General features: G+C 37.8%; 2 protein-coding genes and 1 long non-coding RNA gene across 4 annotated transcripts; 1 reads left to right on the top strand and 2 right to left on the bottom strand.

Annotated features, from left to right (window-relative positions):
* Positions 1–63429: 63429 nt before the first annotated feature.
* Positions 63430–143804, bottom strand: AKAIN1 (A-kinase anchor inhibitor 1). Its single transcript, XM_043976237.1, has 3 exons — positions 143687–143804; positions 130149–130233; positions 63430–65741 (listed from the first exon to the last, which is right to left on the bottom strand). Exons 2-3 carry the CDS (start codon positions 130201–130203, stop codon positions 65548–65550), a joined length of 249 nt encoding a protein of 82 aa, XP_043832172.1. The 5' UTR covers positions 130204–130233; positions 143687–143804; the 3' UTR covers positions 63430–65547.
* Positions 143805–144309: 505 nt separating this feature from the next.
* LOC122735001 lies at positions 144310–263744 on the top strand. The gene is made up of 4 exons (XR_006354092.1): positions 144310–144764; positions 160572–160683; positions 261301–261365; positions 263668–263744. It is a non-coding gene; the product is annotated as an uncharacterized LOC122735001 (long non-coding RNA).
* ZBTB14 (zinc finger and BTB domain containing 14) lies at positions 214455–230240 on the bottom strand. 2 transcript variants are annotated; one of them, XM_043976235.1, is made up of 3 exons: positions 230102–230240; positions 223494–223578; positions 214455–221439 (listed from the first exon to the last, which is right to left on the bottom strand). In XM_043976235.1, exons 2-3 carry the CDS (start codon positions 223494–223496, stop codon positions 220096–220098), a joined length of 1347 nt encoding a protein of 448 aa, XP_043832170.1. In that variant the 5' UTR covers positions 223497–223578; positions 230102–230240; the 3' UTR covers positions 214455–220095. The 2 variants fall into 2 exon arrangements, with proteins under 2 accessions (XP_043832170.1, XP_043832171.1); XM_043976236.1 differs by lacking the exon at positions 230102–230240 and adding an exon at positions 228892–229164.
* Positions 263745–288358: the final 24614 nt, after the last annotated feature.

Below are 288358 nucleotides of genomic sequence, written 5' to 3'. Positions count from 1 at the left end.
TTGGAATTGTTCTCTCTACTGGCCTTTTAAAATAGAAGAAAACATCCAAAGTAGAATGTAAATCTCATAGGTACAGGGGATATTGTTTGTATTTTTAAAAATATATTCCCAATATTCTGTTTAGTGTATTGCCTGTAGTATTTACGTAATATGTGTTCATTAAATTTAGTCAAAATCTGAGTTCAAATCAGACCTCAGACACTTACTAGCTATGTGACCCTGAACAAGCCACTTAACCCTGTTTGCCTCAGGTTCTTCTTCTATAAAATGAGCTAGAGGAGGAAATGGCAAACCATTCCAATATTTTTGCCAAGAAAACTCCAAATAGGATCTTGAAGCTTCAAACACTACTGAAACTACTTAACAACAACAATTAATGTTTGTTATTTATGGATGTAGTAAAAGGAAATAAGCATATGTTTGTTATTTATGGATGTAGTAAAAGGAAATAAAAATTGTGGCCAATTATTTTGAATCACATAATTTTCCCCTTTTAAATTTCCTTTCATTGTTAAAAAAGAAAGTGACATTACAAGGGATGAGAGGAGAGATGGAATATGACAGTATAGCACACTTATCAGTTCTGGATATGAATTCACAATGCTACCTGAATTTAAGTCTTAACTCTTATCACTAACTTTGTGACCTCCGACAAGTTAAGGAAAGCAACAGAGTAGAGTGGAAAGGGCTAGATTTAAAGTCAAAGGAAATGGGTTTGAATCTTGGCTTTTCCACCCAGGACTTACCACATTGCCTGGCACACAGTAGGTGCTTAATAAATGCTTATTGACTGGCTGACTTAGTGCTTCTATAATGTTGGGCAAGACGACCAGACTCTCTGGACCTTTGTAATCTGCAAAACTATGAGTTTTGACTAGATAACTCCTAAAATTCCTTCCAACAAAAAAATCTATGACCCTGTCACTTAACCTTTAGTGCCTCAGTGTCTTCATCTGTAAAATGGGTACAATAATGTTCTTAATACCTACCTCCTAGACTTATTGTTGGGACAGCACTTTGTACATTGGAACGTTTTCTTTTAAATGTGACTTATTTATTGAATTCATTTATCCTATGGGAATGTGAGGAGAGAGTAATGATTCACCACTCTGAATCTGGTTAAAGCATGAAGGCTCTAAGAGTGCTGAATATGTATTGCATTGCCCTAGAAACCAACAGAGCTCCAAGCTCTGATGATTAATGAAGTCAACAGCACCACTCACTGGGGTTATGGTCCCAAGTTCCAATACCAACTATTCACTGCTGTGCCCCCTCATCAAAATGTCACAACAGAGGGAAGAGTGATGCCCTTTATCCCTGGACAATTTTAAGTATATTTCACGGCATCTATTTTTTTTTTTAAAGAAAAGGACCATTGGCAAGTTTTGTGCTTTTACCTCTGAGATATTCTCTTGTGTACAACTTCTGAAAGGCCACCAGAGAATGTGAATCAAGCAAGTAGTAAGCCTGCCTTCCAGATGGAGGACATTTCCTTCATTTAGAATAGTGGGATGGAGACAGGGGAAGGGGAAGGGGGGTGTCTTTTTCTCTGACCTAACAACTGCTTACAAAAAGGGTTGAAATATACACATACTTTCATGACAGCCTTCTGAGCACCTCTCTAAAGAGCAGAAGGCCATTCCCTTCCCTAAATAGTGGCTCCTTGTTTCCACCTAAACACATTAATTGCTAAGGGAGAAAATACATAATAGTATGGTAGGTTACCTCCTAACTGTATGACCACTCCTTAGCTTCCTTTGCTGACTCATCATCCAGAGTCTGTCCCTAAATGTGTGAATGTAGGTCTTCTCTAAGGTTCTGGCGCAGGTTCTCTTATTTTCTCTTTCTCCTCCCTCCCTCTCCCTCCTTCCCTCCCCCACCACCTTCCCTCCTTCCTTCTCTCTGTGGCATTTAAAATTATGTGTGGTTGCTTTATTTCTGTTGCAAGTTTGGGAAAATTTAGCTGGGGTTTTTAATATATTGCTACTTATAAATTAGAAGCTTTAGCACCAGTTTGGGGGCATTAAGCATTTATTAAAGTATATTAGATATTAGTAAAGATAGAACACATTTCCCTGGAAGTTAGGAAAGACTAGCTAGCCTAGAGGAGAGCCTGGCATGCTTCTTCCTCCAAGTCCTCTGCCACCAAGATTGCCTCCAAGAGAGTCACTCCCTGTGGAAGCTTCCTCTGGGTCTAGAGGAGAGGCAGTCCTTACACACTGCTTCAAGCTAATTGGCTAGCATCACCCAAATCCATTGGTTCACTGGACTTGAGGGTGGTCCATGAGCAGAATGTGCCAAGGTCAGAGTTCAGAGAACAGATGCCCTGAGGGCCAGGCTCTCAGGTCGGTGTGGTTTCAATCAAGTCAACTTCATGTGAGTCAATCAGCAAAGTCAATCCAATCAATCTTAACATAATCCCCTCAAACAGGGGGGGTCCTCTGGGCATTTCAAAACCCATTATTTTCTCACACCTTTCTCCTTATCAGTTCCCATGGATTTTACAATCATCTCTATGTAGATAGTTCCAAAATTCTACATATCCTACCGCAATCCCTCCCCTGAAGTGAATCAAAATGAGAGTAGTATTGCAAAAATTAAGAAAGTAGAGAACATTTTGGAGAAGAATCAGGTCAACAGTGCCAAACATTGCAGATAGATCAGGAAGGATTAGGACTGAACCTCACTACACATTCTTTGCACAATCATTTTCAGCTAGATTGACACACACACCAGTCTGCTGAAACAAATATTCTTAAAATCACCAATGACCTCCTGAAATCAAATCCAATGATCATTGGTCATTTCTCACCCTCCTCAACTTCTTTATACATTTGGACACTATTGCTCACCATCCTAATATATCCTCTGCTATAGAGCCATCATTATCCCCTGACTTCTTTTGTTCTAACTATTCCTCCTGGCTCCTCATGCTCTTCCTATCCGCATAATATTCGGGTTTCTCAAAGGTCTATGGATTCTTGCTCCTCTTCTCTCCTGTGTCCTCTCCCTTGTTAACCTCATTTATTCTTACAGCTTCAAATACCTCTCCTATACCAATGTGCACCAAGTCTACATCCTCAAACCTGATTTCTTTCCTGAGTTCCAGGCCCATATCTCCAAATGTTGACCAAAGATCTCCAATTCCTCCCCTGCTTAAACTCAACTTGTCCAAAACAGAGCTTTTTATCTTTTCACCCTAATCTATTCCTTCATCCACCAATGAATAAATAAGAAACATAGATTAAGCACCTCTTATTCCCACGCCCCTTTTCTGGTCCCCCACAATACTTGTATGTCTCCCCTCTGAAATTGCTTCCAATGGGTCCTGTATATATTTTGTATATACATCATTGTTTGTTTTTTGCTCTCCCTTTAGGTCCAGGATCAAGCTTTCTTTAGTTTGTTTGTTTGTTGTTGTTGTAGTTATTGTTGAGTTGTTTCAGTCTGGCTGATTCTGTGATGCCATTTCGGGTTTTCTTGGCAAAGATAGTGGAGTGGTTTGCCATTTCCTTCTCCAGGTCATTTTACAGATGAGGAACAGAGATAAACAGGGTTAAGTGACTTCCCCAGGGTCACACAGCTAGTAAATGTCTAATGCCAGGTGGTTGAACTCAGGTCCTCCTGACTCCAGGGCTGGCGCTCTATTCACTGTACCACCTAGCTTCCCCAGGGTTCATACTTTTGTCTTTTTATGTACACCCAATACATCACATAGAACCTTCATAGAAAATACTCAATAAATGCTTCTTTATTTGATTTGTTTTGACACTTCCTGTGGTTACAAAGACAAAAATGAAATAGCCCTTGCCCTAAAAGATCTTATGTTCTATTCAAGGAAACAATATGTACACATAAGAAATAGATTGGAAATCAAAGGAATGTCTATCAATTGGGGAATGGCTAAACAAGCAGTGGTATGTAATAGTGATGGAATATTATGCTATAAGAAATGACAAGCAGGATGATTTCATAAAGGCCTGGAAAGACCTCTATGAACTGACATATAGTGAAATGAGTAGAACCAAGAGAACGTTGTGCACAGAAAAAACGATATTGTTTGATGAAGAACTGTGAATAACTTAACTATTCTCAGCAATACAATGAGCCAAGACAATCCTAAGGGACTATCAATGAAACATACTATCCACCTCCAAAGAAAGAAGTGGCATTGACTGAAGGCAGACTGAAGTATGCTTTTTTATTTTCTTTTGTTTTTATTCAAGTTTTTTGTGCAAATTTACTAATATGGTGATGTCTTACATAATAACACATATATAATCTTTATTTGATGGTGTACTACCTCAGGGAGGGGGGAGGGGAAGAAGGGAAGGAGGGAAAGGGGATAAAAATTTTCACTCAATACCAGAAATGGAAATGTTTATTATTTTTAAAAAAGAAAAAGAAATAGATATGAATATATATGAAGAGTAAATACAAGGTGATTTCAGATGCAGTAAGGGAAGGAGGGAGGATCTTGGCAGCTAAGGGGAATCAGCTTGGATTCAGGTTAGAGGAGCTTATCTTTCTATGGTGGCAAAGAACTGGAAACTGAGGGAAAGGATACCCATTCATTTGGAAATGGGTGGGGGCAGCTAGGTGGCAAAGTGGAGTAAAGCACCGGCCCTGGATTCAGGAGGACCTGAGTTCAAATATGGCCTCAGACACTTGACACTTACTAGCTGTGTGACCCTGGACAAGTCACTTAACCCCCATTGCCCTGCAAAAAAAGAAAAGAAAGGAAATGGATGAACAAATTATGGTATGTGAATGTGATGGAATACTATTGTGCTGTAAGAAATGATGAAAGAGATGGCTTCAGCAAAATCTGGAAAAACCTTCATGAGTTGATGCAAGGTGAAGTAAGCAGTACTAGAATACTAATCTACATAGTAACAGCAATATTACAAGGAAAATCAACTGTGCAAGATTTAGTAACTCTGATCAATTCAATGATCCACCACAACTACAAAGGACTCATGATATAAAATATTATCCACCTCCAATTAGAAAATTAATAGACCCATAATGCATAGTGAAGCATTTTCCTTTTTTGAATTTTAATTGCCTTTTTCCAAGAACATGGCTAATGTGTAAACATGTTAATGTTTTGCATGATTATGTATGTATAAACAGTTTTTCTTAGACTTCTCAATGGGTGGGGGAGGGAATGGAGAGAGGGAGAAAATGTGGAACTGAAAACAATTTTTTAAAGTATTTTACTCTAGAGTTAATAAAGAACCACTGATGCTTTTTTGAGCATCTCTTAATGTAGGATCCAGGGCTGGGGAATGAATGACATGATCAGACGTGTGCTTTGGTTTGTTGTTGTTTCCGTCTGTCTGACTTTTTGTGATCCTATTTGAGGTTTTCTTGGCAGAGATACTGCCAAGAAATTTCCTTCTCCAGGTAATTCTATAGATGAGGAAGCTAAAACAAACAGGGTTAAGTGACTTTCCTGGGGTCACACAGCTAACAACTGTCTGAGGCTAGATTTGAACTCATGAAGATGAGTCTTTCTGATTCCAAGGCCAGTGCTCTATCCTCTGTACCATAAGCTATGTCATGTTCTGTAAACCTTAAAGTGCTATATAAATGTTTGCTATTAGCAATCATTAGTCATAATTATTAATTAACAAAAATATTAATAATGATATCCCTTTGACAACTGTGTGAAAAGTAGGTTGTATAGGGGAGAAACTGGAGGCAGCAAGACCACTTAGGAGGCTATGTGCTTCTATTCATGGTTTCCTTTTATCTGAAGTGTCCTCCCTCCCCTATTTTATGTGTTGAAGTCCTCATATTTGTAAGTCCAATATAAATGCCTTCTCCTACTCAAAGACTTTCCTGATTCTCCTGGTCATGATTTCACAACATTTAATTTTGTAACCCCCTACTGCATTTTTCTAATTCTATACATGAGTTATTTGTGTCACCTATTTGCTATCCTATATAGCAGCAAGGTGGTGCCATGAATAGAGTTTCCAGACCTGAAGTCAAGAAGATTCAATTTTTTGAGTTCAGATCCTGCCTCAGATACTTACTAGCTATGTTACCCTGGGCAAATCACTTAACCCTATTTACCTCAGTTTTCTCATCTATGAAATGACCTAGAGAAGGAAATATCAAAGCCACTCCAGTATCTCTGTCAAGAGAAAACTCCAAATGGTATCACAAAGAGTCAGACAGACTGAAATAACTGAACCACAACAAAAAACCTGCTATGCTGCTATATTCTTTAAGGGAAGCATCTATGTCTTATCTAAATGTTCAACTCCTCTATTTAGTACAGTGTTCCGCACACAGAATATACTTAGTACTTCTTTTGTTCTTATTGTACAGATGAATTTTCATTGATTTCAAGATGTTTGGGTTATTTTTGTTTTGTTTTGTTTATGGAAAAGCATGAGGAAAATGGCACCATAAGTTTATAGCTATACTCCCAGAGTACTGGTTTGTGTTATATATGGGCTTTTCTTAATAATCAGTGACAAACCAGGGAGTGTTTAATTGAAATCAGTGCCTAACATGACAGAGTCAGAGCTAATGAAGCACTAATCCCTTTCTTACTGGGGTAGAAATTGTTTATTGTTGCTATACACATTAATAAAAAACAATTCTAAGCACCTACTATGTGTCAGACATTGTACTCAGGCCTGGGGAAATGTAGTGAACTTGTGATTTCATCAGTGTAGGGAATTTCTGGATGAGAAAACTTCCTCTGCCAATGGAGGTCTTCTCATGGTCTTTGAGAGTTGCCTAGGGCACAGGTGTCAAACACATGGCACAGCCTACAATACACCTGAATGGGCCCAAGCCAAATTAAAAGGTAATTTGAAAATAATTAACAAAAATTAAAATATAATAAAACATAGATAACATTGTATTTTAATAGTAAGGCCATATGTAGCCCAAAAGGAGCCTTATGCATCAATTAGTGGTCCCATTTCTATTTGATTTTGACACTACTGGCCTATAATACTGAAGGGTTAAGAGAATTGCCTAAAGACACATAGGCAAGACTTGAACTCAGGTCCTTAGGGCTCCAAGTCCAGCTCACTCTTTCTATCCACACCAGAAATACAAATGCAGAAATGAAAGCATTGTTGCCCTCAAAGAATTTACAAAGAAACATGTGATAATGTATTCAGTTACTGTCTAATCCAAACATAAAATGATAAAGCTGAAATGGAGAAAGTACAGAAGTCATCTAGTCTAGCTGTTTCATTGACCAAGGGAGTGTCAGTGAAATCCAAGCTCACACAGAACTTAGTATCTGGGAAAGGACTAGAACCAAGGTCTCCTGGCTACCCAACCCTGTTTTCACTGAAGTAATTAGAGGATTGTTGTATGCCTTCTTCCATTAAGGACAGCTTAGTAAAGAGTCAAGGAAGCTAGGTGCACAGTGGAAAGAGTGCCAGGCCTGGAGTCAAAAAGACCTGAGTTCAAATCCAGCCTCAGACACACTAACTGTGTCCTGGGCAAGTCATTTCACCCTATTTGCCTCAGTTTCCTCATCTGTAAATTGAGCTTGAGAAGTCAATGATAAACCACTCCTGGATCTTTGCAAAGAAAACCCCAGATGGGGTCACAAAAAGTTGCATATGACTAAACCGATTCAACAACAAGTAATGAGCCATCACAAAATAACTTTGGCCAGGAAAGGTATAAGCACATATAGTGGAAAGCAGACTAGTTCTGGAGTCAGAGGACCTATGTTTAAATCCCATCTCAGATGCTTACTAAAGAGACAGTGTGGGACAGTAGAAAGGGCAGAGAATTTGAAGTCAGAAAGCATGGATTTGAATCCTATTTCTGTCACTGGCTATGTAACCTGAGGGAAATTACTTAACTTTTGGGGGTCTTAGGTTCTTCATCTGTCAGATAAGGAGTTTGGATTTGATGGGCTCTAAGTTCTATTCCAGTTTAAATCTAAGAATTTATGAATGGGCTCAGGGCCTGTTTGCCATGTCAACTCTGTAACTGAGCTTAAACTCAAAGACAGTCCTCATTCTAATGTATAATCAGGAGTGGGGATGCTGAAAAAGGAAGAGACAAGAAGTCACCTGTAACCCAACTCAGCTCCTGACTCTTTGGTCTACATTTCCATCTTCTTTCCAATGGCCTTCTCATGCTAGAGAGGTCTTCACCTTTCCAGATGATGAATTCTTCCTGTCCCAACCACCATTTGAGAAAATACCCATGTCAGCTATGCTCAGCTGTAACCTGGCTCAGCTCCTGATTCTCTGCATTCCTTTCTCATCTTGCCCCAGTGTGAGTATCTTCTCCTTTACTCAAGCCCTTCCCTAATCCTTGCTTTCCAGCTCCCTTTTGTTTGTTGTCTTCACCCATTAGAATGTTAGCTCTTTGAAGGTAGGAAACATCTTTCTTTTGCTTGTATTTTTATTCACATCACTTAACACAATGATTGTTATTGTTCAGATGTGTCTGAAATCTTCATCACCTCCATGGACCATGTTCATGGAGTTCTCTTGGCAAAGAAAATGGAGTGGTTGGTCATTTCCTTCTCCATTAGATTAAAGCAAATAGATTAAGTGACTTGCCCAGGGTCACACAGGGTCTGAGGTAGAGTTTCAACTCGGTTCTTCATGACTCCAGGTCCAGAGTTCTATCCACTGATCCATCTAGCTGCTCCTATAATACAGTGATTAACATGTAGTAATGTGCTTATGAATATTGTATTTTATCTAATCTAGTCTAATTTAACTATAAGAAGTAGTGATCATCAGCAGAGCACTGGGCCTAGTTGCTAGCCTAGAACCATAAGTGAAAAAGCTGGCATTGACTAAAAGACTGAGCAAACATTAACAAGAGACTGGTGAGTGAGTATGTCAGAGAGAGTTGAGGTATTGAATAGAAATGAGGAAGGTTATCCCTCTAAACTCTATCCACCAATCTAATAAACAGCCAGAACACAAGTATTTTAGGACTAGTTCCTGATGCCTCATTGTTTCACCAAATCAAAGCTTTGGACATTGTTCCATTTGATTTTTCCCTCAGCATCGATTCTTTAGAAAACCCCCAAACCTTTCCTTATAAAACTGGGAGAAGAAAGGATTTAACACCAAGATCAAGTGACCAAAAGAGATCAGAGCCCCTCTAGAGGCCAGGAATGGTGGTGGCAATGATGGTGACAGTAACCTAGACTCATCTGAGTACATCAACAGACAAGAAACCTGGGAACTCTGTGAGTGCTATTCCTTTCTAGCCTAGAATATTCTTCTGCAGAGACCCATGACCAATTCTCTGAGAAAGAGAAGTTCCCCTTGCATACACACACACACACACACACACACACACATGCATACCAGCAGGACTTTAAGAGGGAGAGGCAGCATGGTTGGGACTATTGATTTGCAAGTGCCTGAACAAAAGTGGGAGCTGTTGCTTGTATTCACACAGTTTGCTTTACACTTATCTGACTGCAGAATGCAAGTGCCTTCTACAGGGAGCTTATGGGCTAAGTCAGGCAAACATAATCATATAAGTGCATTCAGATATCCACTAACCATTATGTCATGCTGTTAGAGAGCAGGCATTTGCCTGTTTCATTTATCAAAAATTCTGAGGTGACCACTATATGTAAGACTGGTAGTTTCTGTAGGAAGGTACATCGTTAGAGAATTATTTCCCTAACTTCAAAGAGTTTCCTGTCTATTTCAAGAGAATATGCAAAGATATGAAAAGATAACTAATAGTTTAAGGCTGCAGGATCTTATGTTTAGAGCTGAAAGTGACCGTACCTAGCCCAAACCTCACATTTTACAGATGAGGAAACAAAGATCCAGAAAACTTCAAATCTATTAAACAATCAATCAATTAAACAACATTTATTAAGTTCCCAATGTGTATCAGGCACTATGCTAAATTCTGGGGATACAAAAAGAGGTAAAAGACAGTTCTTATCTTCAAGAAGTTTACAATCTAATGGGGGAGACAACATACAAACAAATATGTACAAAACAAGCTATAAACAGTTAAAAAGTAACAAAGGGGAGGCACTAGAATTTAAAAGGTTAAAGAAAGGCTTCCAATAGAAGGAGGGATTTTAGTTGGAAATTAAAAGAAGCCATGCAGGTCAATAACTGAAGTGAAGAAGGCAGCATTCCAAGCATGAGGGACAGCCAGAAAAAGTGCCTGGAGCCAAGAGCTGGAATGTCTTGTTCGTGAAACAGCCAAGAGGCTTATATCATTCAACAGAAGAGTAGGCGCTGGGGAGTAAGGTATAAGAAGACCAGAAAGATAGGAGGGGGTTAGGATATGAAGAGCCCCATGATCCAAACAGAGCATTTTGTATTTAATTGTGGAGGCTATAGGAACCACTAGAGTTTATTGAGTTTATCATATGATGGGGTAAGTTGACATGGTTGGCCTTTCACTTGAAGAAAAATCACTAGTGGCTGAATGGAAGATAGATTGGAAGAGGGAGACACTTGAGGCAGGCAGATCCACCAGTAGGCTATAGAAATAGTGCAAATTACCTACTATATGCAAGGTACTGATGATAGAATTACAAAGACAAACACAGTCTCTGCCCTCAAGCAGCCTGGGTTCTTCTTTGGAGCAATTCAAATAGCATAATGGATGGTGCTAGACATGAAGTCAAGAAACTGGAGGTTCAAATCACAATTCTGATGCTCTGCTTACCAGCTGAGTGGTCATGGGAAAGTTTCTTAGCTTCACTGGTTTCTTCTACTATAAAATGAAGAGAATAAGACCTGTAATTTCTGCCTTATAATATTGTTGTGATGCTCAGACTAGTAAATCTAAAGCACAACACAAATCACTTGTTGCTATTGCCCGGGGTCACACTCCTAGGAAAGAGCAGGTCCCAGGATTCCCACCAATCTCCTATTACTCCAGAGACAGCCCCCTTCCCTCTATGCCATAGAAGTACCCAAGGAATGATGTGAATGGCAAATGCTATTGGAGTTCAGAGAAAAAGTATCTCATTCAAGGCTGTGGTGCTCTCAGGAAAGGTTTCAAATTGTAGATAGGACTTGACCTTAGTCTTCAAGAATGAGCTAAGAATAGGATGGACTCAAGTAGGGAACTCTTTTCTACTTTGGTAGGGGCAAAGGTAGGTATAATTAACAAGGGAGTAAGGATGAAGATAAATCAGTACCAGATTATAAAGGACCTTAACTTCCAGGATAGGGAGTTTGTCCATTTTGTCAGAAATGAGGAACCATGGGAAGTTTTTTAAGTAGGGCAAGGGACACCTGTAGAGTCATGGGGTAAAATTAGTGTCTTAGGAAGATTAGTTTGGTGGAGATGCAGATTGGGGGAAGGGTCAAATGCTGATATAAGAGGCAAGTAGAAGAGTAAAATGGTGTGAGGAAATTATATTCTTAGGCTGAGTAAGAAATCATCTGTACTTATTGCTGTATATTTAAAATATTAAAATATTACTGTGTAACTGTAAGATGAGATTCTAGGAAGGGACCAGTTCCTTCAGAATGTCACCCTCCTGACAATAAGTTATAAAAAGGAGACTCTAATTTTGTTTGTCAGGGGATCAGTAAAAGAGGAATCATTAATTACAGATCTATCAGTAGTTTTTTCAGCTCTATGACTAGTTTGAGAGTTTGAGTGCCTAGAACTCTATAAGAAGTTTAATAAAAGTTCCTTGATATCCCAGGACCAACATTTAAATGCAAATATCTATGTAAAAATGTAAATAACCTCAGTTACCTCACTTCCAAACAGAAAGAGTACTATTGGCACTGAACCTAGGGATCTAGAAAGACTGGAAGTTGGCATCAGAGGGCATCTAACCACTTCATTTTATAGACAAGCAACCAAGACCCAGGGAGGGTAAGTGATTTACCCTTGGCCATACAGATACTAACTATGTTAATAAGATTTGAACCTAGGTCCTCCATTTCAAATGCCAATATTCTACCATGATGCTTCTAGGGCTATTGCCTTGGAATACAACACATAAAGTTCTGGTATAAATGTAAGCTCTTGCTATTTTCCTAGCCCATTGTCCTATATAGCAACTCTAGATTCTCCATCCTTCTCCTTCTAGATTTTATCTCAAGTCACTAGAGTAAGTTCCCTGACTCAATTCTCCACACAGTTAGAATGCTTAGAATCCTCTCACAATTTATGATACTCATAGGTTACATTTATAATCCAAAGGCCCGGGATAGAGTTGCCTGGTTCATAACAGCCACTCACCCAATCTGATAACATTAATGAGCTGAACCTGTAGATAATGGCAGCTTGTTTATTCTTTTGACAGTTAAATGGAGAGGTCAAATATAGAAAATCTCATCAAACCAGACAAGTTTGACATGCTGAATACTGAACAGATTCCTTGGCTGACTGGCAAGCTAAAAAGCTATCTAGGCAAATGACCTTATGCCATTGATCAATTTTCTACTTCCCCTGACCCAGTAGTTTATGGCAGGGATTAATTTTTAATTAAAAAAAAACAGGAAACCATTGTGTTTAACACTATTACAAATGATTGACCAGTCATTGTAATCTAAATGAATCTTATGCATTTTATGATGAACTAGTATATTTCAGATAATTGAGACTGGGATGGCATTAGCATCTACTTCACAGATTTTCTAGTGTGGTTAAATGATACTTTATGGAAGAGGATTTGGTTTGGGAACTACTGTAGTCAGATTAGAGGTCCTAGAAAGGGGCATTTTAGGCAGTTAGGTTGAATGAATGAATAGATAGATGAACAGATGAATGAATGATTGAATGAATGAATGAGTGAGTGAGTTATCCACTTAGTTATCTACTGTTTTCCCCAGTTCTTTGCTAGGTCCTAAGGATACAAGTACAGAAGTGTTACAGCCTCTAAAAAAAACCTTACACTCTACTGATAGAAGAGAGTGATGAGCATTTAGGGAAGTTTTTGTGTCACAGGATAATGAGTGGTACTTTAGGTCAGTGAATTATCAAGTCCTTTCAAAAAGCAATGGTAGTAGAGATAGAATTAGCATTCCCAGAGTTAGAAGTTGAAAGTATGTATGAGAGGGGACTGGAGGATGTTGAATACGAAACATTTTCTGGGGTACACTAGATTAAGTATTTTTGTACTTACTCAATCTCCAATCAAGACAGCTTAACCTCAGAGTTTGCAGTTCTAAAACTAAGTGAGTTAACTTCCCCCAGTAGAGGGAACCATGATTTTTGGATGTTGGTCTGAAAGGTGTTGTTCAAGATTGGGAGAAAGGGAGAAAGGGCAAAATAGATAACAAGGAGTCTAAGGTGAATGGGTGAATGAGTTGTGTTAAATGGGAGAAAATGGCTCTTTTTTCATTGCATGGCAAGATCTTGCCTTTTGAATGAGGGCAAAAGAATTTCATGTTACCATTCCAAAATGAAATTTGGAGAAGTGCAATATCACTTTGCAGTCTCCAGGAGGAACTAAAAAGCAAGGATAAGCCTTAGAGAAGGAAATGATTATGATAAGAGATAAACAATGGAAAGACATAAATTTGTTACCTAATAGAAGTTAGAAAGGCAACATACATTTTTTTTTCCTTTCTAACATAGCAGTCTTGAAAACAGGTGACTTTTCTGCATGAGACAACTTCCTAAAAACAGTTCTGCGTTCTTTTTGAAGATATCTACATTATGGCTGAAACCCTTTCCTCTCTCTCTCTCTCTCTCTCTCTCTCTCTCTCTCTCTCTCTCTCTCTCTCTCTCTCTCTCTCTCTCTCTCTCCTCCTCCTCCTCCTCCTCCTCCTCCTCCTCCTCCTCCTCCTCCTCCTTCTTCTTCCTTTCTTCTTTGCTTTTTCTCCCCTCCCCCACTCTCTGTCTCTCCCTCTGTGCGTGTGTCTCTCTCTGTCTGTCTCTATCTCTATCTTTCTGTCTGTGTCTGTCTGTCTGTCTGTCTCTCTTTCTTCCTCTCTTCCTCCTTTATTCCCTCCTATATATTTAGCAATAGACTCTGGGAAATGCACTACAGAATCATGGTGAACGTCTCTTTTTCCTGAGATAGCTTTTTTCTGTGGGCATTTCTCTCTTCTTATAACTTCTAAATCTCTGGACTTAGTATCTTTCCATCAGGATGCAGGAAATACATATACATCTTTGATGTGCAATGGATATTGAGGATTAACTTCCAAATTAAAATTCCCATGCTTAAAAGTCATTTTGGTAAATCAGCAGTTCAGTTTTCTCTAAAAACATACAATTTATGTCATAAGACCAGTGAATTTCACATTTGGATGTGTCCTCAGTGTCCACCATATCCAACCCATACATTAAAAGGAATCTTCTATATAACATACTCTATAAATGGTCATCCAGTCAGTGCTTGAAGACCTCCAATGAATAAGAATCAACTATGCAAAATGTTCTATTCGATTTTCAGGAAGCTCTAATTATATAAAGCCTAAATCTGCCTCTTTGCAATTTCCACTCATTGTACCTAGTTCTTCCAAGCAATACAAGACTAATCCCTTTTCTAAGTGACAGCCCTTCAATTACTTGAAGCTATTCAGTTTCCCTTGAGACTTCCTTTCTCCAGACAAAATACTCCCAGTTTCTTTAACTGATTCTCCTATGGCATGAATTCAGAGTCCTTAATCAGTCTCAAATACCCTTCAACTTTTCAATGTCTTTCCTAAAATGTGATATCCAGAAGTGATCATGATACTCTACACCAAAGCTTCTTAAACTAAAAATTTTGCAACACTAAAAGGTTATGTATACCTATTTTATATACCTCTATACCCAGGGTCACATAAAAATCTCTCAGGTGAAAAGGGGTCATGAGTGGAAAAAGTTTAAGAAGCCCTGCTCTAGATGAGGTCTGGCCTGGGCAGTTATTCCTGGAGGTTATGCCATTCAGTGTGTTCTTGTGAGTTCTATAAATATACATCCTGTTTCAGGAAAGAAAGAAAGAGGGCAGGGGAAGATCAAGGAGGAATTAAAATACTCTATTGACAAGAGTCCCTAAAACTTTGATAAAGTTGGGGGTTAGAGGTAATTTGCAATATTAGGCATAAAAGATCTCTATTTTTGTCAGGTGGCAAGGAAGAATATAAGGACTCTAAAGCTGATTTGGAAGTGGAGGGAGGGGGTATCTTACACGATCTAGGAGTCAGCAGCCAAGATCTCCATGAGTTACTGGAGGAGAAAAAGGGCCTGTGTTTCTCTGTCACTCTCTGTGATAAATTCAATGATTTAATGTTTATTTGCTTCTTCAACATCTGTGGCCTGAATGAAGCAATTTCAAAGGCATTTGACATACTTCATTCCTGTATTTAAATGTTGTTATTGTTGTTTGTCCTTCATTCTTGAAGAGGACCATAACATCTGGATGATGTCATAACTTGCACTGAATTGGATTTAAGTAAGGGAGGGCTGTGCTAGGTTACCAACCTCCTTGTCTCCTCCAAAGTCTAGAGTCTAGAGGCAAGATATATATACCAGAATGACTGGAGATTACCCCGATGTTTAAGGAAATTGGGGTTAAGTGACTTGCCCAGGGTCACATAGCTAGTATGTGTCTGAAGTGAGATTTGAACTCAGGTCTTCCCAACTCCAGGGCCAGTACTCTATCCACTGTGCCACCTAGATGCCCCTTTTTAAATGTATGTGTGTATATGTATACATACATGTATATGTGTATACACATATACATCCACATGTACATGCACATGCATGTATGTGTATATGACATTATACAGAATGACATAAATTCTATGTCCTCTAGGAACTTGTACTCAGAAACACTGATAGGAACTAACATGTATAGATAATACACAGACAGAAGAAGAGAAACAGGAAATCAAGATGGAAAACGAGAGTGAATTATTTATGTCAGACACATATCAGGGATGAGTGGGTCCTGGGCTGGAGAGGAAGTCAGTGTATTGTAAAAATGAAATGTGTCACTTTGGAAATTGGATGACAGAAATAAGGAAGCTGATCAATCTATGGAAGCATTGGAGAGGAAGTGGGATTTTTAAGAGCTATTTGAATGTCAAGAAATAGTATGAGTGGGCAGGGAGGGTTCCCCAGGCAACACACATACCCACATGTAGGGGAAAGAAGGTGAGAAGAATAAAGAGGACTTTGAGATAAGAACAATAAATGCTTGATCATTGCCAGAATATTGTTGCCAGCACTTTTTGTAGTAGCAGAGAATTATAAATAAAGTAGATACCCATTGACCAAGAAATCGCTGACCAAGTCTTGGTACATGCAATTGTATACTTATTGTCCTCTATGAAACAATGAATAGAAAGGGTCCACAAAAGTACTTGAAGAATTGTATGAATAGATACAAAGAGAGGTGAGGAGGAGCAGGAAAACAATATAGTCAATGGCCACAACAATGTCAAAGGAAGGAACAATAACAAAATAATGACCAACTTGATGCTAAAGAAGAGAAAGAACAAAGTACCTCCATCCTGTCTTTGTATAAGGGAGACTCTATGGATGTAGAACATATATTTTCAGACGATTCTTATATTGCTTAATTTTAGTGGACTGCTTTTTCCCTCTTCCTTTTTTATTTGTTTTTATAAACAATCACTCTCTAGGTGAGAGAAAAGGGACAGATATGTTGGGAAACAAAGACAATATGATAGTAAAGATATTAAGAAAATTAATTTAAGCAAAAAACAAAAGAATCAACAAAGAAGAAAATCCAAGTATACCAAAGATTCACTTTCATTAACTTTCTTACAGTCACTTCCAGAACCCTACCTGGCCAAAGGGCTACATTGGAAAGGTTTATTTCAGTATGAAAACTAAAGGGCCAGAAATTAAGTTCGGAGGCCCAAGTTTAGGCCAAGTTCATCTGGCTTTATACTTTATCAGACTACAAAGAGTAGGGCTTTGGTTATTTACCCTCAAACCAAATGCATAGGGAGCAGGATGCAATAAAGAAATGCACAACAATATAGACCACCTGAAATGTACATTCCACTCTTTGTTGATATCTCATTGTACATAACATTGGGGCAATTCCCTTTACATCTCTGGGTTCTTCTCTAAAGAGAACTGGTAGAATGAGATAAGTTCTAAAATCTCTTTCAACTCTAGAATTCTGTAAGTCTCCTAATATGTGACTATTTCAACAAATCTGTGATCTCATCATCGTGGGTATTTCCCATGCTTGGCTTCTCAACTTGTGTGGTTCTTGTCCATGTTTTTATCCCACAGATCACAGTGGAAATGAAAAAAGGCAATGTTCTTGCAATTCAGGATGTGGTCACCAGGTGACAGCATCGTACTTCATAGTGACAGAGTACTCACTTCCATTTTAGTAACCAAGCCAACTATGTTTATAAGCCTAAGGCCTAAGGAAAATTGGTGCATCTCAGGTCCTTTTGCTTTCCTCACTCTCATTCTGTTGTTAATCAAAGAACATAGAATCATATATCTAGAGCTGGAAGTTCCTTAGAAACCACCTAGTTTATTTAGCTTCCTCATTTTGCAGATGTGAAAACCAACGCTCAGAGAGTGAATATTTCATATCCAAAGCCACAAGGCGAATACATTTTAGTGTTAGAATTTGAACTCAAGTCTTCTGACTCCATGGCCAGTACTATTTCCCTATACCCCAGTGCCTCTCCAAGAAGTTTTTGAACGTTGTGTAATTTATATCTTTTCTGTAGGTTCATGTTCATGTTTACTCCTGGTACATATATGAATATATGTACACATATACATATATAATACTCCAAATGCCAATGTGATATATGGTGATGAGTAGGGACATTTTCCAGACCTTTTAAGGGAGTATGCTTTAAATATACTATTACTTTAAATGGGAAATGGGGAGGGAACAAGCACACTCCCTAGTTTAGCCCCAAATAAAAATGAAATTTAAGCTTGATGTTGGGAAAAATGGGCTTGGTACTAGGTTCTTCCTGATTTGAGAGTCTCAATCAGAGGCTAGATAATCGATTGTAAGATACATGTAGAAAGGATTCTATTTCAGCTACTGATCAGACTGATTGAAAGATCTTTTCCATTTCTGAAATCCTGTGGTTCTGCAAAATTGGTCACCATAGGCTTCCCATAAACTATTAGAAATAGAAGGGACTTGCAGGTCATCAAATCCAAGAACCTCAATTTACAGAGGGGATACTAAGTCTCAGCAAGGTTGTGGGATTTGCCCAAGGTCACTCAGCTAGTTAATTGACTCAACAAGGACTGGAACACAGGCATTCTGGTTCCAGGTCCTGTTTCCATACTACCTCTTGTTCTGTCTGAAACATCAGTAACATCTATCAGTAGTCTATCTATCAGTCTGTCTCAGTTTACAATTTAGTCCTTGCCTTGAAACCTAAAACTCTGGATAATATCTTTTATGAAATAAGATTTTTAAAATAAAGGATGAAAGAAAGAAGGATTTCTAGATCCACTTTTTTGGTCAGTGTCATGCTTTAAAGATTGACCCCATACTCTGACTCACAATACAAGAGATCTCATGTTCTCTCAGTGGGAGATCTCTTGTTCTCTCAATTCAGGGAGATATAGACCCAGGGTTAATAATTTAAAAGTTTCTCTTGTGAATGTTAGCTCTGAGCTGTAGCATCCATGTAAGCAACAGTGCCAAAAATATTTACTGTGGTTTTTCTTCATAGAGAAGCCATAAAGCACCAACCCACTATGGCTTAGAACACAAAACTCCATATGGGATCTAAGAGTTCATCAAACTAGACCTTGACATAGGCAGGCTCACAAACCAGGAGGACAGCACCATACATATCTGTCCTATGAGAGAGAGAGAGAGAGAGAGAGAGAGAGAGAGAGAGAGAGAGAGAGAGAGAGAGAGAGAGTGCAGTGGGGAGAGGGACAGAGAAAAGGACAGGAATAAGGACTAGGACAGGGAAAGGGAGAGGGAGAGAGAGGGGGAAGGAAGGAGAGACAGAGACAGACAGAGACAGACAGAGACAGACAGAGACAGACAGAGACAGAGAGACAGAGAGACAGAGAGATGAGTTGACTCTATCCAAAACCAGAGGGGAGTGTAATGAGGCTATTTAAAAGCAGGAATCGACATCTGCCAATTTTTTTTCTTTCAGGTTTGCTTTCTCTCTGCCAAGTTGGATACTTAAAAGATGGGTTGGGGCTTAGGGCTTTGTTTAAATGTAAAACAATTTGCCATTATGAAACGAGACTTAGCGACCACACATTTGGCCTTGGATTCACCAAAGAACTTAGAATAATCACTTTTATTTTGCTCTTCCAGGTAAGATTTTCTGCTATATGGAAATGAGATTAACAGTCTTAAAAGAATATTTTTTGAAAGGGAGGGGGGAACACATCTCTACCCAATCCCATAAGTAGCTCCAGTGAAATGAACAATTACAGATTTTTGTCTAATTATTAAAATACCATTAGTTTAGATAAGTCATGAGCTTCTTTTATAGGTATTCAGGCACTCAGCCAATCCTCCTCCAGTAGACTGATCTCTCTCTATCTCTCTCTCTCTCTCTCTCTCTCTCTCTCTTTCTCTCTCTCTCTCTCTCTCTCTCTCTCTCTCTCTCTCTCTCTCTCTCTCTCTCTCTCTCTCATACATTCTTTCCAAAACTTATACTTCTTTCTCTGCTCCCTTCAAATATGCTCAAGTTTCTCATATCTTTAAAAAAGCCTCACTCTATCCTACCATTTCTGCTAACAAGTCCTCTATGTCTCTAGGCAAGCTCCTAGAAAAAGTTATATCTCTTCAGTGCTTCTACTCCACCCCCGACTCTCTTCTTAAGTCTCAGCCATGGAGTTTCTAATCTTACCCCTCAAATAGAGCAACTCTCTCCACGTTACCAAGAATTTTTTCATTGCCAATCCTTTCCTCAATCCTCATTTTTCTTTACAATTCTGGACCATTCAACATAATCCATCGCCCTTTCCTCCTGCATACCTTCTCCTCTTTGGCTTTTCATGACACTACTATTTTTGATTATTCAACTTGTTAGGCTGCTCCTTCTCATACTTATCTGTTATATTGTCATCCATGTCATACCAGTAATAGTGAGTATGCCTCTATTTCTGTCCTATGCCTTTTCTCTTTATATACTTTCTCACTTATATCAATTCCCATAGATTCCTTTATTATCTCTATGAAGGTAACTTTTAGGCATCTATACCTAGACAAAGTCTCTCTCCTGATCTATAGTCCTGCATTATCCAATACCTGTTGGGCATTTTGAAAAATATATCTTATAGGCATCTTCATTTGAAATATCAAAATAGAACTCATGCTCTTCCCCACCCTATCCCCAAATTCCTCTTCTGAACTTTCATGTTACTGTTGAGAGCATAAGCATTCTTCTAGCCACTCAGAATCATTTTACCAGTGTTATCCTTGACTCTCTAATTGTACATCTCCTGTCAGTTGTATGGATAGGGTTCTTTACTTGAAGTCAAGAATATCTGTGTTCTGATTCCAGGGCCGGTGCTCTGTCCACTGTGCCACCTAGCTGCCCCTGGAAATGCATTTTAAAAAGATTTTTTTCCCTCTTTGACAATTCCTCTATCTGAAGTTTGGGGGTTTTTTGACTGTTTTCTCTCACAACCTAGCTAATGTGGGAATGTTTTCCATGACTACTCATGTATAACTTATTTTGAAATGCTTGAGTTCTAGTGGGTGGGGGTGGGAATGGAGGAGGAAGAGAAGTTGGAACGCAAATTTTTTTAAAATTGATGTTAAAATTTGTTTTCACATATATTTTGAAAATAAAATTCTATTCAATAAAAAAAGAAAAAAAAGAATATCTGTGTTCAAATGTGTGACCCTGAACAAAAATATTTTTGTGCCTTGGTTTCCTCATTTAGAAAATGAGTATATTTGGCTCAGTGGTCTCCAAGGTCCTTCCCACCTCTGCATATATGATTCTATCTCCTCCATATCTCTTGCATTCCAAGAGGGAGAAGTAAAGACAGTGTAAAGCAAAGACATTATGGACTTGGGGGACTATAAAAAAACACAAAGGTATGACAGTGGGACATTTTATATTTGAAGAATTGAAACATCTAGCAGGCCATTTTGACTGAAGCAGAGACTGTAAGGAGAGGAATGTGAAATCAGTCAGGAAAAATTGATTGGGTTCATACACTGAAAAAAATTATGTCCCAGGATGAGAATTATGTGATTTCTTTTAGGGGCAATAAGGACACATTGAAAAGTTTTGAGAAGGGGAGTGATATAGTTACTTAGAACCATGAGGTCATCTAGTCCAACACCTCCATCTTTACAAATGAGGAAACTGAGGCCCGAGAAGTTAAGTAACTTGCCAAGTTTACAGATCCAAGGAGATTAACAGATCTAAAGTTAGATAGTACTCAGGTAAGGGGCATGAGCATGGAGGGGAAGTAAAAAAGGACAGTGCATTTAGGGTAGAAATGGTGAGAAAATTCATTCTGGTTCTTTTCCTCCTGTATTCTAAGCCTGTATAAATGTAGGCCACTTTGGGGTTCTTGTGAAATGAATCCAGACATAGAACACTAACTTCTTATGGCTTATTTATTACTATTATATCAACATTCAGAAATGAGGGAGTTAACTGAAGTACTCATCCAGGCGGCTGTAAGTTGGACAGCTTGGGATGGTAGTGGCTCATCAGAGGGCCTCTGGCTGGAGGGTGTTTACTGACCTATCTTCTGCTCTGTTTCCCTGTACCTCACCATGAATCCCAATGTGCTCTGCTGAACTGCACACTGCTGACATTTCCCAGCCATGCCCCATGTTTTTCTCCTAATGAACAAATGTTGAGTAGTGGGTGGATTTGTAAAGAAAGCATTCTGTCTGAATTGCCCTTCTGGGCATATGTGCTTCTAGTTAGATTTAATGCAAGCACCTCCAGTGACTCCAAGTGGGGTTTGATCAGTGGATAAGCAGGGCTCTCTCTGACAGTATTTTGTAAGCCTGGCAAAATCTGAGGCAATCTCTTCTCTGGTGCAGCTCCTGACAAGAATTTGCCAGTATATGACGGCAATAATGTCCTTCTATATAACAGGATGCCCAAGGTTGTAGAAATTTTCAAGGTGGCAGCTCACAAGTGTTTTTCTATCTATCCTGGCCTTCCATGGTAAGCATAGTGTCCTTCTGCAGGTGTTATCACATCACCAGATACTCTAATTTCATCAATTTCCTCAAAAACACACACTGTCACATGCTGTCTTTTTACTGTAGCTTAAGGGAAAAAATCAATTTGATCTCCTTTACAAAATGAATTGGACATTCGTCATTGCATTTGTTAGAGGTTTGGGGTGTGGGGAGGTATTTCAGTGAACAGCACTGTAACAAAAGTCTCCATATTGACTCTTTATTTCCCAATCCCAAAGGGATCCAAAGGGATCATAGGTCTATAAACTTCTCTCCCCTCCCCCCAAATAAAACCTATACCATAGGGGCAGACCAATTATCCTCATTTCTGTTTATATCAGAGCCTCTCTAAAGGCGATTCAAAGATGCAGGCAGATGACTTAAATAGAAGGAAAAACCTCATGGAAAAAGTTAGTTTCGCTTCCTCCATGCCACTATCTACAAGGAGGTAACTGTTCTCCAAGCATTCACAGATGGCTCGGTGTTGGTTGCCAACAGCAAATTCACAGGAAGGGGTAGCCTAGACCTTCAAAAACTAAACAGCTCTGGGAAAACAGCCAAGGCTGCTGGGTTGGCCTCTCTATTGCTGAACCACAGGTACTGCCACCCAGAAGCCTGTTGAGCTTTAGCACCCAAGTACCAAGAGCTTTTCAAGCTTCCAGAGGCATTAATTACTTTAAGTTACTTCAGGTCTCATCAATGGAATGGCATCATGATCCCACTAAGAAGCAGAAGACATCAAATAATGAATCCCAAGAGATAGGAAAAGAAAAAGAGAGGGGAAATAGCGTAGCCTTTTCTCTACCAATAGGCTATGGTACTTCAGCCAATTCTGGTATCTCAAAGCCTAGTCCTGGATGTTAGAATTAATGACATCCTAGGTCACATTTCACTTAAAGGCTCACTGAGTCCTTTCTTCCAAACAACTCTATGAGGTTCAAGTATAATTATCCCCATTTTACAGAAGGGAAAACGGAATCTTCCCTAAAGTGATTTGCCTGAGGTAACACAGGTAGAAAATATCAGATCCAAGTTTCAAATCCATGTCTTCTGACTCTAAGACCAGTGTGTTGACCATTACACTACATTCCCTCCAAAAGAATAGTATGTAGTTTCACTAAACTCTTCATAGCCTGTGAGCCAGTGATTCTACAGCTGGCTATATACACCAAGGAGGTCAAATGCAAAAACAAGGGTCTGCCAGAGAACAAAATATTCAGAGCAGCGCTCTTCTATATAGCAACAAACCTGGCAACAACATAGGGAAAATATCATATAAGGGCAGTCTGAATGCTTACCCTTCCACTCAGGGAAGTTCATGCCTTCCTCTAAGATCCTTCCCAAAGAAACTATCAGCTAGAAGAAGGTGTCAGCTCTTAGCACAGTGTTGGGTTCATAGAAGGTAGCCAATAAAAATTTGCTGGTTGGTTGATTTTCACCTGCTTTTCTGAAATATACTGTAGTGATATAAATGAATCCTGGCAAGAGCACCACCGACTCAGGAAAGCTGCAATCTTTTCTGTGTGTCCTATTTTCCATATTCATTCATTTATTGGTTAGCTGCTTCATTTGTTCTAAACTTTCCCTTTGTGCTAGTCAGAAGATGATGGACATTTAATGAGGATTATTTGCTTCATTCGAATATTTTATTGAACTCTCTGGGTCAAAAAAACCATAATCATGGGTTCATATTATCAATTTAACTTAAAAAACACTTGTTAAACACATACTTTGTACCAGATGTTGTGTTCACAGTTCTAAGCACAACTAGAGAATCGATGCACACACAAAATCCACACTGCCTGTGCACATGTATGATCACAGACATATGCGCAAGTGAGTATATGCATACACACACATACAAAAAGTTAAAGTTAACATAAGAAGCAATACAAATAAGTCGATAATTAAGTACTAATTAAGTAGAGCATGACAACAGGAAGAAAAGACTAAGGAAGTGGATAAGAAAGAAATTTCTGTGAAAGAGATGTGTCAAGGAAGACTTCAAGGTATGTATTAATCAGTACTAGAAAAGAACAAGAATTAGGTGGGAAGAAAGTTGTCAAGAAATGTTTGCCTACCATTTATTCAGCATTTACTATGCTGAGTACTGAGGATATAAAGAAAGGCAAAAGCATAGCTCCAGCTCTAAATAAGCTTATATTCCAGTGCAGAAACAATATGTAAACTGGGTAGATAAAAAATACAATAGTACATGGGAGACACTATAAGAGAAGATGTAGACTATTTTGCCTAGACCAGAGAGTTTGTGTGGGGGAATAGTGAAAGATAAAATGGGAAAAGTGGGTTAAGACTACTTTTTGTAGAGTCTTAAATGACAACCAACACCAGAGTATTGTGGAAAGACAAAACTATATTTTAAGTTGAGAAATCTGGCAGGGGAATGCTGGAACCAGGCTGCTCTGAATCTTAGGAGCTGATTGTTTAATTTTCAGAGCAACCATTTATACCTGGGAAATTGGCAATTGCTATGAACCAAGATTTAATTAATTATTATTTATTAGACTTCAGAATGTGATGGAGAAAATGTTAATAATGCAGATTATAGGGGCAGCTAGGTGGCGCACTGGATAGAGCACCAGCCCTGGAGTCAGGAGGACCTGAGTTCAAATCTGTCCTCAGACACTTAACACTTGCTAGCTGTGTGACCCTAGGCAAGTCACTTAACCCCAATTGCCTCATCAAAAAAAATAATGCAGATTATACCTTAAAATGTGTCCTATGAAGATCTTCCCCCTGAAGAGTCAGTTGTTAAATGCTTACCAACTACATGTCTTGTTCTGTATGACCCCTATGACCTTAGACAATTCACTTTAGCTCTCTGGGCCTTAGCTTCTTTGCTTGTGGAATGAAAATGTTGGACTAGATTATCACCACAATCTCTACCAGCTCTAATATTCTAGGATTCTCTGAGTCTTTACATGATATGCCTTTAGGAGCCACTGAAGTAGCCTCATGTTTGAGAAACCCACAAACCATAGCTACTAGAGTAAGAACAATGATTCAATTTTTTTAAATGATGGGAAAACTGGAAGCAAAAACTAGGTACAGATCAACATGTCACAACATATACCAAGATAAGCTCCAAATCAAATATAACTTAGACATAAAGGGTGATATAATAAATAAATGAATCTCTTAGGATCAGATTGGTCACTACATTGAATAGAATTCTTGGGCTGTTTAAAGTTGTTTATCTTAACCAATGATGTTATTATTGTATAAATTGTTCTCCTAATCAGCACTGCTGGTGGGTTCTTTTCATAATAAAAATATATTCTCCATAGATATAGTATTATTATCTGGAGAACTTTATAACATATATTGATAGACATAATCATTATCAGAACAAAGGTCTTATCAATGAGGCAACAAAAACTCTGGACCAATGGTGTCAAACTCAAATAGGCGCAGGGACCACTAATCCAGCATCCCCGCAGGCTGCGTCCTTAGTTTTTAAATGTAAACTTATTTATGAGGGTTTTTTTACTGTATTTTTATTTGTTTTATTAAATATTTCCCAATTATATTTTAATATGGTTCTGATGAATTCAGAAGTGTTGCTCATTTGCCACCTCTTCTCTGTACAATGCCTGACCACCCAATTCAACTCAATTACCCAAATTTTAAGTGCCCACTGTGGGTAAGACAGTCATATAGAAACTAGGAAAACAAAGTTGAAGATCGATACAGACCATGCCCTCAAGAAGGTTGTTGTCTAATAGGAACAAATGGTATGATCAGTGGCAAGACTGGAAGCAAGAAACCACAGATTCAAATTTTGGAAAATTTCAACATTTTAATTGAATAGTCAGAAAATTCTCCCATCTATTTTAGTATATTCCTCCTTTTTTCCCTTATTGCAAATCCAAGTCTCCTCAGTTCTGTTCTTTATTTTGAATCTGAGATACCAAATTTAAAAGAAAATTGCATCACTCTGCCTCCTTGAGCTTCAACACAGATGACCACAACAGTGCCCAAAAGGAAAAGGGGACTTTTTTAGTAAGAGATGATTCATTTGACCTTTAGTGACTAATAGGATACAAATTTTATAAAGTGCACTTTAGAACGGGCTGTTTGTTCTGAATTAGACCACTAATGAAAAGAATCAACACTATTTTTTGCCCATTCACTGCTATTTCAAGCCTCCTCCTACTCCCACTTGCTACCCTTCACCAGGTTTCAAGAACCCAGAAACCAAAAGCGTAGAAATGTCTTTTGGTCTCATGACTATTGCTGATGCGACATATATACAAATGTGGTTCCTAAAGAGTTCTCTTCCTTGCTTCCTCTCTCCCACCTCCCTCCTTAGAGCCCTTCCCCTGTCTATATACACTCCTACCTATTACCAAGGCAAGTCCTCTCTTACTAAGTATAGAACTAGAAGAGGAGAATCACCCAGATTTTTTTTACAATATAATAGGTCTCCAAGGATTCATAGGTCAAGTTATGAAAAGGAAATGATCAGGCAGTTCAGGAAATCCTCATTTTAAAGATGAGGAAACTGAAGACCAGGAAGGTCATACATATTGCAAGCATCAAAAACCAGTGTTTTCTCTGTTGTGCCACAATCCTGCCTTTCCAGCAGTTAGAGGAAAGGATTCAAGACCTGAAGCTTTCTGTTTCTGAATTACTTTGAATTCTCCTGCACCCTGTGAATGAATCGACCATAGGATGCCAACAATTGAACATGACACAAAGTTGTGTCCTTGATGAACACAGCGTGAACATCTGTGGGTCATAAATCTTTGGGGAAGAGTTGTCATTTGAGAACCTGCACCAGATGAGTATCCAGCTGGAGATTTATTTTAAAAGCCTTCCTTCCTAGAACTTCCATCCCAAACTTCAGAAAATCCAAAATACCAATGTCAGAATGTAAGATAAGAACCACTGGGTCCGGTGAGTTGATTGAGAGGTAGAAGTGGTTCTTTCTGAATTTGGGAGCAGAAAACCAAGTTTTCAGTCCTAGCTATACAACTTTTCATCTGTATAACCTTGCAGAGTCCCTAGCTATATAATTTATGATCTGTATTACCTCTCTAAACCTCAGCTTCCCCATCTATAAAGTGGGAACAATATTATTTGTATTTCCTGTCTCATGTCATTGTAGTAAAGTCTAGATAAAATAGCATATGTAAAGCACAAACCACTATAAAACAGATTACATTCTTTATTGATTCACATTCCAAATATTCTCTCAATTCAATTCTTCTCATTCTTTTCAGTTATAAGTGCTCTAAAATGTGGCAATTTCAATTTAAAAACCATTGGGAGATCAGATTCTTTTGTAGTCTGGGATGATGAGGGAAAAGTTGGGTTTTCCCCCCTTACAGAAGAAGAAAAAGTTTAATGTATACTTAATTTTCTTGGGTGGGCAGGGAAGACAACCAATGAATCAATCAACATTTATTAAGCACCTACTTTAACTGTGTGCCAGGTCCCATAGCAGATACTGGGAACACAAAGACATAAATGATTTAGTATGTGCCCTCAAGGAACTTTCACTCTATTGAGTGGAGGCTATACACATACATACACATACATACACACATACGTGTGTGCATGCATGCATACATACATTCATACACACAAAAAATATATAGATACAACATCATCTAGGTAGTGGGCACTAGAAGTTGAGGAGACAAAGTATCATGTAAGTGATAGCATTTGAGCTGAACCTTGGATTCTACTGGTTCAAAGTGACAGAAGTCAGGAGAGAGTGCATCCCAGCACAGGGCACAATCCTGCAAAGGAATGAAGAAAGGAGATGTAAAATTATGTGCAAGTAATTTCAAGAATACCAGTTTGGATCATATTTTATGTAAAAAGGAATAATATATAATAAGGCTGGAAAGGGAAGTTGAAGTCATGTTGCAAAGGGTTTTAAATGTCAAATAGGAATTCATTCTATAACTTAGATGTCATAGGGAATCACTGCAATTTCTTGAAGGGTAGGGAGTAACATGGTAGATTTGTACGTTAGGAATATAACTTCAGTGGAAAAACCTAAGGAAGGAAGAACAATTAGTATGTTATTTACATAGTCCAGGAAAGAGGTGGCAGGAGCTTTGGACTAGCATGGGAGCCCTGTGAGGTAAGAGAAAGAGACAGATGAGAGAAGTTGTGTAAGTAGAATGAACAAAACTTGGCAACTACCTGGATATGTGAGAAGAGGAAAAGTAAGGAGTTCGAGATGACTTCAAGATTGTCTATCTGTGTTACAAGGTGAATGGTAATGTCTAACTAGAAATAAGGTGGTTTAGAAGGACAGTTTGGGAGCTCTCTTTTAGACATATTGATTTTAAGATGACTATGGGATGTCCAGTTAAAGGTGATCAACAGGCAATTTTTCAAATGAACTTAGAGCTCAGAAGAAAAACTAGAGCTGAAACTGGGAGGCATTTGCAAAGAGATGACCATTGAACCCATGGTAGCCAATGAGGTCGCTGGGATAAAAAAAAGGGACAGAAACAAAGAGAGAATATGCAGGGCATAACCTTGGGGTACACTTAAACTCAGCTACTGCTATGTGAATGTTAATCCAGGAATTGACCCTAGGAAGGAATAGTCAGGTACTTGGGAGAACCAAGAAAGAGAAGTGTTGTACAAAACCAAAGAGAAGACAGTATCCAGAAGAAGAGGATGGTTAGCAATGTCAAATGTTATAGAGAAGTCATAAATGATGAAGAATGAGGAAAAAAAAAGGCATTTTATTTGGTAAATAGAGACCAATAGTATCTTTGAAGAAAGCACTCTCAGTTGAATACTAAAGTCAGATCTAGCATGAGATAAGTCTAGGAAGGTAGGCTGATGACAGGTAATAGAGGGCTTTTAATATCAGGCAAATTACTTTGAATTTTACTCAATGGCCCATGATCACTGAAGATCTGGAGTGTCTTGACCAAATCTATACATGAAAAATATAATAAGGATTGCAACAGTATGAAAGATACTGAATAAGGGAGAGAGTGGGATGAGTAAGACAGAATCACAGAATGTCAAACATGGAAAGTGCATTAGAGATCTATAATCAATGAATCATATTATTACATAATTTTAGTTGGGAGAGACCTTGTAGTAAAAGCCACACCTGAACAGGATTCCCTAATACAACTACCCTAAGAAGTGGTCATCTGGCTTTTGTTTATGGGACTTGAGTGAAAGATACATTAGCCTCAGAAGTACCTTATTTCATTTCAGGATAGCTCTAATTGGTAGGAAGCCTTTTCCTTGCAGCACACCTTAATCTGCCTCTTGGCAATTATCACTTATTGCCTTTAGATATGCCCTCTGGGACCAACTGAAACATTTCTATTCCTTCTTCCACTTTGCAACCCTTCACACACTTAAACACAGTTATGATTTTCTCCTTAAGTCTGCACTTTTCCATGATAAATCTTGAAGTTCCTTCAACCATGATCTAAAAGCCCTTGACCATGCTGGTCATCCTCATTCAATACTTTCCTGCTATGCAGTATCCTTCCTAAAAATGTGGTGCATAGAACTAAACAAGATATTCCCAATGTAGTCTCACCAAGGAAGAATAGAGACAGTGGCAATCACGTGTTCATATTTGGATGCTGTGATTCTATTAATACAGACTAAGTTTATATAAGGTTTGAGAGTTTGTATCACATTGTAGAAATCCTATGAAACTCACAATTCTCTAAAATAGAGAAGTCAAAATCTTAGCATGCATACACAAAACACTCAAGTGTGGTCAGAACCAGATTTAAATGTAATGGGAAATGTTTAACAATCAAAAATCATTTATTAAATGCTCATTATGTGCCAGATGCTGTGCTAAATGCTGGGGATATAAAAAAAAAAGCAATAGACTGTCCTTACCTTAAAGGAGCTTACAATCTAATGGGGATGACAAAATGAAAATAAATGCATATAAACAAGCCATATAGAAGATTAAAAAGAAACAATTGAGAGAGGGAAGGCACTAGAATTAAAAGACAGTGTTAACACCAACCTGTAAAAGATGATTTTAGTTGGGATTGAAGAGAAGACAGGAAAGTCAGGAGAGAGTGTTGAGGAAGGAAAATGTTTCAGGCATGGGGGACTAGTTAGATGAATTGCCCAATGCTGAGGGATGGAGTGTTTTGCTCATGGAACAGCCATGAAGTCAGTGTCACTAAATGGAAAAATACACGGGCAGGTATAAGGTGTAAGAGGACTGGAGAGTTAGGAAGGGAACTAGGTTATGAAGGGCTTTGAATACCAAAGGGAACATTTTGCATTTGATCCTGGAGGAGATAGGAAACCACTGGAGTTTATTGAGTGGGGGGTGGGGTGACATGACTGAACTGACCCTTTAGAAAAATCATGTTGGTGGCTAAATAGAGGAGAGTGTGGTGTTTAAGAATCTAAATGTTGGTTCTAATCTGCCCCCCCCATTTTGGGGGAAAACTGGGTAAAATCACTGATACATTCACCAAGAGTTTAGGCTTTTAAGGGTTTATGAAAAGATATAAGATAGTAAAGAGAAAGATTGAGGTCTTCCAGGGGCGGAGCCAAGATGGCAGAGAGAAGGTAGGAAAGTTCCTGAGCTTTCCTGTATTTCCCTCAAAAACAACATTAAACCAAGCCTCTAAACAGATTCAGGAACTACAGAACCTACAAAAAGAGAGACAAAATCCTGCTATGTGAGAAAATTTAGAAGACTTCAGAAAAGGTCTGTCTCACCTGGGGTAAAAAGGGAGGGTGGCTCACCTCAGTGTGGCTTAGCACCACTTGTCTCAGCTGGCAGATCACTTCAGCAAAGCTCCACTCAGTGGCAGCTCAACACTGTTGTAACTTGACACATCTGAGAGTGGGGCAGCTGAGAGCAGTAAGAAGCTTGCAACCATGAACCCTGTGCCCCAGGAGCAGACTTTGACTTGATAAGTTTAAAAATAGCCTACAATATGAGCAAGAATCAAAAAAGCAACCTTACCATTGACAACTTCTATGGTGAAAGGGAAGACCAAAATTCAAACACAGATGAGTTAGTCAAAACGCCCACAAGTGAAGACTTAAGAGGGAAGATGATCTTGTCTCAAGACCAAAAAGCCATCTTTTAAGAGCTCAAAAAGGATTTCAAAAGTCAAATAAGAGAGGTAAAAGAAAAAATGGAAAAAGAAATAAGAGAAATGAGAGTTACACTGCAAAAAGAAGCACAAAAAATGACTGAGGAAAACAATTCCTTAAAAAATACAATTGGCCAAATGAGAGAAAAAATTAGCCAAACAGAAAAAGAAGTGCAAAAGCTTCCTGTGGAAAATAAGGCCTTAAAAATTAAAATTGAGCAAATGGAAGTGGATAACTCCATGAGACAACAAGAATCTGACAGGCAGAATCAAAAGACTGAAAAAATAGAAGAAAATGTGAAATACCTCATTGGAAAAACAACTGACCTGGAAAATAGGTCCAGGAGAGATAATATGAGAATTATTGGACTACCTGGAAGCCATGATCAAGAAAAGAGTCTAGACAGCATATTATAGGAAATTATTATGGAGAATTGCCCTGAAATTGTATTTTCAGAGGATAAAATCATCATTGAAAGAATCTACCAAACACCCCCTCAAAGAGACCCCAAAAGGAACACTTCAAGGAATATAGTAGCCAAACTCCAGAATTATTAGGTGAAGGAGAAAGAAAGAAATGATTTAAATACCATGGAGCCACAGTCAGGATTGCACAGGACCTGGCAGCTTCAACATTAAAGGATCGCAGGGCTTTGGAATATGATATACAGGAAGGCAAAGGAGCTTGAATTATAACCCAGGATCAACTACCCAGCAAAATTGAGCATTCTCTTTCAGAGGAAAAGATGTACATTCAATGAACTAGGAGATTTCCAAGGCTTCCTGAGAAAAAGACCAGAAATGAACAGAAAATTTGAACTCCAAATACAAGACTCTAGAGAAAAATATAAGAGAGGTAAACAAGGGGGAAAAAAGGTTGTTCAATGATGTTAAACTGCTTAAGTCCATATGACGGAGGATAATACTTTTAACTCTTGGGATCTGTATTTCTGTAAAGGTATTGTTATTAAATCAACTTTGATGTGATGATATAAAGAAACTTAAGGGACAAAATAAAAGAAGACTAGGGGGAGGAGAGGAAGGGAGAGGTGGAATGGGGTTAATTATATCAAAGGAAGAGGCACAAAAAGAACCCATTACAACAGAGGGAAAGAAGGGAGGGGTGGGCATTGTTTTTTGGGGTTTTTTGTTTGTTTTTTTAGTGAGGCAACTGGGGTTAAGTGACTTGCCCAGGGTCACACAGCTAGTAAGTGTTAAGTGTCTGAGGCCAGATTTGAACTCAGGTACTCCTGACTCCAGGGCTGGTGCTTTATCCACTGCACCACCTAGCAGCCCTGGGGTGGGCATTGTTGCAACCTTACTCTCATCAGACTTGGTTCAGGGAGGGGATAAAATACACTCCCATTTGTATAAAGAAACTTGTCTTACTCTTTATGGAAACAAAAGGGGAAGGGGAAAAGGGTGGTATTGATAGAAAGGAGGGCAAAAGGGGGGGAGGGGGCAAGAAAAAGATATACTTATTCAGTGCCATACCAATCAGACTACCTAAAAATGATTTTATAGAGGTAGAAAAAATAATAAAATTCATCTGGAAAAACAAAAAGTCAAGAATATCAAGGGAAATAATAAAAAAATGCACAGGAAGGTGGGTTAGCTGTACCAAATCTGGAGTTCTACTATAAAGTGGCAGTCATCAAAACTATCTGGTACTGGCTAAGAAATAGAGTGGAGGACCAATGGAATAGGCTAGGCATAGGAGACACAGTAGTAAATGACATTAGTAATGTACTGTTTGATAAACCCAAAGATCCCAGCTTCTGGGATAAGAATTCAGTATTTGACAAAAATTGCTGGGAAAACTGGAAGATAGTATGGCAAAAATTAGGCATAGACCAACATTTGACACCTTATACTAAAATAAGGTCAAAATGGGTATATGATTTAGACATGAGGTGATACCATAGCTAAATTAGGAGTAAAAGGAATAGTCTACCTTTCAGATCTTTGGAAAGGAGAGCCGTTTATGATCAAACAAGAGATAGAGAATATTATGAAATGCAAAATAGATGACTTTGATTATATTAAATTAAAAAGGTTTTGTACAAACAGAAGCAATACATCCAAAATTAGAAGGGATACAGAAAGCTGGGAAACAATCTTTACGGCCAGTACCTCTGATAAAGGCCTCATTTCTAAAATATATAGGGAACTAAATCAAATTTGTATGAATCCAAGGCATTCCCCAATTGAGAAATGGTCAAAGGATATGAACAGGCAGTTTTCTGATGAAGAAATCAAAGCTATCTATTCCCATATGACAAAATATTCTAAATCACTATTGGTTAGAGAGATATAAATTAAAACAACTCTAAGGTACCACCTGACACCAATCAGATTGGCTAAAATGACAAAAAAGGAAAATAATAAATGTTGGAGAAGCTGTGGGAAAATTGGAACACTAATGCATTGTTGGTGGAGCTGTGAACTGATCCAACCATTCTGGAGAGCAATTTGGAATTATGCCCAAAGAGCTATAAAGCTGTGTATACCCTTTGACCCAGCAATATCACTCTTGGGTCTTTTCCCCAAGGAGATCATAAAAAAGGGAAAAGGACCCACATGTACAAAAATATTTATAGCTGCTCTTTTTGTGGTGGCAAGGAATTGGAAATTGAGGCAATGTCCATCAATTGGGGAATGGCTGAACAAGTTGTAGTATATGAATGTAATGGAATTCTATTGTGATGTAAGAAACAATGAGCAGGTAGAGTTCAGAGAAACCTGGAAGGACTTGCATGAACTGATGATGAGTGAGATGAGCAGAACCAGAAGAACATTATACACAGTATCATCAACACTATGTGTGGACCAACTGTGATAGATTTGATTCTTCTCACCAATCCAATGGAACAAGAATGTTCCAAAGGACTCAAGATAGAAAAGGCTCTCCAAATGGGTGGGGGGGGAAGGAACTGTGGGATATGGATGCTGATTGGACCATACTATTTCTTTTGTTTTTGATGCTGTTGGTTTTCTGATTTCAGGTTTTTCCTGTGTGCTCTGATCCTTCTCATATAACATGACTAATGCAGAAATATGTTTAATGTTATTATGTATATTTAACCTATATCAGATTGCCTGCTGTCTAGGGGAGGGGGGAAGGGAGGGGAGGGAGGGAGAAAATTTTGAAATTTGAAATTTTATTTAAACAAATCTTGAAAACTAAACAAAAAAAAAAGAAAGATTGAGAACAGATTTCTTATAGCATGGAAATCCTAGCCTTCCTAACCTCCCATTTGAAGTCCTGCCACCAAGCCGATGTTTTGAACCCAAAGAGGAAGAACCCCTCAGCCAGCGTCTGCTTCCTACTTCGTGTTCTCCTCCCAGAAATGGGAGGCTCCTCAAGTTGATTGGCTTGTAGCTTTGATAGACAGTACCCATGAGCAAACGTCACTTCCTAATGCCAAGGAACTTGACCACATGGCTTACCTTCAGACGCCTTCTCCTAATGGTGGAGCTTTCCTACAGTAACTCTCCAGCAGGTGGCATCACTCCAATTGTTAACAAGAGTAGGGAGAAACTTGAGGCAGGGAGACCCACCAGCAGGTTATTGTAATAGTCCAGGCTTGATGTGATGAGGGTGTACACCAGGATGGTGATTATGTCAAAGGAGGGAAGCAAGTTTATTTGAAAGATGTTGCAAAGGTGACTTGACTGGCCTTGGAAAATAGATTGGATATGGGAGAGGGTAGTAGAAGATGTGGCAGAGTTGAGGATAAATACTAGGTTATGAGCCTCAGGGACTGGGAAGATAGTGTTCTCCTCTACAGTAGAGAAAGGGAGGCAGAGTTTATGGGAAAATATAATTAGATCTGCATTGGACATGTTTTATTTAAGATGTCTACTAGAAATCCAGTTTAAGATGTATGCAAGGCAAATGGAGATATGAGCTTGGAGGTCAGCAGAGAAGTAGCAGCAGGATGGATATATTTAAGAATCATCAGTATAGATATGGTAATTAAACCCATAGGGGATCATGAGGCCACCAAAAGAAGTAGTTTAGAGGGAGAAGAGAATATGACCCAGGACAGAACCTTGAGAGACTCCTATGGTTACGGGGTGTAATCTAAATAAGGATACAGCAACAGAGACTGAGGAGAAATCATGGAGGTAAGAAAAGAACCAGGAGAGGGTGGTGTCCCGAAATCCAAGAGAGAATAGAGTACCAATAAAGAAAGAGTGATAAACAGTGTCAAAAGCTATAAAGAGGTCAGAAAGAAAGGATTGAAAAAAGGCCATTGGATTTGGCAACTCAGAAATCATTGGTAACTTTGGACAGGGAGTGAGCTGGAGATCTGTAGACAGCAACTACCAGTATTTTGATTGGGTGGCATGTGTGTGGGGAAGGGGGAGAGGGGGTGTGGGTGTGGGTATGAGGGGGTTTGGGGCGGGTTGGGAGGGTGGGGGCGGGGGGCAGGTATATGAATAGTGTGAATGCAAAGAAGCAGAGGTTACTGAGTGATGGATGTAGGAGGAGAACATGAAAGTGATAATGGGTAGCAAGAAATATTCCAACTCCACTGCCTCAGCCAGTGAACTGAGGAGAATGAGCAAAGGCATGGACAATACTGGAAGGGGTGACCAAGAAGGCTGCGTCATCTGCAAAGAGACAACTTTCAGTAATAGCTAGTAGATGGAAGGAGGAAAAGAGGAAAATATTTAGGAAGGAGTTTGCTACATATGGAATAGGCATTGTTCAGGGCACAGGAGAAGGACTTGGTGGTATTTGGTTGAAACTTTGGGGTAGGAAGGTTCAGGGGGAAAGGAAAATGTAATCATGTGGTGGGGTTGGAGAATAAAGTTTGGATGATGATTTACAAGAATTCAGAATCACTGGTATATGAAGGGTATGAACTGTTGTGAGAATGTTTATCATTGAGTAGAGGGTATCACTCCTCTTTTCAAAGGATGTTGGAGGTTGAGTTGGAAGAAAGAGTAGTAACAAAATAAATAAAAATACAATATAACATGATTAATGTTAATTTGTGGTTTTCTAAGTCAAGATGCCCCACAGTAATCTGTTACTATATGAGTTTGACACCACTACACTGAAATGACAAGATCTTTTCTTTTTTCAGATAAACTGATCCAGGCTCACAGATCTTGGACTTTCGAAATTAATTTTTGGACTGAAAAGTAAACATTATATTTATCCTTATTCAAATACTCAGAGATCAGGTACTATCTTACTTGTCTATTTGAATCTCTAGCACTTAGCACAATGCTTAGCACATGAGCTTAATAAATGCTTTATTGATTTATTCATTCAGTTAAATCTTATTAAATTCAGTTTGATATTATGGTCTGTAAAGGCCTTTTTTTTAAGCTCTCAGTGTTGTCGAAGGATGTGTTAGCTATTCTTCCTACTTCTGTGTTATGTGGTAAAAAAATATATGAAAGTTTTTTAACAGTCGGTTAGGATAACTGAAAGACGCCAGTTTTTGAAGGACCACCCTTTTGAGGAGGAGACCAACAGTCCGCCTGCTGAGCACGTCAGACTGCCTGCTACGCACGCGACTTCTGGGGTGGAGAGAACGGAAGTGGGGCTTTTGCCGGCTCTGCTGGTCTCCTGACTGCGCGGCACAGACTCTCTCTCTCCAAAGGTGGCCTTCTCTTTTGGTGAGTTTTTATAAGGAATATAGACTAAGCTTAGACTTAAGACGCTTTGTATTGTGTCTCTACTTTCCTATGCTTCTAATCAACATCACCTTGTGACTACCATAACAATAAATAAAAGGGTCTATCTAGAAAACCAAAAGCTTCTTCCATTTACTAGTCTGGGAGATAAATTAAGGGAAAGGTTAAGTAGGGGAGATTTATGATCTAATCTCCAATTTTAAATCTCACAGTTATCGGAAAAGTTGCTGATATGCCACTTATGCCTAATAATCTGTCACTACTATGAATATTAAATAGCACAGGGCTGAATCCAGAACTCTGCCTCTTCTTCAGATCTCCTTCCAAATTGACATTAAGTTAGAAATGATTACTCTTTGAATCTAGCCATTCTACAATTTAGAATCAAACTACTACCATTTCCTTCAAAAGGAAAATGGGAGTTTTTATGAAATTCTTAGCTAAAACCTAGGTAAATGTAGTACATCATTACTTCAATCTACTAGTCTAACAACTGTCCAAAAAAAATGTATATAGCCCAAGAATGTGCCAATAAATGTTTAACAACCAACTCTCTGAAAAGGTAAGATACACTTTTAAGTTTAATCTGTATCATTAACATTTTCTCTACCACATTCGTAAGTCTGGACAATCACCAAAATGAGAACTAAACTTTGATTTATAGTATTTGCTATTTACTGAGATATAAATGTACATAATGAACATGGAACATTTGGCTTTCACAAACCCTTGGAAGTTGGTTCCACTACACTCCTGAATAGCCTGCCCACCCCAACAAGGGCCTCTGAAAGCTAAATGAAAACCCAAGACATGACTTGGGTCATCATCTATTCAAAACCATAGCTCTCAAGTCTTGCTTCCAATGTTCCCTTTCCATCACACCAAATGAAAGGAAAATCAAGTCCAACAGAGATGTTTAATTGAACAGAATAGCAAGATAAATACCAAAGCACACCTACCCTACTCCTCCTGCTACCCCACCCCACCCAACCTCACCCCACCCCAGCCCATGCCTATACATATATGGGAATACTCCATTGAAAGGGGAAACATGCATGACCTGAGTAATGAATATTCTTAGGGCTGAGTACCAAACCAAGCATCCCTCTTTCTCCCAAACTGCTGATTGCTCATTCTCAGAAAAGACACTGATGTCACCTGCTAGGCTCATCTTTAGCCACTAACCTTTCATCTGCTGGGTCTCTTCTGAACTGCTATTGCCAACTTCTGATCCTCTGCTAAATTGCAACTGGGGTCTCTCCTCTCTAAAGGAGTGCTTATACTTCTTTTATCAGCAGAGCCCATAACTGAGTTAGCACAATGAGAGTTCCTTAAGTTAAATATGCCTATGCCTGTTGGCCTACTTTGAAACCACTTTTGTGGCAACTCCTCCATATCCACCTGCTTTTTAGATGAGAAAATACCATTTTAACTTCCATCATGCCCAGTGAGCTATCATGAGAGCCCTGAAAGATTTATTGGGGGAAATGAGCATGGGGATAACAAAGAGAACCTGGGAATTTTGTTCTGCAGTTCTGCAGAGGTGGTAACAAAATTATTGCCAACCTTAAATGGGAGGAGGTTAATACTGTTGATCTATTGTATGAAAGAAATAAGAATTCTTTGTGAACAGTACTTCTCTATCTAGGAGTCATTTCCACTCACAGTTTCCTTTTTTCATTCTAATAATATATTCCACTTGCTGGTGGTACTTAAATCCAAAACGTCAATGTCCTTATCTGTTCATCTACCTTTTAACGGGTGAAGTTATTACTAAGAAAGTCTAGGAAATTATTAGCTAATCTTCTTCTGGAAGAGAGGTCCAATAGATATCCATATACTCAAGGGCCTCCATCACTATTACATCATGTTTCTGTGCCCAAGCTTATGGATTGTTTTACAAATTCTTCATGTATTTTCTCCTGCGCAGGTGGTCTGTTGTATACTCACATAACCATATCACATTTTTCCCCATTAATCATGACTTTAAATGTGTTCCATTGCACTTCTCACATTCTGGTTCCTGGATTTCTGCATGTGTTATCATCTTATTAAGCAGTGTTACTCTGAATCCCTCCCCTTTATCCTATTACGTTCTTTTCAAATAAGGTATACTCTTCCACAGTCAAAGCACAGTAATTCCACCTAGTTCAAAATATATCTAGTTGGATAAGTTTACCTCCTGACATTAGAATCTCTGGTTCATTTGGCTCATTAACCCCATAGTAAATATTCTAACACTTTCTCCAGATGAAGAAATAAGGAAATTAACATGCTAACACTTTACAGAGAACTTCACTGATTTGACAAAATTCATCTTTATCCCAGATGCCTGGAATTTTCCTGTCAAGTAAAAGACACAGAGAAAATAACTGGCTGCCTGGATGATACTGCCAGAGAACAGACTCCAAGGAGGCAGTATTTTTGACATTTTACATACACATGGGGAGGAGAGGAAGCAAGAGAGGGAGTAAGAGGGAGGGGAAAGAGAAAGAGCAAGAACATTAAAACAATTCATTATAGCTCACACTCAGCACTACTGCTAAAGTTATCAGGAGGTTTAGAACTACAGACTCATGGTACAATATTTCTTTTTATCCCATAAAATGCAAACTGAAAATACCTTGTTAAAGAGGGCTACAAGAATGTTTGGAAAGTGGGATTATATACACTATATAAAAGTCATAAAGACAGCAGGTCCAGATGGTGAGCATCCTAAGGTAATAAGTAAACTGGCAAGTAACCTCACTGAAGCCCTTGCAGTTCATTTCAAACAATTACAGTCAATGGAATATCATGGGTTTCAAAGAGTAAATATGTCTAATTTTCCCAGAAGGGGAGAAAGACAGCCTGTAAATCAGATAGAAAATAATAGAAAATTTGAGGAGGAAGGGTGAAAATCTGTAAATACCTAAGAAACAGTGAAATCATGAGCAATTAAAACTACAACTTTATTAAGAATTAATCATGGGAGACCAAATTTCATAGCTTTCTTTATTAAGAATGATTTGCTAAATTGGATATGAGAATTAACTAGGGGTAACATAAAATTTCTGCTCAGTGAGAAATTGGTGTCAAGGGCTCTCTCCTGTTCCCAGTTCTGGTGTGTAGAGATCTATCTTTTAAAAAAGGAAAAGAAAGATAAGCAGTGTTAAGGAACTATGAGCTAGGAAGATTAGTGTCTTTGCAGTGGGATTTTGAGCCTTTATTTGAAGGTCACTTAAAGACACAGAAAGTTGTTGGCTAATGGTTACTCTCCTGTTCTAGAACTGAGAATCTTTCTCACCTGAGCCATCAGAATAACTTGTAAAGAACAGGTAAGTAAAAATTTTATTAGTCAATTCTGTATTAACTACATTAACATAGGCAAACAGTGGCATATGTAGTCCAGCAATAGAATACATTAATTTTGTAGTAGACTTGCTGTATTTTTCCAGAAGACAGAATGATGTTGCAGAAAGAAATTGGACTTAAGATTAAGAACACCTGGGGCCTTGGCTCTGCCACCAACCATATGACCTTGGTCAAATCATTTTATTTCTATCAGGCTTCCTTTATTAATGTGTAAAAAGGAGATGAACTGCATGATCCCCAAGGTCTCTTCTAGCTTTAAAAGTCTATGATTGGGGGCAGCTTGGTGGCACAGTGGATAGAGCACCAGCCCTGGAGTCAGGAGTACCTGGGTTCAAATCCGGCCTCAGACACTTAACACTTACTAGCTGTGTGACCCTGGGTGAGTCACTTAACCCCAATTGCCTCACTAAAAAAAAAGTCTATGATTGGGGCAGGTAGGTGGCACAGTGGATAAAGCACTGGCTCTGGATGCAGGGGAAACTGAGTTCAAATCCAGCCTCAGACACTTGACACTAACTAGCCGTGTGACCCTGGGCAAGTCACTTAACCCTCATTGCCCCACAAAACAAAACAGAAGTCTATGATTTAGGGGCAGCTAGGTTGTGTGGTGGATAGAGCACCAGTCCTAGAATCAGGATAGACCTGAGTTCAAATCTTGCCTCAGACACTTAACACATACTACCTGTGTGACCCTGGGCAAGTCACTTAACCCCAATTAACTCACCAAAAAAAAGTATGTCTTTATTAATTGATACAAAATGATAGCTTCTGAAGGTTGGCCTGAAAATGGTCAGTGATAGAGAGCATGAAGCCTGGTACTAAATACTTGTCAAAGATAATCTACAAATCATATGTGAAGGTTTAATTGGACTATAAGAGCCATCTCAAGGAATGTGAACCTAGGTCCCTCATAGAAACTTCCAGGGACTCCAGAAGCATGATGACTCTGAATTTTGGTGCATTGTAGGTGATGAACTCCCTGACTATTGCAGGCATATAATTGTAACAATAATAATAATTGCTGACACATAAAGTGCTTACTATGTGCCAGTCACTGTGATAATTTCTTTAAAATTATTACCTCACTTGATCTTCAGAACCCTGAGAGTTAGGTGCTATTATCATCCCCATTTTACTGAGGCAGACAAAAGTTAAAGTGAATTTCCTAGGGTCATGCAGCTAAGTGTCTGATGGCAGATTTAAAATCAGTTCTTCCTGACTCTAGTACCAATGGGCCACCTACCTGGCAATGATGGACCAGAAAGGACTTGTTGTTTTGGAATTATGTGAAAAATCCTGAGTGGTACCTTGGTTCCTCCCTACCTTCTGTAAGTGATAGAGGGCCAGAGTACTACATCATTTTGAAGGAGAGACAGCTTCTGAATCTTTCCTTCTTCTACCCTTTAGGTAGCATCATGTAACTCTGAGACTTCTAGTTAGGGGTAGGAAAGAGCTAGTCCTTCTCTACCCCATAATCATGCTGATATTATTCAGGTGGCAGCTAGTGCATATAGATTCAACTAAATTAATTTACTCTTGTGTTGCCTTTTAGCTTTTGTGTTTGTTCTTTCTTGAGCTTAGGTAAATAAGCCTCCCAAGATAGTAGTAGCCAGGCCTGGAGAGGAATTGGTGAATTAGAGATGTCCAGAGATCTTGGGTGCTTTTGGTCAGAGTTAAATCATGACAATAAGAGTTCCTGAGAACTATTCTAGGCTTTTGGAGAAGACAACCACCACAACCAAAACAAAACAAAACAAACAACAACAAAAAGACTGACTCAAGCCTGGCCTGTTTTATTTTTTAAATTTTATTTTGCATTTTATTTTTCCAAATTACATATAAAAATAGATTTTAACATAGATTTTTAGAAATTTGCATTCCAAATTCTCTTCCTCCTTCCCTCCCCACCCTCTCCTTAAGAATTCATGTTATACATGTGTAGTCATACAAAACATTTCCACGTTAGTCAGACTGTGAAAGAAAACAGACAAAAAATCTTTAGTAAAAGGAACTAACAAAAAATATGCTTCAATCTGTATTCAGATACCATCAGTTCTTTCTCTGTAGATGGATTGCATTTTTCATAAGTCCATCAGAGTTGTCTTGGATCATTGTATTGCTGGAAATAAGTAAGTCATTAACAGAAGGTCATGATACAATATCGCTGTTATTTTGTATATAGTACATTTCACTTTGCATCAGATCGTGCAAGTCTTTCCAAGTTTTTCTAATAGCATCATGCTCATCATTTCTTATAGAACAATATTGTTCCATCATAATCTTATCCCACAATTTGTTCAGCCATTCCCCAATTAATGGGCATGTCCTCGATTTCGAATTCAAATTTCTGTTGTGTTTTTTTTTCTCATTTTGGATACCAACCTAGTAATGATATTACTAGGTCAAAGAGTAGGCATAGTTTCATAGCCTTTTGGCCATAATTCCAAATTGCTCTACAGAATGTTTGAATCAGTTTATAACTTTACCAAGAGTGTATTAATGTCTCATTTCCCCATATTCCCTACAACATTTATCATTTTCCTCTGCTGTTCTATTATCCAATCCAATAGGTATGAGGTAGTACCAAGAATTGGTTTGACCTGAATCTCTCCAATCAATTGTGAGTTAGAGCATTTTTATATGGCTCTAGGTAGCTTTGATTATTTAATCTGAAAAGTTCATATCTTTTGATCATCTATCAAGTGGGTTATGGCTCTTATTTTAACAAACTTGACTCAATTCTCTAAGTGTTTGAGAACTGAGATGTATCAAACAAACTTTCTTCAAATTTCTTTTTCACAGTTACTATTGCTAGTTGTATTTCCCTCCATCCTATTCCCTCCCCATGATACTCACTCTATTTTCTAGCTTCTTTCACCCTATCCCTCCTCAAAAGTGTTTTGCTTCTGACTACCTTCTCCCCCAATATGCCCTCTCTTCTTTCACCCCTCCCATGCCCTTTCCCTTCCTACTTCCCTACAGGGTAAGATAGATTACTATACCCAATTGAGAGTGTGTGTGTGTTATTACCTCTTTGAGCCAGTTCTGATGAGAGTAAGGCTTATTCACTCTCCCATACCTCCCCCATCTTCCCCTCTACTCCATAAGCTTTTTCTTGCTTCTTTTATGTGAGATACTTTACCCCCATTACACCTCTCCCTTTCCCTTTCTCCCAGTGCATTCCTCTCTCACTCCATAATTTTATTTTTTAAAAGATATCATTCCTTCATATTCAGCTCACACCTGTGCCCTCTTTCTAAATATACTCCATCCAGCTGCCCTAATAATGAGAAAGTTCTTATGAGTTACAAGTATCATCTTCTCATGTAGGAATGTAAACAGTTTAACCTTTTGACATTCCTTATGATTTATTTTTCCTGTTTACCTTTTTATGCTTCTTTATATTCTAGTATTTGAAAGTCAAATTTTCTATTCAGCTCAGGTCTTTTCATCACAAATTTCTTAAAGTCCTCTTTTTCATTAAATTTCCATTTTTCCCCTGAAGAATTATACTCAGTTTTTCTAGGTAGGTGATTCTTGGCTGTAATCCCAGTTCCTTTGCACTCAGCAATATCATATTTCAAGCCCTCCAGTCCTTTAAAGTGGAAGCTGCTAGATTTTGTGTTATCCTGACTATGGCTCCACATTACATTAATTGATTCTTTCTGGTCACGCCTGGCCTGTTTTAACATAAGATATATACTGGGGATTATTTGGACAGTGCAGAGATAATGTAAAATGTAAAATTCCCAATAAGCAAATCCACAAATTGTTAAGACAATTTCAAGTACTAACCTCCCAGATGAGTATAACAGTAATTAGCCTTGTTACTTCTTTAATTTTGTCTTATTGCCTGTGTGTACATTGGAGTCTTTTGTGTATGAGTATTTTTATGTGTAGAAAATAAATATCTGTGCTATAGCTAATTCATATTATTAATTGAACATCTATTTACACCATTTGGGGAAGCCCTAGACATGAGCCTAGACTGAAGCTACTAGCAAATCATCTCTGAATCACCAGAAAGAGGTGAGGTTAATGAGAAAAAAGAGTATGAAAAAAGAGAGTTGAACCCCTTGTCATTAGAGGCCAAGATCAGCTGAAATCAATATAGACCACAGTACAGGGAGGTTCTTTAGGAAGAGAAAGTGGGTAGATTATCCCTAGCCCTGTGGACCCTACATACCACTTTCAATGTTATGTATGTGTATCTATATACATATACATACAAATATATATATTCATATAAATATAGACACATATATACATTGAGAGATAAATAGGTAGATATCAATAAGTGTTTGTTAAGTACCTAGGATGTGACACCAACTGGGGCATGTAAATACAAACATAAATCCATATTCAAAGCGAACTTACATTTTAATGAGGGAGAAAACAAATACATAGAAAAATATTCATAACACAAATACAAAGTGAATTTAAATTTAAATTTAAACAAAATGAATATAAATAGATACAAAGCTGTTAAATACAGTGTAATTTGAGAGGAATGAAACTAGCATTTGTGGGGATCAGGAAAGGCTTCATGCAGAAAATAATGCCTGAGCTCCATTTTAAAGGAAGGGAGAAATTCCATAAGGTGGACATAGGGATGGAGTGAATTCCAGGCACAGAGGATGGCCAAAGCAAAGGCATGGAAACAGGAGATGGAGTGTCATGACTTGGGGATGCAATTTTGGATCATAGAGTATGGAGAGAGAGTAAGATCCAGTGAGGCTGCAGAGATAGGTTGGTGTCAGGTTATGTATGATTTTCAAAGCTAAATATTGGAGGTTTTATTTTGTCCAAAGGTAATTGTAGTCGCTTGTCCTTCATTTTGAAAATGACAAATGACATCAAGCTTGTGTGTGAATTGGATTTAAGTGATGCAGAGTTGCATAAAGTCATCAGCTTCACTCTCTTTTCTAGAGTCATAGAAATCCAGTAGCAAACCAAAAGTCAGAATGACTGGGATGCAGTGGACAACTTTGTCATCTTCAATGTGTGACCAGGCTCTAAGTGCTCCACAGTATCTGCTCCAGCCACCTTCATGGCTATTGGAATAAATTTTTCTCATCTGCCCATTCTGCCAGGAAGTCTTCACATAGGGTAGACATGACTCAAACTTCAATGGTCATAATAGGAAGTCATTGAAATTGGTTAAGTATGGGAGCCACATGGTCAGTCCTGCACTTAAGGAAAGTTACTTTGGTAGTAGTGTATAGGATGGACTGGAATTGGGAGAAACTTGAGACAGGAAGATGAATTAGGAGGAGGCTGTTGTAACAATCTGTGAGAGAGGTTATGGGATCCTGAACTTAGATGGTATTAGTGTGAGTAGGGAGGAGGAGTCAAATGTCAATGATGTTGTATTGGTAGAGAGAGACAGATTTGGCAACAAATTGAATCCGCAGGGTGAAGAAGAGTGAGGAGATCAAGGCAGTGAATCTATGAACCTGAGACTCCAGAAGGAGGGTGATTCCCTGAATAGAAATAATAAAATTTGACATTGTGAATGGTTTAGAAAGAGAGAAAATGGGTTCAATTTTATACATGCTTAGATTAAGATATATCTGGGACATGCAGTTTAAAATGTCTAATACAAGGGGCATCTAGGTGGCGCAATGGATAAAGCACCAGCCCTAGATTCAGGGGTACCTGAGTTCAAATCCAGCCTCAGACACTTTACACTTACTGGCTGTGTGACCCTGGGCAAGTCACTTAACCCCCATGCCCCCCCCCAAAAAAATGTCTAATACAAAATGGACAAACTGAAGCTCACAGGAGATACTAAAGCTGGATATTATAGATCTTGGGATCATCCTCATGGAAACAGTTAAAGCCATAGGAGCTGATGAGGTCACCAAGAGAAAGAATGTAAAGGGAGAAGAGAAAAGGAACCAAGTGTAAGAGCCAAATTTTGTATGGGGAGAGTTAATTGGGTGGCTTGCCATAATATTGGGGTAAGAAAGGAGATTAACAGCCTCTTTCAAAAAACAAAACAGTTTATTAATGGGAAAAAAATTAGAACACAAGTAAAGTTAATAAAACTAGGGACAAAGAAAAAGGAAATGGCAAAAGGAAAAAAAATATGACCTGCAAACTCACCACCACCCAGGATCAGCAGTTCCAGCTGAGCAGTGTCTCTTTCCCTCTCCCTCATGTGCCAGAGTGAGCACTCTCCTCCCTTCTCTCTCCCAGAAAGCCTCTTCTCCCACAGGAAACAGAGCCACCCACACACACAGCCCCAAGCTAATTGGCTGGCAGCCCTGATTGACAGAACTAACAGGGGGCTCTACAAATGCAAACTGTCTAGCTTCCAGGTGCTGAAAACCACCTAACTTGCCCTCATCATGCTTCTCATCATGGCGGGGCTTCCCTACAGTATAATTTGGCCAGGCCCATACAGGCGTGTGGGTTTCTGGCATGAAGTCAGCATGCACAGGCACATGCTGGGGCCTCCAACTCTAGCCAAAGATGGGGTCATAGAAACCCCAAATCATGATTAATTCCTTACACAAGACAGAACCTTCAGTAATAGTCATAGTTAGGAGTTGTGATGAAGATGGTGAACCAGCAAAGAAGACTGGGGAGTAATCATATAGGTAAGACATAAACCAAGAAAGAGTAGTTTCATGAAAACCCAGAGAGGAAAGAGTATCTAGGAAGAGGGAGTGGTCAACAATGTCAAATACAGAAGATAGGTCAGGAAGTATTAGAGCTATGACACTTAGAAATTCAAAGATCATTGTAATATTTAAGAAACGTTTTAGTAGAGTAATAAAGTCAGAAGCCATTTAGCAAAGGATTAAAGAGTGATTGAGGAAAGAGGAAAAGGAGGTAATGAGTATAAACTATTTTTTTACAGTCTTACAGAGAAAGGAAAGAAAGACATAGGAAAATAACTTGAGTGGATAGTGGGGATGTCAAGGGTTTTTTGAAGATGGTGGATACTTGGACATGTTTGAAGACAGTGGGGAAGAAAGGAAATATGAGGGAGTGTTTGAAGATTCATTAGAGTAAGGCTTATCACGAATGTAATCTGCTGGAGAAGATGGGAGTGGATAGGACCAAATGTAGAGGAAGAGAAGTTGGCCTTGGCAAGAAGAAGAGCTATCTATTTGTAAGGAACTGAAGAAAAAGAGGAGATAAAGGGAGGTGATTTCAAGGGATTTCAAGATGACAATAATGGAAGAAAGAGAAACAAATGATGTAAATTTTTCAGTAAATATGGAAGGTCATCAGCTGAGACAGTTGGAAAAAGAAGTAACAGAGAAGGGGGTGTGCTTGAGAAGAGAAAAAAAAGTTCAAGATAATTTCTATGGAAATCAAGATTGGGAATCAAGCAAGAAAGATAAAAAGACAGTACTTAAGGATCTTGGACGTTTTATTAATGTAGATCCTATAAATAAATGGTAGAAGTTGGATGCCATGAATCAATATTGTACCCAGTTGGCAAGCTTATGCATCATCTTCCAGCTTTGCCTGGCATCCTTTAAGAATTAAGTAGGTCTGGCAGCTAGGTGGCACAGTAGATAAAGCACTGGACCTGGATTCAGGAGGACCTGAGTTAAAATCTGGCTTCAGAACTTGACGCTTACTAGCTATGTGACCTTGGGCGAGTCACTTTAAACCTCATTGCCCTGCAAAAAAAAAGAATTAAGTAGCTCAATTAAGTAGGATGAAATCCAGGGATGAGATTTAGCAAAAGAAGAGTGGCAATAGGACATGAGGGAAAGGTATTCAACAACAGAGGAACGTTTAGAATTGAAGTGATCAACTATTTTAAAATATATTTTTATTTCATTAAATATTTCCCAATTTAATTTTTAAACATTTATTCTTTTTTTAAATTTTGCGTTCCAAATTCTCTCCCTCCCTCTCACCTTCCCACAAAGCAAGCAATGTGATATTGATAATATATGGGAAATTGTGCAAAACATTTATATATTAGCCACATTGCAAAAGGAAACACACGCAAAAAATTTTTAATGTATGTTTCAGTCTGAATTTGGAGTTAAACAATTCTATCTCCCTGGGAGTGGATTGCATTTTTCATCAAGGGTCCTTTTCAATTGTCTTGGATCATTGTCATGATCAGAATAACTAAGTCTTTCCCAGTTGGTCATTGTTACAATATTGATATTATTGCATACAATATTCTCCTGGTTCTATTCACTTCACTTTGCATAAGTTTATATAAGACTTCCCAAGTTTTTCTGAAACCATATTGCTCATCATTTCTTATAGCACAATAGTTTTCCATCACAAATATATACCACTATTTGTTCAGCCATTCTCTAATTGATGGCCAACCCCTCACTTTCCAATACTTTGCCACAACAGAAAGGGCTGCTATAAATAAATATTTTTGTGCATAAGTCCTTTTCCCTTTTCTTTGATCTCTCTGGGGTACAGACCTAGTAATGGCATGAACAGTTTTATTGCCTTTGGGGTATGGTTCTGAAATGATTAACTAATGGTTTGAAATTGGTAAGAGTAAAAAGTGACAGAAAAATATAGTTAATGGCCTAAGAAAGTAATAAAAGATAGTGGAAATGGAACTCTCACTAAGGGCAAAGAATAGGTGAGTCAGGTAGTGTTAATTGTACAGCCTTTATTTTACAAATGAGAAAACTGAAGTTTGTGAGAGGTTAGGCACCTTGTCTAACGTAATCCTGCTCATAAATGTCAAAGCAAAGGCTTAAATACAATTCTGATGTCAGATTCAGTGTTTTGTTCATGAAACAACGTAGCATCTCTCCTTTGGTGTCTTCAGTCTGACCTTTTGAATTGTCTTAATTAATTTTAATTTATAGAAAGAAGGATCTCATCCTTTGCTACCATTTTTAAAGTTAAATTTAAAGCATGTATCAATACATTAGAGCAAAGCAGTACGACATCTATCTTATTAAACTGACCTAATGATGTTGCTCTGGGGTATATGCAGAAGAGAAGAAACACTAATACATATGAAAATAAAGCATCAAAAAGATCAGGTAGAGAAAAGAATCTCCATTGAAACACTATATGAGTCTGGTTTCCTGTGAAGAGTGACAAGGGGTGTTTTTTAACTTTAATCTAATAGCTCTGTCAAGAGCAAAGCACTTAACTACAGCTAAGGTAACAATTCTGCACTAGACAATTGAGTCAATGTTGAATTAGAGGCAGATATATTTCCCCTACTTATTCACCAGAATTCTATCTCTAAATACTATTTCTCTGTTAAAGTATTTTACCAAGGCTGAATTTTATCAACTCATCTGACCTAACAAGTTGTGGCAAGGCAAGATGTTATTTGACTTCTAAATATAAGATACCTATCTACTGGATATCCTGGAAGTCAGCAATGTCATAATTACAATGGTAAATGCTCCTGACAATAATAAATACTTCTCATGGAAATGTTAATGATATCAAAGGATTATTTGGTTTCAATAAATATAAAATCCTCAATGTATGGCAAAGAAAAATAGACTGGAAGCAATGAGTTGAATCAAGAAGTCAAACTGACCCAAAAGATGAAGATGATATTCAGAAATCCCTTGGTATTCTTTAGGCAAGTTATATCAAACAAAAAGCTAAGCACTTAGAAAGTCATAGATTTGTATAGCTAAAGACTCTTTGATATGCTGAAGTCAGGGATGAATGGGAAAATGTGTTTAGATTAATTAACACCTACACAGTACTAATCTTAACATATACTTTTTGAAAAGCAAATTATTTATGAAGTATTCAACCAAAATATAGGATCTATAGCCCCAAAGTAGTTATAGAGAAAATAACACATCTTTGGAGAGAGAGAGAGAGGATTTGAAAGTTATTTTCAGAGCACATGATAATTGCTCTTACAGAAATGTTTATGGAATAACATAATGTCACAGAGCAATAATAAAGATTAACAATAGGTACATGCCACTGAATTTATCATAAAGAACTAAAAGCAGTTTACCTCTGGATGGAGCATATGAAAAGGCTAAGATCCAAGAGTGGAATAAAAAGATGGGTGATATCCACATGAATTCTACCAACAATATATTGAAAATGAAGTATTGAATAAATGATTGAGTTATTTGAATTTAGTAGAAATAGTTTATGATAGCAATAAAAGACTGTCATTGCCATCAAAAGATCATAGAAATGTTATCCTTAAAGATCTTGCTTAAGGATTTATGGATCATTGTAGATTATGCAAGTAACTGATATACAGTTCTGTCACTGCTGAATACCTAGAATGACACAATCTCATAGCAAGAACTATGCAACCGGAAACTCATTACCATTCAAAAACTAACAGACAACAAATGCACATATTGCAAATACAGACAACCAAATATACTGGAAAATTAAAAAAAAATAAACTGTCTGGGAATCAGTGCCTTATCACTGACAAAACTGCATGTATGAAATGATGTATTGTGAAGTGAGCAGAACAAAGAGAATATTGTGCACAGAGACAGCAATATTGTCTGATGAAAAATTGAATGACTTGACTATTCTCAACAATACAATGACCCAAGACTATGCCAAAAGACTATTGATGAAACATACTATCTGCTTCCAAAGAAAGAATTGATATTGATGGAACAGAATGAAGCATGCTACTTTTCTCTTTCTTTGGAAATGGCTAAGAAGTTATGTGGAGGTCTGATTCCAAGTAAGGCAAGGCAAAAATCTTACTTATCATAGCCTAGAGTTACAGAGGAAGAGTCCAGAATCCAACCTACATGCTATGACCAAAGTCTTCACAATAGCAAAGATGAATCTGTGTTCTCTGCATTAAACTTCAAATTAAGTCTAGAAGTCTAGAAAAAAATGCATAACTTCAAGACTGATATGGTTTGTCCAAAAGTCACTGTATAAGCTAGGATAATTCTTCAAGTCAGGAACAACATCACTGCTCTTGGAGTTCATGGATATGCTATTTATCAAGATTCACCCATCATAGTTGTCCCACCTAAATTCAGGGTATTTTGCTCTGCCATTAACCAGACATGGCTGATGCAGTATGGTCTGACTGGAGTCCTTCCCCAGAGAGAGAAGAAGGAACACATAGATAGGAAAAACCAGAGTAACTGATGAGTCCATTAACTGCAATGCCAGGCACCAAAATAATTCCACTGGCACTAGCATTCTTCTTTATCTGACTTACTTGCGATCGGAGTGTTCTAAGGTATCTAGAGGATGGTTAATTTGGATCGGCACATTTATAATGGAATATATCTATAAAATTCCACATACTCTAACCTCCATGAGTTATCCTCAACCAATAAGCAAAGTTCTGGGAAAAGATGGTTTCCTGAACCTAGCAAGTGTGGTCCTTCTCTCAGAATTGAAAAGAAGATCATGACCAGTACAGTGGTCAGGTAAACAGGCATATTCATCTTCTATATCCTTTGTACAGTAAATCAATTTGTGTGTCATCGATAAACACTGTAGTTAGATCAACTAAGTGTGAGACTTTGTCTCTCTACCTTAAATTCCTGGACTATACTGATGGAATAAGATTAGCAAAGTCACATAAGTTCTGGAATTCAGTTTTCTTAGTGTTTATAAAAAGAAGAGTTGGAGCTAGTTGATCTAGGTGGTGCAAGTGGATCTAGTTGGAGCTGAGTTGATCTCTAAGGTCCCTACCAAATCTGAAATACTGTGATTCTGAATATAACAGCTATAGAGTTATAGCATATAGGTGGTGTTCTTATCAAAACTGTATAGATTTAAGACTGAAGTAATAACTATAATTATCCAAATTACAAATATATGGTAGAATAAAATAACATATGTAGTTATAGGGTAACTGACCAATCCATCCATTCCACTCACACCCTGGCAATAGAAGCAAAGGAAAATGTAACATGGCTAACCCCTATAATATCAGTCTCAAAAACTTAAGGATATATCTCATATTGCCCTGCATTAATTTAATAACCTATTCTGGATCTGTAATGCTTAGACATTAAAAGAAAAGGTAACTAAGTAGTGCAGTGGATAAGAGCATTAGACTTGTATTGAGGAAGACCTGAGTTCAAATCCTGCCTCAGATACTTACTAGTTGTGTGAACCTAAACAAGTTTATTAAACTTTCTCAGCCTTGATTTTCCCATCCTTGAAATAGGGAAAAATGGGGCAGCTAGATGGCGCAGTGGATAGAGCACCAGCCCTGGAGTCAGGAGTACCTGAGTTCAAATCCAGTCTCAGACACTTAACACTTACTACCTGTGTGACCCTGGGCAAGTCACTTAACCCCTATTGCCTTACTTAAAAAAAAAAAAGAAATAGGGAAAAATAAGATTACCCCATTCCTAGTACTCTTGTAATAATTAAATGAGTTGACACATACAATGTGCTTTGCAAGCTTTAAAGCACTTTTTAAAGTGCTTTTGTTATTCATAATATTCATAGTAGAAATACTAGTATTTTAATCTAGGTGAACAAGTTCATGTTTATGCAACCTGGAGGTTGCACCCTGGGTTTAGTATCATAAAAGCATAGGATTAAGAGTCTGAATAAGTCTTAATAATCTTGTTGTCCAAACTCCTCATTTTATAGATGAAGAAAATGAGAGCCAGAAAGATAAAATAATCTACCTAAGATCACACAGGTAGTATGTAGCTAAACTAGCAATAAAGACTAGGTCATCTTGAGGCAGCTGCTGGTGCAGTGGATAGAATCCTAGACCTAGGTCAAGAAGACATGAGTTCAAATCTGGCCTCAGACACTTACTAGATATCTGACTCTGGGCAAGTCATTTAACCTCTGTCTGCCTTGGTTTCTTCATCTATAAAATGGTAATAATACCAACCACAAGAGTTGTGAGGTATTTTTAAAGCACTTAGCAGAATGCCTGGCACTTAGAAGATCCTTTATAAAAGCTTATTCTCCTCCCTTCCCTTTCCCCTTCTTCTCTACCCCCAAACCCCACCTTTTACTCCAAATTTAGGAGGCAAAAGAGGGCCATCTCCAGTCATCCTAATATACATCTTGCCACTGGACCCAGATGGCTCTGGAGGAGGGAGTGAGGCTGGTGACTTTGCACAACCCTCCCTCACTTAAATCCAATTCACTGAAAATCATAACATCATCTCTCAATGTCATGGTCCTCTTTGAGAATGAAAGACAAGCTACAAGGAGACAGAAAGATTTGGGGAAAGACCTAAATTCCTGTTGATGGGGATGAGATACTAATTATCAGACTGTATGTTCTAATTAAACAGAACAGTTTTCCAAACTTACTCATGACTGAAAGAGACATTGAAATCAGTTCTAAAAAAAAAAGAAAGAAAAACAAGGAAGAGATAAACTGTAGTGAAAAGATAGCATCATTCTATGTTACTATCAAGATCCTCTAATTAGCATTTAAATTAGTAATATGCACTTCAAGACTCATCAACAATATACTTTACAATCTTAAGCAAAATGCTCTAAGCTCAATTGCTCTGAGTAATCATGATATATACCTCCTACTACTTAGCATTCAATCTTTGTTTAGCAAGACTTTTTCATCTCTTGATAGGGTTCCTACCTCTACTATAACTTCTTCCTGTATCCAAATGTTTCCCCAAATGAAGCAGCCCATAAAGGATACTCATTGTGCCACTTACCTACCAAGAAGTCTGGGGCAGCTAGGTGGCACAGTGGATACAGCACTGGCCCTGGATTCAGGAGGACCTGAGTTCAAATTCAGCCTCAGACACTTGATACTTACTAGCTGTGTGACCCTAGGCAAGTCACTTAACCCCGATTGCCTCACCAAAAAAAAAAAAAAAAAAAAAAGGAATAAGTCCTTGATACGTTCCCCAGTCCTTCTCTGCCTACTTACTCACTTTCTGAATTACCACTAAGCACCCACATTGTTATATAATATTATAAGGTTTACAAATCATTGCAACAACGAGGTTAGATAGATAGTGCACACTTTTTTTTTCCTGCCTGGACCTCTGATTTTATAGGTTTCAGGAACTCAATTGATATAGATATGCATCTATTCTACTACAAACAGTCTTAAAGTGCTGCCTTGGTACTGAAAGATCAAGTGAAATGTCCAGTCAGACAACCATTATGCATCTGAGGCAGGCTCAAGCCCAGGTTGTCTAACTAAAAGGCCAGTTTTCTCTTCATTATGCCAAGACTGCCTCTCATCCAAACATTTAAGCACTTATTTTCACCTATCACGTACATGTATTCACTACCAGACTGGAATCCTTCCATTCATGTGCTAGTTACCAGTTGGCAATGAATATTCTTGAATACATACGATTCATGTCTCAATCATTTTATCTCATTTCCTTCACAACCAAAAGAGCAGATGTCCCTAATCATTTTAAGCTACATGTCACAAATTCATCATAACAAGCATTATCATCTTCTCCTCTCCATCTGGAAAGGAGGGATCCAATCAAGTGTTCCAAAGCAGTGTCCCCATCCTTTGTAAAATGAAAAATAAATATGTGCCAAGCAGATAAAGAACTCCCTTTCTTACCTGACCAATCTGGAATAGAGGAGCTTTTATAATTCTATTTAGTGCATCTGAAACTGTCTGTCATCCATGAAATATAATTATAAAAACCTCCTCCATTCAGGAGTGGTCAGAGGCAATACTAAAAGGTGGAAGTTTGCTAAATATGTCAGTACACCCAGAATTTAGGCTATTTGAAGCAGATATATTTTCATTTTAAAAATATGAGCCAAAGAATTTTAAGTTATCTATTTAATAACACCATCTTGTATTTGAAAAGAGCTTTCTCCTTCTCAAAGCAGTCATGTACATAAAACTCAACATCAATTCATGAAGTAGAAAAGAATGATATTATTATCATCCCATTTTACAGATCATAAACCTAAGACACAAATTGATAAAATTATTTCCTCTAAATTACAAACTTAGTGATGGAATTGTGGCTGTTATCAGGTCTCTTGACATCTGCTGAAGAGAAATTCTTTCCACTACATCTTGGTACCAATTCCAAGGCAATTGTCTATGATATTTAACAAACTTAAATGGGTCTATGAACTCATCAATTCAGGCATTCTCTCCATCTTTGTGGATCCCAACCCATTCATGTCAATCCACAACACAATCTTTAACATGCTGCAGAGTAATTGGATAATTGTGCTCAGCTCATGTCTTGTTCTAATGCCTAACTATAGCTATACCTGCAGCATGCAAGCTATGGAAAATTGTTTTTTATTTAGTTTTCTTTTTATGATTAATTTCACAATTATGAGAAAATATGAATATTTTTATTTTTAAAAGAGCAAATTTTAGAAAAGCTTTAGCACTGGACCCAGGAACAAAGTCTAAATTCCACTCTATCTTTTTGCCTGTCACATGAAGTTAGGTGGATAAGTAATCAGTTTGGGAGAATCAGCAAATCAGGAATGAGATAAAACCACAAATATTCTTTGATCCCTTGTGGTCTACCCTCCATTTCTCTATTAATGTGTAGGTATCAGAAAAAAGGTCATAAGAGAATTGATCTTAGATGTAGGAAGAAACTCGGAAATAATCAATTCCTCCTTTTACATATAAGATCACAAAGAATCATGCAATTATTAGACTATCTACAGATGATAATTTAATCATCCAATCAACAACTATTTATTAGTTACCATGTATCAGGCCCTGTATTAAAAATAAAAATACATTTTCCTCAGGTAGTTTGCATTCTATCAGGAGAGATATGTATACAAAATAAATGAAAGGCAAATTTAGGGTAGAGAAAAGCATAAGAAGTTAAGGCAATATGGGAAAAGGGTAATTATATCCTATGTTGGCCATGTGGGTAGAAAGAAGCGGATACGTTGAGAGATCTCTAACTGCATGAAATCATAATGTGCAATTTGGGGAAATAATTTTTAAGTAGGAAGGATGGGGGCTTGCTAGTACCAGACCACAAACTATAATCATCAAAACTATTTGCTACAGGTTAAAAAAAAACAGTTCATGAATGGATCATATTAGATACACAAGATTCAAAAAGCAATAAAATGTAAAAGCATATTGTTTGATAAATCCAAAGACACTAATTATCAGGGACAGGATTAATCAAAAACTGATAGGAAAATTTGAAAGTTAATCTGGAAGAAATTAGGACTAAATCAACATCTTACATGCAAAGATCCTTAAATAGAAATGACTTAGAAATAAAAGGTAACATCATAAATTAGAGTGAAAAGAAGTATATTCCTTTTATAGTTATGGGTGGGTAGAATACTTGATGAAATAAGGGATAGAGATGATAATAAAAGTTTTATAAAAGGGACAATTTCAATTACATAAAATAGAAAAGGTGTTGTTTTTTTCCCCACAAACAAAAGCAAAGCAGTTAAAATAAGAATCCAAAGAATTAACATGAGAAAAATTTTACAAGAAATTTCTTTGATAAAAATCTGATATCTGGCACCAGCAGTGGAGAGGAAGAGGTAGTACTGGCATGAGGAGTGAGCTCAAGCAGCATTTGGGAGCAGTCAACTGAGACAGGTAAAATTAGAACGACAATCATCGGGGCTATTATTAACAGAGATCCATTAGTCACAAGGGCTTCTAGTCACTTGTGGGCTGGTGAACTGCGGAAGACAATAGTTCCAACTTTCCCTTTTAATCCATCAGCCTGAATGGGGAAGGAGGGGGAGGAGAAGCAGAGAAGGAGAAAAGTGAATAATCCTTTTCAGTTCCTTTCAGTGATCTATAGGGATATGCACCCAGGTCTTTTTTCAGCTGTATCAAAGATCTGAGTGAGTGCAGGCACAGCCAAAAGGGTTTATAAATGTCTTTGAACTTTTATTCCATGTTATTAAAATCATGTGATCACAATATACTAAGTACTTAACTCTCTTAGTATAGTGAAAATTGGCCTCAGTATAGAAAACCTTTAAGGAATTGGGGCTCTAAGTCCACTATATGGAGAATAGATTTCACATTATAATACTTGATCAAAATTTCCTTTCACTTCCTACACTAAATCAGAACCCAATCCAGCAAGGGATGGAAATAAAAGATTGTTCTGTGTCACACCTGAGAAAGTGGAACTACCATATTGGCAATAGGATAGCTACCTGGGTTTGCTCAGGCTTCCAACCATGCTAGAAAACTTTCTAGCCAGGGATCATATGGCAGAGGTTCTCATGTTCACAGACTTTTAGTGCAACCTGTTAGATGCCTCAGACATTGTACTGTGACCTGATTTAAACTCAATTAGCTGGAAAATGGACACAATTACAGCTCTAAAAGCTATGTGCATAAAAGAGGCAGTGCTAAACAAAATGAAAAATACTTAACCAGAGCACCAGAGTAGAGCTACAAAGATGATAAGGCTGGAAACCATGTTTTTCAAGGCTAATTTGAGAGAACTGAAGTTATTTAGCTTGAAGACAAGACTTTAGAAGAATATAACTGTTTTCAAATGTGTATAGTATGATCATAAAGAAGGAAGAAGAGTTGTTTTGCTTGGCCCTAAAGGCAGAGCTATGAGCAGTGGGTGAAAATTGAAAAGGGGGATTTAGGATGTAGGATTAGATTTAGGATTGATGTGACAAAAAGCCTCAACAATTATTGCTATCCAAAATTGGAATGAGTTGTCTCTGGAATAGTGGGCTCTCTTGCAGTAGTCATCATCAAACAAAGGTTGGATTTGCTTGGGATATTGCAGAGAGGGGTTCAGTATATATATAGTTGAGACTAGACAGCCTATGAGGTTCATTCCAAATCAGAGAATCAGTGATCTCATTTTCTGCCTCCAGACTCTCTCCTGGATTTGATTTACTCTGTGACCTCTACCTTGCTCTGAATGGTATTTCAACCCTTTTGGATTATAACTTGAACCATGCTACTCTTCCCCACTCAGATTTTTTCAGAGAATCACAGAATGTTAACTCTAGAAGGGACTATGCAACCTCATTTTAGTGATGAAGGTGAATATAGGAAAGGTTAATTGATATGCTGAAAGCTTGTATCAGAGCAAGGACCTAGGTATCTTGATTCCAAATAAACTTCTCATTTACTTCTCTGTCTTGCTAATGAAAAATAGCAGAGACAACCGAATGACAATGTTAAATAAGTCTGTACTTTTGATGCATCAATTTATGTAAATATTAACTATATTCCCCACATAAGTAAATAAACTAATATAGAGTGGGCCAAAAATCACAAAGGGGTTTCAATATTTAATAACTCCTTTATTTTTTGTTTTTTAATTTATAATACCATAGCATCATATACAGTATATACAGGAAATGAATTTATATTATCTGTGAAAAAACCAACTCTCATAAATGGCAAAAAATAAAGAAAAATAATTTTCAAAAAGTTTTTAAAACATTGTGAGTTAAAAAAAACCATACATTGTGACTTTTGGCCCACCCTGGAGGATGGAAGAAGTGAGAGTATGAAATGACAATTAGGACCCAACCTATTTCAGAGTGGCAGCCTGAAGCATTGTACCATTAAGCACTATATTGTGTGCCAAAAACTATGAATTTTATCTCTTTTCCTGATGCATGCTGTGTGTCTATTAATTAATTTGCCCTTGCCTGCCTCCCTGGAAGACCCAGCCCATCTGACCACGTGATGAGAACTGACAACCTTGAAACTGTGTACCTCTCAACCATTGGCCAAATGAAGCAGGTGTCCAGGCAGTCATGTCAGTCCCCTTATCTCTAAAGAACAGCATTTATAAATGCATATGAATGCTCTCTGGTATCTCCCAAAGGCTGGCCCTCTAAGGTCTCATTTGTGGAAAAGGGAAAGTAATTCCATCATCCTAATGGATCCTTTGAGATAATAATTGATTGTGAACATCCATGCCCTAATTTTAATTAAGAAGTCTATTATTCATGGAAAAAATAGTGGTTCCCCCTTTCTCTCCTTAGCCACTTGCTTAGCAATTTAAATAATTGCTAAGATTAGTATGTCAAAGATCAGAGATAGTATCTGCAAACTTCAAATGCTTGCTACAGAGATTTTCCTACCAGAATTCCCTCCAATATGTTTTTGAAACTAGATTAAATGTTTCCAAATATCCAGTACCCTAAATTCTTGATAACTTGATGCATATATACAACTTGCATCCTGGGATTCACTCATTTTATATGTCTTCTATGTGCTCTTAGGAAAATAAGAGCATATTCTAAGTTTTAATAATCCAAAGAAAGCTCCCTTCATGTTTACATTTGCAGAATCACAAGATTTAAAAGTTTAAAAAGTCCTCAAAGGGCCTCATTTCTCAATTATATAGAGAACTGAGTCAATTTTATAAAAATGCAAGCCATTCCCCAATTGATAAATGATCAAAAGATATGAAGAGACATTTTTCAGACAAAGAAATCAAAGATATCTATAATCTTATGAAAAAATGCTCTAGATGGCCATTGATCAGAGAAATGCAAATTAAAACAACTCTGAAGTATCACCTAACACCTATCAGAGTGGCAAATATAAAAAATGGAAAATATTGTATGTTGGAGAGGATGTGGGAAAGCTGAGATGTTAATCTGTTGTTGGTGGAGTTGTGAAAAGATCCAATCATTCTGGTGAGCAATTTGGAACTATCCCCAAAGTGCTATAGAACTGGGCATACCCTTTAATCCAGCAATACCACTGCTAGCTTTATACCCCAACGACATCCCCAAAAAGAGAAAAAGACCTATTTGTACAAAAATATTTATCGCACCTCTTTTTGTGGTGGCTAAGAATTGGAAATCAAAGGAATGCCAATCAGTTGGAGAATGGCTAAACAAGCTGTGATATATGAAGGTGATGGAATAATATTGTGTTATAAGAAATGACAAGCAGGATGATTTCAGAAATTCCTGGAAAGACTTATATGAACTGATGTATAGTGAAGTGAGTGGAACCAAAAGAGCATTGTGCAAAAAGATAGCAATATTGTTTGATGAAGAAATGTGGATGACTTGACTAGTCTCAACAATACAATGATCTAAGACAATCCCAAAGGACTGTTGATGAAATATACTCTCCAACTCCAAAGCAAAAACTGATATGCTATTTTTCACTTTCTTTGATTTTTTCTTTTACTAAAGTTTTCTTATACAAAATGACTAATATATTAATGTTTTATATAATTGCACGTATATAATCCATATCTGATTACTTACTGTCAAAGGGAGGGAGAACGGGAGGGAGGGAAGGAAGAATAAAAATGGGAACCCAAAACTATAAATAAAAATGTTTATTACTTTAAAAAAATTTAAATTAATAAATAAAAGAGTCCTCAATGGTCCTCTAGTTCAACTTACATATGCAAGGAATGCCCATTATAACTTACTAGACAAGCAGTCATCTACTCTGTGCTTGAAAACCTCCAATAGAGGAGAACTTTTCATCTCCAAAGGTCATCCATTCCACTCTGGGTTAGTTCTAATTGTTAGGAAGTTATTCTAGACATGAAACTTAAATTGTCCTCTTTGCAACTCAAATGCACTGCACTAGACTTAGTCCACTGGGCCAAACAGAATAAATATAATGCTTCATTCATACAATAGCCCTTCAAATACTTGAAGACATCTATAATATACCATCCCTCTCAGTCTTCTCAACAATAGGACATATATCCCTTGAGTTCAACATTGATCCTCATATTAAATTCAAGTGCCTTCAGGACCCTCTTTGCCTTCCTCTGAAACATTCTCAAATGTGTCAGTATCTTGCTTCCATTGTTGTGCCCCAAATTGGATACCATGGTCCAGCTGGAATTTGACAACATTCATAACCCTTTTCAGATGCTAACTGTAGGAATAGGAAATGTGTCTAGTGACTAGGTGACTACCCACCAAAGTTCCCTAACAAATGATAACCGGTTATCTGAAAATTAGGAGGCATATGATTTGAATGGAAGATATCAGGCTAAAAGGCAGTTAATCCCAAGATAAATGTTTTCTATCTATATGAGGCAAGTAGTAGCTTTAGTGGATTGGAACCATGGAGGCAGGGAAAATGACAGTAGGAAAGGGTCAATTTTGCACATAGAGAAAGATATGGGAGGCAGCTAGGTAACACAGTGGATAAAGCACTGGCCTTGGATTCAGGATGACCTGAGTTCAAATCCAACCTCAGACACTTGGCACTTACTAGCTGTGTGATCTTGGGCAAGTCATTTAACCCTCATTACCCCCCCCAAAAAATAATAAAATAAAAAATATAAAGCTATACTTTCACACTTAGCTAGGATATATGAGCTATGTGGAGGCTCTGGGCTATAATCATGAGAAAGATATTGCACAGGAATTCCAGCTCTTTTACCTTCATGATATCATATTCCAAGCCATCTGCTTTTTTTTTTGGCAGGGTAATGAGGGTTAAGTGACTTTCCCAGGGTCTTTCCCAAGTGTCTGAGGCTGGATTTGAACTCAGGTCCTCCTGAATCCAGGGCCAGTGCTGTATCCACTGTGCCACCTAGCTGCCCCATCTGCTTCTTTGTTGTTTTAGATGTTAAATCTTATGAAATCATGACTGTGGCTCCATATTGTTTCTTTTTTGCTACTTGAAGTATTTTCTCCTTCTCCTTGACCTGGGGGCTCTGGAATTTGGTTATGTTATTCCTGCAGTTTTCATTTGGGGATATATTTCAGGTGGTGATTGGTGGATTCTTCCTATTTTATTTTCTGGTTCAAAGATATGTGGACAGTTTTCCTTGATAGTTTCCTGAAATAAGATCTTTCTTTGATCATGGCTTTTTGACTATACAATAACTGTCAACTTATTTCTTAATCTATTTTCCAGGTCAGTGGTTTTTCCAATGAGATATTTCAAGTATTCTTTTCATTCATTTGACTATGTTTTATTGTTTTCTGATATTTCATGGAATCATTAGCTTCCACTTGCCCAATTCTAATTTTAAGGAATTTTTTTCAGTGAATATTTGTACTTTATTTTCTGTTTGGCCAATTTTGTTTTTAATGTATTCTTTTCATTAGTATTTTTTGTCTCTTACTAAACTGTTCATTGTTTTTTCATAATTTTCTTTCTTTGCTTTAATTTAATTTTGAAAATTATGTTTAGCTCTTTCAGGAATCAGGGAAGGAGACTTGTCTCCAGTCCACATTTTTCTTTGAGGCTTTGCTTGACTATTTTGACTTCATTGTCCTCTTCAGAGTTTTTATCTTGTTCTTCCCTGTCAACATAATTGCTTTTAATGATCATGCTTTTATTGTTGTTGTTGTTATTTGGTCATCCTACACACACACACACACACACACACACACAAATTTCTTGATTCAGAAATTTATGTTAATATTGGATTCTGAAAAAAAACACCAACTATATTGGATTCTGTTCCTGGTGATGGGTGGGACACTATATCAAACTTCAGGCTCTTTTGTACTTATGTTTTCAGAGCTAATTCTAGGGATTTAGAAGTTTTCAGTGTTTCCAAAATTGTGTGATCTTGGAAGATGTGAGATCACTGCTCTCTTCAATTGCACTCTAGTCCTTATCCAGGAAGGGTCCCAGATTCCTTGGGATTGCAATCAGTACTGCTTCTCTGGGCCCCACCTCCCTTGGGACCAAAATTGATACTCTTCCTTAGGGTCCCTGGTCTCTTGAGGCCAGAAGTGATAATACCCCTCAGGGCTTCCATTCTTGACTCAAAGTGCTCCTCACTGCCCTTGAAGTATGACCCAAAAGTGAGTATAAGCAATGGAGTTGCCAAACAGTACCTGGTCCTGCAACCAGTGCTTACATAGGCATACCCTGTAATCTCTGACCAGTTGCCAGGTCCCTTTACTGTATCTAGCTTGAGAGTTCCCAAAGCTGCTGATGCTTCTGTCTCTCCCACCTAGTTAATGTTTGAAGGGGAATGAGAGGTAAAGTGAGTGCTTTTCTACTCTGTCATCTTAGCCAAATCATGTTCTCTTGATGAGACATCTGGGTGGTACAGTGGATAGAAAGCTGGACTCAGAGTCAAAAAGAGCAAGTATTAATCTTGGCTCAACAATTATTGACTTTGTGACCCAGGGCAATTCATATAACATTTCTCCAGTTTCTGCATCTCTAAAATGGGGATAATTACTTAAACTTTCTCAGCCTTTGTTCACTCACCTAAAAAATTAGGGATAATAGTAGCACCTCTGTCATAGGGTTTTAGTAAGAATTAAGAGATGGCATGTACAAAATGTTTTCCAAACCTTAAAATACTAGAAATGTGACCTATTATTTTATATAGGTTGATAGCCTTTCTTAAAATCATACACGAACAAGGACAGAATGTTGCGAAAACTAAGTGTCTAATTATTGCTTGTTGGAAGAGGATAAAACAACTTCTTAGCACATATTCTTACCCATTTGGATTGCCCTGATTTCTCCTGCATAGGCATCCATTTGGAAATTCATGATGCTTTGTGTTGCAGTACAAAATGCAGATATAAAATGATCCCCCAGATCATAGTGATGACATTCCTTAAAATACAGACAATATGTTTTCAATGTGGACAAAGTATTTAATTACAAATAACATTTAGATACAGAGGTTTGAGTACTGTCATGTTAAGCCATAGAAATGTTCCCAATTGCCTTGGAAACACGAACAAAGGTATATATCAAACAGAAGAAGTGGCTGGACTCATTCCTAATAATCATAAGACAGACATGAACAGTGAACATGGAAATGCTCTCAGAGAAATAAATTATACCCACTTATTTGCAGGATACAAGCACTCGAATTTATTTATGTGTACTTCCCCTAAATACTTTCATTTCTACTATGCAATATAGTCTCACAGCATACACATCTTCCTTTAGATATTTTTAAACTTTGACTATCACCCATTCTGCTATAAAATTTTGTGGATCTTTGGGTTGCAAACTGCATTTAAATTAATCCCTTCCCCTGTGACTTTATTCCATCTGTGCACCGTGGGAGACCATCTAACAGAGGGGAGAAGAGATTGCCTTCATTCTTCTCCTAATATCTATCCCATCCGTCACAGAAAGTATAACATATTGGGATTCTGGAATCAAAATTTTAATATCAGTCACCATATTCCTCTGCTAATCCTCTGCTCTATTTTATCAAGCATAAGCATTGCTATTAAGAGGCCAGGCAATAGGGTAAAGAAGTTGTAGCAAAGGTCAAGTAGCTTTTCTCTCCCCTTCAGATCTCATCTCTTTGCCCAATCATAGAATGTTAGTGACAGAAAGGTTTATAGTTGGCATCTTAAAATTTCTAAAATGGAAAAGCCATAAGGATTATGAAAAGGCTTGCTATATCTGAAGTGGCTTTCTTGACTATGAGTCAAGGTTTAAAAGATAAATTATTTCATAAACACAGATACTTTAGTTTACCCAATCACAAAGGCTGCCTTTACTATTATGTATTCAAGCTTCAAAGTACTGAAAAAAATGAAATGAGGTTAAGAAGGGGAAATTTTTCTGTGTAGTTTTTATGATACATTAAAGAAAAAAGTAATAGCTGGCTTGTAGGTGGAATAATCTTTCTCAAAATGAATAAAGGTTATTCATGAAGACATATAATTTGGGATTTCAACAACATATGGACCAATGGTCAGTCCCAAAGAGAACTGCCTACAATGTGGGTGAACTTCATCTCTGGAATCCAGGAATTTTGCCTGATGTTCATGATGACATTAAAGGAAAAGTAACCACTCCATACCCAGAGGTCCTGACTTATTTCAAGACTTTGAGATGATAAAAGGAATCCTTGGTGTCCCCAAAGGATTTCTGCATAGAAGAGGATAAATATCATCCACCACTACCCTGTGAATCAGAAAAAAATGATGAAGACTTGCTCTTGGGAAATCTCAGCTCTCTCTTTTTAAAAATAAATGATTTTAAATACACTTTTACCCTATCCATGCTTTAGAATTGGAAGGATCTACAAATGGTTGCTGTCCTAGCATTTTGCTTTCAATTAGCCTTAGTAGCATTTTAACTCTACCTAATGAGAGCTTCTTCTTTTGTATTTCAAAGTATCATGAAATGATACCAACATTTTGTTCGTTTTGTTTTGTTTCTGGAAGATGTTAAGACAGTAAGGAAGATATTCAGGGACTTCACAGTTGGTCAATCAGACTCACTTCCATACAGAAGCAGAAAGGCAAGAGTGGGGGAAAAACAGCTAGAATATTAAGCCCCAAGAAGTAGTGCTTCAAACTACACCTGCAATTTGAATGTCACTTTTCTTTCTCTGATATGTTTAAGAGGCACTGCCAAAATATAGACTTGGTCACCTAATGCTTTTGAAAGCAATATTGGTCAGCTACTGTGGCATCACACTACCTCTAGGTACTAATTGCGCTTTGGTTGGCTTTGTTGGTAATGTTGCAGTGGAACACATTGGATTCTAAGAGGAAGGTTGGAAACAGTTCAGTACTAAGAGGAAGACCAGAGTAGGTTGGCTATTTCTTTTCATGCTTCTTGGTGAGTTTCCCCACCCCTAACTGCAGCCTGCTCCTGCTGGTTGTAGTACATTCTTCCTTTTCTTGGCTCTCCTGGGAGACTTGCTGTACAGCTCGAAGGATGGCATTTTGGACAATCTGCTTGCTGGCATTCTGTAGTTTTGCTTCTTCAGGTTCAGATCCAGGTTTCTCACCTAGAAAGTTGTAACAGGATAAAAGAAAGAAGTTAATTTCAAAAGAAATATTGCCATATAGCAATAATAACAACAAATTTTATTAAGCCCCTACTATGTACCAGGTGCTGGGAAGAAAAATGCAAAGAATGAAATAATCTGTACTCTCAAGGAGCTTATATTCTAAAGGGGAGACAAGTAATATAAACATGTGGAAAATAAATATAAAGATAATAAATACAAAGCAGTTAAAATACAAATTATTTATTCCAAAGGTTATTCAGATATTCATTCTATAGGGAGGGTCTCACTTTTTCAGAGATTGTAAGAACAAAAAACCATTAATTCATCTCTTCCTTTGGCATTACACTCCATGATGTCAAAATGATGGTACTTTATACAAATACCTCAGGTACTAGGATAAGGACTCACTATCTGATTTTTTAAAAACTGCTAGGAAAAATTAAGCAGCATTATGAAAAAATAGATTTAGATCAACACCTCAGACCTATATGAAGATAATCTCCAAATGGAGTGTGTTACATCTTTATATAGAGTCAAATCATAGAAAACTTAGAGAAACATGGAAAAAATATCTATCAGACATATGGAAAGGTGAAAAAATTTATAACCAAACAAGGAATGGAGAGGATCATGGGTGATTGAATAAAATTTAAATGTTTTTGTACAAATAAACCCAATGAAGCTAAAACTAAGGATAAAGCACTGGCCTTTGATTCAGGAGTACCTGAGTTCAAATCCAGCCTCAGATACTTGACACTTAACTAGCTGTGTGACCTGGGCAAGTCACTTAACCCTCATTACCCTGCAAATAATTTTTTAAAAAAAGCTAAAACTAAGATATACACAATTGAAGATTAAAAACATTGTAGGGGCAGCTAGGTGGTGCAGTGGATAGAACACTGGCCCTGGAGTCAGGAGGACCTGAGTTCAAATCTGACCTCAGACACTTAACACTTACTAGCTGTGTGACCTTGGGCAAGTCACTTAACCCTCATTGCCCAAACAAAAACAAACAAAACCCATTGCAGCAAGTTTCTCTGATAAGGTCTCATTTCTAAAATATGAGGAACTGATTCAAATTTATGTGAATATAAGCCATTCCCCAGTTGATAAATGATCCAAGAATATTAATAGGCAATTCTCAAAAAAAGAAAACCAGGTTATCTGTAACCAAATGATAATGTTAATCTGCAAGTGTTCATTAAATTATAGAATCTCAGATTTGGAGTGGACCTGAGAGGTCATCTAGTCCAAAAGTGTCAAATTTACCATCTATCACATTCCTGAGTGCAGCTCGTACCAGATTAAAATGGAGTTCCTTTCTGATTCTGATGTGTTGATGTATTAACAAAAAAAAAATCTAATTCCTTAAATTAATAAATTAATCACAGTGATTTTTATATGTAATTCAGAAGCCCTTGTTTCTTTTTCCTTTTTTTTTTGAGGTTGGGCAGTTGACTTTAGTAGCCAAAGGCAGGCCTGGCACCCTAAGTGCTCTTGGGTGGGCAGGTTCACTTCTTCTTCACCACATTGGCTTCTGGCTCTGCAGAATAGCACTAGCCTGGTGCAGAGCTGCCATGCAGAGATCTTTCCAGTATTTGTTCTTGCAGATGATGTGCCAGACACTGTTGAGTGTGGCCTGGGCATTTCTGTTGATGGTGGTCCCCACATAGGAAATGGCAGGCTTCCTTTGACCTGCCTGCCAGTTCAGCGCCACCACAATGCCCTTGCTGTCAGCAGCCAGCTTGATGCCCACCGTATTCCGGTGGATCAGCCCGTTGTATTGGAATGAATTTCAAGCCTTGAGATTGTTGGGCTTGGTGCTATACCTCTGCTTGTTGAGCTTAATAAGGGGGCTGGAGCAGTTCAGGAGGACCATCCACTGCAGATGGGCCATCATGGAGGCAGGGGCAACCTCAGGCATCAGGTGCTGCACTTGCGGTGACTCCCGGAGACCTCCCTGTTTCTTTTTTAAATTAGTTCATCTACCTGCCTGAAACCTGAATCCTTTCATTTATAGCATCTTCACAAATGGTCAGTTATCCTGTTTGAACACTTCTAGGTGGCACGAAGGATAGAGTACTGGGCCTCAAATCAAGAAGACTTATTTCCTTGAGTTCAAATCTAACCTCAGACATGTACTAGCTGTATGACCCTGGGCAGTCATTTATCCTTGTTTGCTTCAGTTTCCTTAACTGTAAAATGAACTGAAGAAGGAAATGGTAAGCCGCTCCAGTATCTTTACCAAGAAAACTCCAAATAGGCTCACAAAGACTTGAACACAGCTAAAACAACTGAACAACAGTAATGAAGAGCTCAGTGAGCAGCTGAGTATTTTGACAGCTCTAATTTTGAAAAAACAAGAAAATTCCTCATTTTGGGAGTAGAAATACCCATCTACCAGAAACTCTTTGATGACTTGGTATCACATAGTAATTCATTCATTCAACAATGATTTCTTAAATATCTACAATGTGACACTGTCCTTCATAAAGCTGATAGGTAAAGCCTCAGATGCAAATCACTACTGAATCCCAACACATACTACACATACTACACATACTACACACACACACACACACACACACACACCCTTAATGTCTCCCTTTCTTATTAGTTTCATTGTAGGTGTGGTCTTATCAGAGAGCTAATTCCTGGGAAACTTCTCCCCATCGAAGCTAGTGACCCTCTAAGACAGACTTCTCAGTTTGCCCATCGTATGGTTAAAGTTTGTTGCCTTAAGTCAAGTCCAGGCAAGAATCATTTATTGATCACTTTCTTTAGGCTGTGCAATGGGAATGAAAGCTAAAAGCAGTCTCTTGGGGGCAGCTAGGTGGTTCAGTAGACAAAGCACTGGCCCTGGGTTCAGGAGGACCTGAGTTCAAATCCAGACTCAGACATTGATACTTACTAGCTGTGTGACCCTGGACAAGTCACTTAATCCTCATTGCCCCTCCAAAAAAAAGCAGTCTTTTTGCTCAAGAGGATCCATGCTAATGTGCGAGATAGCATGTAAAGAACTGGGTATATACATATGAAATTATATAGACTATATGAAAGGTAATCTCTGAAAGAAAGACAATAGCAGCTGAGGGGACCAGGGATGGGGGAAACCTCCTGAAGAAGGTGGAATTTGAGCTGAGTTAAAGGAAATCGAGGAGGCTAAGAAACAGAGGAGAAAGGGAGGGTAAACTCCCAGGAAGCCATCTCCTTATCCATTTTTCATGGCCTCTATGCCTCCACATGTGATAGAAGTGCATCCTGACTTCGAGAAGCCTCTGTTAGCTGAACACCTGAATGTGACAAGTTTGGATTTCACTCGACTTGTCTAAAGTGACAAAAACCAAATTAAATAAAGGTCCATAATTCTACACAAAATACTTAAGAGACTAACTATCCATGAGACAGAGAGAAAGATTCAAACAAAGCTGTTTGCCTGGGAAAACTACTGTTGCATATAGCTGCCAGTTGAAGGACAATTTGAGGGAGATAACAAGGTAGAAATCTGTGCTGTACTTGAGGTTAGAGCAAGGTTTTAAAGGTCAGATCACTGTTCTTGGAAATAGTCATATAACCAAGCAACATGGTTGTTAAATTTTAAGTATCATAGAATTTCATAAGTGGAAAGGTCCTTAAAGATCATTGAATACATTCCCCCTCATTTTTCAGGTGTGGGAATGTGAAGCCCAGGGTGGTCTCCTGTCAAATATTTTCTCTGCAGGGTGTGGATGGATTAGAGAATAAAAGAGGAACACAGACACACAGACACACAGACACACACACATAAGCTGGCTCTTTAGTAACAGGAAAATATAGGTGAAAAAATGTCTGCTCAATTTTGTTTCGATTGAATTTTTCAGTGACAGTAGCAAGATTTTTTTTAAAAAGTGGGTGAAGGAGATGAAAGAATGATGGAAAGTAAAAAACCCTCAAAGGCAGTAATAAAATTAACCTGAAAAACTGCTAGACCTATACAGGATATGCAGATAGCCACATGGTCTTATTTCTGTTCCTGGAAAATTGTCGTGGAGAGCAATGCTATCAGCAGACTCCATTACAGTACCTAAAGGGTAAATGATAATTGGGCAGAAAGCAGGACCATCTATTAAAGTGTCAAGGAAGTCACACCATTGTGATCTACCATATGCTCTGAAACTGCTTGAATTTAATTCAATTAGTCAGTGAAGAATAGCCTGTGATAATGTGTATGTTTTACTACCTAGCTAAAAATTATGGAAACAGCCTATATCCAAATAATTAGCCCTTGCATGGCCACTGTCATATCCTGCTGAGAATGATGAATGAATTTAGTTACCTTTATATTTTAAATGTCCAACATAAATTCACATAAGCAAAAATACACCCCATTCAAAGGCATGAAGTATGCTATGTTTATTCTTAGCATCTTTGATATCTTTCTTTTTCTCTCCCAGGCAGTATGCTGTCTGTCTGCTTCTCCCTCTCTTCATTCTTTCTACCTCTTCCTGTCCATCCTTCCCTTTCTCTCTCTTTCCCTGACTTACTTCCTCCCCAGAACTGATAGGCCCTCTTTCTCCCTCTGTTTTTCTGTTTCTCTCTTCTCCACCCCTGCCACTGAAACTTACTTGTCCTTGTGTCATAAAGGGGACAGCTATCAACTGTCACATTGTAAAATAAAAATGATGTTACAATGATGTTAATGATTAATAACAACTCAATGTGTTTGCCTTTCATGATTATCTTCATTTTAGAAGACTGATGTGGCCCAAAGAATGAGCTGCATCTCTGAAAGATTTGTAGAAAGTCAAGAAACAGTAAGAACCGACAGTTCAAGAGTATTTTAATGTTTGTGGACCCTTTATATACATTCTCTCATGTGATCATTAAAACAATACTTTGAGGTAAGAAAAGTTTTTGATCAGAGGATGCTGAAGAATTAGAGTAAGATAGGAGCTAAAGAAGTAACAGGATATACCTGTATTCTACTGAGGCTGGTCTTCTAAACGCAGAATTCTATCCACTACATCATATTGTCTTTCAAAAACGATATCTCTGAGGTAAGAGGGCCTTTGTTAGACCTTTCAAATAACACCAGGTTAAGTGCTGTCCAACTGAAGCTTTACAAAAGGCCAACCTGGGGCGGCTAGATGGTGCAGTCAATAAAGCACCCGCCCTGGATTCAGGAGTACCCGAGTTCAAACCCGGCCTCAGACACTTGACACTTACTAGCTGTGTGACCCTGGGCAAGTCACTTAACCCCCATTGCCCTGCCAAAAAAAAAAAAGAAAGAAAACCCCTTACCCATGGACATTTTTTCAGTACCATTTCAGGGTAGGACGAAGGACAGAAACAAACACACAAGAATAATGGTTTCTAGGATAGCCAGTATGAGAATAAAATCCAATAACTAAGATTACCACTATATCTTCTTCCCAAATAAAATGAGAAGTCTTAAGATGTCTAAGCAACCAAAATTAACCAACTTGTAATTTCTAAAGTTAAATAAGCTCTATTGTAATGTGGTCCCAATTTTCAGAAGTTAATATAGATCTGATATGGATTTGATTAAAAATGAATTCATCTTCAGCCTGACTGCCAATCTCCAAAGGAGATTTCTCCATCTCTGAGTTTAACTGTTGACTACCATCTATATTAATAATTACATAGTGACTTTCTTCTCAAGAACTAAAAGCATTTTCACGTCTATTCTCCCACTTCCACTGCAATATAGAAGGTCAAATAGGGCAAGTGTAGTTAGTCTATTTTTGCATTGTTTGGAAAAATGAGCGTTGGGAAAAGTCAGATTTTTCCCTAGTATGGCAAAGATAAGGAAAGCCTAGTCTTTCCCATACTCAGCAGTAGTAGGGCTAGGACAAGAATTATGATCTCCCAAACTCTGCTTTCGAAATATTCCAGCGTTAACAATTCCCACCAGAACAAAAATATGAAGTCCTCCACACAAATATGAACTGAATCCTCCTCTGATGCCTTATCTCAGCACACAGTAACCTTAACTATATTTAGAAAGCATGAGATCTGGCTGGTCTAGAAAGATGACAAGACTTTGGTTACAAGCCTAGTGATGAACTCTGTCATCCAAGGACAAGTCTCAATAAGCTTGGAGAAGCAAATCATTCATGCTTCTAACACCAGGGAAAGAATTTGTCTCAGCCCAAAGGCAAATCATGAACTCATTAAATCATTAAAGGCAACACAATCTATGTTGGTGGAGGAAATCCTAGTGGTGGTGATATCACCCATCTTTCAAAATGCAAAAACTACCCAAGTACCGAAAGTAAAAGTACAAGTGATTCATGGGGATTGATAGCTTAAACAGAAAGTCCCATCTACTTTTTCATCTTCTCCTTCCCCTCTTCTAACTACAAGAAATTAGAAAGTAGATGTTACCATAGGCCAATTGTTATCACCTCCTCAGAAAGAACAGACAAACTAGTCTCCTTTTCTCCTAAATGGGATGGTAACAACTATAGGATTTTTCTATATGTTGGAAATCATCTTCATCACTTCCAGTTCAGTCAGGTGTAACAGAGATTGCCTTGAGTGCATATATGACTTCCCATATGGAACACATACAATGGAAATGCCTCGGAGAGACTGGAAAACACACATAGGCATTCTGAAACTAGTTGTTTACTGGCCAGCTTTTACCGACAAAGCTGCATCTCCAAGTGCCTAAAGGACATCTTAACAGAAGCTGCTCAAACAACTCATCTTTTCTCCAAAACCCATTTGGATTTTCCCATTTGAGTTAATGGCATTAGCCATGTTCTAAGCCAGGGCTTTTTAAGCTTTTCCCACTCTCAACCCCTTTTGCCAGGGTATGTAGTTATATAAAATAGGCATATATGACCCCACTTTTACTGTTGCCAAATTGTCCCACAACCTCCACTTTCAGTTACATGACCCTATATGGGGTTGCAACCCACAGTTTAAGAAGCTTTGTTCTAAGCTTTGGTATTATCTTTAACCTTCTGCCCCCTGAACATTTCTAATCAATCTGTCAAGCCTCACTAATTCTATTTCCAACATATCTCTTATCCCTCTCTATACCAGCTGCCTTCTGTAATGATTGTAATGATGCCACCTACTGGAGACTTGCTGTGGGAAAGCTCCACCATGAGGAAAATGCCTCAGAGGCATTGTGGCTTTTCCTTGGCGTCAGGAAATGATGTTTGCTCATGGGTGCTGTCCATCAAGGCTACCAGCCAATCAACTTGAGGAGCCTCCTATGGTCTGGGAGGAGACAGGAAGGAGGAAAGGGAGCCTGCGCGGAGGGCTCTGGGGCTTTTTGGGTTCCTGACTGGATGGTGGTGGCGGCAGAGGACTTCACAGGAAATTTGAGGAAAGATAGGAATGCCAGGCTGTTGGAATTCTGTTCTCAATCTTTTTCTTTCTATTTTCCAATAAACCCTTAAAAACCTAAACTTGTTTTATCAGTGATTTTAGTCAGTTTCCCCCAAAACTGGGGGAACAGATTAGAATACACATTTAGAATCTTACATTACACACTTCTAATCTATCTCATTTCCAATCTGTCTTTTGCAAATGAAGCTTTCTTGTGCTTTGGCCAGTCACTACTCAGATCAAAACTCTTCTCCAGCTTTCTATTATCTATTCAGTGAAGTACAAGGACCTTAGCCTGGCATTCAAAGCACACTTTCCTTCTCCATTTTATCTCATACTACTCTCTCCAATGGATATTAAACTCCAGCTGTCAAATACCTCAAAAACATTTTATGCTTTTCTGTTTCTGGCCTTGCTCTACTCTTGGAATCCTCTTAAGCCACATTCTTTACCTGTTGAAATGCCACCTATTATTATTGAACCAGTTCAAATGGTCTCTTCCTCCTCCAATGTAAAACAAGCTTTCCCTGCTCTACTATCTCATGATTGTATGGATGGCTCTCTTGTATACTATATTTAATAGGTGGTTAATTCTTAAGGCACTTTTTTTTGGTGGGGCAATGAGGGTTAAGTGACTTGCCCAGGGTCACACAGCTAGTAAGTGTCAAGTGTCTGAGGCCACATTCGAACTCAGGTCCTCCTGAATCTAGGGCCATGTCTTTATCCACTATGCCACCTAGCTGCCCAGGTGGTTAATTCTTTAAATTAACTTTTCTGATTCTATTAACTTTACCAGCATGCCCATTTGCATGGTCCCCTAAGCTTCCTTTTTAGGTTTTATCTTCCCTAATTAGAATGTAAATTCCTTGAGGGAAGGAATTATCATTCTTTTTTCTTGTATTTCTATTCCAAGCACAGTGTCTGACACATGATATGTACTTAATCAATATGTATTGACTTGACAAGTTATATTCTCTAGAACTGAAGTATCAGACTCTCCACCTGCCCCACCCCACCTGCAAAACTCCTAAGTGCACCTGAGCAAAGTTAAAATGTGATTGGGAAACATTTAACAAAATACATAAAAATACAATATAACATAGACAGTCCTAATTTGTGGTTTCTAAATTAGTTTCTATTTGAGTTTGACCCCAAAGCCCTAGAAGACTATAATCTCCCTAAGTGAAAGGAACAGTTGGGGTCTTTTATTTGTATCTCCTTGATGCCTAGATCAGTGTTTTGTACTCAGTAGGTGATAAATATTTTACTTAAATTGTTAAGTTACGGTTCCAAAAGGTTTATCATGCCGGGTGGGAGTGGGGTTAAGCTCCCACTCTCTATAAAATACTCCAATGGCGTGTGTCTCAAATAGCCTCTGACAACCGAAGCCCAACTCCTGGCCTTCTTGTGGAAGAACTGTTTCCACTAACAGGAGAAGGGGCAAAGGCGAGTCACTGGCGCCTTAAAACCAGTCACTTCAGGCAGGTGGGGCTCATCAGCCTTGGCAGACAAGACGCCTAGGGGAAGGAAACCCTGATTTTAAACCTCCGCTGCCTTGAGGCTATACCCATATATGGGAAAGGTTTCAGGAGTTAACCCCAAGGAAAAATCAGGAGTCGGAGTCCCTTAGGCAGTTGGATGTTGGACATCACATCCCTCTGGAAACTCCTGCGGCAGCACTGGTGCCAAACTGTATTGGCTCTGCCTCTCCTTTGGATCCACCAATGGTGTGGAGAGGGAAAACCTGCTGCATGGGCAACAGCTTGTTTTCCATATTGATCCACCCAGGCCAGCACCCTGGAGAGGATACTCCAGCTACTCCTTATGGGGGAGATACAACACGGGATGCGGCAGTTACCGGTGATAAGTCACTCAGGAGCTGCGGCTCCCGTATCAGACTGCACTGCCATACTGTGGCCTGTGGCTCTTCAAGGTGCTGATCCATGGTCATCCTCGACTGGTGGAAGCCTACTACTACTACTACTACAACTAGTACAGTGAAGCTTGTTAACATGCTGGCATATATCATTTTTACATATATAGGGCTTGTGTCTGAGGACATATTTTGACCTGCTGTTTGTCTTCATTCAGGTAATAAATTGTATAGTAATGGGACTGAATGGTATAACTGTAGATTCTTTTCAAACAGTCCATAAAAATTCCAGTTAAATGTGAAAGGAAAAGGATACAGCTTGATTGGGAAGTTATGCATGTAATTAACTATCATAGTGGTGTCAGACTCATGTGAGATTTAAAATTGGATATTAGATCATAAATCGAGCAGGAAAAAACTCCACTTCCGTTCTCTCCTTGCCTTTTAAGCTCACACCCCGGAAGTCGAGTGCATAGCAGGCAGTCTGACGTGCGCAGCAGGCGGACTGGCATGCGTAGCTCATGCAGTTGGTCTCCTCCCCAAAAGGGTGGTCCTTAAAAAAAACTGGCTTCTTTCAGTTATCCTAACCGACTGTTAAAAACTTTCATATTTTTTTACCACACTCAAATAGAAATAAAGGTTACTAAACCATACATAAGGATCCCTTTAGGCTATAGATTGACTTATAAAACCACATATTAACATATATATGCACACATAAACATATGTGTACATATTACTATATTTTTTTTTTGTTTAAAATTTCTCAAATATGTTTTAATCTGGTTCTGCCTGACACCTCTGATCTATTTCCTTTGGTTAGTTCATTCAATAAGTTGTGAAAATATTATTAATATTACAGGGCCCCCATGCTATGTGAGCATGAGACTACCCTAAACCAATCAGCTTTAAGCAGTATGTAAGGCATTGGTTTGGTCAGTTGGTTTTGGGGGTTGGTGGTTGGAACCTCGTGGGGTTGGAAGCTCTGATTTCTCCTCGAGGGTAGGTTAGGTTTTCTTATTCTTTCAGAGACACTTGTTCTCTCTTTGTTAACCTCTAATATATTTTAATAAATGTTTAATACCCCCAAACTGTTAAACTGTTGTCCTAGTTAGTTTTCCCCATAAGGAGACAGGTAGGGTAACCACACACATTTAGTTTTACCTCTCACAAAGGTAACAGTCTTCTTAGTGAGTAAACTGGATTAATGTACAACAGGACAATATAACTCCAAATATCTACTTTCTATACAGAGAAAATTTAGCACATGGCGGTTTGGCTACAAATTTTATACTTTTACCAGTCAAATAATTACTTCCTGTGACCTCCTTCATGTAAGTATCAGTGTATAAGAAGGGTTAAGGGTGGAAACTGAGATCTAATCTTGATATAGCTAATCAGATTCAGTTGTAACTATCTCCCTAGAAGTAGTGGACATTTAAGAAAGAAAAACTGCCTTTTGAAGACAAAATCAATCTTTTTAAGGAAAATGCTGTGGCTATATTTCACACCTGAATTGCTTTTTCCTAAAAGCCTTTCTTGCCAACCCTTTAAAGAGAAAAGAAAAGGCTTAAAGGCAGAAGTCAGAGTCCCCCTTGACATTGTGTATCATTTCCAGCAGACAAGGGAAATGTTTTCCTTTGATGAGAAGTGGAGTTTGGAAAACTTTCCCCCATGGTGTCCCTTTGCACATACTTCAAGACGCTTCATCAGTTGAAGAAAATATACAATTATGGGAGCAAAGGGGATTTGGTAGAAAGTAATCCTGTGTTTTGAAAAGGTAGGGGAAAGTTTCTGAGGGGCCAATGCAAACTTTTCTAAGTTCCTTTTTTTTTAAAGTAAAACTTATTTTCATACTTTCCTGAATGAGGCTTTTTTCTCCCCTGCCTCAATTGTGTTCTGACTTAGATCTAAACCGGTGGAAAGAGAGTTAGGTAGACAACAGGAGGACTAGCCAATATAGTAGAAACAACCCCCCCAAAAAAAGAAAGAAAGAAAAAAAACAAAAAAGAAAAAAAAGAAACAACTTAATTTGTGTAAAGAAATAACCCACAATGCCATAGAAGCAGAAGCATGACAATGTTATTTGCCTAAAAAAAATATGAGTTAAGGAATACAAATATTATTGGACCCACATTACAGATTAACAAAATTGAGGCTCAGAATTGCTTGCTCAGGGTATCACAACTTGTAAATTTAGGTCAGACCCGGGATTTGAACCCAGGTTCCTAAGTCCAATTCCAATACTTATTCGACTAAGTTATGCTACCCTTGTCCCACATTCTCAATCTTTATAGTATATCCTAGTAATGGATATGGCAAAACCTTTATGGAATTTCATTGAAAGGAAGGACATAAAAGGTCATCTGTTTGAACTCACAACTGAATAGGAATCTCCTCCATGTCTAACAAGAGTTCCTGAATCTTCAGCTTGAAGACCATCAGAGATGAGGAACTCACTTTTCATGGCACTGGTATCACTTTTAGAGAACTCTGAGCATTATAGGGTATGTCTCTCACTCTTTCTCACCTTCCCTGACCTGCATAGAGTATCAAGGATTTGTCTACAGAAAGGAGGAACAAGAGATGAAGTGATGAGATACAACTCTAATAGAGGTTATAGAAAAAGACATCTGAACATCAGAAAGACATGAGGTTGAATTGATGGCACCACTCCTTGTCAGAGCCTATCACTCTGTCTACTGACCTGGCTCCAAAGATAGGCTAGCCACAGTAAGAATTTATTAGAAGACCCTGTCACTGATAAGAAAAAAAAAAGACAGAAAAAGTGCTGGCCTTCAATTCACACCAGAACCTGAGTGCATGCTGCATCCTGACAGAGGCCCTAGATCCTGAGGTCTTGGTCCTTCACCTGATGCCTGGCCCTGCTGGATATGTGGGTTAAGCATCACTTTTGAAGTATATTATTTTTGTCTACCATGCTTTGCCCACTCAAAAAAGGTATAGCCACAAGGTAAAGTGCTTGGTTGAGTACCTTACATATTTTCTGGAGACTTTCAGGATCTGAGACTGTAGGGCTATATAGCTTGTGTCAAAAATCCATCTCTAATTAGCACTGGGACAGATTGTCAGGATAGATCTAAGTTCAAATCTGGCCTCATTACTAGCTGTGTGACCTAAGCAAGTCATTTAACCTCAGTTTCCTCATGTGTAAAAAAGGGGGAAATAGCACTTATTTCCTAGAGTTGTGAGGATTAAATGCGACAAGATGAATAAAATACCTTGCAAACTTTAAAATACTATATAAATGCTAACTACGAGCGGTAGTATTTAATATGGTTAGATCCCAATTAGTGTAAATAGTGAATCTCCTGAAGTGGTGGTATTATTTGAATTTGTACTGCATATTTCCATTGGGCTGAAACCAATTAATGTATTTTACATAATTATAACTTCAAATAGTACAAATTATAATATACATACCCACTGTGGGAGCAGGGGAAGGAATCTATTATTTGCACAAATCAGGACCTAGCTGTATTCTCATTTCTACCAATTGTTCATAGTTTTGCTATATGGCTAATTATATCATTAACAGCCATAATCCACATTTACAAAGCAATTCAATGTTTAGATTTTTTTCTTAAGCTGTGATGAGTTAGGTTTTAATATGCCATATGAGGGCTCTATTATCCTTTTAGTGTTAATTGTAATGACAAATCTGTTTTTAGTGTGCAGTAGTCAGTGTGTTGCAGTCCTGCCTTAGGATATCAAATAGAAAACTCTCCCAGGACTCTGGCTCTGATCTAGGTAATAGAGAAATGTCCTCAAAAGCAAGCCAGCCTAGATGATACATCTTCAGGGAGGCAGCACATTCAGGCAAGTCAAACCAATAACACCTAGACCACCACCTCCCCTCAGATCCAGGTGGAGAAAGCCCAGGACCTAGAGGTCACAAGCCTCAGGAATTGCAGTGCCCCATGACCACTGATCTTGCTTCCAGCTCAGACTCCACAGTCATCAATAAAAGGGAGAAACACTCCTGGAAAAGAGACATAACACCAGCAACAAGAAGTGGCCAAACACCAAAGTCACACAAGCCCCAAAGCCCCACAAAAATCAGTAAACCACAGAACACCAACCCTGCTAACAGCCTAGTCCCCCCATAGCCATCACTATTGAAAGCAAACCTTCATAGATTGCATCTCCACAGCTGCCTCTGCAGGTACTACATCCCCCACCTACTCAGAAGATACAACTACTGAAGACCCAGAAAAAGAAAAATCTTGCCCCCAAAGTCCTTAATATTGTCAAAGGTCTCAATATCAAAAACTGATAGAGTTCTATCAAGTAGAAATGTTACTCTGCCCAGCAGCTGGTGGGACAGTGGATGGAGCATGTAGCCTAGTGTCAGGAAGACCAAACTTCAAATCCAGCCTCCAAATCTTACTAGCTGTATGGTCCTGAGCAAGACATTTACTGTGTCCCTCAGTTTCCACAACTGTAAAATGGGAATGATAATGGCACTTTCCTCTCAGGGTTGTGAGCATTAAGTATATACAATGTTCATTTTTAAATCTACCTATTCCTTCCCATGCTCTTTGTGTCTCTTCTACTGTGTATCTATCATAATCGATAATAATCAACAAAACTGCTTTCATCTTAATCATTACTCTCTTTCACTTCCTTCATCTTCTGAAAGGGACTGAGACATTGATCTCCTCCTTGATTATAGTGCCTCCCTAATCACCCTTCCTAGTACCAGTTGAACTTTCAGTCATATCTTTTCCCTTTGATTCAGTGGGAGTCTCCAGTGGTAGGAGATTTGAAATATTCCTAATTATTCACTGTCATTTCCATACTCTCCCTCCACCGCTATCACTCCTTTGAAGTCTATGCTATTCAAATTTATCATCCAGTACAGATCACTGTGGTTTTTATCCATCAATGCACATGAAATTCTCCTTCCTGGCCCAATGAGTTCAGTCCCTGACTCCTAGTCTTTTCCAACCACATCTCATACTAAGGGACCTCAAAATACAAATGTATGCACTGTCAAATATACCCTAACCTCTGTTTTTCAATATATTAATTTCCCGTGACCTATTTATCCATTTCACCTCAGTTGCACAAAGAAATGGTCATGACTCTGATCTTGCCATCAACCACAAATGTTCTATTTCTATGTTCTTAAATACTGAAATTCTTATATCATCATCAATAACACCTAATAAAGTCCCAATTCTACATTACTCCCACCATCTTCCTCTTTCACTCATATTCACATGCTATTGAATGGAGCTAGAGGAAGTCAGGAGATAATGCTGAATTTGATCCATTACAAATTTATACTATATAATTTCAGAAAAGAAAGAAACCCAGAAAAAATAAGGAAATGAAGAAAGGGAAATAAAACCCAGTTTTTGCTCCTAAGGAGTTCACATTGTATTGGGGAGACAACACAAAAATAATTCTGTAAAAACAATATATGGCCTTAATTGAAGATCATTTCAGAGGGAAAGCACTAACCTTAAAAGGAATCAGAAAAGACTTCTTACAAAATGTGATATTTTAGGTGGGCTTGGAAGCCAAGAAATGGAGATGGGGGAGAGGGGTAGAGAGAGAGTGAGAGCCCAAGCAAAAGCCTGAGTGCAAGGGCAGCTAGGTGGCACAGTGAATGATACATTGGCCCTGAATTCAGAAGGACTTGAGTTCAAATTCGACCTCAAACACTCGACACTTGCTAGCTGTGTGACCCTGGAAAGTCACTTAACCCTCATTTCCCCGAAAAAAAAAAAAAAGAACTCCATGGGATTCCCAGAGGCCATTCACTTAGATTCAGGAGTTTTAAAAGGGGCAGCTAGGTGACACGGTGTATAGAGCACCGGCCCCGGATTCAGGAGAACCTGAGTTCAAATCTGGCCTCAGACACTTTACACTTACTAGGTGTGTGACCCTAGGCAAGTCACTTAAACCCAATTGTCTCACACAAAAAACAACAAAACAAAACAAACAAAAAAAGAGCCTGAGCATGAGAGAGAGCATTTCAGGCAGTAAAAACCCATGAAGTCACCAAGATTGAGTGTTATTTATAAAGAGCAGCAAGTAGGCCAATGTAGCTTGATGATATAGTATGGATCACAGGGCAGATAAGATGGAAGACTGGTGAAGTAAGAAGAAGCCAGGTTATTATGGGTTCTAATTGCCAAGCAGAGCACTTTATATTTGATCCTAGGGGTAATTAGGAAGCCATTGGAGTTTTAAGGAGGAATAGGGTCAGACTTGTTTTAGGAAAATCACTTTGCTAGCTAAATGGAGGATGGACTGGAATGGGAAGAGACTTACAGGAGGCATTCTGAGAAGATGGCAGATTATGTCAGAACATCCCAAACTCTGCAGATTTCCTCCACAGACAGAAAATTGCCACAAAATGAACATAGAGCAGCAGAAATAAGGGGGTAAAGAACTTGTCCTCCTGACATCTTGAGAGAACCTCAGAGAAGACTCCAGGGTCTGAGGTTTGGTCTGAGTGAAGACACCTCTAGGGCAACTTCACTAAATCAACTAAATCAACAAACAATGGGACTTTTGGAAAACAGCCTAGGCCTCAGGAATTTTCACCTCAGGAACTTTTACCTCAGGCACTTTCATCTAAAGAACAACAGAGAGGCAGCTAGATGGCACAGTGGATAAAGCACCAGCCCTGGATTCAGGAGGACCCGAGTTCAAATTTGGCCTGAGACACTCACCAGCTGTGTGACCCTGGGCAAGTCACTTAACCCCAATTGACTCATCAAAAAAAGAAAGAAAGAAAAGAAAAGAAAGAACAACAGAAGTTGATTGACAGAATATTGAAAGACTCCCTGATGTTTATGGGGGGAAGGGGGGAAGGGGAACAGAGGGAAGAGGAGGAAGATGAGGAGGAGGAGAAGCTGTTAAAAACAAAATAGGACAAATTAAAAATTAAAATGAGTAGGCAAAGGCAAAAGAACCTGACTATTGATGGCTACTTTGGTGTAAAAGAATATCTGGGTTCATAGTCAAGAAAAAAATTGTGAGGTTAAAAAAACCACTCCTACCCTAAAGAATAAATATCAAATGGTCACAAGCCCAAAAAGAAATCTTGGAAGAACCTAAAAAGAAATCAAAAAATCAAATAACAGATAATGAAGGAAAAAATAGGTAAAATAAAAGGAATCCATGAAAATTATGGGAGAGACAAAGAGGGAATAGTGTGTTCTCAGAGAAACCGTATCTTGGTCATATATTATGTTATTTCCTTAGTGTCTAGCTTATCTTGTCATTGTGTAACTTCAGGGATATGCCTGCAATACCATAAATCTTAGCACCCCCACCCCATGAGCTGATCAGAGTATGCTATACATCATGCTGTTGTTTTCTGATTGGGTTAGATGTCCTGTATAGATTGTATATTCTGATGACTAGCCAGTGAGAGTCGGACAGGGTTGGGAAGGGGTATTGCATTAGGAACATATAAAATGCTTGTTTCTGAACTTACATGCACACTTACCATACATGGGTGTGTGCCCTTTCTTGAAAAAGAAAATAGGGGCAGCTAGGTGGCACAGTGGATAGAGCACCAGCCCTGGAGTCAGGAGTACCTGAGTTCAAATCCGGCCTCAGACACTTAACACTTACTAGCTGTGTGACCCTGGGCAAGTCATTTAACCCCAATTGTCTCACTTAAAAAAAAAAGAAAGAAACTCTTTTTTTTTCTTCTTTCGTTTGCTGACCCTAGGTATTTATTTTGAGTAGGTAGTCCTTTGTCCTACTCAATTATAATAAGAAAGTTAACCAATTAGAAACGGAAATACAAAATCTTAAGGAAAATAATTACTTGAAAACTATATTTGGACAAGTAGAATTGAATGACATTATAATACACCAAGATATAATAAACTAGAAGAAACTAGAAGAAAATCTGAAACATCTCATTAGAAAAATAACTGATCTAGAGAACAGATTAAAGATTGTCCAACTACCTGAAAGTTATCATCAACAAAGAATCTGAATACAATACTATAAGAAATTATTAAGGCAAATTGCCCTGAAGTTCTAGAAAAAGAAGGTAAAGCAGTAGTAGACAGAATCCACCAATCACCACCTGGAAGGAATTCTAGGAAAACAGTTACAGGAATATCATAGCCAAGTTCCAAAATTCCCAGGTTAAAGATAAAATATTGCAAGCAACATGAAAAAAAATTGATACTGCAGAAAAAAAAATCAAGATTTTATGAGACCTATCAGGTTCTACACTAAAAGACCATAGGTCTTGGAAGATTATATTTCAAAGAGCAAAGGAGCTGGGATTGCATCCAAGAATAACTTATCCAGTGACATTGGGTATAAACCTAAATGGGGAAAAAAATGAACGTTTGATGTACTGAAAGACTGTCATGTATTTGTCACAAAAAGACCAGAACTCATTGGAAATTTTGATATAAAAGATCTAAAAAAATATAAGGGAATCATTAAAGACTAATTATAAGCACTGATGATCTATGAAAGTGTTATCGGTATTTTTAAAACTGTTATTACTAAGATAGTTTGAAAGAAAAGTTATGACTGGATTGTGTATGATAGGGTGCTTCTAAAAAACAAAATTGGGTCAGAAAAGGTAAAAAGTAGCAATTATCTCATCAAAATGTGGCATGAAAGGAAGAACTAATACAGAAGAAACAGGTGGTTATGGAGGGATGGTAATCTTAAATCTTTATTCTCATCTGGGTTGGAGAGGAGACAAAGGGTATATATGAAGAGGTTTAGAAATCTTCTGAACTTCAAGAGGTGAAAAAACTGGGGGATAGGATAATGGAGGTACTTTTAAAAGAGTGCATGGAATAATATTAGGGCAGGGAGAAAAGGTAAGGGAAGAAATTTTAGAGGGGTGGGTAAAATAAGGAATGAGAGGGTAGGGGAAAAGATAAGGTAACAGAGATAGGGTTAAAAAAAGATGATGAGGGGGCAGCTAGGTGTTGCGGTGGATAGAGCACCGGCCCTGGATTCAGGAGTACCTGAGTTCAAATCTGGCCTCAGACACTTAACACTTACAAGCTGTGTGACCCTGGGCAAGTCACTTAACCTCGATTGCCTTACCGACAAAAAACAAAAAACAAAAAAAGATGATGAGAAGGATAATAGTGAGTAAAAATAAAATGGAGGGAAATTCACAGTAGTAATTATAGCTTTGAATGGGAATGGGATGAACTCATCCATAAAATAGAAATGGATAACAGAATGGATTAAAGCTCAGAATTCGGGGGCAGCTAGGTGGTGCAGTGGATAAAGCACCAGCCCTGGATTCAGGAGTACCTGAGTTCAAATCTGACCTCAGACACCTGACACTTACTAGCTGTGTGATCTTGGGCAAGTCACTTAACCCCCATTGCCCCACAAAAAAAAAATCAGAATTCAACAATTTGTTGTTTATAAGAAATACATTTTATTACTAAATTGGAAATCCTGAAAATCAAAGGAGAAATTAACAAAATTTAAAGCATGAAAACTATAGAATTAATCAATAACTCTAAGAGCTGGTTTTATGAAAAAGCCAATAAAATAGATAAACCTTTGGTTAATTTGATTTAAAAATAAAAGAAAGAAGAAAACCAAATTACCAGTATCGAAACTGAAAGGGGTGATTTCATCACTAATGAAGTGGAAATTAAGCAATAATTAGGAACTATTGTGCCCAACTGTATGCCAATAAATTTGACAATCTAAATGAAATGGATAAATATCTACAAAAATACAAATTGCCCAGGTTAACTGAAAAGGAAATAAAATCCTTAAATAAGCCCATATTAGAAAAAGAAATTGAACAAGCCATTAATGAACTCCCTAAGAAAAAATATCCAGAGCCAGATGGCTTTACAAGTGAATTCTACCAAACATTTAAAGAACAATTAATTCCAATATTATACAAATTATTTGGAAAAATAGGTGAAGAAGAAATTCCACCAAATTCCTTTTATGACACAGATATGGTGTTGATACCAAAACCAAGCAGAGCCAAAACAGAGAAAGAAAATTATAGACCAATTTCCCTAATGAATATTGATGCAAAAATCTTAAATAAGATATTATCAAGGAGATTACAGCAAGTAATCACCAGGATAATACACAATGAACAGGTGGGATTCATAGCAAGAATGCAAGGCTGGTTCAACATTAGGAAAACTATCAACATAATCACATCAATAAGAAATACATTTAAGAATGAGAGATACACACAGAGTTAAAATAAAGGGTTGAAGTAGAATTTATTATGTGTCAGCTGATACAAAAAAGGCAGGGGTATTATGATATTAGACAAAGTTATGGCTAAAATAGATTTAATTAAAAGAGATAAATAGGGCAACTTCATTTTGATAAAAGGTACCAAAAATAATGAAGCAATATCAATACTCAACCTATATACACCAAATACTAAAGCTTCTATAGTAGTAAAGGAATTTAATCTTCCCCTCTCAGAACTAGATAAATCTAAGCCAAAAGTAAATAAGAAGTAAATTAAATGAATAAAATTTTAGATAAACAATATGATAGATATCTGGAGGAAATTGAAAGGAAATAGAAAGGAATACACCTTTTCTCAGTGGTTCATGGTACCTTCACATATTCAAATAAAATCACATTGAAATAATTAGAGAAATATTCCTTGTGCATGGGTAGTCAGAGTCAATATAATAAAATTGACAAACTTTACCCAAATTAATTTATATATTCAACATCATCCCAATTAAATTGCCAAAAAATATTTTACTGAATTAGAAAAATTATAACAAAATTCATTTGGAAAAACAAAAATTCAAGAATATCAAAGGAAGTAATGAAAAATGTAAATGAAGGAGGTTTAACAGTACCAGATCTTACTATATTCTTAGGCAGTAGTTATCAAAACTATGTGGTACTGGCTAAGAAATAGAAAGGTAGATCAATGAGAAAGAGTAGCCATACAATTTACAAAAGCAAATAAACATAATAACCTTGTATTTGACAAGTGTAAAGACTTAAGATTTGGTGAGAAGAATTCATTATTTGTTAAAAAAAATAATTGGGGAAACTTTAAAGCAATATGGCAGAAAATGGGCATAAACCAATAACTTACACCATTTACCAAAACAAGGTCAATGTGAATACATTACCTAGATATGAAGAGAGATTTTATGAGAAAATTAGAACACAGAACTTATTATTTATCAGACTTATGAATAGGTGAACAATTTATGAATAACCAAGAAATAGATAGCAAAATGGATCATTTTGATTACATTAAATTTAAAAGATTTTGTACAAATAAAACAAATGAAGCCAAGATCAAAAGGAAAGCAGACAATTAGGGGGATTTTTTTTTAGATAGCTTATCAAATAAAGGTCTATCTAAAATATATGAAGATTTTTGTCAAATCTATGAGAATATGAGTCATTCCCCATTTGATAAGTGGTCAAAGAATATGAACAGGCAATTTTCCAAAGAAGAAATCAAAACCATTTATAGTCACATGAAAAAATGCTCTAAATAATTGTTGATTAGAGAAATGCTAATTAAAACAACCTTGAGGAGGCAGCTAGGTGGCGCAGTGGATAAAGCACCAGCCCTGGATCCAGGAGGACCTGAGTTCAAATCCAGTCTCAAACTGGACAATTACTTGACAATTACTAGCTGTGTGACCCTGGGCAAGTCACTTAACCCTCATTGCCCTGCAAAAATGAAAAAATAATAAGAATAAAAATTTTAAAATAAAATAGTTTCTCTTTACAATGCTCTTTCTGTATAAATTATTCTTAGTTTCTGCTTACTTTAAAAAAAAACTAAAATAAAACAACCTTGAGATATTATTTTTACCCCTACCAGATTGACTACAATAGCAGGGGAAAGTGACAAATGTTGGAGGGTTTGAGGCTGGTCTCTCATGCATGTCATGTCTTCTAGCCATAAGCATTTGCCAAGATCTGTCCTATTATTCTTTTTTCCTCCCTTTATACTATCTCACTTGACTATCTCCTAAGCCCCTAAGGATTCAATTACCATCTTTATTCATATAATCTCCACATCACAGTCTCATTTTTTAGCTCATCCTTCATCACCTGCTGTCTTTTTAACATCTCCCACCCTCTCCCTCTCTCTCTCTCTCTCTCTCTCTCACACACACACACACACACACACACACACACACCATCTTTTTCTCAACTTTCCTGTTATTGCCAAGGGCACCATCATTCCCCTAGTCACCTAGTCACCTCCTAGTCACAACCTAAGTGTCATATTTAATTCCTCACTCAAACTCACTCCACATATCCAATCTGTTGTCGTCTTCTCATTTCTATCTTTACAAAATCTCTCCTACAAATACACTTTTCTCCATTCACACAACTACCATCCCAGTTTAGGACCTTATAGCCTCACAACTGGACAATCACAATACCAATATACCCTTATTGTCGGTTTCCCTGTTTCAAATCTCCCCCCTCTAGGACATCCTCCACTTTCCTGTCAACGTGATTTTATCACTTTTCTAAAAAAGATCTGGCCGTATCTCTATTCAACTCAATAGACTACAATGGCTTCCTATCACCCCTGATCAACTATAAAATTCTCTGATTGACATTTAAAGCCTTCATATCCTGATAGCATCCTGTCCCTTCTACATACCCTCACTAATATAGTTACACTGGTCTCCTTGTTGTTCCTTGAACACAATACTCCATGTCCTGATTCCATTCCTTTTCACTGCCTGTCCCCCATGTCCTGAATTCTCTACCTCCTGATCTCCTGGCCTCCAAGACTCACCTTAAATTTCACTTTCTATAAGAGGCCCTTCCAGTCCCTGTCCCTTGCCTCTGAGTTTATCTGCCATTTTCATTGTATTTCTCATATGCGTATAGTTGTTTGGATGTCTCTTTCTCAATGGAATGTGAACTTCTTGAGGGAAGAACTGTATTGTTGTCATTCTTGTATTCTAAGCCTTTAGCACATAGAAAGCCCTTGTTAAATGTTTAATTAGTCTCTAACTAAATTAATCTCTAACAAAGATGAATTATCTGCTTCAACACTAGACTTTTCCATCACACTTATATTTCCATCAACCTACATGTCATATTCCTCTATTAAAAATGGATTGTGAGAATATTGACTGTTACTTTTCTATTTGTATTTCTAACCTTTAGCACATATCATGTGCTTAATAACTGATCTTTCTTTCATTCATTAAGAAGTAAACCATTGCCTTCATTATATAGGGCATTCCAGCATAGGATTACATACTATAAATATTTTAAAGATTCTTTTCTCAAAGAAAAAAAAAGAAATAGGAGGCTCTTATAAACCAAAATGGATATGGGTATGATTCCTGTCCTCTAGTTCCTCCCCTTTTTAATAAGGTTTTAAGGAAATCCACTACAAAATAGATCAGCTATAACATATTCTCTTATTCTCATTCTCTCTCTCTCTCTCACATACACACACACACACACACACACACACACACACACACACACACTGAGGGAGGGTTAAATAGGTAATAGTGGTATATATATATATATATATATATATATATATATATGAAGAAATGACTGGTTATTTTTTTTTGCGGGGCAATGAGGGTTAAGTGACTTGCCCAGGGTCACACAGCTAGTGTCAAGTGTCTGAGGCTGGATTTGAACTCAGGTCCTCCTGAATCCAGGGCTAGTGTTTTATCCACTGTGCCACCTAGCTGCCCCCATGACTGGTTATTTGTTTGTTTGTTTGTTTTTGCGGGGTTTTGGGGTTTTTTTGAGAGGCAATGAGGGTTAAGTGACTTGCCCAGGGTCATACAGCTAGTAAGTGTTAAGTGTCTGAGGCCGGCTTTGTGGGTCCTCCTGAATCCAGGGCCAGTGCTTTATCCACTGCGCCACCTAGCTGCCCCCTATGACTGGTTATTTTTAAAAGAGACATCAATAAAACTTCCTTTAAAAGAAAAAAAACAGGTCAACTGATCTGGATGGTGGGGGCTGGACGTGCTGGATAGGTCCCTTGTTGTGTTACTATTACCCTCTTGTGGATCCCATATGCCCATCACTAATCCTCTGCATCTTATATCTGGCTTAAGATTTGAGGGAGAGTGTTAAATACTACTGACCTTCCACAAGAAAGTGGGAAAAAATTGAAAAAAAAAAAAAAAGAATACAGGGGGTGAGTGAGGAGACCAGTGCTGTGAGGGAGAGTGAGAGGAGGAGGCCTCACATAAGGAGAAAAACAAACAAATGGGAAAATCGAGGTCAGTAGTGTCAGAGGAAGAACTAATTAGCTGTATAAGAAACTGCTCCCTAGCAGTTCTTACAGAGGGGGCTCTCTATATGTCAGTAGAGGTTAAAGGAAGAGAGGGGAGGAAATGGCCTATGTCTGACTAGGAGGATACTTGCTCCCTACAGGGAATTGGCAGCTGGCTGGCTGAGCAAGGTGCTCCAGTTCTGGCTGGCAGCAACTCCTTGGGAAGGCCTCAGTTCCATGGCCTCTGCTGCCCCTCTGTGGCCACTGTTCCTTTGGCTGTCCTCCATTTCCTCTCCTAGGACTCTTCCTACAAAGTTGGCTGGGTTTTTTTCTGAAAACAAAACAAAGCAAGGGCTGTGATAGACCAAGGATGGTCAAGCCATTCATTATTATTAATGATCAGCACACATGTCACTGGTCCATCACCCAGATCTTTTGTAAAGGCTCTTGATCCATCCACAAAAGCTGCTCCAAACAGTGGTACTAATGACTGGGAGAAAGGTGTAATGTAGCCCCAGGGGCTGCCTTACTCAGTTAATATAAAGGTCATTTATCATCCATTTACCAAATCCTTTTACACTGGAAAAAGTGATTCAAAGTAAGTTGTGTCACCCTCTATTCTCTCTATAAGAGCCTCTGCCTCCACCCCAACAGAAATATTGTCTTTAAAAGGAAACATAGAAATCACTACAGAATACAACACTCATTTGCAACAGACACTGGGTCTCCCCACACACCCCAGAAAGTGATGGGAAGAAGGGGAAGAATAACCAACATCACCATAAGTTGTCAAAAAAAAATCAAAGTTTAGTAAAGCAATTTTTCAAGAGTAATTCTTACTCAGTTTCTAGAAAGGCCATTCCACAGGGCATCCAAGAGGCAAACCTCTTACTCACTGCTTCCAGACTGAATAACTTCTAAAGAGCCAGTATTTTCTGGCAAAACAGTTTCTGGTATGTCTAAAGAGATTTCTGTGGTAAATGAGTTGGAGAGGAAATTTTTTTAAAATGAAGGATATTGCCAACTCAAGGTACAGAATATAAACTCTTGTAGAGCATGGACTGTTTCATTTTGTCTTTATTCCTGAGTGCCTGGCACATAAAATCTTGTTGGTTTATTTCAATAGAAAGCACACTAAACTTGGAGCAGATCTTGGTTTACATTCTAGATCTACTGCTTGAGCAATATCTGTCTAAGTCCCAATAAATTGAAAGGGTTGAATACAATGACCTCTAAAGCCTCTTGCAGCTTAAAATACAAAATCTTATGAACTCACTTTTCAGAATGAGTTTCCAGAACAGGAAAAAGAGAATTGGAAGAAGTTAATTGCCTAACCCTCAAAATCCTCCCACTTTTGCCCAAAGTCCAATTCCAAATATATATTGATCTCAAAAAGCCCCAATTGAAATGGATTTTTTTGACTTTCTTTTTATTCACAGCTCTTAGTTACCACAGAGGCTGGAACAGAGTAAGTATTTAATAAATGCTTGTTGCCTAACAAATGGTAAATTTTAATGAGTATAATAGCTCCACAAGTTTTTAATCATCATAGAAACATGACTGTTGGTTTTGTGGTTTTGCAGGGGAAAGCATGGAGTGTACCCACCCCATCATTCTACAAACGTGAAAATGGCAACCAGGATAGATAAATGACTTGCCCATGGTCACACAGTTGATTAGTCACTCAGGTTGAACTAGAACTCAAACCTTATGACTCCCAGTCCTAAATTATTTTCATTAAACCTTACTCCTTCTCTCCCATGTAAGAGGGGGATAGTAAACTTAAAAATAAAAACAAAAACAAACAAATAAAAAATGGGAATAAATGAAGAAGATAGAAGGGAAACTGAGTTGGCCATCCTCAAAGATCCTTTGCTTCTTTAAATTTATTGAAAGCATGTAAAAATACTCACCAGGATTCAAATACATCTTCTATGAACTCACTTCCTATGTTCTTATCCTTCAAATTAGTCTTCTTGCTTTCTCACTTTAGTCTCTCTCTCTCTCCCTCTCACAAGCTGCTCTCTGCCCTTTGCCCTCTTCCCCAGGTGTATCAACTTCTCTGCTCTGAAGAGCAGTAAAGCATAAGAATCAATGATAGATGGGGTCATCCTGCAGTATAAGCCTACACCCTTGAAATACCACTATAAGCTAGCATAGACAAAACACCTGAGTAAGGGGGTTGAGGGTGGGGGAACTTTCAACTTCAAGGTCACTATTTTCTAAATTACATACCTTATAAACTCTTCAAATTTTATAACCAAAACGAATTCTCCATTCCTTCTTCCTCCCATGAATCTCTATCTGACCCCTATAAATTAGAAAGCAGATGCTAAACAGTACTGATGGAAGGGGTCTCTTACTGAGAGTTTCCTTCACTGTTGAAATAATAGGCTTTAAATGTATATACAAATAACCTGTTATTACATATATAACATGTATACATATATATGTGCATTTGTTGAATATGTATATACATACATATTTTAAATGTTAATTACAATGTTGATTTGATGTTCCATTTCATGCTCTTTACCTCAAGCTATAGGTACTGGTTATTATTATCATTCTGCCTCTGGTAAAACCATCTATTCTGAGTGCTAGAAATTGAAATATTAAGAAATTTTGTTTTGTTTTGTTTTAGAGATCCATAGTCTATGGAACCTCAGGCACCACATGGTAAGTTTACAAGGCTCATGTTCCTTATTCAATGCAATAATAATCTTTTACATTTATAAGACACTTAATTTCCCAAACCACTTTCTACTTTATGATTTTACTTAAATCCTTGAAACAAATAGGGATGATCATAATTAAGGTTTTGTTACATATATTTGACAAAAGAAGAAACTAAGGCAGAGAGAGCAAGTATGTATCAAAGGTGCTACCTGAACCCAGGACTTCCTGACTCCAAGGCCAGCTCTCTATCCACTACTCCATGTGACAATAATGTAGGAATTTAGACAGTCAGTTGAGCGGGAAGGAGAAGTAATTACAAAAATTAATTAAAGGGAAAACATGTCAGAACTGAAGGATACCTCAGAGATTATCTCATCCAACCCCTAGGATGTGTGTCCCATGCTCTTTCAACTCCAACAGAAAGGCATTGGTAATACAGTAGGTAAGAGTTCTGGGTCTGGTGTCAGAAAGACATGAATTCAAATCTGGCCTCAGACACTAGCTGATCTGGCCTCAGACACTAGCTTTTTGACTCTGGGAAGGTCACTTAACCTCTTTTTTGCCTCAGTTTCCTAAATTGTAAAATTGGTATAATAATAGCACCTACCTCTCAAGGTTGTTTTGAGGATCAAGTGAGATATTTGTAAAAGCAGTTGGGACATATTAGGCACCATATAAGTGCTTACTCCCTCCTATACGTTCCATTTCACTGTGGATGTAGGTAAAATTGAAAGTAATTCTCACCCTTTATGGAAAGTACAGTGATCCCTTCCACATCACAACTTTCCTCATCATGGTTTTGATATATTTTGATATTTGATATATAATGGTTGGCATGAGAATTTAAATGGAAAGTTGGGGGGAGTTTTTTGGAGCCTGCAGACAACACAGAACCTATGACCAAGTACTTAACCCAAATTTTCCAATAAGGTATTATAAACACCTTATTCAGACTTCTTTTCTGGTATGAAGGGAGGTCCAAAAAATTTTATATGGATTTTCCAGATCACAGTGCCACCATGCCCCTAACCTATGAGATGTGGAAGAGATAGATATTACTCTTTGCAAAGGGAGAGCAGAATATTGGCTCCACCTGAAAGGGTGGTAGCAAGGGTCAAGGCACATTAGCCTTGTCTTTATGATACAGGGGTGAAGGGAGAGACATAATGAAACATTTTCACAGATACTCAGAACCTAGTTTCCTTTTCCCAACTTGACTCACTCTCTCCTCAACTCCTTGTCTACTGATGTTAAAATTGTTTCCACCTTTGGGCAAAGCCCCAGTGTTTAAGCTCTGACTAGAAAGGAAGCTAACCTAAACTAACTAGGGATGATAAGATCATAGATCTAGAGTTGGAAGGGACCAAGAAGCTCCACAATCTTCATTTTACAAATGACAAACTGAGGTCCAGAGAAACTAAATGACTCATCCAAAGTTGCATAGGTGGTAAAGTACCAGAGCCAGGATAAGAAAGCAGGTCCTCTGACTCCAAAGCCAATGCACTTTCTCCTGTGCTTTCCTATCTCCAGAATAGGAAGCTCAGAGCTAATGGAGAATGTCTAGAGGAAGAAAAATTCAAATGCTAGGGATAGACTTCATTCATGGTCCTAGGCTTCTAGTTACAACCATAGCTTTTGTCCAGATGGCATAATAAAAATTGGACAAATATATAATTATTTGGCTAACTGGATTAATTTAAATAGCCAAGCAAATGACCGAAGCCCCCAAAGTATACCTCTCAGCTTCTATATTGGTCAGTTTAGCTGTACAATCACATTAAATCTCCCTTGTCCAAATATAACCTATAACTATTCTTTGACAAATTTACCCTTTGACTGCCAAATTCTGTTCATCAGAATCCCTTCTTACTTTGTCATATAGCCAGTAATCAGAGGTGTTTTTTTCTTGCTAATATATGTGCCTTCTGATACTACAGTTCCAAAAAAATTAAAGCTAATAACAGGCAACATGAAGTCAGTATCATCCCAATGTTTGTGTAATACAGAAAGAAATAAATTAAGATATATTCAGACTCAATTTTATAAGGAGGTCAAAAGCTCATCTATCAGACACAGATGAAACTAATTTTAATTCTTTTTATGAATACATTTCCTTATGTGTGTAAGAGGCTGCAACTGGGAGAAGAGAGGGCAGTTGGTCCCTGGGAGAATCTTCTATTGCAAAGAAATTGTTATTACTGTCGCTCATGAGTTCCTATCTGCTAAGCTCCACATCATTTATCAGCCAGTAAAATTTAATTGGCTTTTATCAAAGGGTATTTACTAAGGTAGTATAGTAAAGACAGTTTTTACAGAAACATTCCCCAAACTGGAAGCATATTCTTCCTTTGCATATGCATGGTCATTAAGAAGAATAGACTCAAACTTATAGAACACATAGGGGCAAAGGGTAATAAGCTCATATTTCTTGATAACTGAAAGTCCTTTTAGCCTTTTATGAAATCCTTATGAATTACCCTTAAGTGTATAGCTCGAATGATTCAGGAGGCAATTAGGTGGCTTATTAGATAGAGCTCTGAACCTGGAATCAAGAAGATCTGAGTTCAAATATGGCCTCAGATATTTACTAGCTGTGTGACACTGGACAAGTCACTTAATCCACTGGAGAAGGAAATGGCAAACCTCTCCATTATCTTTACCTAGAAAACTCCATGTCTGGTATTGGCATGCTATGGTCCATGGGGTCATGAAGAATAGATCACGGTTGAACAACAATACAGCTCTCTTCTGTATTCTGGAGTAAATTGCTTGTAGAATCCTGAAGTTGCCTATCCTTGAATTGTCTTATTGTCAGTGTGCTTCTCAACTCCCATTTGAATGCATTGTCTTCTGATTGTACAGTCTCTCCAATGACCATGGTCAACCAGGGAGGTAAAAGAGGAGTGAAATGCTCCCTCTAGACTTATTTCTCCCCTCCCCCCTTTTCCTTGCTACTCTCTTATATAACTATAAGAATTTTGCCTCCTTGGGCACTCCTGAGCCTGAAGGTTCCTGAGCTCTGAATGCTTTTTTTCTTGGACTTCTAACTTCAGAACTGGCTTATGTGTCTGATTCTTTCATAGTCCAAGAGGTATGTCTAATTCAGCTAATCATTTTGTACAGAGAAATAAAAAATTGGGGGTGAACTTAAAATGACTAAACACCTTATAAAGAAATCACAGGGTACAAACCATTTTGTTTACAAATTTGAAACTTCATTAAGTCGATCAATTGATTAATTGGGGATGGGGAGAAAAACCCACCATTAAATATGCAGGTTTTAGATTCTCTATATTTAAAATTCAAATTCTTTTATTTTCTTGGCAGAATTCAGGGTATTCATTTAGAAGCCCTGACTAAAGTTAATAGAGGCAAATTAAAACTGGTGCCAAGAAGAAGAAAATTAGAGTATATATTCCCAAGTCCTATAAACATGATCAGGTGAATCAGTACAGAACATTCACAAATGATGAAAAAAAAGATTAATTGGCAGACATTGTTATCAGCATGTGTGTTTAGAAAGCTGAACAGTATGACTCAACATCTTTTTCATCCATCTGTTTTACTTATATGCATCACATAATGTACTGGGCAGTTTATTTTAAAATTCTAATTGCAAAAGTCTTTTAAATTGCTTCTTTTGAAATTGTGACTAGATAACAAATGGAAAGAAGAGACAAAAATTTAAAATATTCTATAAGTAGTATGTCCATTTGTGGTCATAAAACAGGACTCAAAGAATGGTAGAAGAAGACAGAATGTTAGAAATTATATATTCTAGCTCTCCCATTTTATAGATGAAGAAACTGAAGCTGGGAGATGTTCAAGCAACTTGCTTAAAGTTGCACAACTAGCCCAGGGATCAGGACTCAAATTCAGGTCTCCTGACTTGTTTTTTTGTTTTGTTTTGTTTTTGTTTTTTGGGTTTTTTGTGGGGCAATGAAGGTTAAGTGACTTTCCCAGGGTCACACAGCTAGTGTCAAGTGTCTGACCCTGGATTTGAGCTCAGGTCCTCCTGAATCCAAGGCCAGTGCTTTATCCACTGAGCCACCTAGCTGCCGCCAGTCTCCTGACTTGTAAACCAGTACTTCTTTTACTATCCCCTGCTCTGATACTCCTCCTCCCATTCCCTGTTAGTGTCCCCATCCCAATGATACTTAACCACTGGCTACCAGAAAAAAATACCCCACTCCCAAACCCCAGATGTCTGTTCCTTCATATGCATCAACACCTTACCCTACAACATCCCACTCCAATATGACCACCCTGTCTACTATGCCCTTTGGAATGCCTGCTCCCTAATTTAAAACTTCCTTTTATATTAAACCTCATCCTCTCTCTTTAACTTCTTTCATTTTCTGTCACTCAATGGGACCTAATTACCTTCTACTCACTTTTATAATTCTCATCTTTCTGGTCATGATGGAGGATTCAGAATAATCCCTGACTGTCATTTACAAACTTCCCTTCTACTACTTTCAATTCAGCAACCTCTTTTAGTATTAATGCTATCAGAATTTATCATCCAGTTCAGACCCTAGTAAATTTTATTTACCAACCTTGAGGATACTCTTCCTTCCTCTTCTATTAAGTAGTGCCTGGATAACAATCTTCCTCTGTATTCCAACTCCAACCTTCATACTTGAGGATTTTGACATACTGCACATATCAATGTAGTTCCAGTAATCTAACTTCCCATTTCCTTAATCCACTCAACACACATGATCTGCTATTCCATTTTACTTCAACTACACATATGGATCACCCACAAGTATTCTACTTCCATGTCATAAATTCTGAAATTCCTTTATCCTATCATTATTTTATCATGCTGTCTTCACAGATGCCTTACAACCCTGAACATGCTGTTCTTCATCTTCAACCATGGCTTCCAATCCCTCCAATCATCGGTATTTTCATAGCATCATCCATGAAATTATTACAGTCTCCATCTTTCCCAATATCAACCACCTGTTGAACAATTTCAACTTTACTCTAGCCTCTAATCTCAAATTTCTTGACCCCCTTTTCCTCTTTCTGATCATGTTGTTTTCCAGAATCCAATCTGGATTCTTACCAAATACACACAATTCAAACATAAGGTTTTATAAAGAATGTTATTAGTTGGGTGCCTAAGAGTTGATATATTGTCTTCTTCTGAGTTTTTTCCATTTCAATTTAAAATATTAATGATATTAAGGATTTTGTTTATCATGCTTGGTAAATGGCCTATTTTAGATGCTTCCCTTGGTGTTGTTTATGTTGGACATTGAGAGGATAAGGTCATTAATTTGCTGAGTAGAAGACAAATCCAAGAGGGAAGAAACTTGAAGCAAAAAGACTAGTTAGAAGACTATCAGAGAAACAGCAGAACATTGTACAAAGTAACAACAATATTACAACATTGATCAACTGTGAAAGACTCTGGTGCTCTGATCAAAACAATGATCCAAGACAATTCCAAAGAACTCATATTGAAAAAGCTGTATACCTCTAGAGAGGGAACTGATGAACTCTGAGTGTAGATTGAAGCATCCATTTTAAACTATCTTTATTTTTCTTTTTTTCCATGTGGATTTCCTTTGCAACATGGTTAATATGAAAATATGTTTTATATGACTTTGCATGTATAATCAATATCATTTTGTATGTTTTCTCAATGGGTGAGGAAGGGGCTTGATGGAGGGAATTAATGCAGAATTCAAAATTTTAAAGAATGAAGGTTAAAATATTTTGAATGTAATTGGGAAATATTTCACAAAATAAATAAAATTGTTTTAAGAAGACTATTGCAATAGTTCAGGTGGGCAGAAATGATTATCTGAATGAGGGTGGTAAATGTGTAAGAGAGAAGGAAAATATAAAAATATATTGAATAATCACCAACTCTCCATTTGATTTTTTGGTATGCAAACCTAGCCTCTAAGCCAATGTCAACATGATATCAAACTGTATTTTGATTTGGTAAAGCAATAAATAGGTGTCTGGAATCAGTGAGGTAATTTATTTTTTTTTTCTTTCAAAGGGCAATGAGAGTTAAGTGACTTGCTCAGGGACACACAGCTAGTAAATGTCAAGTGTCTGAGGTTGTATTTGAACTCAGGTCCTCCTGAATCCAGGGCTGGTGCTTTATCCACTGTGCCACCTAGCTGCCCCTGAAGTAATTTCATAATGCTGCAAGAAGGTTAGCTCAGCAAATAGCCAACATATTTAACTGGCAGCCAAAAAGTTCTATCAAAACAGGTTCTTTCCCCTCCCCCTCCTTGTGCCTGCCTCATGATTGACCAGCGGCAAGGTCTGCCTAATGGACAGCTGTTAACAATCCACATGCTATTAGGAAGATAAACAAAATGACAGAAAAGCATTCAAAAGCACAAATTAAATCCTTTTTCAACTCTATCCCGGATGCTCTCCATTTCTACATGAAAAAAATGACATAAACTTTTAAAATTTATTCTGAAATCTATTCTATGGCCCCTCACTGTTCTGTACCCAATGTTATGACAGGCTGCTAAAAATAAGGCTTTTCAAATACAAGGTACTGAGGCTCTTTGCAGGATAAAATTCCAACTGGGGATCCAATCTTCTATATTCCATCTTGAAATCAATTACATAGACAAACCTCATGCCTAGTCAAATAGGAGTGAGGTATGTCCCCCCTGGTTCATGGCCCAATGCTGATATCATAGGTCACAAATTGCTGTGTGTCCACCTGTCCACTTTTTTTTTAAGTAAAACCAAAGCATTTTGGCAAAATCATTTCTTTTTTCACTGACACTCCCATTTCATTTTCTACTGGTTAAAAGAGAAATACAGAGGTCCCAAAGTCATTGAATTGGCCCAAATAATACAGTATTCTTTCCATGAAGCAAATGTATCAAATTTTTCCTAGATAGGATACTTCATAAGTAATCAGAGAGCACTTAAAACCTGAAGGTTCAAAAAGAGCTTTGAAGACAAAAGATGCTATATTATAATTAGTTTTCTTATTGGTATTTTATTTTAAGATAAATAAGGACTTCAAAAATTATAAACAACTCAAGGATTATCAACAAATACTTTACCTATTAGTGAGAGAGGAAAAATATTTTAATTATATAATTGGAAAGCTGAAGGACTATGTGTTGGTTGCACCTTACATCATTCATTATGACTATTAATCATCATCATCACTGATGATTATTATCAAATGACTAGCAATTAAAATGCTCAAGTCCTCACAGCAAGGAACTTTTTTATCAGTGCTACCATTTGGTCTGTCAATCAAGGACCAGATTAGCTAAGTTAAGACATGCTCATCACCAGAAGGATGGCCAGTGGATCATGAAGTTGGGACATAGAAACTCATGAGGATTGCTAAGGAATAGAGGGGTTATAATTTTCACAGGTAGAGGGAACATTCTCATTAATGAAATCACAGACTCATGAATATTAAAATACTGCTACCCAACTGAAAGCCAAGTGGTTTCTTTGTTCTGAAACATAATAAGAGCAATAGCTTGCATTTATGTAGAACTTTAGGGTTTGCAGAATGTTTTGCATACCTTGTCCCATTAGTCTTTACAATAATCTTATAAGGTAGGAATTCTTTTTAAACATTTTTTTCTTATTTTGAGTTCCATATTCTCTCCCTACCTCCAGATCCTTCCCTACCCATTGAAAATGTAATCAATATGATACCCATTATACATTTGAAGTTGTGCAAAACATATTTCTTTATTAGACATGTTGCAAAAGATTTTAAAAGCAAGAAAAACAAAGAATGTGGAAAACAACATGCTTCAATCTGCACTTCGAGTTCATCTGTTCTCTCTCTGGAGGTAATAGCATTTTCCATTATTAGCCTTGGAATTGTCTCTGATCATTGTCTTGATTAGAATAGCTAGGTCTTTAAAAGTTGATCATCATTGAAATATTGCTGTTACTTATACAATGTTCCCCTGGTTCTATTCACTTCACTTTGTATCAGTTCAGTTCATGTAAGTCTTCCCAGATTTTTCTGAAAACTTTTCCTTTTCCTTCCCATCCTTCATTATTCTTATTCTTGTTGTTGTTATTATAATATAATTAAAATAAATAATTTATAATATGTAATAAAATAATAAAATTAATAATATTAATAATAATGGTCAGTATTAGTACTGACAGTGATGGTGGTGGTAGTGGTGTGGTAGTAATAATTATAGTAGCTAGGTAATGCAGTGGATGGAGCTTTGGGCCTGGAGACAGGAAGACTTGAGCTCAAATAAGGCCTTAGATAATTACTAGCTGAGAGACCATGGACAAGTCACCTAACTTCTATTTGCCTCAGTTTCCTCATCTGTAAAATATAGATAATAATAGCATCTACTTTCCAGAACTGTTGTGAGGATCAAATGATTTATAGATATTATATCTATAAAGTATTTAACACAGTACCTGGAATTTAGTAGATGCTGTTTAAATATGGTAGAGGAAGAACAACAGCAAAAATAAGAACAGGAAATACATTATGAAAAGCTAGCTGTTTTCTGGTGAAATCAGGTTAACTAGAAAGCCACATACAAGCTTTGTATTCTTGGGCAAACCATTATATCTTACTCTCACTTTCTTCATCTGAAAAAAAAAATTAGATTTCATAGCATGAATCCAATAAACCAAAACTGCATCTATAGTCATAATGCCCTGAATGTGCCCAATCTGGTCTAGTCTCAGCAGCTAAGCAGGGTCAAGTCTAGTCAAAACTTGGAAAGGACACACATGGGAATACCAGGTGCTGTGGGCTTTTCCTTGGGCACCTAGGTAACATAGTTGATAGAGCACTTGTCCTAGAGTCAGGAACACCTAAGTTGAAATTCAGCCTCAAACACTTAATAGCTGTGTAACCCTGGACAGTCACTTAACCTCTGTGTTCCCCAATTTCTCCTGTAAGATGAGGTTAATAATAGCATAGGGTTGCTGTAATGATCAAACAAGATAATGTTTGTAAAGCACTTAGTAAAGTAGCTGGTAGGTGCTCAATAAATGCTTATTTGCTTCTCTCCCCTGAAACAAAGTAATTTTTACAATTCAGAATCTGCTACAACCATCACAAACAAATGCCTTCGCCCACTATATTTCACAGAAAATACATAGATTTATGAGGAGTATAATAAAACAATATGCCCAGAATATGGCTAATTGGTAGAAGTATCTCGGAATACTCGCAATAACAGTTATCAAGTATCACCATGACAGAAGCAGCTTACAAAAACTATTGAAGACCTTCAATAAGACATGTAAGATTCCATTAATATCTAACCATTATATTAGAAAACTTACACATTGTGTCACCTAATTAAAGGCAACAGAAAAGGAAGATGTAGAATGGAAACTGGAAAATAAAAGTATGTAAAAAATTCTTAATTTCCATAATCAACAATTCAAAGCCAAAGCCAAAAGGTTACAATATTACAAGCAGTCAAAGAAGCCTACTGAACAAAATAAACCATGCTATATTATAAGACCTTGAGAAGCAAAGAAATTCAGAGAAAAGAGAGAACCCATTGAAAAAAATAATGTGGAAAATTTCTGATCACAAGTGGGATCAAAAGAAGGCCAACACAACAAAAATTCAAGGTTGAATGAGAAAAACAAAGCTTGTATATCATTAACATATTGAATGACAGAATGGCTAAGTCAAGGTAATTTTTTTTCAAAAATCTAACTTCTTTACAAAACTAGAAAGTGACAGCTCTCAATGAGATCCATAATTAGTGGCTCAAGCACTTCCACATGGCACCTGAATTGCTAGCAAAGCACTTTGCTATATGTGCCAAAGAACTCTTTGTTTTGAGGGTGATCCCATCTGCCTTGACAGAAGGAAGTATATATTTATTACCAAAGGACAAGAACACTGGTGACCCCTCCAAATAAAGGCCAACTCTGGTCTTTATATACTTTATACAAAGCAGTCATAGCTTGTGTCACCCCAAAAATCTATACACATTTTCCAGAAAACCATATTGAATAGGGAATAAAACAGGCATGATCCAAAATTTTAGCAGGGTAAAAATCAAATCAGTATTGATTCAGCAATTATTGAACAAGCTACTCCAAAGCACTGTATTATTCATACTACTTTAATTGATTGTTGATGCCTTTGACTTACTCCTTTACTCATAGCTTATTCACATTCCCTAAATATATGAAACAAACCCAAGCATAGTGAGAATTCTAAAGTATTTGAGATCCAAATTGTTCTTATTTGTCCCTTGTTCTCAAAGAGGAAGATGAAGTCCACATGGAAAACAGTTATCCTCTTAAACCATACCACCATTAATGTCAAGACCAATTGATACCAAATATAGCACTTTCTAGGGATACAAGGTAGGCTCTCCCTGGTCTTCATTATTATCACTCCTAACTAGAACTGAGTATAGCTTTCGAGCCAAAGAGGGACTCAAAACAAAAAGGTCATATCAATCACTCAGTGTATATGTATAACATCACAAGTGGCACAGTGGATGAAGTGCCAGGTCTGAAGTCAGGAAAACTCTTCTTCCTGAGCTCAGATCTGGCCTCAGGTATTTACTAACTGTGCAACTCAGGACAAGTCACTTAACCCTGTTTGTCTCAGTTTCTCCATCTATAAAATGAGTTGGAAAAAGAAATGGCAAAGCACTCCAGGATCTTTGTCAAGAAAATCCCAAATGGAATCACAAATAATCAGATATAACTGAAATGACTCAACAGCAACAACATGGAAAAAATACATTAAACAGCAAATTCATTTCATAAAATTTTCCAACTATATTGACATATCACTTAAATTTTAATATATGCAAAAATATATAGACTAATGGTTTTGAGCATGAATCTGAAGGTCAAATTGAACCAAAGAATTAAAGTGATCTTTATATATACATTAATCTTCTCCCAACATAGCATATTAAGCACCAGGCTATGAGGAGAAAGCTGAAGTTTTGTTTGTTAAGAGATTGACCAGCAAACTGAAGTAAAAATGTAATAGGAAGAACAGATTTAATGCAATGAACATGCCATGTATAATACATATGTTATATATGTGTTATATAGTATATAAAAATACATATATATTACTATAGCAAACTATAGTTTGCTATAGTAAAATATACATAATATTTTATGATGTTAATGAAATATAAGATCCAACACCTCAAGGTACCTATAGAAAGACTAATACCTTTTTACCAAAAAAAAGGAAGATTGATATATATTCTCAATGTACACAACAAACAGGTTAAAACTTAGCGAGATACTTTTGGAAGAATGCAAAAATTTGGCATCTACTAGATACCAAGAAAGAGAAACCCAGGTGGCAAGAAGTTAGTTATCTTTTATAACAACAAATCCATAGACTATTGCTACAAACCCAAAATTGCCTCAAGAATTCATCAAATAAACTGTACCAGAATTAGCTTATTATTACAACTGTGGGTCACAATCACCTAGATACAATATTGGGTTCATAAAAAATTTAAGACCAACATTTTTCATAGTTATCACCATACCAAGTACTTGTAATCTTCAAACTATAGGAAATGACAAGGTTTTTAAATCCTGTCCCAAAGATACTTCCAATGAACCTACAGAAGATTTCGAACATTCAAATACAAAAATCAATCAGTTTATTCATTTGTTCAACAGTGAGCAGAACTGTAAATATGAAAGAACGAAGGCAAGATAGTGACTTGTTTTTGAGCCTTTCCTATCTAGTTTCATTTTAAAAATGAGATAAATAAGATAGCAATGAGAATGATGATGATAATATTTAAGATCTGTGAAGTTCTTTCTTCACTGTGATCTTGTAAAGTAGTTTATGTGGTGTTTATTCTCATTTTAAAGCTAAGGAACCTGAAACATGAAGAGGTTATATGAATTACACATCATGGCCCAACTACTGCCAGAGCCAAAACCTGAACTCACCTCTCCTGATTGAAATTCATTGCTTGTGCCTCTACATAGTGTTTGTCTGTAGATCTTGCTTTAGGGATCATGAAAACATTCTTTTCCTTTTAGATTTCATTTACTGAACCACGGAAATATGTTCTCAGTTTATGCCTCACAGTAGCATTTGGTATTAGAAGGCAGAAAATCAAAGATGAGGTTTTAACATCTATCCTTATCCTTCAGGACTACTAATTTGCTCATACACTGAAGGCAACAAAACAGGTCTTGTTCTGGTATATGTGCAGAGATGGAATGATCACTGATAAAATAAGAAAAGAGAACCACTGGAACATTTAATGGTCTGTACAGGGATGCCTACTCAAAAATAGAGGGATATTTCACTATAATCAATTAGTCAAACAAGTATAAGTATGAGTAGACTTAATGTGCCATGCACCATGCTAAACACCAGGGATTCAATGAAGAACAAAAAGAACTCACATTTTCTTGCAAAAAAACAATGTATATGTATATATTTAAATATAAGAAATTAAATACAGGTAATCTTTGAGGAGGTTGCACTTATGGCTGGTAAAACCAGGAGATTCCTCACCATTGCTCAGAATACCATTAGAACATTTTCTCTCAAATGTTTCAAGAATGTCTTTTATGACCTTAAGAATTTTGGGGTTAAGGAGGAAGAATGTTGTAGGAATATCCATCTCAACTGAGAGAAAAGCAGAAATCTTACTTTTTTGAATCATCCCTTATCAAGAGGACATGAGTTTTACTCCTGAATGTTCCAACTAAATTGACCCTGTGCCTCAAGCTACATGCCCCCCTTAAACCTAAATAGCTGCCTTCAATCAGCCAACCAATTTCAACTGAGTGCTTACTATGTGCCTGGCACTATCTCAGTAATAGTTGGCAGGCAGTGCTTCAGCTATAATCAAGAAGACCTAAGTTTCCCTTTTGAATTCTCCCTCAAGTATTTATTAGCTGTGTTACCATGGGTAAATCCCTTAATCACTCAACTTCAGTTTCCTCATCTCAAAATTGTGGTTAATAGTACCTACTTGGTTGAAGAATCAAATGAGATTACACACACACACACACACACACACACATACATACATACATACATAAATTACATACACACATAAATGATTTGTAACCTTAAAGCTCTATATAAATGTTAGCTATTGTTATTTATCATAAAAGGGATTTACAGTAAAAGGTGAGTGCATCAGGGAAGCCTTAGCCTCGTTCTTTTTTTTTTTTTTCTTTTCTTTTTTTTTTTTTTAGTGAGGCAATTGGGGTTAAGTGACTTGCCCAGGGTCACACAGCTAGTTAAGTATTAAGTGTCTGAGGCCGGATTTGAACTCAGGTACTCCTGACTCCAGGGCCGGTGCTTTATCCACTGCGCCATCTAGCTGCCCCAGCCTTGTTCTTAAAATAACTCAAATCTCATATGCTACTACAGCTAATGGACAAGTAACATCCTTACTATATAGGTCTGTGAATAAGAGAGAACACAACAAGAGATGGTGTCATTATCATTTTTGTCTAATGGTGTGAATGAACGACATGATATAGTATATTTACCATATTTTTCTTAGTAGAAAGCTAATGTGATCTTTGAATGCATTGACAATCTCCTCCCTAGAAATAAGAAGATGATAATCCTACTATACTTGTCCCTAGTCAGGCCACATCTTCAATGTGCTGTTGTTACTGAGTTACTGCAGTCATGTCTGAATTTTCATGACCTCATTTGGAGTTTTCTTGGCAAAGATACTAGAGTAGTTTACCATTTCCCTCTCCAGCTCATTGTACAGATGAGGAAACTGAGGAAACAGGGTTGAGTGACTTGCCTGGGTCACACAGCTAATAAGTTCCAGTGGCTGAATTTGAAGTCAGGTCTTCCCAACTCCAGGCCTAACCCTCTACCCACTTCACTATGTGGTTGCCCAACATCTGGAGTATTTTGTTTATTTCTAAGATGCCATGTTTTAGGAATGACAAATTCAAGAACATACAAAGTTTCACCAGAATTGTAAAGTGCCTCAAATTATATGAGACTGATCCTCATTCTCATATAAAATATGAGAATCAATTGAAGAAACTAAGGATAACTAGATAAGGATATAGAAAACTTAGGCAAAGGGACAAGATAATTGTCTTCAAGTATTCCAAAGGTTGTCATTAAAAAGAAGGATTAGGTTTATTCTTCTTAGTCCCAGAGAGTAGAAGTGGGAAAAAGAGGTAGATGTTGCAAAGAGGCAGATTTGGGCTTGATGGAAGACTGTTTGGGACAAACTGCCTCAGTTTACCCAAATAACTCGAGACCACCAAGTCAAGCAGAGACAGATTTATTACATCCTCGTGAGGACAGGCAAACTCAATCCTGAGATCAAGCTGCAATAATTAATACATGCCTTGAGTTTTTATAGTTAATTTTGAGGGGAGGGGTAAACCTTCATATGCATATCATGAGCTCACAATCTAACATCCAAACCTGTCTCACCCAATGTGTGTGCTTAGCTCGTGATCCATGTATGGAGACATGTCCAAAACAAAGGGGAAAAGGGGGAGGGGGTAACAAGGCTGAGGAATGTCAAAGAAAGAGGGAGGCAGAAATCATTCCCTTATCTGACTGCAATTAATCCATGACAGGGACTGGGATTCTGACATGTGAGAAGGGAGTAAGGAGACTAGTCGGTGACACGATTTTTATTACAAGCCATAAATTAAGGTGTAGCTGGCATGTGGGAACTGAGCAGAAGTAAAGTAAATAATACTAATTGGTAGAACTGCCAAGTAATAAAATTACTGGGGGACTGGATACCTTCCAGACCCCATCCCCAGAGTTTAATCTGACTCAAATCCATAATTATCTCACACAAAGACTGAAAATCTTCCAGACCATTAGACTTATCCAAAAATGAAACATTATGCATTGGGACATTATGCATTTTCCCACACTGGAAGTTGCCAAGAAAGGTCAGCATGACCACTTATTAGAAATACTGAGGAGGGGGGTGCGGCTAGGTGGCGCAGTGGATAAAGCACCGGCCCTGGATTCAGGAGTTCCTGAGTTCAAATCCGGCCTCAGACACTTGACACTTACTAGCCATGTGACCCTGGGCAAGTCACTTAACTCCATTCCCCCATAAAAAAAAATTTTTTTTAAATTAAGAAAAAAAAAAGAAAAAAGAAATACTGAGGAGGGGCTGGACTAGCTAGCCAACAAAAGTCCCTTCCAACTTAGATTAAAATTCTGTGAAATAAATGAAAGTCAAAGTCCTATAGAAAATTTCATCCCTTTTGTACTGTTGTTAATAATGATGATAATATAGGATAGGTAGGTAGATAGATAGATAGATAGATAGATAGATAGATAGACAGACAGACAGACAGACAGACAGACAGACAGACAGACAGACAGACAGACAGATAGATAGATAGATAGATAGATAGATAGATAGATAGATAGATAGATAGATAGATTGATTGATTGATAGATGGATGGATGGATAAGTGTTTATTTTATAAAATATCTTATATCTCATGGAATTTTATAGATTGCAAAGCTTTTCATGTTAATTTTCCAGTCTGATCCTTATGAAGTGATCATAACTGATTGTGTCTTTTTTCTTATTGATCCTATTTACAATTAATTGATCTTGTCCTGTAATAGTTTAAGTCATGGATCTCTGTTTCTCAACGTAGTTCAGAGTATAGCTGGCATGTAATGGATTAATTTTGGAAACCCAGTTCTCTCTCTGATTTATTCTTGCCTCAAGGAATTTTGCTAACCTTGGGGGATACATGTGAACACAAGAGAGTCAGACCTAATATCTTTATACCACCAAGGTATCTTTCAAGGATGTTTGGTTTGCTGTTCAAAAAGTCTGGCCTGCTATCTTGCAATTGCTCTAAAACACTGAAAACATCTTAGTTATAGGGAAGGAGGGGGTCATTGCTAGCCCCCATCGCTAAACTTCCAATTAATCATATTGTTTCCTGCACCTCTGTTATGCCATGATGTCCCTTACCTATTCTGTTCTTTGTTTTGTATTCCCCAAAACCCTGTAGAAGAAAACTGCCCCCCCACATTCATGGTCTCAGCTTATTAAGGAAGCTGAGCTCCTATTTATTGGTACATTCATGCTTTACCAATAAATCAATCATGGTCAGGAATTTTGTCCTTCAGTTTACCTTATTTTAACTGTTAAAATTATTAATGACCTTCTAAATTGCATGTTTCCCCATTCCATCCCACCCCCCTTTGTACACATAAGGAAACTGAGACCCACAAAAGTGGAGTAACTTGTCCAGGTGCTAGAATGACTTAAAATCTACTGCTCTTTGCATTGGGCCAAGCTGAATAACTTTTTGTCGTTGTTGTTGTTTGTTTTTTATTTTATTTTATTTTTTAAAAATTTTACATATAAGGTATTTTATTTTTTCCGTTACATGTAAAGATAGTTCTCAACTTTTGTTTATACAAGCTTTACAATTTCAGATTTTTCTCCCTCCCTCCCCTCTCCCCTAGACAGCAGGTAATCTGATATAGGTTATATCTATATATCTATATATCTATTGAATAACTTTTAAATAATAGATATTTGTATGGACCTATTAAAAGTGAAAGGAACATCACTTACTTTTAGTTCTCTCTGGCCAGAAACATATTGTCAATCTGACCCTTAAAGGTACAGCTATATTTCCACAGTAAGAATGGATAAAATAGTAAGAGAAATACAGAAAAAACATCTATCTAATGTTCCAATGACCTCTACTTTTGGCATGAATCCATGGCTGGAGGGAAATTAAATCATAATAGCTGGATTTGTAGCTTTCTATAAATTTTAACAAATTTTTGTTGTTGTTCAGTCATTCAGTTGTGTTCAACTCTTCATGACCCCTTGGGCCATGGCACACCAAAAGACCTTCTATTCTCCAATATCTCTCGAATTCTGTCCAAATTTATGTTCATTGTTTCCATGACATTATCAATGTTATCCCCTGTGGTGCCCTTTTCCTACCATAATGCTATTCTAGCCAATGTCCAAAAATGAATGCAATTATGTGAAAACATTGCCTTTCATGATTTCAACCAAAATTCTTTAAGGAAATTCTTAGGATTCAATTTAAAAGAAGTATGTCAAAAAGCAGTTGTTCCCTAGATTAGGAGAAGAGTAAATAGAATATCTAAATAGAACTATTTAAAGAAAAAGATATTGAACAAGCCATATATGAGCTTCCTAAGAGAAAAGCACAAAGACCAGATGGACTTATAAGTGAATTCTATCAAACATCTAAAGATCCTAATTCCAATATTAACTTAATTATTTTAAATGATAGGGAAAGAAGGGTTCCTACCAAATTCCTTTTATGAAACAAATATGATACTGATACCTAAACCAAGAAGAGTAAAAATAAAAAAATGAAAATTATAGATCAATGTAATTAATATGGATGCAAAAATCCTAAATGAAATACTAGCTAAAGTATTATAACAAAATATTACAAAGATTATACATTATGATTAAGTGGGATTTATATGAATGTCATGATAAAAAATATGAGACATAGTTTCTGAGTAATTTAATCATTTTTATTAATAGGCTGGCTGGTTATTAATAAAAGGATAGTCAATGGGTGTTGCTTTTAAGCTAAAAACCAAAAATGGCAATGAACTCACAGTTTATATACCCTTGTAAATATAGGCGGTCCATCACATAGCAACCAAATCTAATTAGTTAGCAATCAAATCTAAATGGTTGATATAATTAAAATGAAGTCTGGAGATAGTGACTTAGGTCACTCAAATCTTGGTAAAAGAAAAGACATCAGAGAAAAAAATGCAGACCCCCATCCAAGCAGATGGGGGCACAAAGGTTTCCACCTAGGTGTGTTGGTGCAGGCTAAATCTCATCAGTAAAGTTCTTCAGTTATCTGGATAAATGGATCTGTCTCCACCCAAGATTCTTTGGCCCAGAAGAATCTTACTTTCAAGGAGAACTAGACCTTGGAGTGGGGGGAAGAGAAGAAAGGACTAAGAAAAAAGAGAAGACTAGGTTCTCCTCCCCCCCCCAAGTATCAGTTACAATTATTTCTTACATCAGAAATGCAGGGATGGTTTAAGATAAGGAAAACTATTAACATAATTGATTACATCAATAATAAAAGTTTCAGAATAATATGATTAGATCTATAGATGCAGAAAAAGCTTTTGATAAAGTTCAACATTCATTTCTATTTTTAAAAAACACTTTAAAATATTCATATAAATGAATTTTTCCCTTAAATTTATAAAAAGCATTTATCTAAATCCATCATCAGGCATTATTTATAATGTGGATAAACTAGAAGCCTTCCCAGTAACATCAGGAGTGAAACAAGGATGCCCACGATCACAATTATTATTCAATATTGTATTGAAAATCTTAGCAATAGCAATAAGAGAAGAAAAAGAAATAGAAGCAATCAGAATAGGAAATAATATAATAAAGCTATCTCATTTTGTAGAAGATATGATGATATACTTGGAAAACCCCAAAGATTCAACCAAAAATGCAGTTTAAATAATAAGTTTACCAAAGTATCATGATTTAAAGTAAATTCAGATATATTCAGCATTCCTATGTCACAAACAAAACCCTGCAAGAAAAGATAGTTTAAAAAAAATACTCCATTTGAAATAACTCTAGACTGTATAAAATATTGGGAGTACAACTACCAAAACAAATCCATGAACTATATAAACAAAATTATTTTTAAAATTCATTTTATCAAATGAAATCAGATTTAAATAATTGGAGAAATATTCATTGTTAATTAGTAGGCAGGGACAATGTAATAAAAATTACAATTTTACCCAAACTTATTTATATATCCAATATCATCTCAGTTAAATTACAAAAAAAAAATTGAATTAGAAAAAATCATAACAAATTCTTTTGGAAAAACAAAAAGTCATGAATATCAAAAGAAATAATGAAAAAATGTAAAGGTAATAGGTGCAGCATGTGGCAAGTAAAATTATATGTGGTCACCTTATTTCTGTCCCAAGTGTAGGGAAAATTAGCTGGGGTTTCTAATATAGTTGTTAATTATAAATTAGAAACTTTAGCACCAGTTTTGGGGCATTAAGCATTTATTAAAGTATATTAAATATTAGTAAAGAGAGAATACCTGAGTCAGAAAGTTAAGAAAAGGCCTATATAGCCTAGAGGAAAGAATAGAGTTCAGCCTGGCCTTTAAACCTAGAGGAGAAAATAGAGCTCAGCCTGGCCTTTTGCTTCCTCCAAGTCCTCTGGCATCAAGAGTGCCTGAGAGAGTCCAACTCCAAGTAACTGCATGTGAAAGCTTTTTATGGGTCCAGAGGAGAGGCAGTCCTTACACACTGCTCAAATCTAATTGGCTAGCATCAACCAAATCCACTGGTTCACTGGACTTGAAGGTAGTCCTGTATTGAGATCACAGTTCACACCCTCTGAGAACATACCCTCTTGAGGGCCAGGCAGGTGTGGTTTTAATTGAATTAATTTCAAGTGAGTTTAATCAGCAAATTCAGTCAATCCAATCAACCTTAATCCAATCAATCCCCTTGAGCTGGGGCCTTTGGGTGTTCCCAAAACCCTTTTATTTTCTCACAAGCAGTAACAGATCTTAAACTATATTATAATGCAGTAATTATCAAAACTATGTGATATAGAAAGGTATATCAATGAACAGAGTAGATACACAATTTACAACAGCAAAAAATTGTAATAACCTTGTGTTTGACAAGTGTAAAGATAAGATTTGGGGGAGAATTCATTATTTGGTAAAAAAAAAATTGTTAGGAAAACTAAAAAACACTATGGCTAAAAAACCAACCATAGACCAATATCTTACACCATTTATGAAGATAAGGTCAAAATGGCTACATGACTGAGATATAAAGGGAGATTCTACAAGAAAATTAGAAGAATATGTAACATATTACTTATCAGACTTATGGATAGGCAAACAATTTGTGTATAAACAAGAGATAGTGAGTAAAGTTAGGTGTAAAATGGATACTTTCAATTACATTAAATTTAAAAGGTCTACAAATAAAACAAATGTAGCTAAGATCAGGAGGAAAGCAGAAAATGGGGGGAGAAAGGATTTTATAGACAGCTTATAAGACAAAGGTTGCATATCTAAAATATATAAAGAACTTTGTCAAATTTATAGGAATGTGAGTCACTCCCCAATTTATAAATGGTCAAAGGATATGAACAGGTCATTTTCTAGTGAAGAAATCAAAACAATTTCTGTCCATATAAAAATTCTCTGAATAATGATTGATTAGAGAAATACAAATTAAAACAACTTTAAGATATAATTTTAAACCTATCAGACTGGCTAAATTGATGGAATGGGAAAGTGACAAATGCTGGAAGGGATATGGAGAAATTGGGACATTAATTCATTGTTAGTGGAATTGTGAACTGATCTAAACATTTTGGAGAGCAACCTGGAATCATGACTAAACAGTTATTAAATTAACTATATCTTTTGACCCAGAAATACCACGACTTGGTGTATTTCCAAATAGGATTAGGGAAAAAGGAAAAGAACCTATATATTCTAAAATGTTTATAGCAGCTCTCTTTGAAGTTGCAAAGACCTAGAAATTCCATTCATCAATTGATGAATGGCTGAATATGATATGGTATATAATTGAATAGTACTGTGCTATAAGAAATAATGAGCTCAATATTAGAAAAACATTGAAAGACTTGCATGAAATAATGGAGATGAGCAGAACCAAAAGAACATTGTGTACAGTATCAGTAGTATTTTTTTAACAACCAATTAAACTATAAAGGGCATATGAAGAAAGATGCTATCTGCATCCAGAGAAAAAACTGAAAAATAGAAGTATATATAAAATATGTATACATATGTGTGTATATACAAACACACATATACACACATGTTTATGTCTAATGGTAATCATCTCTAGAGTTGGAGGTGGGGAGAAAAAAGGAAAAAGGAAATTTACATGAGAACTTTGTTGTATATTTGAAAGGAATAGCAAGATGTGTATAGTAGATTTGTAGTTTTGATCCCAAAATGAAAACTCCCAGGAATATTATAGCCAAATTCCATAGCTCTCAGGTCAAGGAAAAAATATTTCAAGCAGCCAAAAAGAAGTAATTCAAGTATTGTGGAGCCACAGTCAGGATAGCACAAGATCAAGCAGCTTTTACATTAAAGGATCATAGGGCATGGAATATGACATTCCAGAGGGCAAAAGAATTGGGATTACAACAAAAAATCAGCTATCCAGCAAAACTGAGCATAATCTTTCAGGGGAAAAATGGGGCTTGATGAAAAAGGGGACTTTTAGGTATTTGTGATGAAAAGACCTGAACTGAATAGAAAAATTGACTTTCAAATACAAGACCCTAGAGAAGCATAAAAAGGTAAACAGGAAAAAGAAATTAAGAGGGATGTTAAAAGGTTAAACTGTTTACATTCCTACACGGGAAGATGATACATCTAACTCATAAGAACTTTCTCAGTATTAGGGCAGATAATAGAAATAAATTTAGCCAGAGCGCATAGGTGGGAATTGATTATGAAGGAATGATATCTATAAATTATTTATTTTTTGCTTATCTTTTTTTGTGGGGTATTTGGAGTTGGGTGACATGCCTGGGATCAAGCAGTGGTTGAGTGTCTTATGACTGGGGCCAGATTTGGGTTCGGATCCTACTGGGTCCAGGGCAGGTGCTTCGTCCATTTGAGGGGTGACAGGAATGCACTGGGGGAGGTGGGAGGGAAGAGGTAGAATGGGATGAAATCTCACATGAAAGAAACAGGAAAGGGCTTATGGAGTGGAGGGAGAGATGCGGAAGGAGCAGGGTAGTGAAGGAATCTTACACTCATCAGATTAGGCTCAAAGACCATAATCTCATCAGAGTTGGCTCAAGGAGGGATTAACATACACACTCAATTGGGTGGAGTAATCTATCTAACCCTGCAGAAAAGTAGGAGGGGAAGGGGATAGGGAGGGAGAGGTAAAAGAAAGGAGGGCAGATTGGGGGAGGGGCAGTCAAAAACAAATCCTTTTTGAGGAGGGATAGGGTGAAAGAAGATAGATAATAGAGTAAATATCATGGGGAACGGAATAGGATGGAGGGAAACAGTTAACAATTGTAACTTTGAAAAAGAGAAAAGGGGGAAAAATGTACAAAAAGTTATAGCAACTCGTGGCAGATGAGAATTGGAAATTGAAGGAATGTCCATCAATTGCGGAATGACTGAACAAGCTGTGGTATATGATTGCAATGGAATATTATTGTGCTATAAAAAATGACAAGCAGGATGATTTCAGAAAAACCTTGAAAGACTCATATGAACTGATGTATCATGAATGGGCAGAACCAGGAGAACATTGTGCACAGTGACAGCATTATAGCTCTATGAGCAATTGTGAATGACAACTACTTTCAGCAATACAATGATCCAGGACAATCCCAAAGGACTAATGATTAAGCATACTATCCACCTTGAAGCATGCTATTTTGTGCTTTCTCTTTTTTTTTTACTTTAGTATTTTTATGTAAAATGACTAATATGGTAAGGTTTTACATAATTGCACATGTATAACCTATACTGATTGCTTGCAACCTTGGGGAGTAGGGAGGGGAGGGAGGGAGGGAATGAGAGAGGGATAGAATTTGGAACTCAAAACTTTAAATAAAAATTTAAAAGATGCAAATTTGCAGTTTTGTGTGCAATCATCTTTTTATTGTACTATTTTCAGGAAATGCTTGTTTTATTCCATAACTTATTTTTAATTTAAAAACAGTTCTGCCTCTTGTCCACTTAAATACATTTGTACTGAGGTTGAAGTCTTAAGGCCAGTTTAGTTGTCAAACACCAATAAAAATAACATACAAAAAAATGACAAAATATCATCTCCCCAAGTTGAAAGTAAGCTCCTTGAGGGCAAGAGTTGTTTGCTCTTCTTGCTTCTGAAGAGCAGAACTAGGAGTAATGGATAGATATTACAAAAGATGTGGACAGCTAGATAACATAGTGGATAGAACACTGGGCTTGGAATCAGGAAGACACATCTTCATGAGTTCAAATCCAGCCTCAAATGCTTACTAGCTATGTGACCCGGAGCAAGCCACTTAATCCTATTTGCCTCATTTTCTTCATTTGTAAAATGAGCTGAAGAAAGAAATGGCAAACTACTCCAGTATTTTTACCTACAAAACTTCAAATGGATCACAAAGAGTCAGACATGAAAAAAGACAATTACAAAAGAAGTAGATATTAACTCAATATGCTGAAAATGAAATGAGTGGGGCCCCTGTCTTTTTACATTTTCAAAAGAGAAACTAGATGATAATAACTTTAAAGTTTAGAAAGTATTTGACTAATAATAATGATAATAACTAGCATTCATATAGCACTTTTAAGGTTTGCAAAGGTCTTTACAAATGAGATCATTTTATCCTCCCAACAACCCTGGGAGATACATGCTAGCATTATTTACATTTTACAGATAGGGTGTCTGAGGTAGGCAGATTAGAAGATTTGTCCAGGGTGACATATATTAAGTGTCTGAGGTTGTATTGGAATTCAGGTCTTCCTGACTCCCAGCCCTGTACTCTATCCACTATACCACATAACTGCAATTTATCTCACAATTATAATGTGAGGGTGACCATTGGGATTATCCTTACCTGGCAGATGAGAAACTGAGGGTCAGAGAAATTGAATTTGTCCATCATCATTGAGGTAGCATCATCATTATGACTTGAAACCCTATCCCTCCTGAACTCCAGATCCATACAATCTCTGCAATACCATACTATGATGGATAGCCATTTGTTAGAGATATTGATGATGGGATTCATGTTTTGAGTCAGGATTTGGGTTTCTTTATATCTGAAGTCCTTTCTGTAATTGGAGCAGAAGAAACATTTTTCTGCAGTCATCAGTAATCTATACCTTAGTGGAAATGAAGAAATTAGTCTAAGTTTTGAGGAAATGAGGAGAGAGTCTGAAAATCCTGGGTACTTGGAATAGGAAAAGAGCAGACTGATAAGAAAAGATACACAAATAGGAGACCTAATTTGCCTAATTGCCTATTTTCCCAGGGTATATCTTTCACATATAAAGTTAACACTACTGAGCTGCAGAGTATAACTCCCTTAACAACCCCTGACCCTCATCCTGTGTCAACCCTCCATGTATATCCCAAAGACCACCATTATTAGATACCAACACCATTATACAGGTATTCAGATCTCTGCTGCTCCTCATTCTGAATCATCCCAACACTTAGTTTAAAGGGGAAAAAGAGGAAGCAAGAAAGAGGATGCAGAGAAATGGCCTAGGAAGCCGGAGAAGTTAACTCTCTTGTTCTCATCCTTATCTCATTTGTTATAGTCCCCTGTAAAATGCTGCTGTTACCAAACAACAGATGGGCTTCAAACCCATCCTTGAGTTAGGAGGAGGTCTACCCCGACCATGTGAAAATTTCCCCCTGTAAAAATGGCAGATGAGAATAATTTGTTCTAACAGTTACTGAAGCAGGCATAGGTGTCAGACATCAGACACCAAAGTCATCCATCAAATATCCACAACATTTCCTGTTGTCCTTAATTTGGTCTTGCCATTTGAACTTCAGTGACTCTGGAAGAGAGAGTGAGGCTGATGACTTAGTGCAACTCTGCCTTACAAATCCAATTCTCAGGTGATTCAAGACATCACTTAGTGATGTCATTGGTCCTCTTTGAAAACAAAGAACAAGGGCAACTAGGTGGCACAGCGGATATAGCACAGGCCCTGGATTCAGGAGGACCTGAGTTCAAATCCGGCCTCAGACACTTGACGCTTATTGGCTATGTGACCCTGGGCAAGTCACTTAACCCTCATTGCCTCACCAAAAAAAAAGAAAGAAAGAAAGAAAAGAAAAAGAAAAAGAAAAAGAAAAAAGAACAATTAAATGATCTTACACTAGTCTCTTTGTGATCTTCCCACATGTCCCAGCCTACAAAATTCTGGATTAACTGGAGAATAGAAAAATGCCTTCTTCACAATTTATGTTTTTTAAAAATCAGGTTTCAAAATCATCTAAGTATACAACTTGCCAGGAAATAAATGAAAACGATATCATTAAAAACTATTCAAATTAACTGTCTATAATTGTTGCTGATGCTCAGAAGACTATATTTACTCTTCACCTGCAGCAATTCAGTGCTGTATTAGTGGCAAGTTTTAATAACTAAAGCTATTAGGAATCTTACCGGAGGTACAATTATACTAGTCAGCAAGCTTGGCACTGTCACCATATTCCTAATTCACACATTTGGGATATTCAAAAATATTCTCATTTTAAACAAAAATATGGCCTATTATACATTATGTGCTAAAATATGTTGTGCTGGTAACTTTGGCAGGAAGTCATGTGAGCATGTCAGATACACTCAGAAAAAGTTCTTTACAAATATGAGTACAAGTACCATATAAATTAGGGATTAAGATATTCTATTATAATTAGGCCTATTCTCTGACCCAATTTTTTTTTTTTTTTGCAGGGCAATGGGGTTTAAGTGACTTGCCCAGGGTCACACAGCTAGTAAGTGTCTGAGGCTGGGTTTGAACTCAGGTCCTCCTGAATCCAAGGCTAATGCCTTATCCATTGCGCCTCCTAGCTGCCCCCTCTCTGACCCAATTTTAATGGTTCACAGAGGACAAAATCTTAATGATTTACCCTGGTTAACTTTCCAACATGTCTGCTTTTCCTGGCATTTAACTTGTAAGAAAAGAAACATTTGGTTTATTTCCCCTCTTCTTGGCATTTCCTTTAGTCTAAGCCTAAATAATGAAAAGGCATACCTTTGGACTCTTGCTTTTTGGATCCAGGATGATAATTTTGTTAGCCACCCTCCATTTCTGCTTAGCCAAATTATATTTAGCTGTTATCTGATCCTCTTAAAAATCAATTCTTTCTATCTTTTAGTTGTTCTGGGTTGCTTTCTAAATCTTCTTAGCTTGAATTTGAGTTTCCATGTGCATGGCAAATGGCCACTTACTCATTTACTGGGCTTCTCATTCCAGCACATGTCAGTTTGAACAAAGGATATAGCATTGCAAGGTAGTCTCCTTGTAAAACCTTTTCTGATGGAAAGTGGTCACAAACCAGCTCAACTTTCTATAGCCAAAAGGCATTTTGTTGTGGAATCATTTGAAAACTTCCTACTCCCAGAAGTAATGGGGACCTAATATCTCTCCATGTTTGTAATATGAGAAATTGACTGGACACAACTGCTTTCTCCTTTAGAGGATTTATCATTGTAGATTCCTAAGGATGATTTTTAATCGTCTCTGCTTATTACTTATTCAGTGTTAAATGTAAGTGGGAGACATGAATATAATTTTCCGCAAGAAAACATCTTTCCAAACAGGTCTTGATGAAAGTATTATTTCTCTAGCTGGGAGGAGGGGGAGGAGAGGAGAAAAGGAGTTAGAGATGGTTCAAACCCTGTTCTTTCCCAGGCCAATATTCCTTGTACTGGCTCCACTTTTTTCCCTTACTGATCTTGACCTCTTGGTGAACCAATTCAAATCTACCCTGTTCTTTTTAAGTCCTTGCATATTTATCTTATCTCCATTCTTGCCATGACAAGTCTTTTTCTTGGATTACTCCCACTATCCCTGCCTTCACTCTATTCATGTGCTACCAAAAGAAGAGGAGGAAAATCATGAAACAATTCTGATTGGAAACACAGTAAATTGATGTTCCATAATCTCATCTGGGCCAACACTGTGGCAAGTCAATCCTTTTAAACCTCCCAAAGTGGTTCACTATCCTACTTCTCACTACAGCTTTTCCAAACATTTTTATCCTTTCTCAATGGGATCACTTGTGTATGTAAAGGAATTTTCCTTGGCATAGATAAAGATTATTTCTTCATGTGAGTCAGGGGAGAAGAAGATAGTTGCAGAAGGCATCCCTCTTTTCTCCTACTTATCTCCATTCTTTCTATGTCTACTAACTGCTTTATTATTACCTACAGGCATGTCCATGTCTTCCTTGGCCTCAAAAATCCCTCAGTTGATCAATCTATCCCCACTAGATATCATCTGATACCTTTCCAGACTTGTGTCTCAGCCTTGAGAAAGCCATCTATAATCGTTCTCACATCCCTTCTTCTCACTCATTGTCTTAAACCCTACACAATCTGGCTTCTCACCTCATCATTCAATAGAAATTGCTCTTTCCAAAGTTATCAATGTTCTCTTAATTGCAAAATCAAATAGCTTTTTCTCAGTCCTCAAACTTCTTAACCTTTCTGTAGTTTTTGATGCTATAAATTACCTCTTCTCTTTGATCCTCTCTTCTCTCTAAATTTTTATAACACTCCTCTATCCTAGTTCTTGTCCTACCTATCTGACCACTCATTCTTGTCTCCATTGCTGGATCTTCATTCAGGTAATACATTCTAATGGTGGTGTCCTCCAGGGCTGTGTCATTAGCCTTCTTATCTCTTCCTTTTATGTTGCTCCTTAGGCAATCTCATTAGCTCTCATAGATTCACTTATCTCTATGCTGATAATTATCAAATCTACTTATCCAGTCCTAGTTTCTCTCCTGATGTCTAGTCTTTCATAACCAATTGCCTATTGGGCATTTTGGACTTAATGTTCCTTAACCATCTTAAATTCAAAATGCCTGAAATTGAACTCAATATATAAAAGTAATCAAAATTATATATTTTGGTTTTAGAATTGGCAGGAAGATTAGATTTTTTAAAAACCAGAATGCAAGAGCTAGAAAATTTAGATAATGACCACAATATTATCGGTGGGGATTCTAGTCCTAGAATCTGTGAACTTGTGTATTTTTGAAACATATTTTGATAACTGTATTTAAATGTAATTGGTTTCCTTAGTAATTCTATGCTTTTACAACTTTCAAATCATTATTTTGAGGGGGATCCAGAAGTAGGCTTTACCAGACTGGTAATGGCACTCATGACTCAAAAAGGGTAAGGACCCCTGATAAAAAAAAATAACTCTGAAAAACTTCAGAACTCTGATCAATACAGTGAGCAATCATGACTGCAGAAAACCAATAATAAATCATGCCTCCCACCTCTTGGCAAGGATGTAGTAGAATAGATATGCAGGAAGAAAAGATATACATTTATCTACAGAGTCAATGTGTCGATTTGTTTTGCTTGATTATACTTATTGGTTATAAGGAAGAACTTCTATTCAGGGTAGGAGGGGTTGATGGGTGAGAATGGTACAAAAAAAAAAGGAGAAGGAAAATCTATAAAATGTTTATAAAAATACACAGAAGATACCTGAAGGAAGTTCAGAAGGGAACATGGGAAAGCAGAGAGGTTTTGTTATTAGTACAATAAATTCAAAATGTACTTTAAAAATAAACCATGTAATGTAAATTCAGCTTCACATACCAAAAAATTAAATAGTTGAACAGTACTCTGTTGTGTAATGATTGGAATGACACCACCTGCTGGAGACTTACTGCAGAAGAGTTCCGCCCATGAAGTGAAGGTCTTTGAGGGCAAGACTAAGAGTCTTTTCTTTGGCATCAGGAAGTGACATTTGCTAGTGGGAGAAAGAAGGAAGAGCTGGGTGCTCTGACTGGCGCTCTTTCCTTTGGACTCTGGTGGAGAGCGGAGCTAGAAATGTGCTCTCCCTTTAATAGATAGGAATCTAGGCCTTTTCTTCTCTCTTTACCAAATTCTTATTCTCCTTAATAAATGCTTAAAAGTCTAACTCTTGCTAAAGCTTATAATTTAGTGGCGACCACTCATTAGATCTTTTAGACAGACTAGCTAGAATTTTAGCCCTTAACAGTTGTGTACATGTGTAGTGTGTGTGTGTGTGTGTATCTTTAAGCAGTTGGGATTAAGTGATTTGCCCAGAGTCACACAGATACTAAGTGTCTGAGGCCAGATTGAACTCAGGTCCTCTTGACTCCCAGGCCAATGCTCTATCCACTATGCCACCTAGCTGTCCCCTGTGTATAATATTTTGTAGCTAATTTTTCTCAGAACTCTGAATTAAGATGATTAGCTTTTTCTCAACTACCCATCCAGCTACTAGAAATACAAAATGATCCAGCAAGTGCAACTGATATCTCTCTCATCAGCTACATCAAAAATAAGAAGTTCTTTGTTAAATACTAATCAAATTTTAATAATGATGATGCGCTTTCTTTGAAAAACAAAAAAAATGCCTGGGTAAAAGTTCTATTATTTTTTCCTTTTGTATTAATACTTTTTGTCATAACCTAAATTTCCCCTGTATCACTCCCCATCTTCCATCAGATAACCATCCCATAAAAAAATAAAAAGTGGAGGAAGCAAAAAAGAAGCAAAACTGAACAATATGTTTTTTAATCTGACAACAGTATTCCATCCCTGTGGGTCCCCCAACTCTGTAAAGAAAGGAGATGAGATGTTTTCTCATAACTCTTCTTCAGGGTTAAGTTTGATCTTTATAATTTCAAGGAATTCAATCTCAATTGTTTTGTAATAGTTATTCTATGTTTACATTGTTGTAGTCATTGCTTATATTTTTTCTTTGTTCTGTTCAATCACTTTTCAGTCATGTCTGACTGTAACTTCATTAGGGATTTTCTTGGCAAAGATACTAGAAAGGTTTGCCATTTCCTTCTCCAGTTAATTTTATAGATGAAGAAACTGAGGCAAACAGGGTTAAGTGACTTGTCCAGGGTCACACAGCTAGTAAGTATCTGAGGTCAGATTCTTTATCCACTATGCCACTCAACTGACTTTCTCTCAACTCTGTTTACTTCATTTTACATCAGTTCATGTAAGTCTTTCCACACTTCTCTATGTTCATTACATTTGTCTTTCTTACACCATGGTAATATTTGATTTCATTCATGCATCACAACTTTTTTGGCCATTTCCAAATTGATGCTATCTATATTCTTTCCAGATCTTTCTACTACAACAAAAATTCCTGCCATATCGATGTAACCTATCCAGTTTCAGTACTGGATTAGTGCTACTTTAGTTACACTTTCTTATCCAGAGCTCCTTTGACATGTCAGATTCCAATCTTTTACCTAGAGTCTTACTCTCTTTGTGAAGGCTGAATGGATATGATGACCCTTCACTTTTCAGAGAGGTTTTCTAAGATAAGAAGCTGTGCCATACGACTAGGATTTTCCTTAAAATTACTTACTGTAATTCTCTTTAGGATCACACACCTTTGTGAGCTTGGATAAAATGTGGTCCAAGACTCACCAAGGACATGAGTTCAAAATAACTGGGTTAGTCAAAAGGAATACTTCCACTTTGTCTCATGACTTCCCTTCTTTCCTACATTGGAATTTGTGGACATTCCATATACTGCCTAATCCATTATTGTAATATATCCAGGGTATCAGGGTCAGCACATTTGGAGGTGAAAAGGGAAGTCAATCAGGAACTGGATTAGGTAAGAAACCCAAATTTTTTTTGTAAATGAAGTGACCGCTTATAATCACATGCAGCTCAAAGGAAGGTTTGTGGATATTTTTGCTAGATGAGAGAGACGCCGAGACACAGAGAGAGACACAGAGACACACAGAGACACAGAGAAACAGAGAGACAGCAAGAGTTAGATATGGAATATTAGGATACTTTTTAACACAGTGCTACAAGTTAGAGTCAATCGTTGGCACGATGTAAAAAATGAGAATCCCAATAGCGGAAACCTTTGCTGATTCAACTTCAGAGGAAATGGAAGGGCAGGGCCAGCAAATTGTTGGAGGTTCTAACTGACTGATGACATAATGTACCCCTGTGACCACAGTGAATTGAATGAATTCTCTGTTTAGTATGTCAACAATGTTAATTTCCCCAGCATCAAACCATTGTGGCCTAAAAATCTTGACATTCACTTCTATTACTCTCTTGGACCTTGTTTTGATCCTGGTTTTGATTTTTCTTCTCCTTTAGACACTGCATCAGACCTCTGGTCCATTCAGCTTAGTGATCTCAATTGCTTCTTTTTGTTTTTGTTTTTTTGTTGCTGTTGTTTTTTGGGGGGGAGAGTTTTGGTGAGACAATTGGGGTTAAGTGACTTGCCCAGGATCACACAGCTAGTAAGTGTCAAGGGTCTGAGGTCAGATTTGAACTCAGGTCCTCCTGAATCCAGGGCCGTTGCTCTATCCACTGCGCCACCAGCTGTCCCAAAATTTCATTTGAGGTGTTATTTTTTTATTTTGGGGGCAGGGCAATAAGGGTTAAATGACTTGCCCAGGGTCACACAGCTAGTATGTGTCAAGTGTCTGAGGCCGGATTTGAAATCAGGTCCTCCTGAATCCAGGGCCAGTGCTCTATCCACTGTGCCACCTAGCTGCCCCTCAATTGCTGCTGCTTCTTTTTTTTTTTTTTTTTAGTGAGGCAATTGGGGTTGTGACTTGCCTTCAATTGCTTCTTAATATTGATTTGTTTGAACTGATTCTCCTAGACCCTACCTGCCCTCTGCAGTCCTCTAGCTGTGTATCTATGATGATGCCCCCAAGCCCTGCAGCTGCCCCAAACCCATTACTTCTTCAAATGGCCCATTCCACTTTTATATAGCTCTTTTCTATGAAAATTGTCTTTATGTCAAACTGGTTTCTATCTCTCTTCAATTTCTACCATTGCTCCTTAAACTATCCCCTCTGACCCCAAGGCCAGGCAAAACAAACTGATATGCTAAGTTATTCGTTTTGAGTTGCATCATCTCTTTCCTCCAACACAGCAAAAATCAGATTTGAGCCATAAATAAAATGATAACAATTTTTTCTTTAAATGTAATTGTTTATTTGCCATTATAAAACTTTATGCCATGGGGCAGCTAGGTGGCACAGTGGATAGAGCACTGGCCTTGGAGTCAGGAGAACCTGAGTTCAAATCCGGCCTCGGACACTTGACACTTACTAGCTGTGTGACCCTGGGCAAGTCACTTAACCGCAATTGCCTCACCAAAAAAAACCCAAAACAAAACAAAACAAAACAAAAAAACTGTATGCCAGAGAAACAGTAAATTCAATTAGTTCATCTGCAACTCAACAAGCATTTATTAAAACTGATCGTATTCTCCACATTGTTACACACTAGGAATCCAAAGACAAAAAGAAAGAAAGAAAGAAAGAAAGAAAGAAAGAAAGAAAGAAAGAAAGAAAGAAAGAAAGAAAGAAAGAAAGAAAGAAAGACAGAAAGAAAGAATCTATCTTTATCTTCAAAAAGTTTAAAATCTTAATAATTCCCAAAATAGAATTGGGCAGTTGGGCACTTTGAAGAAAATTCTCAGGTGGGAAAGGGTCTAGCACTCACAGCTAAGACCCAGACAACTCTCAATAAGGTTCCCCTTATCCACTAATGGTCAGAAATCTACTAGGATGGCAACACCTCATCCTTTACCTCATGCCACCAGTCTCTACAAACTCCCCAAGGAAATGGGATTCCCAATATCTCTTCCTTTCATTCTGTTAAGGATTAAAAAGAAAACTTGTTATCTTATATGTAGTCTTTGGTGAGGCCCAGAGACACCAAATGGATAGATGTGTATACATAAATAATCCCAAAATTCATCAGGTGAGAAACAATATCTGAATGGATATCTGGGATTATGATGAAGCTGCAAATGAACTCTCAATGGCCTTATCTTTTCCCCTTCCATTCCCATATACATCATATGATGATAGATTTAGAGTTGTAAGGGACTTCAGAAGCCATCTAGCCTAACTGTTGGGTTGGGGTCTAGAAAAACTACTAACAGCAATATTATAAGGATGATCAACTGTGGAAGGCTTGTCTACTCTGATCAATACAATGATTCAAGACAATTTCAAAGGACTTATGTTGAAAAAATGCTATCACCTCCAAAGAGAGAACTGATCAACTCTGCAAATTGAAGTATAACTTTTTCAGGGTTTTTTTTTTTTGTGATATGACTTATATGGAAATATGTTTTGCATGATTCACATGTATAATTGATACAATTTTACTTGACTTCTTAGTGATTGGGGGACTGGTAGGAGGGAGGGAGAGAATTTGGAACATAAAACTTAAAAAAGAAAAGGTTTAAAATAAATAATAAATTTAGGTGGTTTTTTTTTTTAAGAAAGAAAGAAGTGGTAACTTTGGAGGGGAAGTTTTAGGTAAGTCCTGAAGTTGAAAGCTATATTGAAAAAGGGTTGGGGCAGCCAGGTGACACAATGGACAAAGCACTGGCCCTGGATTCAGGAGGACCTGAGTTCAAATCCAGCCTCAGATACTTGACACTTACTAGCTGTCTGACCCTGGATAAGTCACTTAACCCTCATTGCCCTGCCCCCCACCAAAAAAATTCAACTGTATGAGCCAGCCAGGTTATTTCAAAAACATAGATTGGGACACCAGTCTCAGTTAACCAGAGCCATGAAATCAAGTTCAAATAGAACAGGGGCCACTAAAAAATCCATAATAAACTATGCATAAGGATTTCTATAGGCTGCATATTGATCTAGAAAACTGTTTATTAATATTATTTAGGTTTTATTATATTCTATTCATTTTCTTAAGTATTTCCCAATTATATTTTAATCTGGTTCTGGCTGTAGTTGGAAGCACTGTGGGCCTCATGTGGCTTGAAGCTGTGCATTTGACACCTGTTCTAAAGCAATGGTCACCAAACTATGGCTTGTAGGTCCAATCTACTGCTTGGTCCCTACTTTTGTACTGTCTGAGCTAAGAATGGGTTCTACATTTTAAAATAAAATCGTATTTAAAAGTGTAAAACCCACCGAGCAGTGCAAAAGCAGGCAGCAGGCAGGATTTGGTCTGTAGACTGTCATTTGTTGACCTCTAATCTAGAGGTCCTTTTCAGCCTAGCCTGAGCATATTTCTGAGAAGTAAAATAGAGACTACACGAAGACTTTTTGTATGAATGGTCTCATCAAAGGATGTAGCATTTTGCTTTTACTACCATTTCTTCTCCTGTAATGGTGCAGCAAACAAAAGTTACATTGATCCAGAAGCAGGATCCCAGTTGAAGACTTTGAAATTGCTGTCAAAGACAAGCTGAGCATGCAGAGCAGAAGCAGTGACTGCTGAAAAACAAAACCCTTCAGTTATTTTATTGGCTTTATAAGAGATTAACGAAACAACTTGCCTTGCTGACATGGAAGTAAAATCCTAATCCTTTAACTAAGTTTATTCAACTTAATTGATAAATCAATCAACACACATTGACTGAGAACAATATATGTCAAACATCATGCTAAGTGTTGGAGATACAAATGTAAAATAATGCCCCCTTTTCTGATGAGGGCATTTTAATTTCTGAAAAGGGAAGTAAGGACATTCATGTTAATAATGTAGCCTGAGATCATTCTGAGGGATTTAAAGAAAACTGCCCCTTGAATGAATGTAATAAGAGAATGAGGATGAAAGCAGCTCAGAGGTATGAATACTGTTTGAAGGTGAGGATGGCTGCAGTGGATTGTGGTCCATAGGCTTATTTACATATGACTGTTCTCAGATTTTTTGGAGGACATAGCTGAGAAACCACAAATCCAAGAACTATTTTGAGACTAGAGGAATATTCCTATAGTATTGTGTATTTTGAGTTCGTCCCCCTAAGTTAAAAATGGATCACTATTTTAAGGGGGGGGGGGCTGGCTAGTTTGAGACTTCAAAAGCTGTCAGAGGAGCCAAGGGATTAAAAGTAGAGAAGCTAGAGATCAGAAAAACCAGAGGACACAAACACCTGAAGAGAGAAGCTGGCAGTGGTGGCTGCTGCCCCCTGATGTTAGAAAAATGAAGAGCAGGGGCGATTCAATAGATAAAAGCAACTTCTCTGGGCTATCAGCCAGCCTTGAAGGCTCTGTAGCATTGCTGGGGGAAGCTGAATTGTGTACAGCTGTGCGAAAAGCTGACTGACCTATTTGCCCTTGAGAATTTGGCTGTGTTTACCCTTTCTGGCTTGAGCAGAGTCCTGTGACCATACATGAAGAGCTTTGCAGTTCTTCGGTTTATAGGAATCACTTGTCACTGAAATAACTCAATGATGCTTCAACACAGGACAAAGGAATAGATGCAGAAAGCTTAATTCGGACCCCTGTATGCTGTTTCACTTAGAGTGTAATGCTGCTTTCAATATTTAGCAATAGTACCTGGCACATAGTAGGTGCTTAATAAATGCTTATTGACTTGACTCCTGCGAGTACTACCCAGGGGTAATAGAGTGATATCTTATCAAGTAATGCTCCTAGAGGGACAGAAAAGCTGGGTTATACATGATGCATTTGATTCACTAAAAAGAACACCAATATCTAGACCCACCATCCAGAATCATGAATGACCCTAGACACTTATTTTTCCTAGTGATATGCCTTACTGCTAGATTTCTGTAAGTGGACACCCACTCTCTCCCATGAATACTGAACATTGAAAGAAGAATGTGATACACCAGTGGGTTTATGGGTGAACATTTATGTTGTTTTATATTTTGATTATTTCTATTTTGTCTCTTATTGCATAAATGTTGTATTCTGAATATTATTGCTTTGCCTTCTGTTAGTAAATGTTTCATAATTAAGAATTAATCATGTATATTATCAGTAACTGCTTTGAACAGATGGAAGGCAATTGATTGGGACTCAGGTCCTACAGTGGTAAATGTTAGGAGTGAAAAATACACACACACACACACACACACACACACACACACACACACACACACACCCCAGGATTACCCTTTAGCTATGCCCAGTCCTACCTCCTAAACTCAACCCCTAAACATTCCACCATGACTGCATGCTGGGATGAGTGAGCCAGCCCAAAGACAGAGAAGGGTTATGTGGGTGCCACATTGAGAGCTATAATGTCAGTATGAATGTGTTTTCCTGGCCATTCCTGCCCAAGCAATACAAATAAAGGCAAAAAAGTCCCTATCTTCAAGGAGCTAATTCATCTTTTCTTTATATTATGTATTTTTACTCTAGATGGTAGAAAAGGAATTATGGCTCTTTAAGCTCCAACTGTTAATTTACTCACCTCAATGACAAAACTAAGAAGTTTCCCTAACTCTTGGAAGCAATGAGAACTATTTAAAATGTTTTAGGATATTTTCAATACAGTATGAAAATGTAAAGAGAGAATGTTATATTTGTCCAATTAATATGAGAAAAAAATATTCATATTGATGATATATTTGAGTCCCAAAATCACTTTGATTGACAGCTAGGTGGCTCAATTCATATACTTCTGAGCCTGGAGTCAGGAATACTTGACTTCAAATCTGGCTTCAGACACTTACTAGCTGTGTGACCCTGGGTAAGTCATTTAACCTTGTTTGCCTAAGTTTCCTCATGTGGAAAATGATCCCGAGAAGGAAATGTCAAATCATTCTAGTATATTTGCCAAGAAAAACCCAAATGGGGTTGTCAAATGACAACAAATCATTTTATGCCAAAGGAATAGAAAGAATAACTTCATTTCATTTCATTATTCCTATACGGAATATTTCCCAGTATTGTTCAATGATCTGAACAGATTTGTAAACCTGTAACTACACTGAGAATACTGGTGAGTTTAGACAATGGCAGAAATAATATGAGAATAATTTCCAACAAATCAATTCTAAGTGGCTTTGACTAAGTTGGAAACTGAGATCAAATTGCTTCAAGGTTATAATGGAGCTGTTCCTTAAGATAACACTAAGAACATTGCCAGAAAAAAAAATTCAATTGCATAAAAGAAAAGGATGAGTCTTCCATATTCTAGGACTTTCCAGATCTACTCAATGTTTTACATTCTTACTTGTTACAATTTGTCTCTGTGAAAGAGCCATTTTGAAACTAGCACCCATACAAAGTAAAATTTTCCATTAGCAGTATAATGCACACTCGTCAGTTTACACATTCAATTGGTCAATCAATAAATAGTAATTTAACATCTACAATGTGTAAGCCATTATGCTTACCTGGGGATAGAAATATAAAGAATGAGGCAATGCTGACTCTCAAGGAATTTACCTTCTATGGGAATAAATATTTAACAATAATTCATTTTGTTAGTTAATTACAATGATGTGACTGAGGAATTTAAGTCAATAATACCTGATAAGCAACATCCCACTTTCTAGCATTAAAAGACTAAGAAACTATAAACTGTTTTTCTCATTTGGGGTTATTATATTAGCTGGTTGAAGATAAAGATAATATAAATTAACTATGTTATATTAACTTGATTATCACTACCACAAAATTTTGTAATTGTTAAGCTTATATATTTAAGGTAAAGTTTAATTGCTAATATAGAAATTTTAGTTGTTTTAGTTTGTTTTGTTTCATGAAGAAAATGCCTAAGTATTCAATAAATGGTTCTCCACAAATATATGTACATATATGCATATATGATATTACACAGGGTTGGAATACTTTGCATTACATTTTATATCATTTTATGTAGTCATATTATGTTATGTTGCACTACATTACATTACATTATTTTTGTTGTAATTGTTCAGTCATTTCAGTCATGCCTGACTCTTTGTGACTCCATTTGGGGTTTTCTTGGCAAAGATACTGAAGTGTTTTGTCATTCCTTCTCCAGCTCATATTCCAGATGAGAAAACTGAAGCGAACAGGGTTAAGTGCCTTGCCTGGGGTCACATAGATAGGAAGTGTCTGAAATAAGACAGGCCCAGCACCCTTTCCACTGTACTACCCAGCTGCTCATATTATATGATATTATTCTTTCATATATATCATATGTCATATATATATGTATATTACATATATTTGTGTGTGCATATACACACACACACATATACCTGCACAAAATTCCCTGGGTATGCATAGCCCATGAAATTTACTACACTTTGGGATGGATATATATCCAGAAGTTACCGCCTTTACCAGCTGGGGTTCTGGATAATGGACAATCACCAATGGAGTCAAGTAGGACTGTGTGCTTGCTCCCATGCTTTTTAACATGATGTTTTCAAAAATGTTGCCAGATGCCTTCAATGGGAATGAAAACAACAGCAAGGTCAGTTACTATACTGTAAATGATTTAACTTGAAAAGGCTACAAACCAAGACTAAAGTAGAAGAACAATTGGTGCATACTTTTTTTTTTGCAGATAATTGTACACTCAATGCAGCTAAAAAGGGTGAGATGCAACAAAGTATGGATAGATTCTCTGCTGCTTATACTAATTTTGACCTGCTAATTAACACCAAGAAAATACAGGTTCTCCACCAGCCAGCACCACACCATCCATATGTAGAGCCATCAGTTACAGCAAGTTAAAAAAAAAACTTTAATGCCATGGATAAATTTACTTACTTGGCAGTATACTTTCCAGAGATGTACACATAAATGAAGAAGTTGATACTTGCATTGCAAGGGTTACTTCAGTGTTTGGGAGGCTCTGAAGGAAAGTGTGGGAGATAAAACGTATTAAAATGCCTACCAAACTGAAGATCTATAGAGCTACTGTGCTGACCTTATTGTTGTATGACTGTGAAACCTGCACAGTCTACTAGAGCCATGACAGGAAACTTAATTGCTTCTATTGGAATTGTCTTTGGAAAATTCTGAAGATCACCTGGCAAGAAAAAGCACCAGACACTGAGATCCCCTCTTGAACTGAATTGTCAAGCATTCAAACTCTACTACAGAAAGCACAACTCTGATGGGCTGGCCATGTTGTTTGAATGCCAAAAAATAGATTTGACTAGATTTTACAGAGAACTCACACAAGGCAAATTCTCTCACACATGGAGGTCAGAAGAAGAAATAGAAGGCTACTCTGAAGGTGTCTCTGAATAACTTTGGATTCAATTGTGAGACATGGGAGACACTGACAGAGGACCACCCAGCATGGAGTTCCCAAATCAAAGAAGATGCTGTGTGTTCTATGAGCAAAGCAGAATCTCAGTAACTCAAAAGAAACATGAGATGCACAAATTTAGAGACATTTCCACTCCAAATGGACTCTCTATGATTAAACTATAGTAATGCCTTCCAAGCTCTGATTGGTCTGATTAGTCACAGTTGGACACACTGTACCTTGATACCAATGTAATCAGGTAATTTTGTTCCTTTTTTTTTTTTGGTGAGGCAATTGGGATTAAGTGACTTGCCCAGGGTCACACAGCTAGTAAGTGGTAAGTATCTGAGGCCAGATTTGAACTCAGGTCCTCCTGAATCCAGGCCTGGTATCCACTGAGCCACCTCGTTGCCCCAATTTTTTTCCTTTTTAAGAATGAAGGACCACAACCACAACTTTTACCAGCTGCCACTCATTAACCTAGGAGAGATAGAAAGGGCCAGTGGTAGCTACTGATCCACCTAGAAGATCAAAAAAAGAGAGAGAGACTATCTGTAGTAAGCTCTTGGAACTCACAACATGAGTGCTCCAAAAAACCTCCAAATAAAACCATAGGACAATTCCTGCAGCAGAACCCACAAAAGAATGGGCTGAGATAATTTCCCAGTCAAAAGTGGCTTAGAAGGTAAACAGAAAGGGGCTGCTGGGCCATGGTGAGAGTGGAGCCCAACCCCACAATCACACTGACACAGATCCAGTTCCAGGCAGGCTGAGCCAGAGAAAGAGACCCCCAGAGCCTCTGAATCAGCTGCAGCACAAGTATCATCTGCAACTAAGCTCACAGTCTGATGAGAGGGCTGAGTGGTTGGCCGGGAGGAGATTACAGGGGTCTCTGCTGGTGATGAGGCAGAACTTGGGTGTTTGACCCCTGCTGGGAACCAGAAAATAGGCTTGAGTAGCTGTGGCCCAGGTGGGGGAGGGGCACAGGCTCATCAGAGCTAACAATCACAGAACACAGAGTTTTGCTGCCTGCTTAATTAGCAAGTTGGCCTGGGGTTATCTACAGACCATAAAACAGGCCAGGTGAGTGAATAACCTGCCCCTCCTTAAATCATACCACCTTAGACCCCCTAAAGCTTGGGACAATACATCCATGAAGCAGTGCCCCACTTTAAGAAGGAGTTAAAAGTCAAGTAAAAGACAAGCAGGATGAGCAGACAGAGAAAGATGTGGACCATAGAAAGTTTCTTTAGTGACAAGGAAGATCAAGGTGTACCCTCAAAAGAGGATAGCAATATCAGGGCTCCTACATCCAAATCCTCCAAGAAAAATATGAATTGGTCTCAGGCCATAGAAGTGCTCAAAAAGGACTTTGAAGATAAAGTAAGAGAGACAGAGGGAAAAGTAAGAGAGGTAGAGGAAAATGGAAAAAGAAATGAGATTAATGAAGGAGGGTCATGAAAAATTTCAACAGCTTGAAAAGTCAAATTGGCCAAATGGAAAAGAAGGTACAAAAGCTCTCTGAAGAAAATCATTGCTTAAAAATTAGGACTGAGCAAACAGAAGCAAATGACTTTATGAGAAATAAAGACACAATAAAGCAAATTCAAATGAATTTAAAAATAGGGGGCAATGTGAAATGTCTCCTTGGACAAACAGCTGACCTGGAAAATAGATCCAGGAGAGAAAATTTGAAAATTATTGTACTACCTAAAAACCATGATCGAGGAAAGAGCTTAGACATCATCTTCCAGGAAATTGTCAGGGAAATTTGCCCTGATATACTAGAAGCAGAAGGTAAAATAGAAATTGAAAGAATTCACCTATTACCTCCTGAAAGAGATCCCAAAATGAAAACTCCCAGGAATATTATAGCCAAATTCCAGAGCTCCCAAGTCAAGGAGAAAATATTGCAAGCAGCCAGAAAGAAACAAAGTACTGTGGAGCCACAGTCAGGATAGCACAGTATCTAGCAACTTCTACATTAAAGGATAAGAGGACATGGAATATGATATTCCACAGGGCAAAGGAATTGGGATTACTACCAAAAATCACCTACCCACGAAAACTGTGTATAATCTTTCAGAGGAAAAAATGGGATTTTGTGAAAAAGAGGACTTTCAGGTATTTGTGATGAAAAGACCTGAACTGAATAGAAAATTTGACTTTCAAATACAAGACCAAGAGAAGCATAAAAAGGTAAACAGGAAAAAGAAATTAAGAGGGATGTTAAAAAGTTAAACTGCTTACATTCCTACATGGGAAGATGACATGTCTAACTCATAAGAAATTTCTCAGTATTAGGGCAGATGATAGAAAGACATTTAAACAGAGGGCACAGATGGGAATTGATTATGAAGGAATGATATCTTTAAAGCATTTTTTTTTGTTTATCTTTTTTGTGGGGTGGTCAGAGTTGGGTGACATGCCTGGTGTTGAGCAGTGGTTGAGTGTCTTATGACTGGGGCCAGATTTGGTCTTGGGTCCTCCCGGGTCCAGGGTGAGTGCTTTGTCCACTATGTCACCTAATTGCCTCATGATGACATAGGGTAAAGTTGAGGGGTGAGAGGAATATGCTGGGGGAGGTGGGAGGGGAGAGGTAGAATGGAGTGAAATCCCAAAGGAAAGAAACAGGAAATGGCTTATGGAGTGGGGGGAGAGATGGGGGAGGAGCTGGGCAGTGAATGAGCCTTATGCTCCTCAGAGTGGCTCAAGGAGGGATTAACATACACACTCAATTGGGTGGAGTAATCTATCTAACCCTGCCAGAAAGTATTAGGAGAAGGGGATAAGGAGAGAGGGGTGAAAGAAGAGAGGACAGATTGGGAGGGGGACAATCAGAAGCAAATCCCTTTTGAGGAGGGATAGGGTGAAAGAAGATAGATAATAGAGTAAATATCATGGGGAAAGGAATAGGATGGAGGGAAACAGTTAACAATAATAACTGTGAAAAAGAGAAAAGGAAAAAATTGTACAAAAAATATTTATGTAAACTCTTTGTAGTGGCTAAGAATTGGAGATTGAAGGAACACCCATCAGTTGGGAAATGACTGAACAAGCTGTAGTGTGTGATTGTGGTGGAATATTATTGTGCTGTTGGAAATGATGAGCAGGATGATTTTGGAAAAAACCTGGAAAGACTCATATGAACTGATTATAGTGAGGTGAGGAGAACCAGGGGAACATTGTGCACAGCGACAGCATTATTGTTCTACAAGCAGTTATGAATGACTTCACTACTCTCAGCAATACAATGATCCAAGACAATCTCAAAGGGCTAATGATGAAGCATACTATCCACCTCCAGAGAAAGAACTGATGTTGACTGAGCACAGACCGAAGCATGCTGGTTTGTGCTTTCTTTTCTTTTACTTGAGCCTTTGTGTATAAAATTACTAATATGATAATGTTTTACATAATTGTACATGTATAACTTATATATGGTTGCTTGCTGCCTCTTCAATTTACAGTCTTAGAGAGTTACCTAGAGTATTGAAAAGTTAAATGACTTTCCCAGACTTATATAGCGAGGATGTGTCAGAGGAGAGACCTGAACCCAAGTGGTCCTGGCTTCAAGCCCATTTCTCTTTAGAGGCCACACAACCTCTCAAGAACACATATGCTATCTTTAAGACAATGAAAGGCAATATGGGGTAATAGGAGTCAGAGACTGGGGTCACAACGCAGATCTTCAACTTAATGAGCTTAATTGTGATGTTAGGCAAATCATTTAGCTTTTCTGGGACACAGTTTCCTCATTTTTAGAATGAGGGGATCTGATCAGTTAATTGAGCATTTATTAAATGCCTGTTATCTAAAAAGGCAAAAGACAGCCTCTGCGTTCAAGGAGCTTATATTCTAATGGGGGAGAGAATGTACAAACAAATGTATACAAAGAAATCTATGTACAGGAAAAATTGTAAATAATTTACCGAGGGGAGGTACCAAAATTAGGAGGGTTTGGGGGAGACTTAGAGGATTTTAACTGGGACTTAAAAGAAGCCAGGGAAGCCAGTGGTCAGAGCAAAGGCAGGTAAGCATTTCAGGAGGGACAGCCAGAGAAAATGTTCTGGACAAAGAGATAGAATATCTATTCACTGAACACCTAGGATGCCAGTGCCACTGGATTGAAGAGTACATAAAAGAGAGTAGGATGTTAGAAAACTGGAAAGGTAGGAGGAGGCTAAATTACAAAAGGCTTTGAATGCCAAATAGAACATTTTATATGCCATCCTGAGTGGAACAGGAAGCCACTAAAGTTTATTAACATAATTGGACTTATGCTTTAGGAAAATCACTTAATCGCTGAATGGAGAATGGATTAGAGTTGGGAAAGACTTGAGGCAGGTAGATTCACCAGAAGGCTATTGCAATAATTCAGGTATCATTTGATGAGAAACTGTACTTGAGTGATGGATCAGGTGGTTTCTAAATTTCTTACCAGTTCAAAAGCCTATAATTTCCACAACCTCCCCATACACACACACACACACACACACACACACACACACACACACGTGCGTGTGTGCGTGCGTGCGTGCGTGCGTGCGTGTGTGTGTGTGTGTATATGTGTGTGTGTGTGTGTGTGAAAGACAATGAGGTGCCACCACCTCACCCAGCATATACAGATACTTTCCACCCAGCACTACATACAGAAGTATGTTGCTATATCAAAAGAAGATTCAAGGAGAAAGTTGAGAAATCTATAACGATTGCTCTAGGGAGAAATATGGTAGGAATATTTTCTTACTCATGCCTAAACTCAGTGGTTGTTTGAAGGACATTCTCATCTCTACATTGTCATGCAACACTCAACATTAGGAAGCTTCTTTTTTAATAATGTGATAATAAGCAGTGTTTTCTTGTTTGACTATTCTAAATGATGTTCCAAACTAGGAATTTAGAAGGAAAGGGTCTTACCAAATTAGGGCAATACTCCCAACCTAAGACTAGTACATCACAACCAAAAAGGGCATCCACAAGCCAATTGGTCAGTTTGAATGATTCTAATCCCCATTCCACTTAACCCTCTAAAATTTAAAGACAACAGCCTAGCAAACTCATGCTACTTGTAGCTTGGTGTGCTCAGTCACAAACTGGATACTATAATGGAATTTCTTCACATCATCCTGGCGTGCTCTGAGGCTCCTCTGGAAACTTTGCCCCCTAATCTAACCTAGGAAATGTTGCTCCTGCAGGGATATAATCATTCACCATTTCTTTGCAATGAGTCAAAGCAAGGTTAAGAAAAATGCAAGCACTTGCCCCAAAAGCTTAATGCCAGACTCCCAAACACACTTAAAATCTTCTCTGGCTCCCTAACATTCCTAATATCATCACTATCCACCTTGCTATTGCCGCTTTTCCTCACTCCTCACTCTTTCATTAGTAAGATTAAAGTATAAGGCAGTGTGAGCTCCTGAGGCTGCTCCTTGCCCAACAAGATAAATATAATCATCTGCGGTGGATGAATAGCAGACCATAGAATCCTGGGGTGCTAGGACCATGGATTTAGAACTTGAAGAACTACAGACTCATAGAATTAGACCTGGAAGGAGTCTTACAGGCCACTGGGTCTAGGAACTTTGAAGGCCATCTAGTCAAACTCTCTAATTTTATAGATGAGGAAATAGATTATAAAACTAGTGAGTGGCAAATCCCAGAATTGTACCTAAGTTCTCTGCCTCCAAATCCAACAGACTTTTCATTCAACCATGAGGAATCCTGTCATTTTACAGATATAAAAACTGAGGCCCAGAAAGGATAAGTGACTTTCCCAAGTCACTTATAGAAGACCCAAAATTTCAGCCTAAGTCCTCTGACTAACAAGTATAAGTACCAATATTTTGTTTTTAGTGAGGCAATTGGGGTTAAGTGACTTGCCCAGGGTCACACAGCTAGTAAGTGTTAAGTGTCTGAGGTCAGATTTGAACTCAGGTACTCCTGACTCCAGGGCCGGTGCTCTATCCACTGCACCACCTAGCTGCCCCCTATAAGTACCAATATTAAGGGCAGAAATTTCTAGTTCCATACAGCTTCTGTAGATAGCTTTTACTTGTGGAAAAGGAGAAAATATGACTGATAGCAGATAAAATACATATTTAATGAGCTATGTTAATGTAGTGCTGTTTGGAGATGGTCACTTTAGGAAAGGAATCACGATTATTTATTGACATGATCATGGCCTGATGAAATGTGAATTTACTTATTTTAAGGCATGAGTCACACAGTAATTAAAGCTATTGGGAACTCATTTCTAAATTCCTTGATTTGAATGGATTAAAATTCTTTCTATAACTTCATAATAAATTTCATATTTTAAAATCCAACAAAAATGAAATTAAATGGGAAGGCAGAAGTGTCAGATCATAAATGTTAGAAATAAATTCTAAGGGAATAAAATTAACTACTGCTGCCTGGCAACAACAACAAAATAAAACTGCATCCCATGAAGGCCTCCTGCCCAAATACCAGACAGTCACATCTCACTGAGTTTATGAGAGTTGACCAAAACATTGACTACTGCAGTGGAACTATTGCATTCATAATTGGGGCTGTGGATATAGCTGGAGCATAGTGAGCGCCATTATTGCTGTTTAAACAGCAGAAGATCCATCCTTTTTTAAGTGGACCTGCAATTCTATCATTTATGACAGTAAGATATTGAGTATTTTATCTACATTCTTCTTAAAGAAAAGTAAGGAGGGGCAGCTAGGTGGCTCAGTGGATAGAGCAGGACCTGAGTTCAAATCCAGCCTCAGACACCTAACACTCACTAGCTGTGTGACCCTGGGCAAGTCACTTAACCCCAATTGCCTCACCAAAAAAAAAAAAGAAAAAAAAGAAAAGTAAGGATCTTTTCAAATAAAAAGAAAATCTAAATTTCAAAATCGTAGTAAAAATGACCATTTGATAAGGAGGGACATGAAAAGTCAAGAAAGCGATTGTCCTACAGCAAACCAATATTAGATTCAAACAAAGGCCCCAACTTCTCTCCTAAGCCCTAGACCAGTGCTCTTCCGTATAGACCTTGCTATTTTGCAAGTAAATCTTGTGACTTTTCTACAATGTCTAAACATTAGTCAATCGTTGAAATGAATATGATAAGGCTTTAGCTTCACCCACCTTTGAGTGTGCATGTGACTATAACAAAAAATGATAATGGCAGATATAACAGGACTCAGTAGAAAGAAGAGAAACTATAAAATAACAACTGAAAATATTACCCTATTAAGAATGCATACTGGGGCAGCTAGGTGGCACAGTAAATAGAGCACCGGCCTTGGATTCTGGAGGACCTGAGTTCAAATCCAGCCTCAGACCCTTGACACTTGCTAGCTCTGTGACCCTGGGCAAGTCACTTAACCTCAATTGCCTCACCAAAAAAAAAAAAAAAAAGAATGCATACTATGATGCTTTCACCTGGAAACAACCATTGGTAGGTGCTTTTATGTCATCATCAGATCTTTTAAATTTAGACAAGATTGAGACTATTTAACTCCATGAGGAAGCCATCTGCTTTCAAGCATGCAGATGCTAGCCTTTCAATTGTGACTTTCCATGATTCATAACTTATTCATCCTAGGGTACACTCAGACATCTGCTTCATCATCATTTCAGCTCATCATACCATTATCTGTAAAGCTTTATAAACACACCATAAAGGTGATACAATAAAAGAGTAAGGGAAGTTTTACCTCATCTCACAAGAAAGGGGATAGATGTAATGCTCTTTCCAAAACAGGTGATGCAAGTTGGAGGTCAAATGCACATAAGCAGAGAACATATGCACTTTTAAGTATTTCCATTGTTAAATGATACATGGTGCACCTTTCTTAGTGGGAGAAAAATGTTCCTCTAGTGATAGGAGGTTCCTCTGAACCAGCCCAGGGAAGTTGCCTGTGGAATTCACTGATGAATAATACGAGGACAAAATCACCTGTGGAATTTCTCAGGCATCCTTATGACCATTTTGAAGCAGTCCCCTGATCTCTTGCTTGGATACTTTTCGATGTAGGTACTACCTCAGTTTAAGTGAAGGCTGGTGGGAGGAGGTTTGTAGAGGAATATAAAGGAATGGCTCAATGTCCTTTATGATTCTAAAGAAGATGTTTATACTTATTCCAAATCCAGAGAAGAAAAATAAGGCCTATTATATAAGTAACCATGACATAGTGGAAAGAATGCTGGATTTAGAGTCAAACAACATTGTGTTTGTCACTTAACAGAAGAATAACCTTGATTCTTTGGGCCACCGTCTTCCAATCTTTAAAATGAAAAAATTGAACAAGATAACCCCTAAGATACCATCTACTTCTATCTGTGATATTTTGGAAAGAACCAGTTCTCTCCAAATCATCCAGCCCATTTCCCCTATCTCTAGCTTCAATGTCACAATGCCATGTTCATTTGGTATCTGTTCATTTAATAATGGTTTCCAAATTTAAAAAAACCTGAGACTGATGGCATTGCTTCTATAATGGGTTACCCATTACATGTTCATATTTTCTGCCAAATCTTAGTTTTATTATTAATGTCAAAACTACTCTTCCTCTGTGCTTCAAGATCAAATAGTGCTCAGTGATAAGTAATGATGGGTCTTTAGAAAATTCAGTAATTGCAAAAAGAAAGAATCTAGGCAGTCAGGACCCAATTCAATCTACCTTTAAAATCCCCTGCTAACAGTTAAAAAATGTATTTGGGTTGACAGATTGTAAACCTTGCCTTAAACCAGTGTGCAGCAGTTATTTATTCATCCATTGATCTCTCAGGAATTGGTAGGCCATGAATATAAATAAAGAAAAACTATAGTTGCCTTGAGATAAATAAGACATTTTCCTAAGCATTTTTGACAGTTATCTCTGATGGGACCAGAGCTAAGTCTTTGGGGCAATGAAGGGGAGGGAGTGATAGCTGTCTAATTACTTACAATTGCACTATTTTTATTCCCCTATAAAAGTTTTCTGTTATATTGACTTGCCTGATTTGTACAAAATATAAATTTCATTCTATTTCCTTCTTGGTAAGAAATTATTTCCCATACCAAGAAAAGATATTAGCTTAGATGTAAATTAAGTAATTTCAAGCAACCCATTTGTCATTTAGCAAATATTTATTGAAAACCCATAGGGGCATATTAATGCTAGGGATAAGCCACAGAATCATAGATTTTCAGGGTTGAATATATCCTTATATGTCTTACAATTCATTTCAATTCAACTAACGTTCATTAAACACACACTGTGTGCAGAGCTATGTTAGAAGAGTGCAAAGTTTAGATAAGATACAGTGATATGCTGATAGTCTAGAAGTAGAATTGAAACACATACATAGATAACATATGATAATACAACCCCTTCCCAAAACATAAATCCCAAGTATATAACAAATATTAGACATATTTTGTGTCTTTAGTGGGCTTAAAATTTGTAATAGGTAAGAATCCTTCTAGGGGCTGCTAGGTGGCACAGTAGAAAGAGCACCGGCCCTGGATTCAGGAGTACCTGAGTTCAAATCCGGCCTCAGACACTTAACACTTACTAGCTGTGTGACCCGGGGCAAGTCACTTAAACCCAATTGCCTCACCCCCAAAAAAAGAATCCTTCTAAATTACACATTACAAATTATCGTTGTCATCACTCAGTCTCTTAAAATATCATAGGACTATGAAAGATGTATAATATTATTATTACAGGACACCCATGGTGGGGGGGGGCGGGTGTAAGTGTGAAAGAGAAAATTGGTGGAGCATTATATTATCATCTGTCTTATGTAAACTTAGCAGCTGAAAAAGATGAGTTCTGCTTGCCTTTTGTACTGTGGCTACCAACATTATCTCAGCTATCTTGCCTAATTTAGGCTTTACTCACAATAAAGCAAAAGGACTAGCAACATACCATAATAATTAAACTCTTAAAGTGTTTTAAGGTTTTTACATTCATTTCCTCAAAATAAACCTGTGTGACAGATAGGTAATGCAACTATTACTTTCTCAATTTTACATATGAGAAAACTGAAGTACAAAGAGGTTAAGTGACTCATTTCAAGTCAAACATCTATAAAGTATCAGTCAGGTATCCTGACTCCACATGTAGAACTCTCTCTGCTACTCTACATTGGATCTTGGTAGGGAAAAATAATTTCTCTTTTCCTCCCTGTTCCATCACACTTTTTATTGATACCTACTTTATTATTTTCTGCTCATGATTTATTTTTTCCAATCACTTTGAGGGTGAGTGATGAGTCAAATGAGGACCAAGATTTTCACTCGAATACTCAGATCAAAGGAGGCAAAGCAAGACCTAGATATACAGAACTCTAGATTTCCCCTTTTAAAACAAATTATCTTAGTGTTGCTCTGAATGTCTCAGTAGCCACTGACCCAATTTTGTGAATAGCTCATTGTTAATTTATTACCCTACTGATCTTGTATTGTTTAACACCCTTTCATTAATTTTTGAGCAATCACCTTGACACACACTTCCACTTACTTCCTTTTTAAAGTTTTTGTTGTGGGGTAGGAACGAATAATCTATTTGAGGTAACTAGCCTTTTTGAGTCTGCTCAAAACACCAGGATGACAGACAACAGGGACTGAGAATTGGCATGATGAGCCAGGAGACATTGCAATGCTGAAAGTCTGACACAGTTCAACTATACAACTTGCTTCTTTGTTAAAATCACAAAGAAAATCTATATTTGAAAGTATAACATTCTCATAACACTGGATTACAATTCAATCCAACAAGCATTTTTAAGCATATGTATGTCAAGAACTGTGCTAGATGTAGGTACTGTAGCTGAAAATTAAATATCCAAAACTCAAAGGATTTACATTATTGAGGAGGGAGATAACACATATTTAGATCAAGAGATACAAATAAATACACCGTAATTTGGGGGGAGCACTAATAAAGGTCTGACATAGGAAGTAGAATTTCAACTAAAACTTGAAGGAAGCTAGAAATTTTCCCCTCTCAAAGGAAGGAAAGAGATGTAGAGACTTCAAGGCAGCCTTTGTACTCTTTAGCTCCCCCTTAGCTCAGTGATACAGCTTGAGTCCAATAGGAACACATCACTGTTTCAATGCACTGACTTTCATTTCACCTCTGTTAGCCTTGCCTAGGCTCTGTGTCCTGTACTGTAGACAGAGGAGATGAAGAAAGGTGTGGTACATTCCAGGAATGGCAAATAACCCATGCAAAGGGACTGAGACAAGACATGGAATGCTGTGTGTGAAGGACAGTAAGGCCAGTTAAGTAATTTGTCATACAGTATTAGAGCTAAAGGAGACTAAATATGATTGAAATAAACCTTCTTATATGCAGATGAAGAAACAGGCCCAGAGAAGTGAAAGAACTTGCCCATAGATAATTATTGGCAGGGCCTAGATTAAAGCTAGGGTTTCTGAATCCCATTTCATTTTTTCCCCACTACCCTACTACCCACCCTTCATCTTTTATCCTAAACTCAGACAGTCATAATAGCCTAAAGTAATTTCTGAATTAAAGGTAAACTGACCCCCCAAAATGATTTCCACCAGGTAAACAATCCTTTATAAGCACATTCCAACCCCCTTCCTCACTTATACCTGATATGCCAGGTCTGGTTCATACTAATCGCTTTTTCTAAAATAACATGAAGTATGAAGGCAACTGGAAAATTGGGAGTGAATTCCAAATTGCAAGGGTTTTTTTTTGTTTTGTTTTGTTTTTTAGTGAGGCAATTGGGGTTAAGTGACTTGCCCAGGGTCACGCAGCTAGTAAGTGTTAAGTGTCTGAGGCCGGATTTGAACTCAGGTACTCCTGACTCTAGGGTCAGTGCTCTATCCACTGTGCTACCTAGCTGCCCCATGAGGGTTTTTTTATAATAAGTGTTTGAGAGGTCACCCACTAACTATTTTAAAGTTCTGCTCATCATGGTGCATTGGGAAGAATGTTGGATTTGGACTCAAAAGAGCAGAGTTTCAAATCCCAGTTCTACCTGTGTAACCTTGAGCAAGTCACTTCTCTGTTTCTTTGTGTCCTCTATTATTGAATGAAGGCTTGAATTAAATGACCCTAAAAGTTCATTCCAACTCTATATCAATGATCACTGGCTTTCACAAGCTGCCTGATCTTCAAATCAAATGAGTCACTGATGTCTAGAAACATCTTTCTTCTTAAAGTGGAGAAGAGATTGATGGCCCTCCAGGAAGCTGTCTGTGCTAAACAGCTACCCTTTAGCTCAATGATGCAGTAAAAGTCCAACATTAAACTTCATTACTGCTCTCAGAGCAGTATCTTCCTCTGTCTTCTTCTGACCCTGTTTTGGCTTTGTGTTCTGAAATGGAGATACTGAGTCTTACCATTTTACACAAGGAATAGGGGACTCTGGATGAGACCAAACTAACTTTCCAGAAACTTTCCAAGGTCTGTAACTAAACAAGATTCACTGCATATAATAAGGGACAGTGACCTTTGAACAGATCCCTGTTAAGCCCCACCCTTGTTGGGAAACCCCACAGACATACTTGCACACCACTCCAAGGTATTGCAATTCAGTTCTGTTTTTGTTTTGTTTTGTTTTTACAACCTGGAACTGTCTTCTAATTAAAGGCATGGCTTCGCTTCCTTTCTTTTCCTCTCCCATTGGTTAACCTAAGTCTCTAGGTATGAATGACCACAGAAAATACAACTTACAACTTTTTTTAAAAAGCCAAAGTTAGTCTTTTCTACGTTATGGATCTCTTCAACAGCCTCCTTAAATAATGTTATTAATGCTAATTATAGGAGCCTGTGTAAAAGGCTTGACATGGCATATACATAACCGTAAAAGCCGAAATTTTCCACCCTTGCTCCCTAGCGAATCCAATCCTTACCCAGCTGATACACAGCCAGGGTCTACGCAGTCAAATCAGCAAGCGCGGGAACGAACGTGAGCCGGCACACACACAAACACAGACACACACTCACCCACTCACACCTAGCCTGGATCATCTGTGGCAGAATCTAAGTCCTTGATCGGCTATCCTTCACCTATTACAGAAGCGAAATGATTTCCTCTCAGTCACCTCTATCAAAACACTGCAACAACCCGTCTCGCTGCAGTAGCAGTCTCCAGTCACCGCAGCAGCTACAGCAACCTCTAGCCAGAGTTTCAGGTTCGGCTCCTTTAGAAATCTTACTCCTTTCAACCACCTTTTTCTTCTTTCTTTCTCCTCTCACACCCTCTATTCCCACCCCCAGGCCTTCGGGCCCTCTTTTCCAGAAATCCCCCAGCAACCCCTGCCACTTCACCACTCCTCTAGGGTTCAAATAGAAGCAGCCGAAGCCCGCACCTCTGAGCTCCCTCCACCCACCCACCCCATCATCCAGGTACCCGATGTCCTGGCAAAGTTCCCATTCTCAAGGTGCCTGGCCTCGTCTGGTCCGTGAAGAGTAACCCAGAGTCAAAACGCTCGGAGAGTGAACAGCTAGGTTGTTGCTTCTGCTGCTGCTGCTGCATATTTCCATTGGAGGTCCCAAAACAATATTAAAGAAGAGGGAAAGAGACACATGGAAATAGTCTTCCTCCGAGCATTAAGGATGGGCCAGAGGGGCCTCTTTTTCCCTTCCTCCTCCCTATCCCAGTCCAAGTCTGGCCACTAGGTGACTCAATAGGAAAGGGGTTAACGTTACCTGGAGCAAACACCATGATCTCCTCCGGCAGCGAATACCCCAAGGTGGAGAACAAGCGACACCCAGAAGGTGAGGGGAAGAGAAGGGGCAAGCTGTAAAGGCAGAGGAGGGTGGGATCTGGGAAGACCAGAAAGCCAGTGGACGTTGGGAGATGAGAACACAGAGCAGGGCCTCTGGGATAGGGGGACAGGCAGAACCTTGGACAGCTCCCTTGCCCTGCTTAGCTACTTAGTAGTGAGCTGAACCTGCCCCTAGCCAGGAGTCTAACTGGGCTTTGGTTGTTCCCTCCACAATGCACTGCTCTGGCGGCGGCGGCGGCGGCGGCGGCAGGAGGAGGAGGAGGAGATCGACCCAGGGCTCAGCTCATTCCTCATTTCTGTGCCAGCTCAGCGTACGTTGCTGCTCAAGGGAAAAAGTAACCACTACAGTTTCAACTGGAGGAGAAAGGAAGGAGAAAAGGAGAGAAAAAAGGTAATTGCCTATTCTCCCAGCAGGGGGACAGCTAATTACTTCTAATTACCTGCTGTCTTTGGCCCCCACGGATGCACATTGACATTTAAGATGAGGTTGCTTTTTTCACTCAAAGAGCTTTACTTTGAGGGATGATTTTGAATTAGGAAAGTTGCATTTAGACTGGATCTGTGAGGGGTGGGTCCCGAGAGTTCCTGTAATTTACCCAAACTAGCCATGCTACCTTTCTCACAGTCCAAATCCCTCTACCAGGAACAGAAAGAAAAGAAAAGGAAAAAATGGGTAACTTTCAGAGCAAGGAAGGAAGGAGTTTCTAGCAGAGCACCAAAATGTAAACCTAGTCCCAGAGAAAATCCTGTTTCTCAAGACAAAAATCATATCAAATTAATATGCTTTGTTCACAGCAATCTTCTCAAATAGGTAGTATGAGCATTGAAAATCAACAAAGTGAACCAACAAAGTGACCCAAGGTCATGTTCTGAGAAGTGGCAAAAGTTGGGACTCAAAACCAGGTCTGCTACTATCAAGACCAGTGCCTTCATGCCTACACTACCTGCCTCTATGTTGCCATCTCAGATACTCAAAGAATAGCAACAGGGCTTTCACTTGTCTCTCTTCCTCTGCATACATTAAAACTGAACGAACTCAAAAATGTATATTCCTATCTGAGATATATGTACTTTCTCTTGACTTTGGTAAGTATATTTTGAGCTGATCTAAACCATCTGACTTCATAGGCATGTATTTAAATCTAGCCATTGATCATCAAATAGCCATTTGAAGGCGTCCATGTAGTTCCAAGATCATGCCTGTGTAGTATATACATACCAAACAATGGGCTATCATAACGTTGTACTATTCAACTCTTCAGACAATTCAATAGCATACAACAGAGACCAAAACACAGAGACACAGCCCACATTTATAAAAGGCACCTATCCAGTACAGACCAGGATAGCATTATCTATCCATTTGTGAGGATGAATTTAATTTTTATTTTTATCTTTTGTTTTTACATACCTAATTTCCCCTGTATTCCTCACTTTGCCCCCTCCAAAACAACTGTAATCTCAATTATAACATTTCTTATGTGCCTATTATATGAATGGTCCCATCCTAGGTTTTAGGGTATGAAGATGATGGAGGAGAAATTCTGCCCTCAAAGAGCTTGAGTTCTCTATAGATTTTTTTTGTTATCTTAATGAAAGAAAGTACAGCCTGGTTGAAAGTGAAAGGGATTTTTAGTTAGGGGAGAACTTAGCTTGAAGCCTACCACTGATACTAGCCTATGACCATAAACAAAACACTTAATCTTTCTGAATGTTGTTTTCTTCATCTATGAGCTGGCATAATAAAATTATTCTCATAATATCTATCGCATAGGGTTGTTGTGAAAGCCAACTGAGATAACATGTAGAAAGCACTTTGGCAGCTTTGAAGTGCCATATAAATGTTTGTAAATAATTTTATTTTCATCTAGCCTTCTTCAAAGACTTATAGCCCTAAAGCTGGAAAAGTCATTAGAAATCATCTAGTCGGGACAGCTAGGTGGCGCAGTGGATAGAGCACCAGCCCTGGAGTCAGGAGTACCTGAGATCAAATCCGGACTCAGACACTTAACACTCACTAGCTGTGTGACCCTGGGCAAGTCACTTAACCCCAATTGCCTCACTAAAAAAAAAAAAAAAAGAAATCATTTAGTCCTGTCTACTTGTATAGATGAGAAAAAATTAGGTTCAGGAGGGTTATGACTTGCCCAAGTTCATACAAGCAATAAGTAGTCAAAACCCGGCCCACTTAGAAATTATAAATTTCTTAATGATTCGAATGTTGAAAAGGATATTATTCAATTTTTAAAAATACAAAGTGATCGTTGATAAAATTTTATAAAACTAAAGTAGATTGGGGGTGGCTTTTGGACCAATTTAAAGTTATTTTGTAAAAAGAAAGAATGATTCTCTCATTACATCAAGCAATGTTCCTTCACTTCTAAGTTGTATCAATGCTTAACCTAGGCTTTGTCTGAGATTAAAATACAGCCCTTTTTATTTTTTTTAAGTAATAAACATTTTTATTTATAGTTTTGGGTTCCAATTTTAATCCCTCTTTCCCTCCCTTTCCTCCCCCATCCCTGAAGTAGTAAGCAAAGAGATATGGACTATGCATGTATGATTATGTAAAACATTATCATATTAGTAATTTTATATAAGAAAACTTGATTAAAAGAAAAAATTAGAGAAAGTGAAAAATAGCACACTTCACTCAGTGTTCCATCAATATCAGATCTTTCTTTGGAGGTGGATAGTATGTTTCATCAATAGTCCTTTGGGATTGCCCTGGATCATTGTCTTCTTAAGAATAGTTGTGATTCATAGTTCTTCATCAAAAAATATTGCTGTCTCTGTGAACAATGTTCTCTTGGTTCTGCTCACTTCACTATACATCAGTTCATACGAGTCTTTCCAGGCCTTTCTGAAATCATCCTGCTTGTCATTTCTTATAGCACAATAATATTCGTATATACCACAGCTTGTTTAGCCATTCTCCAACTGATAGGCATTCCTTTGATTTCCAATCCGTAGCCACCACAAAAAGAGCTTCTATAAATATTTTTGTACAAATAGGTCTTTTTTCTCTTTGGAGGGATTAAGATAGTCCTTTTAAAATTATTTTTATTTAGTTAATTAAATATTTCTGAATTACATATAAAAAATTTTAACAATCATTTTTTTTTAATTTTGAGTTCCAAATTCTTTCCCTCTCTCCCCTTTCACCTCCTTGAGAAGGCAGGAAATTTTATATCAATTATTCATGTGAAGTCATGCAAAACATATTTCCATATTAGTCATGTTGCAAAAGAAAAGACAAGCAAAAGAAAATAATAAAAATAAAGTATTTTAAAAACATGTTTCAATCTGCATTCAGAGTTGATCAGTCCCCTTTATGGAAATGGATAGCATTTTTTATCATGAGTCCTTTGGAATAAGATAATTATCTCTAATACTTGGAGCTAGCTTGGACTTCTCTTTTAAGCACTAAGAACTAACTGATCTTCTTTACATCCTTCAAAGTTCCTACCTCCTGCAGTACTTCTACCCATGTTCTGGCTCTAGATCTGATGTTGCTTCCAGCCTATATTAGTTATCAAAAGATTTACAGAGCTAGAAATGCTGATATTTGCTCATAACACAGACAATTTTCTACCCTTCCTGGCCCAGCTGGTTGGCTTCACCCCCATTATCTAAATCATTGATTCTCAAAATTTGGTGTGAGGACCTCTGAAGGTACCTGAGACCCTTTCAGAATATTGTCAAGGTCAAAATTATTTTCATAGTAATATTAAGATGTGGTTTAGCTATCAAAATACTCCTTCCTTTTCCAACTATGTAGCTGTATAAAGCTGGGGGGGGGAGTTACGTATACTTAAATCAAAACAACAGATTGCAACAGATTGAATGTAGAAGCAGATATGAGAATACAACTGTCTTCTATTGTGCCAGATAATAAAAATTGCTTTTAAAAAAGTAAAACAATGTCACTCTCTCACATTTTGTTTGTTTTGCAAAATAGTTATTTTTTCTTTTTAAAAACATTTAATAGTATTTTATTTTTTCCAGTTACATGTAAACATAGTTTTGAACATTTGTTTTTATGATTTTGAGTTCCAAATTTTTCTCCCTCTCTCCCTTTCCTGTCCCCTCTCCAAGACAGAAAGCAATCTGATATAGCTTATATATCTACAGTCACATTAAACATTTCCACATTAGTCATGTTGTGAAATATAAGAATATGGAAAAACCTCAAAAAAGAAAAAAACAAACAAAAAAGAGTAGAAATAGAATGGTTCGATCTGTAGTCAGATTCCATAGTTCTTTTTTCTAGATGTGGAGAGCATTTTCCATAATAAATACTTTGAAATTGTCTTGGAACATTGTATTGCTGAGAGGAGCTAAGTCTATCACAGTTGATCATTGTACAGTGTTGCTGATACTGTGAACAATGTTCTGCTGGTTCTGCTCACTTCACTCAGCATCAGTCCACTTAAGTCTTTCCAGGTTTTTTCTGAAACCTACCTGATCATCAATTCTTATAACAATAGTATTCAGTAGTTATTTTCATAAAAATCTATTTTATATTCACATGTAATAGGTTTATAATTCCGAATGAATTAGTAAATATTTTTAAATTTTATCAGATTTTTTTCTGAATATGGTAAATATAAACACATATAACCCACATAAGCAAAAGCTCCTTGGGATCCTCAAGAACTTTTTAGAATATTTAGGGGTCCTCAATTTTTTAAGAATATAAAGGGGTTCTGAGACCAAAAAGGTTGAGAATTGCTGATCTGGAGGAGAAGTCATAGGCTCCATTCAGAAACTTTTCATCCATAGTAAAAGAAGGATCACTTTATCCCAAATTCTATTGCATCATAATTCCTCTTTAAAACATATTGTCGGGGGCAGCTAGGTGGAGCAGTGGATAGAGAACTGCCCCTGGATTGAGGAGGACCTGAGTTCAAATCCAGACTCAGACACTTGACACTGAGTAGCTGTGTGACCCTGGGCAAGTCATTTAACCCTCATTGCCCTGCAAAATAAAAACAAAACCAAAACATATCTTCAAGGTATGATAGAAAAAAAATATTATACTTGGAGTCAGAAGATCTGGAGTCAAAAATCCGGATTTCTTACTTCAGTTATATTTAAGTTAAAAAACACACCTCTATAACTGACATTCTTTTTAGGAGCCACAGCATTTACAGAGTTAGGTAAATACAAGTGAAAAGGTAGAATAGGAAAAGGAACTGGAGCTACAGTTTCATTGATATAGGGAGCTCATTACAGGTAGACATCTTGCTTATAACTTATAGTCTTAGAGAACTTCCTAAACCACTGAGCAGTTAATTGACTGGGCCTAAGTCATAAAGCTGTTATGTGTCAGAGGTAGGAATTGAACAGGTGTCTTCCTAGTTTGAAAACCAGCACTCTACTCTCTGCTATGTTAACACATCTTGAAAATTTTACTGAAGTATAAATAGAGCACACAACAATCCTATCACTGCTACATAAGGGAATTTATAGAGAGCGCCAATAACTTGAAGGTATCAGTGAAGGAACTTACTGTCTGTGTGATCTTGGGTAGTTCAATTCTAGGTTTCCTTATCTATGAAATGAGGGGGTTGTATTGGATGATCACCAAGGTTCTTTCCTGCTCTAAATCCTATGACCTTCCTGATGTATAAACAATTGTCTACTAGATAAAGGGTTCTTAACCTTTTTTTTGCATCATGGAACCCTTTGGCAGTATGGATCCCTTCTCGGGACAACATTTTGTTTTGCAAACATTGTTGAAGGAAATTCTGAATTCCAGTTAGAGTTTAGTGAAAATAACATGTAATTTTTCCATTCCAAGTTCACAGACTCCTTGAAATCTATCCACACTCCCTGGGTCCATGGACCACAATTAAGGACTCCAATGGTAGATGGTGGTTGGTGATAGAGAGAGACAGAGACAAACAGACAGAGGTAGGGCTTTTATTCCTTGTTATTATATGAGTTCTATATATTAGGCCCTAGAGCTATGAGTTGTAAATTGTAAGTTCACCTGCTTAATAACAGGAAGCTAACTAGAAGTCCTCTACCCTTGTTTTGTCCTTGACATGATGACCAACACAGCATGGTAGAGATGATTCAGTTACATGGAAATTCCCCCAACTTATTTTTGTGCCTCTGTAGTACTCTCTTTTGTCCAACATGAGTAGTGACAATCTTATGACCACTTAGTCAATGGAGAAGCCCCATGCTTTACCCCACCTGAGATCCTTCTGCTGACATGCCATTTCTAGCTGATGCATCATTTTGGGGCCATGAAGCAAGATCTATCAATCAATGGGATTCTGTACTTTGTAGAGCCTCTTTAGAGTGTTTAGGTATCAAAGCTGGTAACAAGCCTTATAAAAATAAGACCTTGGAAGAAGGAGACATCTCAGATAATGAAGAAGATCTAAGGTACATTTCATTAGAGGGGACCATAGACCCTTTAATAAATTATTATTATTGGGAAGCAGCTAGGTGGCACAGTAGATAAAGCACCAGGCCTTGGATTCAGGAGGACCTAAGTTCAAATCCGATCTCAGATACTTGACACTTACTAGCTGTGTGACTTTGGGCAAGTCACTTAACCCTCATTTCCCCGCCAAAAAAAAGTATTATTGGCTCAGAACTTTGTCTCAGTGGTTTTCCTTGTAGGTTGGGCAATTATAATCCCCACACACCTTCTAGCATAGTCAAATGTACCAAGTTTTCCTAGACTTTCTCCACATCCTCTAAACTGACAGTGCCCCACAATGGACATTCAAATACCCAAGTCAGTTGACCAGAGCATAACTCGAGTAGTATAATAAATATATCAATAAAAAAGTTTAAATCAAAATTAAATAAATATAAATCTTAATATTTCCACTATCCCTTTCTAAAATTGACACAATTACTGCCAATCAAATAGGGGATGAGGATGGAAGTCAGATGTAGAATTCTGATTCTATGACAGCCTTGAAAGAATGAAAGAAAAACTACTTATGAAGTGCTTACCACATACACAGTACCATACTAGAGACTACAGATACAAATAGAAGAGTGGAACATTCCCTGATCTCAAGGGTCCCACATATGGTTAAACAACACATATAGGCTGTTGTTGTTCAGTCATTTAATCATATCTGACTCTTTGTGGCCCCCAAATGAGGTTTGGGGGGACAAAGATACAGGAGTGATTTGCCATTTCCTTCTTTAATACATTAAGGCAAACAGAGATTAAGCGGCTTGCCAAGGGTCACACAGCTAGTGAGTGTCTGAAGCCAGACTTGAACTCAGATCTTCCTGACTCCAGGTCCATCACACTATCCACTGAGCCATCTAGTAGTTCTAGACTCATATAGGAGGACTGGATATAAATCAGGTGGAGAGGCCTGGTGGTCCTTGGTGTACAGAAATAAAGCAGCTGGTTACATATATATTTTTGAGGATACTCCCAGTAATAAAACCAAATCAGTTTCTGATTCTGAAACATTCAAAGAGGCCAAGGACTTTGGTGGTGAGAACTTTCTTTTCCTGGTCTTCAGTAAGCTTTGGCCACTGAGGACAGGCAGGAACTGCATTACCTGCGTGTGCAATTTCTAGTTCATACCTGTACAAGGCTTGCTTTTTGATAATAGCTGAGCAAATGGCCTAAAAGCAGAGTTGGTAGAGGTTGGGGGAGGAACCACTGCTATTCCCAGGTGTTTGAGGTTACCTTTCCATATGTGTCAGCTTAAGGGATTGTTCTTATATGTGATGGATGTAAGGCCCAGCTGGAAATACAACAGATGGCCTAGGGGTTCCTGCTATTTCCAGGGTTGTTGACTACAGGATTCTGTGATTTCTTCACCATGGTTTGAGGGGTAATAGAGTCATAGTGGTAGCAGTTGTTTAACCCCTAAGTACATTATGTTTATCTTATTCAATCACTCACTTCTCTTACTATTTTCACCATACCTTTGTGCCCAGTCATAACCTTCTTTCTTCTTCCCCCCTTTGTTTCATAAAGCAGAGAATTTGAGATTATCCTTATGCCAATGTATATATTTAGACTTTTTCTTTGACTCTTTATGGGTATTTTTTATGTTTTAAACAGTAATATTCTCATCCCATAATAAGTACTATATAAATGTTAGCTTTTATCATCATCATCATGTACCAGAACACAGTGAGTCCAAATTGTACTGTTTCATTTTACAGATTTTTGAGAGTAACAACAAAGATAGTGTTGAAAAATCACCTTTTTCACTCTTAAGGGTTTCTATAAAAATTAAAATCGAGACAAGATAACTGTGTTAGAATCAATATAAAAGACAATGAGGAAAACAAGGAAAATGTAGAAAGAAAAAAGCAAAAATTAAAAGAATTAAAAAATATATACGATGTATGTGTATAAAAGAAAATGGGGAGAGAGCAAATGGAAGTAGCACAAATGGGAAAGAATGAAAAAAGAAGTATAAGAAGTATATTAGAAGGCAGGAGGTCAATGATAATGATTTTGTGTGAAAGAAGGAAAGAGGAAATGAAAAAAAGAATCTCATGAGCTTAAAGAGTATAGGCTAAGAATTCTGTAGTGGCCAGGTTTGATAACTGATAGACTGCATTGCTGGATTTTTAAGAACCCTGAAGGAAATTAGAAAAGAGATGATGAAATATTTATATTTTCCAAAAGGAAAAATAACTAAAATTTTACTAACTAAAATACATTTTCTTCTTGAAAAACCTAGCTAGGGAAATGTCAAAGTGAAAATTATATTTAAAAAATCATATAGCTTCTTTTAAAATAGGAGTAGAGAGCTTTTTATAGACTATTGACTCAAAGGGAAATTTTTCAATTCAATGACCATATACAAGTCAAAAAACATTTTTGTGTTTTCAAGAAAAAATAAAAAACACCAAATTCATGATTTTAAAATTTTGAAGGGGGTATATAAAATGCTATTTTAAAAATACTAAAAAATATATCTTCCATGTGGCCAGTTTAGATACAAAGATAGAAGTGACAAAAAGAGAAAAGTTAAAAGAAATTTCTTTTAAATTACTGGAGGAGAGAAGGGCATACAGGAAAGTAAGAACAAAGGCTTTTTTAAACTTGAACTTTAAAAAGTGAATAAAAAATGAAGGGGGGAGAAAAAGAATAAGCAATAAACCCACACGTGAAAGATATAATCATCTGAAGAGAGACAAAGAGAATTGCATTCAGAGAAGTGCATTAAATTGAATCTCAATTCATCTGAGCTTCTGAGAGAGAAAAAAATTTACTAGGCTGTCAGGCTAGTGCCCCTCTTACACCATACATCCCACTGGGGCTAAGAACTGTAGAATAAGTTATTAATTTTTTCTTACTACTCTTTGAAATACTGATTAGTTGATCAACCAAATTTTCAAAAGTCTTAATGGTTGTTTTTTTAATTTATGTATCTATAAGTTCTATTCTTCTGTGAAAACCTCCAAAATAATCCTTGGATGAATTTATTCTGTTCTTCATTGAATACTCCAAATACCCTGTTAGATGAGGATTTTGTCTTAAAACTTTTATCGGGGCAGCTAGGTGGCGCAGTGGATAGAGCACTGGCCCTGGAGTCAAGAGTACCTGAGTTCAAGTCCGGCCTCAGACACTTAATACTTACTAGCTGTGTGACCCTGGGCAAGTCACTTAACCCCAAGTGCCTCACTAAAAAAAAACCTTTTACCACAGCCCAAACCAAAGCAGTATCATCTGAATGAATATTAGTGGAGTCAATATAATTAATTTGAAAATTAGCACTGCTTTAAAGAGCAAACATTTTCTCAATTTATAATTCTATCAAATTTTCATAAAAGAGTACTATGAGTACACATATCCTACATAAAGCATCATATCTTTCCAGATTTAATGAATCTGGAAAAAAGAATTTCTTTTATTTTTGGAAGTATAAATTAATTGTACTTTTCCTGTAACAACTAGATACTTGTATTGTAAATTTAACTGGAGATTATTTTGGTTATCTCTCTATATTTCATTTTACTTCACTACATCTAAAAGTGTGTGGTTTTGCTGATGTGGGTACACTCTCTGTCACTACAAATCAACCCCTTTCATGGTTTCATGACTTATTCTGTTCTATTATTCACACCCTGTGGTGGCCAACATGCTGAAGCTCCCTTCAAACTGAGGTAGCTACTCTTAGAATGGCCATCCATCTCCTAGAATAAATTTGAAACAGGGGTGTGTGGGGAGCCAGCTCATTATGGCAGAGAGCCAATTTTCTTTGTGGATCTTCACACTTCAGAAATCTGCAGTCACTGCAAGTAAGGGATTGGTTTGTTGCTTTCTAGACTTATAAATGTGTCCTGAGTACATTTCTACCACCACCATTCAAATCCTTTTGTTAAATATCTACCAGTACACTCCTAACGTTTTTAACTTTGCTTTTTAAACTCATGATGTATAATAGGCCTGGTCACAGTTTCCCCTCTGCTGGAATCAGACTTCAAGAATTCACACAGACCTTCATGATATTAGAAAACATCAAAGTAGAATCTAAGTGTAGAATATTATCTTTATAATGATCATAGAACAGATCAAATAATTTCATCAGCCTAAAATCCTGCATTTCAAGGAATCAAAACTCTGTTAATGTGAATAATTACAAGAAGTTTTTCTAAATGCTAACCACAGAATCCTTCTGGGAGGCAGAGAGTCTGGCAATAATAAACACTCAGAAAAGCTCATATCCGACAGAGGAAAGCTTCCAAGTGCACATCATTATGAATCTCAAGGAAGTGTGCAGCTTTTCACGAAAGTCAGGAACATGCCAGGATTCTGGACCATCCTCATTCCTCATCCCAACCCCCATTCTGATTTGGTGTTAGGAGAAACTAAAGAATGGGTACATGCAATTTGTACCTAACCCAGAAGTAAGGAACTATTTTACCTGGTAGTTTTATTCTCATATTACCTAGATGAAATTGTTGTTGTTCAGTTGTTTCAGTTGTGTCTCATTCTTCATGAACCCATTTGGAATTTTCTTGGCAAAGATACTGGAGTGGTTTGCCATTTTCTTCTCCAGGTCATTTTTCAGATGAGGCAATCAAGAAAAACAAGGTTAAGTGACTTTCCCAGGGTCACAAATTAAGTGGCTGAGGCCAAATTTGAACTCAGGAATGAATCTTCTTGACTCTAAGTCCAGTATTTGATCGTAGGTGAGCATATAGAAAAAGTATTCTCACCCAAAATGAACCTCTGTACTTTCTAGGTGGGAAAAATAGAGGTGATATATCTACACAGGTTATATTTTGTTCATTTTTTTATGAATGACATATTTCTGTACTATCAGACAGACCAGCCATGTTTTCTCTCCAGCTGTACTCACAAAATTTATCACTGGGACCAAGAACCCTCCCTACCAGAGAACTAAAAGAAGTAGCAAAAGGAAATCACTGAACCATCATCAGTGTCTTTAAGAAATCATGGCAGGGAGCAACTAGGTGGCGAAGTGGATAGAACACTGGCCCTGGATTCAGGAGGACCTGAGTTCAAGTCATTCACTTGACACTTACTAGCTGTGTGACCCTGGGCAAGTCACTTAACCCTCATTGCCCTGCAAATAAATAAATAAATAAACAAACAAACAAACAAATAAATAAATAGATGGGCAGATAAATAATTAAATAAATAGATAGATAGACAAATAAATAAATAAATGAATGAATGAATAAATAAATACATTGATAGATAGATAAATAGACAAATAAAGAAATAGATTAAAAAGAAATTATGGGGGCAGCTATTTGGTGCAGTGGATAGAGCACCGGCCCTGAAGTCAGGAGGACCTGAGTTCAAATCCGGCCTCAGACACTTAACACTTAATAGCTGTGTGACCCTGGGCAAGTCACTTAACCCCAATTGCCTCACCAAAAAAAAAAAAAAGAAATTATGGCAAATGACACCACAGTTCTGGAGACAGGTAAATGTCCCAGTTTATTAAAAATAATGAAAAGAGTAAAATCTTTAAACTATGGGTTAGTGAGACTAGCAAAATTCTAGAGCATTTTAGTAAAAGTGATGGTTTGTGATCATCTAGAAGAAGAAATTTGATCACTAAAAGTCAGCATAGATTCATCAAAAAAGGTCATTCCATGATAACATTTCCTTTTGACAGAGTGATCAGGGCAATGTTATAGGCATAGTATATCTGGATTCCAATAAAACTTTTAGCAAACTCTCTCTGGTTGAGGAGGTGTACATATATAGGTTAGATGACAGTAAAATTGATTGTAAATTGGTGGAATGGCCATAAAGAAAGGGCAGTAATTAAGGAACTGACGTGGAAGAAATTGTCTATGTGAGTCTCTCCTCCCCCCACCCCAACCCCAGGGACTTGTTCTTGGCCCTGAAATATCTGAAATATTTTTTATTTATAGTTTGGGGTCCCAATTTTTATCCCTCTTTCCCTCCCCCCTCTGAGGTGGCAAGCAATCAGATATGGGTTATACATGTATGATTATGTAAAATACAACCATATTTATTATTTGATATACTTATAAATGACTTGGATGAAGGCAAAAAATTGAATGCTCATCAGAATTTTGTAAAGCTGAGATAGCTATGAAATTTATGGCAGAATAAGTATCCAAAAAGATCTTGACAAGCTAGAACAATGCACTTAATCTAATAAGATCACTTTGAAGGCACTTCAAAGACCATTTAGAGAAACCTCAGGGACCATCCAGTCCTCCTGTTACATATGAAGAAACTGAATCACTGGGTGGTTGAGTGATTTGCCCAACATAGTAAGGAGCAGAGATGGCATCTGAATCTAGGCCCTCTGACCCAGGAACTAGTAAAGGCCCAAAATGTGATTTTTTTAAAAATTCAACTACAGGGGGCAACTAAGTGGCGTAGTGGATAGAGCACCGGCCCTGGAATCAGTAGTACCTGAGTTCACATCCGGCCTCAGACACTTAACACTTACTAGCTGTGTGACCCTGGGCAAGTCACTTAACCCCAATTGCCTCACTTAAAAAGAAAAAGAAAAAAAAATCAACTACAAAAATATAAGATGATGATAGTATGGTCAAACAACTCACATAAAAAAAGGTTTTAGGGGACTGCAAGCTTAAGATGAGTCAGCCAGAAAAACTAATGTAATCTCAGACTATATTAACAGAGCATCTAGGGGCAGCCAGGTGGCACAGTGGATAAGGCACTGGCCCTAGATTCAGGAGTACCTGAGTTTAAATCCAGCCTCAGACACTTGATACTTGCTAGCTGTGTGACCCTGTGCAAATCACTTAACTCCCATAGCCCCCCCCCAAAAAAAAATAGAGCATCTGGAATTAGAAAATGATACTTTCCTTGTACTCTATCCTGTCTGACCATATCTGAAGTACTGTGTTCAGTTCCAGTTACCATATTATAGCAGTGATATTGACAAACTGGATAGTAAGAGGACAGAGAGCTCTGACATTAGGATTGGTAGAAAGAACCAAGGATGATTAAAATCTGTAGGAAAGAAAATTTAATGGGGAACAAGATAATTATCTTCAACCATCTGAAGGGATGACATGCAGAAGGATGGGAAGCAGAACTAGCAATAAGGGGCGAAAGTTGCAGAGAGAGAGAGAGTTTACTTAGTGTAAGGGAAAACTGACTAATAATTAGAGATGCTTTCAAAGTGGAATTGATTGCCTCAGGAAGTAATGGTCCCACCCTCCCTGGAGGTCTTCTGGCAGAGACTGGATGAGTACTTGTCACTGACCGTGCAGGAATACTTGGTAAGTACAAAGTTAAAATAGATGACCTCAGAGGTTCCTTCGATGTCTCAGATTCGGTGACTCAATTCAGTAGAAATAGCTAAAAATGACAGATTGAACATTTTTAAGATCCATTTTCATGTAAATAGAATATGAGAGGAACTATATTACCATAGCATCACATAGCAAGTTCAAGGCATGTGGAATTAAAAATCTTAGTGTTCCTTTCCATGAGCACTTAACTCTATGGATCCCAGGGAATTTCGTTCAAACCCCATTTTCTAGTGATGATTGTTTAGTCATTTTTTGTGTGTGTACGACTCTTTGTGACCTTATTTGGTGTTTACTTGGCAAAGATATTTGAGTATTTTGGCATTTCCCTCTCCAGCTCATTTTACTGATGAGAAAATTGAGGCAAATGGGGTTAAGTGACTTGCCCGGAGTCACATAGCTAGTAAGTGTCTAAGGCCAGATTTGAACTCACAAAGATGAGTCTTCCTGACTCTAGGCCCAGTGCTCTATACACTGTACCACCCAGATGCCCCTCTAGTGAAGGCCCAAGGTCTAAATTTTTAAATTTCCACTTACCTGATTCAGAAAACAACTAAAAATTACTTTACCAAACATTTAAATGTTTGTATATTGACACATGTGTTCAGCTACTTCTGGGTAGTGTTCCACTAACCAAACAAAAATGATAATTCGCATAAGACCAAGCCTGGCTAACATGCTTTAACACATTGATGACTTCACAGCAAATTTTATGTGGCTGTTATATGCTTTAGTTTTGTGCCAGCAAGTGGAAATAAAGTAAGGATGTATCTTTTATAGCAGGATTGTTGAGAAAAATAGTTCAATAGGCCCTGAGTCTTAGACGTTGCTAATTTGGTGAACCCCTGGGGACATTAGCTCTTTTTTGAAACTTAAAGGAAAAAATTGGTTTAATGCCAAGGCAGATTTTTACCTTTTACTACTTCAGGGAGTTTCTTAGATCTTCTAGGGCATTGAACATATGTAGTTTTCTGAACTCAAATGACATCATATGCCATAACCACACCCAGATGGTTGATTCCAACACTCTCTTCCTAGTTCCATTTTTGCCCCAGTCTGCTACACACTCCAGATTCCAAAAAGTTCATGTTCTAAGATTTATTTACAAGAGAAGAGGAAATACATAAACTCAGAAATAATGCAGAGAGTAATAATAATTCAAAAAGCACTTGAAAGAAAACCATCCAATTCCAGACTAAGTGGTAGTTAACTTCTAAACAAGGTGTTAGAGTAGTATATAAAAGAAACAGAAAAATACAATTTCTTCCTTAAAGATTATTAAAATCAGGGCAGCTAGGTGGAGCAGTAGATAAAGCACCAGCCCTGGACTCAGGAGGACCTGAGTTCAAATCTGACCTCAGACACTTGACACTGACTAGTTGTGTGGCCCTGGGCAAGTCACTTAACCCTCATTTCCCTGCCCCCCCCCAAAAAAGATTATTAAAATCTAAATAAGATGACAGAACTCTGATATTTTACAGCTCCTCCCCCATTATATATAAATAAGTGAACATTAATGTAATCCAAGTGGAGTATCAGTGGTCAAGGTAGGTCAATCATGAACATTTTTCCAGTCACAACTAGCTTTGAGTTATGCTTTGAAGAAATTGGGGGATGAAGATTGATGAGGAATAAGAAACAGGAACTACCAGACAAAAAGATTGACATGACAAAATGAAGAGAGGAAGGGAGGGTGAAAGGGTGGGCATAAATGATTTCACTTGTCCAGAATAGGATGTGACAAGAAAGAGATGGATCTTAAACAGTGAAAACCTTAAGTATGACGTTGAAGATTTTGAAGGTGATATTAATGCTAGGTTACTTTGTTCAGAAATTCAAGGCTTCATACAGTTTGATATTTATCAGTACAACCAGTTAGATTATTGCAGACCATTTGACTGTTCTTTATCATCCCTCTCAAGTGGATCCGAATTATGCAGAAGATGAAATACTAAAGCTCATGCAGGTTTTGCACTTAGCACAATCATAAATATTACCAGCAAGACACAATTAGAAATAAATTGGCTCCTAGGACAAAATGGAGTTTGCTGGATACCTCCAGTCATTCCCTTGACCACTCACATGAGGTCTTACATAGTGCCTCACATTTAACTGGCCTTCTCTTCCCTAGCAGCCACTTTCTTTCTATATAATTCTTTACTGATCAAAATCAATCAACATCCATTAAGTGCCAGGTGCTTCTGGAGAGACAAACCTCAGCTAAAACAATGTCCTTGCCATCATCCTTCTAATGCTCTTTATGACAGCAGTTGCCATGGTTCTGAGTGGTGATGTTCAGGATTCCCAACCCCATCTCCATCTCTTTTGGACATGAAGAATTATAGGCAAAAAATGCATAAATACCATATTGATTTGTGAATGCATGACACAGCTCATTATATCTAGGCTGGCTCCAACCATGTTTTACTTTACTCCCTAGCCACATACTCAATCATCACCTGCTACCCAGACCAGAGACCATACACTGGAGGACTTAACCATTTCAGCTCTGGAATTTCTACCCTAAACATGATGGGACCCCATGTTGATTGGTGAGTGCCTGATGTAACTAACCCATTCTATTTAGACAGTGTCAGTACGCTTTACCTTACACCCTAGGCATCTTCTTGCTCCTCTACCCTTGCTGAAACCACACTTACTAGCTATGTTATGCTTGGTGAGTCACTTAATTTCTTGGTGCCTCAGTTTCCTCATCTGAAAAATGAGGTTAATAGTAGCACCTACCTCCCAGAATTATGATAATAAAATGAGATAATAATTGCAAGTTGCCTTGTAAACTTTAAAGCTTTATTTCAATGCTAGCTATTATCATTATCAACATTATTATTGTTTGTTGCTACTAGAAAGGGAATATCAATCTGCTCTGCTATGGTTCTACTCATTATCCCTATAACTTTCCAAACCAACATGTAAATAAAACCCCTATGTGTAAGTTACTAGAACATAAATTTCTTGATGGGAGAGACCATCTTCCATTTATGAGGGATATATGTAATCCTCAGTCCTTAACATAGTCAAAAGTTTGACATATAATTGCTTCATAAATGTTATTCATTCATTCGTTCATGCATTCATTCATTCATTCATTCATAAGTGACCTGGGACAATTAAGACAAAGTTTCAGTAAACTGATATGGCTTAGATAAAATAGTTCTTGATATTATTTTATGTATATTTAATTTTTGTATCTGAGATAGCTGGTGTAGTCCTGGTAGCATATAGTTTGAAATGAGGAAGCCCGTGTTTAGATTTACACTCCACCACTTCCTAACTGTCCAAATCCATATCTTAGGAATTCAAGTCAAGTTCTCTTTCCTACACTAGACCATATTGCCCACCCAAACATGGAAATGACAAGTCTATTTGGGCTTCTGTTACCTTCCCACTTATCCCCAACATGTATGGATTCCATAGATTCTGGACTCAGTTTGTTCATGTTGTTGCTATTTAATCATTTTTCAGTTGTGTCTGATTCTTTGTGACCCCATTTAGGGTTTTCTTGGCAAAGATACTGAAGTGGTTTGCCATTTCCCTCTCCAGTTCACTTTGCAGATGAGAAAATGAAATAAATAGGGTTGTGACTTGACCAGTGTGTAATTTAAATTTCTAAATGTGGGTTCTAATGTGTCTCCCCAGTTTTGGGGGGAAATTGACTAAAAATCACTGATAAATGAGTATAGGTTTTTTAAGGGTTTATTGAAAGATCGTCAAAGAAAGAGAAAGATTGAGAACAGATTTCCTATAACCTGGTGATCCTAACCTTCTTAAACATCCCACTCCTGAAGTTCTCTGCCACCACACAGATGTCCCACACCAAAAGAGGAGGAAGCCTCTGCCAGCTTCTGATTCCTCTTTCATGTTCCCCTCCCAGAAATGGGAGGTTCTTCAAGCTGATTGGCTAGTGTCATTCAAATTCATTGTTTCACTGGACCTGAAGGTGGTCTCAATGTTCAAAGTTTTTAGTTTCTGAGAACAATGCCTTTCTTAAGTGCCCTTAAGTACCAGCCAGATGTGCTTAGAATCTAGTATGCCAGTCAGCAGTCAGTCCCAATTCAATCAGTTTAGATCAACCTCCAGGTGAACCCCCGAGTTCCATTATCTTGACACACCAGGGTCACACAGCTAGTTAGTGTCTGAGGTCAGATTTGAACTCAGGAAGATGAGTCTTCCTGACTCTAGGCCTAGCACTCTATTCACTGCACCAGCTAACTGCCCCGATGTTTGTCCATCTGGGTTTATAATACTTCATTCTTGTTCCTATCCCAATTGAACTGGTCAGGATTTCTATCTATCCAGACCTTTGTAATAGAAATTCATTCAGAAAACCAGTATTTGGATCCCAACTCTGCTACTTGTCACTTGTGTGACCTTGAATAGGTCACTTTAACTCTCTGGGCCTCAGTTTCCTATAAAATGAGTGGGTAGGATTAGTTCATTTTTGGAGTTGGGGTTTTGTTTTGGTTTTTGAGTTTTGGGTTTTGTGGGGCAATGAGGGTTAAATGATTTGCCCAGGGTCACACAGCTAGTAAGTGTCAAGTGTCTAAGGCCAAGTTTGAACTCAGGTCCTCCTGAATCCAGGGCCAGTGCTTTATCCCACTGTGCCATCACTGCCCCAGATTACATCATTTTTAAGTTCCCTTCCAAGTCCTATGGTACTATGACCCCATGACCTCAGGCAAGTTTTTGACCTTTCAACATTAGTTTAATTTCAAAGTGAGATTAATACAAATGCTATCAAGTTAAAAGAATTGCTGTAAGGATATTAATAGTTTATTTATAATTATAAGGCACTATATAAATGGGAGCTGCTTATTATGAAGAAAAGAAAAACGTTAGGGTCTTGAAAAACAAATTATGTTTGTCTGCACAATAATAATGATGATGTTTTAATGGTGTTTTTTTTATCTAGAAGCAATAATTTGGTTAATTCCTAACAGAATACAATTACTTTCCCAGATGTGATGACTATTAATTTCACCAAGAAATTTAAGAGACTGGAGAGTCTTTGTGCACACTTGTTAGCAAACACAATAGTACTTTAGGGCTATTTTAGAGGAGAGAAAAGGAAATAAATGTCTGAGAAGTGACTTCAACATCTAACCAAATGTCACTAAAAACTTCTATATTTCTAAAAGAGGTTATTTAAATACATCAAAGTCAACTAGAAAATCAGAGAGACTAATTGATCAAGATTCAGAAATTTCGGAGATGAAAAGGAGCTTAATAATGATAATGATAATAATAATAATGCTTTAAGGTTTTCAAATCACTTTAGAAACAGTTTGATATTTACCAAGAAAGATTTTTAGGGAAATTCACACTCCCAAAAAGTATTAGTGGCATTAGTGTTTCTAAAATAGCATATTGTACATTTGCTTTACAAATATAGACAAATCACAAAAACCAAAAGCATCCACGCAAGGAAACTCAGGGTCAGAGAGTCCAAGTCAATTAATCAAGATCATATAAATAATAATTTATTATATCAAGATATCATATCATAGCAAGATCATAATAAATGATGGAGTTAGAACTGAATCTCAAATTTCTTTATCCCCAATCCAACACATTTCACTACTAAATGCTTTAGAAACTTACACAATTTCTACAGAGTATATAATAGGGTGCTGGAGTCAGGAAGAACTAGGTCAAAATCCCACCTCAAATACTAACTGTGTATCCCTAGGCAAGTCACCTTACCTCTTTGGATTCCCGTCTGCAAAATGAAGAGGCCAAACTCATTGATCTTGAAGGTGTCTTCTGTCTCTAATTATATTATTCTATGATAATCACCCCCTAATAAGTGTCAAGTCAAGGTTGGGGTACAGGGGTTGAGAAGGGAAGGAAATAACCACTTATATAGTACCTTCCTTTCAGTGTACCAGGCAATGTGCTAAGCACTTTACATATATTATCTCATTTGATCCTCACAACAACACTATTAACTAGCTGCTATCATGATCCCCATTTTACAGTTGAAGAAACTGAGGCAGATGTAGTTTAAGTTGTTTGCCCAGAGCCACATAGTTAGTAAGTGTCTGAGTCCAGATTTCAACTCAGGTCTTCAGTTAAGGGAAGGTAGGTGCCTTGTATCTGTAAAAGTGAAGTAGTATATCAGACAATCAATCAATCAACATGCATTTACTATGTTCCTGTTATGCATCAGGCAATGTGCTAGGCACTGAGAATTCAAAGACAAAAATGAAACAAGTCCGTGTTCTCATTTGTAACCCCTAGAACTAAGCACAATATTTATGAATGTGAAATACTGAATTTGACATGAGCCGTGAACTATAGGACTACCTCTTCTTTATTCCTGGAAGCTCAATGTAGATTAAGATCTCATTAGCTTGGGGTTTATGTACGAAAGACACATGATTAGAAAGGCTTCTGCATACCCATCATTAGTCTAGTTCCTAGTGACATTTAATAAATCCTTATTGATTGGTTGATTATAATAATGAATGAGTGAGTGAATGAATGAATGAATGAAGTATTCAGTGTGTGCAAAGTTCTCAGGATACAAATAGAAATGTAAAGCAATCCCTGTTTTTAAGGAGTTGGCATTCTAATGTGTGGGGAGATGGGGTTAGTGAGGGGCAACAGAAGTTTCAACTATTAACCAGAAAGCCCTGTGGTACTTAGGGCACAACAGCAAAGCAAATGGTAGTAGATTCTTTATGTTATTTCTATCAATAATATATTTGTTTGTATTGTTGAACCCTTTGGATGGTAAGAACCCCTCAAGGATGGTAAGAACTTCCTCCCCTCCCCGCCACCCTGAACTTTAGCACCTGAGGAAGGAAGTTTTTATAACCACCAGAAAGATGATAATAATAATAATAACATCCATAACTAATGTTATACAGTGATTTAAGGTTTTCAAAGCACTTTAGGAATACTTTCATCTTTACTGAGATCTTTACTCCCCAAAAGTATTTCTGAGAGGGAAGGGAAAAAGGAAAGGCGGTAGCACCTATGCAATCCTGGATGATGGTTAAGGAAGTAGGTCTGGTGGTCTGTGCCAATTGTGGGATAACTGGGGTGGTGGGGAGAATAATGGGTTCATTCTCCACAAGGGTTGCTGCCCTGGGCGATGGCTTTTGTAGATAAACTAGAAGCAGGGATTATGGTCTGGAGCAAGGGATGAAGGGAGGAGACTTCTGAGAACTTAGGGATGAAAGAACCTGCATATTTTAAACGAAATCTAAGGATATATAAATTAGAACCCTAACCTTCACAGATATCCCTAGATTACAGCAAACAAGAATGGTTACACTAGGCCCTACATCTTAGAGGCTCAGAATGGGAACAACAGCTAATAAAATTAGCAGATACAGTCTTCATCATTGACCGGCTCCACCCCAATTCTTCACCATCACTCACTCCATACAGATGTCTTTCATAGTTCTGTACAGAGCTATAGACATGATCTAGAGGAAATTTTGAGATATTTAGTCTACTTATTCATCTTACAGATAAAGAAACTGAGGCCCAGAGAAGCTAAGTGTCATGTTCAAGGTCCCATAGCTAAGAAGTCGCAAATCTGCCAGAATGTGAACCCATGTGCTCTGACTCCAAGTTCTATTTCCTCTCATCCTTAACCATAACTGACTCCTTTGTTCCTCTTAAGTAGATTTCTCTTGTATAAATGTGTCAATCAGTGGATAGAGGACATCCCTACAAACCACTGTGAATGGCCTTGCCTAATCTTAAGAAATTGACATTATGGTAGGTCATGGTACCTTCTTGTAAAACATTTCTTACTCTCACTCTCAGATATAGTTTAAATAGACAATTTGTTGACCTGGTGTGGCACTTTATAAATTCTTCTGCTAAGGTCATTAGGATTCTCAACAAATATGTCAATCATCAGTCTCTGTAGTGGATAATACATATGTACAATTTGCCCTACCAGAGTCCATAGTCCTAGACTGTGTATGGTTTCCCTCCTCTCTGTTTCTCCAGTTCTCATTCTCACCATCTGCATCTCTCTCCCTTCTAAAGCCAAGTCTAGAGGCCCCAGTGTGTGAATTGACTATAAATAAGTCAGTCGTCCTCAATGTGGGCAATTCAGGACCTGGTGAGCCTTGTCTTGTCAAACAGCTAAACTTGTCAGGAAATGTTAGTATCTAATTTTAATATCTTATTCCAAAGACACAAGAGAAATTCAGGAGTGCCATTTACCAGACTCTTCCTGCCTCTACATTGACAGCAGGACAATGTTCTATTCCAGGCAATAGCATATAAAGTGGTATCCCTCAAACTGATCTATCCCAACACACAATGACATCTTATATTGCTAGGTGGTGTTGATATGGAAGGAATTTCCAAAGCATTTCAAGCACTACCCCCAGCAGAGAAAATACACCTATACTAATAGGTATCACTCTGAAAATATGAAGCATATATGTAAAAAAAGGAGATATTAGCAATTGCAATATAATCAAAGCACTATACAGTAAGCTAACAGAGCATTTATCTTAATTCATAAATAAATGGTCCTATCATGGTGGGTTTTTTTTTAATTCTGAATGGACAGTAGCCCCTCATGATAAAATCTAAACTCTCTAATAGTACTTCCCTTTAGAGCCATGCTGGTTACAGAATACACTCACTTTTTATTCTCAAGTGAACCTGGAGATTTTTCCCTTAAGCAAGGGTTTTCTCTCTCCCTCCCTCCCTCTCTCTCTCTCTCTCTCTCTCTCTCTCTCTCTCTCTCACTCTCTTTCTGTGTGTGTGTGTGTGTGTGTGTGTGTGTGTATGTGTCTGTGTCTGTGTCTATTTGTCTATGTGTCTATGTGTATCACAAGCAGTCATTTGCCAGTGTGATAATGTCTATGAACCTTTTCTTAAAATATTTTTTGGGGGGCAGCTAGGTGGCACAGTGGATAGAGCACCAGCCCTGGATTCAGGAGGACCTGAGTTCAAATCCAGCCTCAGACACTTGACACTTACTAGCTATGTGACCCTGGGCAAGTCACTTAACCCTCATTTTCCTGCAAAAAAATAAATAAAAATAAAAATTTTTTAAAAATATTTTTTCACTCAAAATTGAAGGAAATGCTAAATTTCAATTAGAGGTTACTAAAAATAAAGATGCATTGTTTTTCCCATCCGAGCTCATGGATGCCCTGAAATCTCTCCACCATTACCTTTCCTATATGAAGAACCTCTGACTTAGAGAAACTAATAGATTTATTACCTTCCTTGTTCTTAAAGCTGAATAGACTTTACCTAAACATGAATTACCAGTCAGTCATCACAACCAAAGAAGAAGTTCAAACTATGCCGTGGGTACTGCAGCCCACAAATTCACTATTGCTTAAATTATTCCCATTCAAAGAGAGGAGGGGGAGAGAGGAGAGTAAAAGGGGAAGGAGATATGGAGAAAGATAGAAGGAAAGAGACTTTTACTTCTTGGAAATGCTTGAATAATTAAGTCATCCTCTCAAGTTTTATTGTTTCTTCTATATACTCCTTCCCTTTGTTTAGATACTCATTATTTTGTAGGACTATTTTACTGTATTTTAGGCTCAATTAACTGAGCATCATCTCATTGAAAGAAAAAGATAAATTAAGTCAAATATTATTTGAACTGTTCCTGGAACCTATAAAATAAACTTCTGACCCTCAATACATTTGTATTAGAAGTTCTTGAATAATGTCAGCATTGCAACTTTGGCTTCATTCACTTTGAAAAGATAGCCAAAGTTATTGACTACTTCTGTTAGTCATAAATTATGTCTGTATGTATAGTATAAAATTAGATAGTAAATACTAATTTTTAACTTGTTAGATTAAAAAGTAAACATTGACAGCTCTTAAATATAACAAAAATTCCCTTGCCATCCACAGTACCAAAAAGTTTATACAAACATATCATATATTTATCCAAATGTAATCAATCATGCATTACCTAAATGCATGACATATCCTCCAAGTTGGGAGGGAAGTACTTTGCAAACGTTAAGTCCTTATAAGAGTTTGAGTTGGTTTTTTTTGTTTTGTTTTGTAGAAAGTGAGTTTCTCATTGACATGATGGATGATATCTCCTTGATAGGGTGAGAATAGGTTGACATATCAATTTGGGAAAGTTAAAAGATGAGACCTTTGAGTTTCCTTTGAAGATATCTCCCCACAGAATAAGTAGAGGGAAGAGGAAATTATACAGTGATTGTTATCAATGTTTAATGCTGCCAAGTGACTATTATCTATGTCAAAAGTGTAGGCTGATTTCCCTCATGGAGAAAAAGGTGTTAGGACTTGAAGTATGTCTCTCCCCACTTCATATTGTTAGGGAGAATGGGATGTTTCTAATGGGAGCAGAGTGAGTCAGCTAGATGGCTGAATAGATAGCATGCTGGACCTGGAGACAGGAAGATGAAAGTTTAAATCCAGCCTCAGACTCTTACTAACTGTGTGATCTTGACCAAGTCACTTAACCTCTGTTTGCCTTCAACCACTGGAGAAGGAAATAGCACAACACTCCAGTATCCTTGCGAAGAAAACTGCATGGATGTTATTGGTATCTATGGTCCATGGTGTCAAAAAGAGTCAGTTATGACTACATGACTGAATGACAAAGGGAGCAGAAGAAATATGGAGAGAAGGGGAGGCTTGCCCCCATGACAGAATGTTGTAGAGTGAAGATGGTTACACAGAGGAGAAAGGGAAGAAAAAAAGAGATTTGAGACTTGCTCCAAAGAGGAGGAAGATGGGTGCTTTGAGGAAGGAGAAAGCTTCTTATTCTCTGCAGAAATTATCAAGGGAGATCATTCAGTAAAGGTTATCAGGATGATTCTTTACTAATGAGTATTGAGGCAGGTTTGGGAGACTGGATAATAACAATAGAAAGGTCTGTTGTCTTCTTTGAATTTAAACCCAAGAAATAATAAAGAAATTCCCAAGATTTATTAAAACTACCAAATTCTGATGATTCACAGATCACTAGCCTGGAAAAAAGGTGAGACAAAGTAGTGATCAGAGATTTGAATTACCCAAACATTTGCTGAGGTTCTCTTCCAAAATCAGAGAAGCTAATAATTTCTTGACTTACCCTAGTGATAATTTCTTTCAAAAGGTAGTATAAATAACAGGGGAAATTCTATTTACACCTGATCTTCATTAAGAGAGATAAACTAGGTCTTGGATTAGAAATGTTGGAAATCCTGATGGGAAGTGACTAATCCCTCCTAGAGTTGGGGAAATAGATTTAATCCAGGCATAGTATGCCATTCAGTCTAGATTTTCTGAAAGCATATTTTTAAGAGTTCAGAAGAGAGACAGATAGAATCCCAGGCTTTCCCAGGCACTAAAATATTACAGAGGAAGGCATCTCAGGAGTGACCAGAGATGCTCAAGAATGAAATTCTGAGAAAAACAATTACAAAACGGAGAAAAATGGGTTTTGTCTAAAGATATTGTGTGGATGCATAGGGAAATCCACAGCCAACTTGGATATTTAAAAGAAATGTGCAGAAGATGGAAGTAAGGCTAGCTACCAGAATAGCAAAATAGTGAAATAGCATATTATTATTACATGATCCTGTAAGGATCCATGCGTCCGGAGCACAGAATGAACTGAGGCTGGTAATGACAATTAAAAAATGGGAATTTTAAGCTGTACTTAGGAAAGGGCAAGATCCAAGAAGGAATAGGACCTTTGCTTGGGCAGAATGTGACAATGATAACAATATAGAAGGAGCAAAGCTTCTTAATTCTTATTTTCCTTCCATTTTCTTTGCCAAAGACAATGACTTCGACATTGGAGGAAAAAAACAGACAAAAATTGACTAATGGAGTTAATGTAACTGGGAGGTAATGAAAAAGTAACCCTTGATGTATTCAAGTCAGCTGGCCCAGATAAATTATATCCTTGGGGACTGAAAGAACTGACAGATGTAATCCCTAAGGAACAGTCAGTGATATTTGAAATATCAGGGGAAATTAGAGAGGTAAAATATGACTGTAAAAAGGTAAATGTCTTGAATTTCAAAGAAGGAAAAGAACAGAGTCTGCAAACTGGAGACCAGTGGGTTATATTTTCATTCCTAGGAAAATTCTAGAACTGTTTGTTACAAGGATGATTGGCAAACATCTATAAAGTGAGGTAGTGACCACAAAGAGCCAACATGACTTCATTAAGAACAATATATACTATATAGATTCATGTACCTTTTTTAAACAGAATTACTAAACTGGTAGTTTGGGATATAGTTTACCTGGATTTAAGAGAAAGTTTTGATAATGAATCTTATGCTACTCTTGTGAAGAAGATAGAGAGATGTAGACTATAAGATAATACAATTAGATAGATTCAGAACTGGTTGGATGACTGGATTCAAAGAGTATTTGTTAATGATTCACTGTCATTGTAGCAGGAGGTCCCCAATAGAGGAATCCAGAGATCTATACTTTAGCCCTATACTATTTAACATTTTCACTGATGACTTGGATAAAAACATAGATGGTGTGCTCATCAAATTGGCAAGAGAAACAAAGCTTGAAGGGATGGGAAGTATTCTGGATGACACAGTCAGTATGCAAAAGGATATCAACAGATTAAAAGCACTAAGCTGAATCAAAGAAAACCACATTCAAAAGGAATAAATGCAAAGTCTTAACTTGGCTACAAAAAAAACAGCTATATAAGTACAAGATAGTGAAAGCCTATTAACAGTGTTGTGTACCAGTCAGAAAAACTAATACTAACATGGGCTACATTCAGAGAGACATAGCTTCCAGGCATAGGGGTGATGATGATAACCCCTCTGTCCTCTGCCCTTTACAGATCTCATCTGGAATATCGTGTTGATTTCTTGGCACCATGGTTTAAGAAGAACATTGATTATCTGGAAAGTATCCAAGGGAGGGCATCACCAACAGTTTGTTCAATTCTACAATTTCCTATTTGTTTAAATATCTGTTTTATTCATCTCTCAGAGATGAACATTAGCTTCTCCCATAATTATTATGGCAGTATGGTGGTAGAGTGGATAGAGTGCCTGACCTGAAGTCAGGAAGACTCATCTTCCGGAGTTCAAATCTAGCTTCAGACACTTACCAGTTCTGTGACCTAAAGAAAGTCACTTAACCCTGTATGCCTCAGTTCCTCATCTGTAAAATGAGCTGGAGAAAGAGATAGCCAACGACCCAGTTTCTTGTTAAGAAAAACTCAAATAGGATGCAAAAGTTGGACATGACTAAAACAACCGAACAACAAAATATAATTATTGTATTACTTTCTAGTTGTTTTTTTTTTCATTTCGGTTAACTGAAGTAAGGTGCTATATCATTTGGTGCATATGTATTCAGTTCTGAAATTGGTTTATTGTCTATGACTCATTGAAGCATAATGTTTCTACTTATATGTCAATACTCTGAATTTTTTTTCTTTTTCTGATGGTATAATTTCAACTTTTATTCTGTATGTGTATATTTTTTACATTTGATTCTTGTGTGCAACAGATTGTTGTTGGTTTTTCTTATCTATTCTGCCACTCCTTGGGCTTTTTAGGATCATTTGCTCTATTTACATTTAAAGTTATAATTGTTAGGCCTATGTTTTCTTCTGTTTTTATTTTGTATTGATTTTTATCCTTTTCCTCTTTTCTGTCAGTATTTTCTCCTGCAATTAGTTTCTCTCAAACTATTTGAAAGCCAACATTCTCACCTCTCACCCCATTCCCAATTATCTTTACTAACCCAATATTTTGAAATTTTTATTTGAATTCTTAATTTCTCTATTTTTCTGTCCTGTTAGTTTAATCTAATAGGTATTAGGTAGTACCTCAGAATTGTTTTAATATTTTATTTCTCCAATCAATAATTATTTAGAACATTTTTTTCATATGATTACTTCATCTGAAAAATGACTGTTCCTATTTTTATCACTTATAAATTGGTGAATGGTTCTTATTTTTTATAAATTTGACTCATTTATATAGAGATACAGAGAGAGAGAGAGAGAGAGAGAGAGAGAGAGAGAGAAAATAAGGTCTTTATAAAAAAAAAACTTGCTTCAAATTTTTTTCACACTTATGATTGCTAACTGTATTTCCCTCCATTCTATTTCCCCATTTATTTTATTCTCTTTCCTTTTACCCTGTCCCTCCTCAAAGGTGTTTTGCTTCTGACTACCAAGCCTCCCAATCTGCCATCCCTTCTATCAGCAACCCCACCCCCTTCTCTTTTCCCCTTTGCTTCCTATTTTCCTGTAGGGTAAGATGGATTTCTATACTCACTTGAGTGTGTGTTGTTTCCTCTTTGAACCAATTCTGATGAGAGTAAGGTTCAAGAACTTCCCATTTCCTCCATCTTCCCCTCCCCTGTAAAAAATTCTTTCTAGCCTCTTTTATGTAGGATAATAATACCTCTCTCTTTTTCTTTCTCCCAGTCCATTCCTCTTTCTCACCCCCCCAAGTATACTTTTTTTATATCATTGCACCATATTGATGCTCAATCTGTGCTCAAATCTGTGATGTCTGTATATACTGCTTCTAACTGCCCTAATAATGAGAAAGTTCTTATGAGTTATGAGTACCATCTTCCTATCCAGAAATGTTTAACCTTATTAAGTCCCTTATATTTTCTCTTTCCTGTTTCCCTTTTTATGCTTCTCTTCAGTCTTGTATTTGAAAGTTAATTTTTCTATTCAGCTCTGGTCTTTCCATTGATAATGCTTAAAAGTCTTCTGTTACCGGGGGCAGCTAGATGGCGCAGTGGTAAAGCACCAGCCCTGGATTCAGGAGTACCTGAGTTCAAATCCGGCCTCAGACACTTACTAGCTGTGTGACCCTGGGCAAGTCACTTAACCCTCATTGCCCTGCAAAAAAAAAAAAAAGTCTTCTGTTACCACTTTTTCTGCTGAAGGATTAAACTAAGTTTTTTTCTGGTTAGGTGATTCTTGGTTGTAATCCTAGCTCTTTTGCCCTCTGAAATATCATATTCCAAGCACTCTGATCCTTCAAGACAGAAGTTTCTAAATCTTGTATTAAACTGACTGTGACTCCATGATATTCAAATTGTTTCTTTCTGGCTACTTGAAATATTTTCTCCTTGACCTGGGAGCTCTGGAATTTGGCTACAATATTCTTAGGAGTTTTAATTTGGGGCTCTCTTTTAGGAGATGATTGGTGGATTCTTTCAATTTCTATTTTACCTTCTGGTTCCAGAATATCAGGGAAGTTTTAATTGATAATTTTTTGAAATATGATGTCTAGGTTCTTTTTTTGATCATGGCTTTCAGGTGGTTCACTAATTTTAAAATATCTCTCCTGGATCTATTTTCCAGGTCAGGGATTTTTTCAGTAAGATATTGCACATTTTCTTCTATTTTTTCATTCTTTTGGTTTGTTCTATTGTTTCTTTATGTTTCATGAAAGCATTAGTTTCTACTTCCTCAATTCTAATTTTTAAGGAATTATTTTCTTCAGTGAGTCTTTATGCCTTCTTTTCCATTTGGCCAATTCTACATTTTTGTTTCTGGTGAGGCAATTGGGGTTAAGAGACTTGCCCATGGTCACACAGTAAGTGTCAAGTGTCTGAGGCTGGATTTGAACTCAGGTCCTTCTGAATCCAGAGCCAGTGCTTTATCCACTGCGCCACCTACCTGTCCCCAATTCTACTTTTTAAGGAGCTCTCTTCAGTGAATTTTTGTATGTCTTTTTCCATTTGGCTAATTCTAATCTCCAAGGCATTCTTCTCCTGATCAGATTTTTGCCCTTCTTTTACCATTTGGCCTATTCTGTTTTTTTAATATATTATTTTCTTCAGTATTTTGTTGTGCCTCCTTTACCAAGCTGTTGACTCTTTTTCCTTTTTTTTTTTTTAAAAAAAAACCATTTTAAAGTTTTGAATCCAAATTATATCCCTCCCTCCCTCTCTTCCCTCACTCCTCCCTGAGGTAGTAAGCAATTAGATATGGGTAATATAGGTATTACATGTGCAATATTTCCATATTAGTGTTGACTTTTTTCTTCATAATTTTCTTACATCACTCTCATTTCTCTTCCTGATTTTTCCTCTACCTCTCTTACTTGATTTTTAAAATCCTTTTTGAGCTCTTCCATAGCCTGAGACCAATACATATTTTTCTTTGAGGCTTTGGATATAGGAGTTATGACTTTGTTGTCTTTTTCTGAGTGTCTGTTTTGATCTTCTTTGCCACCAAACTTTTTATAGTCAAAATTTGTCTGTTGTCTGACCATTTTTTCCAACATATTTCTTGACTTTTAACTCTTTTCTAAAGTGGTGCTCTGCTTCTGTGGTGAAAGGTGTACTGTTCTAAGTTTTAGGGGTTTTGTGCAGCTATTTTCAGAGATATTTTTAGGGGATTTAAATTCATCCATTCTTCCAAGGAGATATGATCTAGGGTGAGTTGTGTTTACTACACTCCTGGCCTGTGCTCTGGTCTATGAATGACTACAAGCTTTCTTCTCTGCCTGGGAACTATGACAAAGGTCCTCTTTCCACTACAACTGCAAGCACTGGTGTGCGGCTGCTGCTCCTCAACCTGGACTGCCACCCAGGACTGTGACCTTGATCTGAGTATGGGCAAAGCAACAGGGTCCTCTCCCCAGTGCCAGCAAAGAGACCCGTGTAATTTTCTTCTGAACAGTTGTTCAACATCCTTATCATGTGTGGGCTCAAAGTTCTGGAAGCAGCCACTGCCACTTCTGATTCAGTTGCTCCCAAGGCCTATTCCTAATATTCTAGAGCCTGGTCTCTGCACTGGTGCAGCCTGCACTAGACTGCACTCCACTATCATCCCAGTGTGACAGACTTTTCCTGCCAACCTTCTAAGTTGTCTTTGGATGGAAGATTTTTTCACCCCAATCTTTTGTGGGTTCTGCTGTTCCAGAATTTGTTTTGAGGCATTATTTAAAGTTGTTCAGAGAGGTTTGGGACATGGCTCATGCAAGTCTCTCCCTCCTCTCCACCATCTTGGCTCCACCTCCTGTGTTCCCTTTTCCAAGAAATTTTCCTTTGCTTTGTTTTCTTCCCTATTTATTTTCTGTTCTAGTACCTCCTGAATTTTTTCTGGTCCATTCTTTCTTTATTCTTTCTGTGTCCCTCATGAGGTTAAAGCATGAGCCAAAGAATAATGTATGAGAAACCCTCCAAGACTTAATCCTTTCTGCATGTGGCCAGCATTTAGGGTCCTGGGCCATGTATTAAAATTTTTATTCACAAAGACCCTATTATGATATATTCTTATGCACACTTTTGGTCAATCAGCAAGCATTTATTAAGCACCAGCTAGATGCCAGGATGTGTGCTGGACATTAGTGATACATATACAAAAGTGAAAAAGTTCTTAATCTCAAAAAGTTTATATTCTAGCATATATGATGGTGAAGGGGCAGGGAAGAGTTTTGATCTCATATCCCTGGCAGTCACAACAATTGTTTAGGTGGCATGAAGTCAGTAGATTGTCACACTTTATCCAGGAGCAATAGTCATTTTTTTATTGATGTTCCCAACCAGATATAGAGGGTTGAGGTGAAAATCAACTCATCTACCCTCCCAATCAAGCAGCTTCTCTCAAGGGGAAGACAAAAGCCAAGCAGATTAACTTCCCCCAATCCAGAGGGTTACTATTTCTGGAGAAGAGAAGTGGTTGGATGTGTGAAAAGTGACAAGATGGTGGTAACTAGGCCCTGATGTCCTGGTCAATAGGTGATTTGTTTATGAAGTATGAATGGTTTTGGAAATGGGCCACAACTGTTCCAGATTCTCACCTCTATTTGACTCCTTCCTTCAGACATGCATCTGATAGATCATATGTAGGATATCAGTATACTTGCTGAAGTTATTCATGGAACTGGCTGCATTAATGTACACTGTCTTACATCAAACTCAAATGTATTTCAGGAAACAGGAGAACAATCCCACAGGAATATCTGCAAGAACAACAAAAATTATGCCTGATAAAAGACTGCTATTTTAGTCCCTCAGGCTTCTCCATTTATCGTGTTTCTACTATAGTGGATTCTCATAGGTCTTTTTAATGTGACACCAAAAACCAGTCTGCCTCATGATTTACTACCCAAGTCACTGAAAAATGATCTCAGGATCACGAGTGAGCAAGTAAGAGACAAAGGATGCAAAAGAGACAACAAAAACATCCATTTCAAAAAGTAGGTCTGTTATATCCTTTGTCAGATATTTCAGACAAATTATTAATTCACTGGCTTTTCACTGGTATTCTTACTGGTTTCAGTATTCATATCCCTGAGAATGTTGCCTCCATAATACTTGTGACCTCTCTATTTTTAAATGTGTGCACAGTCATCAAAGATAACATCTAGGTAGAGTCTCACAAGTGCGTCCTTTGTGGCTATTTCAATGCAGCTACTTTGATAGCTCTTTAAATAGTATCTTTTCAAAGAATCACCCCTCTACCTACACCTTTGCTTATACTCAGAACTCTCTTCCCCCTAAACCCCCCAGTTATGTCACTGAATCCCTTCCTTTCTTTGAAGGTTCTGATCCACATAACCAGAAGTGATCTCTCATTCCTCTGGAAATCTCTTATAGGACATTTTACCTCTTATATGGATTTCTCCCATTCTAATGTGCATTAGAGTATTGTAGCTCGTGTAAATTGGAGGTGGGATGCTCTTTATGTCATGTGTTCCGTGATGTTTAAAATCCAAATGTGTGGTCACCTTAAATTATAACCTTTAGCACCAGTCTTTGGGAATTAAGCATTTATTAAAGCATATTAGGTATTAGTAAAAAGGAAAACATGTGGAGTTCAGAAAGTTAAGAAAAGGCCTACCTATCCTAGAGTTCCAGCCTGGTCTGGTTTTCCTCAAGTCCTCCACCGTGAGCCTGCTTCAGCCATGAACTGCTCTCAAACTGAGTGTGGAAGTTTTTATAGGTCTGGAGCAGAGGCAGTCCTTACACACTGCTTCAAGCTGATTGGTAGGCATCATCCAAATCCATTGGTTCACTGGACTTGAAGGTGGTCTCAAGTTGAGTTCAAAGTCCTTGGCTTCTGAGAACAATACCTTTTTAAAGGCCAGCCAAGTGTAGTTACAATCTAATTAACTTGAAGTAGGCTAATCAGCAAAGTCAATCACTCTCACTTAATTCAATCAGTTTAGATTAATCTCCAGGTGAGCTTTTGAGTATCTGCCAAATCCCATTATTTTCTCACAGTTCAAACTTCATAGAGTATTCCAGGAAGGAAAGTGTCAAATCTATATCTTGATAAAGGCACCATCATGGTGTAAAAATGGTCATTGGCTACTGGGGACAGGGTATACAAAAGAGATCCATGTATCCCAGCTCAAAGAGAATGAGACACAAAGACAAAAGATGAGTAGGAAAAATGAGAAAGAAGAAAGGTCCAGAGAACAACAAAAAAGAGGACTTCATGAAGGAGGGAGGTTTCCTATAACGGAGGAAGGTCCAGTAAAGAAAGAATTCAGAGAGAAGATCTTCCCAAGGCAATACATAGGCAGTTACCTGAGCTACAGCCATGTTGGTGACCAAAAACAGTTTAAAAGGAGGGGTTGAAGACTTGGACCTTTTAAGGGATAGGAGCAATGAGTAGGAAACCTTGGTGGGATCCAGCTAGACTAAGTCTAAGAAAGAGATAATGTATCATGAGAGAAATTATTAAATAGAACCAGAGCAGTAGCACTGAGATTATAATTCTTTGAGGTTTTCATTTAAAGCATCTGTTATCTTTGAAAGAGTTATTTCCTTATTTGACTTTTTGCATTGTTTATTTAAGAGTTATTTTTCCTATAAATACCCAGTGTGAAGCAGGTTTTCCAGTATAAAAATTGTCCCAGGTTTTTCAGGAGGTTATGAGATAATAATTAGAAAAATAATTCTTCACTTCCTGTTCTATAGGAGACTTCATTATAAAAGCTAGAATTAAATGAAAAACTGCTTCGTCAACTCCTTGAAGATGGGAAATGTGTCTCATTCAACTGTGCACTCTCTACCTCTCTCAGTCTACTGTATATAATTGGGAAAATGAGGTTCATTGTAGAAAATCTGTGAAAGTCATCCTGTTCCCTTCTACTGTTTTCATCAGATACATTCATATATGTACATATATGTGTCATATATATATATATATACACACACACATATATGTGTGTGTTCTAATATATAAGTATATATAATATATGTATATATACATATGTGGGTATCTAATTCTTGTAAAGTTTTTATAGAAATGAGAAAGTAGGTATAGAGGTCAATAGTTGCCAATATTGGGGGCAGCTAGGTAGCACAGTGGATAAAGCACCGGCCCTGGATTCAGGAGGACCTAAGTTCAAATCTGGCCTCAAACACTTGACACTAGCTGTGTGACCCTGGGTAAGTCACTTAACGCTCATTTCCCCACAAAAAAAAAATCAATTTAAAAAAATAGTTGCCAATTTCTTTATCACCCACAGTTTTTTGTTTCCATTCTTTGGAAAAATTCCAACTTGAGGTATCTTGACAATTGATCCCTGAGGGAAGGTGGAGGACTCAGGGTCCAAGTTGAGATACACTAGTTTTGAACTTGGCCTATTTGAGTATTTATTTTGTTTGATTATGTATATTTGTTATAAGGATTTCAGTTTTCTTTTTTTTTCCAATTGGAGGAGAGGAGATGGGAGTCAGAGAATGTGAATTTTTGTTCATTAAAAATAATGATAAAAAACAAACAAAAAAATAATAAATGAAAATTTTAAAAGTGATCCCTGAGAACCTAGGGTCATCACTATTCTATAATAAGCATGAGAAAGAGGAATCCAGCTCTTATCCTTCTACCTGTGTGATGTTGGCCGAGTTACTTCCCCTCTCTAAGTCTCAGTTTTCTTATCTGTATATGAGGTGGTTATACTAGACAACTTCAAAGTCCCTTCCAGATCTAAATATATGATACTATGTCTTGCGTAGAGAAATTAATTTCACATTTCCATAATTTCCCATTGTAGTTTGACCAAGGTGACTTGGCTTGTCAATTGCCTCTGAGGGATATAGAATCGTTTTAGCCAGATGTTACCTGGAGCCACAGAAACCTCTATAGTCATTTGGAGAGTTCTATGATTTAGTAAACCTGGAAGTTTGCATTTTCAGACACATATACATGAGTACACACACACACACACACACACATCCACTGCTATAGGGCAGACAAAAGTTCAAAGTATTCTAAGATATTACAAGTGACACAGAACCTTAAGGAGTAAGGTAGAATTAAGCAAGAGTTAAAGTTCACTGCAATAGATAGAATTAAATGTTTCACCCTAAGCTGGTGTCTTATAGGTGGTAAATGAATTAAACCTTAGCTTCTTAAACTATAGATCTCGATCCCATATGGGGTCATGTAATTGAATGTGGGGGTTGCTGAAGCCTTGGTTCTGAACACACAACATGCACACTTTGCACTGGGCATTCCATCACAGAGCAGTGTAAAATTTTCTCCATAGAAAGGGGATCACAAGTGGAAAAAGTTTAAGAAGCCCTCAACCAAATCATGCATCAGGGTCCCATCTCCTCTGACATAGATATCAATTAAAAGAGAAGAGGCTTCAAAAAGTACTGTGAAGGGCAGAGCCTTCATTGAGTTATGACAATGGTCCATCACAACCATATTTCTTTGTTAGTTTAATATGCTCAAGTCAAGTCAATAAGTATTTATTAAAACCTTCTATGTTCCAGGCACTGTGCTAAACACTGACTGTACAAAGAAAAGCAAAAGAGTCCCTGTTCTCAAGGAGCTTATGGTCTAATGGACTAGATAATAAACAACTATGTGTCAAATAAGATATGTTTAGGATAAATTTGGAAACAATCAACAGAGAATTGGCACTTGAACTAAGGGGAATTAGAAAAGACTTCTTCAACCTGTGTTGTTTAAAATCTAAACATGGGTTCTAATATGTCCCCCCACTTTTGGGGGGAAACAGGCTAAAATCACTGACAAATTCACCAAGAGTTTAGGCTTTTAAGGGTTTATTAAAAGATGTAACATAGTAAAGAGAGAGAAAGATTGAGAACAGACTCCTTATAACATGAAAATCCAAGCTTTCCTAACAGCCCATGTGAAGTCCTGACACCAAGCTGATGTCTCAAACCAAAAGGGCCAGATCCCATCCGCCAGCCTCAGCTCCCTACTTCCTGTCCTCCCACAGAAATGGGAGGTTCTTCAAGTTTATTGACTGAGAGTGGTCTCCTGTTCATATCTAAGTCCACAGCCTCTGAGAACACACCCCACTCAGAGTTGACCACATGTGGTCTCAATTTAATCAACCTTAACTAGGTTCAGCTTCTGAGAACAACACCCTACTTCAGGGCCAGCCAGGTGTGGTCCTGATTTAATCATCATTAAGTAGGTTCTCAGTGTCTCAATCTCACCCAATTCAATCAATTCCAAATCAAACTGGGAGGGGGGGGGGCTCCTGGACATCTGCCAAGTCCCATTATTTTATCACAAACCTTAGAAATCCTCAATTCATAGTCTGTTACATAAGTCACTTTACTCAAGCAACACTAACAACACAGGAGAAATAGTCACAGATGCAAAGAGAAAGATGGCCAGGAATACCTAGTTATGCTGTTCTATCATTCTGTCACTGGTCCTACCATTTGGGTCTGGCCTATCCTCTTTCCTCTCCTAATTATATACACTATAAGAAATTGGATAGACAATATGATTAGGATCATCTTTTAAACACCAAAAGTACAAGTTGTGCTTCTGTCTGCTGGACACAAGAAATTCCAAAATGGGAGAGAGAAAGGCATATTCCCTAGACAAAAAGGCCTTCCTCCAGAACTCATTTGCACTTTTATTACTATGCCAATATTATTTAAAAGCTGGAACATTCATTTCAGCCTTTTATGGTCAATATTCATCACCACATTTGAATCCATAATTTAGCGATTTTAATGTGATGGATGGACTAGATAGATAGGTGATGAAGACAGACAGAGCATTTATTAGGTACCTGTAATGTTCCAGGCACTGTAGACCAGGATGATTCCAAGGGCAGAATCCAGGGTTCATATGAGAAGGAGGATGGCATGATAACCAGAGTAGAGTCATCATGTTTGGAGATGAATGAAAAGAGTAAGAGGTAATATGGACTAGTCAAAGAATACCACTGGGGAGTAAGGTATGAAAAGACTTGCAAAGAAGGAGGGGCCTAGGTTATGAAGAGTTTTGAATGCCAAACAGAGCATTTTATATTTGCTCCTGGAGATAATAAGGAACCACTGGAGGGTTTTTTTTGGGGGGTAAGGGGGCAGGAAGGGGTGACATAATAAGACCTGGGTTTTAGGAAAACCACTTCAGTGGCTGAATGGAGAATGAATTGGAGTGGGGAAAATGCTAGATAGGATAGGCAATAGCTGTTGCAGGCTATTGTAATAATCAAATGTGAGGAGATTAAAGACAGACTCAAGTGATGGCAGTATCAGAGGAAAGAAGAAAAATTATCTTAAAGATCTTGCAAAGGTGAAATTAGCAGTCCTTGGACATACCTTGGATATGGGGTGGAAGGAGTAAGAAGTAGTGAGGAATACAGGATTACTTCCAGGTTTCGAGCCTGAGGGACTAGGAGGATGGTGTTCCTCTCAATAATAGGAAAGAAGGGAGGGTTTAGGAGGAAAGATAATGAGTTATATCTTTGGACATACTGAGTTTAAGATTTCTATTTGACATCTAGTTCAAGATGTCTGAAAGGCAGCTGAAGATGCTAGATTGGAGGACAGCACAGAAATTAAAGCAGGAAAAGTAGATTTGAGAATCATCAGCATAGAGATGATCATTAAATCTCTGGAAACATATGAGATCACCAGAGGAAGAAGTATAAAGGGAGAAAAACCCAGGACAGAAGCTTAAGGGACATCTCTGGTTAGAAGGTATGATCTGGAGGAGGATCCAGCAAAGGAGACAGAGAAGAAGCAGTAGATAGAAGGAAAACCAGGAGAGAATGGTATCCCAAAAATCTAGAGAGAAGAGAGTATCAAGAAGGAAAGTGATCAACAGTGTCAAAGGCTGCAGAGAGGTCAAGGACAAGGTGGGTTAAGAAAAGATTGGATTAGGTGAATAAAAGATTATTAGCAGCTTTGGAGAGAGCAGTTTTGGTGGAATGGTAAGATCAGAAGTCAGATAGTCAATGTGTTCATAAGTTGTCTCTCTTGTACTTATTGATTCTATCAATGAAGATAAAGGATTGCCTTTACTCGGGGGCAGCTGGGTGGCACTGTGGATAGAGCACAGGCCCTGGATTCAGGAGGACCTGATTTCAAATCTGGCTTCAGACACTTAACACTTACTAGCTGTGAGACCCTAGGCAAGTCACTTAACCCCATTTGCCTCACCAAAAAAAAAAAATGGGGATTGCTTTTACTCAATACTTCAAAGGTAAACTAGCCATGTCTTAGCTAACTCAGTTGATTAGAGTACATAGATTCTCTTTCTAGGTATGCCATATGTATACTAAGATATCTACACATAATTCTACGATAATTTAAAAATAAGTCTACTAGATCAGAAATTCATATAAGACAACTTTGGTCCACTACTCCCAAACTTATTCTGGGGAAGGACCAAAGACAGAACCTGCAATGGGCTAGAGCCTCAACTTGTCCATCACACAGACCAAAGGCTCTTGAACTAAGGATAAAGGCAGGCCAGTGGCTGCCAAAAGAGTAAGGGTGATAATGTGAAAGCTGAATTTTGTGTTAAGGACATACAGAGACTGAGCTGAGGGGCCAGAAGGTGATACCTAGAGCATAAGGAATCAGTACCAGAGGGAAAAAAAAAAAGATCTTGGGGAAAGATGTGGCCCAGGTCTCAAACTAAGGGATTCAATATCAGTTTATAAAATAAGGTCTTCATTCTATAATTTACATAATTGGCCATCCTTAGTTTCTTATAGTTGTATTTATATTTTTATCCTCAATCAAATAACACAAGGCCTATTTTCAAACTTCTACTTATGTATTGACAATTTCTGCCAACAACAATATTACCCTCTAAGGAAATCCTTAAGTGGCAGCAGCCAAAATATGTTACAGAGATATTTATGCCAAAACCTTTGGTGGATTCCATATTGGCTTTACAAAGAGATACATTCTGTTCTAGGCTACAACCTGAACTTCTACTCTTGATCAAATTTCTCAGAAATAGTCACCAGTGATCACAGAGAAACCTAAGCATCCAGTACAATCAATTGCCCCCACTGGAAAAGAATCACAGCAAAGTCCTGATTGATGAGGGCCAATGACATCTCTGTATATGAAATTATTATCCTCTATTGCTATTATATAAATACCCAAGAATTTGTGATTTCATCAGAGTGGGGAAGTACAGATATGCAAGCATCCTCTATACACACAAGCTACCAAAGAAGCTTCCATTCTTGCAGTCTCATTTTTTTGTCTGTTAAAGGAGAGATTAGAATAAAATATTTCTAAAGTCCAACTTTAAAATTCCATGATTCTCTAATTCTATTACATGGACATGATGGAATTATAGATTCTTTCTTGATCTGGATGACTGTCTATTGTGTTGATTCTGAAGGGGAAGCAGAGTAATATTTTATTTTCTTCTTGTATGTTTTTCATCTCCTATAAAGGTTTTAATTACATATTATGATACACAGTACCTTATTTTATTTATTTAAATCTTGAACCTGAACTGTTGGACTGGCCTGATTTAGCCTGGCCATATTTTCTTATTGATTTAATACTTCTGTGCCCTGGGAGCTCACTGGCACGGTTACTTTCTCTTTTGCCACAGATCATAACTGATTGATAGCCTGGGGCATTCTTTTCCATTAATTCTATAAATTTATTTTTTAAAAAGCTTTTATCTGGTTTATTTAATATTTCATAAATACCAATGCAAGACTAAGGCTATTATTCCTCTGTCTTGTTACACGAATGGCATAATTCCTTTCCTTGTAAGAGTCTTTGATATTAATATACTGTAGTTTATTTACAACTACTTGTCTTTCATTGCCCTTTTGGTCATCTAATTCTTTGGAGATTGTGGTATCATATGATTTGTTGTGATATAGCATTACCAGAAGAATATTAATGCTAACACCAACAACAAAAAAGATGGACTTTTACAGCAATCAGATTGAGATCATGAACAACATAAGAAACACTTTTTCCCATTTGTCCTATGATTCACTGACATATAGCATCACCAGGAAAATATTAGCACTGAAAAAACAAAAATGGACTATTACAGCAATGAGTAACTTTAAAATATATTTCCATTCCCCACGCCTATCCCCCACCCCCGCAAAAAAAAAAAAAGGTTTGGCCATAGGACAATACAGTTAGGCAAATTCCAAAGTCTTTAATGACCTCTCTTTGGATCCAGTTATTCAATCATTTGACATCAACTTGAAAAGATGTCATGATTGGAGTGCTTTAACAATCCACTGTGGTTCATAGACTGTTTCAAATTTTTCTCAAGACTTGGGTAAAGGCAGAGGTGATATACTTATAAAGCTTACTGGTGGTACAAATCTATCCCTGAGAGTAATAGACAATATGTCTATGAAGGTCCAGAAAGTTGGTGACAGGTCAATGTTGGTAAAAAAAATTAATAAGATGAAATTAATGAAGACTTACACATGGAGGTCCAAAATATCAACTTCACAAGGACAAGTTGGGAGACATATGGCTAGATAGAAAACAATCTAGAGAGTTTTCAATATGAGTCCCAATGTGATGTGGTAATCAAAAGAACTAATATTATCTGTTGCTGTATTGAGAGACGCAGTGTCCATAACTGGGGTAGGATAATTCCGCTGTACCTATATCTGGATGATAGGTTTAGGTCTGAGAACCACATTTTAGGAAGCATATCACAGATATGCAGAAGAAGGCAATCAAGGTCTTAAGTGTGTCCTGTGATGATCAGTGGAATGAACAGGGAATATCCAGCCTGGTTGAAAGAGCAAAATTGGGCATGACAGCTGTTTTGTTTTCAAGTATTTGAAGGACTGTCAGATGAAAAAAAGGCTTAGAATTATTCTGCTTGCTCCTAGAGGGGAGTACTAAAAGTGAAGCATGACAGTTTTCAAAGAAACAAATTTAGAGTTGCTAACAATCAAAGCTTTGTAAACACAAAAAATGGTGCCTTGGATGGTAGTGACATCCAGGTCACTGGAGATATTTAAGAAAATGACAAATAACCACTCATTGGGTACATTGGAAGGGATTCTTCAGGTTTGGTGTGAACCAGATTGTCTCTAATGTCCATTCTAATTGTGAGACTTATTTGGTGACCAAAAAATGTATTTAAGAGTGCAACATCGGGGGCAGCTAGGTGGCGCAGTGGGTAAAGCGCCAGCCCTGTATTGAGGAGGACCTGAGTTCAAATCTGACCTCTGACACTTGACACTAGCTGTGTGACCTTGGGCAAGTCACTTAACCCTCATTGGCCCGCCAAAAAAAAAAAAAAGAGTGAAACATCTTTTAAAATCCCATGTCTAAGAGAAAATCAGAAACTGTCTAATAAGACATTAAAAACAAAATCTTTTGTAATAGATAGACATCTTTATGTTGAGTCAGGAGGAACTGAATGTGAAGCCTAACTCTCAAATTTATTGGCTGTGTGACAGTGGGTACATCATTTAACATCTCTAAGAGGCACTTTGCTCCTCTATAAATGCAAATAACATACTTATTGGACCCAACTTCCTAGGATTGTTGTGAGGGTCAAATGACATAAAGTTATTAAGATATTTTACAAACTTTAAAGCTCTATGTCAATGTCATTTATCAATTAATATAATTCAATTCAACAAGCATTTATTAGTCACCTACTATGTGTGGAGGGTACGATGCTAGACACTAGGGATACAGTGGCAAAATATTGATCTCTCTCCAAAATAGGTTCTATCACAATGAATGAATCAATCTACATTTGTTAAGCACCAACTATTTGTCAGGTACAGTGCTGAGGGCTGGAGATACAAAAGGTGCTAAAGACAGTTTGCTCTCAAGGAATTTACAATCTAATGGAGAAGACAGCTTGCAACCAAATATTTAAAAAACAAGCAATATTGGGGATAAATTGGAAATAATTAATAGAGAGAAGTCATGAAAGTATAAATTTATATTATAAAGTTATTTTAAAATATAGGAGGCAGCTAGGTCGTGCAGTGGATAAGCACCAGCCCTGGAGTTAGGAGGACCGGAGTTCAAATCTGACCTCAGACACTTGACACTTAATAGCTGTGTGACCCTGGGAAAGTCACTTAACCCTCATTGCACCCCCCAAAAATGGGAATAAGAACTCACCTGGGAGTGAGAGATATTACCTATTACTTGCCTAGACAGCAATTGAGACATTAATCCTTTCTATGTTCATTGTTGCTCTGAATAAATATTCAAAGTGCTGAATAAAAGCATCTGGTTGATTGCAGTAGTAAAATCTAATACCTCTAGAACAGATCTAAAAAGAGTTTAATTCTGATTTTCCCCAACAGAAAATCTGAGTAAGGGTATAAGCTAAAAAGATATAATAGAGAATATTTTCATTGTTAATCAGCTTCTAAGACTGAACCTAGGTCAGTGTCAAGAGCTCTAGTTTTGTATAATAATTCACATGTTTGTTGAATTGAAATTAAATGGCAATTGATGGGAAATGCTCTCCGACATCCAGAAAAAGAACTATGGAATCTGAATGCAGATCAAAGCATACTATTTTCACTCTTGTTGTTTTTGTTATTGTTTCTTCTTTCTTGTGTTTTTTCTTTTGTTCTTACTCTCTCACAACATAACTTATGTGGAAATATGTTTATTTCACATGATTGTAATATATAAGTTATATCAGATGGCTTGCTGGCTTCAATGAGGGGAGGAAAAGAAGGGAGGGAGAAAAATTTGGAACTCAAAATCTTACAAAAATAAATGTTGAAAACTAATCTTTACATGTAATTGAAAAAAATAAAATACTATTAAAAAATTAAATGGAAGTTGTAGTAGAAATGGCTGTATGGTGCACTTGAAATTCTAGTATAGGTTGACAGACAGACAGACACACACACATACATACACACACACACACACACACACACATCCTATTGCTTTAAGAGTCATTTAAAACTCAATGAGAAGAGAAAATTCAGAAAAGACAGACAAGATTAGAGGATCAAGACCCAGACAAGAAAATTCACTTTAATAACTAAGCCTTTTGGAAAGAAAAAAGAATAATTATGCAGACAATATGGAAACTAGTTTGAGTATTTCAAATGTGGAAACTTAATCACTTCGTGCAGAGTTAAAGCTATAGATATAATTAACAGACTGAGATAAAATGGATTTGTTCATATTGAAAATATCCTGTTTGAGCATGGCCTGTAATCATGTTGGTCTCTTTTCACATAGAAAAAAAACTATTTGGGACTAGCATAATTTGCTCTTCATAGACCTTTATTGGTTGGTTATTATATAGTATTTATGTTCATGTATGGAATTGCAAAATGTGGATTGATGCTTTGTTCTAATGTATATGTATATATATATACATATATATTCTAATATATATTTTAAGAAGATTCCTTTAATAGCCTCTTAGAGTTCTCTCCCCTGACCCCAGAGAGTATGTGAGCCAGATGGGCAGAATAGTAAAGAGAAGAGTTCAGGTAACTGTTTTGTATAAACTCTGTATAATTCAAGCAAGAAGAAGCTGAATAGAAAGTCAGAGGAAGAACTGAAGAAAATGTCTAGTATTTTTATTTGTTTTGTTTGTGGGGTTCTTTGAAGTATGAGGTCATTATTTGTTGTGCATACTTTGTCATCGAACATTACATATTAGCTAGTAGTGATCTTACAGATTATCTGGTTCAATCTTATTTTTACAGAAGAGGAAACTGAGTATCAGAAAGGTCAAGTCACTTGACCAAGGTCACACAGTTAGTATGTAGCAAAATTGGGGCCAGAAATGTAGTGTCCAATCTGACTTTTTTCCACTTCACCTTGCCTGAATATCAGGCTCACATATGTTCAGATGTATATATGCTGCATGCTATCTCCCCCACCCTTTCAGTCTAGACTACCTGTGCTTTTGTTCATTTTGGTATAAATCTTTATAAACTTGACTATAACTAAAAATAAAATCTAGAGATTAACTGTGGATTTCATTTATTGTTCTAAATTTTTTTGGTTAGCTAGCTATTTTAAATTCAGTTATTTGTAAAAGCCCCAGAGGTGGTGTCGTATATAGAGTTCTGTACTTGCAATCATCCTGAGATTATTTCCATTCCTTCATCAAATACTAATTGGGTAACAACTACTCTAAGTGTCCATTTTCTAATTTAAAAAAAGGGGGGGGGTGGAACAGGACTCAGTGGCACCCAAGGTCTCTTTAGACTTTAAATCTATAATTGTATGAAGATAGTATCAGGATCATCTCTATGAAGAAGCTAAGTAATTGTCATTTCATGGTCACTTGCAAATTGTTATTAATAATTCTGTTATAAAATTGGAAAACACCTTAGAATTCAAATGGTCTAAAGTGCCATTAAATATAGGACATCAGTTCCGTAATACCAGAATTTTTAAATTCTAAGACTCTGCCAATATTCATCATACTTTGCTTGTCTGCCTCTAGTAATAGAAACCCCACTGTTTTATCTGAGTCTCAGTATAAATATTATTTTTTCCATTTTGTATATTTGGACACTATCTGTCTCACGTGGTTGCTGGAAGGAAAGCATTTTGTCAACCTTAAAGAATGGAGGAAGAAAGAGGAGGAGAAGGAGCAGGAGGAGGAGAAGTAGTGGTGGTGGTGGTGGTGGTGGTGGTGATAGTAGCAGCAGCAGGAAAAGCAGTATAGTGGGGGCAGCTAGGTGGCACAGTGGATAGAGCACTGACCCTGGAGTCAGGAGTACCTGAGTTCAAATCCGGCCTCAGACACTTAACACTTACTAGCTGTGTGACCCTGGGCAAGTCACTTAACCCCAATTGCCTCACCAAAAAAAAAAAAAAAAGCAGTGTAGTGAAGAGCATGATAATTATCATAATCACTATCTTTATTATCATTACAATTTTGTGAAATTGTCCATTCCATTGTTTTAGAATAATAATGGTCAGGAAGTGCATTCTTTTCAAGTGTATTGACTCCATAAATGATTCCCTGGAACTTTAACACATTAGTGTTAATTCTGTCCCTGAGAAATAAAGAATAATTCTACTCCATCTTCCAGATGACAGTCCTTCAAATAAATTTATCATAATCACCGATGTATTGCTATATGTACATGTGTGCATATACATATATACACATATACACACATAGATACATGCATATATGGGTGTGTGTTGTGCATTTGTCTCCCCTGTTATTATGGAACATTTTTATGGATAGGAATTATATAATTTTTCTTTATATTCCCAGTGCCTAGCTCAGTCCTTCTCACATAGCAAGCACTTAATACTTGTTGAATGATTGAATCTTAGCCTAGTGTAAATAATTTAACAAACACAATCATATATGCCATTGACAACAGTTTGCCAACATATTTCATTTACCTCTTCAAAAGGATTATAAATTTAAATGTAGAAGAAAAGTTAGACACCATCAATCTTAGGCCCCTCACTTTGCAAATGAGGAAATTGAAGTTGTGATTTGGCCAGGGTCACATAGCTAGCAACTATTCAAAACAAAATTTGAGCCCATTTTCCTTTCTCTATGTCCAACGCTCTAACAACTATTCCATCATCTGCTGTACCAAATGCCACCACCTGTTTACTACTGAATAGAGTTATCACTCCTTAGAGGATGATCAAGATTGGATTGAAAATATTTGAAAGGCCTTTTCTTTTTCTAAAATGATAGTTTAAGTGGCAGCATTCCTAGTCAAGTTCGTAATTCTTCACATGTATTCCCTTGACAGTCAAGATAGGAATCTTCCTAACTTCTTCTGGCACTAATTTTCATCAACAGCTATCTTCCCTGGCAATCTGACTAGTTAAAGTCAAAATTCTATGCACTTTTTGCTATCCCCAAATAGACACAGACTTGTAGGAACATTATAATGGGTTTACCACAGTCTCAGGAACATCAGAAGATCTGTCTCCTTTGTGTCCATCTAAGGACACACACACACAAAAGGACACTTAAGGAAAGGACTCTAGGCACTGTACAAAGAAATTCCCTCGAAAACATGACCATGGCTATGGAGCCACAAAGGGTTTGTCCTATAGTATCCTCTCTTATTGATCCGAGAAAGGTAGTCAATCATCACCCATGGCAGTCATTTGTGATTCTGCTAAATATAGCTCCAGGCTAACTGCCTAACTCAGAAAGGTAGAGGAAAGGGAAGGGAGGACTGTTATCAATGAAAATGCATCTACAGCTATCCCACTGGTGTGGGCCTGCTCTCTCTGCTGTAAGTTCTATTCTTCTCTCAGGTTATCCACTGGGATAGCCAGTTCTATAGATTGGGTTGTAGGTATGGTGCTAGGCAAGCACTTGGGAATTTGTTTGAGCTTGCTTACTTGTGCTGGGCACCAGCATTCAGGCTCCCAAAGGCATTTCAACATTGCCCTCTGCTGACATAGTTCTCAGCTGAGCTGGTGAGGATGAAGGAAAATCAGCTATTACAGCCACATGAGTTTGACAGGCTGCAAGCAATTCCACCAATCTTGTGTGATGTTTAAAATCTAACTGTGATGTCTAAAAAATCTAATGTGTGGTCACCTTAAATTAGAAGCTTTAGCACCAGTCTTTGGGTATTAAGCATTTATTAAAGCATACTAGATATTAGAAAAAAGAGAATTCGTGGAGTTAAGAAAAGACCTATCTAGCCTAGATTTCCAGTGTGGTCAAGTTCTTCCTCAAGCCTTCTGCCACAAGCCTGCTTCAACCATCAACTCTTCTCAAACTGAGTGTGGAAGCTTTTTATAGGTCTGGAGCAGAGGCAGTCCTTACACACTGCTTCAAGCTAATTGGTAGGCATCATCCAAATCCATTGGTTCACTGGACTTAAAGGTGATCTCGAGTTGAGTTCAAAGTCCTTAGCTTCTGAGAACAATACCTCCTTAAGGGCTAGCCAGGTGTGGTTACAATCTAATTAACCTGAAGTAGGCTAATCAGCAGTCAATCACTCTCACTTAATTCAATCAGTTTAGATTAATCTCCAGGTGAGCCTTTGAGTAACTGCCAAATCCCATTATTTTCTCACAGTTGTTACATGGTTTCTAATGGGGAATGCAGAAACTATGGAGCTGCTGATGATTTTGCAACTAGTCTATTGTAATTATGTAGGAGCACACAGAAGCTCTGAGTGTCTCAAGAAAGAAAGAGAATCAAGCTTTCATGTAAGATGTTCAACAGTCACAGTGCCCTGGTTTCTCATCCTCATGTTACTATCCTCTGTAGTGTTGGTCATCTCAATAAGAAAACAAATTTCTTTCCATGTCTTTTGTTTCAAAGTAGGTAATCCTTTATCATGTTGTCTCATTATCAGAGACCACTGTCAGAATAGCAACATAGCTGGAATGAATGAATGAATGGAACTTAGCAAATGCTTAAGTATGTGCAAAGCATTGTAGATATAAATTGAAAAGCAAGGTAGTGACTACTCTCAAAAAAGTTGGTATTCTAATAGGGGAAGACAACACATATTGGAGGTTTAAACTAAAAGTCAAAAAACTTCAGTGATCTCCAAAACTAGAAAAGAGTAGGCCAATAAAAAGCACATTTCTGTTTCTCCCCTTTAAAGAGCTATTTAAAAGAAAAGAAAAGGGAAAATCTCATCAAAAGTTATGAAAAATACATTGCCTATCCTTTGTAGTTGGCGCAATTCCAAAATGACCAGGGTAATTAAAGAAGACAAGAGAAAAGTACAAAAAAAGGCCAACTAATGAGCACATTTCAAATAAATTATTTATTTCCATGAGTTATTGATGACTTTATAAATCTTGAGAGCTGAGTGAATCAGAGTAGGGGTGAGTTATGAAAAGTCATCAATAGCAAATATAAGTAAATTTTGTAGTATCTACAATAAGTTAACTGAGTGTCTTTGACTACATAAGAATAATAACAATGAAGAAGAAAAACAGTCAAAAGGGGAAGAAGGTAAGAAGAAGAGTAAATAACAACCAGACATTTAACTAGCATTTAGAAAGATGATGCAGTAAAGAGAAGAACATCAAAAGACTTCTACATATAGCAGCAAACGTGTGTGATTACAAAATCAATGAAGGATATACCCACACCAAAATGAATAACTACCCTGAAATTTAAATTATAATTGAAATCAGGAATTGTTGGCTGAGGATTTACTCTGGGTTCAACACTATTCCCAATGCTGTAGGTGAGATATAGAAGTATTTATCATACCATCCCTCCCACGGAGTAACTTAAATCTTGTTGGAAAGTTAAGAATGTTAATCATGGGGGCAGCTAGGTGGCACAGTGGATAAAGCACTGGCCCTGGACTCAAGAGGACCTGAGTTCAAATTTGACCTTACACACTTGACACTTACTAGCTGTGTGACCCTGGGCAAGTCACTTAACCCTCATTGCCCTACCAAAAAAAAAAAGAATGTTAAGTGTAAAACAAGAGAGGAAATATAAGAAGGAATCATAATGAAGTATTAAATTGAATATAATAAGCTCCAGGATAATTTTTTATATTTTAAAAGTTCTTTGATCTCATAGATATGGATATTCCCTCCTTTACCATAGATCACAATCATTCCATAACTGCCTATCCTGTATGATTCTCATCTAAGTTGTTCCAAAGGTTCTCCCAGAAGGCCTGATTTCAATGAAGCTACACTGGATCTTTACAAACATGACTTCCTTTTCTGGATGTTTGCCTATTATTTCTTTAATTCTCCCTGCCTAATATTGAAAGCAAAACCTCCTGATCTATAGTTTGCAGGCTCTGTTCTCTTCAGTTTTGTTTTTGTTTTGTTTTGTTTTAAACAAGAATATTTTTCCTTTTCCAAACTTGAGATGTCCCTCCCATTTTCCAAGATCATCTAAGCATTAACAGTAGCTCAAAAATTACATTTACCAGTTCTTCTTGTATCTGAGGATATAGGTGATCCAGGGCAGGTGATTTTAATTCATCAAGCACAATTAGCTGTTCTTTTACTATCTTCTTACTTACCTTGGGTTCTAGCTGCCTTTTTGTCTTCTTTGTTCTGCCATGATAAGGGCAAATATCATCTTCCTTGTCAGACAAAAAACAAAATCAAAATAAGTATTAAGTACTTTGTCTTCTTTCAGCTGTCAGTTTTCATCACACCAAGCTCCCCCTAAAAAGGTCCCATTTTTCCTTTGACCCTCCTTTTTCTTCCAATATAGTCATGTTTTTAAAAAAACACCTTTGTGTTGCCCTTAATTTTCCTTTTCATCCTCTGCTCACTCTGAGCTTTATGCTCCTGTCACTATTTCCCTAGTAGATATCATTATTACATATTCTGTACATCTCTTTCTTTTTTCTTTTTTTCTCTCTTTCTCTCTTTTTTTGTGGGGCAATGGGGGTTAAGTGACTTGCCCAGGGTCACACAGCTAGTAAGTATCAAGTGTCTGAGTCCGGATTTGAACTCAGGTACTCCTGAATCCAAGGCTGGTGTTTTATCCACTTTGCCACCTAGCTGCCCCCTGTACATTTCTTTTTAAAATCTAAGTTGGGGAGAAGTTCCCTCTGTATCCACATTGTTGTCTTCAGATAGCATTTTTCTTCTTAAATGTAATTTTTCACCTTTTGGTCTTCAGAATTTAATTCTTCAGCATCTCCTCAAAGATGACTTCTATAGCAATTTTGTCTATATTACCCAATTTTTGGTTGTTGTTGTTTTGTTTGTTTCTTATTGTTTGTTGTTGTTTTGTGAACTCTTTGAAATCCATTATCCGGAACCTCGAATGCATGTCAGGCTATTCCTGTATTTACTCTCCTCTATCATTAACTACAGGAGAGAATGATCACTCCTACTATGTCACAAAAAATCTGATCATTTCCACATGAATACCAAATTTCTCCTACATATCGAGAATCAGGTGCAGAATAGATTCTCCTCCTTTTCAAGGATGAAATTATTAATAAGGCAAATTAATAAGTTATTAGCTGCTCTGTATTTTTGTGAGGCAATGAGGGTTAAGTGACTTGCCCATGGTCACACAGCTATTAAGTGTCTGAGGCCGGATTTGAATTCAGGTCCTCCTGAATCCAGGGTCAGTGCTTTATCCACTGCACCACCTGACTGCCCCCTGTATTTTTGATTGAAAGAATTTGTGGTAGAGTTCCAGAAGATATCTGGATAATTGAAGCCCTCTATCACTCCTATGTAATGCCTCTGTGCCAGGCTTCTGATCTATTTCCCAAATTCCTCATCTAGTTCCTTTTTTTGTTCAGGTGGTCTATACTTCAACAACAAAATCATTTCTCTTTCTCCCTCCATTGACCCTCTCCCAAAAATTCTCCATCTTGATTCCCACCTCTGAACCTGGATTTTATCATAGTATACATTCAATAATAATCTACCATACCTCTCTCCCCCTTTTTCCTATACTGTTTCTTTTAAACAAGGTAGAGCTAATCCATTCAATATTGTTGTTATTTGTAAAATGTCCTTCATTCTTGAAGAAGATCATGAAATAGGGAGGTGATGTCATGATTTTGAGTGAATTGTATTTAAGTGAGGGAGTGCTGTGCAAAGTATACATCAGGACAACTAGAGATGGCCCTGGGTGTTTGAGGCAGTTGGGGTTAAGAGACTTGTCCAAGGGTCACACAGCTAGTATGTGTCTGAGACTTGAACTCAGGTCAGGGCCAGTCCTTTATCCAATGTACCACCTAGCTGAACATATAGTTAAGTGTCAAGTGTCTGAGGCTAGATTTGAACTCACATCCTCCTGACTCCAGGGCCAGTGTTCTATCTACTGCACCACCTAGCTTCCCTAGTTAACCCATAATTAACTCATGAATATCACTCAACAAGTCTCAGTGATTCCAAGTGCCTGCTTGCATTAGCACTTCTAATTCCTCTGGTTGCCTGAATTTTGAACATTTCTGAAGAGATGTTTGATTTTACTCTTGACTCTTCTCATGCATTTGTTATTCCTACGAATGTTCAGATGTTTCTATTGTTCTTATTACCTTGTTGCCACTCTCTATGGTATCTAACTTGGAGGGAGATATAGACGCTTTTCTCCCTCTCCCCATTCCTTTTTAGCTTAAAGCTCTCTTGATTACATTTACCAGAAACCCTGTGAAAACATTTTTCAAAGCTTTATTGATTGTTTTCCCATCTCTGGCCTGGAATCTTTCATCTCTCATATTTTAAACTACGGCCTAAAAATCCAAGTTTCATTCTCAGATATTGGGGTTTTTTAGCCAGCTCTTCATTTCCCGAATAAACCTTTCTCTTCTGGATCCCTTACCTTCGGTGGCCAACAAAGAGGAAATCACGACATGTCTCTGTGGTCATCAGTTTATTGCCTAAAAATCTGCAGTCATTGGCAATATTTTTGAGAGTTTCTTTAAATGATGCCATTTGTATGCATGTGAATCACCAAAAGTAGGTAATTGTCAACTATTTCAATAACTTCTCCATTATGCCTTGGATACCTGCCCCAGGAAGATCATAGACCTCTTTCTAGTCATTATCCAGTTCACAGCTGAATTCATACCCCAAGCAAGGAATCACCAACTATTATCATTTTTCTGATTATACATTTACTCACTATTATCCCTTACATTGCACTATCACCTAATTCATTTGTCTAACTCTTCAAGGGTAAGTCTAGAAGTGATTTAGTGGCAACTTCCTTTTGCCTTCTATTTTCATTTATAACAAGAATGTTAATCTTGATGTGATTCAGTTCCCCCAAGAGTTCATTTATTCATTGGTCAAAAATCTCCTTTTCAGAGTAACAACATTTATGTCAATATTCCAGATGGTCTAAAATACCTAATTCTTTTTTCAGTGTTATTCAAATACTTTTGTTTCCACCCAGCATCCTCTGAACAAAACAATTCTGTTCAGATACTTTTTTCCCCCTCTAACTCTTTTACTCCCTTTCCTCCCTTTAATCAACAATTGATAGGCATTTATCTTGTGCAAGGTAACCCTAATTAGGTGCAAAGGTATCAAGATAAAGCACAGCATAGCAGGTCCTAAGAAACATAAAAAGCCTCCTAAGGAGTTATCCCATATAATATTTTAAGGGAAAATAAAGAAAAAGTGGAGGATGGTAGAAAAGAGCAAAATACATTAGAAAAATTATGAAAATATATTCAGCGTTTCAGAACTATAGAACTTTCACGTTGGCAAAGTAGTAAATGTGACTGGCTCTTCCCATATCTTTTAATTTTGTTTTTAGTGAGGCAATTGGGGTTAAGTGGCTTGCCCAGGGTCACACAGCTAGTAAGTGTTAAGTGTCTGAGGCCAGATTTGAACTCAGGTACTCCTGACTCCAGGGCTGGTGCTCTATCCACTTCGCCACCTAGCTGCCCCTCTTCCCATATCTTTTTGAGGGGGGATAGTCAGTCAACAATCATTTGCTGCACTCCTATTATGTTCAAGAAACAGTGATTAGTGCTGGGTAAGAAAGGTGAAAACCAGACTTCTTTAAAGGTGCTAATGATATAATAGGCCCTGTTTATTCTTTGTAATTTGCAGTATTTTGTTTTATTATTTTATGTTTGTTGTTCTTTCCATTACAAAGTTGTAATCTTTGGGTGTATTGATTTCTTGGCTTTGCTCACTTCACTCTCCATCAGTTAACATAAGTATTTTTATGTTCTTTTAGTTTTCATTGCATTCATCATTTCTTACAACACAGTAATATTCCATTTCATTCATGTGCCACAATTTGTTTAGCAATTCCAAGTCAGTAGAATCTACTTCATGTCCAGTTCTTTACTAAAATAAATAAGTAAAGTGCTGCTATTTTAAAAACCATAAAAGGTCTATATGATTCCAATCAAGATTAAAGAAATACTGAACAAGAAAATCTAAGGAATATATCCCAAAAACATCCCCCAAAATAGGAAAAGACTTATTCGTACAAAAATATTTATAGCACCTCTTTTTGTGGTGGCTAAGAATTGGAAATCAAAGAAATACTTATCAACTGGTGAATGGCTAAACAAGCTGTGGTATGTGATTGTAATGGAATATAATTGTGTTATAAGAAATGATAAGCAGGATGATTTCAGAAAGATCTGGAAAGACTTATATGAACTGATATATAGTGAAGAGAGCAGAACCAGGAGAACGTTGTGCACAGTGACAGCAGTATTGTATGATGAACTGTGAATGATTTAACTATTTGCAGCAATACTGTGGGCCAAGACAATCCCAAAGGACTAATAATGAAGCATACTATCCACCTCCAAAGAAAGAACTGATGTTGATTGAATGCAGACTGAAGCATGCTATTTTTCATCTTCTTTCTTTCATTTTTTCTTTTATTTGTGTTTTCTTATACAATAGGACTAATGTAGTAATGTTTTACATAATTGAATATGTATAACCTATATCTGATTGCTTACCACCTCAGGGAGAGGGGAGAGGAGGGAAGAAAAGAGGGATAGAATTTGAAACTCAAAACTTTAAATAAAATGTTTATTATGTTTAAAAATTAAAATCTAAGGAAGAGGTAATTTGCAAGTGGGGAGTTCTGTGAAGACTTATTGAAAAAGGTGAAACTAGAAAGGATTTCCATATGCATACTTCCTATTGAGGGTACCACCATCCTCCCATTAAGCTACCAGAGGGATGTAACTAAAGTACACTTTTGACTAACTAGGTCACTGTCCTACTCAATAAACTCTAGTATCACCTTATTGTCCCCAGGATCAAATATCAAATCCTAAAATATGTCATTCTTAACACAGTGTATTTATCTTTTTCTATTAAGTATATGATTTTGAGAATAAGGTGATGACATTAAGGAAACCAGGCCAGCTGAACTGTTAGAGTATCAGGCATTAAAACCCAGAGGACAGTACCAGCCTCTATAGCACTTAGAGAACTCCTACAAACAGCAGATAAAATCAAGAAGAGGTAGGATTTTGCCCTGATATTTGTTTAGCTATTTCTTTCCATAACTGTTACAAAGCTATTTGTCCTAGAAGGGTAACAAAGTGAGCCAGATGAGCCTTCTCTATAGTGAAAGAAATGCAGCTCCAGGGGGAAATCTGTTTTCTCTAGGTAGCTTTCATTGCGTGTCTATGTTTTCCCCTGTATTTTATGTGTCCCTGAGGAAGTCTTACAATGCTGTGATCTATCTGTTGTCTTGTGCATATAGAATGCTGAAGGGTTTGGGCTTTAATTTATGTCACAAGCACAGCTATTTTCTTCTTATAAAAAATGTTTTTAATGAAAAACTGTGCATTACTTACATTTATTTGCATTTTTCCATTAAAAATCCCCACCCATCCCCCATGAAATCCAAGAAAACCAATCTATATAAAAATATAAACAGTTAATCAAAATAAATGGATACGTTGTCCATATCCAAAACTACATCTCATTCAGCACTCAGTCCTTTATCTCTCAGGAGGTGGAGAGCATGCTTCATCATCAGTCCTATGAAATTAGGTTATAGTCATTGAGATGTTCAGAGTTGTTAAGTCTTTCAAAGCTGTTTGGTTTTATAATGTTGCTATTTATTGCATTACTTCTTTCCCCCATGCTTCTTGAACACTTACTTCCCTATTCTCTGTTTCATGCCCATATCATCAAAGACAAAGGAGGGCAGGAAAAGTAGAGATCATTAGACTGTCCCAACTTTAGACCTATACATACCCTAAAGAAGAGGGAATGGCTTCAAAAGGACTGTTAATTACTTCCCACTTTTTTCTCTTCTCCTGACCATGAACTCTGCTCCTTACTGCTTTTATGTGCTTGTTGGACAAACTCTAACATGAGAAAAAGAAACAAATGAGGGGAAAAAACCATAATACATTGCTAGCTGCTTACTTGTACACCCCTCCCCTGCCCCCAGTTCAATTGCTCTTCTTACCTCACTCAGTTAACAACAAACATTATTCACTAGAACTATCCCTAAAAAGGTGGAATGTGGAGAAGTTAGGATTCAGCTGATCAGTGAAGGATACTTTTTGTGGGGCAATGAGGGTTAAGTGACTTGCCCAAGGTCACACAGCTAGTAAGTGTCAAGTGTCTGAGGCTGGATTTGAACTCAGGTCCTCCTGAATCCAAGGCCAGTGCTTTACCCACTGTGCCACCTAGCTGCCTCTTGAGAACTATTTTTACAGGTGAAGTCATCTGCTGTTATAGTGAGTTAACCTTACTGCCTTGATCTTTTTCATAGCACCTCAGAAATTGTAAATGATTTTTTTTATGTTATGACTTATTTCCTTTGTTAATAAATTGTATATATTCAATAATTTCAATTTTCATAGGAGTTTAAGAAACTTAATATATAAAGCTATATGAGCAGCTTATTTTGAAGATTCACTCAATCAGCTAGCATTTATTCAGCATGTACTATGTGTCAGGCAGTATGCTAAGTACTAGGGATACAAAGAAAGGCACAAAACAAATAGTGGACTCAAAGATCTGGAAGTCTGAGTGAGGTCTCTCTGGGTTATTAAATAAATAATATTTAATGAATGGGATGGGGGAAACATCTAGAAGGTTACAATTGTATTATTTAATATGGAACATATCCAAGTACACCTCGTATTACCCTAGAACTTGGGCTGATAAGATTAAATATATAAAGAGTCAAGTTGCAGGTGACCTACAATTGAATGTGGTCAGTCTCATTTGTTTTTATCACCTGGGCCATGTTTGGCACTCACAAATATCCAGTTAACTGGGATGGAGTGAAATTTCACCCAACCACCTCTTGACCAAGAATAATGGACTCAATTTGAAGAATAAGACATATTTCTGGACATGGCCAATGTTGGAATTAGTTTGGCTTGACAATGCCTATTTGTTGCCTCAGATCTTTTTTTCAAATGAACTATTTCTGGGGGCAGCTAGGTGGCACAGTGGATAGAGCACTGGCCCTGGATTCAGGAGGACCTGAGTTCAAATCCAGCCTCAGACATTTGACACTTACTAGCTGTGTGATCCTAGGCAAGTCATTTAACCCTCATTGTGCTGCCAAAAAAAAAATATCAAATCAACTATTGCCTGGTCATGCCTCCCACATATTTTGCTTGTGAAGTTGTTATTGAACTCAAATATAAGACTTCACACTTGTTCCTGTTAGATTTCATCTTGTTAGACTCATACAACATGCCAGCTTGCCAGAATAATTTTGGATCCTTACTCTTCCACCTAACATGTTCTCCAAACTTCCAAGACTTATGTAGTCTGCAGATTTAATAAGCATACTATCTCTGTATTAAACAACACAAAGCCAAGCTTAGACCCTGGGAGCTCTTCTCCAGAGGTCTCCTTCAAAGTCCAAAGGTAATTTATAATAACTACTCTTGAGGTCTGATTGGAACCAAATCAAGATAACAGGAGTACAGATTAGCCCAGCTCTTTGAAGCTTGACTAGGAGCAGGGTATAAGAGACTTTTTCACATGATTTGACAAAACTTAGATCAAAGAAATTTATGGAGGATTTCAAAAGTAATCATCAAGTGGAAAATAAACAAAATGCTCAATACATAATCAAAATGAAAAATGAAAAAAGACCTTTTATTGGACCTGTTATTTCACTGCTATAGGAAACTCCCAATTCAGATCGGTACCTGCTCTTCAATATTTAGCCTTATAATTAAGGGTACTAATCCAAAGACTTATCGAAGCTGATAAATTAGTGTTTGTCATTTATCAATAAGAATTTTGAAATACAAAAAATTATATTTGAGGTGACAGCTGTACATGGATTGGCTTATAATTTGAAATAAATTGGCAATGAGACTGGTTAAATGAGAGTGATTTGTTCATTGGAAAAATTCAGTAATTGGAAATATAAACTTATATTCTTGTTATTTGACCTTCATTCTTGAAAAGGACCAATGACAACAGGAAGGTGATGTCTTGACTTGTGGGTGAATTGGATTTAAGTGATGCAGAGCCCCCAAAAGTCATCAGCTTCATTCTTTCTTCCAGAGTCATCAAAGTTCAGTGGTAAGACAAGTCAAGACAAAGACAAGGAGGCAGTTGATGGCCCTGGCCTTTCTAAATTAAGGCCTTAGGAACTGAGAGGTTAAGTAACCAACCATGGGTGATATAGCCAGTTTATAAAAGAGATGGGACTTGAACTCAAGTATTCCTGACTGAGGCTGGCTGTTTAGCCATCATGCCAGGCTGTCTCCAAATGTATAACTTTGAAGCATGTTCTCAAAAGTGAGAAATGAGAGTCATCAAGCAGCACTAAGAGGTTTTATTTTTAAAATTCTGATAAACAGAAACTGATCATTTGTGCTAAATTCATCATTTTTCCAATTAATGAATACTATCATCACTCCCACTTAGCCAGTTTCATTATTTCCAATTTATTTCACATTACAAGCCAATCCATGTATAATTGTCAGCTTAAATATCATTTCTTTTTGTATTTCAAAATGAATACTATTAATATGCTAATTGACAAATGACAAAAACTAACTTATCAGATTTGACAAATCTTTGGGTAATTACCCTTAATTACACTTATTATTTCTTTACAATTAAACACATCTAAACTCAAAACCAGGCAATCAGTGAATGAACATTTATTAAGTGCATACTACATCCCAAGAACTGTCCTAAATGCTAGGGATACAAAGAAAGGCAAAAGAAATTCCCTGTTCTCAAGGAGCTCACAACCACTTCACTTTTAAATGTTCATGTATTCTTCAGTATATCAGCAAGGATTTGCAGCAAATAGGAGTCATTTATTGACAATTTTCAAACTCTTCTCTAATAAATGGCCTAAAAATTTTAATATCACTTTCAAATTTTCCCAACGTACTTCCAGAGTGTAGCTTCTACATTGAAGATTCATTTGACTACTTATGAGATAGAGTTGACAGGACCCTTGTACAAGTTGATACTCTTCTTTCTCCTTGAGAACAGGGACTGTTTCAATTTTTTATTTCTATCACAGCCCTTTACACAATATGTTGCACATAAAATGAACTTAATAATTGTTCATTTGGATTAAAATGTATGCATGAAGTCCCTATTTAGATAGCAAGGCCAAGTGGAATGAGGCCTGAACTTGGAGTCAGAAAGACTTGCCTCCATGTCTTTTGAAATCTCTTAAGCCTCAGTTTTATTATCTATAAATTGGGAGTAAAAAGTAGCACCTTTTACCTTCTTTGCAATGTTGCCACAAGACTCAAGGGTAATAAGTTCTGTAAAATCACTTGGCAAACTTTAAAGTACCGTATAAACATCAGTTATTCTTCTTCCATCCCATCACTCACCACAGTGTCTGGCACATGGTAGGCACTGAATGTTTGACTGATTAGCTGACTGATTTCTTGGTCATTATTCTTCCTGAAGGTGGGGAACATAGAGAGGACCATTATAAAGCAGATCATAAGATCATAATGCCCCACAATCACAATGGCATCGGTGGGGATGGATTCCTCATTAAGGATATAGCATACAAAAAAAATCATATATTTAGTCAGCAATACATCATCAATCAACATTTATTGTGCTAAGAATTTTACTAGGTATTAAGGCCATAAAGACAATAATAAAACAAGCCCTGCCCTCAGGGAGCTTGCAAAGATAAAATTATAATGCAATTTATTAACATTCTGAGATCCTCAAAGGCAGGGACTTTCATGTTTCTTTGAATGTCCAGAGCTTAGCACTATGCCTGACACATAATAGGTGCTTAATAAATGTTTGTTGACTGACTGACTAATCCTCTATAATCGTTTGTAATAATAAAGTTAGGGGGCAGCTAGGTGGCACAGTAGATAAAGCACTGGCCCTGGATTCAGGAGGACCCGAGTTCAAATCTGACCTCAGATATTTGACACTTACTAGCTGTGTGACCTTGGACAAGTCACAAATCTCATTGCCCCCACCAAAAAAAAAAAAAAATCAACTATTGTAATAATAAAGTTAAAATGTGAGTCCTGTAAAATTGCCATAAATGTATCACACACACATTTGTGCTAAATTCATCATTTTTCCAATTATGAATACTATTGTCACTCTCACTTAACCAGTTTCATTTTTGCCAATTTATTTCAAATTACAAGCCAATCCATGTACAACTGTCACCTCAAATATCTACAGGAAGTCTCAATAATAGAATGCATTTTACACGTGCTACAACTCCAAAAACTCACTCATCTCCAAAGGTGGGTATTCACTCCAATGATACAAATTCCAACCTAACCATAGCTTCTCATCCTCTGAGATTTTGTCCTCATCCACCTACAAATTAATCAAAGGGAGTCTTTCCAATGAGCTGAGGGACTTCCCTTCATGTTATTGAAATAACAATTGTGTAGATATTGCAGCTGTCTTGCAGTTAATCATTTACTCTTACCACATGACTGATCAGTGGGTTTTTTTCTTGCCATCATACATTTCTTTGATGACATCCTTGACACTGATTCTCCTGAATAATTGCCTGTTTATAATGTAAGGCAGTCTGTTCATGACCTCCATATGCCTCTCCATTGTCTTGTCGGTGATTTTCCATGAAGTGCTTCCTCTAATGCATCATCATAGCATGGAATTGACCCTGGTTTCTCAAAGGCTCTGACTCTGGAGCACAAATTCTACAAAGTCTACCATGTAGGAAAGACTTCATGTATGGTTCTTAGAAACTGTCAACTTTCTAAGGATTAACCTGAACAAGTACAGAGAGGCTCATCACCAATATGATGGTCACTTGGCAATGAATTATTTGGCTCTGATAACCCGTGAAAAAGTCTATTTACTGTATGTTGTAGGTCTCCAGATGTGACCCTCATTTGTTGTCTCATTAACTTAATAACTCTTATCACAGGTTCTAAAGGACTCAAGGTATATGTTTCACTATTTTGTTATACATTAATATGTATGCCAATATCTTAATCAATTAGCTCTGGTATCTCATGCTAGTTTATAAAATAAACCAGAGAAACATTTTCCATAAGTGTTCTCTCTTCTATATCTCTTTTCTCCCCTCCCCCAGTCTCATAAACTTCAATAAACATCACAATAGTATTAGCACTATAAAAACAATTTTAAAATATTTAACTATTTCAACAGTGTATCTGAAGTCGCCACCCCCTTTAAGTGCTAAATCCAGTTCAATCCTGCAAATACAATCCACAATTCAGCTCCCTCAAGACAACAAAGTATCTCAAAAACTCTGTAGCATACATTCTCAAGTTAAACAGCTTCCTCATAAAATGCCTTTTCAGTCTTCCTCACATATGGTCACTAACTCAGTCTTCTCAGGAGATATTCTGTTATTCCTTTATCTCTGTGCCTCACACAGTATCTCTCTAGCCATGAAAGTCAATAATATCCAAGTTACAGATAAAAAGCCACTTTCCCCTTCTGTTCCTTCTTAAAGATACAGTAATAGTATTTGTAATCTGGAAAGGGCTCTTCAACCTGGGCTTACATGCATATTATCAAGAAAAGGGTCACCATTACTTTCCTTTAGATAAGAATATCATATCAACTCTAGTGACCTTTTTTGTCTTTTTCTTTCTTCCTTCCTTCCTTTCTTTCTTTCTTTCTTTCTTTCTTTCTTTCTTTCTTTCTTTCTTTCTTTCTTTCTTTCTTTCTTTCTTTCTTTCTTTCTTTCTTTCTTTTGGCTGGGTGATGAGGGTTAAGTGACTTGCCCTGGGTCACACAGCTAGTAGGTGTCAAGTGTCTGAGGCCAAATTTGAAGTGAGATCCTCCTGAATCCAGGGCCAGTGTTTTATCCACCGTGCCACCTAGCTGCCCCTCTAGTGAGCTCTTTCAAAATTTTTAGTTTTTTATTTTGAACTTAAACACCAAAAAAGTATAGTTCCATATGCATAGCAAAACACAAAAAGAGGAATACATACATACACACACACACACACACACATATATATATATATAAACTGTGAATCTCCATTTCATACTGCTTTCTTTTTTATGTATATAATAATTGAACATATTACTTTAATTACTGCCCTACTTATCTCTTTTTCCTTCTGGATTTTCTGCTGTCCATTAAAAAAAATTCAATTATCTTTATTTGGGGGGGGGGCATTACTAGTGCTACCCCCATTTCCTCCCAATTCTAATTTTAAAAGAAAAAGAAAATACCCCTGTAAAAAATATAACATGAACTGAAGTTCCCACTCCCATGCCTAATGATGAGCAGGGTTCCTCTTCTATATACCTGGCTTCCAATAGTGACACAGCTGTTAGCTGACCCAGAGTAACTACTAGGATATCAGTGTGGAGATGGAAGTCCAAAATCCTCTCGACCCTTTGAAGCTCACCAGGTCCTTCCTCCTCTGGCCAAAATGATGTGGAGGAAAGAAGGATACCTCAGTATACATCTCTTACTGCCCAAAAGTAAAACCTTTCAGGTGTTTTACCGGAACAATATACTAGATCTAATCTATGGAGTAACTAGTTCTTTACTAATATGGTATTCTATAAAAGACACCTAGGGAGGACAACATTTCTCAGCCTGTTTTTAAACATTATCCCTATGTAATATCACCCCAGTTACAAGGACATTTTCCAGTTGGTCTTAAGCCAATTAATTAATTAATTAATTAGAGGATTGAAACTAATGTCTATGATTGAAACTTGTTTTCATCTCACTAAAGTCTTAGGACTTCTTATCACTTACATTACATTTTATTTACTCAACCCACCCCAGCCTTACACAAATAAACTTAGTTGAGTAAAATGACCATGTTCAAAAATGTATATCTCTGTACCATGAATGCTTTACTGCTCTATTAGGAAAGTAAAATACTTCATCATATTTCTTTTACATATATGATTGGTCATTGCATTGAACAAAGTTCTATCTTTTAAAGTTATTTTTCCATACAATGTTGTTTTCCTCCCATAAATTGTTCTCCTGTTTCTTCTTATTTCATCCTGTGTCATTTAATGTTATTCAAGATTCTATAAAATCATCTCTTTTATGATTTCTTATGGTGCAATAATATTCCATTATATTAATCTGCCACCATTCCCTGCCCCCCAACCATTCTCCTGTTGATGGGTGGCCTCCTTATATTCTAGTTCTTTCCTTTTCTTTTTTTTTTCTCATTTAATTTCTCCCTTCAGGGTCTAGATTTTATTTTGCCTGTGACTATTGCCTCTCTCATGTTATCCTCCTATCTTCCCTCTTTTTTTAAAAAAAATTGCTTTTAATTACATATAAAAACAATTTTCAATATTTGTTTATTTTTAAGTTTTGAGTTCTAAATTCTATCCTTCTGTCACTACCCTCCCCTCACCCTGAGATGGTAATCAATCTGATATAAATTATGCATATGCAAGCATGTGAAATAAATTTCCATACTGGTCATTTTGTGAAAGAAAACAGGTAAGGAAAGAAGGAAGGGAGGAAGGGAGGAAGGGAGGAAGGGAGGAAGGGAAGAAGGAAGGAAGGAAGGAAGGAAGGAAGGAAGGAAGGAAGGAAGGAAGGAAGGAAGGAAGGAAGGAAGGAAGGAAGGAAGGAAGGAAGGAAGGAAGGAAGGAAGGAAGGAAGGAAGGAAGGAAGGAGAAAAGAAAGTGAAAAATAGTATGCTTCCATCTGTATTCAGACACCATCAGTTCTTTCTCTGGAGGCAGATCACATTTTTCATCATGGGTCCTTTGGAATTGTCTTAGATTATTGTATTGCTGAAAATAGTTGTCATTTACAATTCTTCATCATTCAATATTGTTGTTACTGTGTATACTATTCTCCTGGTTTTTCTCACTTCACTCTGTATCAGTTTATGTAGGTCCAAGTTTTTCTGAAATCATTCTACTTGTCTTATAGTACAATAATATTCCATTACTATCATATACCACAACTTGTTCAGCTATTCCCTAATTGATGGGCATCCCCTGAATGTTCAATTCTTAGGCAGTAAAAAATGCGTTGTTATAATAGTGTTTTACAAATAGGTCCTCCCCCCTCCCCTTATTGTATCTCTTTGGGATATAGACCTAGTAGTGGTATTGCTGGATTAAAGGGTATGCACAGTTTTATAGCCCTTTGGGCATAGTTTCAAATTGCTCTCCAGAATGGTTAGATCAACCATGGTATTTACAACACTACCAATAGTCCATTAGTGTCCCAGTTTTCCCACATCTAATCCAACATTTATCATTTTCCATTTTTGTCATATTATCCAAACTGATAGATGTGAGGTGGTACCTCAGAGTTGTTTTAATTTTTATTTATGTAATCAATAATAATTAAGGGCATTTTCCCATATGACTATAAATAGATTTGATTTCTTTGTCTGAAAACTTTATATTGTTTGATCATTTATCAACTGGGGAATGTGATGTGTATTTTTATAAATTTGGTTCAGTTCTTTATGGATTTAGAAATGAGGCCCTTAACATAGATTCTTGCTATGAAAAAAACTCCCAGTTTTCTGCCTTCCTTCTAATTTTGGTTGTATTGGTTTTGTTTGTGCAAAAATTTTTAATTTAATATAATCAAAATTATCCATTTTACATTTCATAATGTTCTCTGTCTCTTGTTCAGTCCTAAAGTTTTCCCTTATCCATAGGTCTGACAGGTAAAATATTCCATACTCCCCTAATTTGCTTATGGCAGCACCCTTTATGTCTAAATCATATGCCCATTTTGACAATATCTTGGTATGTTGGTCTATACGTCATTTCTGCCATATTACTTTCCAGTTTCCCAAGCAATTTTTATCAAATAGTGTTTGTTTTAAAAGCTTAGATCATTGGGCTTATCAAACATTAAATTACTATGGTCATCTATAACAGTGTATTGTGTACTAATCTATTCCACTGATCCACCACTCTAAGTCTTAACTAGTACCAGGTTGTTTTGATGATTACCACTGTATAATACAGTTTGAGATCTGGTACAGGTAGGCCACCTTCCTTCACATTTTTTCATTGATTCCCTTCATATTTTTTATCTTTTGTTCTTCCAGATGAATTTTGCTATGATTTTTTTTCTAGCTCCATAGAATATTTTTGGTAACTTGGTTAGCACGGTACTAAATAAGTAGATGAATTTAGGTAGAATTTTATCATATTAGCTCAGGCTACCCATGAGCAATTTATATTTCTCCAATTGTTTAGATTTGATTTTATTTGTGTGAAAAGTGTTTTGTAATAATATTTATTTAACTCCTGGGTTTGTCTTAACAGGTAAACTCCTGTTATCTACAGTTATTTAAAATGGTATTTCTCTATTTCTTGATGCTGGACCTTGTTGGTAATACATAATAATGTTGATGATTCATGTGGATTTATTTTATATCCTGCAACTTTGCTAAAGGTCATAATTATTTCAACTAGTTTTTTTAGTTGATTCTCTAAGTGTACCATCATATCATCTGCAAAGAGTAAGGATTTTTGTTTCCTTGTTACTTAATTCTAATTTCTCCAATTTCTTTTTTTTCTTATTGTTATAGCTAGCATTTCTAGTACAATGTTAAAAAGTAGTGGTGATAATGAACATCCTTGCTTTACTCCTAATGTTACTGGGAAGTCTTCTAGCTTACCTCCATAACAGATAATGCTTGCTGATACTTTTAAATAGATAGTATTTTATCATTTTAAGGAAAGCACCATTTATTCCTATGCTCTCTAGTGTTTTTTTAAGATGAAGGGTGTTGTATTTTGTCAAAAGCTTTTTTCTGTATCCATTTAAATAATAATGATTTCTTTAGGTTTTGTTATAAGTATTATGGTCTTGGTATAAATCCCACCTGGTGGAAGACCTTTGTTATATATTGCTGAAATCTTCTTTCTAGTTTTTTTTAATTTAATAATTTTGCATCAATATTCATTGGGGAAATTGGTCTATAGTTTCATTTCTGAGTTTTGGCCTTTCTTGATTTAGGTTATCAGCATCATATATGTGTCACAAAAGGAATTTGGTAGGACTCCTTTGTCTATTTTTCCAAATAGTTTATATCTATTTGGATTAATTGTTTTTGAAATATTTGATATGATTTGGTTGTGAATCCATCTTGCCCGGGTCTCACCCCACCCCACCCCTGCACCCCCAATGGAGATTTTCCCCTAAGTACTGCTTTGGCTGTATTCCATAAATTTTGGTATGTTGTCTCATTTTTTTCTTCTATTTAATGAAATTATTGCTATTTCTATGAAGTGTTCTTTGACCCATTTATATTTAGGATCAGATTATTTAATTTCCAATTAACTTTTTATCTATGTTTCCACTTCCCATTATTGAATATAATTTTATTGAATTATGACCTGAAAAGGATACATTTAATATTGCTACTTTTCTGCATTTGATTATAAAGGGTTTTTATGCCCCAATACATGGTCAATTTTGTATGTGTGTGTGTGTGTGTGTGTAGGTGCTGTATACCACTGAGAAAAATAGTATATTCTTTTCTATTCCCATTCAGTTTTCTTCAGAGGTCTATCATATCTAACTTTTATAAAATTCTATTTACCTCCTTCACTTCTTTCTTGTTTATTTTTTGGTTAGATATAACTAGTTCTGAGAGGAGAAAGTTGAGATCACTTGCCAATATAGTTTACTGTCTATTCCCTTCTGTAACTTACTTAACTACTCCTTTTAAAATTTAGATGATTTACCATTTGATGCATATTCATCCTGTATTTTCAAACACTTAGATCTTTCTCCATCACCTCTATCAATGTCTAAAAATGAAATACTCATCTCTTTTCTCCCTCTTCCAAACAAAATTTCAATCTTCTAAGTTCAAAACCTGTCATATTTAACTCCTCACTATCTTTTGCCTTCCAGTCACCAAATCTTCTGTAATTTTCTTTTGGAATATCTCCTACATCCATTTAAGCCACTCAAGCCCCACTGCCACTATCCTTGCTCAAGCCATTATTAGTAAAACAGCTACATAACTGCTCTCTATCACTCACCTTTCTTACAATGGCTCCTGTGCCCTATCATTCAACCAACCTTAATACCACACTTTGATCATGCCATTCAAGCACCTATTACGTGCCAGGCCCTGTGCTAAGAGCTAAAGATACAAAGAAAGGCACAAAGACTGTCCCTGTTCTCAAGGAGCTCACAGTCTAATGGAAACAAAATAAATTATGTATAAACAAGCTATATACAGGATACATTATTTGGCAGCAGTTACTTTTCACATTAATTTTTTTTTTTTTTTTAGTGAGGCAATTGGGGTTAAGTGACTTACCCAGGGTCACACAGCTAGTGAGTGTTAAGTGTCTGAGGCTGGATTTGAACTCAGGTACTCCTGACTCCAGGGCCAGTGCTCTATCCACTGTGCCACCTAGCTGCCCCCGACAGCAGTTACTTTTCACACAAACTCCATGGGATGTTTTTCCTGTAAAACTAACTAAATGGACTAATCAGTCTAGCCAACAAGTTTTTTGCTATGATATCTCCAAAACTCATACTTTGACTGATGCTGTACCTGAATCCTGGCATTCCTGTCCTATCTCTGTCTAAATCTTATCCATTTATCTAACCCCAAGTCAAATCTTACAGCTCCTACTAAATTATTCCCCTACTATATAAAACGTTCTCTCCCTTCATTGATCTGGTTATCTGTACAGTTCACTTGAGCGTGAATTCTACATTCTGTTCATGTGTTCTATTCTTAACTGCATTTTAATGTCTTATCTACCCAAATACATCCCAAGATCTTAAAAGGCAGGAACTGTGCCTCACACGTCTTCATATTACCTCCTAGTGTTGTTGTTTTTTTTTTTAGTGAGGCAATTAGGGTTAAGTGACTTGCCCAGGGTCACACAGCTAGTAAGTATTAAGTGTCTGAGGCCGGATTTGAACTCAGGTCCTCCTGACTCCAGGGCCGTTGCTCTATCCACTGCGCCACCTAGCTGCCCCACCTCCTAGTGTCTTAACTTAAACTGTTGTAGAGCTGGAAGGAACATTAGAGATCTGTAGTACCCCCATTTTGCAGAGAAGGACAGAGACCTAGTTAAGCAATTTCCCCAATTCCTAGAACCATTTGCTATCCATTAATTCTTTGGAACAGCCAAGTGGCACAGTGGAAAGGGTGTTGGGCCTGGAATCAGGAAAACTCATCTTCCCAAGTTCAAATCTGGCCTCAGAGACTACTTGTGTGACTCTGGGCAAGTCACTGAACCCTGTTTGCCTCAGTCCCTCATGTTTAAAATGAACTGAAAAAGGTAATGTCAAACCACTCCAGTATCTTTGCCAAGAAAACCCCTAATGGGGTAGAGTCAGAAAAGACTGAAATGACTGAACAATAATTCACACATATTTGATGATTACATTTTGAGGCTTAAATTAATGTAAGCCCCATCCACATTGTAATAGTAAGTTTGAACATCTGTACTCACAGTATAAGTCCTATGAAAATAACCTTATGGATTATTTCTCAAAGGCAACAAGGTTTATATCCAGCAAACCAAAGCAACTATATAAATGACTATATAATTTGCGCATAGCTAATGTCAACTTCAGAAGCCTTTATTAAGGTTACAATTAGAAATGAATTTAGGGTTAGGGTTGAGGACTTCAAATACAAGCAGATGGTCCCTGACTTCAAGGAGTTTATATCCTAATAGAGAAAAGCAACAAATAAAAAGAAGCTGGGAGTGGGTTGTGATGAAGGTACTTGGGGCATGGTAGAGAAAAGTCCAGTGAGTTAGGAGTGAAGCCTGAAGTGGCATAGACTTGCTTATCCTGGGCTTTCTCCTTAAAATGGAAAGTCTGGAAGGAACCAGTGACCAGAGGAGAATATGAAGGGTCAGAGGGGTTCTTCCAATGTGAGCAATTAAGGCATCTCCCTGTTTCTCTCCATGGTGTTGGAAAGTAAATCAGTGCTCCTCCTGCCCTCCTTCCTCCACATTCTAGGTCATATTTCATGAGATCAAGACTGTTGATAAATTCACCATTGTTGCTCAGTGGGTACTGGGAAATGTGCTACCATTACCAAGACCCTTTTTCCTGCCCAACAAATTAGTCAGTTTAGGTTCACTTCTTTTGCTCCTAAATCCACCCTTGTATAGGCTTTGTTTCTTCAATAGCAGTTCTGCTTGCCTGACTTCATCCTACCATAATACTATTCCAGGAGCCACCCTGCCTCTGGATCATTATGATCTTTACCACCATTTCAAGAGCTAAATGTTAGTGTAATCCCTGCATTAATAGTAAACAGAGGATGGGGTATGGGTTTGGAAGGATTGGGGAAGATGCAGATTTCTATTTATCCAAGAGTGATTTAACATGAAGCCAAAGGCAAAGTGGAGACAACTAAGGGTGCACAGAATACGGTTTGATCAAAGGAGAACACAGCTGTAGAAACTATTGAGAAGGTTGTTGCAACAAGACATCAAAGAAGTAATGGGAGAAAAGTCAAAAAGAACAGTTGAAAGGGAGGAAAAGATGAGATGATGTGCATAAGGACAGGCATTCATTGGATTGGTTCCTTAAAAAAATTTTTTAAAAACACCCTCTTTCTAAATCATAAAACCCAAGTACCTACAAGGAAGCCAACTACTTATTGGCATTGCCAAGCAGGAAACGAAAGTAAAGACTCCCTTCAATTAACCCTCTGATATTTATGTATAGGAAAGTCATTAGCAAATGGGGGGGGGAGAGTATTTTAAAGTAATTTTGCACCTCAATTTGGAGACAGTTAAGCCAACGTTCCAGTGAGTCAATTAGTTATGCTCCTATTTAATTTCTATCAAAGAAAAAACTATAAATACTGAACTCTGCAGCAGTTTTAAACAAAAGTCTGCCAGAATCAATTTTATTTTTTTATAATTCTATATTGATTTCTAATTTAGAGAGAGATGGCCAAACTGGCATAGTCTCTTCATGACCTCTGCCCCAGATAATTTGCAGTATCATTTATAGCAATCTTGAACAAGGAAAAGAACATAACATACAGAAGTCATTATTTAATTCCTTCCTTGACCACTGCCCTCAACAACAAAAAGGGCTTCTTTCCTATAATCAGTATTTTAATCTTTGAATGATAAAGAGAACTCTGCCCTTTGAGTCACAGAAGCAATTATAGTCAATTATTTTATCTTATCTAGAGATGAGTTAAGTTTGATCATCTTTGATCAATTTCCTGGGACTTTAGCCTTTATTCTTTACCTTTTCTATCTAATCAAACATAAAACAATCTGGAAAAAACTTTTAGACCAGAGAAATATTATTTCTCAATATTTCCAGTTGAACTAAATAAGAAGTTTCTTTCCATTTGTGTTACCTTGGGTAAGTCATTAATTGGTAGTTTCCCTGATACATAGTAGGCACTTAATGTTTATTGACTGACATCTGCAAGAGAGCTAGTCTAAATCTCTGGAGTTCCTTTCAACTCTACTTTTTTTAAAAAAAGAAAATGGTTCTTGGGGTAGCTAGGTGCTGCAGTGGGGGCCAGCTAGGTGGTGCAGTGGATAAAGCACCAGCCCTGGATCCAGGAAAACCTGAGTTCAAATCTGGCCTCAGACACTTGACACTTACAAGCTGTGTGACCCTGGGCAAGTCACTTAACCCCAATTGCCTCACCAAAAAAAAAAACAACAAAAAACCCAACAATAACAAAAAACCCTGAATCATAGCATTACAATCAGTTCAAGAGGATGTTTAGAAAGTGAGCAACTTGCCTTTGTTTTGTGGAATATTTGTTTATTATGAATTATTTTAAATGGTTCAGTATTAACCTCTAAGGATACTTCTGGCTCTATATCAATAATCCTATGGCCCTAAGACTGTTCTTATTTACAAGTCAAATATTTACCAAATAAAATCACTAATGCAGTGAACTTATATTTATAGCACCAGATTTTTTTTTCAAATTAAGATGAAAAATTAAAAAACATGACATGTACTGCTTTCAATGGTAAGCTATTAGGGAAGAAAGGACCTAAAACTCTTTAATTCAGTACAATGCAGAATATAAATTGATCCCAGGAAAATACTTCCACCTGGATTTGTATCTGTAGTTCTTGGTTAAATATAAATCATATAACAGGAGGAATTATTAAAAAGAATCTGGGGCAGCTAGGTGGCACAGTGGATAGAGCACTGGAGTCAGGAGGACTTGAGTTCAAATCCGGCCTCAGACACTTGATACTTACTAGCTGTGTGACCCTGGGCAAAGTCACTTAACCCCCATTGCCCCACAAAAAAAAAAAAAAAAAAGAATCTGAAGAAAAAAATTCACACTACAAAAATTTTTAATAGCAAGGTGTTCAGATATAATCTGATAGAGACATTCATACCAACTATTTTTAGAAGTTATTCATATTCCAAGGACAAATTTAATATTGTATGTTATTATTGTGACCAACACTGGACTCATAAACAACCTATACATATAAACAAGCTTCCTTTCCTCTACAGTATAAGCCATCACCACAGGCTACAGTGTAGTGGAAGAAATGTTGGACTGGAATCCAGAAAAAATTGTTACTAGTTGTGACAACCTTTCTAAAAAGTCTGTATCCTCAACTGTAAAACAGGGATAATTATTATAGCTTCAGTATTTACCCCATAGGTTTATGGAGAGGATCAAACAAGACAATATCTACAAAGCACTTTATGAATTGTAAATAAACGTTTTTGTGTTTTTTAATGGGCTCATAACCAGAGAATGCCATAAAAGGCAGGAATTTTAGAGGAAACATCTCAGGGGGAAGATTTTTAGAAAGAACCAAATTATTCCCATCCCAAGTTTCCCCTAAACAGTCTGATATGACATTTTATTTCCTCTAATCGTCTAATACATACACATATACATACATACATACATACATACACAGATACACACACACACACACATACACACCTTTAGGAAGGTGAAGGAAATCAGCCATTTATACACTGGTGTTAACTGACCTAATCAGGTTAGCCTGCTTTCCTCCTAATACTCAACAGAGATGAGCTCCAACTAATGGGTACTGTTTCAGGGAAGAGGGCAAATAATGTTATACCACAGTGATGGTAAAGAACCAGAAATTGAGGGGATGTCCATCAATTGAGGAATTGGCTAAACAGGTTATGGTATATGATTGTGATGGAATACTACCGTGCTGTAAAACATGACATGTTTGATTTTGGAAAAATATGTAAAGACTTGCATGAAATAATGAAAAATGAAGTGAGCAGAACCAAAATAACATTGTATACAATAACAGCAATATGGTTCAAAGAATAATTGTGAAGAACCAAGTTATTCTGTGCACTAGAAATACTCGATAAATCAACTATAAAGGACCTATCAAAGATGCTATCCACCTCCAGAGAAAGGACTGAGAAATCTATGTATAGTATGGCTTTCCATCTATTTATCTATCTGCATCAAATAGTGGTCTTCTCTGGTACAGGGTGGATAAGAAGGGAAGGAGACAGTTTGGAACTTAAAATGTTACCCCAAAAAATTAATTAAAAAAATTTTTCACCACAGAGCATTTGGAGGGCAAGGCAGAATGTGGTAACTACTTACTGTCCAAAGTTTAGGGTAGCATGAGATTAATACTAGCTTACAGAGGTCATAAGGTAAGAATGTTCTAGACAAATTTTGTCATCAAAATTTTGCTGTTGACCTTTACTTCCAGGATCCAAAACTTGGTTTTATTATCATTCTTTTTTTGTTTGTTTGTTTTTAGTGAGGCAATTGGGGTTAAGTGACTTGCCCAGGGTCACACCGCTAGTAAGTGTTAAGTGTCTGAGGCCGGATTTGAACTCAGGTATTCCTGACTCCAGGGCCGGCGCTCTATCCACTGTGCCACCTAGCCGCCCCTTATTATCATTCTTAATACTGAATCAGCTAGATTATAAATAAGACTTTTGTGCACTAACCATTTCTATGGAAATTTTTTATTCAACGATTCAAATTGGCTTACACATGGATATACAGTAATACATTTATAAACCAGGAGCTGCCTGAATTTGCACAATTAAAAGGCAGTATGGTGATGTAGAAAAAAGCACTGAATTGAGTCAGATTTGGGCTCAAACTACTGCTTAGTACCCTAAATCTGGAGCTGGAAGGAATCTCTAAGACTATCCAATCCAAACTCAGTATTTTAACAGAAAACTGAGGGCCTGTGAGGCTGACTTGCCCAAAGTTATATATGTAGTAATTATCGACAGAGTTGGGATGTGAACCCAGGTCCTCTGCTAGATTTGTTGTTCTTTCCACTGGATTGAACACAAGTCTGGGACTCTTGCAGGCTTTCTCTATATGTAAGATAAATGAGTTGGGCTAAATGTCTAAACATCCCAGCTCCAAATCTAATTAAATTCATCCCCATGCCCTACCCTTTCCTCTAATATTTTAACTTTAAAACAAATTGAGGGGAAATTTATTTAAGCATCAGCTGGCTATCAACCTCAGAAACCTTTACTAATATTGTCAGATAGTCTTACCACTTGAGTAGAAAGGGACAAAATTAATCAGTAGCTGCAGAGAGATCTTGAACTTATAAAAACACAGAAACTCAAGTCTTCAGTACACAGATGAGGTAACTAAGACCATGAGAGTAGTAAACCATGTGCCCGAGGCCACACATCTAAGAAGAACCAAAGGATCTAGACCTCCTAAAATTCTTTTGCCCAGAAATTCCTCAAGTTCTAGAAGAATGATGCTAAACAATGAGGCAAAACATCATGTTTGCATAAAAAGGACAGAGGAGACATGATTTTAAAGCAATAGAGGTAATGCCTACATTTAGAATGTCCAGTTTCGGCTGGAAGCTTAAGCAACCTGGATTCAAATCCTATTCAACTATGACGTGACTCTGGGCATGTCATTTTTGTTTCCTCTTCTACAAAAATGAAGAGGGTTAGATCTCTGAGATTACCTCCAGCCCCAAATCCCAAGTTTCAGGGACAGCAGAATGAGACAGTTGTGTAACTCCAACGGACATAAACTCAGGTCTGTGCATTGACACAATATAACAATCCCATAGCCTGATTTAGAACTAAGAGACAGGTTACTTGGGGAAGGAGGAGCTCAAACTGACTAGCTCTTCTTGTTTCCGCTATTCCAATCTCCCTCACCGAGAGTGCCCAAGCAATAACTGTTCTTTCAATATATAAAACTTTATAGAAATACTTACACATACATTTCACTGATTTTTCACACAACCCTGTAAGCTAGACAGAGAAGATATGATTCTTATTTTAAAATTTAGGAAACAGGTTCAGAAACATTAAATGTCTAGTGTAGGGGAGTACAGCTAGGGGGAAAGGTGGTATTTGTATGTAGGTCTTCTGACTTCAAATCTGGTGTTCCATTTGTTACTTAATTCATTTTCTTTAGCCAGCCCAAATTCTGTCATAAAACCAGAGGGAGCAGTGTGAATATAGTGTGTAGGAAAAAAAAAATGTATTTTCTTCCTAGAATATGTGGAGAGGCAAAATATATCAAAATGGTAATAGGACTCAAAACTATGTTTCTGAAAAACTGAAACAACAAAACATCTTTTGTCTAAATACAGGAAAAGAATGTCCTCAAATAGCTTCATATAAAAGTTATAGCTGAGAAGTTATTTTTACCTTGCTTTGGTGAAAAAGATCTTAGACTAGTTTGGCTGCCCAACTACAACCGATTCATATAGACCATGAGAACAGCAGCACCATGTCATGGACACAGCATCAGACCTAGTCAAAAAGAAGTGTTCAAATGCTGCCTCAGGCAGTGTGTTATCCTGGGCAAATTACTTAATATCTAGGCAGGTCTGTTTCCTCATTTGTAAAATGAAGGACTGGACTGAGTAGGCTCCAGTATTTTCCCAGTTCTGTATCTATGACCTCTAGTTCTATGACCTCTCTTAGCCTGTCTCCATATCTATAAAGTGGGGATAATAGCACCTACCTCACAGGGTGGTTGTGAGGCTCAAATGAGATAATGTATATAAAGTGCTTTGCAAACCTTAAAGTGCCATATAAATGTTAGTTTTTATTATTAGAAGAAAATTTAGAAAATATGGTAGGTCTGCTTTATTGTGTAAATAAATTCAACTACTTTAAAAACAAAATAAAATGCTTTGCCAATAAATACATAAACTATTTCCCTCCATAACACTCAACTAAGTTTTATGAACCGAATTTGGGTTTTTAATCTATCCCATGACTGGTGCTATTATAAATTAAGAAAGGAAATTATTTGAAATTTGTTTTTCAAAAACAGCAACACAAAATTAGGCATAAAAATTATGGTAATTTCCTAAATTTTTAAATAGTCTAAAATCCTTAATGTTTTATTATAGAAGATATTCCAAGATATTGCTGGAATTTTAAAGAATTTTTAAAGAAAGTAGTCAAATGAATCAAATACACTGAAAGTGAAACAAAGTTCATCATCAGAATCTGTTTAACAGCTACAAAAAGGCATTCTTAATTTCGAAGTAGAAATGCAAGCAATGATGAAGCAAACATAGAAACACTTAGTCTGGCAGCTTTTACGTTGGTCATAAATGTTTGTTGCAGACTTAAAAGGTATTCTAATCAAATGTGCAAAAAAAAGTGCAGCTCTGTCCATATTTACTTGAAATATGCAACGCTGAAAATTCTATACTATTTACACACTTAAAATAAAAAGACCTTTATAATTAATTTACATATGCTGCAATTTTGTGGCTTCTTGAGTGGGTGAATCATGTCCTACAAATAGTTCAACAGATTTATGTAATTCTGATGAGCTATACAAATGTATATGAAGAAGTATTATTTAGTTAACACTCCTTTCAATATTATCAACTTTATATTAAAGTCTTGTTCTTGAATTTATTTAAAAATCCAGTTTTGAAATCAATTGCAATTATTGAATCTGATGAAAAGTTGGTAGGCAATTAAGTAAGTACATGCACAAAAAAATTTGTCTCCAAGGGTTGCACCGCTATCTCCAGTTGGCATCATCCATCATAACATTCCCCTACTTCAAAAAGGACTTTTCAAAGAAAGAAAGCTTCACACAGCAAAAGCCACCTCCAAATAGGAGGGCTATGAGAACTTGGTCGCAAGATGACAAGTGCTTACTCTCTGTCCATACCAATAAACCAAGTGGACTGCACAGCCTGCTGTACAATCTAATTCAACGTACATAAGGAAGGGAGGAAAATCACGTTAAGTGGGGGAGGAACAACAAAGTGATTAAGAACCCTTGCCACAAGGCAATCAACATCTGGATTTCACTGAATACAGGGGAAAAACCTTACAAAATGGATAAACCAAATGTTAGTATCTATTTGTACATTCATGACTTCTACTGATATGTTTCAATTGCTCAGCTGATGGTCAGTCATTCATCAAGAATTTTCTGCTTCTGAAGGTTTTGGACTTAGGAACCATGTCTTATGTAAACTGTATATCTCTGACCAACAGCTAGTATGGGGCTCTGAATAGGGAAGGTGCTTAATAAATGTTCCCATTGTTGTTTTTCTAAGGAATAAAAATTTGCTTTGAACAGCAGTCACAAAAAGTGATTAAGAAATCAATTTACCCAATTATTCATTCTGTATAATACACTCCAAGTGCAATAGGAATACAAGAATTAAAAAGGAAGGCTTTTTTTTTTTTACTTCTATGACTTATACAAGAGTTCTCAAATTAAAACCATTTTAAAAATGAACAGCAAACTGGCAATAATACTACGATTTGCTACGTGCGACAGTAAAACCATTTGGTCAGAATTCTGAGGAAGTATTTCCTCGAAAAGTTTTTAAAGCATCTAACCAAGCACCGTCTTCAGTTCAATGACAACTCTTCACAAGTTTACACAAAAATACAGTGACCAGTCTTAACAATTTCATTTTTGACCAATTCAATCTCAAAGTTTATGCAGTAACTGCCTCTTGGGTATAAAGTTCTGCTTTCCTTTGATCTCTGATTGCACTTAACTACAAGCTATGGTCTCAAGCTGTTGCTCTGCCTCTGCCGCCATAGCAGCTGCCTGCAACTGTTCAGTCTCACTCTGGATGGCACTGGTGGGGACCTGTTTCCTCTCACTGTGCATATTGTTCTCATGACGTTTGAGGTCAGATGCCTTGGCAAATGCCTTTGTACAGGAGCTACAAACAAAAGGCTTCTCCCCTCTGTGTCTTCTTTCATGATCTTTCAGATGGGACTTGTGTTTAAATGCTTTGTCACACATATGACACGCAAAAGGTCTCTCATTACTATGAACTCTCTCATGCTTTTTTAAGTCCGGGGCACGGATAAATGATTTCCCACACACTTCACAGCTGTAAGGCTTATATCCAGTGTGGATTTTCAGGTGTTCTTTCAGGTGGGCCTGTGTGGTGAACCCTTTGGTACACATTTCACAAACAAATGGTCTGTCTGCTGTATGGAGTTTTTCATGCTTTCTCAAACGGGCTTCATCTGAAAATGTCTTTCCACATGCTTGACATGCAATCTGTTCCCGGTGACCATAGAGTAAGTATTCAAATTTCATGTCACTAGTGGCTGTTGTCCAGCCAGGGGTCTGTTCGTCTTTCACTTCACTTATGCCATCATTAAATGTTAAACCCTGAGGAGTCTGGGATCCCAAATCTTTTGATTCTGAGGTGTCCATAGAGTCTACTTCCTGGCCATAGCAATTTACTTTTCGAACTTCTTCACTCCCCAGCTCCTTCAGGATTGCTTCTTGAACCCTAAGTGTGGTAGTGGGTGACTTACCATCCTCCTGACTTGGGGGAGTTCCTTCCACTGTGTCATCAGAAGGACTATCATCTTGATCTCCGATTTCTTCTACTTCATCATCCTGATTGTCAGTGGAATCTCCAATGGGGCGGTTTATTTTCAAGCAATACTTGTTTTTTGCCTGAGTGTTGTTCTCTTCAGGGCTAGATACATCTCGCTTCTGAGAACAGAGTTTATCCAAAAACCGGATGCCAAGAATCTGACCCGATGACATCATCAAGTTGACGTCTTCTTTTTTTACAGAAATCTTTGCAGTATACATGTAATTCAAAACTTCCTCAAATATGTCAGAGCGAAGGAAATCTATCTCTATTACAGATGAACTATCTACCTCCAGCTTCTTGAAAAGCTTTTTGAAGTAGGTACTACATGCAGCAAGCACACATCTATGTGCCCTGAACTTCACGTCTTCCACCACAATAGCAATATCACAAAATTCCCCTTCCAGACGTTGTTCATTTAATGTTTTCAGAAATAGAGTTTTATGATCATCATCATTATATTTAATGGTTTCAGACATACTGATGAAAAACTCCTACATAAAAAAGAAAAGCAAAGTCTAATTATTATCCAAAGAATGAAACAATGCAGATCATGATAAAATGAGTGAAGTTTAGTTAGGGGTTTATCTTTAAAAAAAAAAAACCTAGAGGATCTGTTACAATCAACTTAAGAGACTTTTGAGAGAGCAAAGAAAGGATAATAACTAAACTATCTTTTTAAATTTAAATTTCTTATTTATTAAGAATTTGGCTAATTATAAAGTAATAAAGTTTATTGTAAAAACAAAATTAGATGAAGATTTCTGAACCACTGGGTAGATCTTCTATGAAGAATTAATGGGGAAAAAATAACATTAAAAGACAAAGAGAGGGGGCAGGGGGCAGCTAGGTGGCTCAGTGGATAGAGCACCAGCCCTGGATTCAGGAGTACCTGAGTTCAAATCCGGCCTTGGACACTTGACACTTACTAGCTGTGTGACCCTGGGCAAGTCACTTAACCCCAATTGCCTCACTTAAAAAAAAAAAAAAGACAAAGAGAGGTCATGACCTACACTGTTAGCAGTATCATATCATATCTGAGTAACTTTCTGAATGCATGGCCATAGTCCATGATGAAGTTAATCCACTATCTTTGAAGCTCATATATTAGAACCTAACCCAATGAATGGTCAGTGAGTAGCCCATTTAGCCTACTCTCTACTTGACCACTCTAGGAAGGTGACCAAGCTTCAGATTCCCTCAGGTCATCTCACCACCTACCAGTCTTGGAATCTGTAATCCTCCTTTCACACCATGCCCCACCCTCACTTTCCTCAATCTCAGAATAAAATTCCCTTCCCTGGTGACCTCTCCCTTTTATGTATTTGTCTTATTAGAATGTATGATGCTGAGCAAGTCACTTAACCCTGTTTCTGCATCTGGAAAATGAGTTTGAAAAGGAAATGGGAAACCACTCCAGAATCTTTTTCAAGAAAACCCCAAACAGGGTCATGAAGAGTTGGACACAACTGAACAAGTTCCCTGAAGTCAAGGACTTTTGCATTGCCAGGGAATAGCAGGGTGCCTGGCACCTAACAGACAACTCACTAATAAGAGTATGGATCCAGGCACCTCAGTATATGAAATAATAAAATAACAGATTCAAGGACTAAGGATGGAATCTTTGGCTTACTGAATCATCTGTTTGTATCCATAATATCACCACAGAGCCAGTGGTTGAGCAATTAATACTCATTGATTTTAACTGGATGTTAACCAGGTATTACACTCCATAGTAAAAAGAGAAAATTAACATTCAAATACACCAAAGAGGACCATAACTGTGGGGTACTGGTTTCCAGACTAGAGAAAATTCTAGGATATTGTTAAAAAGCCTGAGAAGGATAGGAGTCCAAAATAATCCTGGCATAGACTAAAGGATGTCCAGGGACTAAATGAAGGCTTGGAAAATAGATGGTATCTCCTGAGTATATACTGAAACATCAGATGTCTAGATAAAATTGTGACAGAAATATAACAAATGTGCCTGACAAAACCATCATCAGGGGGATGATGTCATGATTTGCAGTAAATTGGATTTAAGTGAGGTAGGGCTGTGCAAGGTCACTAACCTCACTGTTTCCTTCAGAGCCATCTGGGTCCAGTGCCAAGATATACATCAGGACGACTGGAGATGGCTCTAGATGTTTAAGGCAATTGGGATTAAGTAACTTGCCCAGGGTCATACAACTAGTACATGTCCTTCCAACTTCAGGGCCAGTGCTTTATCCATTGTGCAATAACTAGAATACTACTTTTCTGAATGTGTTCCTAGAAGCTTAAGGCTAGAATGAAAAATACTCAACATTATAACGAGGAACTTTTGATTAAGCCCCATCATTTTTATATTGTCCCTTGAATTTATTCCCTTCAAAATCATTCTGATTTCCTCTTAATACCCTCAGAATTAGTTTAAGACAATTATACTTTCTTTAAACTGAACCAAAAGCACATGAATGCATGATCTATATCTGAAACATACTTTAAAAAAATGCAAACAAATTAATTTGCTAAAATTTCAATGAAAATTATTAAAGATCATATTTACCATGAACAATTTAGGCAATTATCTTGATGATTTAAAACACCAAATTCTTCAGATCAGAATAACTCTGATCAGTGATACTTCAAATCTGAAAGAAAAAAAAAAGTAGAGAATCATTCTCTCAGATTCTAAACAAAGAATACTGTGATTATATTTCTTGAGGGAAATATGTACATATATACACACACACATTTAGTGGGTTTAACCTACTAAGAAATTATTATTGGGAGAAGGAATGGGGTCTACCCATGTTTAGGGCAGTTTCGAAGGAAGAATAACAATGAGGAAAGAGTATACAATCAGTAAGAAGTACAGGCACTTCAACTCAGTCTAAATGGAAAAGGAATATAGTATTAAAGGCAGCAATAGGAACTTTAAGGATAGGTTCTAGGGAGTTCAAGCAGGCAGGTATGGATATTAGATGTTTGATTGTATTATCTAGACAGAAAACTCAACATTTTTTTAAAAATTGCATTCTAAAGGGGAAAAGAACAACTATAACATATGCCAAATGATTTAAACCTCTAGTTAGGGCTTTAAAATTTCTAATATAATAAATATTTTCCAAACTTTTTCTTCAAAAGTTTGTGTCTAAGGAAGATATCAGATCCCTAGCTTACTGAAGAATCTGCTTTGTTTGTTCTATGTAATAGAGCACTAACCAGGCAGGGTTCAATTTCAGGGAACAAGCCTTCGCTAGAAATTTTTCTATTTACATATTTAAGTACTATCTCTTTCATACTCTTACAATCAAAATAATGTTGTTGTTTTTTCCCCTTGGCTCTTATTAACAACTTTGGATCTTCCTCCAGTTTTTGGTTCTGTTCTGTTTTGTTTTGTTTTTGGGGGGGGCGGGGGATGGACTGGGGTGGTACTGGTTATTCAGTCTCCAGTACCAAAGTAAACCTGATCAACACTAGACAAGATTTTGTAGAACCAAAGTTTGTCTCCTGCCTCACTGGCAGATTCAAAGGCATCTTCCATCTTGTCTGGCTCATCCAATCACCTAAGAGCCCAGTCAGATACCCCTGCTGACCAAGGCAGTAAAACCCATCACAACAATCTCCCATCCTGAAAAAACCCTCATTTGATCCTTCCTATCTTCCTATATCTTTTTCTGCGCTTTGTGGATAAACTTCAAAAGGCCATTTCCAATTAGTGCCTCCACATTCTCTCGACTAGCTCCTTAAAACCCTTTGCTTCCAACCTCATCACTCCACCAAAACTGCTTTCTCCAAGGTTACCAATGATCTCTTAATTGCCAATTCCAATCGTCTTTTTTCAATTCATTCTCCTAACATCTACAAAGCTTTTGACACTGTTGATCACCCTCTTCTCATGACACTGCTTTCTCCTGGCATTCTTCCTACTAATCTGACTGCTCCTTCTCAGTCTCTTTTGTTGAATTCTCATCCAGATCATGCCCTCTGAAACTACCTATTTTCTGCAGGTTCTGTTGTAGGCCCTCTCCTCCCTCTATATTACTTTACTTAATAACCTCATCAGTTTCCATGGATTTAAAGATCATTTCTAGTCTAATGATTCTCAAATCTTGCCCCAATTCTCTGCTGACCTCCAATCTCATATCTCATACTACCTTTCAGACATTTCAAACTCAAAATTGGACTAATTTTCCCTCTAAACCCTGCCCCTTTCCTACCTTCGCTATAATTGTAGGGGTCAACACCATCCTCCCAGTCCCTCAGGCTCAAAAATTAGGTGTCATCTTCAACTTTTCACTATCTTTCTCTCAGTTCCTATATCCAATTTGTTGTGCCAAAGCCTGTCATTCCATCTCTCCCATATGCCCCCTTCTCTCCTGATACTACTCTGGTATAGGTCCTTATCACATCCCAACTCTACTATTGCAATAGCCTGCCTCAAGTCTCTCCCCACTGCAGTCTCTCCCCATTCAATAACCAAAGTAATTTTCTTGGGTTTTTGTTGTTGTTGTCTATTTAGCACTTTCTTTTCCCAAAAATTACATGTAAAAACAATTTTAACATCCACTTAAAAAACCTTGTGTTCCAAATTCTCTTCTTTCTTCCCTCCCCACCCCTTCCACCTTTAAGAAGGCAAGCAATTCAATATAAGTTATACATGTGTAGTCATGCAAAACATTTCCATAATAGTCTGGTTGTGAAAGAAAACTGACAAAAAATACTCAAGAAAAATAAAGTAAAAAAATTATGCTTCAATCTGTATTCAAAGATCATCACTTCTTTCTCTAGAGATGGATAGCATTTTTCATCCTTTAGATTTGTCTTGGATCATCGTATTGTTGAGAATAGCCAAGCCATTCACAGCTGATCATCTTACCGTATTACTGTTACTTGTACACAATACATTTCACTTAGCATAAGCTTATGTAAATCTTTCCAGATTTTTTTCTGAGAAAATCCTGCTCATCATTTCTTAAAGCACAATAGTATTCCATCATAATCACATAACACAATTTATTCAGCCATTCCCCAATTGATAGACATCCCCTCAATTTCAAATTCTTTGCCACCAGAAATTTAGAACATATAGGTCCTTATCCTTTTTGTTTCTTATCTCTTTTTGAATACGACCTAGTAGCAGCAGTACTGCTAGGGTAGAGTATACATGGTTTTAGAGCCCTTTGGCCAGTTCCAAATTGCTCTACAGAATGGTTGAATCAGTCTACAACTCTACCAACAATGCATTAATGTCTTATTTTCCCCATATCCCCTACAATATTTATCATTTTCCTTTGCTATGCTATTATCTGATCCAATAGGTATGAGGTAGTACCCCAGAATCTTCTTGATACACTTCTTTCTAATAGTGAGTTAGTGAATTTTTCCCTATTTGGCTATAGATAGCATTGATTAATTCATCTGAAAACTTCATATATTTTGATCATTTATCAATTGAACAATGGCTCTTATTTTAATAAATTTAACTCAGTTCTCTATGTTTGAGAAATAAGGCTTTTATCATAGAAACTTGCTTCAAAAATTTTCTGAGTTACTATTGCTAATTGTATTTCCCTCCATCCTATTCCCTCCCTATACCATTTATTCTATTCTCTATCTCCTTTTACCCTGTCTCTTCTCAAAAGTATTTTGCTTCTGACTATCCCCTCCCTTCCATCACACATTCTCTTACCCTCTTCCCCTCGTGCTTTCCTGCAGGGTAAGATATATTTCTTTTTCTTTTTTTTGTGGAGCAATGAGGGTTAAGTGACTTGCCCAGGGTCACACCGCCAGTAAGTGTCAAGTGTCTGAGGCCAAATTTGAACTCAGGTCTTCCTGAATCCGGGGGCTGGTGTTTTATCCACTGCACCACCTAACTGCCCAGTAAGATAGATTTCTATACACAATTGATTGTGTATGCAATTCTCTCTTTGAGCCAATTCTGATGAGGAAGGTTCATTCACTTCCCTGCACACCTCCCCCATCTTCCCTTCCACTATATAAACTTTTTCTTGTTTCTTTTATGTGAGACTCCTATTCCACCTCTCCCTTTCCCTTTCTCCCAGTGCATTCCTCTCGCCCCATCATTTTATTTCTAAAGCTATCATCCCTTCACATTCAACTCACACCTGCCCTCTGACTACATATATTCCATCCTTAATAATGAGAAAGTTCTTATGTTTATATTCCATGTAGGAATATAAACAGTTTAACCTTTTAACATCCCTTATTATTTCTTTTTCCTGTTTACCTTTTTATGCTTCTCTTGAGTGTTTTATTTCAAAGTCAAATTTTCTATTCAGCTCAAGTCTTTTCATCAAGAATGCTTGAAAGCCCTCTTTCAATAAAATGCCCATTTTCCCCCCTGAAGTATTATACTCAGTTTTGCTGAGATGGGGATTCTTGATTGTAATCCCAGTTCCTTTGCCCTCTAGAATATCATATTCCAAGCCTTCTGATTCTTTAATGTAGAAGCTACCAAATCTTGTGTTATCCTGACTATGGCTACACAATACTTGCATTATTTCTTTCTGGCTGCTTGCAATATTTTCTCCTTGACCTGGGAGCTCTGAAACTTGGGTATACTATTCCTGGGAGTTTTCCTTTTGGGATCTCTTTCAGGAGGTGATTGGTGGATTCTTTCAATTTCTATTTTATCTTCTGCTTCTAGAATATCGGGGCAGTTTTCCCACTAACTAGCTGCATGATTTTATTCCACCTCTCTATAACTGTTTGTTCACCTGTCAAAGAAGAATATGGGTTGGATTAAATGATCTGTAAGGTCCCTTCCATGTCTGAGACTAGGGTTTGACAAAATATCCTCTAACTTTCCTTACAGCTCTACACTGTATGACTAGTCAAATTCTGGGAAATTTACAAAGAATGTGCAATTACTCAGTATTGTAGAGTGGGAAGTGCAATGGCTCTTAAGTCAGAGAATGTGGTTTAATACCCTACCTCTTATATCATCTCTGTGACCTGGGCAACTTAATCTTCCTGGGCCTGTTTCTGTATCAGTACAATAAAGCATCTGGACTAGACTCAAGATGACATCTAAGGTCCCTTCTAGCTCCAGATTTCATTCAAAACCTGGCTCTATGACTTTGGACAAGTCACTTGACCATTTTGGGACTCAGTTTCCTCTTTTGTTTCAATAACTTCTAGAGTTCTTTCCAACTCTAAATCTATCATTCTATGAACTAATATCCCCTAATTATTTACAAATATAGCTGGCTATAGGTGAGAGGTGACATGGCCTTAAATATAAAGCTGGCCTTGAAGTCAGGGAATTCAAAGTCACCTGTAATAAGAGCAAGGCCTTTTCCCCAGGTAGCTTTCTATGAACCTAAGTGCTAAGAAAGTACAGATCTTCATGGATAAAGGGAGCTCTTTACTCTGAGCTCTCTTAAGAGAGGTGAAATCACAAATGTGGTTTAAAAATGGCTACAAATAACTGAATAGTTGATTCTTATTGATAAAATCTGGAAATCAATCATTGGTGTTCTAATAAAAGTTCTGAATCCAACAGACAATAGGTTTTGGAGGAAAAAGCACCAGACCTGAGTTCCAATCCCATCACTGACACTACAGGTGTAACATAAAGCTTTAATTTCCTTTCCATCTATAAAATGAAACAGACTAGCTGCCATGTAAGGCCCCTTCCAATAGACTGGATGAGATCCTAAGATTTCGTGCAAAAGTTGTACCAGCGCGTAACAGCAGCTGGTGGGTACTGATCATTCACTTAGAAACAGTAGACAGGGGCCTGAGCAGAAGATGTTGCAGTGATATGGAGAGAGGAGGGAAATGTTTGGTGGTTCCAATTCCTTACTACTAATGAGAACTAGCAAGTTCAGAGCTCCTCTCACTACAGTTCTTAGCTGAGCTCATTGTTAATTTCCCAACTGTAGTTACAGTTGCCCACTGAGGGGAGGGGAAACTAGGGCGTTATCTCAACTTACAGAAAGAGGTTCCAGCAGCGTCCTAGGCCCCAAGGAGCGAAGTTTTCCTATTTCGTTGACCAAAGGCTTCCCCACCACTCCCCACCTTGCCACCCTACCGCCGCGACACCTGAAAGTAAGGGACCCAGGGAAGGCTTGGGTACAACTTTTTTCTCCCTCTAGACCAAGTATACAGAGACAGGGCAGAGCTAAATAAGGCCGTTTGCAGTCGTTTTGAAACACAAGCCTTTTCCGGCTCACGGAAAAACGTATATCGCATTCATAACTTCCGCCAAAAAATGTGGCAGAAAGAAATTTGATTGGGATGGGGGGGGGGGGGGAATGTCTTTTTACACCGCCTCGGCCATTGCACAAGAGCAAAGGAAAGCGAATGCACCGTGCACCGCGAGGCTGGTGACTGGGCTAGGGGTAGGCAGCAGCAGCGCATCCTGCCCGGCTGCGGTGCATGCAGAGCAGCAGCGCATCCTGCCCGGCTGCGGTGCATGCAGAGCAGCCGCGGCGGCGGCGTCAGCCAGTGGCGCGCGGGGCCGCCTGCCCGCGAGCCCAGCCGAGAGCTCGCGCCCCGCGCACTCCCCGTCCGGCTCGCGCCGGGTCCCCCCTCCCCTTCCGCGGCCTGGAAGGGGGAGGGGGGGGTCGAGGAGCGGGGAGCGGCCTCGCGCGCGGCTGGGGAAACAGGCACCCGCCCGGCCGGCTCTGAGCACAGTTCCCTCCGCCGCGGGGGAGGGGCGATCCACCGGGCTCAGCCATCCCGCGCCCAACTCAGTCTCCCCCGGCCTGGGCGCCACCTAGCCTTAAACAAAAAAGAGCGGGGCCCGTAAGCCGAGGGTGGGAGCGGGCTCGGGGCCCCGGCCCCCAGGGTGCAGGCCCGACCGCCCGGCCGGCAGTGGTTCCTGCCCTAATGCACTGCGGCGGTGCGAGCGACGGCGGCCATGAACTCTCCCCGAGCGGGGACTAGAGCGAGAGCGCGCGCCGGCGCCGCCGCCCGCTCGTCCGCCCTGCTGCAGCCCCGCGAGAGCTGCGCCCGGCCCTGCCCGGGCCCGGGCCCGGAGCCGCGAGCCGCTTGCACATCCCGGGGCGGGCACGCGCTTCAGCCAGGCCGCCCCCGCCGTGGCGCTGCACCCGCCCGTCCGCCTCCCGGCCCCCCATCCGCGTCCCCGCTGCTCTCCCCGCACCCCTCAGTCCCAGGCCCCGCCGCCCAGCCCGCGCTTACCTGCAGGCCAGCACCGCCACGGACCCTTGCCCGTACTCTCCACAAACACAGGCCTGGGCGCGGAGAGGTGGGCTCGGGGCTATTGGGGTAGCTGGATGGGCAGTGTTTTTTTGTGGGGGGATTAGCGTGTTTTTTTGGAGTTGGGGGAGGGGACGGGGTGGGGGGGAGGGGGAAACTGTGCACGTCTGTGGCTATAGCTGCCCTCCTATTCCTGCACGAGCACAGAATGCCGAGCTGGCCGTGAACACCCCCACCACCATCCCCCCTTTCACCTCCCCCCCTCCACCTCCCGTGCATGCGCGGTGCGGGCTGGGAGAGGGCGCGCCGCCGCCTTGCGCAGGCACGTAAGCCTAAGGATCTGTTAGCGTTTGGTCGCCAAAGGGTTAAAACCAGGAACTCTCCAGCGTCTATTAGCCCCCCTCCGCTTCCTAGGGCCTCGCCTGCGCACGCGCACGCACGCGCGCCGCTAAGCGGCGCGCCGCGCGCGGGAGGAGGTGGGTGGGGATAAGCCGGAAAAGCTTGGTGTGGGGCGGGGCCCGCGAACGAGGAAGGCGCGCGGCTAGAGAGACAGAGAGGACTGGTGCTTCCCTTTCCCAGTTAACTCCACTGGCGGCCATGCGCTCTCTGGTCTCGCGCCGGGTGCAGCTAGTCTGCACAGACCGAGGATTCGCGCGCCCGGGGCCTCGGCGAAGCGCCGGGGACGCGAGAGAGCGGACGGTCCCGTGCGTGTGCGTGGAATCTGCTCCCCGTGCACGCGGGAGGGAGTTCGAGCCCCAGGGGCGCGCGCGCGGTCTGGGGCGCGGGTCTACGGCTTTAGCTTTTCAGTCCTCGAAGCTCGGGTTTCTCCCCGCCAAGAAAAAAGGGTTTTCGCGCCTGTCGCGCTGGGTCCTTCGGAGGAGGAGGAGGAGGAGGAGTCACTTTTAGTAACCTGGAACCAACCTGCATCTTTGTTTTTGTTTTGAACCTACCCTGCCATGCATTTAAGTGACTGTTGTAACTGTTGCGGAAACGAGAGCATGTTTAATTTACACTACTTGGGGACGCGAAATCCGAGTCAGGTATCAGCAGTTCTGGGGACACCCTTAAGCATCACAGAGAAAAGGAGGCGGGGGTCATTTCTGCTTAAGTAGAGCCCACGAGCGGGGGTTTTCTATTGCGGATGTCTGCTCTATACACACTCCTCCACTCTGTTCTCCACCCCAGTCGTCAGGTCACCATCAGTTTTCTAAAAAAAAGTCAAAGCAAGAAAAACTCGTTTAGCTTCCACTTAAAGCTGCGAATAGGAAAGTCTTTTCCTAATAAATGTTACTGTTACAGTATCTCCTTCCTCTCCAGAATAATGCTTCCAAAATGTGCCCTCTCTTTTCTTCAGTGCTATATGGACTCATCTTCCTTTAGGAGCTGTCGCTGTAACGAAAATACCTTCCAATTCAAGAATCTGAATTGGGAAAGGCTTAGAAGTTATCTAGTCCAACCCATACTTGATATAAAATATTTATAATGCACTTATCGTGTGCCAGACACTTTCTAGTTATTGTCACGTTTGATCTTCACAACAACTCTGGAAAGCAGGTGCTATTATCCCCATTTTGTAGATGGGGGTACTGAGGCAAACTTGGATTAAGTGACTTGCCCAAGGTCACATAGCTATTAAGTGTGTCAGGCTGGATTTGAATTCGGTCTTCCTTATTCCAGGAACAGTCCTTTATCCACAATATCCACTATATCCACTTGTCCACCTAGTTGCCCCTGAAACGGAATCACCTTTACAGGCTTTGGGGAATTCGTTTATAAGGCCTCCTCTTGGACTAGCTACAAGAAACTACCAACAAGATGCAGTTCTTCTAAGATAGAAAAGTATATCATTTTGTCTAGAGACATCCTTTATTTCTCAGCAATTTCCAGCAATGTTCCTAGTTCTGCACTTGGGCAATGCAGAAGTATAATCCAGTTTCTAAATGACAGCCCATCCAGGACATAAATTTTACTTTACCCCCTCTTCTTTTCATTTGTTATTAAGAACAATTATTGAGTTGAATACTCTGATCTCACATTCCTGGTCACCCTCCTCAAGATAAAGCACAAACTTGTCCTAAAATGTGGCCCCCTTGACTCAACGCAAAATTCTCAATGTTGCCTTACTAGGGCAGATGATGCAGATCATCTCTTAGGAGATGTGACATTGTCACCATTATCATTCTAGATACTCTTAGTTGAGCCCAAAATAAAAAGGCTGAGCAAAAGACAAATTATCTTTCCTAACACAAGAGATTACTCCTGGAACATTTTTGTAAAAAGTGCTATTGCTATTGCTATCTCTTCTACATACTAACTCTAATGCCATATGAGATCTTTTACCTAAATTATAGTAAGTATATATGAACAGTACAATAGTGAATTCTTTCTCACCTATGATGGGGGGAGGAGTGGTGTTTTTTCCTAAATATACTTTGAAAAAAAAATTGTGAATCACTTATTAGAAACATTGATTCTTCAAGGAAAATCCCTTTGGGTGCAATTAAATTGGGCAGAAGAAATCTTTTCATTGGCTTGACTTTTTATACTGTCTAGAGACTAGACATATTTGCCTAAAAATTAAAAAAATAAATAAAAGGTACAATTATGGTAACCAAACCTTGAACACTTCAGTTAATGAATTGATATTTCTTTAGTACTCCTCCCCACCTCCATACATCATAAATTCATAGAATCATAGAATTAGAACTAGAAAAGACATTCAAGGCTATCCATCCTCCTCGTTTTGCAAATGACCAAACTGAGAACCTGAGAGTTTAATTGACTTGCCCAAGGTCACAAAGATTGTCAGTGACTAAAGCAGGATTTTAACATCACTCTCTTGATTACAGTCTCTTTCCACTGTATCATGTTTCCTCTCCCCTTCATTCAATAAATGAGTGCCTACCATGTTCAAGCCTGTCTCTAATAGATGGTTACATAATAGTAGTTATCCTACAAAATATAATAACTTAATGAGGAGTTAGGAACAGTAACTGAATGTATGAATTTGGGTAGTAGAAACTACTGGATAATGAAACTCATAACTTCTAGAATTTAAAGTTGCCTAGTATACTAAGAGCTTTATCAAAGGCTAAACATGAACCCATGTCTTCCTGGCTTTAAGGCCAGATTTCTATCTGCTATCTATCTCTATCTCTATGGCATTGCTGCCTATCTTAATAAAGCTAACCTTGATTCAGATAACCTTGATTCAGTATTTGTTTTGTTTTGGGGGGGTTTGTTTGTTCGGGGCAATGGGGGTTAAGTGACTTGCTCAGGGTCACGCAGCTAGTAAGTGTCAAGTGTCTGAGGCCAGATTTGAACTCAGGTACTCCTGAATCCAGGGCTGGTGCTTTATCCACTGCGCCACCTAGCTGCCCCCCAGATAAGTATTTGTTGAACCTCATTTCACCTCTCATCTCTTCCCACAAACTTTAACATGCCTTGAAAAAAATCTTAGGGCCCTTTTTCTCCTCTGTTTTCACATCTCAGCCTTAGATGAATCACTTATATAATTTGGTTCTTGTCCCTGATCCTTAAAATTATAATTTTCTCCCTGATTTCCACAAACACACACACACACACATACACACACACATACACACACACACACACACACGACTGTTACTATATAGATCTTTAATAATCCTTATTTTGTAGAATTTCAATAATTCCTCATTTTATAGATACAAAAACAGGCTTTGGGGATTTATCTTCCTTGTTTTTCACCATCTCTGGCATAAGATAATCTTTTGTTTTTAAAGACCTTTAGAGAAGGCTCTTTATATTTAACACTGATTTATTTTTACTTTCTTCTACTGATTTTTGCCATAGATTTTTCCATTTTTTCTAAAAAAACCAAAAACCAAAAAAAAAAACAACAGCTACTTTATCCCCTTTAATTTTTTTTCTTCCTGAATAGATATTTGTGCTGGTGTGCTTTTTTTTCCCTATATAAAACTATTCTAAATTTTGAGATTATTCTGAATTTTTAGTTATTCTGGCTTTCTCTGTTGCCCACATAATAAAGCTAAATTACTTGAGGAGAACAAGCCAGACTCTACCAATAATCTCTTTTTAGAAGCGCATTTAATCTTTTCAAGCCACTAGTATTTTTAAAATAAATAATGCAGAACACTTCTCAAGGGTCTATAGACAGAAACTAATATAGTGTATTCCCTAGACTTTGCCTGTTCTAGTGTATGAAACATCCCTGATTAACTTTGTTGACTGTTGTATGGTGTTAATAAGGTTAGGTTCCCAGGTTCTTTCCAATCTTTGAGGTAGTTAGCTTTGTTCTCTTCTGTAATTACAAAATGTACTCCCCCAGTTGTCTTTTGGAAATGCATGCCTGGAAGTTTCACCATACCCTCTTGCAAACTGGCTTAAGTGATAAATAAATGGCAGGCGTAACAATACACTATTGGCTGAAACGTGATGTGGTTCAAGTGATCTGCTTGGAAATATGCAAGAAAAATGACCAAATTGTTCATATTCTTTGACTTAGCAACCCCACTTTAGACAGATTCTCCAAAAGTGAACTACAGAAACAAAGAAACTAGATACCAAAATAAGTTTATATCAACATTCTTTGTGACAGAAAAGAACTGGAAACAATGGGTGGTCATCATTTGAAGGAATAGCTTAAAAACATATGCTATATGAATGTAATACAGTATTATTGTGCCACATAAAATTTGAATATGAGGAATTCGGAAAAACATAAGACGGATTGCATGACCTACTACAGAGGAAAAATAAGTAGATGCAAAAGAAAAATATATATACTGACCATAATAATTATATGCATAATGAATATAATACATAATAACTGTAATAGATCACTAAAAGGGAATCAAACTGTGTAAGTGAAAAAATAATTAAGGTTCCAAGCAAAAGAAATGAAATATACCTTCCTCCTCATAGTCAAAGGTAGGAAACTACCAGGGCAGATTACTTGTATACATTACCAGAAATTTTCATTGTAGTGAGCATTTTTATTGAATTTTTCTTTATTTCAAGGGGGATTAAAAGGCTTTTGTTGTTTACAGAAATGACTATGATGTTAAAACCAAACTTATCAGTAAAACTTATTTTTAACAACAACAAAATATATGTGTATATGAATATACATACACACACACACACACACACACACACACACACATATGATTCTATGCCTGAATTGTAACTAGTAATTTTTGTTCCTGGAATAAATTTGGAGGGCTCACCTCAGTTACAGCTGCTGATGGGAAGGAAGTCGGCCTCAATTGATACTATGATGTTTCTATTCTGTCAGAGGACTTGGTCACAGCTGAGGAGACCAGGTGGGAGAAGAAAGGGAACAGCAGAGGTACAATATCTAGGGAAGGAACAATTCCTGGAATACATACTGTAAGGTTTCTAGGCTGCTGAAGTCCAAGAACAAAAGGGGAAGAACATCATTTTAGTATGATGTTAGCACCCTCTACATTTCTTAAGGAAGGACAGAGCTATAGAGATCCCACCCCTATGCATGTATATTAGTTGCTACTGCTTTTGTGGGAGTCTACATGAGAGAAAATGGATAAATCAGCATAAATCTATCATCATGAATGGGGGAAATGATCAGAGTGCTAGATCTACCAATACTAATATCTTCATTAGAGTCAGAAATTTTCATTTAGTTATTTATTTTACAAAACATCTTTCTGGCCTAAATAGATGCAATGGATACATACAATTCATCACCTTTCTCACAAGGCTTGTAGCAGTTTCAGAGCTATTTGTTTTCAATAATTGCTAACAATTTTTTTAAATTCCAGATTTATTCAACTCATGACATAGTGCATAGAGTATTGAAATTAATGTTTGACTTCAGCCTCAGATACTTTCTAGCTCTGTGAATCAAGACATTTAACTTCTAAGAATGAGTTTCTCCATTAGGAAAGTGTAGATAATAGGACCTACTAAGCAGAACTGTTGTGAGGATCAAATGAGATAACATAGCAAGTGCTTCATAAACTTTAAAGTACTGTATAAATGTAAGCCATCATTATTAATCACTACTAATCACTTCTTTTTTGGTTTTTGAGGGTTTTTTTGTTTTTGGAGTTTTTGTGAGGCAATTGGGGTTAAGTGATTTGCCCAGGGTCATACAGCTAGTAAGTGTTAAGTGTCTGAGGTCGGATTTGAACTCAGGTCCTCCTGAATCCAGGGCCAGTGCTCTATCCACTGCACCACTTGGCTGCCCCTACTAATCACTTCTTAAATCAGGTCCAAACTGCTATCCGTAGTCTATCCATCCTTCAAGATCAATCAAGTCCTGCCTCCTCTGTCGAAGCCTTCCCAAATAATTTTGGTCCACATTTATTTCTTTTCTAATTCCTTTGTATATTTCTGTGCTGTATCAATCTGCATCTTACTACATGCTATTCTACTCTCAAATTACTTTATTAAATGAATACATGAAACAGTGCTTTTTCTGCATCCCATTTGTCTCTTCCCCAAATAAATTGCAATAAAAGCCAGAATCTATGCTTTACAGTTCCTTATACTCCATGGTACTGCCCAGCATGGCATGACTGCATCAAAGAAGATGCTGTGCTTTATGAGCAAAACAGGATCAGAGTAGCACAAAGGAAATGTGAAATGACATCTCCATTCCAAAGAGACAAATGGACTATTTGTGCTTGACCTGTGGTAGAGCCTTCCTAGCTCATAAATCAGCCACAGTCGAATACATTATACCTTGACTTCAACATCATGGTGTCATTGGTCCTCTTCCAGTACTAAGGATGAACAAGAACTCCATGACACCTACAAAAAATACTTGATTGATTATAATCTATGATACTAAAAATAGTGTCAAGGCCCTCTGACAATTAGCCCCCAGTGATACTAATGGCACCCATTTCTCTCCCAAGCTCATGCTTTCTATTCCAGACCTGTAAAGTTGCATTTTGTTATTGTACACAGATCTTGGTCATCTCACATATCATTTCCTCTTCCTACAATGTCCTTTACCCACTCTCTTCAAAATTCTACCTCAAATTCACCTCTTCTGTGAAGCCTTCCTAGATAATGTTGGCTGGTTAGAATCACTTCCATATCTATTATTTCTTTCTTATTATGTGTATGTGTCTATGATTCTCTCTCTCTCTCTCTCTCTCTCTCTCTCTCTCTCTCTCTCTCTCTCTCTCTCTCTCTCTCTCTCTCTCTCTCTCACACACACACACACACACACACACACAATCTCAGTCCCTCCTAAGAGATGATTTGCATCATCAAGTGCCTTTTGGATATTTCTAACTGGATATCCCTTAGGCATCTGAAACAGAACAGGTCTAAAGCAGAATTCATCTGTCCTTCCAAGCCCACTTCTATTCCAAACTTCTAGTTTCAGTTGAGGGCCTCACCATTCTCCAAATTACCCAGGTTCAAAACCTCATCCTTAACTTCTCTTACTCCTTTAACCTCTATATTCAGATGCTAAGTCTTCTGAATTTTGTTTGTTTGTTTGGGTCAATCAACATGCATTTAGAAACTGCTAACCGTGTTAGCCACTATGCTTAAGCCCTAGTAATAGAACGAAAGGTATAAACAGTCCTTACCCTCAAGGAGCTTTAATTATAATGAGGAAGACAATATGTAAATAGCCAAGTATATGCAAGTAGAAGGAAAGTAAAATCAATTGTGAAGTTAATAGTATTTGGGATGGGCTGGGAAAGCCTCCAACAGAAGGAGCAATTTGAACTAATCTTAGAAAGGGAAAACTTAAGAGGAACTAAGAAGCAGCACTTTCCAGGTTTGGGGGCTAGGCAGTGCAAAGACACAGAAATGGGAGATAAGACTGTTGAGTCTGAGGAATAGTACATAGTCCAGTGTCGTTGGATCATAAAGTTGTGGAGAGAACTAGAATATAAGAAGACAGAAAAGGTATAAAGGGGCAAGGATCCCACTTTTATATGCAGCCATCCCCAAACTCTGCTCCCCTCCATCCTATTCTATTTTTGTGTTAGGGTCTTCTTGACTCTCAATCTAGCTCTTTACTCACATCTCACTTGGACTATTGCAATAATCTCCTAATTGGTCTGTCTGCCTCAAATCTCTTCTCTGGCCCATTAAATACTAATACTAATAAAAACTACTAATCATAACAACAATAACAACAACAAATGTTACGACTATCTTTTATTTTTACATCCCTTAAATTTCTCCCAGTATCCTCCTTCCTCTCTCCCTAGAGCTATACAGTATAACAATTTTTTTTTTTAAGAAAAAGAGGAAGAGGAAAAAAAATCAGCAAATCCAATCAATACATTAAAAAGTCTGAAAACACATACAGTATTTCATATCTATAAATCTTACACCTATGCAAAGAAGTGGGGAAGTAGGGGAGGTGGACCTCTCCCACTGAGGTGGACCATGCTTATTTGGGTCATGCTTATTTTTTGTGATTCTGTGACATTCACTTTTCATTGTTACCTGGTTGTTCTTTTTCATTTATATTGACATAGCCATTGTGTACATTGTTTTGCTGGTTGAGCTTACTTTACTCTGCATCAATTTGTTATGGGGGAAATAGGGAAGGGTTTGGGGTAAGGGGTACTTAGGAATTGCTCTTTAAAGAATTATACCCTGGGGAGCAGCTACTTGCAGTGGATAAAGCACTGGCCCTGGATTCAGGAGGACCTGAGTTCAAATGAGGCCTCAGACCCTTGACACATACTAGCTGTGTGACCCTGGGCAAGTCACTTAACCCCCATTGCCCCGAAAAACAAAAATTCCTTCAGGAAAAAAACAAAACAAACAAACAAAAAAACCTGAAGGACTTAGAAACAAGAGAGGGACACACACATAGCCAGAGATGTTTTCAAGAAGTTTTTTGGGTTTTGTTTTGTTTTTGTTTTTTGCCTTGAATGAACAAGTTGGATGGGAGGAGAAATGTAGGTGGAAAGAATTGTTTATTTCTGAGACTTCCCCCCTTCATAAAGCCAACTTCATGGGAAAGGAACTAAAATTATGTAACATGAGACCAAGACTAAGCAAAAAAAACACCAAATAATAACAAAATTCAAGTAGAAAAAGCAAGTGTCATGAAGATCAGTATTATACTATTAGAATATATGAAATCTACATAACCTATGCTTTTCATCTGTTTTTAAAAATTTTTTTGGTGAGGCAATTGGGGTTAAGTGACTTGCCCAGGATCACACAGCTAGTATCAAGTGCCTGAGGCCCGATTTGAACTCAGGTCCTCCTGACTCCAGGGCTGGTGCTCTATCCACTGCGCCACCTAGCTGCCCCATAAAGTTCCTTCTGTTTCTTTTTGATGCTCTCTTTTTTTTTGGGGGGGGGGGCAGGGCAATGAGGGTTAAGTGACTTGCTCAGGGTCACACAGCTAGTAAGTATCAAGTGTCTGAGGTCGGGTTTGAACTCAGGTCCCCCTGAATCCAGGGCCAGTGCTTTATCCACTGCACCACCTAGCTGCTCCCTTTTCATCTGTTATAATACAGATACCCTACCTCTATTGTACAGGATGTCCCAAAAGCCTTAATGCAGTTGTAAACTGTAGTAGATTAAATATCAAAGCTTTAATAGCTTAAAACTGTACGAAGACTTCTGAGACATGCTAATATATTTCTATATATGCTTCATGGTTTATCTCTTTTAAAACACAATTTATTATGATATTATTGGGGAATAGGAGAAAAGAAGATAAAAAGAAAGTCATCTAGTCTTCCTGGCCATGAGCTTGAGATTCAGGAAATCCAAGAATGCTGGGGAGAGGGCCCTTGCCCACAAACTATACAATAACAGTTGTTGGCTGATGAAGGGCCGGCTAGTGTTGGAATAAACTGGTGCACTTGCCCTCTTCCCTCCTCCCACCCCATTTCCCTGAAAGATATAACCACATACACAAAACCCTTGTCCTACCTCCACCCCCATGCCCTACCCTTGCTTTACAAAATCCAAAAAAGTAGCATACTTCTGGCTGGAGAAAACAAGAAAATTTTCATGAAGGAGATCACAACTAGGCTTGTAGGATAAGTAAAGTTTCAGTAGGTGTTGAACTGAGCATGGGGCAAGTCAAACAGTATATTCCAGGGATAGGGACATGGTCAAATCACTCAAGTGGGTAAAGAAGGGAAAAGTTCAGAGAATGGTGAATAGAGTTGCTTGAGATACAGAGGCTATAAAAAACCAAGTGGTTGCATATATCGAAAAACTATGTTGTAGAGAACTTGCTGGCCAGGCTAAGGCAGTTTGCCTGTTACTTTATAGACAATGGAGATCCTACTCAAAGGTTTTAAGCAGGAGAGTGACCTGGCGGAGCTGTAAATTAGGAGGATTACTTGAATATAATCACTGTCCATGCTGTCTCAGAAGGGCCCCAGGAAAACCAGGTTGCCTAATGAATCATCTTTTCGTTGACAGACATGTAGGTAATTAACATGGATCTCTGAAGAATACCCAGCAAAAGTGAAATCTTCACTTCTCTTGTTAATCTCCTTGTTTTCTCCATCTTTTGAGATAATTTGTAAGCCCCTAGTTTAGAAGCTAGGTGGCACCATAGATAAGAGTTCGGAACTTGGAAATAGGAAGACTTCAAATCTGGTCTTACACATTTACGGACTATGTGATCCTGGCCAAGTCACTTAACTTCTCAGTTTCTGTTTTCTCACCTGTAAAATGGGGATAATAATAGCCCCAATCTTCCTTGGTGGTTGTGAGCTTCAAATGAAATAACAGATGTAAATCATTTTGCAGACTTTAAAGCAACTATATGAACCCTAGCTATTAGAAGGTGTAGTAGAGGTTTTGTTTTCATTCAGAGCCCACTAAATCTTAACACCTTTTCTTGTCTAGGCAAAATGAGTGGCTGTGTCTGTTACTTCAGGTCCAATAGCAGATGTGTTAGTAAAGCACAACTTCTTGCCAAACAGACCCAGAAAATCCAAGATGACTAAAGCCTGATGAAATTTTAGAAGGCACAGGAACATGAAAGTTTATTTAGAAAATGTCCTTAGAAGTCCCCAGGGGCAGCTAGATGGTGCAGTGGTTAAAGCACCGGCCCTGGATTCAGGAGGACCTGAGTTCAAATGTGACCTCAGACACTTGACACTTACTAGCTATGTGACCCTGGGCAAGACACTTAACTCCCATTGCCTGAAAAAAAAAAAGAAGTCTCCAAAACTTTTAAAAATATTTCATTTACATACAGTACTGACTTACTCCTACCTTTCAACATCAATGTCAGGCCCTAGGCAACTGGGGAGGGGAGGAGTGTTCTTCATTTGTAAAAGAGGAAAATACCTCTGATTTATGCCTAACAAAGTGGTTGTAAGGATTAAATGATATCATTTACATTAAGTTCTTTTCGAGCTTTATTTTTTAAAATTTAATTTATTTTTAATTTATGGAACAAAGCAAGCATTTCCATAACATAGTATAATTTTTAAAAGATGATTGTACATGAAACTGCAAAGCTATTAGGTAAAACTTGCTATCCCTTTTAAATATATAATGTTATCGTGTATATTTCTTTTTTGTTCTCCTTTCCATTTTCTCCTTCCCTCCCCCTTTCCCCTGCCGTAGAGATGGCTACCATTAAACACATATATGTGTGTATGTTTATGCACACATATACATACATATATATATATATATGTAATATTATTCTATATATTCTTCTAGTTATCAATTCTTTCTCTGGATGCATAGCGTCTTTCTTCATATGCCCTTTATAGTGAATTTGGGTATTTATAATAAAATGATTTATTCACTCAAAATGGTTCTTAAAACAATATTGCTGTTACCGTATACAGTGTTTTCCTGGTTCTGCTCTTTTTGCTCTTCATTATTTGGTGTAAGTCTTTCCATGTTTTTTTTTTGTTTTTTTGTTTTTTTGTTTTTGCGGGGCAATGGGGGTTAAGTGACTTGCCCAGGGTCACACAGCTAGTAAGTGTCAAGTGTCTGAGGCTGGATTTGAACTCAGGTACTCCTGAATCCAGGGCCAGTGCTCTATCCACTGCGCCACGTAGCTGCCCTCCATGTTTTTCTAAGATCATCAAGATCATCATTTCTTGTAGCACGGTAGTATCCCATCACAATCATATGCAACAATTTGTCCAGTCATTCCACTTTAGAGTGCTTTGTAATCAGTTATCATTATTGTTATTATGGTACTCAGATGGAATGTTCCACCATAATTTAGATATGGGACAACCAAAGCAGCATACAATGAGATTATCATCATTTAGCTGTCATTTTCAGCTACATACCTTAACCACAAAGGAGCTCTAATTTAACTGGCTGCATTACCAGTAAGAGTCTTTCTGACTGGGAAATAATAAAGTTCATCTTGTACCTCCTTTAACCCCTTTATTTTACAGACGAGGAACTTAAAGCTATGTCATTCATTTTCCTTGAGAAAAAGATGTTCTCTGACCCAATATTTCATTATTTTACTAATTTTAACTCATTTGGTTCTGTTGGCATCATATTGCAGAAGCTGAGATTGATTCCTTCAAGTTTTTTCTTATTTAAATACTCTTGGCATATAGGATAGCATTTCACCTATATTACTTCTTGATACCTTTCAATTATTCTTCTCCTACTTTGGGGCATCAGAGTTAGTTTAATCATTTTAGTTTTTTGTTATTTAGCCATTTTTCAGTTGTGACACCATTTGGGGTTTTCTTGGCAAAGATACTGAAGTGGTTTGCAATTTCCTTCTCCAGTTCATCTTGCATCTGCCCCACCTAACTGCCCACTTTAGATTACACGTGAAATTACAGGCTAAATGTACCAACATGCTTCTAAGCAGTGACAGGTTTCTGAGTTTGCAACTTGAATTCCAAATTCAATCTTCTATTTTGACTGCTTTAGAAATATACACCAAAATCCCACTGAAGTAAAATGCCTTTTTCTATGACTCAGTCTGCTTATGCATCATTCTCCTGCTGGCTCCCTGAAGCTGTCATCAGAATTGTAATAATTAGTCTATAATGTTTATTTTCTTTGAAGTTTAATGGCACTTGGCTCATAGTTCACTGTAGGATATATATCTCATGCAGAATCTTGTCATCTGTTTGCTTCAGAAACTTAATGCTAATTTACGAAAAGTGTTAGCCAAGCATGGCAACATCTGTTTTTCATTTTTCAAGGTAAAATTGGTACACAAACTTGAGATTCATTTGGCCTTTAATAACCTGAAATGACTTTTTCATCTTTTCCTCCAATATAAGGCTTCTGTTTGGGGATTTCCATTTCTGCCATGTTTAAAATTAACTACTAAAGTAGAATTTAAATTCCTCATTAGAAGCTTCTGACTTCAACTAAGTGTGACTGACAGCTGATCATGGCCATTTGAAGTAGCCCAAGCCACATTAGTCCAAGTTTAGCTTTCTCCTCTCTCATAAATTTGTGTCCAAATCCTGGTTTCAGTTTTCATTTCCATGAACAAATGGACAAAGATTGTTTTCCAAATGAACCTTTTCCTTTCTCAAGCTCAGATGGCCTTATCTAAAGATGAAACCTATTCCATTTCTCCTTAGGAGGAAAACAAAATTGTTCAATTGTTTTTTAGTAGTGTCTGATTCGTCATGATCTCATTTGGGATCTTCTTGGTGAGATACTAGAATGGTTTGCCGTTTCCTACTCTAGCTCATTTTCCAGATGAGGAAACTGTGGCTAACAGGGTTAAGTGACTTGCCCAAGGTCCCATAACTAGTAACTTTCTGAGGCCAGATTTGAGCTCAGGAAGATGACTGACTCTTCCTGACTCCAGGCCAAGCACTCTACCTATCCACTGTGCCACCTAGCTGCTAATTTTTTTCCTTTATGATTCACTTTTTTTGATGCTGCTAAAACATTATGTCAATCATTATATATTTTCAAGAACAATCATTCTAAAGAATGAATCAGATACGGATCTTTTAGATTCAATATTATAATCACTTAAGGAAAGATTAATAAAAAGATTAAACTGAAAAATAATAGCACATGTTTCTCATAAACCCTGAGTTACAAATATAATATCAGTGTCTTTACAAAAGCATTTAAATGTTTTTACTAGATGCTGGTGAGATGCTATTGGGAATACAAATATGATTCAGAATAATCCCTGCCCTCTGAGTGTTGAAAATCTAGTTTCGAAAAATAAGACATATGCACAACTATAATATAGAGTAGAATGTGACATGTTCCATATGAGATATAGAGTGGAATTAGGTAAAAGTATGTTGGTCTTAGATCTTATAAGGTGGTCACATCTATAAGACAGATATGATGATAGGAATAGCTTGCATAAGGCAGGTACATACATTTCACTCATTCCTTTTTGTATTTTTTTGCCTATGTATTGGCCCTAAGGATAAGCCATATCATCAGCTTCATATGTTTCTCAAAACATTTCTCAAAAATGTTTTTATATAAATTAATTCCTCAAATTTCTAAGCCCACAGATAATCACTAAATTTCCACTGGTACCCTAAATTTGATTAATTCCAATTCCTTACATGCCATACCAATTCATTCTTAAATTTTTACTAAGCTCCAATCATATTTCCATACAAAAAAATTGCAAAACTCAACCTCAAAATCCAGTTTCTAAAAATCCAACAAATCTGTTGTGTAGGACTTCCAGGGCATAGCCAAGATGGTGGAGGAAAGATAGTGAGCTCTGGAACTCATGACACAATCACTCCAAAAAACATCCAAATAATGCCATAGGACAATTCCTGGAGCAACAAAACTCACAGAAGAATGTGCTGAAATCATCTTCCAAACAAGGACAGCTTAGAAGGTCAGAGGGAGGGAGCTGCTGTGCTGACACAGGAGTGGAGCCCAAACCCACAGTCACCCTGACACAGATCCAGTCCCAGGAAGGCCTCTCCAGAGAAAGACCCCCCAGAGCCTCTGAATCAGCTGCAGCACCAGTGTCATCTGGAACTAAGCTCACAGTCTGGTGAGAGGGCTGAGCCCTTGGCAGGGGGAGATTACAGGAGTCTATGCTGGTGCTGAGGCAGAACTTGGGTTTTTCACCTCTGCTGGGAACCAGGAGGTAGGCTTGAATAGCAGTGGCTCAGGTGGGGGAGGGGCACAGGCTCCTTGGAGCTGACAACCACAACACACAAAGCTGGTTGATTAGCAAGTTGGTCAGGAGTCATCTATGGACCAGGGAACAGGCCAGGGGAGTGAAGAACCTGATCCTCCTTAAATCATACCACCTGGGACCTTTTGAAGCTTGGGATAGTGCAGCCTGGAAACAGTATTCCACTTTAAGGAGCTAAAAGTCAAGTAAAAGCAAAGCAAGATGAGCAGACAGAGATAGGTGAGGACCATAGAAAGTTTCTTTAGTGACAAGGAAAATTGAGGTGCACCCTCAGAGGAAGATGTCAACATCAGGGCCCCTATATCTAAAGCTTCCAAGAAAAATATTAATTGGTCTCAGGCCATAGAAACACTCAAAAAGGACTTTGAAGATAAAGCTAAAGAGTTAGAAGAAAAAATGGAAAGAGAAATGAGGGTGATGCAGGAAAGACATGAGAAAAAAGTCAACAGCTCAAAAAGCCAAATTGGCCAAATGGAAAAGGAGGCACAAAAGCTCACTGATGAAAATAATTGCCTAGGAATTAGGATTGAACAAATGCAAGCTAGTGACTTTATGAGAAACCAAGACATAATAAAGCAAATCCAGATGAATAAAAAAGTAGAAGGCAATGTGAAATATCTTCTTGGAAAAACTGCTGACCTGGAAAATAGGTCCAGGAGAGATAATTTGAAAATTATTGGTCTACTTGAAAACCATAATAACGGAAAGATCTTAGTTATCATCTTCCAAGAAATTGTCAGGGAAAATTGCCCTGATATTCTAGAAGCAGAAGATAAAATAGAAATTGAAAGAATCCACTGATCATCTCCTGAAAGAGATCCCAAAAGGAAAACTCCCAGGCATATTATAGCCAAATTCCAGAGCTCTCAGGTCAAGAAGAAAATATTGCAAGCTGCCAAAAGAAAGAATTCAAGTACTATGGAACCCCAGTCAGGATAGCACAAGATCTAGCAGCTTCTACATTAAAGGACCAGAGGGCATGGAATATGACATCTTTAGGGTAAAATTGAGGGGTGAGGGCAATGCACTGGTGGAGGGGGAAGGGCAGAGGTAGCATGGGGTGAAATCCCACATGAAAGAAATAGGAAAGGGCTTATGAAGTGGGGGAAGAGATGGGGGAGGAGCAGGGCAGTAAATGAATTTTACACTCATCAGAATAGGCTCAAAGATCTTAATGTCATCAGAGTTGGCTCAAGGAGGGAATAACATACACACTCAATTAGGTGGAGTAATCTATCTAATCCTGCAGGAAAATAGGAGGGGATGAGGATAAAGAGGGAGGGGCAAAAGAAGAGAGGGCAGATTGGCGGAAGGGATAGACAGACGCAAATCCCTTTTGAAGAGGGATATGGTGAAAGAAGATAGATAATAGAGTAAATATAGGGAAGGGAATAAGATGGAAGGAAACAGTTAACAATAGTAATCATGAAAGAGAGAAAGGGGGGAAAATGTGCAAAAAATATTTATAGCAACTCTTTGTGGTGGCTAAGAATTGGGAGTCAAGGGAATATCCATCAATTGAGGAATGACCAAAGAAGCTGTGGTATAGGATGATCCCAGAAAAACCTGGAAAGACTCATATGAACTGATATATAGTGAAGTGAGCAGAACTGGGAGGACATTGTGCATAGTGACAGCAGTATTGTTCAATGAGCAATTGTGAATGACTTAACTACTCTCAGCAATAAAATGATCCAAGACAATCCCAAGGAACTAATGATGAAGCATACTATCCACCCCCATAGAAAGAACGGATAAAAAGAGCACTTGTGTTGGGCAGCTAGGTGGCGCAGTGGATAGAGCACTGGCCCTGGAGTCAGGAGTACCTGAGTTCAAATCCAGCCTCAGATACTTAACACTTACTAGCTGTGTGACCCTGGGCAAGTCACTTAACCCCAATTGCCTCACTAAAAAAAATAAATTAAATTAAATAAATAAATAAAAATCTTAAAAAAAAAAAAAAGAGCACTTGTGTATTGTACATATATAACCTATACCAGATTGGCTGATGTCTTGTGGAGGGGAGAGAAAAGGGAGGGAGGGAGAAAAAATTCGAACTCTAAATCTTATGAAAATGAATGTTGAAAACTACCCCTATGTGTACCTGAAAGAAATAAAGCAATGTTACTGAAAAAGAAAGAAAGAAATCTGTTGTAAGAGTTAGCTGTCTAGAATAAAATGATAATGTCCATTCTATGTGATAGACAAAGGAAGGTCAAGAATAAGAATTGGAGTAAATGTTCTTCCCAGCTTTAGGATTCTATATTTCTATAAAGGAATAGGAATTGGCAGAGCCAAGATGACAGAAGAAAGGCAGTGGCTTGCCTGAGCTCTTCCCCAAACCCCTCTAAATACCTTCAAATAATGCCATAAGACAATTCCTGTAGCAGCAGAACCCACAAAAATACAGGATGAAATCATTTTCCAGCCAAAGACAACTTAGAAGGTTGGCAGGAAAGGTCTATTGTACCTGGGTGAGAGTGGAGCGCAGCCCAGCACAGGCTGCACAAGCACAGATCCAGCCCCAGCCACAGCAAACCAGAAGCAAGCCTTGGGAACCTCTGAATAAGCAGCAGCAGCAACTGTTTCCGGAACTTAGCCCACAGATGGTAAGAGGATCAAACAGTGGCCAGAAGGAAATTACAGGGATCTCTTTGCCAGAACTGAGGCAGGACTCTCTTGTTTTGCCCATACTTGGATCTGAATCAAAGTCTTGAGTGGTGATCCCAGGTGGGGGAGGAGCACAAGCACCCTGGAGCTTGTGGCCACAGTGGAGTGGGACCTTGTTCATAGTTTCAGGGCAAAAAAGCAGGGTCGCTGTTGCTTTCAGTCCAGAACACAGGCCAGGAGAGTAGTAAACATACCTCTCCTTAAATCATACTACCTTGGAAGAACTAAAATCTTACATATTCCTAGAAGTATCTCTGAAAACAGCTGCACAAACCCCCCGAAGCTTGGGATGGTGTGCCCTCCACCCTGGAAGCAGTGCCTCACTTTAACAAAGAGTTAAAAGTCAAGAAATATGGGGCAGCTGGGTAGCACAGTGGATAAAACATGAGCCCTGGATTCAGGAGGACCTGAGTGCAAATCCAGCCTCAGACACTTGACACTTACTAGCTGTGTGACCCTGGGCAAGTCACTTAACCCCCACTGCCCTGCAAAAAACAAAAACATTAAAAAAATGTTAACTATTACTATTATTCACAATATGTATTGTAGGTGCTGGTATCAGTTCTTTCACAGTACCATGAGTAATATTTGAGCAACAACATTTGCTTGTTGTTTTTTTTTTCCTGGTGATTTTTTTCCTTTCATATTCTACAAGGAGGGAAAAATTTCCCAGAGTCACTTTAATTTGGAGTTTGATGACAATGAAAGAAAGAAAAAATAGAAGAAAAATTAAAATAAAAATGAAATACAAATTTTGTGTAAGCCAAGCCCCACTTAAGTAGAATATCATTAAAGAAATATCCTTAAAATGTTCTAGTATTTTTCAGAAAATAAATGTTTTTTAGAATCTGGGAGGTAAAATGATCATATTCCTCACATTTGCCTGTAGTGGGCCAGAATACTCCTAGTCACAGAAGATTTTTGTTCATGTGGTTTGCAATTTTTCAGATTTCTTCTTTTTACAAAGATTGTTGAATGGAAGGTTCATCACATTTTGATATTTGAAATATATAAAACTGTTTATTAATAAGGATGAGATCACCTTTTTCAGATAAACAAATGTGATTACTTAATGATTTTGAGATAATTTCATAAACTGCTATTTGCTTGCATAGTAAACAGAAATAATTCATTACTTCTCTCTTAAGCCTATTTGCTTATGCTGATTTGTAAGTAATGTGCAATAGTCACATGAAGACAACTCTTTCCTTGGTATACTGAAAGGGGATTCTTGTTGCAAGGGAGAATTATGATTCCATAACCACAATAGAGAAGGCTCTGTTTATGTTGGTAGTTTGCCAAAACCTCAGTTGGGCAACTCCACAACTGTATTTTAAAGGTCTGGCCTCTTGTTTGTTTAGTTTCTGCTTTTTAAAAAATACAGTTTTTCCCCTATACAAATCAACTCCAAATAGTTTCTGGTAGTAGCACAGTGACTTTAAATGGGAATGTGTTATTGGGTGCTTGAATGGTGCCTGTTTTTAATTTGCATAAATAAGCAGTGGTTGCTATGACTTTAGGCAATTACACATAAACAAATGCTTTATATGGAAGTCTCCTTTTTTTTTTTTTTGGCACCATGGTGGAGATACAATATGCAGAGTACAACTCACTTCCCAACCAAATAGAAGCTACTTGGAACATACTAAATAATATAAGAATCAACTAGCAACATTCTTGTGAGCAGAATCATTTGGAGAAAGACCTCTTCATCCCTGATAAGTCTAGTCCCAAAGCTACTGTGAAAATGAGTACCTTGATTTGATTTAGCCCCTCACACCCCCCACACCCCCAATTATCTTGGTAAGCAGAACAACTGTATGAGGACTGGCTGCATTGACTAACATACCCACAATCCTTTGTGTGACCCATGGGTAAACCCAGCTAGTCATGCAGAGAATCAGTAACTCTGAAGCCAAAGTCAAAGACTTATCTGCAGGGATGTGGACCTTATCTTCAGCTATTTCCCATCTTTGGAATAATCATTTTTATTTTTGAAGAGATCTCAAGACCTTGAATTGAACTATCACCAAGAATGCCTTCTGATTTGTGCATCAAAGGCCACTTCCTCCACTCCTAGAACTCCTCACATACCCCCTCCTCCTTTCAGGCCTTTTCTAAACCCACCTGTTTAAACTGTATATAAACCCTTGCAATCGATTGTATATTGTCCTATTCGGCAATAAGCTGAAAAGCACCCATGATCATGTTAGATTTTCTTCCCTGCTTAATGAAACCTTTCTTTTCATTTTTACAGGCATTGTCTTTTCTCTGTTTTTTCTTCTCTTTTAGGGAGGGGATTTAAATTCCAAGAACTGGCCTTTGCATTCTCTGGAGAACTGGCCTTAGCATTCTCCAATCTTCCCTTTTGGCGAAAGAGAGATCTAAATCCTATTTAAGAGAGTGTTTGCCTCATTTTATACTACCTTGTTCCCTGCTGGCCTCAGGCAAACATGCAACTCTCTTAATACCCCCTTCTGGAAACAGTAAGAAACAACTTTAGGAAACAGTCTGTGGTTGGAATTTTAATAGTGCCTCCAAAAGATCCTTTTATTGGGAAATACATATAGAGAAGGTCCTTAATCTGATCCCTTTAAAGGTGAATCATACTCTCTGAGGTTAGACTAGTCCAATTGGGAACATATTGGTAAGAGAATTGAATTCTCCTTCCTAAAGCTAGCTGCTATCATATTTTCATTAATTCATTCATTCATTCCGTTGTTCATTCGTTTGTTTATTTATTTACTGGGCAATGAGGGTTAAGTGACTTGCCCAGGGTCACGCAGCTAGCAAGTCTCAAGTGTCTGAGTTCGGATTTGAACTCAGGTCCTCCTGAATCCAGGGCCAGTACTTTATCCACTGTGCCACCTAGCTTCCCCCCTTTCTTTTATTTAAAAAAAAAAAGTTTTTTCTTTTTTTTTATTCTGAACTTTAAAAAAAAAGAGCATTCCCAACACAGAGAAGACAAAAAGGATTCTATATGAAACCATGAATCTTTACACTATTTGCTTTAAAAAAAAAGAGTATGTAATAAAGTCTACATGTTACTTTCAAACCTATCTTCTGTGCTTCCTTCTGAACTTCTTTTCTGTACATTAAAAAAATTATAATGGCCTTTTTTTTTGCATCACTATTAATAGCATCCCTCTCAGAAGATTCCTACACCCACAACTAATGGAAAGCAATAAAAGGGAAAAATCCTTGTAACAAGCAAGTATATGATCAAACAAATTGAACCCCTGCATTAGTCATGCCCAGAAATGTTTCTCTGCATGTTCTATTCATCACCTCTCTGCCATTAGTAAGTAACATGCTCCATCACAAGTTCTCTGGAGATGATTGTTCAATGCTTATATCAGAGTTCTTAACTCTTTTGAGGTTGTTTTCCTTTACAGTGTTGTTATGCTCATATGAATTTATCTACTAGTCCTGCTCATTTCACCCTTCATCAATTCATACTATTTCAGATTCTCTGAAAGTCTCTTTTGTCCTTTTTTTCTAGCATGATAATATTCCATTACATTCATATACAATGTGTTCAGTTGTCCCTGGATCGATGGACTCCCTTTTAGATTCTAGTTCTTTGCTTTTCTTTTTTCCCTTTTATTCCCTCCTTCAGAATTTAATAGTTCATTTTGTTTTTAGTTATTCCCTCTTTGGCTTATCCTATCTCTTAATATCCCCCATCCCTCCCTGTTTCCCTGTTGTTTGATGTATTATTGCATACAACTTTATGTGGATATGTGTTTTCTACACTCTTTTGTCCATTTCAGATTTATTCACCTGATGCCTACTCCCCAACCCCTTTCTCCATGTTTGTTTATTCTTTTTCTCACATCTCAATTATGAAAAGTAGCAAGTTCCACTCCATTCTTCCTCCATGCTTCTCTAGTGTATCTGTCACTTTTTATTTTTGTGGGGCAATGAGGGTTAAGTGACTTGCCCAGGGTCACACCGCCAGTGTCAAGTGTCTGAGGCAGGATTTGAACTCAGGTACTCCTAAATCCAGGGCTGGTGCTTTATCCACTGCACCACCTAGCTGCCCCCTATCTGTAACTCTTTTAAAGCTCCTTTCTCTTTCCCCTCTTCAAGAACCACCAGAACAACAAAATCAATTTACCCTCCTCCTCTGTTTTTCTTATTTAACTCCATCATTACTCTTTGAAGACATTGCAGTGTTGAACACTTGTTTTTACCCTTCCCCCTTGGAATGTTGGGTTTTCATTATCATATAGCAATTTACCATTGCTCAAATAAATTTACCATTCTAGATTCATCTAGACTTGTGTTTGTATTTCAATATTCCTAATCAGAATGGGTCTTTTCATCAGAAATACTTGAAAGTCCATTGTTCCATTAAAATTCATTTCCCCCCTTTCAGCATAAGCCATTCTTGATTATGTTTATGTCTTTTGCCTATCAGAATAATACATTCTCAAACCTCTGGTTTTTAGAAGAAGCTGCCAGATCTTGTGTGATCCTGACTATAATTCCTTGATATTTTAATTCCTTTCTGGAATTGTTGTGGGAGTTCTGCTTCTTGGCTGACATTCATGAAACTTTTTATTTTGGATTATCTTTCATGAGGTGACTTAGTGGAGCCTTTCTAACTTTGCCACCTATTTCTAATTGATCTGGGCTGTTTTCATTTATGATTTCTTGAAGCATAATGCCTAGGCTTTTATTTTTAGTTATGGTTTTTAGGGAATCTTAGTAGTAGTAGGCCTTCACCAGTCGCAGACAACCATGGATCAGCGCTTTGAAGAGCCACAGGCCACAGTTGTGGCTGTGCAGTCTGATAGGGGAGCCGCAGCTCCTGAGTGACTTATAACTGATAACTGCCGCATCCCGTGTTCTATCTACCCCATAAGGAGTAGCTGGAGTATCCTCTCCAGGGCGCTGGCTTGGGCAGATCAATATGGAAAACAAGCTGTTGCCCATGCAGCAGGTTTTCCCTCTCCGCCACATGAGTGGATCAGGGAATCTAATTCTTAAATGATATCTCCTTGACCTTTTATCCAGGTCAGCTGTTTTTGATATCAGGTATCTTACATTTTCTAAGATTTTTTTCCAATTTTTAAATTTTGTTCTAATATTTCTGGCTTTCTTCTGAAGTCATTGATTCTTGTATGGTCTCTTCTGATTTTCCAGGATTGCATTTCTTGGATAAGATTTACCACTTTTTTTTTCTAAGCCGCTTATTCTTATTCCAATTCTTCCTCAAGAACTTTCATTTCATTTCATTTTTTTTTTTTCAAAATGCCTTGCTTCATTTCTATTAGGCAATCATGTAGCCCTTGTGGAAAATGTCCTTTTTCTTCCCTTTTGAATCTTGCTTGCATTTGTTATGGGTTTTTTTGGGGGGGCAGGGAGGGGTAATGAGGGTTAAGTGATTTGCCCAGGGTCACAAAGCTAGTAAGTGCCAGGTGTCTGAGGCTGGATTTGAACTCAGGTCCTCCTGAATCCAGGGCTGCTGCTTTATCCACTGTGACACCTAGCTGCCCCACTTGCACTTGTTATGGAGTTAGATTTTATATATATATATATATATATATATATATATATATATATATATATGTGTGTGTGTGTGTGTGTGTGTGTGTGTGTGTGTGTGTGTGTGTGTGTGTGTGTGTGTGTGTGTGTGTATAATGCTGGATCATACTATCTAATATATTCATCTCTCCATCTCTCCAACTGTAGTTTCTAAATTTAGTTTCTAAAAAATTCTAAATTTTTCCCCAGGGAGAGACTGGGTTTGGCCCCACTAGATCTGTGAAGTTCAGAGTTTTGAATCTTTAGGACTCCACCTTGCACTTCATGATGGAGTGTTAAGGGACTTAGAGCACCTAAGCCTGGGCTTTCCAGGTCTGAAGGCTGCAGTACCAAACTGGTCTGGTCAACACTTTACTGGTTCCCACCCAATACTCTTTCCAGTGGCTTCCAAGATCCCCACCCTAAGTCCTTAGGACCACCCTAGGGTTTTCTGGGAGGAGTCCTCTACTCTTACTGCCTCCAGACAAAGAGAACTGCAGACCATACCTATCCCTGGCTGTTATGAGGCTTCCTGGTGCTGGCATTGGCTTTGTTGGTGGTGGCCCTGGCTGATTTTTTTTCACTTCTTTAATACTTTCTTTTTTTTCTAATAATAAACATTTTTATTTATAGTTTTGAGTTCCAAATGTTATCCCTATTTCCCTCCCTGAGGTGGTAAGCAATCAGATGTGGATTATACTTGTCCAATTATGTAAAACATTACCAAATTAGTAATTTTGTATAGGAAAACTTGGGGGGAGAGCAGCTAGGTAGCACAGTGGATAAAGCACTGACCCTGGATTCAGGAGGACCTGAGTTTAAATCCGGCCTCAGACAGTTGATCCTTACTAGCTGTGTGACCATGGGCAATGCCCTGCGAAAGAAAGAAAGAAAGAAAGAAAGAAAGAAAGAAAGAAAGAAAGAAAGAAAGGAAGGAAGGAAGGAAGGAAGGAAGGAAGGAAGGAAGGAAGGAAGGAAGGAAGGAAGGAAGGAAGGAAGGAAGGAAGGAAGGAAGGAGGGAAGGAAAAAAACTTGAATAAAAGAAAAAAATGAAAGTGAAAAATAGCATGTTTCAGTCTGTGTTCAATCAATATCAGTTCTTTCTTTGGAAGTGGATATTATGCTTCATCATTAGTCCTTTGGGATTGTCTTAGATCATTGTATTGTCGAGAAAAGTCAAGTCATTCACAGTTCTTCATTAAACAATATTGCTAAGGGGCAGCTAGATGGTGCAGTGGTTAAAGCGTTGGCCCTGGATTCAGGAGTACCTGAGTTCAAATCCAGCCTCAGACACTTAACACTTACTGGCTGTGTGACCCTGGGCAAGTCACTTAACCCCCATTGCCCCGCAAAATAAATAAATAAATAAAACAAAAACAAAAAAAACCAATATTGCTGTCCCTGTGCACAATGTTCTCTTGGTTCCATTCACTTCACTATACATCAGTACATACAAGTCTTTCCAGGCCTTTCTGAAACCATCCTGTTTGTCATTTCTTATAGCACAATCATATTCCATCAACATCATATACCACAGCTTGTTTAGCCATTCCCCAATTGATAGACATTCCTTTGATTTCCAATTCTTAGCCACCACAAAAAGAGCTGCTATAAATATTCTTGTACAAATAGGTCTTTTTCTCTTTTGGGGGATGTCTTTGGGATATTGTCAACGGGACTTTTTTCCAGAATCGGTCTCTAACCTATGTATACCAGAGCTGAACAGAATAGTCCAAAGACAGGTCAGTCAGGAATTAGAAAGTTTATTTTCTGAGGAAAAAGGCTTGCAAGCAAGGTGGATCTATAGACACATGTGCTGGGGCCCCACACATAGTGGGGGGTCCTGGGGGCAGTGTGGCTCTCAATACTTATATTAGTGATTGCTCAGTAAATTGTAGCCCTAACAACAAGGGGGCAGCAGGCATGTGACAAGTTTGATTCACTGTAGGACTTTTCAACTTTGTCCAGTGTTTGTCTTTGACTAGAGATCACCTGGTGAATTGTGTGACTAGCCCAGAGGGTAAGATCATCCAGACAGTGATCTCAAAGGATTGTTGTCCTGCCAAGATCAAGGCTCAGCTTACTCTCTTGGCCTTAGCCCTGGAAAGCAGGGATTCTAAATTTTACTTTGTCAATATAAATGTACACCTAGCAGTGGTATTGCTAGAACAAAGGGTATGCACAGTTCTATAGCCCTTTGGGCATAGTTCCAAATTGTTCTTCAGAATGGCTGGATCTTCTCACAACTCTACTAACAGTGAAATTAACATCCCAGTTTTCCCACATCCCCTCCTACATCCAATATTTTCCTTTTTCGTTATATTTCCTTGCCGATTTTTTGTACATTTCTAGGATGGAAGATATTAATCACCATAGTTTCTCATTGAATTTCTTGGTAATTATTCCATCTGCTATGAATATCAGAGTTTTTCTGCAATTGTTATGTGGGAGCTGGATTGCCAGCCTCCTGTTCAGGCAGCCATCTTGGCTGGAAATCTTGATGCTATGGTTTTGTCATGTTTTCCTTTTGTAAAAGTATTTCAGTATTTTTTTTTCTTTTGTAATAGTATTACAACAAATACACAGATCCCATTGGCTTTCTTGGCCAATGCAAACTCTCCATGTAGACAATGCTAGAGAGCTTTCATCTGTGAGAACCATAATAATGTGGAAAATAAGTATCTTGGAAAGATTGTGGAGCATAAGTAGATTCTGTAAGTGGTTCCAGTTGGCTAAGCATGTGTTGGAGAGGACTTCGAAGGCATTCATCAAGGCAGGTCAGCTGCTACTATTTCCTCATTTGCCTCAGCTCTTAGGGGATGTCAGTAATTCTTTAGTTACTTGGCACTTGGGTAAGGGAACAGGAGTCTCTGACCTTGGAAGTTCTGAAAGCTCAGGAGGCTGAGCCATAGGGATCTAATAATCACAGTCCTGAGTGGGTGTTGCATGCAGCCTAGCTACTAGCATCATTACCCTAAGGAGTAGGAGGCAACATTTGGGAAGACCTTAAAGACAGCAGTTCAGTGTTATCTGAGAAGAGGGAAAAGGGAACAAGCATTTATTATGCTTTGCACTTTATAAATATTGTTTCCTTTGATCCTCACAACAACTCTGAAGTAGGTGCTATTGTGATCCCCATTTGATAACTGAGGACACTGAGGAAGATCTAAGTGAAGTGACTTGCCCAGGGTCACACAGCTAGTGGTCTGGATAAAATTTGAACTTGTGTCTTCTAGACACCAAGTCCAGTGCTCTGGTCCACTGAGCCACCGAGCTACTTGTTGAGATAAGAACTCATATGGCAGAAATGTCGCCTTTGGATGTGAACCTGAGGATAATTGAGCTAAAGGAACTGAACTCAATTTTTGAGCTTTATTCCCCAGGGACTAAGATAGTTTAGGGGACAGAATGTCCATGAAGTATTGGGGAGAAATGTCTGTACAATTTTTCTTGCTCTATACTCAAAGTAAATATCTCTTTGTAAAAGCTAATCAATGTCAAGTGGTTAAATAGAACTGAGGTGCTAGTAACTGACCCCCTTACATGGAAGGAAAACATCATGTAGGGAGATCAGGCCTTTGGCAGTAGGAGATATATACCTCAACCCCTTAGGGTTAACTGCTAGAACCCTGAACAGCTTGGATCTTGGAGGATCAGAGTACATTTATTACCCTCTTTAATCTTCCCATAAACTAACTGCCTCTCTTTACATTCTCAGGTACACTCTCTTTCTTCCTGATTTCATTCTCTTCTAGAGGCAAGCCTGGAGTCAGAAAGATCTGAGTTTGAATTCAGTCTCAGACAAGTGTCTGAGCAGGTAACCCTGGAATTAGGGTTAGTTGTGTGACCTTGGGTAGTCAATTAGCTATGTGATTTTGGGCAAATCACTTAACCTTTATTTGCCTCAGTTTCTTCAATTGTATAATGGGGATAACAACAGTACCTACCTCCTAGGGTTGTTTTGAGGATCAAATGAGATATATGTGAAGCACTTAGCACAATGCCTGGAACATAGAATGTGCTATATGGATGCTAGTTATTATTATTGACATTATTAGTTCTGACTTCTTTTATGATGTCCTCATTTGCTACTTCAGATGACTTTCTTCATCACCACAAATTAATAACTTAACCAAAAAGCATTTATTAAGTACTTACTGTCCAGATACTGTACCAAGTACTGGAAACACATATAAAAACAAGGAACATAGCTGCTGCCCTCATGTAACTTACATTCTAGTAATACATATAGTGAAGGTTGCATTGGAAGGAGGGCTAGGTTCTTGGTGCAGCAGAATAATTTGGAGATAGCCTGAAGATGGTCAGGAACAACATAATGAATATACTAAAATAAATGACCAAAAGAAAAAAAGAAATCCTGAAAAAAGAGCAACATTAACTTTTGGAAAATGTATGCTTTCTGATGTTCCATTTCATATGTTGCTTTCTTATTTCTCAATCTGATCTCCTTTAAGAGACACAGTCTTGTGTTTGATGGGAATAGCTACTCATGAAAAATGTAGCACTTGGGAGCTTGAGTCTTTCCATCAAAGGTCTCACTCTAGCCTATCATAAGCATTCTCGGTGCCTCACAATTTTAATTTCCAAAAGGTAGACCACATAAAGTAATCATCCATTTAGGGACAACTCACCAACTCTGAAAATCCCAGGTTCCCTAGTTTTTCCATGTTCCTTTTATTCTACCATGTAGATGAGTGGGTAGGGGAAAGACACCTAAAACAAGTTATGCTCCCAGAGTTAGATCATTGTCTTTCTTATCAGCCTAGCCACATTACAATCCTTTCGCATGTATGTGCAGTCAGCTAATGCCCAAAGAAGCTTTGAGCAGCCCCCTTACATCTATCTATTTTGAGTTAAGCACATGCTAATAGAATCTGAAAATTGGAATAATAAACTAAGTGAATCTTAGAGTTGACTATAACCATCCAGGCACCTGAACAACTGTAGTGAGAATATAATTGTAATGAGAACTGCCAGGCTGACAGGTATCCTTTACCCAAACCCACCCACCTTAGGGTGGCTTAGGGTATCATAGAATCAATATACCCTTCCATAATTAGATCCCATTAGTCAGGAGTGACTCCAATAATTCAAAAGATTGCAGAACTATCCTTGAATATAGTATTTCTGGGCAAGAATAGGTTTCTGCAGTGCCTATGATACTCAACCCGGGGGTCATGAAGCCACTATCAATCAATCTGGATGCCACACTTAAAAAGTAAAAGGTTTTATAGCCACTAGAAAATTATACCATAATCATATAGTAGTAGGCTTACGCTAGTCACGGATGACCATGGATCAGCACCTTGAAGAGCCACAGGGCACAGTGTGGCTGTGCAGTCTGATATGGGAGCCCCAGCTCCTGCTGCAATGAGGACATCGGAAAACTGCGCTCTCTGTTGCTTGTCGGTTCCTGTGTCTCATTTGTTTCTCTTCCTCCAGAGCTTAGAGGCCTATCTCAGCTGCGCGCAAGCTGCTCCTGAGTACTGAACTCCATCAGGCACGGTCCTTGGCCATCTCCTCCCAGCTTCCTGTGTCTATTCCCAGAGCCCTCAAGTCTCACTTGCATACATCTCTGTAATGAATCTGGGGGCGTACAGCATGTCTTTGGTCAGAATCATATACGGATATGATTATAGTATAATATGTGATATGGCATAATATAATTATATTTGAGTATAGTTTGTACATATAGACATATGTATGTGTATGTACATATAGGTATATATAGACACACACACATATATATATATATAAATTTGAACTCTGTGGTTAGTATTTTAGACTTGGTTTCTGCTAGCCCAATATCCTTATTTTGCAGAAGAGGAAACTGAGGCACACAGAGAAGTGCTTTTCTACAACCAATTACTAAAAGAGCCAGACTAGAGGTTAGACATGATATGGTAGGTGATAGAGAGGTGTTGTTTCTTAAGCATCAAAGTGACATGAAGAAAGGGGTATTTATAGTTAAATTTTTTAAAAAAGCATTTTTCTGCTTAACCTGATTTCAGCTTGCTGAAAGAAGTTGATACAAAGCAGATTTCAAAGTGAGACAAATAGTGGTTCAATGAAGAGCAGTTGCTGATTGATTGCAAGAAATCTTTATTTTGTGTGGAATTTAAAAATATCTGTGGTTGCCATGGAATAGTGATAGTCATTATAACATATAAAAACAGTAGCATAAAAGTATATTAGAAACTCATATAATACTCATCTCTTTATGAAAATATTATGTGGTTGGAGTTGTAGCATGATCAATAAAATGTTAAACACCATGACTGGATACATTTTTATATTTCTACTTATTAGTGGTATCCATAAAGAACCTATTCTATTCAATGAGAATTTTACAAACTTATAAATTCCGTGAACAAATGCCCAAATAAATTCCATACAGTGATAGAAAATACTCCATTCATAAAACAATGGAAGACAATCAGATTTTTTTTTTTTACTCCTATATGAGGAAATAGGATTCCCTTTGAGTGAGACTTCTCAATAGAAGTCTTCACCTTGAGGCTGGATGACCAATTGTAGCATAATGCTATAGAGGGCATTTTTATTATTCAGGAATAAGTTTGTCTAAATGGTTTCCAAGGTTTCTGAGATTCTATGAAATTGTCTTATGGCTAGGAATATCATGGGAATGTTATTTCTCTATAAGGCTTCTGTTGCCTTTTAAAATTAACTGCTGATAGATAAACCGATAGATAGGTAGATAGGTAGATAGATATAAATTATGAATTAGAGTTTGGATATCTTATATTAAAATGTTATAAGTTATAAGATGAGGAAAAACTCCTTCTGTCCTAAAATGTCCTCTGTTACAACTGGCTTACCAATAAACAACCTGCTTCCCATTGTACCTCTCTTTAAAGTAATTTCTTTAGTTTAAGGCATTATATCTTCAAAGGTACTGTTAAGATACATATAAGTTTACCTGAGGCAGAAGGGAGAAAGGAAAGTCCCATAAACCCCCATTAATATTAGCCATTACTATGTCATATTCACTAGTTTAAATTGGAGAGGCCAAGGTCGTGAGGGAAGGATACAGTGGAGAGGATGAAAAATAATGCAATGGAGAGCATGCTCCTCAGGAAGGGCAGACCTTAGTGAATTGCTGGAGAGAGAGACCTTGACTACTTAGGTGAAAATGTCTCAGGGACAGTAAATGACAGCAACCAAAGACACTGCTATAATCTTTTCAATGATTATTTTAACAACCCTCCAGACTGTGCTGATGGTTGGGGGTGAGGCAGGAGTAGACTTTTTTTTTTTTTGCATAAAAGGGAATATGGTTGTAGGCAGGGTTTAAGCAATCATCTAATCCTGGACATAAACTGAAATGGATGATTCTGTAGGGAAGTCTCTTTAGGGCATTCGCTTTCCCTGGCTCAAAGAGCCAGTAATCACTGAGCAGTGGTATTCAGTGGAAAGAGCACTGGCTTTGAAATTGATAATATGGGTTCAACTTATAGTTGAACATATCATTTCTGCTACTTATTACCTGTGAGACTCTGGGAAAAAGTTACTTCAACCTTAGCTTCCTCACCTGTAAAATAAGGGAATTGGATTAGAAGATCTTCCTGCCCTACATCCTGTGATTATAGTCCCAGAAAACCCAAGGGGTCCTACAGTTGATGATCCACGATGATAGAATCCAAAATTTCTGTAACTTCCTTGGACAATAAATCAGGATTTTGATGTTAAATAAAGTGAAAGGCTAGTCCAATTAAGCACACAAGGTGTATTAATTTGTTTATGGATTCTATCTGATAATCTTCCTTTCCTTCTCTTTCCCCTTCTTCTGATTTACTGCAGAGGAATGGTAGCTACTGGTATGTTACTTATCTTTCAGGAAGAAGAAGGAAAACACTAGCGATCTTTGGAACTACTGAGAGATAGAATGGGCTGTGTCAAGAGGTAAGCAGCTTCCCCCCACTGGAAAACTTCAAGCAAAGGTGAATGATCCCCTTTTAGAGATGTGGTAAAGAGGATTTCTGGTTAATTGTGAGTTGGACAAGATGATCTCTGTGGTCTCTTTAAACTCAGAGATTCAGAGATTCTGTGACTAATGGTTCAGAGGTTTCTGTTTTCTTTTTTCCATTCTTTCAATAAAAATATTCTGTAATAATGTGAATGGTGTGCTTGCTTTTGGAAAGTCAGCCTCAGTATGCCAACTTCTAGGTAACATATAGAGAATCTTCACAGGATTTCTGGTGGTAGCAGTTAGTTGAAGGAAATGAGGAAACTTCACACAATATGCACAGGCCCTTTATGCCAGCAGTGCCTAAGTTGTGACACAATAGTTAGTTGGATTTAGATGAAGTAGGCTGAGTTTTGACAATCATATTCTTACTGCCAAAGATTCAGAAATAAGGGAATTCTATTATCTTCAACAAGATCTTTGATTGCCTGAAATAGAAAGAATATCAAGTTAAGTTCATATTTAAATTAAGCTTAAGGTTTTAAAATACCATTCATATTCAGGAAGTAAGAAAAGATACTTTTTTCCTTAACTTTTTTAAGGGACTCTAGTTATTGTGTTTGTAAGGAAAGAAAATGCTATTCAATTCAGAAAAGTCTTTGATCAAAAGTATGTTGATACATTTTATCATTAAGTCAACCCTTTGCCAAATCCTAAAGGCTGTTTGCCTTTACAAAGACTGTTTGCCCAGGAGAAAATGATGTCAAGGGAGATATGTTAAAAACTAAGAACAGAAATTATCATTAAATACAAATTATAAGGATATACTTAGCTGAAAAATAAATTATCAGAGAAAGCCCTCCCCATCCCAGAAGTAGGGAGTACATTCCAGACAGCTTGCATTATGGGTGTTAGGGACATGCTTTAGGTGTGGCTCTCAAGCCAGCATCCTCTCAATTCAGGTTTGATTTTGGGACAAAATGAGGCACTTGCAAGTCACTGAACATTTAACAAAAGAAGAGGTTTACTTTGCACCAACATGGCAAGGATATACAGCAAGGATACAGTGTCACTTAGAATCTCTGGATGTGGCCCCCTGGCCATCTTGAAACACATGTGGTCACTTATCAGGGTATGCTGATTTGCATGGTCTCAGGCACCAACCAGATCTGAGAGGCACCAAATATATGCTTCTGTGAACTTTTGTGCCCCAAGACCAGGAGGAGAATCAGGAAAGGTGAGGCCAATCAGCTCAGGGAAGTTAGGGAAACTGTGCCAGGAAATTGTTGGTCCCATCAAATACCTTGGTTGCAAAGTCTTAATGATCTTCTAGGAACATTTTACCATTTAAATGTCTAGAGAGTCTTCCTGTCATGGGTAGTAGTACTAAGGGAGGGAAGGGGAAGAGGGGAAAAACACAATCCAAAATAACAAAAACGTCAATTCTGGGTCTTTCCTCTTCCCTTTGGAATGACTGAGTCTCAAGTCACGTAGAGAACCATCCTCCTAGCATGGGCAGTACTAAGGGGAGAGAAAGAAAGACAAAAAAAAAACAACCCACAAACCAAGACAAACAAAGCCAGAAGTACTAACCCTTTCCTTCATCCTTCAGAATGACTAAATCTCAAAGTGTTACAGTCTGGTCTGTGTGATGGTTGATGCCAAGTTTGGAGTTCACAGTAGATCTTCTAATACGAAGTGGTGATAATGAACCAAAGATGTACCAGAAAAACAGAACCACAGCACAGATAATGACAACTCTAGTACAGGAGAAGATTTTTTTCTCCTGATGTGAGGTGGTGATGAAGAGAAAGATCAACTCCAGAAACATCAGGTCCTTCACATGGACACTGCAGGCACACTTTACAGTTTTTTATTCTGCATCAGGGTCAACTGTAGTAAAGTGTCTAAATGGTCATAAACCTCTTGTATGTAGACCATGCTGGGCTTTAAGGAATCTAGGTTGATACTGAGGCTCTTCCTGTACCATCGCCCATTCAGTGTCTCCTGGTCCACAGGCCAAACCCTCCCCTTTTCTGAGAGCTATATTAGGGCATAGGTACAAAATCTTTGCCTACTTAGAGGCTTCTATGGAAGGACTGCTCCCATTTCCCCACAGTGCTTAAATAAGGATTCTTCCCCCACCCACATCCAGTGACTCAGAATAATCACGAGGTCAACTAAGGAATATCCTTTCTTCCAAGTAAATACATACCTACCATAGCAACAGCTTCTACTCCCTCATACTTTTAGAAAGCAAAATACCTCTCAACAATACTGCTTCCTTTATCCCCCAAGGCCTGTATCAGGAGTTCCATGAACCATCGAAAGGAAAGGAAGTCTGCCAATTGAGGGGAGCCTGAGCTACTTCTTTAAGGTGTATTGAGCTCTTTTTGAAGGTAAGCATCTTGAGACTAAGGCAGCTTTTTTTGTTTGTTTGTTTGTTTGTTTTTTTAGTGAGGCAATTGGGGTTAAGTGACTTGCCCAGGGTCACACAGCTAGTAAGTGTTAAGTGTCTGAGGCCGGATTTGAACTCAGGTACTCCTGACTCCAGGGCTGGTGCTCTATCCACTGTGCCACCTAGCTGCCCCATAAGGCAGCTTTTTACTGGAGAAGGAATAAGAAAAGGCCAAAGAGGATCTGCCAGAACTGTGTCCAAAAACAGTTCATTCTTATCAGTCAAGTCCTTTTGAAGACTGGATCCAAGAAACTGCTGAACAAGGGAGCCCTTCTTCCAGATTAGCATTGAATTATCATGGCTTCTGGGAGGTTGGATGATTGACATGGGAGATCAGATGCATAACAATGAAACTATTAATCAACCTTCTTACCCTGAGATGGGAGAGTATCATTTTGCCACTTGGGGGAGGTTGGAGACCATTTGGGTTAGGGAAAGCTGTCTTGTCTTTGGTGAGGGGATCATTTGATTTTGTTCCTAGCATAGCTTGGCAACACCACTGGAATTACAAATTGACACTGGACCCACTCCCCAACCTCTGCTACTCTTGTAACAGCATCAGCTCGGTTGTTTAGCATATATCTCTGATAGGTACTAACATACCCCACAAACAATTGTGTGCAAGTGGGAGGCATTGGAAAAACTTCTCCATTGGTCTTGACCCCAAAGGAGAGACCCTTTGATTGTCCAATCCTGTGCTTTCCAGACTCCAGACCACTTGAACTTGAACTAGTTTCTGGCTGCCCAGAAACTAGTGTAGATGAAGATCTCTTCTGCTCCATTTTCAAGGCATCTCTCACATGCCAGCCATATAGCCTGAAGCTTATCCAACTGGAAGCACTTACCAATACCTCATTCTCTATAAATAGATTACTGGCTATTTAAATCCAGTTGCATATACCTCTGTTGTAGTGGAAGGACCTGTAATATAAACAGGAAAAATGACATTCCTCAAAAGTTGGGTCCTTTTAGGTGGGAGCCTACTGAATCAGAGGAAGAGCTTTGGGTGTGCATTCTGACAGCAGTGTTTGCTGAAGCCATAACCATCTCAACCTGTTCCTCAAATTTCACCAACCAATCAGCCCATACATCTATGGTGGTATGGAGAGGAAGACCCATACTTAAATTCTGAAGCCATTCAGGTTGGGGTTCTGCTCTGAAGATGAGATCTAATTGCTCCTGAGATAACCTGTACATAGTGTGTGGCAGGTACTGGAGGGGCTGAATAATTCCAATCTGTCAAATTTATTGCCCAATCTCTCTGTTGACATCCAGTCTTGCATCTCCAACTAGACATCTCAAACAGAATGTCCAGTAGACATCTTAAACTAAACATGTCCAAAACATAACTTATCTTTCCCTTAAATTTACCCCCTTTCCTACATTCTCTATTACCATGAAGAGCATCAACATCCAGTCCCTTAGGTTCACAACCCAGGAGTCATCATTAGCTCCTTACTATCTCTCATCCCCTATACCAATCTATTGACAAGACCTGTTGATTTCTCTTTTGCATTTCTTGCATATGCCACCTTATCTCTTCTAATACTGCTTGCACTCAGGCACAGGCTTTCATTACCTCAAGCCTGTACTATTGCAATAGCCTGATGGTGGGTCTGCCTGCCTCAAGTCTCTTCCCACTCCAATCTGTCCTACATTCAACCAGTATAGCGATTTTATAATGCAAAGGTCTGATCAGGTCACACCTTCCCTGCCCCCCCCCCCAATCAATACACTTCAGTGGCTCCCTATTGCCTCCAGAATCAAATATAAAATACTGTTTGATGCTCAAAGAAACATTGGCCTCCTTGCTTTTCCAAAATCAAGACACTCCATCTCTCGGATCTAGCCATTTTCTCTAGCTGTCCTCCGTGTCTAAAATGTTCTTTCCCATATCTATAACGTCTTTCCTTGGCTTCCTTTAAGTCATGACTAAAATCTCATCTTCTTTAGGAAACATTTTCCCAACCCCTCTTAAATCTAGTGCCTTCCCTCTTTTAATTATTTCCTTTTTGTCTTGTATATACCTTGTTTGTGCTTGTTGTCTCACCCATTAGACTTGAGGGGTTTTGGCTCTCTTTGTACCTCCAGTACTTAGGGCTGTGTCTATCACATAGTAAGCACCTAACAGAATGTTTATGGATTGACTTTACCCTCCGTGCCATCCTCCTCCAGCACTGAGAGGATTGCTCCATGTGAGTGGGAGCCTTCACTCTGTTTCATTTAGAGTAGTATTCCTATGCCAGAAGAACATTTGACACAGAGTTCTATAAGCGCCTTACCTGACCCTCCATGTCTGCAGTACCCTTTTTCTACTTCAAACATAATGTGTGCCATGAAGCCATCTTAACCCATTTACTGACTAATATGCTAAATGGTAGGAGCAGGCCTGACTCAGGGCAGTACTCTTATTTCAACTTCAAAGTTGGAACAAAATGAGATACAGATTATTCAAATGTTAATAAAACAAGCATATATAGCTCCAACAGAACAGCAGCATTTAGACAAGATAAATATCACTTCTCACCCTATCCCAGCCCTGGGCCTCCTCATGGATGCCCCTGATCAGGGCATGTTGCTTTTTGTGTCCTTCAGTAAGCAGGACACCCCATCAATCTGGTCAGAGCCCTTCAGGAAGCCATGTAAAGGAATGTGGAGTTTGAACCTTAGCCAGCTGAGCCAATTGAGTCCCTAGAACAACTTTGTCATCTTTAAGGGGGGGGGACAAAGCTAGCATAATGTACATGGGAAGGGGATCCCTGGTAAATAGTAATCCTATCAAAATGTGCAACCTTCTTTGCCATACCTTCATGCATTGCCATGAAAACTCAGGACCTAGGAAATGATGTCTTGCTGGTAAAGCAGATATCCCAGAATTCCGCAGTCCTGGGGTACCTTGCTTGTGATTTAGGATACAGTTCCCATGGTTCCTACAAGCCTCAGAGGTTGAACTTGAGAAACCATAATGACATTATTGAAGATGCTATTCTATTACTGATGTGAGAGAAGCCATAGTGATTGCCAAGAGCAAAGGAGGATGGAAACATTCAGATTGTGAGTTAAAGATGAGACTGGAACTCTGTTTCTGACCTGGGTAACCAGGGGGGCTAGTGAAGGATCTTGTCCCAGCTAACAATTCCACCCTACTCAGGGAATTTTATGTCTCCTTAGAGAGAAGCAGATTCTCCTGCTTCAATTTCTTGTTCCCTTTCCTTGCTCTCCTGGAGGCTAGACAAATCCATTTTATTCAGGTAAAAGGGTTCCTTTTCACTGTATATGTTATTTAAGATGTGTATAATGGCGGGGGGGGCAGGTGTTGGCACCTTGGGTTTTAAGGATTCATTGCCTCATTTATGAGATCCCCCTTCTGGTTAGCTATATAAAACAAAGCTCCTCTTGTCAATCTCTTTACTTCTTCAATTTATAAGATAAGAGAAGAACAGAGGATGTAGAGGAAGGAGGAGCAAGTATACAATGTGTTTTTACTGCTACCCATCCACATGGAGGATTGTCAAGCCTGCTTTTAGAAATACAAGATGAAGGAGCCCTTTCCCTTCCCATGAGGGAGAGAGCAGAAACAGATATAGTCTACTTTCTGTCAGCTTAATAGCAGTAATGGAACTAGCAGCATCTTACTGCCTGCCTTGACTGATTTATCTCTCCACATAGCTGTCATTTGAGTAACCATGAATGCATGCTGCTTCTGATCCTGTTTTATCTTTTGTATTTCATTTTTTTCTCATCTTTATTGAATTTATATTTTAGACTGAACAGACCAGATAATAAAGTTGTGAGCATCAAAAAAAAAAAAAAAAGCTCAGGAGAACTATCAAAAGTACCCTTCAGCAACTGCATCTGGTACCAGCAACAGCCAAATCTGGTGAAGAACCAGCTTTGAGGGGAAACCTGCTTGATCCAGAGCAGCAGTGACCTAACTTGTCAGCCAAGACACCATGCCCTTCAAGCAAGGGAATGAGTGGTCCACTGGCTATGATACATCCCAAAATGAACTTAGTGGGGAAAATGTGTTGTAGCAACTATTTTAAATTCAATCCAAATCTCTCCAGGGATGGAGCATGTAGAAGAGAGTGTGCTCCTGGTTTGTGATGATGTTTTACCTTGGGACTTGCTATACCTTTTTAGTAAATATTCCTCAAAGCTAATTGATGTTAACTGGTTCAATGATATCAGGGAGATATTAATTAGTAATTGATGTTTATAAGAATGCAGAAAATCAGGGATTGGGATAGAAAGTTCTAGAATCCTCATACCCAACATGTTTGCCCCTAGAAATCTGAAGAAGGCAATAGCTAGTCAACCTCTTGGGACTTGACTTGCTAGTCCAAGCATGGATTGGGAGAGCAAAACCAGAGCCATGTACTATCTGTATAAATCTTTTTTTTTTCCCTTGAAGGCAGTCAGAGTTAAGTGACTTACCCTGGGTTGTATAGCTAGTAAGTGTCTAAAGTCACATTTGAACTTAGGTCCTCCTTACTCCAGGACTGGTGTCTATCCACTGCACCACCTAGCTAGCTCTTATAAATCTTGTCATTAATTCTGCTTATCCTGGGTAGTTTGAGAGAATAGGAAGATAACTTTTTTCTTTTGTTAGTGGCTAGGCTGGAGGGAAGAGACATCAAGAAGACAGCTAATGTTATTTTCCTTAAGCATTGCAGTATACCCATGAGTCTTATAGGAGTACCCAAGTCCAGCAAAGATGTCCTCAGACTGTCTTGGGGAATTCTCTTGAACTTTTGGGAGAGGCATAGCAATCAATAGTGGTGAAATGAATGTGAGACAAAGATAGAAGGTCAAGATGAAAGAAGAGATGTAGTCATATGCTAAGGAATCTACTCTTGCTCTTGGCAAATTCAGATTCTTGGGGTACAGATTTAGTTTGTATGACAACTGTTCAAAGCCACTTAAAATATACATCCAATTAATAGCATAGAAAAGTAAAGCATTTCACAGAAGGAGGGAGTAGGGGAATAGGGAGATCTGTCAAGGGAGAAAAGGGGAGTATTTGTACTTTAAGTGGAAGGATTAATTAATTATCAGAATAAGAAAAGAGAGAAGGAGACAAGTGTAAGAAATCCAATACTTTCATAAGTATGAAAGCAGTTCTTTTAGACAAAACTGTGGGATCTCTTATCCAAGAATAGTAAGTAGTTTCAAAATAGTAGATGAGACCATCTACTTTATTATATCCTTTCATAGAGGTTGGAGGCTTTTTAATATTAGGTCACCAGGTGGTAGGAGAATTTCTACATTTTTAGTCTATTAAGATGTAACTAAATAATTGCAGTTAATTATTTTTTTCTAACAAGTACAAATGGAAAAATTCTAGGCCATAAAATCCTGGGTCTTCTATGACTGTTTCCACATAGCAACTTGAGAGGAAAGCCCAGCTCTTAGTGGAGAGAGAAAAGTAAGGCCATTTATTTGACCTGAAACAATCAACTGTAGTACTGTCAGCTATAGCAGGCTGTCCTTGCCCAAAGGTATGTTAGCATCTTGGGTTTTAAGGGTTCATTACCTCATTTATGAGCTCCCCCTTGTGGTTAGCTATATAAAACAAAGCTCTTCTCGGGGCAGCTAGGTGACACAGTGGATAAAGCACTGGCCCTGGATTCAGGAGTACCTGAGTTCAAATCCGGCCTCAGACACTTGACACATACTAGCTGTGTGACCCTGGGCAAGTCACTTAACCCTCATTGCCCCACAAATAAAACAAACAAAAAAAGACCCCACAAAGCTCTTCTTCTCAGTCTCTTTATAAGATAAGAGAATAAAGACCAGAGGATGTAGAAGAAGGAGGAGCAAATGAAGAGAATTGGGCAATTCAGGTTTGGGAATAATGATAAAAGTTACCTAAAGAGTTACTTGATAATACCCAAATCAGTTTACCTTCATTAAACACCTATAACATGAAGAACACTATTGTAGATTCTAGAAATACAAAGATTAAAAATAACATAATCCCCACCCAGTTTACTATCTAGTAGTAGGGTAAGACATCAAAAACAGAGCTGGAATAGACCTGAGATTATTTAGTTCAATCCCTCATCTAACAGTAATCATTTATGGACATGCAACATTCCCTCCAATTTATTCCCCTCAATTTATACTCAAACACACATTTGGATTCCTAGAAGGATGATTTACTCTTTCATGCCAAGGGTGATCCTTTAGGTTCCTAGCTACTCTTAGGACTATCACTCACCAGACACCACCAGTGTGTTTCCTTTTAACAGACAATAGGGTAGTTAGATGATGCAGTGGATAAAGTACTGGCCCTGGCTTCAGGAGGACCTGAGTTCAAATCCGGTCTCAGACACTTGACACTGTGACTCTGGGCAAGTCACTTAACCCTCATTGCCCTGCAAAAACAAACAAAAAAACAGATAACAGACAGCACTTGTTACTTAGTAAAGACATTTACTCAAGTACTATAGCAAGAAGAGTAGTTAAAAAATATTTCCTTCATATTTGTTCATGGGAAGAGGGGGCTCAAACTTGTTACAATGGTATGTGGCAAAGGCAATTACAACTCCAGATCTGCAAGGCCTTGTGTCATCTCTCTCTTCATTGAGGCCAATCAAAGTTATCAAAGGGTGTGATATCTGGCTTCCTTTGATTAACTGACTATATCTTTAAATCTGGCCAGACTGAACCAGTCTGGCTATTTTCAACTGCCTATGCCTTCTTTCCTGTTGCACATTCACCCACAGCATGGACATCATGAACTGAACCAGTGAGGGGAGAGGGACTTCCTTCCCCTGCTCTCCACCTTTTACCCTTACTCCAAGAAATGAATCTGGGGTTGTTTGTTTCTCTTCTATGTTTTTGTCCTCAGTTTCAGATTCCAAAGATGATTCTTATGGGATCCAGGAGTTCAAATCATGATGATCTTGGAGGCAGGATTGAAGGTGGGATTATTCAGATAGCCAGTTAAGTATGGAACCCTTGAGAATCTAGGATGATTGGAACTCAAGCACTAGGGGTGTTAGACTTGGAACTGGGACTGTGCTCTATAGGAACTGAGCTGCTATAAACCTAATCCCCTTCCCCTCCCTAGAGAGAAAGGTAGGGGACTAGGGAGGGGGCAGGGCGAGGCAGGGGTGGAATGGATTATGCCTCCCGTGTGTTGAGAAAGTAAATTTTTTTATATTTGTGATTATACCTTTTGAAGTAAGTTTTTCTTTATAAAAGCTAACATGACTGTTGTTGGCTAAATAGAACTGAGGTGCATTGGGACCACACCCCCTACACTTGGGGGGAACATCATCAGTGGAAGCTGTAGCCTTTTGAAAAGAACCTAGACATTACTCTAATCCCCCCCCCTTAAGGGTATCAGAGAATCTTGGTGGTAAAATGTTGAAATTTAACCTGAATGGCTTTCAGGCAAAGGGGGCCAGGGTGGCCCCTGTTACACAAACTAATAAACAGAAATCAGAGATGTACAAATTAGAATATACGAGACCACCCCCCACACACACACACACAGTGGCAAAGACAGAAAGAACAAGAGACAGACAGACAGACAGACAAATTTCACCAAAGGAGAAATTATCTAAGTCTCTAGTGTGGCAGGTACACATTTGAGATACCAGCTCTTTAACCTGTTGGCTTTTTCCCAGAGTCTTTCTCTCCTTCCAGGTACCTCTCCCTGAAGAGAGCGTGAAACCATTTGAAAGGGATACCTCTCTCAAAGGTGAAAGCCAGAAGATCAGGATCTCTCCTCTTCCAAGTTCCTACCAACACTGCCCTTCATGAAGCATGGAACATAAAAGTAATCATTCTTTCTCCCATAGAGGAGGCTCTTATACAATGCCAGGTTTGAGCTCTGATTTACACTAGGAAGCACAAGTGTCAGCGAAATTGTGTGATGGAGAGAGTGTGTCCCATAGTGAGAACAAAATTACAAACAGAAGATATGTTCCTTGGGGAAGAGGAGATAGGGATGTGACCTGAGTGGAGTATCTGTGGTACCCTTCTCAGGAACAGGAAAAAGAGTAGGTGAAGGTCTATGGCTAAATTCAGGAGAGCCACATGCTGGAATTCTGAGTGTTTTAGTCCTCTTCCCCAGGGTACTGACTTGTATACAGGGGCTGGACTCTTCCTATACACAGGAGAACCCAGGGAAAAACACAGAGTTGTATTTACTAAATCAATCTGGGAAGGATGAAACAGTTGAGATAACCCAAGACATGGGAAGATGGAAAGAGGCATGCATGGCAGCAGCTAAGGAGAACTTGTACTGGGAAATGCAATAGTTTTGCAGGCCTGAGTAAGAGACGGAGTACTGAGCTGCTTTCTAATGACTGGACTAACTGTATCTTTGTATTAGGATTCTATAACCTTAAAGTGTGTATTGTAGGGGCCAAATTTAATATGGGGAGAGTTAATTGGGTGGCTTGCCATAATATCGGGGTTCAGAAAATAATGAGGGACCTCTAGGTCCAAAGTTTCCTCCCTTCCAAACTGCCTTTTATAGTTATTTCTCCCAGGCCAATAAGAAAGGAGATTAACAGACTCTTTTCCACAAACAAATCAGGTTTTATTAATAGGAATAAAATACACAGCAAAGGTGAAATTAATTAAACCAATGACAAGGGAATAGGGAAAAAGAAAAATGGATAAGCTCCCTGGCTCTAGCAAAGACTGACACAATCCCCAAACTTGCTTCCAGCTCAGCTAATTCAAAGAGCTGGACTCATTTTTATTAACTCACCACCTGGGGTCCATAGTTTCAATAGGAAATAGCTGTGCAACCCCTCTGCAGTCCGCTCTCGGAAGGTCACTGACAGGAAAAGAGAGCTCCCCTCAGGGAGCATTCCCTTTTCTACTCTTTCTCTCCCTCCCACAAAAGGGAGGTCCTTCAAGCTGGATATCGGAGAGTGGTTCCCCTGCTGACATCAGCAGCATACATCACTTGGGGGAGGTCAAGTGTGGCCCGTCTCCAATCATCCCAAGTAGGTACCTAGCCAGTTTCCCAAACAATACTAGATCATTCAGATGGGACCCCTGGGCATCTGCCAAATTGTATTATTTTATCACATTCCCCCCCTTTGTTTCTTCAAGGAACACTAAGTGTTTCCTTGATGGAAAAGTATGGGGAATGGGCTAGGGAAGGGGGATCATATTATAATGCAGACTTCTTGTGAAATATTGTTGGTAAAAGCATCTATATGTGGGGTAAACTTTTACTATGAAGAGGGACCCTTCAAGTTCACTCTGAACACCATACTCAAAGTAGGTATGTACAAACTAGAGATTAGAGATATCACAAAAAGTATCTGTTATAAATTTGTTGAGAATTTATGCTCTTTTTTTGATCTGTGATCTTTCCCACATTTTTTTTTTACTAAAACACCACTTTTTCCCATGTTTTTTCTTTTCTATACTGAACTCAAAGGTCTCATCTTTCTCAGCTCAATTAGATGTAGAAATGTTATTAAAGATTCATTTATCCTTCCATCCTGGCAGATCCCAAATCATATGGAAAACCATAAAATGTAGTCACCTCTAGAAAGAAACTAATGTAACCTGACATCTCTACAGAGTAATTCAAGAAAAGCAATGAAAAGTATCTTTCTGGTTAAACTATGGTGGGAATTTGGATAGTGGGCTTAACTTTTTTCAAAATTAGAATTTAGGTAATTCCTGTGGGGGAAAAAAATATCATAGAACTTTCAAAAGAGGGCATATGATTAATAGTTTGGATTGGTTAAAATATTTGATTACTAGGAAAGTGGTGAAGACAACAATGTTCTTAGAGTAACACTGTCCCTACTCTCTGCCTCCATTCTTGGTGAGCAGTTCTAGGAATATGGTTGTGGTTTAAGCCTGAAGTTCATGAGGAACTCCCAAATGAACGCTAGAAGGTCTTGTCCAATTACAAAAACTTAGAAGATACCAGATACTTGGGGCTTCTCCAGAGTCAGTCTAAACAGTAAATTAGAACTCTTCATCTGTTCTAAAGGGGAAACCAAACCTAGAGCTGAGACCCAGACGACCAGTGACCTAAAACTGAGGCCTACATAAGACTGGACAAAGACTAGGTCAGCAAAACTGGGTGTATAACAAATTCTCAGAGTGACTCCCTATTTCTGGGACTACTTTCTTTTTTTCTTGTTATCTCACAATCACCTAGCATGCCATCCTTACTTTGGAAGAATAGAGGTTCAAACTAAAGTATTATTTCCTTAGCTAGACGCAAGTTACTCTCAGGCAGAGGTTGCCAAGTGATTCTTGTTGGTATTCTCCTTCTTCCTGCATTGGGGTCCTGCTTCTCCAAGTTGTTCATGTATCCACTTAGACCTTATTTTGGTACATGGTGTGAGATGTTGGTCTATACAGAGTTTCTACCATACTATTTTCCAATTTTCCTAGCAGTTTTTGTCAAATAATAAGTTTTTGTCCCAAAGGCATAGATCTTTATGTTTATCAAACACTAAATTACTATGGTCATTTACTACAGTGTATTGTGTCCCTAAATTATTCCACGGATATACCACTCTGTTTCTTAGGCAGTACCAGACTGTTTTGATGATTACCACTTTATAATACAGTTTAAGATCTGGTATGGCTAGGTCACCTTCCTTCACATTTTAAAAAATTGACTCCCTTGGTATTCTTGACCTTTTGTTCTTCCAGATGAATTTTGTTACGATTTTTTTCTAGCTCAATAAAAATTCTTTTGGGTAGTTTGATTGGTATGACACTGAATAACTAGATTGATTTAGATAGAATTGTCATTTTTATTATATTGGCTTGGCCAACCCATGAGCAATTCATATTTTTCCAATTGTTTAGATCTGATTTTATTTGTGTGAAAAGTGTTTTGTAATTGTGTTCATATAGTACCTGGATTTGTCTTGGCAGGTAGATTCCCAAGTATTTTATATTGTCTAGAGTTATTTTAAAGGAATTCCTCTTTCCATTTCTTGCTGCTAGACTCTGTTGGTAATACATAGAAATGCTGGTGATTTGTGTGGGTTTATTTTATATCTCGCAACTTTGCTAATGGTGTTAATTATTTCAACTAGTTTTTAGTTGATTCTCTAAGTATACCATCACATCATCTGCAAAGAGTAATAGTTTTGCGTCCTAATTTCCTATTCTAATTTCTTCATTTTTTTCTTCTCTTATTGCTATACCTAGCATTTCTAGTACAATATTGAATAATAGTAGTGATAATGGGTATCCTTGTTTCACTCTTCTTTTTGTGAAGGCGTCTAGGTTACCCCTATTACAGATAATGCTTGCTGATGGTTTTAGTTAGATACTGGTTAATTTAAGGAAAGTTCCTTTTATTCCTATGTTCTCTAGTGTTTTTAATAGGAATAAGTGTTTTTTGTCAAAGGTCTTTTCTGCATCTATTGAGATAATCATATGATTTCTGTTGGTTTTGTTATTTATATGATCAATTTTGCTTATAGTGTTCCTAATATTGAAACAGCCCTGCATTCCTTGTATAAATCTCACCTGGTCATAGTGTATGGTCCTTCTGATATATTGCTATAATCTCCTTGATAATATTTTATTTAAAAGTTTTGCATCAATATTCATTAGGGAAATCTACAAGTTGTTCAGGAAGGGATATGGTATCTTAAATTGTTCTCAATCTCCTGAAGAGTCAAAGGCCATTCTAAGATGTCTTCTTCATTCTGGGCATATGTGGTCCAAAAGAACCATGGAAACTTCAGTCATATCTAGGAATATAAAACTAATGTTTCAGAATTATTCCTCTAAGAACCTTGTTATTTTTACTTTATTCTGGAAGCTTCTTATTCACATATTTAAGACTTCAGGACTTGGGTCATCTGAGGAGAACTAAAACCACGTGAAAATAAGTGGGACTGTCATCTTGAAAAACCTAGTAAATCATCTATAGAGGCAGGACAGCTCAGTCTCAAAATGTCACAAGACTAATTGTATAATATTCTCATATTGAATCATCAACTAAATCATATTAACTGTCCCCCAGAGGTTATTCTTCAAAGGACAAAATGAGCGGGACAACATTTAGAGACAGCCTGGAATCAATAGAGCCTAGACTTGGAGTCAGGAAGACCTGAGTATAAATTCTTCTCTTGCCATTTATGTAGCTTTATGACCACTTAACCTCTCTTCCCCCTAGTTTCCTCATCTTTGAAATGGGGATAATAACCTCTCTTACAGGATTGTTGATCACAAGAGATATATAAAGTCTTGCAAACCTTAGACCAGTGTCCAAATGGGAGCTCTTTTTATTTTATCTAATGGTGTTAAAGCTAAAAAGGCATTCAGTGTTTTTCTAATGTCATAAAGTCATATGCTAGCAAACATTATACCTTCTCTCATCTTTTTTATATCCCTAACTGACCTCTCTGTACTTAACCCACAGATAACCCCTGTATCTATTCACTCACTCACCCAGATAACACAAAGGCCCAGATTAAAAAAAAAATTATTGTAATGGAGATAAGGACAACTTGTGTAATTTCTATATCCTACTTCATGTAAGTTATCATGCCATTTAAATAATTTTCATACATGTGAAAACTTAGGAATCTTTTTTAAAATTTTATTTTTAAAGTATGGAATAAAACTAGCATTTTCATAAAATAGTACACTAAAAAAAGATAATTATACACAAAACTGCAAATCTACTATGCATAACTTGCTATTCCTTTCAAATATACAACAAAATTATCATGTAAATTCCATCTCCCCACCCCCAACCAGTTGAACATTCCTATTCTAGTCATTCTGGATGAATGTATGTTAACACTTTGGAAAAGATGTTGGATTTGTAATCCTATTACTTGGGTCCCAACCTCAGTTTTACTTTCCAACTATCTGTATGACCCCAAACAAATGTCACTGCTCTGTGCCTCAGTTTCCCCACCTGCAAAATAAGGATTTTGGACTCAATGACCTCCAAGGTCCATGCCCAAATCCATGATCCTATGAGCTGCTACTACCAGAAAGTTCTTGCTTACAGTTCAGGACATTTCCTATCTCATCCTTTAGGCTGGTTAAAATTTGCACTAGGTAGTTCTGCTAATTAGCCTAATTAAGAGAACCTGTATTATTTTAGAGATTAGCATTCCTAGTTTCTGCACCTATTTGCTCTTTTTTTGCTGGGGGGGGGGGGGTGGGTGGGTAATGAGGGTTAAGTGACTTGCCCAGAGTCACACAGCTAGTAAGTGTCAAGTATCTGAAACTGGATTTGAACTCAGGTCTTCCTGAATCCAGGGCTGGTGCTTTATCCACTGCACCACCTAACTGCCCCCACCTATTTGCTCTTAAAAGAATAGGTTAGGATAAGGAATCATTTTCATATCAGAAGGGTTATATTTCAAGGATGCAGTAAAGTTAAGAATTTGGCCTCTGTCCTCATAAAATCATAAACTCAGAACTGGGAGAAACTTCAGAGGTAAGAGTCCATGTAGTCCAGCTCCAAGCCCAGAGAGTCCAAATGCTGTTCAGGGGCACAAACAGAACTGAACAGCAGAACTGAGGTCCAAACCCAGGTCCCTTAACTCCAATCCCCCCTTTCTTTTCATTGCACCTCAGTACCTCATTTTTCTATTTTCTACTCAGGGCACCTGGAACAGCAATTTAGGAATCTTTTTGAAAGAACCAGGAGAAAGGCATCGGCCCCAAAACAGTTGACACAGGAAATGGAATGACTTACTTGAACCCTGACCTCTGAAACAATTACCATTAAAAGCTCATTTGCATACTCTTAAATGATTTGTCCCTCACCGGGCCAGGAAGCTAGGAAATGGGCTTCTAGCTCTTTGCCCTCATTTCTTTCATTAATCTAAAATAGACGCTAAGTACACGAGGAAAGGAAAAGCTGTGAATTACAGCCCATCTGTATTATGAGATGCCTTCATGCTAGACAAATTAATGGTTTGGGGTTTTTTTAAACCAGACTGGTGATCTCATCAATGTATTGTTCTCCCAGTAAGAGTTCTCTACCAGAGCACATCAGCACCTCCTCTGAAATGAGAGCCAGAGAGTTGACTAACTCGCTGAAAGGTTGTGACTTGACCATATCAACCCTGAACCCTGGCCTTCTTGACTTTGAAACCGCTACAATAGTCTTCCACCACTGTGCCTTTTTTTGTTTTTTTTATAAAATCTAAATTCCAGAATAGGAACTTGCTAGTGTTTCAGTCAAAACAAAAAAGAAAACTTTTACTGACAGAAGTGTCCTTTAAATGAATCTATTCAGAACTCTTCCCACACGCAGGCATGTAGGCACACACCAAACCCCACACTGCACCCCTGCCCCCATACAGGTATTTATTTGGTCTTTTGGTTTTGTCCATATTACAAAGAAATATTTCCATTGAAAAAAATCATTCCTTTAATACATTTAAAGCCACCAAGATATAAAACAGGAAGGAATAAAAATAGGCCTTTAAAAAATGTATGTTGTCAATTCAAAAGCTTTCCCCAGAAACGTCATCTGCTTATACTTCTACACCTGATCTTTTAATCATGGAATGAAAAAATGAGCAATTGCAATATCAGAATCACAATTTGAAGATTTCTCTAATGAGTAAGCTTTCCAGCTTAATTATTGCTCACAAAAATCAATGCTTGATCAAATAAGTAGAGGCAATGATTTTATTTCAAGTTAACACTGAAATCTTCCTTTCAATGTGTATCAAAGATATGATTCTAAACAGGAATAGGACAACATTCTAGGGCAAAGACCAGAATCAGTCCTTCCTGAAATTGTCTTTACTCTTATTTCTTTCTTTCTTTTTTTTTTTGCAGGGCAATGGGGGTTAAGTGACTTGCCCAGGGTCACACAGCTAGTAAGTGCCAAGTGTCTGAGGCCAGATTTGAACTCAGGTACTCCTGAATCCAGGGCTGGTGCTTTATCCACTGTGCCACCTAGCCACCCCCTACTCTTATTTCTAATACAGGCCCTCAACACAGAACTTTTGGAATGGTAACCCCTTCTCTACAACTCTGACCAAACACAGTCTGACCTCTAAGGGTACTGTGATTCCCTGTGTATTCTTCAGGTGTGGACTCCTGAGAGAAAGGTTGCTTTTTAAAAAAGGATTTCACTAGCACCTAATGGAAAATAAAACAACTGCTAGAGTTTAAAATTAATGAGATTTAGAGATGGGAAGTATTATCTCAAGATATTCAGAACACCATCCTATTAGCCATTGGCCTTAGCTATCACCTAGGCCTAGAATGACTACATGGGCAGTTACCATGCTTTCTTCCTCATTTTCCAAGCCTGTACTCAGGTCATCCTCCACCTCTACCTCCCATCACATCCTGGGCTTTGTCCCTGGGACCCTGAGACCCTGGGACCCTGGGACCCTGGGACCCTGGGACCCTGGGACTGATAAGTGAGGTTTCACCTAATCTTGTCAGAACCATATTTGTATTCTCTAGCCATTTTCTTTTCTTTTCTTTTTTTGGCAGCAGTGAGGGTTAAGTGACTTGCCCAGGGTTACACAGCTAGTGTCAAGTGTCTGAGGCCAGATTTGAACTCCAGTCCTCCTGAATCAAGCGCCGGTGCTTTATCTACTGTGCCACCTAGCTGTCCCACTAGCTATTTTCTTTTTTCTTTTTTTTTTTTTTTTTGCGGGGCAATGGGGGTTAAGTGACTTGCCCAGGGTCACACAGCCAGTAAGTATCAAGTGTCTGAGGCAGGATTTGAACTCAGGAACTCCTGAATCCAGGGCCGGTGCTTTATCCACTGTGCCACCTAGCTGCCCCCCCCACTAGCTATTTTCAAACCAAGTATGTATGCATACTTCTTTTCCCTAGTTTTCTAGCTCCCCTTACGTACTGTCCTACCAGTAAAGTCCATGAAGGCAGGGACTATCTTGTTTACATTTATATCACCAACATATGTGCAGTGCTGGGCACACAGTGAGCACTAAATAAATGTATTTCATTCATTCATGTTGTCAAGAAAGAGATGTTGCTTGCCTATCCCTGTCAACATCTAAAACCAATTCTTCATTCTTTTCATCTTGAAAAATTCAAAACTTCTCTTGCCTCCCACCAAGTACTGGCTTCAGACATGAGTTATTATAGGTAAGGAATAAATCGCTTCTAGGCAATTTCAAACCCCAAATTAAATATCTTATACCTGTTCCAGCATAATAGTAATCTGTACTTATTACAATTTGATCCATTTGTCAACAGGGAAGCATTTATCCATAGGCATAGGAATAGGTATGCATAGAGAATGTGTGCTGGCATATCCAAGCATGAGTATTGGCACTGGCCTCTCAATGGGAAGAAATTATTATGTCTTTCTTCCTATAGGTGAGGATTTTATGCTAAGAGTGGGCACGAGGGCCAAGAGTACTTACCCCAGGGTGAGCCAGCAAACCCAGTACATTCTCTATACATCTGTAACCAAAGGCCTTTATACTTTTACAATACCATTATACATGGCAGGGAGGTAAAGTGGATGGGGAATTGGCTTCGAGACCAGGAAGACCTAGATTCAAGTCCTAACTGAAATCTATTGACTGTGTGACCCTGGGCAAGTCACTTAAACTTTCAATACTCAAGTCAACTTTCTAAGGCTAATAAGTTTCAGAGAAGGTATAAACCTTCTAGAAGGCATTTCCTCTCTTGAGAATTTCCCTATACCAAAAAAAATCACAAGTCTAGTCCTTATCTCTAGCCTATGTATACATTAAATATGTTGCAATGTATCATAAAATTTTTACCCAGCTATAGAATGACAGGGCCATTTCACCATATGATATAGTCTCTACATGATACATGAGGCAGCTAGGTGGTGTAATAGATAGAATGCTGGGCCTGGAGTTAGGAAGACATGAGTTTAAATCCAGCCTCAGATATTTACTAGCTGTGTGATCCTTGGTAAATTACTTAAGCTCTGTTTGCCTCAGTTTCTTTAATTGTAAAATAGCAGTTATAAAAGCACCTATTTCACAGCGGTTGTAGTGAGGATCAAATGAGATAATATTTGTAAAGCACTTAGCACAGTGCTTGGCACATAGTAGGCACTATCCTTTCCCATTTATACTTAAATGCTTTTCAGTAAGTGACCGGAAAAACCCCTCATACATACATATATAATATATGTTTGTTGTGGGATGATAGTAAAAACAAATTTTCATTTTATATATCATATAAATGATGTTTCTGACCTTAACAGCAATAAGCACGGTATCTTACATATTTGGTTGTTGAGTCATTTTTCAGACATGTCCAACTCTTTGCAACCCCATCTGGGGTTTTCTTGACAAAGAACCTGGAGTTGTTTGCCATTTCTTTCTTCAGCTCATTTTATAGATGAGGAACTTAAGCAAACAGGATTAAGAGACTTGACCAGGGTCACACAGCTAGTAAAGTGTCTGAAGCCAGATTTAAACTCATGAAGATGAATCTTCCTGACTTTAGGCCCAGTGTTTTATCCACTCTGCTACCTAGATGCCCTTAACTTATACATGGTAGTCAATAAATGTTCATCTATTTGATTTGATTTTCTTTTTTTTTGTAATAAACATTTTTATTTATAGTTTTGGATTTCAATATTTATCTCTCCTTCCCTCCCTCCCCTCCCCCTTCTCTGATGTGGCAAGCAATCAGATATGGGTTATATATGTATGATTATGTAAAACATGACCATATTTGTCATTTTGTACAAGAAAACTTGAATAAAAGAAAAAAATGAAAGAGTGAAAAATAGCATGCTTCAATCTATTCCATCTATATCAGTTCTTTCTTTGGAGGTGGATAGTATGTTTCATCAATAGTCTATTCGGATTGTCTTGAATCATTGTATTGTGGAGAATAGTCAAGTCAATCACAGTTCTTCATCAAACAATATTGCTGTCTCTGTGCACAATGTTTTTTGTGGTTCTTTTCACTTCACTATACATCAGTCCCTACAAGTCTTTCTAGGCCTTTCTACAGTCATCCTGCTTGTCATTTCCTATAGCATAATAATATTCCTTCACTATCATATACCACAGTTTGTTTAGCCATTCTCCAATTGATAGGCATTCCTTTGATTTCCAATTCTTAACAACTACAAAAAGAACTGCTATAACCAGTCTTGTACAGATAAATCTTTTTCTCTTTTGGGGGAATATCTTTGGGATATAAACCCAGCAGTGGTATTGCTGGTTTGAGCATAGTTCCAATTTGCTCTCCAGAATGGTTGGATCTTTTCACAACTCCACCAACAGTGAATTAGCATCCCAGCTTTCCCACATCCACTCCAACATCCAATATTTTCCATTTTTGTTATATTTGCCCCTCTGATCGGTGTGAGCTGACACCTCAGAGTTGTTTTAATTTGCATTTCTCTGAGATTTGATTTGATTTTCATAAAAAAAATTACATAAGTGCATTCTTAACTTAGAATGTCATACAACTGGATTTTCAATGGTACCTAAAGAAATATTTATCTCTAAATTTTTAAAAATTCAAAGTGCATGAATTTCTTCAATGAATGTGATGTCATCAATGTGCCAGAGGCTCTAATTCATCCATGCTGCTTTTCAACCTAGACAATTATTTCTCATGATTTTCCATAGATCTTCCATACATGATTTGTTCAATGCATTTGAAGCCTTTCTATGAGCTTTTTATTTTTGGAGGATCCTAGTACTATACTTGAGTTGCCCATATTTTAGGCCTAAATCTCACTGCATAACCATCTCCCTCCTTTGCTGATCATGAATTGCTATGTTTTTAACTCTTACATACAAGTCATCTTTGGTAATATGCTACAACAGTAAGTTCATAAATTAATTAATAATGGAGCCATATAACATCACGAGAAGAATATAAATGTTAAAGGAAGGAATTCTGGGATAAACATTGGTGGGGGGAAAAAAGGAAAGATGGTTTTCTTTATTTGAAGATTATAGAAAGGTTAGTGGGAAAACTCCAGAGAATTGTAAGGAATCTAATTGATACAGGTCTCATTTCTAAGATATGTAAGGAATAGAGTCAAATTCAAAAGAATAAGAGATATTTCCAATATACAAGGGATGTGAACTGTTTTCAAAGGAAGAATTCCAAACTCTCAAAGGCCCTTTTGGAGGTAAAGTGCCCTTAGAGAAATGCAAATTAGAAGAACTCTGAGGTATCACCTCATACCCATGAGATGCACAAAGAGGACCAAAAAGTTAAATGACAAGTGCCAGAAGGATTATGGGAAAGCAGGGACATTAATGAACTGTAGGTAGAAATGTCAACTGGCCCAGCCATTCTGGAAAGCATTTTGGAACTATGACCCAAATGCTATTAAACTATCCATACCCTTTAACATAGTGGCACTGCTAATAGGGTTGATACCCTCAAGAGACCAAAGAAAGAGGTAAAGGATGCCTACGTACAGAAATATTTATAGCAGCTCTCTTTTTGTGGTGGCAAAGAATTAGAAACTGAGGGGATGGCTATCAATTGAATTATGACTGAATGAGTTATGGTATATGAATGTGATGGAATACTATTAAACAGTAAGAAATTATTAAGTCATAGTTTAAAAAAAAACATGGTACATTTGTATGAACTGATGCAAAATGAAGTAAGCAAAACCAGGAAAACAATTTATACCTTAACAAAATAATTTTGAAAGATTTAGGATCTTGGGTTAAAACAATAACCAAGCACAATTCCTGAAGACTCATGATGAAACTGCTACTAGCCTCCAGATACAGAGGTGATGAACTCAAGACTACAGATTGAGGCTTTTGTTTTATTTGTTTTGGATATGCCAATGAGGGAATTTATTTTGCTTGAGTAACATGTTTAAAACAGGTTTAGGTGTTCTTGCTTTTTCAGTAAGGGTGAGAGAAAAGAGGAAGGAGAGATTTCAGGCCTCAACATAAAATAAAATTGAAGATTAAAACAAATTTTGAAGGCCATGTTATCATTTTAAAATAGAAAATAGAGATACTTTAAAAAATAATAGCTGGGGGGCAGCTAGGTGGCGCAGTGGATAGAGCACCGGCCCTGGAGTCAGGAGTACCTGAGTTCAAATCCGGCCTCAGACACTTAACACTTACTAGCTGTGTGACCCTGGGCAAGTCACTTAACTCCAATTGCCTCACTTAAAAAAAAATAATAGCTGGGAGAGACATTCTTTTTTAAAAGTATTTTATTAATTTCGAGAGACATTCTTAAACAAAGCACATAAGACATCATGAAAGAAAAAAGGACAAGTTTGATTACCCAAATTTTAAAATGTTTCACATAGACAAAATCAATACAACCAGGAGAAACCATTGAATAAAAAAATATTTTGCACCAAATATGTATGATTTTTAACATAAATGAAATTACCAGTAATAAATAAGACTAAATGCAACTTCCCAATAAATAAGGGCTCAAAGAATATGCACAGTCTGCAAAAGAATTTCCAACTCTCATTAACCATATGAGCTTATATTCTTGATCATTAATAACACAATATACATTAAAACTACTCTTTTGTTTTTCCTCACATTGATTGAATTGGTAAAAAGTGCAGATATTGTCTTTGGGGGAGGGACAAGGCTAAGAGAAGGTATAGCTATTAGTCCAACCATTATGGGAATTGATTTGGCATTCTGTGAGTCAAGTCACTAAATTACTCATGCTCTTTAACCTAGTGATCCCACCAGTAGGTATACACCCAGATAAAAATAATAGCTAACATTTATAGAGCTTTTAGGCTTACAAAGTACTTCATGTACATTATCTCATTTGCCACCAAGGAAATCAATGGTTACCTATAATTTGAATAATGGCTAAACAAATTGTGGCATACGCATGTAGTATAATATTTTTGCTCATGGGAAAATGACAAATATGAGGAATTGAGTCATCCAAAGTCTGGTATGAGGTCCAACATAGCAAAGAAAAAAGAACTAATAGAACTAATGCCTATGATAATGTAAATGATAAGAAGGCCAACTGGCAAATTCTGATTAACAATCTTATCCTGAAAAAGTGATAAAGTAACAAACCACATTCCTCACACTAGAGAGGTGGGAAGAATGGATGTGGAATGTAGTTATCACTATCAGGTATGGTGCTGTGTCAGTTGGCTTTGCTTAAATTTTTGTCATGGTGGTGGTATAAAAACAAAAGGGAACAAAATATTAAAAATGGACGTTTGCAGAAGAAAGCAGCTTGGAATCAGCAAGAGATTATGTTATTTCTCAAATACACTACAACCTGAACTCTTCCTCTTTTACAATTCTATACCCAGGCCATTGTCCTTTTTCAGAGCTTCCAAGATATATACTGATGGACTAGCTTAATGGACCGCCCATTCAATTGCATGTCACAATCTGGGCAACATGTATGCTTTCTCTAACTGGTTTTTCCTATGTGGGTTACTAGACTCATCTCTTTTTAGAGGTTGTGAATCTAATTAAGGAGGTCACTTAGTCTTTCTAGGTTCAGTATAAAGAACACAATGTTATATGTAAACAGAAGTGTTTATGTGGAAAATCTCACAATCTATAAGAAATCTATATATTTTGAATTTGCCTAGGGCCTCCTCCATGATGCTAGGGCCTCCTCCATGATTTTGGAAAACATAAATCTCCCTGTTTTGTTTTTTGGTTTTGTTTTGTTTTTTTCTTCCTGCAGGGCAATTGGGATTAAATGACTTGCCCAGGGTCACACAGCTAGTAAATGTCAAGTGTCTAAGGCTGGATTTGCTCAGGTCCTCCTGAATCCATGGCCAGTGCTTTATCCACTGTGCCACCTAGCTGTCCCCTCCCTGTTTTGTTTTGCTTAATATTCAGGTGACCATTAAACAAAGTGTGTCATTTGAAATATTGAGGGGAAGCCTGTCCCTGTTCTAAATTATTGGGGAGCCAGGCTAGGGTTTCTGAGGTATTGCTGCTTATAAATTAATGGCTATTGCACCAGTTTTTGGCATTAAGCATTTATTAAATCAAATGAAATGTTAGTAAAGAGTTGACCGCATTTAACACAAGCTGAAAACTCCCAACACCATAGAGAAAGAGAGCACATGGCTCCAAAGTAGAGTTCAGAAGCCTTACATTACCTATGGAGAGAGCTCAGCCTTCCTCAGCTAGCGTACACCCCAGAATGGCCTTCACCTCATGACTTCAGTCTCCCTTCCTCTTCAGATAGAGGTGGCTCTTACACACTGATCAAAGCTAATTGACTAGCATCATTCAGTTGTATTGGTTTACGTGACCTAAGGGTGGTCCATATTAAAATGAACTATACCTTGCTGCCTAGTGCAAAGACAAACCCTCTGAGGACAAAGACTTTCAGATAGGTGTGATTTCTATTGTCTCAACTTTACTGAGTCTGATTTCCATTTCTGTTGACTCTTGGGCTGACTTTGAAAGAGATCAGGTGAGGTTCCTAAGCTAAGCCCTAAAGTTGGGGAGGGAGTTCCCCCAAAGCATCATTATTAATAATTTTTTTCTCACAAAAGTTATCTCTGTAGTTTCATCTATCAAATAATTTTGTGTGATCTTAACATATATATATGCATCTTATTGGAGGAGAACTTTAAATACTGTGTTTTGCTCTACCAAATACAATACTTTTTGATAACCAACAAAAAAAGCAAAATGAGATCCTGTACTGTATTTCAATAAAATATGATTATAAAGATGTAGTCTGCTATAGAATAACATTTGTGAAAACCTACCTTCTATTACAAACTCTTCATTTCATCAATGATGTTTCACCAATGTTCCTCTCTCATATTTTAATCACCTATGTATTCCATTCACATGTAGATTATTCTCATAAGGAATTTCTATAGACAATAAAGTAGGCATATAGACCAGTTGTTATTAATGTCTTCTTGAAAGGTAATTTGCCTTAACATCTCTTTTTTTCAGTTGTATATCTTTACCGTTTTCATATTTGTTGAGAATCATTCTCTCAATGCCTTCAACTGTGTGTTGCCTTGATCATAGATCTCCTATATGTATACTTGGTATTGTCCAGGAATTCATTCCATTCTTGTTTTCTTTATAGTAACATTTCCATTCTCATGCATCATATTAGGGAAGATGATGTGAGCAGTCCAGATGTGGTGATCCCACCAGCATTGATAAAGTGAAGAGTTTGTAATAGAAATATTGATATTTCCCATTTTCGTCTGTTGTTCCCTTTTCAATTTCATCCTTAAATGGACTTAGGATGATCTAGCTTAATTGGATCTCATATCAGACTTTCAAGAAACTCATTTTCTCCTCTGTTGCTTCTCATTTTTAATGACTTGATAATGCTATAATCTTGCACTATTCTCCTCCCATAAGATTTTTAAAAATCAGTTTATGTCCTACACTGGTTTTGTCTTTGGCTGTCATGTTTCCACTTGGCCAGGAGAGCAAATGTTTGCTATTATAGTTTGGGAATTCTTTTGGCTTCTTTGTTGTTACAAATGTTTTACTCACATTGTATTCCCAAAAGAAATACAGGAGTATGGAAGATGCTTAGGTTTAGGAGAGGAGTTAATTGTTTTGTATATGTTGAGCTTGAGATGCTGATGGGACATTCAGAAGATTCCTGCCAGCAGGTGAAAATACAGGACTGAGGTTTGTTCAGCAAGATGGTTAAATTGTGATTTCCCTCACACCTTTCTAATCTTTCTAAATTATCTACCAGATATAGAGTAACCAAGACAACAGAAACAAAGTATATGTATATCTCTGTGTATGTGTGTGTGTGTATGCTTTTGGATATTTTTGTGTATAAATAAATACATATATATATATATATATAGAAACACTTTACAAGTTTTATATGTGTGTATATAAATATTCACATTTATATACACACACATATATACATATACATACAAACACACACACACAAATAGCACCAGGCTAATTAAACACTTAGAGCTCTACTCAGTGCCCTCACTCCATTCCACTCTTCAAACTGGACACAGTGAGTGCAAATGACCTTATATCTTTGTGCTGAACAGTTTGTCTGGGGAGTTGGTCCCTCCACAGTAGTGAAGTAGGTGTGACCTTCCCATTTTCCAAACCCATAAGATGTGGCAGGATACTGATTCTACCCATAATCCTGAAGGAATAAGAGATTAACTCTTGGACATGAGGGAGGAAAGATGCTGGTAGCTCAGAGTATCGGTCACTGAGGAAACATTCCTGGCCAGCCGAGTCAAGGCTAGTCTTCTCATTCCCCTCCCAAGTTCACTATGGATAAGGACCTAGGCTAAACATCTCTATACCTCCACTTGAGAAGACCGAGGACACCTAGCTTTGGAGTCTTTGTAATACTGGAAAAAGGAGAAGCCAAAGAGTAAGGAGGGAAACCAATTACAAAATACTGGAAATATAAGAGAATAATTTTTTTTTTAAGTTCAAGGGAGAAATTCTTAGTAAAATCTAGCTCAGAAATAAATAAGCAAACAGAAAAGTTTATAAAGACATATGGTGAAAACCAACAAAAACCTAAAGTGAATCCAGAATATTATGACCAAGTATTAAACACACTAAGGACAATGACCTGAAACTTCCTTATCCACAGAGAATTCTGCCTATG

This window comes from Dromiciops gliroides, chromosome 1 (genome assembly GCF_019393635.1).
Source record: "Dromiciops gliroides isolate mDroGli1 chromosome 1, mDroGli1.pri, whole genome shotgun sequence".
Lineage (NCBI taxonomy): Eukaryota > Metazoa > Chordata > Mammalia > Microbiotheria > Microbiotheriidae > Dromiciops > Dromiciops gliroides.
The sequence above is the reverse complement of the archived record's forward strand: the minus strand, read 5'-3'. Positions and strand labels throughout refer to the sequence as shown.

Excerpts from the sequence above, each read along its gene's own strand:
- AKAIN1 (XM_043976237.1), bottom strand. The coding sequence starts at position 130,203 with ATGCAAGTATCAACTTCTTCATTTATGTGTACATCTCTGGAAAGTATA. Across the intron at positions 65,742-130,148 it reads TCTGGAAAGTATACTGCCAA|GTGAGAAACCTGGATCTGAA; the intron begins GTAAGTAAATTT and ends ACAACTTTCTAG.